General features: G+C 41.3%; 2 protein-coding genes across 9 annotated transcripts; both read right to left on the bottom strand.

Moving 5' to 3' along the window:
* Positions 1-62,598: 62,598 nt before the first annotated feature.
* Positions 62,599-227,365, bottom strand: ADGRG6 (adhesion G protein-coupled receptor G6). Of its 8 annotated transcripts, XM_014580188.4 has the most exons (26): positions 225,813-225,924; positions 218,211-218,311; positions 163,234-163,575; positions 158,273-158,896; positions 152,401-152,469; positions 147,270-147,353; positions 140,869-140,954; positions 137,260-137,312; positions 137,106-137,165; positions 125,697-125,839; positions 125,042-125,156; positions 121,389-121,450; positions 117,470-117,677; positions 116,759-116,924; positions 107,297-107,437; positions 99,995-100,111; positions 98,244-98,289; positions 96,434-96,540; positions 92,545-92,672; positions 88,558-88,826; positions 86,143-86,257; positions 84,734-85,017; positions 77,991-78,092; positions 74,304-74,456; positions 69,548-69,594; positions 65,847-65,985 (listed from the first exon to the last, which is right to left on the bottom strand). In XM_014580188.4, exons 1-25 carry the CDS (start codon positions 225,860-225,862, stop codon positions 69,581-69,583), a joined length of 3,639 nt encoding a protein of 1,212 aa, XP_014435674.2. In that variant the 5' UTR covers positions 225,863-225,924; the 3' UTR covers positions 65,847-65,985; positions 69,548-69,580. The 8 variants fall into 8 exon arrangements, with proteins under 8 accessions (XP_075780431.1, XP_075780433.1, XP_075780432.1 ...); XM_075924316.2 differs by lacking the exons at positions 69,548-69,594; positions 225,813-225,924 and adding an exon at positions 226,825-227,365 and having other exon boundaries at positions 62,599-65,985; XM_075924318.2 differs by lacking the exons at positions 69,548-69,594; positions 225,813-225,924 and adding an exon at positions 226,664-226,742 and having other exon boundaries at positions 62,599-65,985.
* On the bottom strand, positions 140,963-147,263 carry LOC149524688 (uncharacterized). The gene has a single exon (XM_089777284.1). It carries the CDS (start codon positions 145,842-145,844, stop codon positions 142,692-142,694), a length of 3,153 nt encoding a protein of 1,050 aa, XP_089633410.1. The 5' UTR covers positions 145,845-147,263; the 3' UTR covers positions 140,963-142,691.
* Positions 227,366-278,232: the final 50,867 nt, after the last annotated feature.

Genomic DNA, 278,232 nt, shown 5'->3' with positions numbered 1-278,232 from the left:
CTGGGCAACTGGGCAAGAAAATGACAGGTGAAATGCAATGCTGATAACTGAAAAGTAATATATAATGGGAATCATAATCCCAAGTATTCATGAAAAATTATGGGATCCAAGTCAGCTGTTACCATGCAGGAAAGAGATCTTGGAGTCATCCTGGACAGTGTTCTGAAAACATCTGTTCAATGTGCAGCAGCAGTCAAAAAACTAACAAAATTCCAGGAACTATTAAGAAAGGATGGGTAATAAAACAGAAAATGTCACAATGCTTTTATATAAATCCATGCTATGCCAACACATTGAACATTACAAGTAGTTCTGGGCCTCTCATCTACAAAAAGATGGGTGTTGTGATGTTGCACTCTAGGGCTATGTCTACACTACAAGGTTTTTGTGCAAAAACAGCCATTTTTGTGCAAAAAACGGCGGCGCATCCACACCTCAAGCACATTTTTGTGCTAGAAAATCAACAGAACAGAGGGCTTTTGCTGGTAGAGTTATTCCTCTTCCCACAAGGAATAACTCCTTTTTGCACTACAGCTTTTGCACAAAAAGGTAGGTGTGGATGCTCCAAAGCGGTTTTTGCACAAGAAAACCCTATTGGAAAAAGCACAGGTGCTCTGATGGCCATTCTTTCTTGTGCAAGAGTGTCCATACAGCGTGGATGCTCTCTTGTGCAAAAGCACGTCGCTTTTGTGTTGCGCTTTGAGGTCTGGATGTGCTTTTGTGCAAGTTTCTGCACAAGAACTCTTCCGCAAAAGGCTTCTTGCACAAAAACCCTGCAATTTAGACAAAACCTAGGAAGCTTCTAGGCACATCCACTGAATTAGGCTCTGCAGGGAGGAGACAGGGAGGAACCTTTCCTCCCTCAGTTTGTGGATCACTCTGAGACTTAGATGCACAGTCCTAAGAGTTAGGCAGCAGGGCGTGTGGCCCAGAAGCAGAAATGTATGTGCCTGGGAAACTTTTCTTGCAAAAACTTAGGCCCAAAAGTGAGTTTAATCACTTACAGTTAGGCAGCAGCAGGGTGAAATTTTTATGGATCATAGTGTGATTAAAAATGGAAATGAGGCATCGTGCAGACCTGGGCCTATGTGTCAAGGATTTCCTTCTCCATCAGCATGATAAAGGATAAGTTTCCATTTTTTAATAGAAACTGATCATTTTTTGTATTAATTTATTTTGGTTACATTGACTGTTGAGCACACTACAGTGTGGATGCATGTGGCTTGTAAGTCACAGTGATATCATGACGTGCAAAAGGACTATTATATCATCCCAAAGAGTCCAATTTTCCCTTTGCCATAGCGTATCAAAGCTGAGGCATGCCTTAAGAGACCATATTTTATTATTATGGGCATACGGACAAAAATCTTAGTGTCAAAATCCAACCAGCTTCTGATGCCGAGGGACATCAAACCTGTAGTAGTTACTATATGCCAGGAAAGTAGAACAGAAGAATCACTATGACAAAATGTGAAATGTTGTATAAAGCCTCTGCCTGAGCTATTACTTGATTTACACATACATTTTCTGGAAATGTATTAAACTCTAAGGTTCTGCCAACACATGACTTAGAGAATGACAAAACATGCTGCTGACTGTATAGCTGTGAACACGGTTTGAGGGGGGAGGAAGTTTAATAAGTCACTTTATTATTGATTATTTGGAAGGTATCTTTGTAACCATTGAGCTTTGAAGCTTTGTAACTGTTTCTTTGTAACTTTCAGCTACTTTGCCTTTTAAATTCTGCAACTTGTTATAAAATTGTTGAGCTTTGCAACTTTGTAATCTTTGTAACTCTCAGCCACTTTGCTGTATAAGTTCAGAAACTTACTGTAAGCTTGGTGATGGTTGAGCTTTGCAACTTTGTAATGTTTGTAACTTTCAGCCACTTGGCTTGTAACTTGCTCTAAGCTGCATTCCACCCTGTGTTAAGAATGAGTGTTTGGATGGAGACGGGAGTGTGTTTGGGGTGAGGGAAACAACAAGGCTAAACACCTGGAGCCAGGAGCCAGGTGGTGACTAATTAAAGCAATCACAGAGACACTGCTGCTCTAAGCAAAGGACCTGGATGAAAGGACGGTGGAGGAAGGACCTTGCGTGAGTGACAGGAGCTGCCCAGTTCCAGTAAAAGTAGAGAACACATGGCAGAAGCCGTCTTTAGAATCAGCTTGCCAGCTGGGATCCAGGACTGCAGGCAGGTGCTCTGGACATAATATGCCTTGGCTTGCTCTGCAGCCTTTTGCCTGTGTAAGTGTGTGAGTGCCTGAAGGTATGAGTGAAGCGTGTGTGTTGTGTGTAAAAGTGCTTAATCTGCTTTAGTTTAACCTGACTGTTAATTCCTCATTTAATAAATCCATATAAGTGTAACCCTTGGGTGGTCTTAAGTTAAATTTGGGGTAACACTACACAACCACCTTCTTATTGTAACTGGGAGAGAATGTTGGATTCCAAACAGAAAATAACTAGAGATCTGCCAAAATAACAGCTACATCATCCACCAAGTCCAGGACATCACCAAACCTCAAGGTTAGTATTATCTTACAGTACATCTACACAGCCACATTATTTCAAAACAACTAACCTTATAGTCTGCAAGAAATAACTTAGTCTGCAGCTACACAGCAGGCAGTTATTTCGACATAATGTCAAAATACTGTTAAGCTGTAGGATTGACTCCTGTAACCTTCATTGTACGAGGAGTAAGGAAAGTTGGAGGAAGATTGCTCTATTTTGAAATAAGTGCTGTGTAGATGCTCCCAATTTCAAAATAAGCATGTTTCAAATTAGCTACGCAATTGACGTAGGTCAATTTGTTTAGTTTATTTTGAGGTAAGCCCTGCTGTGTAGACGCACACTTAGGGAAGACATGCAAACAAAACCCAAGAGAACACTGACACTCTTTTTCTTGATAGCATCCAGAAAGCTAGTGTCTGTGTTTGGGCACTGGCAAAATTAGCAAATGCTCACCAGTCTCCGTAAACAAAAATCACTGTGGCATCAGCCAGAGCCTACAGAGGGTGGAGTCTTAGATACAGAATGGCTCACTGCAGAAGAAACTGTTCTGAGAATAAGAAAATGATTGATGATCAGAAGCCACAGATGTTTAGAATTAGTAGTTACTGGCAGATATGAAAATTTTGGGCAGGATAGTCCTCTCATTCTACCCTGATTTTCATTCTAGACTCTTATACTTTTATGTTACATTAACTGTGTTAGTTCGTAGCTGGTGGTTTTAGCTGCTAGGTTTTGATTACAGTTATTGGGTTACCTACATCTTAGGTTCCTTTTTATTCCTCTTGAGTGCAGCCATCAAGTGGCAGTCTTGGCTTCCTGCTCCTTATTCTTGATGGATCCATGTGGTCCAACCACCCATGGACTGGATCTCTGGGTTGCAGCCTGCAGTTTCCCAACCATGTTAACACAGCAGGCCTAATGGGATTCGACATCTTTAAGAGTTTCATCTAGAAACCTGTGACAACGTAAGTGATACAGAAACAGAGTGTCTTCTGAATGAAGCCTTATTTATTCTTTCACCTCAAGATACAAAGCATGCAGTGTGAAGGGTAAAAACAACAAGGAGTCCTATATGTGTATTTCCCCTGACATATACCTTCATCTTTTGGGGGGGGTGTGTGTGTGTGTGTGTGGGTGTGTGTGTGTGTGTGTGTGTGTGTGTGTGTGTGTGTTTAAATATAAGGAACTACATTAGTGGCCACTGAGTCAGTGAATACTGACCTCTGTCAAGTGACCTCTGTAACTCTGACCCAAGTCATATAAAGATTCTTACTAGCTCTCCTGTGTGTCTCACCATTATCATTTCAGAAGTTCTAGGGACATAGAGCAACATGTGCCTTTAGAATCATAGAATCATAGAATAATAGGACTGGAAGGGACCTCAAGAGGTTATCGAGTCCAGCCCCCCACCCTCAAGGCAGGACCAAGCTCCGCCTACACCATCCCTGACAGATGTCTATCTAACCTGTTCTTAAATATCTCCAGACAGGGAGATTCCACCACCTCACTTGGCAATTTATTCCAATATTTGACCACCCTGACAGTTAGGAATTTTTTCCTAATGTCCAATCTAAACCTCCCCTGCTGCACTTTAAGCCCATTACTCCTTGTCCTGTCCTCAGAAACCAAGAGGAACAAATTTTTTCCTTCCTCCTTGTGACACCCTTTTAGATATTTGAAAACCGCTATCATGTCCCCCCTTAATCTTCTTTTTTCCAAACTAAACAAGCCCAGTTCATGAAGCCTGGCTTCATAGGTCATGTTCTCTAAACCTTTAATCATTCTTGTCGCTCTTCTCTGTACCCTGTCCAATTTCTCCACATCTTTCTTGAAATGTGGCGCCCAGAACTGGACACAGTACTCCAGCTGAGGCCTAACTAGTGCAGAGTAGAGCGGCAGAATGACTTCACGAGTTTTGCTTACAACACACTAATAAGAATATCATGCGAGACCGTATCAAATGCCTTACTAAAGTCTAGGTATATGACATCCACCGCTTCTCCCTTATCCACAAGGCTCGTTATCTTATCAAAGAAAGCTATCAGATTAGTTTGGCATGACTTGTTCTTCACAAACCCATGCTGGCTATTCCTTATCACTTTATTACCTTCCAAGTGTTTGCATATGATTTCCTTAAATACCTGCTCCATTATCTTCCCTGGGACAGACGTTAAACTGACCGGTCTGTAGTTTCCTGTAGTTAGCTCTGCCTCCTGCTCTCCAGAAGCTGGTGTTTGTTTGAACTGGATATTCTAGTTTCCTGCAGAGCTGATGGAGTTACATAGCTGGAACCCTCCCCCCCCCCCCCCAAATGTTACTAAAATCGGCAAGGAATTGCTGAACTATTCCTTGTACAGTATCTGTCACTAGGACACTGCCTAGAAATATTCATAAAAGTATAAGTGTTAAGTCCAATCTTCTTCCTTTTCAAAGTTCAAAAGAATGCCACAAGCATGGTAACTGATCATTCAAATGAATCTCCTAAAGCATCCATTTCACTGAATCATGTGCAGACGTCCCAGTGAAACAAAAAAGTCTGTATTTATGCTGGCAGGACTCATAGACATTATCAGGGAAATCTGCATCTTGAAAGCCCTTGATATTTTAGATGGCATTCCCAAAAACCAATGTTCATTTTTCACATCACTATAGTTTCAGATATATGCAGCTAACTCACAAAATCTGGTACCATTAAAAGCGCGGTAAAGGCCAGATATTCTTGAAGTCAGTAGGTGTTTTGTCTTTCCTTTAAGCTTGGATACATCATAATTGTGGTTCAGTGACGAAGAGAGGAGAAATATGGAATATGAGACTGGTAAGCAGTGCACTGGTGTAAGTAACTGCACAAAGTCAAGGGTACTTCTCATTGATCTTACAGGAACTATCTTGAGGATTCTGCAGGGCTATGTGCAGAGCCCAATGTCTTGTTCTGTGGGAGCTGTAGAGCAAACTACCTAACAGAGCAATTAGAGATAAATATGTTTCAGGGTTCTTCTCCCCCTCCCCCTCCAATGGTGTTATTGGGGAAGGTGCAAGTAAAGAATACAGGAGAACAATGGGAATGCAGTAGATAAAAGGGATGAAGGGGAAAGAGAGAAGGAAGAAATTATCGGAAGGGAAAACAAGTAAAAGATAAAATACCATTTACAGAAGAAGAAAGGAAATATTAGATTTAAGAAAAAGAAAAGGGAAGAAAGAGGGGAGAGGACAAAATCAAGGCAGGTTCAGGAAGTTAATTTATTTTTAAAAATTTGTTACTTCAGAATTATATTATAGCCATTTGGATGCATCAAGTAGAGTTGCCAGCTTTGTCAGCCATATGGACTAGATCAGTGTTTCTTAAACTTTTTAAGACTGAGAAACACCAAACAATTTTTTTATGAGGAACACCAAGGATTTTTTGTTGAGCCAAAAAAAAAAATTGGTGGTGGTGGTGGTGGGCGGGGGGGGAAGGGCTGGGGGAAAAGTTATTGAGGGAAGAAAAAGGTTGCCTGCTCCTTTAAAGGTGGTCATTTTGAATGCAGTTTAAGATATACTGGACTAGACGCCATATCCACATATGGTGTCTGATCTGCCTGGTTGGGAAAGTTGGCAATCCTGATTAAAAGACACACATACAAACTAACTGCTCTCTCCTGCTCTCCTGATCACAACTGTGTGTGTACTAATAGGAATGCAGTGTCTCTCACCTAGACACAAACATCTGTGGTGAACTGAGTAAAGGTACGTTATTATTGTCAGCTTCCCAATATACTGCCAAGAGTGCCTCTGACAAGTGTAGTAATAAGAAGGTGAATGTCAGAAAGACAAAAGAATTTGTCAGTGATATAGGTGAGATGCGAGGAAGTTTCTATGAGGGTGAGTTCTGAAGTTGGATCATATTTTGTGTTTCCAGGCCTCAGGTATCCTTAAAAAGTATGTTTACACTCCTTTTGGTACTTTTATGAGCTGTGATTTTGATGCTCTGATGCCTGGTGGTTTCCAAAATTGCACATGGGCATTTCAGTATGTCTACTGATTATTTTTTGTATGATTTAATGGCTGATACCTAGAAGAAAGACATTAGAATGTGACTTTTTATTCTGTTATCGTAATTGGTGTGCCTTTATTGCACAGAATATAAGATGGCAAGCCAGATAGATGGTGGTCAGCTATGATGTTTCCAAGGAAAGTCTGCCACTTGCATTGGAAGGGGATGAGGAAACAAGTGACAGAATTTTGTGGGAGAGAAATAAGCAAAGCTATGAACATTGTTGATTAATGTGAACTCTGACACCATCAACACAGGGTCTCATTCTGCCACCCTTACTCATGCTGAGGAGCACCTTACTTCACAAATTCTCCATTCATAGCAATAGGAGAAGCTACTAATCATATGAGTTCTGTGGTCTGGTAAATTGCGTTGTTACCATTGGAAGGCTCCTGCTATCAAGCACTCATGACTATTTCCAATAATGTAAAAGAATATCTAAATATCAGCACTCATTATTTATTGTCCTATTTGTATGCATCTCCAAGACAGTGTGAAAAACAAGCAGGAATTTGACTTGAAAAATGAGGATGGTTATTGTGAAACTGAACTGTCAAAGCTTAGCCACTAACACTGAGGAAAAAAAGTTATGTTGGATTTAATCTTCAGAAATCTAATTTACCACGGGTATGTGTTAGTACCTCCATGTTCAAATCACTTTTCAAGGCTTGTACTAGCTACAGCTTGGAAAGCTACATGGAAAAACATTACATTTGTGACTCAATAATCAAGTATAATCAAGAAGCAGCCTTTTCTCCTACATATCACATCCTCTTTATACTTGGAAACGTTGAAAATATTCTCTCTGAGAAAAGATTCCTGACAATTGCTAAGGCTTGAATTATTTAACTCATTCATTGTATTATTTATTTATTCTCTTACCTCATTTGGTGTACATAGTGTAATATGTGTAATGCTTACACACAGTACTGTCCCATATATCTGATATAACCGGTTCCAACTGCCAGTGTACTAATGAAATGTCAGCACAGAGAATTGTGCATCTGTGGCACAAAAATGGCAGCAATGTTGCAGAGCTGAATGGTTAATTAAATACTACGCCTCCTTTGTTGCTCTTCCAAAGCTCCCCTCTCCTGCCTGTAAGTCCCTTCTTGCTTCTAATCTATTTCACCGTGGCACATGCTACTGTGCAGCCCCACATTACTATTTCCAGTGCTTGTACTTTCTGTTACACTATGGCGTGTCATTTGAGAGGGAAAGGTGAGAGAAAGACATTGCTGGAAGAGGGAATGGTGACTGAAAGTACTGTAGTCAAGAGCAATCTTTCTTTGTTTCCCTGTCTCAGCAACCACCTTCAGTATCTATCACTCCCTTCAACAGCCTCTTCCTTTTCTCATTTCTTCACTGCCACAGGCTACATTTAGACTACAGGCTTCTTTCAGAAGAAGCTTTTTTCGGAAGAGATCTTCCGGAAAAACTTCTTCCAAAAGAGAGTGTCCACGCTGCAAAAGTGCACCGAAAAAGCCACCTGCTTTTTCCAAAGAGAGCATCCAGACTGAATGGATGCTCTCTCGCATTTAAGCTGTGATTACTACAGAAGGAGTGGCCACCACAGCACCTGTGCTTTTTCCTCTTTCCTCTTCTTCCAAAAGAACTCCCTCTTCCCTGTCCATACACGCCTTTTTGTGAAAGAGCTCTTTTGCAAAAAGGCTTCTTCCTTGTAGAATGAGGATTGCCAATGTCGTAAAAACTCTCTGTTCTTTCGATTTTCTTGTGGAAGAAGGCAATTGCAATGTGGACGTTTCTCAAGTTTTGTCGGGAAAATGACCATTTTTCCAACAAAACTCTGTAGTGTAGACATACCCAGATCTGTAACAAATGCTTTTTCTGACCTTTCCTTGCAAAGTGTCTTTTCTTCCATTTTGCTTCTATAGCTTCTTAGAGTGCCAAGATCCAAATGTTTCAGATCATTCATCTTCTGGAACTGAAAAGCAAGAGAATAATTGTTCTAAACCAGCTAAAGGATCAGGACTTTCTTCTGTTTCTAGAACCACACTTTTTTTTATTTAGGTTATAAAATATTTGATACGTTTTTCTTTCACTTCTGGTGTCCATCTGAGAGCAGAATCAGAAATATTGGATGTCTAGTCCAATTTTTCAGAAAAAAAAGTTGCAGAATGAATGGAAAGTCATTTTACTTCTCTGGTAGAATCCACTTCTCGATGGTAAAATCTGTGACCCCCCAATTCCAGATATTCTGCTCTGACTACAAGACCACAGAAGACATTTAGCCTGGTGACATTATATGATTAAATTATGACTATTGTGATGGACCCAGACTAGCTGGCTGCCACACACTGATGGAGGGAAGACATGCTGGGGCTTGGGTGGACCACTTTCTCTTCCCTGAGTAAAAAAAAGCCCAACTACAGCATAATCAGACAGGTACCTGGGGTCAATTAGAGCTTGCTAGAAGCTACAGGCTAGTTAGAAACCTGCAGCCAATTAAGGCCTGTGGTGCTGCTTTAAAAGCTTTCCCCTGTGGCAAGGAAGGAGGAAGAAAAAGAGCAAAGGATAGGAAGGAGGGAGGGTGGTATAGAAGAGCTGTGTGGGTGTGAGCTGAGGACTGACAAGCAGGTACCAATGGAAAGGCACTGGGAGAGATCGTTTGGGGAAATGGCCCAGGGAAAAGCTGCCAGATTGAGAGTGGCAGTAACCCTGCTTGTTGTCGGTGCCTTAAGGTCCCTTGGGCTGGAACTCAGAATAGTGGGTGTGCCTGGGTTCCCCCCAAACCTCCCTAGGATATCACAAAAATCTGTCCTAAGAAGGGAAGTCAGGACTCCAGAGGGGAGATTACCCCAAATTTATGAGCTAGCCTTTGATGAATATGGCTCAGTGGGCTGTGGCTCCTGCCTCTAGTAAAGAGAGAGGCCATGCGGAGGGCCCCAGAGAACCTCTGATGCTAACACTATCTGTCAGAAGCATGAGACCCATGGGGGAACAGCTGGAGCTTTTCCACACGATGTAGAGCATTGTTGCTGCCTTTGTGATATAAGCAAATCTAATCTTGTACAAGGTGTGTACAAGTAAGGTGTTTGTGGCAAAGTTATAATTTGCTGAATAGGGCAATCATATTTCGTATGCATGTATCATTTTTGTATCTGAAGTTATGAATGTTAACTATGATCTTGTATTTCAAATGTTTACTCCTGTGATAACACCAACAAAATATTTACCTGGCATATTGTGAAGACTATTCAAGTTGATGGCTCATCAACAAACACAGTGGACTATGGAAGAAGCCTGTCCACACCGAACAGACTTCCTTGTGAATGTTCCAGCTAGAGTGGGCAATGGCTTGTGCTCAGACTCAGCAAAGCATTAAAGGGCATGTGACTAAACCATGTGACTGCGAACTCCCTCTTGTTACCTGTCACAAACTAGAACAATGGGTTTCCCTCCATAGGGCAGAAGTTATAAAAGGCCCTTGAGACATCTCCATTTTGCCTCTTTCTGAACTATGGACTTATACTAATGGAGCATTCTGAACAAGGGACTAAGGACCTTCCTATGATTTGGGGAGCAACCAAAACTTAACAAATCAACACTATTTCATCATTGATTTAAAGCTGATCCAAGAACTCTTTGCAACACTAATCCTCACATCTCTACTATGGAACTGACCTAAAAAATATATTCATATCTGTGTGTATATATAGTGATCTTTTTACCAATACTCCCAATGTATTATTTTTAATAATTTTTAGTTAATAAGAACTGGCTGACTCTTTGGAATTGGTAAAACTTTCTTATATGATGAATAATATTTTCAGTAATCTATCATCATATTTGACTTAGGTGGTTACGTAGAAGCCAAAGGCTGGGTTGCTTTCAGGGAACTGTTTTTTAGCTTTGGGGTAACCAGTATGGTATTATAGAAACAGTTTTGTGGCTAGCTTGGTGGATCTGAGTATTGGCATGACTACCAGCTTTGGAATTGTCTGCCCCAATTTTTTGCAGTTTCCCCTAATTAAGTAATCTCATTGTGGCCTCCCTGGCACTCTGGTCATAAACTTAAAGACTGCTCATAAAGCATTTCTACACCATACTGCTGTTCTGTCTGTGTTTGTTTGTTTTTTTAAGGGAAGAGGGGGAAAGGGTTGTTTGATAACGAGCCCTTACTGATGCTACAAACTAAGTGGTGTTTGTGAAGTAATGAGTAATCCCGTTTGTGGAGTAATGAGCTTGTGGAGAATGTTTGTGGAGTAATGAGTAACTCTGTTCTTAAAATAAAGAAGAAAAGAAAAGATTTTCAAGTTACACATCAATAATTTTTTCCAAATCCAGAGATATTTTCATCCGGTTTGAAAAAATCCTCTTGCAAAAACATCTTTCATGTTGCACATTCCCAAACCACAGCTGAAACACAAAATGGAAAGGAAGTACCACAAAGACATAAAGCTTCATCCAAATCACAGATTTGTCCTGCCATTATTGCTGCACGTTGGCAAACCGTGCAGTCATTTTCCATTCATTTAGGGTTGAGACAAGCAGGATCAATTCTGGCTTTGCTTGTCTATATCCTGTGATGTAATGCCATCTAAAGAAGCTACAAAGTACAAAAACTGATTCTGCCTGAAAGACCATTATAATGCTTTCCCTTCTATATTGACTGTTAGGTTAAATTGCAGGCACTCAAATGTGTGTCCTACAAGATGAGTGGTGTCTATAACAAACCACATATGGCAACATATTGAGTAGAAATACTGACGATGCGACTATTCCTGGGACTCATTTACATCTTATCTAGTCTATTCATTTAGTACATATAAAAACTATATTAGAAGACTGTTAAGGTTTCAAAGCAAGCATTAAAAAGTTAGAAAATGCTAGAGCTAATGCCTGTAACACCTTAATTCAACCCCTTGCATGTGTGCATGGTGACACAGTCTTTAATTACATGATCAAATATTACTTTTTTCACTGAACTCCTGCATCATACCACGCCGCATGTGATAGGGGACTCAGAAAACAGAAGGAGCAATTGCAAAGAAAGTCCTGCCTGACCTCTGTAGCTTTGGAATGGAGTGGCATTCCTGCAGTCTGGTTAGTAAGTAGGAACTGTGAGGGGATGGTGCATGCTCAGTGAAGTTTTTAGTGTTAGTTTGTCCTTTAAATTCCCATCTGAACATGTGTGAGCTAAAACATTCAAAGGCTCGGAACTTTGCCAAATTTGGTTAGATTTTGTTAAGGAGAGCAAAAGGCACATCTCTGATGCAAAATATACCCTCCGCCCCTTTTTAAATTTAAAATTCCTGCTCCAAAGCAAGGAGCTGCTGGCATTTTTTTAATGAAATAGTTATATGATACTTTTTGTGCCTATATTAATTAAAAAATATTTTCCCAACCCTTTGTGAGAAATGACTAAACTGCTTTTGCTGAAAATTTCCAGAAAAATCAGCCTGAGGCAGATGTCTGACTGACGGAAAATTTCAGCTCAAATGTTTAAAATCTGGCAAAGTTACAGGAAATGAAAAGTATTGGTCAAACTTAACTCATGATGTATAGGGACTTCTCACAGCACTACCAATAATATGGCCCCAACCTCATAAAATCTAAGTGCTGAAGTGAAGGTAGTGGTGAAACAGTAGGGTATTGGTGAGGGAAGGGTGGGTGCTATAGCAATAGACACTTGCTAACACAGCAAGGCAGGTTGCACAACGTGATGAAGCAAACGATGTTTAAAAGTATCAGAGGGGTAGCTGTGTTAGTCTGAATCTGCAAGAACAACGAGAAGTCCTGTGGCATCTTATAGACAAACAGATTTATTGGAGCATAAGCTTTTCTTGATTGGAACTCTTTTATTAAGCCTGTATATTTATACTTGCCTCTGGAATTTCCACTACATGCATCTGGCGAAGTGGGTCTTTGCCACGAATCTTATGCTCCAATAAATCTGTTAGTCTATAAGGTGCCACAGGACTTCTCCATGTTTAAAAGTGTTGCTGGAACAAATAAATATGTATTTAGACTTGGAAAGATTCAATTTGTATTGGTAAATGTTGATTTCAGTGCACATGAACCAACCAGCGAAAGAGCATGTCCTAAGATTATAATGAAATTTACAGATAGCGCAAGAAAAATGCTGCCTGGGAACTTCATAGTGTGATTTAAGATATTTAATTTGTACATCTTGACATGTAATGTTGATAATTTGTGCTTTAATAGTTATAAAGCTTTAATGATGTGAATCTCAATATGTGCTGTGATTAAATAATGATTGTTTGACTCCCCTTCATAATTTCTGGCAACTGTGAAAATTTAGATCAGTAAAGATAAAAAATGCTTAAACATGATTTTGCACAAGTATGAACATTTAAATAGAACAAAACAGAAAAAAATGCTTAAAATAAACAGTGATATTGTCCATCAAAATTATTTAAAAAAAAAATCTAATTGTGCCAAGCCTATATGTACTCAAAGTGCTATACAGGCTGTCCCCGGGTTACGTACAAGATAGGGACTATAGGTTTGTTCTTAAGTTGAATTTGTATGTAAGTCGGAACTGGCTCCAGATTCAGCTGCTGCTGCTGAAACTGACCAGGGGCTAACTACAGGAAGCTGGAGGCAGAATTGCTCTGCCCCCAGCTTCCTGGAATCAGCCACGGATCAGTTTCAACAGCGGCTGAATCTTGAGCCTGGGACAGAACAGCTGGGCTGCCAGGTAGGTCCCTGCAGGACCAACCCAGCAGCACCCCAGCTGCTCTACCCCAGGGTCCACAACAAAAGCCTGGTCTGTTGGGGGGGGCACTAGCTGCCCCCCCCCCAGCAGACCAGGGACACGGGGAGCAAAGCGGCAGCGGCGGCGGGGTGCCGCGCCTCTGAGGCTTTGCTCTGGCAAAGCCTCGAAGGCGCAGGACTCCGCCACCGCTGCAGCTTTGCTCCCGGTGTCCCTGGTCTGCTGGAGATGGTCCCCAGCAGACCAGGGACACCCGGAGCAAAGCCAGGGAGGTGGAGGAGTCCTGCGCCTCTGAGGCTTTGCTGTGGCAAAGCCTCACTGCGGCTTTGCTCCCGGTGCCTCTGGTCTGCTGGGGACCGTCTCCAGCAGACCAGGGACACTGGGAGCAAAGCCACAGCGGCGGTGGAGTCCCGCGCCTCTGAGGCTTTGCCAGAGCAAAGCCTCAGAGGCGCGGGCCCTCTCCGCCTCCCCGGCTTTGCTCCAGGTGTTCCTGGTCTGCTGGAGACGGTCCCCAGCAGACCAGGGGCACCCGGAGCAGCTTTTCTTGCCCCAGAGGTCGAGGTGGCGGGACCGCTGCGCTCTGGGCGGTCCCGCTGCCTGCGAGCTCCGGGGCGAGAAAGCCCCGCTCGTAAGTGCGGATCCGACATAAGTCGGATCCGCGTAACTCGGGGACTGCCTGTACAAGCATTAAATAATAACTCCACACAAGTCTCTTAGCAAGGAAATATGCAGGTATTAGTTACCCTCATTGCAAATGGAAAATCTGAGGCAGCAAGCTAAAGTAAATCATAGCTCAATGCCACCAGACGCTGTAGCTACTATATCATGTCAAGTGCATTGAAATATAATGTCAAGATACTGTGTGGCCATTCTTTTTTTAGCTCTCTGTTTGCCAGTGTGCAACAAGCGTCGGTGAGGGAACTGGACTTTATATAACTTTCTCTTGAAACAACAACAGATAAGCCCATTTAGCAACCACTGGCAATGTTCCCAGAACCAGTCTTAGGATGAAATCCTGACTCCATTGAAGTCAATGACCAAATTCCCACTGACTTCATTGGAACCAGGATTTTCTCCTTAGTTTGTACCCTCATTTATGCCATAAAGAAATGTGGAGGCAAAATCAGCTCTTTCAAACCTGATAGTGCCTAAAATAAAGAAAGGGGAATTTGAACCTGGTGAACATGAGAATTTGTTTTTAGTGCTGTCCTTGGGGGGCTGGGGAGGGGAGAGGGAGGCATGGACAATCCCCACCCTCCACCCCAGGCCTTGCGCCTATCCCACCTCTTCTCACCCCTGCCTTGCCTCTGTCACACCCCGCTCCACCCTTTCCCCCAAGCCCTGTCTCTGCCCACTCCTGCTCTGCCTCTGCCCTGCCTCCATTGCACACTTGTCCCTGAGTGATGTGACCCAGGGAATTACTGGTGAGCATGGCTCTGGCAGCAGGGGATGGGTTCCCCCTACATTCACTGTGGCAGCAGAAAGTAGAACTACCTGGCCCTAGCCTGCTCCACTCCTCTGGCTCCCAACGCCATTGCTTAGAGGGAGTGGCACAGGCTGGGACCAGGTTGCCCCACTTTCCACTGTAGCAGTGAGTGAAGAGGAGAGGGTCCCCCAGTAATATCCCAGGCTACCCTGGGTCCCATTGGACCCCCCCAACACACTCTGCCCAGTGTGGCTGCACCAAACCATCCTATGGATGGGATTGCTCTGTCTGCTTGAATCTAGATAAACTGTTCTCCAAGTGAAAACATGTGGCATGCAGCTTGTTCAGTGTCCACTTAAACTGTCAGTGGCCTACGTTCCAAGCATGTTGTGCCATTTGACTATGCAGGTTGCCAATCTAACTTAGAAACAGGACAATGCAGAATGCTCTGTAATGACCTTGCCTTAGATCCAAGCACTGGAAATGTAAACCTCCAGCATACAGTCAGTACGCTGTGTGCACACATCCCACAACGCAGGGTAGACATGCTGCTGTGTGTTTTGGAGCTCCAGATTAGGATTTACATTGCGTCCTCAGTGCTATTTCCACTCCCATTCTCTTTTGCTGTGATTTTCATCTCTGCCACATAAACCTCCTACACTTTCTCCTCAGTGGGAAATACCACACTGAGTGCTCACCAGTATCACTGACGACCAAAGTTATGAAAATGACTCAGTAAAATAGATTGTTCTGTGATTATTTCTTCCCCCTTTCCATGAGATATGAAACAGTGTGGACTTTTTTTCCCTATCCATGTCTCTCTGGAATGCCTTGTATTAGGCAATGGGATTCTCCTCATACTTGCAGCTGTGTAGATCAGGAGCATTTCCAGTGACGTCACTGGAATTAAACAGGTGTATGTGAAGAAAGAGCCAGCCCCCATGAGAAGTGAATGAAGGCTTAAGAAATCAGTGGTGCAACACTAATTTACACCAGCTGAGAATACTGACCTCCATAACACTCCATGCATAAGACATCTTCTCTGTGCCTTCTTTAGTAAAGTATTTAGAAAGATCATGTTATGGGGGGGAGTATGGGGAGAACTTTGTTAGTTTGTGTCCTATATTAAGGAAAGGACTTTGTGAAGTGGCTTCTCTTCCACTGAACTCTTAAAAGAAAGTGAGACAAGGTTTCCTTGATTTAAAAAAGCAGGGAATTCCACAGTCATTTGGCCTTCACTGAAAATGCCTTGCACCCCAAAGTTTCACCCTACATGTGATCAACTGAATGTGTTCTGTGACTTAAGTATTTCGAGAGGGTTAAGCAAGAGAGAGGTGCTCCCAATCCTTGCAGCCCAGTGTTCCACAGATAAGGACGGTGTATTGAAAAGTCCACATTAATTTCCCTCCTGTATTTTCTCCCCTTTCCCAACCCTCACTAAAAGATCATGGTAATGTTGGTACTGAACTGCACCAATCTACAGACTAGACTCCTGTTTCACTCACATGATGCATATGAGCATGATGCATATGCATTTAAGAACAGGTTAGATAGACATCTGTCAGGGATGGTGTAGACGGAGCTTGATCCTGCCTTGAGGGCGGGGGGCTGGACTCGATGACCTCTCGAGGTCCCTTCCAGTCCTATTATTCTATGATTCTATGACTTTCACCTGTGACCAGATCGTATGACATTCACCTGTGACCAGATCATTGTTTCACAAAATAGAATTCAGTTCAATAAACTGATCTGAGCAGTATCAGAATGACCATGTCACTGCATATATACCTTTGGAGCAATCTACACACTGCCGCATTGCTGCACTGCAACATTCTGGCTCAAGAGAGTGAAAAACTCCCCTCCCTTCCCAGAGCACAGCCCATGGAGGTGGTTTACAGAGAGTGCTGGGAGAGCTCTCTCACAGTGCTCCTGCCATGGCTGTGTCGTGTAGCAGGTCCTTTTGACCACAGCCTCGCGCGTATTGCCCATACTGCCACACTAAAAGCCCCTCACAAGAAAAACATAAGCCACTGAGGTGAGTCCAAAAAAGGAGCTTGAAGTCCCTCGGGTGCTCAGCATAGTCCTCAGTAAACGGAACTTAACTTGGCAAACACCTGGGCCAAAAAGATAAGAGCAGGGACACAAGCTGTCCCATACCCTAAGGCTGCATCTACACTGGCATGATTTTGCGCAAATACTTTTAACGGAAAAGTTTTTCCGTTAAAAGTATTTGCGCAAGAGAGCATCTACACTGGCATGTGCCAACAATGCCCCACTGCTATATACATTGGCCAAACTGGACAGCCCCTATGTAAAAGAATCAATGGACGCAAACAGATATTAGGAATGGCAACATACAAAAACCTGTAGGGGAACACTTCAATCTTCCTGGACGCACAATTGCAGATCTAAAGGTAGCCATCCTGCAGCAAAAAAACGTCAGGACCAGACTTCAAAGAGAAACTGCTGAGCTACAGTTCATCTTCAAGTTTGACACAATCAACTCAGGATTAAACAAAGACTGTGAAAGGCTAGCTAACTACAAAAGCAGCTTCTCCTCTCTTGGAATTCACACCTCCAGATCAGCTACTAGAAGTGGGCCTCATCCTCCCTGATAGGATCCACCTGGTCATCTCCAGCCTGATTCTGGCCTGCATATTTATACCTGCCTCTGGAAATTTCCACTACATGCATCTGACGAAGTGGGTCTTTGCCCACGAAAGCTTATGCTCCTACACTTCAGTTAGTCTATAAGGTGCCACAGGACTCCTCGCTGTTCATGCCAGTGTAGACGCTTGGGCTTTCTTGCGCAAGAAATTAACATGGCCTGTCTACACTGGCCTCTTGCACAAGAATACTTGCGCAAGAGGGCTTATCCCTGAGTGGGAGCGTCAGAGTATTTGCTCAAGAAGCACTGATTTTGTACATTATAACGTCAGTGTTCTTGCGCAAATACTCGCAGCCAGTGTAGACAGGCGGCAAGATTTTGCCAATGTAGACACAGCCTATGTTAATGAGCACTAAAAAACAGGACAAGATAGGAATAAGAGAAATGAGCTGTCATATACATCAGTTAACAAACACCTGGAGCAGGGAAGCAAAAACATAGCTAGCTTTCACATGTGCCAGTCATGTCTGCATCAGGCACTGACCACAATGCCCTGAGGCAGACGTCATGTCACAAGAAAGGAACCCTAGTATGGCACCAGTTATCAAATAACCCTAATATGGTACCGGATGTCAAAATTATAGTATAAAGCACCCTGATCCCTAAGCTCAGGGAGGTTCCGTATCAAAATAGAAGGCACGTATTGTCCAGCCTGGCTGAGAGGTTGATCACCCAAGGCCGCCTCCCACCCACTGAATCACAAAAGGGTGTACGAATCCGGAGCATGTTATGCGTTGTTTTTTGTCTGTGTATCATAATTGTCACTGGGTTTGTAAGTATTGCTTAATATATTATTTATCAGCTTAGCAATAGTTAGTTGTATTGTACTAACCATATTGTATAATGGTATCACACCTAGGTCTAAATAAGAACTAGGAGTAGAATTGAGGGGTTGTTAAGTGAATAGGCATACTAATATTCTTTAATGTATGTTTTATTTGCATGCTATGTTGTCTTAAACAAATCAGAGACAGTAATTTAATATAATCAGATTGTAGTCAATAAAATTTGTAATTGGTTAAGTACATTTAAGTCTCAGGCTTTCCTCCTTCGCAGCCCCAGTCCCTTGCCACAAAAAGCCACCCCTAGACAATATTTCAAGCCTCTGGTTCGTCAGGCTGCACTTTAATTGAGGAAGTGTAGACAAAGCCTTAAATTCCTAACTTTGCTAATCAGTAAAAACCATGGATTCAGAAGACCCTGATTTTACATCTCACCACAACAGTCTGTAACTTGCTAGCTCTCTTTTTGTTCAATGACAGCTGCCAGTTGCCCATTTCATCTTGAATGGGCTCTTGCAACCTGCGTTAACTCCTTAACAATCTGTTCCACCTTATATTGAACTGTGATGCTGATAACCTTTCCCATACCTGAACAAGAGCTCTGTGTAACTAACAGCAATTGGTCCCCAAAAAGATATTTCCTCATCTGACTTGCCTCACTTGTTTCACTGAATCAGGATAGCCGACATTTGATTTTCTTTTCAGTGGCAAGCACTGTTAAATTTGGCATAGTATTAGATACTGAAACACTTTATTATTCAAAGTTACATATATATCACCACATTTCGATATGAAGTGGCAAGTCAGGAGTTTGCCCCTTGGTAATTTTCCACTATTTTATTTGTTTAATGTTTGCAGGGTTGATAATGAATGTTTGGCTAAGGTCTGTCGAGCCAGTATTGTGCATTATTTCAATACTCTGATAAATCTTCACCTTGTTTTCCAACAGAAGCTCGGAATGCCAACCATAGTTTTTAATGATATTGTAGTGCACTTGCACAGTACTGATGACTCTCATTACTGCCTGGTTAAAAGAGAGCTTTATAAGGGAGGCCATACTATGTGCAGGATGCAGAAATGATCCCAAAGTGGTGTTTGTTATTCATAACTTGATTCTGGTAAGCCAAGTGATTGCTATGAGTGGTGATAACTAACACTTTTTCCAAGTAGACAAAAAAATCACGTTGACTCATGGATAGGTTTTCCAAGAAGAGGCAGCTGAAGCCATTTTTGTTTGGCATCTGTCTTTCTGGCAGAGTGTTTTGCTCTTTTACATACTCATGGAAACATAAAACCAAAACAATCAAAGCTGTTTAAAATGTAGTGTTGACTTCCAGGCATTGGGATAGGAACCTGGAATTAATTACTTAAAAAACATGTCATTTTTAGCTATCCATTCTCAAAATTGATTTTTGGTTTTAGAACTATTGTTTGTTCTTTCAACTTTTATTTATTAATGTTAGTAAAGTACTTGGAAATCCTCACATGAAAAGAACTATCCAACATTTTACTTTACATTCTTAAAAAGAAGTATTATTTGCAGTTAAATAATTTAATAGTCTATACATGTCCTTTAGTGCTTTTTCACAGCCCTGCTAATATTCAGCTGTAGGGAAAAGAGAAAATGTAATCCTACTCACCCCCTTGCTCTTTTAAGGACTGATCCAAAGCCCACTGAAGTCAATGGAAAGACACCCATTGACGTCACTGGATTTGGGTCAGGTGCTGAAAGCTTTTACTTGGAAAAAAACATGAACATGTGAATTCCTTCTCCTATATTTGCTACATTCTTTTGTCAATAAAGAGCCTCAGAATTTGAAGAATAAATCTAACTTTCATGGCCTTTTAATGGGTCTGAAACTTGACATCTCTGTGCTTCTGTGACCTCATCTATAAACTGGGGACAATTATTCTGACCTCCTTGGTACAGCATTTAGGGAGTTATAAATGAAAACCACTAAGAGCTGGGTGATATTATTTAACCATCATTATAGACTGATGATGGCCCATGATATAGACCAATTTCAGGTCTGCAGAATTAAAGCCACTACTTATAACCTTATCTATAAAATGTCAATCTTCTCCTTCAATTTAGTATAAACTGTCATTCAGTCCCTTTTTGGTGTGTGATAACCCTAGCATAATTTTCCCACCTTTAAAGAAACACTTTTGCCTGTCCATTCAATGTCACTTCTGTAAAATATAGCAGGACGTGGACTGAAAATGCAGAATTGGCTACCAAGTATAATTTCATCCTTTTTATATTGTTTGATTTTATGAATTGTACATAGGCGTTCACAAGTCAAAAGTCTCACAAATGGGAAGAATTATTTATATGGTTTGAGAGTTGAAAAGAATGGGTTTCCAGGGGTTCCTCTGACTCTGACCAATAAAATTATGTTGGAATTCAAATGGAAACATAAAATGAACCCAATAATGATATGATTTTAAGGTGTGATATCTCACAACTGGCCAAACATAGAAATGACTGCTTTGTTTCTCAGGAAAGTTGGCATTCTCAAATTTCCAGTGGTACCAAATGTTCATTTATAGTCTTGATGATTTGCTAAGGTATTGGTTCTTCAGATGGTCACTGATTGCCTGACGCCCCTCATTAACAGAGTCTTTTCGTGCTGAAAATAGCTATAGGGCTGGTTTAGCAGTCCAGATTTTTTGAGGTTGTTTAAGTGAGATACAGTCCCACTAAAATCATGTAAGATCCAAATGTTACACTTAACTTTTTTTACACACAGGACTCCAATTTTGGTTCTGATCCTGAAAGGAAGGAAAAAATAGATCAATATCTGAGTCTTTCCAGTAAGTGCTCTTTATTCCAACTTTCTCACTCTTCTACTCTTTACCCAGATTTTTTCACTTTTTATTCCACTTTCCTCTTCTTCCATTTAGTTATTGCAATTGGCATTCAAATGACAACTGAGGCTTTGTCTAAACTTGCAACTGATTGGCAAAATTTGGCCCTTCATGGGTGCTTAAACCACCCAGCCCCGAATGACAAAAGTTTTGCTGTTACAAGTGCAAGTGTGAATGCTGCTTTGTCAGCAGGAGCACTCTCCTGATGACAAAGCGAAAGCCACTCTTGGGAGCTGGCAGTATTCCTCAGACTTTTAGCGACAGGATTGGGTGCTCCTTTCTTGTTGATTCCATGTGCAAATGGAGCTTCCATTGTGTTTCAGTTGCTTAATTTATATTTTGTCAGAGCTACACATCTTTCTTTCCAGTATGGAAGAAAACCTTTTTTCCGCTTTGGCTGGTGACAGGCTTCCAGATGTGTTTTTTGGTGCATATACCCAATGCCTTCACTATCACCCATCCATCTTGCAACAACTATGAGGATCAGTATAGCAAACTTCTATTAGGGTATGTCTACACTACCACCTTAGTTCGAACTAGGGTGGTTAATGTAGGCAACCGGAGTTGCAAATGAAGCCCAGGATTTGAATTTCCCAGGCTTCATTTGCATATTGCCGGGCGCCACCAGTTTTAAATGTCCGCTAGTTCGGACTCCGTGCCCGCGGCTACACGCGGCACGAACTAGGTAGTTCGGATTAGGCTTCCTATTCCGAACTACCGGTACACTTCATTCCACGAGGAGTAACGGTAGTTCGGAATAGGAAGCCTAATCCAAACTACCTAGTTTGTGCCGCGTGTAGCCGCGGGCACGGAGTCCGAACTAGCAGACATTTAAAAATGGCGGCGCCCGGCAAGATGCAAATGAAGCCTGGGAAATTCAAATCCCGGGCTTCATTTGCAACTCCGGTTGCCTACATTAACCACCCTAGTTTGAACTAGGGTGGTAGTGTAGACATACCCTTAGAGAGTTTCTAATAATGACTTTCTTTGCTAGCGAGACTATCAAGTCTTGGGAGATAACTGTAATGTCTGTGCACCCCCGCCAGACCTCTTTGCCTGCTGGAATCATCCCACTATTCCTTCAGTGTAATAATTTTATTAAAGCTAATGTCTGAAATACAAAATTCACACAGGTTTATAGTAAAGGTTCTGCACATTTGGGGTCAAGCTTAGAAGGCAATTATTACATTTTCGTATCTCCCACTGTACTAATCTTCTTGAATTTTGATGAATCTCTGCCTATGAGTATTACCAAATTGCAATTTGCCATCTGCATGCCTGATTTAATAAGCCTCCTTGAATAACTCTCCCTAGACACTTATCTCCAGCCAGGCTTTTAAATATTCAAATAAATTTTTAAATGAACTGACAGTTTTCTTCTGCATTGGTGTGAATTTTTCTTTATAAGCCAGGAGGACCTGGCGGTAGAGCCAGTGGCTTAAATCATTATAGCCATAATACCAATAAGAGGCACGCAGTGTTGTAGTTGGCAGAGACACTCAAGCATATCAGCTATGACTGACTTCTTTTCTCTTGCAAAGACTTTGCAGAACAATTAAAAATAATGCCAGAAAAGCTTGTTTTGGAAGAGATAAGGAAAAGGAGAAAATACCGAAGAAATCTGAGTCTAAAACTCCTAAGTAGTTTGAAACTATGTAAACATACCTTCTAAATGTAAGCAAGTTTCAGACCACCCTATAAATTAGATATCCCACAGAATGTGACTCTGAAGGAGGACAAGGCTTTGAGACATCTGGTTTTACATTAAATCTTAATAAAAGATTCCTTTCAAGAAGGAAAAGCATCAGTTTGCTAGTTCAAAACTGTTCATAGCTCAGTAAGAATATTGAGTTAGATGGAAACGTCCATTTCATTGGCACTGAACTGCTGCTGCAATTGCAAGGAGTCAGGGAATCAAAAGCTGAAAAAAGCTAATGTACTCCTTGAATGCATAAACGGAGAATGTGGAATAGAAGCAGAGAGGTTTTTACCTGCATATTTGGCACATATGCCTCTGCTGCTGGAATAACATATCCAGGTCTGGTGTCAACAATTGAAGAGTGACATTGAAAATCTGGAGGCTATTAAGAGAAGAGCCACAAGAATGATTATAGAATTAGAAAACATGCTATGTAGAGAGAGACTCAAGGAGCTCAATTTATTTAGCTAAACGAAGAGAAGGTTGATTATTTCTAAGTACCTATAAAGGAAACAAATCTTTGATAATAGGCCCTTCACTCTAGCAGAGAAAGTTGTAAGTTGAAGGTAGACTAATTCAGACTGGAAATAAGACTTACCTTTGAATAGGGATAATCAATCATTGGACAATTAATCAACTAGTGTGGTGGATTTTCAATCACAGCCCATTTTAAAATAAGGATTGGAGGTTTTTTTCTAAAATACTTGCTCTGGGAATTTTGCAGAAGTTCTATTGCATGATTATAAAGGTCCTTCTCAACTTGGAATTTGTGAATTTAATCCATTCTGCAGCCTGTCCATAATTATGCTCCATAGAATATTTTCTAGTAATTTATATGTCCTAGTTTTAAACAATGCCTAGGAAGAATTTTTGTCTCCACTTTCCCTCCTCCCCACACTTTCTGGTAAGTGATAATCATGGAGATCCAACTTAAATTATTTTAAAAATAATGTATCCTGTTTGGGACACCCAGTTCTCTCATAACAATGTCCCAAAGCTCTTGCTAATTTATTTTGGATAGCAAAGTTGCTTTCACATTTTACCTTCAAGTTTAATAATTTTTCGCATCTTGTTCTTACATAGCCTACTGGAGATGACAGTACCACTAGTGCGGGGAGATGGCCATAGCAATCTTGAGCCATGTGGGCAGGCTTTGGGTCTGGCCAGAAGCCCAGTGGGATCCTCAAGCAGGTTCCCTGCCTGCCACTGCCCCATGTGTTCAAAGTGGCTGGGTGCTGAGGCCATGTGGCTCTAAATACCACCCACCCCTTGTGGAGGGGCAAGCCTCCTCTGCTCCGGCATGTGGCACAGAGAGGCACATGGCCCCATCTCAGGGAATTATGCATAGAAAAAAAATCAAGTCATGCAATCAAAATCAAATTATACAAAAGTATATGCTTTACCAATTAATTATATAGCAGGTATTTTGTATTTATATAGCACATTTATCACCAAAACCACTGTAGCATTTTATCATTCCTTGAACAACAAAGTGACCCAGCAGGTGTGATTATTTTAAAACTCACAGTTGTTAAATAAGGACTGTTAGTTGAGATTCATTTTTATAATTTTCAGCAAAATGGCCATTTTTCTGCAGTAAGTTCAATGCCCATATCTTTCCAAGTCCATGTTCAAAACAAAACAAAACAAAACAAAACAAAAATTCAAAAGTCTGTTCTGAGCCATTGTGATATTTCAAGTACTTTGCAATGTAATAAGAACATAAGAATGGCCATACTGTCAGGCCAAAAGTCCATCGAGTCCAGTATCCAGTCTTCTGATAGTGGCCAATTCCAGGCGCCTCAGAGGGAATGAACAGAATTATCCATCTCCTGTTGTGCATTCCAACTTTCTGGGAAACATAGTCTAGGGACACCATCTCTGCCCATTCTAGCTAATGGCCATTGATGGACCTATTCTCCATTAATTTAATAGCTAGCTTTTTTTTAGAAGCCATTTCTAATTTTGGACTTCATAACATCGTCTGGCAAAGAGTTCCACAGGTTGACTCTGTGCTGTGTGAGGAAGTACTTCCTTCTAATAAAATTGTTGTACAGCTATCTTGGGTTCTTCTCTCATGCTGCTTATCAAAATACTAGCTCTGTAAGTTAAATAAAACACTGATAAAACTAAAACAATGGATTTCTTTTGTTAAAGTCTTTTTAAATTCCAAGGATAAAAGAACCCCCGCTCTTTTAGTTTGTTTTCCAAATTGGAGAGGACAAGATTATACAACAAGTTGTTGCACTCAGTAACAGCTGTGTTTGTGACATTATTTATGTATCCAAAAGATATGTTTTGGCTGTTGATGACAAAAACACAGTAATGTCAACTTCTCCTGAGTGTACATCGCATCAGGTGCCACCTTCCTCGTAAACCAGTGTTTCTCAAAATGCTCTGCTTACCCACTCTGAGAAAGCTGCTAATTGACTGCTCCACTTTGTTTACTTACCAGCTCCGCAGCCACAGATCCTTGCAGCTCCCATTGGCTGCAAATGGTGAACCGCAGCCAATGGGAGCTGCGAAGCTCTATGGCTGGGGAGCCAGTAAATAAACAAACTGGTGTGGCCTGGTAGCAGCTTTCTCAGAGGGGGTCCATGGACCACTTTGAGAAACACTGGTAAACAAAGCAAACTCCTCTGCTGAAATGTCAGTGAAGTCAGAAATTAAACTGAATTCTTCCTTGACATGAATGTTTCTGTCATTGAAAATCCTTATGAATTTTAGGAATTTAATTGTGGACTGCCCCCTCTCAATATCACAGATATACTTCAGCTTTTCAGTTGAATTATCAACAGCCAAAGGAAACAGGTGCACCAACTTGCTACACGATTGACATCTATGGCCCAAGAAACATTTGAGGGGGTTTCTCCAAAAATTAAATGTGTTTCAAGGAAAAACAGCACTTCTTCCAATTTTCTCACAAGAGTGCATGTTCTCCGGCATTCAAATGTAGCCATCAGGTCAATGTTTGGGTTCCATGCAACACAATCTTCAGCATTTAACATTGGCTTAATCTGGCAGCATTCTTTCTTTCAAGCTCTTACAACAAATGTGGTGTCACATTACCACACACACCTATTTCTTCTTCTTACAAGGCCATGATAATATTGAAAGTATATTTTATGTCACTGAACAGCAGCGAAAGAGAGACTCCATTAGTTGCTACTGGATCTGGTGCCATTGTTGCATTAAGATTTTCTTTCCTGATATAATTTAAGTATCTTCCTGCCCCCTGCCATACAAAACATTTCAAGAGATTTTACCAGTACACTGACATCCTCAAATGGCTTATGAATACTTTCCTCTGCCAGATTAGTTATGTGAGCAACATGTTACGCGGATGCTATAAGGAAACAGTCTAGACAGTACAGTTTTGTAAACTTTTTTTTACATGTACACAGCACTATCCATCTTAGAGACAACCAGACTGTTTTAAGCAATTTGCAACTTTGTACAGGACTGCTTGAGATACGGTGCTGTGATTTATTCTTGTCATGAAGTGTATGTCAGCAAAATAGGAGGACACCTTGCCAGTACCATATTTCACCAGTGGCATAAATACATAACAACCGTCATTGTCAGTCATTTCATCTACTGTAATTGACACATAGCTATCCTTCACTTTGTCCTTAAGTTTATTTTTCTCTTGGAGACACCTGCAAGATAAGCATCTTGAAGCTGGTAACTTCCTGGAATTGCGCCATCTTCATTCTTGACTCAGTTGTTTAGAAACTGATGTAAAAAAAGATGGGTCATTTTAGACAACGGTAACTCGTGCCATTGCAAACATAAGACCCGGTCCTGAACAATATCCAAGTGTTCATATTGTGATTTTGTAGAAAGTGTGAGCTGTATTTTTTTACTGTGCAATGCAGCTTTTCTCCTTAAATGTACGTGATTTGGTGAGGTGTTTTGCAACTCTTGGCTTTTCCTCTGATAGTCCAGAACAACACTCCCTAAACCTAACTGTAACAGGCCTATCCATAAGAACCCTATTCTATGGTAAGGAGCCTTATCCCTAGGAACCTTAACCCTGACTGCAAGTGGTCTACCCATAGGAACCCTAACCCTAACTCCAGGTGACCTACCCATAGGAACGCTAACACTAGCATGAGGAGCCCTACTCATAGGAACCCAAACTCTAGTTTTGGGAGCCTGTAGCCAGACACAAAACCCCATCTTGTTTTTCCACGAGCCCCATCTTGTTTTACCCCCCCCCAGAGAGCAAGAGAAAGGCAGTCAGCCTTTGATGCCCTGGGAACACAGGTTTGCTACCTGTCCCTGACTCTACCATAAACAGAAACCAGACAGTAAATGGGCTAGCTGACGACCCGGGGCCTCCCGTCGCCCTGATGGCTAGTACCAGTAATTGACACGCCTGCACTGTCCCAGAGAGGAATCTTCGCCCATCACATACCAGAGGTGCCCATTGTCTGCATTTTCCCAGGTGTGAATTATGCTTTGCACCCTTCGTGGGAAACTTGGCATTCAAAGCCATTTTTCCTAATTGGCCACTTGAGCCCAGGAAGAAGCCTACATGACCCAAGGGGTATAAAAGAGGTTCAGCAGCCCACCCCATTGGAGCTCCAATCATCTATACCTGCTGGCAGGTATTGATTGTCTCCCGAGGTCTGTGGGACGCCCAACCTCGCCCTACTTCTTCCCGAGGGATTGAGAGAAAGACGCTGGCCATGCCAAGTCTGGAACGCAGGGGTGAGAATATATACCTGCTATGTGTCTATTTTGCATGCATTTAATAAGAGCTCAGAGAACCAAAGGGTTTCATGGTACCTGTAAGTGACTTATTAGTGTAATTTCTGTCCTGTCCTTTGTAGTGGCTGTGTTATCTGTAACACAGCAGTAGCATTTAACAACTAAGTTTACCCTGTAACAATAAAATAGTAACTGTTTAAGCTTTAACCTGACTCCTTCAGTTGCTGTAACAGAACCAAGCACAATTTAAAGAACTTCAGCCGGTAATAAGGGACTCACTGCCCTGACCGTCGGCTGACAGAATTGGCGTAGTCGGCAGGATTGTGCTACTGGTTCACATACAGCAACATGAAGCCTGTCATGATAAACATGGATTTTAGTGGTATAGAGAAAGGGTTTGCCCAGGAAGGTAGGGGCAACCCAAAATGGGATAGAGAAATGTTAGGAAAGGATTGGGGAAATCCTGAGGATTTGTGGGTGCAGTTCTGTAAGTATAGAACTGCCTGCAAGCTAAAAAATGGGACAAAGCCTGAGTCTGTGGAAAGGAGCCACTTTCCATTTAGCAAGGAAAACAGGATCAGGCCCAGACAAGCAGGCAGGTAACAGATAAGATTGAAAGCCTTGTGGTAGAACTGAAAAAAAGGCAGTAAGTACTGGAAATCTAAACCCTTAAAGCATACTTACAAGAGTAATATCTGAAACAAGGCCAGTTTTTTATTTTAGAGATAAGAAAGTGTTTTAAGAAAAGAAAAACACAGAGAATTTAAACTCTGCAGAGAATGGAGAGAATTGAGCAGTTGTGCAAATGCTAAAATGGTGTAGATAGAAAATTGTGGTTTCTTTACAGTCATTCTGAAGGAAAAATGGGCCCTTTTTCCAAAGGAATGTCTGTAAATAACCCAGGCAAATTTGACTCAAATCTGAACATTTGATTAGAGAGAGACTGTCAAAAGAACTCTAAAGGGAGGGTGTTCTATTGGAACTAAACTACCCCATTGAATAAAAAGGGAATGTAATTGTTGTACAGCTATGTAGAAATAGTGTAAGAAAGGTTCAGAGAGAATGTATGTGTATCTGTGTGTAGATATATATATGTATAGTGTAAATAATAAAGTTACTAGGAATGAGACATTTTTGAAAGAACAAAGCAAGTAATTTGAGGGAATGTGAAGATAAAAGGTGGACTCCATGGGAATGTGGAAAGAATTAAGCAATGGTAGAAATATGTGAAGGGAAATCTTGTTTTAAAAATAACACCTTGTTTCTTTGCAGCCTCTTCCTTAAGCACTGTGCAAACCATGTAGGCAAAGAAACAATCAAATGTAAACATTTTGTCTATGGACACCTTTGTTAAATCTGCAAAGGAAAATTAAGGATTCTACTGAAACTTAATTGGTTAACTGCATAAAGAATGAGCTCTATATATTGTAACTCTATTTTGTGGGTTTCAAATGAACTAGTTTTATTATGTTTTGGATAATGTCCTCTTGCTTAAAATTGCAAACAGACAAGGCACAAATTAGTTAGTGCTTGTGTTGGGCATTCAACTTTTAAGGTTAAATTTAACTTTCTAGAAACCAAATTATTAGTTTAGAAACTCAAGCTTTGAAACTTAACTGTCTCTTTCAAGGCTGAGTTGATAACACTTTTGGCTTGCTTTTAAATTCAACATTATATGTAAGTACAGGCTGCCTGGTTATTTCAAAGGAAAGTGGACAGGGAAGGCTGTTGCTGTTTCAGCAGACATATCCACTGCACCCCTGACCACAAACATAGAAGGAACAGCTCAGCTTGCAGAGCTGGCAGCAATCAATTAGCTTGTGAGGCAGGGGCCAGTACCATCTACACCAACTCCTATGCTGTATGGGCTGGAGCCATCCAGTGGATAACTAATTGGAAGAATAATAACTGGGAAATAGGAAAGCCTGTTTGGAGATTGGAATATTGGAAATGGATATACCAGTATGCAACCCAAAATGCCTTAAGCATAGGTCATGTGGCAGCTCACCAAAAGAATAACACCCTGACTGCACAGCTAAATAACCTAGCAGATGCAGCAGTACAAATTTTTGCTGCCCAGGTGGATTGGGAACACCTGTACATTTGGCTACATGAAACCTTGGGACACACAGAGAGCTGGTGCGGCAGGCACATGCCAGGGGGTGGCCTATCACCCACAAACAAGCCAGAGATCTGGTACAAGCTTGCACCCTATGTGCTGAACTCAGGAAACATAACAGAAAGGCAATGATTTGCCAGGCTAAGAGATGGAAAAATACTATGGGCAACCTGGCAAGTAAATTATATTGGTACACTACCCACCAGTAAGCAAGGGTGGAAGTATGTTTTAACTGGAATGGAAATTGTTTCAGGAATTGGTTTTTGCTTACTCAACCCCAGTGGCAACAGGGTTGTTTACAGTCATGGGACTAAACCACTTAATAGCCCTGGTCCCAACACCCCAGTTTGGGAACACAAACCCATGTACTGCACTCCTATAAGGGAAAAGGAGTCTGGACAACTGCAGATGCTGGGCTAACACCAATAACCATTACTGAGGCTTGGATTGTATCCAAGACCGGCAAACCTTATGTTTTATTACAGGAAACTGAGGCAATAGCCCTAAACAGTGCTCCAGTGGGACGGATCCCTCCCAATGCTGGTGTGGATCTGGGAAACCACCATGAACTTTTTGTATATATACACCGCTTGCTGTTGTGCTTGCAACCACTGTTGTTAGTTACAGACTATTGAAATAAGACATGGTACTCCAACTCGCCATGGTCTTCTTCCTCATCCCAACTGCTACTGCTGTACCAGAACACCTTACTTGACTCCTCTACTGGACTGGGAATCGAGTTTGTCCCTCTCAGCCCAAATGACTGGTGAAACAAAGTGACATCTTCCGATGGGGACCGGTATGGTTCGATGACAGCGACTACCGCAATCCTCTAAATAACTCTGGGGGGAGGTTAAGGGGGAAGGCAAGGGAAGTGGCAACGAACGGTATGGGATAAGACATGCTGTAACTAAAAATGTAAAGCCTCATGGCTAGATTGTCTAGCCCAACACCTAGGACTTCCGTTAACTCCATTCCTTCACTCTATTGTAAATGCTATATTAACCATTTTACTTGTTGTAATTGCTTACTGCATGCTTCTATGTATTGCTAGGCCTTTTGTGTACACTGCTACCTCCTCTGCACAAATCTGGTATATGGCATTGGGAAGTGATCCTAATCAATCCCTTGATCCAAATTATCTGATCAGACCCTGCTGATAGGGCGATTTTAGCTTCCTCCAAGGAGGGCAAAGGGTGCTGGCATCACCGCCATCTTGCGTTCTGGGACATAGTGAGGCGTGTCAAGGGGGTGGAATGTAGCCAGACACAAAACCCCATCTTGTTTTTCCACGAGCCCCATCTTGTTTTACCCCCCCCAGAGAGCAAGAGAAAGGCAGTCAGCCTTTGATGCCCTGGGAACACAGGTTTGCTACCTGTCCCTGACTCTACCATAAACAGAAACCAGACAGTAAATGGGCTAGCTGACGACCCGGGGCCTCCCGTCGCCCTGATGGCTAGTACCAGTAATTGACACGCCTGCACTGTCCCAGAGAGGAATCTTCGCCCATCACATACCAGAGGTGCCCATTGTCTGCATTTTCCCAGGTGTGAATTATGCTTTGCACCCTTCGTGGGAAACTTGGCATTCAAAGCCATTTTTCCTAATTGGCCACTTGAGCCCAGGAAGAAGCCTACATGACCCAAGGGGTATAAAAGAGGTTCAGCAGCCCACCCCATTGGAGCTCCAATCATCTATACCTGCTGGCAGGTATTGATTGTCTCCCGAGGTCTGTGGGACGCCCAACCTCGCCCTACTTCTTCCCGAGGGATTGAGAGAAAGACGCTGGCCATGCCAAGTCTGGAACGCAGGGGTGAGAATATATACCTGCTATGTGTCTATTTTGCATGCATTTAATAAGAGCTCAGAGAACCAAAGGGTTTCATGGTACCTGTAAGTGACTTATTAGTGTAATTTCTGTCCTGTCCTTTGTAGTGGCTGTGTTATCTGTAACACAGCAGTAGCATTTAACAACTAAGTTTACCCTGTAACAATAAAATAGTAACTGTTTAAGCTTTAACCTGACTCCTTCAGTTGCTGTAACAGAACCAAGCACAATTTAAAGAACTTCAGCCGGTAATAAGGGACTCACTGCCCTGACCGTCGGCTGACAGAGCCCTACCCAGAGGAACTGTAGCCCTAGGGTTGGGAGCTGCACCTACACGGATCCTAACCATAACTCCAAGTGGCCTAGCCATTTTCACATATTGTGAGAGAGTTTTCTGACATCTTCAAATAGCTGTCCATAAAAAAATCTTTTATTGTCTTTTGCTGGTATATTTGCAATCTGAGAGCTTTTTGTTGTGACATTTTCTAGCAAAAAAATGCTCCTTTGACCTTCAGTGAGGTCAACCATTTTTCACTGTCTTTCTGTTAATGGATATTATGCAATATAATGTGACAATGCATGGTCATAAGTTTTATGCATAAAATTATACAAGAGTATGTTGCATAATATACTGAGCGCCTGTGAACAGGTGGATTAATTTAAATATAATTTTAAAATAAATAGTATGGGGAAATCTTTCTGAAGGGATCTGTACAGTGATTTCCTTCTCCTAAGACCACTCAATGTGTCATCCTATGGGAAGGGATTATTTCATTGCTCACCTTCCAGATTATTAGTGGAAATGTTTTAAATTATTAGAATTGTCACCATTACCTAAATTCATTTCAGCAACTCATTATTTTGCCAAATAGCATTGACAGAAGGCCCTTTGGCTAATGCTAACTTGGTTCCGTGAAGGAAGTTTTGAGTCCTACATTAAGTGACAAATATCAGAATATGTAGGAATTTCACCCCAAAATTTCTACATATTCTTATAATTTCTGGTTGATCTTTTAGCATATCTTTCGACTTAAAGACTTCTAGTGATGGAGAATTCATCAATACCACTGCTTTAAAAATGCACCTAACTGTTAGTCTGAATTTGTCTTGCTTCATCTTCCTGGCACTGAATCTTTTTATCCCAGGAGTGAGTTGATAGCCATGACTTTACTAAAAATCAGATATTATACTTACTGTGTTTCCTTAACTGCATGCAAAATTAATTTGCTTGACAAGACTTGTAATAATAAAAAATGTACTTCTAATTGCTCTTCACTCCTATCCTTTCAGTGGTTATAGATTTTTGTCTCAAAATATTTGTTCAATTACTTTATCATGGATTGAAGACAGATTTTCTGGATCATGTGAAGATGAGTTAAAACTAAGAATGATACCAGAAGGGTACATGCTCCAGCCATATCAAAACCAAAAAGATAGAAATACTTGTGTTCCACCTGAGACTAAAAAGATTATTAGACCATTTCTCATGAGCATTCTAGAACCCATGGCACACCAGCATATTTGACAGAAATGAGTGCCAGTATCCGGTATAGGTATATTACTATACCCATATCCATCTACTTACCAGTATATTTTTCTTCCTTTAATATGATATGATGTTTTTAATGGATAACCTATTTTACTTTGTCCAAGACAATCATAAGTATTTCTGCACACCTATTATGTTACACTGCAGTGGTGGTTCTGTTTCACTGGTGGGTTCAGATTTTCACTGGTGGGTGCCTTTGTATATGACTTGTATATGAATTGGGGAACACTGAGGGGGTAAATAATTATAGAAATATAAAATCCTATTTTTCTTTGACTCTTCCAATGACTTTCAGCCGAAGGCTGTCAACTTTACAGCTTTCAGGTACTAAAAAGTTATTACAAGGTGGAAGGAGAAAAATTATTCTCCTTAACTTCGGAAGATAGGATAAGAAGCAATGGGTTCATATTGCAACAAGGAGGTATAGTTGGACATTAGGAAAAAATTCCTAACTGTCAGGGTAGTTAAACACGAATAAATTGCTTAGGAAGGTGTAGAATTTCCATCATTGGAGATTTTTAAGAACAGGATGGACAAACACCTATCAGGGATGGTCTGGATGATGCTTGGTCCTGCCATGAGTGCAGGCGACTGGACTTGATGGCCTTTCAAGCATCGTTCCAGTCCTATGATTCTATTTACTATATCAATAGAGATGTAGCTGAGTACCCTACCAGTAACTATAGAGGGGTGAGGAACACCCCTTTTGGCTTCTGGCTCCAGCTTCTTTCCCGCAAGCTGGATCGGTTGGGGAGGCTCGGGGCTTTTCACCTCCTCCCCCCAGAAGTAGACAATGCTGGTGCTCCAATCTTGTGGGGGCCCGTGAGGCTGGAGTACCTGCATGGGCTCTCTGCTATGGGGAGAGCAAGTGGGGACTGAGATCAAGCTGCAAAAGAGCCATAGGTGAGCCATAGGTTGCCAACCCCAGTGCTAAATAGTAAGAGCAAATTCAGTATACAGCTTCCTCTTATTTAAAGCAAGGTGAGGGTTTGGTTGTATCAGGAAAATGGGATGTGCCTGCAATGGGATGGCTTCTCATAGAACCACAGAGAAAAGAGACAGAATCACCAGGCAGGGAAAGAGGCTGGCTGGGGGCATGCCCTCCTCCCCTGTCTAGGACTGCCCTAACCTAAGCCTCCCACCCCCAGGCACCCTTTAGGCGGGGGGGGAGTGAAGTTCCCCCTTCCAATTCATATGGGGACATTGCTGGCTGTTCCCCTTCATGCGAGAACAAGTGGAAAGTGAACAGTTTACTGCATTCCTCACTCTGGCTTGGGGACAAAAGAAGCAAACAGTTCTGGACCTGCCCTCCCACCCCCCTCGGGGACATGCCCCCTCTGTACCCGCTGGAGCTGCAGCAGCCGTGGATGGGTGCTTCTCACCTGGCTCCAAGCTGCTATAGTGAGAGAGGGCCCCACCCCAGAGCAATGATTTAAATGAAGAAAACAAAAACATTGATTTTTTCAGGACCCAAGAAACACTGAGTATAGCTTCTAGTAATTCTATAAATGCTAGATACAGGGAAAAAACATACAGAATGGATTGCATTTTTCTGATGCACTAAACCTAACAGTGGAAAGCAGCCCTAAAGCTGGATTAATTGGCCACTCGAGGGCTTCTCTGCATAGAGAGAATCCTAAGAGGTTGCTAACTGTGCTCTCTGCTTCCCACTGGTTTCTGGTGCAGGCAGGGAAAGGAGGCCCTGGCAGGGGTGTGCTAGGCAACTGCCAGAGCGGCCCCAAAGGCAGTTCATCTCCTTCTTCCCCAGACCAGCTCAGGTGTCTTAGAGCAGCTATATTATTTCTTGAAGTACATTCCAGCAGCCTGTCAATGCCAAGGCAATATTGTCTTCCATGTTGTAGTTAATTCTCACTCCCCAGGCAGTCACAACACCCTCCCATGTCTGCATGCTGTATAGAACTGCACATGGTTTTAAAACATTGTTCTCCATACATTGTAAGTTCAAAAGTTGTGACCATTTTGTGATCCTCTTATGCCAGGGAGTGGAGCCCATCCCATTATTGATACAGAATTCTAGGGAAGAGAGAAATAGTGCATCAGATCATTGTTTCTGTCTGGAAACTTTAAAAAAAACCCACCAAAATTCTTATGGAAAGAATTCACTTATATAAACTGTTTCCTGTTTTTGTAGTTTATTGAGCCCAGAACATAAAGATTTGATATCTACTTCCTCTTTGTAACAGCCCGCAGAGTCACAATTGGAATTTGGTTTATAATATAAAAACTAAAAAAGATCCAGAAAGTCAGCAAAGAAAAGGAGTAATAATGGACTCCGGTGGGTTATAATGTAATGGGATATTTTAAACCTGAACAGAAATGGGTACCTCTCGAATACATCTGAAAGAAGACACTGAACATAAAAGTAAAACAAATGCCAGCAATGTGGATAGTCTATTACAGATCAATTCATTTAGTCGAAAAGGAATTAATGCTAGCATAACATATATCTTTTATTTAACGCTGTCCTACTGCTTTGGCAGCTAACTCTGAGAAACTAACAAACAGATGCATAGTAATATGCTATGAGAATTCAACTTACCGCACTTGATATGCCAAGAAAATTAGTTTCACGTTTTCAGATGGAGTTTCACATTTTTACCACAGTATAGAATACAGTTCCCTGGGTAGTAATGCTGACCTTGTCTTGAAAGAATGAAAGAGCAGGATGTATCTTGCTCACACAGTCCAAATTAGATGGATGCAAACTCCTAATTCCAGTTTGCGATAATTGTCCTAGTTTTATAAGCATCAGATACTTTTCATGATTGGGTCACTTTTCTATAGAAGTAGTGAGCGAGATTTCAGTGACCTGTATATAAATATTTAGAATTCATGCCAAAAGCTAACTATTCTTCAAACCTACACACCACATAACTATATTAAACTTTTACCTTTACATCTGAAATAAATCAGATTTAGTTCTCTCCATCTTAGCAATGGCATAACAGGGTGCTGATGGAAACAGTGGTGAAAGAAGAGTGAACAAACCCAATACAGAGCTAACTTAGATCACAAATACAACAACATTTAAATAGAGATGAATGGAAATTGGATTTTTAATTCATTTTGTGGGGAATTCTGCATTTCAATATTCTTTTCCGTTAAAAAATGGAATGAGATTTTTTTAAATCCCCAAGAAATGTAATGCCAAAATACTGCTAGCTCAAAATATTTTGTTTTGATAAAATGGTTTGCTCCAGTTTTTACTTTTTAAAAACTGAAGATAATGTAGAATTGGAACAAAGTGGTATTAAAAAAAGAAAATCAATGTTTTGTTCCAGAAAGATTGAAATGTTCCATTCCATTTCAGCCTTATCAAAATGTTTTTTAAAATTATTTTGAAGTGAGTTTCATCAAAATTGACATATTAACACAAAACATTTAGCTTTCCACAAATCATTTTCTGATGGGAGGAAGGGACAGACATCATGTTGGAAAATTTCTGACCAGCTCTAATTTTAAGTCTTATTTTCATCCATGGTGAATTAAAGAAAACAAAAATGATACAGGGTTTGGTGGAGATGGCCAGGGAGAACTTGCACCTCTCTTGTCTGGCTTAAGCCAGTTTTATGAGCATTTTTATGAGCTTTTAATATGACTACATGTATTTAAGCAACAGTAGTCAGAGATCACACTTTGGTGGAAAGTCAGATGTGAATGTGCTAGTACTCTGTACTACATCTTAATCCATTAACTACTGGTTCAGTTAGCATACAATGTGTGCACACATAGGGTAAAAAGAGTGAAGTTATGGGATGGATTTGGCTTTCATCTGATTTCCATAAAGTTAACCTCTGTTTGTAACAAAATTGGCAAAATCAGAAATGGGCACTAAATTGCTGCACAATTAATTTAGAAGCAGAATGGTTTCAGGCTGCAGCAGGGTAGACACATACTGGTTTCTAAGCATTTAGATCTTATTCTTTGGAATTTATCATTTCTAGAAGCCAGTAATATTTTCAAGGAAACTGAAATGGGATCTTTGCAATTATTCAATATGCAACAAGAAGTGCCTGCTTTATATAATAATCACATAGCATCAACTTGGAGTAAGTAAAGTGAAACTGACAGGTCCCTAAAGAATTCTAAACAACTGGGTTTTCTTTTTAAATATCCATGTCTTGTGGGGAAAAGGAGAAGAATAATGAGATAAATGGGGAGGTGGGAATATAGAGGCCCAGTCCTTAGCTGGTGTATATTAACATAGCTCCATCAAATGCACTGTGTTGATTTACACCAGCTCAGGATCTGTCCCAGATGTGTTGCATGGCAACTAAGTATTTTAGGCTGGGTTTTTCAAAGGAGCCTACTGAAGCTTGATGCTCGACTTCAACAGAAATTCCATGGGAGCAAAGAACCAAATTTTCTTAGTGATAGAAATGTAGCTGTGTTAGTCTGGTGTAGCTGAAACAAAATACAGGACTATGTAGCACTTTAAAGACTAACAAGATGGTTTATTAGATGATGAGCTTTCGTGGGCCAGACCCACTTCCTCAGATCAAATAGTGGAAGAAAATTGTCACAACCATATATACCAAAGGATACAATTAAAAAATGAACACATATGAAAAGGACAAATCAAATTTCAGAACAGAAGGAGGATGGGGGGGACGGGAAGGTTAATGTCTGTGAGCTAATGATATTAGAGGTGATAATTTCATTAGCTCACAGACATTTACCTTCCCGTCCCCCCCATCCGCCTTCTGTTCTGAAATGTGATTTGTCCTTTTCATATGTGTTCATTTTTTTAATTGTATCCTTTGGTATATATGGTTGTGACAATTTTCTTCCACTATTTGATCTGAGGAAGTGGGTCTGGCCCACGAAAGCTCATCACCTAATAAACCATCTTGTTAATCTTTAAAATGCTACATAGTCCTGTATTTTGTTTCAAATTATCTTAGAATATCCCAAGCTTAATGCTTAAGGGCCCATATCTGACCTCCTTTATAAGAGTTTTACACTGATGTAACTTCTGTGATACACCAGTGCATGATACAAATCAGGCTTCTGTCTGGCATTGTACCAAACTTGTTATTAAGAGATAATAAGCCAGGCCCAATGTCGATAATTCTCACCCTTTTATCACACTGCTCTCACCAATTATTTTCTTAAAGGCCTGCTACTAGTGTCCTCTTATTACTAACTCTACTGCTAAAGTAAAGTAATATTCCAGCCCTCACATTCATAAAGGAAAGCTTGAAAAATGTGACCAAGTCCATCCTTCAGGTTTGCAATACTGATATTCTCTACTTCATTAAGGCTGCTTTGTACTACTTCAGGTTTAACTGTGCCTGCCTATGGGGTTACATGGTAGCAGGCCTACCGACAGGGGGGCAAAGGGGACAATTGCTCTGGGGCCCATTGATTGAAAGGCGCCCAGAGTTTCTGACTGCCGCTAATGTGGCCATGGCAGCAGCTGGAGCACTCGACCCTTTAAATTGCCACCAGAGCGCTGGGCAGTGAGCTCCAGGAAGTGTGTATAAGGGGATGCAGCATGGTGCAGTCCTGGTTGCACTGAGGGCTGGCTGCCTCCAGCCCCACCCCTTCTGCTCTAGGTCCTCCCTTTCTGGGAATACAGAACTGCCTCCCGCACCTTGCCCTGGGGCCTGGCAATTTTGTCAGTTCTCCTGTGTGGTAGCCTAGTCTTCCAGCTTTTCACTTTGATGCTGGGGACTGGGTTACTGCCTGTCAGTCCCAAGGCTGGTGGACAAAGATGGCTTAAACTGTTGTGTTCATGACATATACCCCACCTCCCCCCCACCATCAACTCCCATCCCTTCAATGCAAGATTTGTTCAGAATCTGGGCCAATATATAGAGGATGGTATTTTCAAAGCCACCTGGATAAACTGGGCACCCTATGCCCTTAGATGAGTTTAAAAATGTCAGCCTCTGTGAATCGTTTTTAGAATCGCTTCATATGGAAATGTTAGATACAGATATTGGATCTTATTGTGTGCACCAGCAAATAATTTTTTTTTTTGGTCTGGTTCTTTTCGTTCAAGTGACACCATCAAGTTAAGTCTCATTTCTGTGAGACTTTTGTATTTGATATTGATAAATGGTAATGCCTGGAAGGATATATTACAGTAATTGATTTCTATTTTTCTGTCTATCTTGTGCACTAAGCAGCATTTTTGGTATAGTGTTGGTTTTTCCTTTTGTCTGGGTCTCTAACACAGACATTTTAGGGTAGATAAATATCATTCTGTAAAATCATAATTTGGCAGGAACGGTAAGGAGCTCAGGTTTTTTTTGTGTGTGTTTTTTAAGTGACTAGATTTCAGATTGATGGTATACTTTTCACACGCTGTTCTGCATAATTTACCCTAGAAAGTAATTTTTATTCTGGAATTTCCGAATATCAATTCCTATGCAAAATTTCTACAACTTCTGACTAAGTAATTAGGAAAGCTGGAGTGAAATCCAGGTCCTGTTGAAATAAATGACAAGCCTCTTATTTATTTCAGTGGGCTCAAGATACCACCTGTAGCACTGGTTTATTCTGAAGTGAATTGAGGGCTGGAAAAATATGTCAGCCTGACCACAACAGTGACTTAATTCTAACCTCAGAGTAGGTATAGCACAGGCAGCAGAGCCAACAGCCGCTGTAAGCCCCAGGGCATCATGTGGGGGCAGGGAGGGGCAGGGACAAGGGCAATCAGCCCTCAGTGCTGCTCAGAGCACCCGGCCTGCTGGTCCAGCACAGCACTCTGGTGGCAATTTAAAGGGCCCAGGGCTCCAGCTGCCATCACTGCTACTGAAGCAACAGTACCAGTCAGATCTTCTGCCCCTTTGAATTTCCATGGCCCAGGGTAACTGCCCCTTTGCCCCTCCCTTCCACTTAATACCAATCTATTGAGCAAGCTATTCTCCCTCGTGAAAAAAATGGACATACTGTACATAGAGACCTTATTACTGAGGGGACAAAATCTGCTAGTGATGGGCAACTGACACCATAAATACGAGTAGCCGGCATTCTAAATATCATCTTGTTTTCCATAAGGATACAAACAATCCAAAACTGCTTGTGTAACTACAGGAGTATCGTAAATTGAGCCAAGTTTTCAAAGCATCAGTTGTGTGCTTCCAAAGGAGCTTGTAGCCACCTACCTTTCTTTGACACGTATCAGTGGTCTAGGTCAGTGGTCAACAATCAGTAGATCAGGATCTCTGACAGGTGATCCTGACTGGTTTGGTCAGGAGGGCTATCAGTTGCCCCTCCCCCCACTACCATGCTGCTCCTGTCCTCTGCCATGGTGCTGCTGCGTAGGCGCCTCCTGCTTGCTGTGCATGCAGAGAGACAGAGAGAGGGCTGTTAATGTCACGGTTTAGATTGCCTCTAATTTGTTTCATCCATGTGCAGAACACTGGCCAGGACTCTCCAGGAATTGGGCTTGATTTCCTGGAGCCTCCTACAGCCAAATCTGGATGTCAGCTGCTAACAGTCCAGCAAAGCAGCAGGGCTAAGACAGACTTCCCCCTGCCCTTGCCCTACGCCACTCCGGGAAGTGGCTGGAATGTTCCTACCGTTCCTGAGGAGGCAGGGCAGTGGATTCCATACACTACTCTTGCCTGCAGGCAACACTCCTGCAACACCCATGGCTGGGAATGGGGCATTATGGGAGACAGCACATGTAGCTACCTGCCCCTCCTCGCCACCAGGAGCCACAGCTGGACATGCCAGCTGCTTTTGGATATGGCACAGGGCCAGGGTGAGGATGAGCTCGCTTAGCCCCACAGTATCACCACTTGAGATAAGTGATTCCCAGCCCCTCTTGCCCCCCAATTCCCGGCCCCAGCCCTGAGCCCCCACTGCACCCAAACTCCCCGCTGAGCCTGCATCCTGAACCCTTTCCTGCACCCTAATCCCCTGTCCCAGGCTCATCCCAGAGTCCCTCCCACACTCCAAACCCCTCAGCCCAAGACCAGAGTGTGCACCCCAGCTGAAAGTGGGTGAGGATGAAGGAAGAAAGGGGGAAGGAGTGAGCAGGGCAGGGCCTAAGAGAAGGAGTAGGGAAGGAGACAGGGCAAGGCTATCTGGATTTAAGGTAGATCCTAGATTAAATTTAAAAAGTGATCTCATGATGTAAAAGGTTGGAGACCACTGGTCTAGGTAAGAGCCCCACCATGACTGGACTAGATGACGTCTTGAGTTCTCTTTCAGTCTTACGATTCTACGCATAGAAGAATGACTCTTTCAAAAAAGTCTTCTATGTAGGGCTGCTTTAAGTTTGTTGGTTTTTTTAAAAAATGAAAATAGCTTGTTGACAAACAGTTTTATTTTGATCAACATTTTTTATTTATTTTTGGACACAACAAAAATGTTTTCAAGGAAAATGTTTCTGGCTTTAAAATAAACAGCCAGACATTTTCGAGGTTTTGACTTGGTCAAAAAAAATGATGATGGAAAATTTCAAAATTGTATTACATTTCCCACAAAAAAAACAAACAAACCCTGGCAGTTTTAAATCAGGTCCTAGCCATCTCTGCATCCCGTATATATCCCTCATGATTTGAACAGTAGGTATGTAGGCACTTATACATAGGCAAAGGTGGGTTGAAAGTTAGGTTAGATGAAAACACATCCTACATCTGGAACATATAAATTTCCTGGGCATGTACTTGCTCAGAGATTCTGAAAGTTTCCTTGGTGTTTCAGGGTTTTGTGAGTAACTCCAAACTTTGAACTGCTCCTCCTCTCTGCTGTACTTTTCTTGATATAGTTGTACCTGGTCACAATTCCCAATACAGTGTTTTGAGGGAAAGGGATGAATGAGGGGGTTACACAGGTTCCAGAATGGGGCCGGGGTAGGCTTTTATAATAATGTGCTGTGCTGTTGTTTGCAAAACTCAGAATATGGCTAGTACTGTACAGGTAGCAATTTCAGTCAGTGCAGGTGAGAGGTCCCCATTCAGCTGTCTTATAATTTTCCAGTGATCCAGGTATGTATATACAACCCGGGGGAGGGAGGAGACTGCACCATTCCATGCTGTACCACGATACTGAGCAGAAATACCGTCTCTATTTTACAGATATGCAAATTGAGTGAGTTATGGAGATAGAAGTGTCAGAAGGTCCTTAAAAATGTGGGGGACCTCCAGTGCACAAACCATAGCTCCACCACCCCATATTTCCCCCCCAAGACCATAACCCCAATCACTCTTTTCCACATAGCTCACCCCTACCACTAGTAAAAACTGTGTGTGAGGGGGTGATATGGGTCACACAGGAAATGTGTTTCTGGGGTAGGAATAGAGCCCAACTCTCTTTACTTCCAGACATGTACCTCAAAACTCTATTTTCTTTCTTCTACATCTGCACAAAATGAAGTGTTGAAAGCTTAACCAGCAGCCACGTGATTATTGAACTAATTTGAAGGAAAGCTGAAAACCAGGGCTAGTGAAGTATTAGAAATTGCATAAGCAGTGTCATTTTCAGCCGCTAAGCAAATGGCACAATCATTTCCCTGCTGTTATATTGTACAGCTCTGTTCAGGTTTAGGGTGGAGGAAGTGTGTCTTACCCTAGGATGAGAGTTCATTGGGTTAAGCTCCTATTACCTTAGTAGTATTTGACAGCTCAGTCCTATCTACACTTGTACCTATTTCTCAGAAAATATCGTAGACCTCACTTACTAGACTGCTACATGTATTGTGTCCATATTCAAGCTTTATGAATACTATGGCTAAATGATACAATTTAAAGCTAGAGTGCCAAGCTAGATTTTTTTTTTAGCTTTAACAATTAAATTTGTTTTTTAACTTTAAATCACATTTCTAAATTGACTGATAGTTTCTCTGGAATTAATAGATTTATCAGGATAAGCAGATGAAGCAGTTTCTGGTTTGAGTGAATTTGTGATGACTGGTAGAACAAACATCATTCACAATGCAGGATGTTTTGGCTGATTCACTGTCATACAGAACTACTGTATTTGTAACTGGCCATCTGGGCCTTACATTTGCTCAGCCAGGAATCAAACAACATTTGTGCAAAAAACCACATATTAGTGATGCACTTCGAAATCTGTTTCCACCCGATGATAAAAATGAGAGCTAGTGTTTGCCTAAAAATATGACAAATATTACAGACACCATATTTTCCTGTCTTTTTCATATAATTTAGTGGCAGGTTAAAAGAAAACAGGCTTACAAAATTTAAGAGCACTTACCAGCTGATTTTGCCTTATTTTTCCTCACTTTCCTTATATATAAAAATTATGCAGATACAAGAGGTGTACCCATCAGAGATTTGCTTATTTAGTAGGTCCAAAGTCTGGTGTTTTTTTGTAGGGTCAGATTCTTTAAAAAGATAAGGGGTAGATAAGCGCTCATTGTAATAGGTTGTACTGTGAGATGGCAGCACTTCTGTACATCTAAAGAAAGCCACTAAAAAAGCCACTGAGGAACAGCCTTGGCTTGACAAATTAGAATGATCTTGAAAAAGTGCCTCTGGGCCAAATCTTTCAGAGAAATATATGGGGTGTGGACAGACCTTTTTCTCCCAGGCTTTGAGCTTCTGCTAATGCTATACTGTGGACACTAAACTATGCAAGTGAAAAGCCATTTCTGTGCAGCCAGATGAATTCTGGATGAAGTGGGAATTATAATACACCAGTGGCCTTCCAGTCTTCCGACACCTTCCCAAGACCCAGGGTGGTGAGCCTAGTGGCTATCTTGCCTCTCACTCTGCATAGCAAAGCAGCACTCAGTAGAAGCACCAGCCCATCATTCACTCAACCCTGGGGCCGTACTCTGGCCTTGTTTTTCACCTCTGTTGTTTTTTGGTCTAGATCTGCTTTTTCCCAGCCATTTTCACTGCTGCTGCACCCCTCACTCACTTGGACTTCTTGGTGCCAGCCAATGTTCCCTCTAATCTTTTCCATCCATGAGCAGATTTTTTCCATCCATGTGCAGAAAAAATTGTTTATGTGCATTGAGGCATGTGTGAATAGAAAAAAACTCAAGTCCTGGTGCTCTGCTAACCAGATGAGCATTTAAATCTCTCCGTAGCGGCTACACAGCTTAAAGGGAACACTGGCCATGTGAGTAAGGGCTGCAGGATCAGACCCAAAGTTGAGAAGCTAATTCCCCATGAAACTGATATCCATGTTCAAATGGGAATGAGAGACATTGTGACATTAAAAGCCAGGCATGGAATGGATTTTCCGTCAGCGGCAGTGAGCCATGGTACAGTGCGAAGGAGCTGTGAATGGCGGGAGCATGTCCATGGAGCCTGATTTAAAGCCCGCTGAGGTCAATGGAAGTCTTTCCGATGACTTTGATGAGCTCTGATTTGGGTCTATAAAGACTGTGCCACAATTATGTAGCAGCAGAATTAAAGACAAATGGTTCCACTTGAGCTACCATTATATTTCTAAGAAATGGGCATGGAACTGGATCTGCCTATCTTGAACCTTGATGGTAGTATTAGGTGTGAAAGGATGAGGGACTCTCAGCTAGGAGATGAAATTATGCAGGCTTGCACTTTAGCTGGGCTAGTCCACACCGTATCTTTTGCATTTTGGAATTGAGTCATCACTAACTATTCAAATACAGTAAGGAGTCAAAACACTCGATAATGCAATAGTATTGCTTGTTCCTTAGCTATGGCATCTGCTGCTCTTCCACAATCCACCTTTTTATTAGGAAATTTTTCCTGGGCATCTGCCACAGAAAGAATAGGTGTCTTGTAAATATCCATTTGTCAGGAGCATGCAGTTGCAGTACAGACCAAAACGTCAGGTTTACAAGAATAAGCAGCTGCAAATCCTAGCGGTTAGGCAGTCAAATCCTGTGATTTCTCTGTGTTGAGCCTTTTTAAGATTTATGCACGGAGGGAAACTGTTATATAGCTAACCGGGGCCAGGATAAGTGAAGTCCATTCCAAAATCTGTCAGAGGATGTTTTTTCTTGGTTATAAATATGAAGAGATAATAAAAATCAACCCTAAATTAGGTGTCTAAATATAGACTTAAGTGCACAACTTTAGACCTCTGGAAAATTTTGTCTTTTTTTTTTTTTTTGGTCTAGTGGGCACTAGTACATTCAGCAGCCATTGGATTTTTGTTTTTGTTTTGTGCACACTGAGGAAAAAAACACGGCCTCTTTACATGAAGAAAACCTGACATTTGTGTGCTTTCCTGTGCATATCAGAGTAGAATCTTCTTAGATTCTTAGGCCATGCCGGTCCCCAGAACCTGTGAGCATCCACAGAGGATGTTGCTTGAAAAGTATGATTTGCAGTTGTTTTGTATATCCAAAGTTGCATGCTCCCAGATGAAGGCCCTTATTTAAAAACATATTGCTTTATTGCTAGCAGATTTTAGTTTAGACTTCTTATTTTAAGTGTCAGGTTTAGGAAAATCTTTTTCTTCATCTTTCTTCCTCTATGCACTGCTGTGTATTTGCCCTCATTCTCTGCTCAGCCCTATGAAATACTGAAACCGGTTTGGTTTCACTGCTGCTTCAGCACTGGATGCATTTCCTTACACCAGCAAGGTAAGGGGCTGACACTTTTGGCTGGTAGATTCAGAGCAGGACAGAGTAGCACATGCCAGGTTGAGGCTGGCAGGATTAGACTCTGTATTGAACACTGCTGAAACACTCACATAGATTTAGTATATAGACACAAGCCTGCCTGCATAGAGAATGGGTAGGTGGCACTCCCCCAATTTTCATATGAATCCATGAAGATGCTGGCCAGAAGCAGGCTCTCTAGTGAATAGTTTGGTCCAGCCCTACTAACAAAGGCAGTGCTTGAACAGACACTGAAGTCTAGCGGGGTTGGCAACAGGGGAGGGAATTAAATGTGATTTCATTGCCTTGGCCTAGAAGTCAGTCTCCTTTACTTTCATTAATTTTTTGCACTACCTGAGGGAAATATGTACTCAAATTTCCTCTCCACTATTTTTGCCTAGATAATTACAAGAAGTAATTCTTTCATTCTTGTGATAGAATAGGGTCTGTGAATGCAGTATACCTCTCCTACAAGAAGTGTGGCTGTCCCTCAGTTTTCCTATGAAGACATTATTCTCCAGACTGATAAGATAGTTTGAACGTCCAGCCAAGTCAAAAGCCTTCTTGTTCCACGGCAAATAAAGTCCAAACAAAGCACAAACATTTTACCCTCTTTGGGCCTCAGTTTCTAGATTCTGAGCAGCTATTAAATCCTTCCTGGTTGGGGGGGGGGGGGGGGGGGGGGGAGAGCTCAAACTTTCATTGTACCAGAAGAATAACTCGTCTTTGTTCTCCCTTTTTTTCTCTGTCTCTCTCCACACAAGTGTTATAGATGGCACTGGAGAAGCAATGGGAAAACCCAACCCTACTTCAGGTTCTGGGCCTGGGACCCCAGGTTTTGCAGTAGCTGTCCACCCTCAATTCGAAACTGCTCTGCTTCATGATTCCTAGGAGTACTTCCTACATTCACCTTCCTCTCTTTTGGCCTTCTTCCAGGCCTTTGCCAGAAGTCCTCCACCAAATCACTCATGGAATTCTTCTCTAGCACCATCCCCACAAGTTACCTCACCAGCACAGATCCGATCCTGGAGGCTATGTCTACTCTACATGCTTCTTTTCTTTGTGATACTGTAGACAACCACCTAACCTCAAGATGATTCTTACCAACAACCACAGGACATATCCCACTAACACCAACCCTGGAACTTTCCCTTGCAACAAACCCCATTGCCAGCTTTGTCCACATATTCACTCTGCTGCTACCATTATTGGACCTAACCAATTGAGTTATAAGATCAACAACGCATATTCCTGCTCATTCAGAAATATAATTCATGCTATCATGTGCCAAAAATGTTCGTCTGCTATGTACATTGGACAAACATCTCAGACACTTTGCCAAAAAATCAATGCACACAAAACAGATATTAGACAGGATCACAAAGAAAAAACAGTTTCTTGCCATTTCAACCAGAAAGGGCTTTGTCTCAATGATCTGATTACTTGTATCCTGCTTCAAAGACCTTTTAACACAGACTTGAAAGAGAATCCTCTGAACTGTCATTCATGCTTAAATTTGACACTTTACACCTAGGTCTTAACAAGGACGCTAATTACCTTACCCATTACAAAGATAGCTTCCCCAATGATCACCTCTAATATCATTAGCTCACAGGCACTTACCTCCCCCACCTCATCCCCCTTCTGTTCTGAAATTTGATTTGTCCTTTTCATATGTGTTCATTTCTTTGATTGTATCCTTTGGTATATATGGTCGTGCCAATTTTCTTCCACTATTTGATCTGAGGAAGTGGGTCTGGCCCACGAAAGCTCGTCACCTAATAAACCATCTTGTTAGTCTTTAAAGTGCTACATAGTCCTGTTTTTTGTTTCAGCTAGACGAGACTAACATGGCTACATATCTATTACTTTTTGCACAAGACCTCTTGCACAAAAAGGAGTTATTCCTAGTAGAAGGAGGACTACCTACAGTGGAAAAACCCCTCCATTCTTTCATTTTATTTGTGCAAAAACACACTTCGGGTGTGAATGCTTGGCTATTTTTTGCGCAAAACCAGCCGTTTTTGCACAAAAACTCTGTAATGGAGACCTATCCGTAGTGGTTGAGCTGGATTTTTCTGCTACTAGTCTTCTCTTTAAGTACAGGAAGCTATCATATCTGCTTCCCCACTGTCTAATGGGCCTTACTGTTTCTCAATCCTCTCCTTAGATTACAATGTCATAATCTTGGAGGTTGAGATTTTGTCTGACCGGCTCCTAAAGGCCTAACTCAACCTGTGACAAAGGATATTTTACATAAACAAACTGATCTAATCAATGATAAATTCACAGAAGAGAGGAGTATGGTTGCAGACCTCCACACATGGATAACTTCCATTGGCATTCTCTGCATGATGCGTCAGTGGTTTTCACATGTGGCGCATGGAACTATGAATGTTGACAGCCATATAATGTTGGCTTCTCCTCGTTTGCAGCTGTTTAAATGTAGTTTAGCAGCTAAAAGTAGATTTGATATGTTGTTCTAATTGCCAGAAGCATAGATTGAGTTTATGCAAGGGAATGAAGGTGCAATAAGTGAATTAAAAAACAATTAAAAGATCAAATACAACAAAGATGGAAGGAAATGCGAACGGAAACAAAACACTTTGTTTCCATTTGAATTGTTTTTAAAAAATCCACCTAAAATTTCATCAAATCAACATGTTCCCATGAAACTTTTAAATTCTGACAAAACAGCATTTTTGTCAGAAAACAGTTCCTTTGAAAACTGTCCGACCAAGGCTGGAACCGGAATGAGAGTAGGTTGTAGAGGCCAAAAGCGTAATCAAGCAGTTATAAATCTCAGTTGTGAGCTGTCTCCCCAGTGAATGGAAAACCATATGAAATTTGCATTTGGATTTGATGATCCGCTAGGGTCAGGCTGTGCCTCCTACTTGGTTCAAGAAAAGGTAAGACTAATCCTATGCAGCATTGTCAACACATGGTGATTGGCTTCTCTGAACTCTATGTACAGTGAATTTCTGAATCACAAGACAGTTGCTCAGAAAAATCAAGTCATCTGTACAGCCCGTACAGTACTGGAACAAACAGATGAACAAACTTGAAAAGCATCTTGGTTTCTTAGAACAGGACAGCAGTTGCTGGTTGACGGGAGCCATTAGGTATTAAAGAGATTCTGAAATTTCCATCATCTTCTTTTACTGCAATGACTCCCCGACAAAGCCCTCACATGCAGATAGTCCTCTATCCCAATATGTGCAGGCACAAACCATTAACTTTATGCTGCGATGTAAGATTTTCATAATTAATACACAAGCTTGCAATCCTGATTTGAACCCTCTTACTAATATTTGCACCCAGGCTTATTTATGGAAACATCTTGCTGAGGTTTTCTTCTCTCTCTCTCTTTTTTTTTTTCAAAGAGCTTTACACATCCTAATATGACACTGCCCTCTGCTGGAACATTTTATAATTAGATCCAGGCTAAGGAAAAAAGAAAAACACACAGGAAACTTTTTTTTTCTTCTTCAAAATTATGAATTGTACAGTGTTTGGAAATGAAATGCTGTAAAGTACTACACTGTACAGACCATCAACCAGCTAATCAGCTTCTAAAGCACAGCATACTCTGGACACCCCTTCCCCTTTACCAACCTAATCTAATATTGAACAAGTACAGAGTTTGTCAGGATTTCAAAGTAAAGCAATTGGTCAAATGTCAGAGTCATTTTGATAGAGGAGAGAAGCAAATTGTTACTGAGGGGGAATCACCTGATGGAGAACCAGATCTACCAAAAAGCAGTTCAAGAAACAAAATACAGCTGGGACCTGTGTGCGCAGCCTGACTGAAGACTGTAGGCACATCTGGGGGGGGAGGAGAGGGAGGGGAGAAATGTGTATTTTATTTTGTTTGGTATGATGCACATTGCTCTTTTCCCTGAATCCCCCTTAATGTGCAGTGCTCTTTGTCTCAATTTCTGGCAAAATTCACTTGTGTTCTGTATACAGAGAGATTTAGCAGTTGAGCCAAGATCTCGGCTACTTTAGGTTGCTGAAAAATACTGTTATTGTTGGGATTACAGTGTGTACCAGATGCTTAAGGTTGCAGTTGTGTAGTGGCATCCTATCGGTCAGTAGCAAGCACTTTATAGGCTTCAGTTAGGCTTTGTTGGCAATAGGCCTGCTGGACCCCAATTACTCCTAAGACACATGGTTACAAGCTAGGCTTTTAGTAGGGCTGGCAGGAGAAGGGGAAGGTTGCCAATATCTCTGCTATAGAGGCTTAAACAGTTCCAGTTCAAAGTCCACACTTGCCATCCCTGTGTGGGTCACTGGGGCAGTCTGGTTCAGCAGAGCTCTTCAGGCCTAGTGCCTGGGGTATCCTCTTTAGTCTAACCCCCATTGCAGTAAATAAGCTTTTACAGGTTTCCAAATAAGGCTCAGTGACTCTTTCTGGGCCCTTTGCATTGGCTCCCTGCCCAGCTGCCCCACACTGCCCTGCACCTAGCTGTGATGGCCAGCGCTCATAGCTTTTTCTAGGGGTGGCTCTGACCTCAATTCTTGGGGGTTCTCTTCAGCTCCCTGTTGCTATGCACCTCCCACTGGCCACTTTCCCTTTACCAGATTGGGGAAATGGCAATGCAGTGGGGAAAAGGCTGACAGGAGTTATATTCCCCGCCTTTGCAGACCCATCACACTGTTCTCCTCTCTGAAAAAAGGATGTGTTCTTGCATGCTCATGCATGTGGCAGTCTGGGTGCCAATGGGAGTTTGGCACTCGTTCAGGCTTTCCCTTAGCTCTGATTCCATTGAAAGGTTCATTTCAACTCTGTAGGGCAGGCTGTTTGCAAGGTGACCCCGTCCCCAGCAGTTCTGTTATGTCACCCAACTGTATGCCGTACCTGGGCTTGGCCACATGTCAGCACTCAGTTCAGTCTGCTCCTTTTTGCTGCCCTTTGCACTGACTGGGGTTTTCTCCACAACTGCTTGGGTCCCGTGGTGGCAAGTTGGTCCTACTTACCATTGGGTCAGGATCCAGGTCAGAATTGAGTCTGTCATACTATGACAGGGGCTAGAGTGCCCAATACCCAGCTCACTGCCCTGAAGAGCTCCTTGTACTTCAGCTGTAACTTGGCGCCCTCCCCCTTCCTTCAGAATGCTGTTTCAATGGCAGCTGACTGTAATCTTGCGCAGAGTCATACTCCATGACAGCTCTTTCCACAGCTGCACAGGGAGCGATGGTTGGGTCGTGGGAACTCTGACGTTCCATGCTGAGCTTCTCGGACAGTGTGTGTGGCACAGTGAAATGTGGCATGTTATGCACAGCCAGTTGGACCTGGACACAGCCCAAGCAGAGCTCTGGCATGCACCTTAAGAACTGAGGCCTGGATACTCATAGGGTATGTCTACACTACCCCGCTAGTTCGAACTAGCGGGGTAGTGTAGACATACCCGTAGGGACTTGCATGCTTTGAAAATCACTGTAATCCACAAAGCCTAAGTTAGACCTTGTCTACGCCTGTGATGTGGTGCAGGTCCATGTAGCTACATAGCACACAGAAAAGCAAGCTGCCTCCCACCACCTGCTGTTGAAGCTTTTCCTTGCGTTGCTGAAAGGCACCAGCAGCAGGGAGACACTGCTAAAAAATAGTCCAGTAGTGGAAATGGAGTGACACTGCTTGGCTGTGTGCAGGATGCATATCTAGGGTACTGGCATGACTTAAATCACCTAAGCCAGGGGTAGGGAACCTTTCTTGGGTTGGGGGCCATTGGCCCACAGAAAAATCAGTCGGGCGCCACATACAAGTGAGAAGCAAAGCAAAAAAACCCCAACAAAACAACCAAAATCCAAACCCACCACCCTCACTGATGTCACCCCTGACTAAGAAGGAGAAAGACACTCCCCCCATTCCATTCTTACACCACAACCTAGGGGGCCCGGGCTAGTAGATTTTGTGTGCTCCAGCCCCATGGGGGGGATGGTGGCGTAACTAGAGCACCTATGCAGAGGAGGGAGCCCCAAGCCTCAGGGGCCAGATCCAGGCAAGATCCCCTTAGAATCCCCACCCCTATCTAAGCAGTGCCTCTTCATCTACACTGCTACTTATACACATGCTAGAGAGGCTTGCCTATATGCTATGGCTGCCATCAGGGAGGACATAACCTTAGGTGCCTCAATTCCTATACGATAAATGTGTGTATGTGTGTGGGGGGGAGGGGGGAGGAAAGTGTGCTTAACAATGCAATTCACAAAAAAGCAGCTTCCCAGGCAAGAAGTTTCCTAAGCTAACCAATGGGAGGTGCCATCATCAGAGTGTGTCCTAAACCCTGCCCCTTTTTGAGTTAGATACCTAAACCAGGCTGCAGAGAGGCGTCTAGCTCCACTAGTGAGAGCCCTGCTTCAGGAGGAGTAAGCTGACTTAGTGGTGTTACCTCTTTTGGACTCCAGCAGCTAGCGAAAGTTGAGGTCCAGATATTCCAGCTACAAGCAGAAATTGAAGAGTATTTTCTTTGATGCAGTTTTGTTTATTTACAAGGAATATACCCGTTTTTTCTTTTCCAAAAGCATGAGATCTCCCCCGCCTCCCAGCCCCTCCCAAAATGTATGTGTGTGTGTGTGTGTGTGGGGGGGGGGGTTAAGCAAAGGGCCCACCCTTCTTTTAGCCACTAGCATTAACTCAGAACCTTTCCCAAGGCACACATATACATACACACAAAGCGTATGTCTACGCTACAGAGTTTTTTTCAGACAAACGGCCGTTTCTCCAAAAAAACTTAAATTACATCCACACTGCAACTGCATTCTTTCGAAAGAAAATCAAAAGAACAGAGGGGTTTTTCCCAGGGCCGGCCCACAATATTTTGGCACCTGAGGCGGGGAGTTCAAATTATGACCCCATTCCCCTTCGCTTGGGCCAAAACTTTGAAAGGTCTCTTATGGCCTCCTTCCTCCAGCACAGCACTCCATCTCTGTGCATCTAGAGCAGAGAGAATACATATGCACCAGCAGCAGACACAATTTTCTACACTCTGGGTCCTAGTGGAGCCCTCCCACAGTCTGGCACTTGAGGTGGCCACCTCAGTTCACATCATGGTAGGGCCGGCCCTGGTTTTTCCGGCGTTGGTAATCCTCTTTCTATGAGTAAGAAGCCTTTTTCTAAAAGAGCTCTTTCACTAAAAGGCGTGTATGGACGGAGAAGAGGGAGTTCTTTCAAAAGAAGAGGAAAGAGGAAAAAGCACAGGTGCCCTGATGTCCACTCGGTCCATAGTAATCACAGCCTCCTACCTGTTCCCTTACAGCAATATTCAATGAAGAACATAAGAATGGCCATACTGGATCAGACCAAAGGTCCATCTAGCCCAGTGTCCTATTTCTGACAGTGGCCAATGCCAAGTGCCCCAGAGGGAATGAACAGAACAGGTAACCATCAAGTAATCCATCCCCTGTCACCAATCCCTACCAACAGAAGGTAGGGACACTAGCTAGCAGCCCATTGATAAACCTATCTTCCATGAATTTATCTAGTTCCTTGTCCTACCCTGTTATAGTCTTGGCCTTCATACCAACCTGTTCACTTTTTTGACTGCCGCTGCATATTGAATGGATATTCTCAGAGAACTATCCACAAAGAGAGCCACAAAGATTTCTTTCTTGAGTGGTAACAGCTAATTGAGACCACGTATTTTTATATGAATAGTTGGGATTATGTTTTCCAATGTGCATTGCTTTGCATTTATCAGTATTAAATTTCATCTGCCTTTTTGTTGCATTGTCATCCCATTTTGAGAGATCCTTTTGTAGCTCTTCGCAATCTGCCTGGGACTTAACTAACTTGAGTAAATTTTGTCACCTCACCATTTACCCCTCTTTTCAGATCATTTACAAATATGTTGAATATGATTGGTCCCAGAACAGACCCCTGAGGGACACCTCTATTTACCTCTCTCCATTCTAAAAACTGCCCATTTATTCCCACCTTTTGTTTCCTATCTTTTATAATATAAAAATATAAAATATAATATCGGTTACCCTGGGTATGTCTACACTACCCCGCTAGTTCGAACTACGGGGTAATGTATGCATACCGCACTTGCTAATGAAGCCCGGGATTGAATTTCCCGGGCTTCATTAGCATAAGCGGGGAGCCGCCATTTTTAAATCCCCGCTGCTTCGAACCCCGTGATATTATCCCATGATGACAGCTTACTTTGGTTTAGAGCCTTTCAACTCAATCCATAATAAGGTTTAAGCCAGATCATAACAGGTGCTTAAATTACTTCTTGCAAGAAATACCAGAGGAAGAAAAGGAATTTGAATAGGAATTTCTGACCACTTAGGGATTTTCCGTGACCAATGACCTAGGGAATAATCTGATTCAAGTGTTCTGTAGGCTCTCCTGTTGTAGCTGTTCCACTTTGGTTAAGTGGTAACCAGTCATTGGAGCAGAAGGACCTTGGCCTTCCTGCATCTAGGTGAACACTCTAGGCAAGAGGATATAGAATCAGTTAAGTGACTATCTCTGGCTCAAGACTCCTTGAAATGTTGAACTATGAAAGGAAATTGTACCTGACCTAGTTACTGGAGCCATCAACCTCAATGTGCTACAATGCAAAGATGTCCAATAGACCTGGGATGCCAATCTTAGTGTTTGAGAAACTGGAGGTGTTAATTCAAGAGGCTGTAGTCCTGAGGCTCTGAGAATGTAAGCCCACAACTAAGTTGTCTGTGGATGCCTCCAAAGGGATATTGGAGCAGTCCTTTTACAATGCAACTTGTGAACATTTCATGCTCCTGGGAGCCCTCTGTTGACTGATTTGGGGTCAGTTTCAGTTACTGCCTCTGCCAAAAGGGCTCTGGCAGCCACCCAAAGAATTAAGAGATTAATTTTCCACAACAAAAGTGTGATTTGCAAATGGAATACGTACCTGGATGAGCTTTAGAGGTTGCAGGCATGCTCTCAATCATTTGACAACAGTTCAGTGGAGCAAAGGCTAGAGAGATATTTGTACATGTCAGTCTGATTAAACTCCGTCCAGTCTCAAATGAAATATGTACTGTGCTTGCCAGAGCTATTGCACAGCAGGCAGCCCTGAAGAAAACAGATGGGGCTATTAGCCCAGAGGTCTGGGACAGTATATTCCCAAGTCACAACATTAAGAGGGAGCTCTCAGTACTAGGTGGAATTTTGTTTAAAGGCACCAGCGTGAGTATTTCTATGGTGTTACAGAAAATTAAGGAGGATACATGAAGGCTATTTAGGAATTGAAAATGTTAGAAGAAGGGCCAAAAATGTAGGGCACAAAGAAAGTGCTCATGTTGTTTTGCTTTATAATAAAACCAATCCACATACCTGCCTCCAGGGAACAGTGACATTGAGAAAGCTGTTAAGGCTTCTTGCATATGCCAAACAACCAAACAATACAGGCCTCAGTCCATTCCACTTTGCTGGCTCTCAGCTGCATTGCCCTGCTTCCTGCTGCCACAGGCGAGTGAGGGGAGGTTTCTACTCCTTTCCCCAAGCCAATTCCCTGAGCGACATAGCTGGAGCCAGGGGAGTGCAGCCAGCTGGAGCTGAGTCGCTCCACTTGCTGCCCTTGCCACTGAATGAAGGGACAGGCCCAATCCCTGCTGCTTTTCTGCCCTGTTCCTGCTCCCACCCCCCGCAGCTCCTGCCCTGGTGGCCGCACAACCCTGAGTGCAACCTCCCCCTTCAGAGGGCCCAGTCCCCTGCAGAGCAGCCGCTGCCTCCCCCTATCCCGCAGTGGGGTGCAGGTGCCTGGGACAGCCCTAACCCCTGCACTTAAACAGAACATACTTAAGTCAGTGTGGTTCCTTGTGGGTGCAGGTGGTCCACCTCCACAGGGCCTAAGCAGGGAGAGTTTGCTGTATGCACATGTACCCACTTCTTCCAGTGTCCTCAGTGATAATACATTTCCTCCTTTCTACCTACCTACCACATACATTGGGTTGTTGTGTAGTTCTAGGTGTAATGGAATGCTGAACTGCATCGTACAATCCCACCACTAGCTGGCAATGTGTGTAACATACCTGTAGCTGCTCCTCTCCTAGCCTACAGGCTTCTTTTGGAAGAAGCTTTTTTCCGAAGAGATCACACAAAAGCTCATCAAAAAAGCAATGCACGTTTGCGAAAGCGAGTGTCCAGACCCATTGGACGCTCTCTCGCATAAAAGGTCACGCGGAATCACTCCAGACAGGGCTTTAGGTCACCAGTTGCTTCCGAATGCTGGTCCCAGAGCCTTGCAGAGACACGCACTTAAAGGGACCCCCCCAGACTGACATTTCTCTGCTTACTACCTCTTTGAGGGACAGCAGAGCTCTTGCAATGTCTGCTGTGGTCGCCCTGCTTTTGTGAGTGCCACAGCTTTTCTCTTGGTGCCATGGAGTCAGAGCTGCCCCATGGCATGCGATGGCTGCACACGGCCATGCTGCAGTTTTTGCAGCACTTTCTGCCAGTTGCCTTCCTGGTCCTGCATGAGCTGGACCCTGGGGCCCTTCTCTCTGGTGATGGCTGGCAACCACACCCCATGATGGTGAGGCATTTTTGGAGGCTCTACACCAGTTCAGCTTGGTGGGTCCTGGAGCAGTGGGACGACCAGCAGTGGCTCCAAAACTTACGCATGAAGAAGGCCACCTTTTTGGAGCTGTGTGCCTGGCCCACCCATACCCTCTGGATATGCCACACCCACCTGCGGCCTGCCATCCCCCTGGAGAAGCGGGTCACAATAGACCTCTGGAAACTCGCCACTCCCAATAGTTACCAGTCGGTGGGCAACCAGTGTGGCACGGGGAAGTCCACTGTCGGGGCCTTCCTCATGGAGACTGCAGTCCCTGCCGGGGGGAGGGGAATATTGGATAAGGGAGACCCTTGGGAAAGGGGGTTGGGAGCTGTAGGGGGTAGAGTGTGTGTGTGTGGGGGGGGGGGAGTCCCATCCCTGGGGGCTCGTGCCGTCCTGTCCTCATACAGCCCTGCTGCTGGGGGGGAGGGGAAGCGGTCTCATAGAAGGTGGCTCCTGGGGTGTTTGGGGGGGTAGGAGAGGGGAGCAGGGCAGACACCTCTCAAGGGCTCAGGCACCCCCTCTCTCATTCTGTTTTGTGTGCTTCTTTGGCTCCTTCTGCAGGTGATGAGGGCCATCAACTCGATCCTGCTGCGGAGGGTCGTCCGTCTGGGAGACCTGGATGTGTCTGTGACTGGATTTGCTGCTCTGGGGGTCCCTAACTGTGGTGGAGCCATTGATGAGACCCACATTCCAATCTGAGCACCAGAACATTGAGCAGCCCACTATATTAATCGGAAGGGCTACTTTTTGATAGTGCTGAGGGTGCTGGTCAACCACCGGGGACATTTTTGTTGGGTGATCAGGCAGGGCAGATGATGCCTGAGTGTTCAGAAACTCTAACCTGTACTGCAAGCTGGAGGCAGGGGACATTTTTCCCCTGCCATGAACTTGCCATTGGGGATGTGCAGATGCCACTGTGTATTGTGGGGGACGCGGCTTATCCCCTGATGCCGTGGCTTATGAAGCAATACACCGGCCATCTGGATACCAGCAGGGTATTCAATGTCCCCCTGAACTGGGCCCGAATGCAGGTGGAGTGTGCCTTCGGCCATCTCAAGGAACGTTTCTGGTGCCTGTAGACACGCCTCGATGTGGGGGAGCACAACATCCCCAAGGTGGTTGCGGTATGTTGTGTCCTTCTCAACACTGGGGAGAGGAAGGAGGAGGCCTTCCTCTGGGGGTGGGGGTCAGATGCTGGCCATGAGGGGTGAACCTTCCAGCAACCGTAGACAGCTGCCATCCGCCAGGCCCATCAGGCTAGGGTGCACATCTGGGAGGCCCTGCAGTCTGTATTAATGAAACATTCTGAAAAGGTTGGCGGGGGAGGGGGTGCTCATAATTTAGAGGGGAGGGAGTGGCTCGATGTGCCACCTCATGTGCGGGGACCTCATCAGAGTTGTGGTCGATGGGTCGAGGGAGCACAGGAGAGTGGACAGGAGTGGGATCAGAATTGGTAGAGGGAGGGGCCATGACAGCACACATGTTGTCACACTGCTGGTTCAACTGGTCCCATGTGCGGTCCCGCCACTCCAAGTCTGCGCAAACCTTGTATGCGAGGGTCTGGTGGATGTCATGCAGGACACTGATGCGAGGCGCATAAGCTCTTTTTGCACCCTAACATGCCTTCGGGTCCTGTGGTCTCTGTTGGGTGGTGTGGCTCGGCCCTCAATTGACTGCAGTCAATTGTCCCTGCAGACACTGTCCCTTAAGCCGTACCTTCCTCTGTGAGCAGCGACCAACAGTGCGTGCCCCAGAGGAGGGAGATGGCTTGGGAGCAAGGCCATGTGTGGACTACACAGCAGGCCATGCCTCACAGGGGACCCGACATGCCCAGAGGACTGTGCTGCCCATTCTCCCCCCTCCAGCCCACGGACAAACAGCCAAGAGAAGCGTCTGGCCACAGTGGGATCCCCTCATGGGCGGCAGAAGAGCCAGGAGCAGCCTAGCCCTCCCTGGGGTCTGCAGACACAGGTGTGGCTCGCAGCGCTGTCTACGGGAGCGGCTGCTGTTTCACATGTGCAGGCATGTCTGTGTGCTAGGTACAGCACTCCTCTGTCTGTGTGGGGTTGTCCTTGTGGCTAGCCTGCTTCCAGCCATGGCAGCCCTCCACCCTCTGCCCCCAGGGCAGGATGTGTGGCCTCCCCAAGCCTGGCAGCAGAATCCCAGGTATGCTCAGGGGCTGCCTGCTGTGTCCATGTGCCACACAGTAATGCTGCATGTGGTCACACGTGCACGGACTGCAGCACAATGTCCAGCCCGAGCAACACTCGTCCCCTTCCCCCTGTGCACCCATCTCCCCTGCTGTGTGGGTGAAAGTGAAACCACTTACCTGAAGATCCCTCCCACATGTCAGAGGAGGCCTAGGAGACGTCCTGGGAGGGATCCCAGGAGTGCTCCAAGGAGTGCCCATCTCCTCCTCTGCTGCTGCTGGCCCTGCCCCTCCTGCTCCTACTCCGTGGAGGCCTCTGGCTGGATGTTCATGGGGGTCTCAAGGCCAGAGTCAACGAGGATGGGTGGAGAAGACATTTCTCTACCCTCCCCCCCAGTAATTAGTGCCGCTCCTTGTAATAGGGGCAGGTGTGGGGTCCTGCTCCTGAGCATGAGCTGCGCGCTGTGGCCTGGACATATTCCTGGTGGAGCTCCTTGACTTTACTCCAGACCTGTTCCAAGGTCGGGGGTGGGTATCTGCTCTCCGCCAGGGACTCAGCCATCCAGCCATAAATGTTCCCATTGCAGTGCTTGGCCCAGGGAGCCACAGTTCAAGGAGAGACTGGCTCTCTGGGCTGAACCAGGACGGGAACGCCTCTTGATTCCCCTGCGTGGGTCCTGGGACTGCTCCCTGTGAGGGCCCAGGGAGTCGCAGGGGGCTCGAGACTGTGCCATTGCTATGCAGGCCTGTGGCAAGGAGAGATGTGCCATCAGGGTGCTGCTCCCAGGCCAGCTTCCTGCCACAAGGCTTGCCCAGGGTGCCTGCAGCTTTAAGAAGGGCCAAGAGACAGGAACTATAGAGTTGTGAGTACTTTGGATGGAGTGGCCACCAGGGCACCTGTGTTATTTCCTGGAGGGCTCTTCTTTTGTAAAAAGCCCTTCCTCCCCACCCACACATGCCTTTTTCCGAAAGAGCTCTTTCAGAAAAAGGCTTCTTTCTCATAGAATGAGGATTACCAATGTTAGAAAAACCCTTCTGTTCGATTTTCTTTTGGAAGAATGCAATTGCAGTGTGGATGTTCAAGTGTTTTAGGAAAAACGACCATTTTTCCGATAAAACTCTGTAGTGTAAACATATCCCAAATGTTCAGAGTCATCCCCTGGAGCTGGGAGTAGAGCTACAGCTTCGGGGGAGGGGAAGGGAGAAAAAAGAGGGGGCACGGTACAGACAGGAGTAAGGGGACCAGTTTAGCTGGGGATGAATCAGGAGCTTGAGCCAGGAGCTGAGTCTGGGAGTGGAATCAGAGATGTAAGTAGGCCATGATGGGTGGAGCTAGGGCTGTGGTAGCATTCACTCCCCACCCCTGTATGGACTGGACCCCATCATGCTGTTCCTGAATGTTCCTCTGCCCACCCCCAGGGGGTGTGCCCCACAGTTTGGGGACCACCATCTTTAAGTTGTGAAAAGCTATACCTCGCAGTGCATTAAACAATCTTATAGTGAACACATTTGGGCTACATCTAGATTGCATCCCTTTTTCGTAAAAGGGATGCAAATTAGACGTATCGCAATTGCTAATGAAGTGGGGATTTAAATCTTTGTCGGAAAAAAGCGCCAGTCTAGACGCGGATCTTTCAGAAAATAAAGCCTTTTCCAAAAGATCCCTTATCCCTCTTAAAATAAGCTCCGAGCCGAAAAAAAGCGGCAGCCATTTTTATGCTAATGAAGTGGGAGACTTAAATCCCCGCTTCATTAGCAATTGCGATACATCTAATTTGCATCCCTTTTACGAAAAAGGGATGCAATCTAGATGTAGTCTTGGCACAGTTCCTTGGGAAGGAAGCTCTGAAGCCAGGCCACAGAAGGTTGACTTGCTAGTGGCAAACCTGCAAGCTATCAAATACAAACAAAGAGGTCTTTGAAGATGACACAAGAGGTCTCAGTAAATGCTTCACTTTTGTGTTCTTGCTTTTAAAAATATATCCTCAATCTACCACTGAAGTCTGGTTTGATTTATTTTTTATTAGTTGGTTGCCATGGAATAAATTGTGTTGCTTTGCTTACTTGATAGGCTGTACAAAATGCTGGCAAATGTTTGCAACTGCAAAATTTGCTTTAATTTGCTATAAACATGGCAAAGACACAAAGCAAGAGTGCTCATGTTGTTTTGCTTTATAATAAAACAAATCTCAAAACTATATTTCAGGATGAAAAATAATGGTAATCTACTCATTCATGGGACTGTCAAAACACTTTTCTAAAAATCCTCCTAGTTTTCAGTATATGGTAAGAACATTTTCTCTGCTGAGGCACACATATGGACTTTGTGTACACTTGCAGCTTCTTTCGCGAGAAATATGCAAATGAGGCTAAGCGTGGACTATCTTCGAGCCTCATTTGCATACCTAATGAGCTGCCATTTTTGCAAAAGAGGCTCTTGCACCAGAAGGAGCTGTCTACAATGCCCTTTCTTGCACAAGAAAAACCCTCTTGCGCAATGCCGTTATTCCTGAAAATACTTGGCGTAGCAGCATTGTGCAAGAGGGTTTTTCTTGTGCAAGAAAGGGCATTGTAGACAGCTCCTTCTGGTGCAAGAGCCTCTTTTGCATACCTAATGAGACACCATTTTTGCAAATGAGTCTCGGTGATAGTCCATGCGTAGCCTCATTTGCATATTTCTCGTGCAAGAAGCCGCGAGTGGAGACATAGCCATGGAGTCTGTCAAGGGGCAGACTCACCACCATGGCGCCTCCAGCTGGTTGCTCTGGGAGTTAGCTTGTTGATTTGCTGGATGCCTCCCTCTAGCTAGTGTCTCCCCATGTTCTCACTGCCCTCTCTAGTCCAGAGGCATGTCATTCATGGACCTCAGCACCCTCTTCAGGACACTGCCCTCTGGCAGTGCCCACTCCAGTGTCTGAGCCCCCTTTCCAGGGGTTAGTGTTTATCCTGCTTGCACTCCAGGGTCCTCCCCTCCCCAGGGCAGCCTGTTCTTCTCCCAGGGAACACCCAGTTCCCCTTTACCCACCTTGCCTCAGTGACCCATTACCAGTCTTCATCTAGCCCCTGCCTCACCACCAAACTGCAGTTTGTAATGGCCACTCAACACTGGCAAAGGGGTGTGGACCTGTTCCCTTTGCTTACCATGGCTACCTCTCACAGCCCCAGTAGCTTCAGGCCTTGCAGCCTGGGGGTTTGCTTGGCCAGAGTCTCCCCAGCACTGCTCTACTTCCTGCTTCCCAGGCAGCCAGGTCCCTCCTGCTCTCTAATCAGAGCAAGAGTGAGCTTCCTCCTCTCCCTCAAGTAGTCCTTCTTTATATATCCCCCAGCTGGGCCCTCATTAGCCAAAACTGCCTCAGCTCGGGCTTCACACTCAGCCCTCACTCAGGGCTGGGTTTTTGCCCTCAAAGGGCCAGTGCAGGGCAAACGCTCTGTCACAGAGTCATAGAAATGAAATACATGCCAGTGACTTTCTGTGACCTTTGCAGCATAACATTAGAACGTTTGCAGGTAAACCACACCAGCTACTTGATTATTTTTATAATATGTTTTGGTTAAGACACATGATTTAAGACATTTTAGCAGTGATTGGTCAAAATATTAGGCTGTGTCTACACTGGTGCGATCTTGTGCAAAAGCAGCCGCTCTTGCGCAAAAACTTGCTGCCTATCTACACTGGCTGCATGTTCTTGTGCAAGTAAACTGACGTTCTAATGTATGAAATCAGGGCTTCTTGCGCCAGACCTCTGACACTCCCGCTCAGGAATAAGCCCTTTTACGCAACTATTCTCGCGCAAGAGGTCAGTGTAGACAGGCAACATGAATTTCTTGCGCAAGAAAGCCCTATGGTTGAAATGGCTGTCAGAGCTTTCTTGCGCAAGAAAGCGTCTACACTGGCAAGGATGCACTTGCGCAAAAGCACATCTCTTGCGCAAAAGCACATGCCAGTGTAGACGCTCTTTTGCGCAACTACTTTAACGCAAGAACTCTTACGCTAAAGAGTTTTTGCGCAAGATCATGCCAGTGTAGACATAGCCTTTACATTATGAGGTCCAATTTAAACTCTGCTCAGATGCTGACATTATACTTCAGAACCAAATTCTAGAAACAAATGGATATGATTGGTGTAAATCAGAGTTTAAAATAATCTGTGTGTAATCTTGTGAAGATGCCATAACACCATACAATATATTATTTCTGCTTTTGTGCCCCTTTCAGTGTGTCAACATAACGGGGTTGCTGCTAAATGAATGACCCTCTATAACTCTTAAATCATTCATTAGATTTGGCACTGAATTAATCGCAACAAGAAAAACTGAATTCTGCAAAATACATTCCCTGCTGAGCTGGATTTAATCCCAGAGTTTTGGCTAAGCAAACCTCAGTGCACATACTTAATAAGCAACAGCTTATTTTCCAACATTCCACCAAATAATGTTTTCCCACCGAACTGCAAGAAAGAAAAAAGTGATTATTAAAATATTTTAATTCTTTGTAACACTAATAACATGAATATTTATTTGAAAAATATTTTTCCAGCTTAGTCCATCTTTAAATCAGTTACATTAACTTCCACTAATATTACCAATTACACTGTCCTTTTCCCTCATATTGGTAAAGATAAAACTACAGTAAACTACTTCACAAGGTGATTGAAAAAAGTATGAAAGATTTCCCTCTTCTCCTATGATGAATCAGAAGCTTAAAATAACAAGGACAGAGGTTATGGAGCTAAAATATATGTTGACATATTTAACCTCATAAATAAATATATATATACAAAGGAGGTTATTTTATGTCAACAACAAAGTAAAGGGTTTAAACTGAAAATGTGAGCATTCAAGAACATTTGTCATAGTTAAGGACTACTACATGGTAGTAAAAAAAGAGCAAATTCTTAATTTAGCAAAAATAGAGGCGATTGTACATTAAGCTGTTGGTTAGGTTACAGCTAGGCTTCAGTCAGGAAACATCTTTTAGTCTTCATATTTTATTAATTATTGTGTTCCATTAGTTCCTCAATTTCCAGAACTATTTTCTTTTCCTTCTCTTCACTATAGAACATCCTAGACAGGTAGAAATCTCACAGTAAGCTACTATCTGACCTACTATCTAGGCGGTAGGGGAGAGGGGAGAGCTAGGCGGTAGGGGAGAGGGGAGAGAGATGATAATATAGAAGTTCTCTAAATGCTCATACATAAGATTTCCCTAAATTCTTTCCCTTGATAAAAGTACTTAACCAAAGTCATCCCTAGCATAATTACATTTGAAGTCAGTAGGGATGAATTTGGTTTATGCAGTCATATAAGGATTTTGCTCTAACATAAAGAAAGTTTGGTCAGGTTATTTGTAAGAACTTTACTTCACAACAGTGTTTCAGGACTGAATGTGATCAAAATATACTTCTCCCCTTCATGTTCATATTTAGGGGAAATATTCCAGTGGTTTGGGCACAGAATAAAATGGTCTTTGTAAATGAATGGACAAAATTAATGCAGAAAGGTTCAAATCTAAGTACCCCATTACTGAACATATATGTGTTTTTTAACTGAGAATCAATAGCTTCATGACATCAGACCAGTGGTTTATAGAAGTGCAATGAATAAACCTGACTGAAATTTTTAGATACAAGTAATTTGATGAAAAATGGCCTTTTGTGAAATGTGCTTCTCATTTCTTTTGAAATTTTCATGGAAAATCCCATTATCTGGCCAGCTCTATTACTGACATGTTAAATGAAATGTGCATTTACAGGTGTTTCACAATCTGGAGTGGGTTTCTACATATTTTCAAGAACAGTTGTGCACTTCTGACATATTTTTAGAAATGGCCATATGGTGTCATGACTTGGAAAAGTTCTTTGTCTTCTACACTCACTTAACACTAAATTCAGTTGTGTACATAGCACAGCAATACAGAACTCTGTTTATGGTGCTTGGTCATAGCACCACAAACAGTACAAAACTATATTTAGTTTAATCAGCTGGTGAAGGGGAATGCTTGAAGATGTGGATGCTGCAAGGTGCACATGTAGCTGCTGAATGCTATTATGTAGTATACTATGATCTTTAGAGCCTTCATAAATTGCAATGTCAAGTGGCAGAAGTGCTCTGTACATGCAATATGCCACAAGATAGGAAATGGGTGAGCTAACGTGAATTTACAAGGGATCTGCGATGAATTGTAACTGATAAACTTATAGCACTATATGATTTACAAAGTGTGGGGTCCTTTGTAATGCTTTGCTATTTCACATGACCTACATGAGCAATCAGCATGAGAACCCACATACCAGGGCATGTCTACACTGCAGAGTTTTTTCAGAAAAATGGACATTTAAAAAAAAAAACTTCACTTATGTCCACACCGCAATCAAATTCTTTCGAAAAAAAAATTGAAAAAGAACAGAAGGGTTTTTCTGAAATTGATAAACCGCTTTCTATGAGGAAGAAGTGTTTTTCTGAAAGAGCTCTTTCAGAAAAAGGCATGCATGGATGGGGAAGAGGGAGTTCTTTTGCAAGAAGAGGAAAGAGGAAAAAGGGCAGGTGCCCTGGTGGCCACTCCAGCCATAGTAATCACAGCTTAAATGAGAGATAGCATCCACACTGAATGGATGCTATCTTTCGAAAAAGCAGATCGCTTTTTCAATGCACTTTTGCTGTGTAGACACTCTTTTTCGGAAGAAGTTTTTTCAGAAGATCTCTTCAGGAAAAGCTTCTTCCAAAAGAAGCCTGCAGTCTAGACATAGTCCCAGTGTAGTAGTTACAGTGGAAGGTGTTTCCTTTTTGCACATCAATGAATATTGAAACACGTGACTTTGTGTAAAGTCTGGAATTACCTTATTTACTGATGCTGCACCAACTGAAACCACACTCTCAAACATGGCCTTAAAATTGCAGGAGGGTTCTCAGTGGCCCTAATCACAAGCAATTCCCAGTGCATACATATGTGATAAATGCTTTTCTGTGCACTTGGCTACAATGTGGCCCAGAGTTTATAGACTAGCTTCTATATGCAAGATTTGGATCTAATTTTCTTTGTGTGGTTAGCCCTGGAGATTTATTTTGATGAAATGATTCTTTGACACTAGAGTTAGGGCTTTCCTCACCTGTGGAAAACATCATTAGCAATGGACACCTAAACAGCAAGAGATTAACAAATACGGTAAGGAAATTCCACATTTTGCAGGAAGAGACTGACTAAGAAAGCTACGTCCAAGTGCTTGCATGTACTGTGGGACACTTCCCCTGTTTTCTCTCTAAGAAGACTCAAATCTCATTCTCATTCAGATCTCATATTATTGAGAGATGGGCTTCTGGAGCGTCTTCAGTCTTGCAAATATATATCTATATCTATATATACAGGATTACACCTAAATTATGTGTCCGGGTATCCTGTTGGCTGACATCCAGTTGATGTTTGAAAACAGTCGTTATTTCATGCTAGGAAAATGTCAGTGTCAATACCACGTGTGGGAAAATGACTGACTCTCTAATGGGAGGAGTGGGGGGCCGGAGCCTGTCCTTGAGAAAAAGCTGTTAATAGAACAACAATATATATTGGGGAAAGTGATTAAATCTGGTGATATAATTCTTCCAGTCTCCAAGTCCTCCATTGTTCAGAATCCCCAGGCTGCATGTTATCTGTCTTTGGTTAGGGGAAGTTCAGAACCCCAGTCAGAACTTTGTGCTGTGGCTGAATGTGTCTGACATCATGATGTTTTTATAGAAGTTGTCTGAATAAGCACTGCAGTATCCCTTGACCTTGTCAATAGCCTGATGGGCCGGGATGATAGGTGTCTGCTCTCCATCCACTCGGGCAAATTTTGATGAGGGCTTGTCAACAAAAATATTGTCTAAGAAGGGGAAAGGAAAAGCAAATTAGGGCTTTGAAAACAAGCTCAATATTTACCAGATGTCACCTGCATTCAACCCCCCTCTACATTATTTCCAATAATTTATTTTTCAATTATATTTTCCTGCTGGTTATTTTAATCCAGCCACTAAATAACTTGATATTACATCTTTTATGTTCTTTTCAGTTATGTACAATAGACTAAATTCTACATATGCTGACCTACATATCTGGAATCCTCACCTCTTCCTCAGCCCTTTCCTGAATCTAGTCCCCTCTAAGCCCTCTTTCTTATGCTCTGAGTGGATTCTATTGTGCCTTGATATATCAGCTTGGATACTGAAAATACAGAACTCTCAAATTTAAAAGGCTGTCTGGGTATTACAATATAACAGCACAGGGGTGATGTAAGAATTGCTTTGGCAACATTTGATCTAAATCAAATCATGAAATATTTGAAAAATACTGGTGAAAAACATGTAATAGCATGAATCATAAAGATTAAACAGTTATCAAATAATACAAAACATCACAGTAAACAGCAAAAGATGACTACAAATAAAAGTAGATGAACAGATTTTAAAACTGTCCTGGTTCTTACAATTGCATCAGTTTGACTTCCCAGGATATGGAGAAAACAAGGTAAGCTGAGTAGCAATGTTAGTGGTTCATGACATTAAATGGATGTGGAAAACTCAAGTTTTCATGCTTCACGTGCTCTAAACTAGGCATGAAGCAGGACAGAAAAAGAATTCACTCTTTATTGCTTCCTTTCATAGTCAAAAAATGACAACCCCGTGTGTTTCATGTCAGTTATGCTTCATGACCACACCATATATTATCACCATATACTCAAGCTGGTTTGCAACGACAGTCAAAAAGAGATTGTATAAAATCTTTGATGTCCCGATAGCTGCATTTTGCCCATGTGACCAGGTACATATGAGTACTCAGCTTTAAGGAGAAAATATTTTGCTTCTGTTGCATGAAGCATCTTTCTCCATTTCATCTAATACCAACTAAACCTGACTCAGAGAGAGCTTTCAGTAACTTCACAACTACTACCTACAGACCTGCAGCCTTCTTCGCTAATTGTCTCCCGTGTGGTTTGGAGAACAAGCATCCACTTGTGTAGCTAAGGAGCACTGCTGTTCTGAATCTGACCAGTAGGGAGAGCTCATGTAGTGAGCAACCCAATCCCTCCCTTTTTAGTTTGCATTGTTATCTCTTCTAACTTGGAAGCAGAATCTCTAATCCAACTCTGCTATGACACAACACAAAGTTTGATATCAAAACGAATGATTCCACAGAGCCATGCTCCCCTCTACTGGCACTTCAGCTAAACAGCTTGATACAGTTTATAGAACAGTCACTTTCAGATAATCCTTCTGTAAAAGGTAAAATCAATGTATTTTGCTATATTGGAATGTCTCATTAAAATATGGAATAAGAGAAACGTACTACTTACCAAAGAAAACAAAATGAACATATCTCTTTCTATATAAAAAAACCTTTTCCTGTGGGATGTAAGAGTGACAGAGTGACATCATCACATCACTCTGAGTCCATAGGAGCCCTGACCATGTGACCGCTTCGTGAAATGAGGCGGGGGGACGGGACGGATGGGTGGAGGTTCCATCCCCCACATGCTCCCTAGAGCAGCATCCACCTGCCTCTGGGCCCCGTCCCCAGCCTGCCCAGCCCACACATCTGCTGCACAGCTTTGCTCTGCATGGCCCAACCACTGCGCTTGGGTGCCATGCTGCAGGTCTCCTCTTGAGCGAGCGGCTCCCGGGTGTGCTGGTCACCCGGGCCAACACACTCTCCTAGGATCTTCATCTCTGCGTACCCCTGGATCAACATCCACCTGCCTCTGGGCCCTGCCCCGAGCCTGCCTGGCCCACACACCTGCCTTGCGGCATGGCTCTGTGTGGCTTGGGCACAGGCATGCTCTCCCAGGCCCACTGCAAGCTGGGCAGGTCTTGTACACTGGCTGCTTCCCCAGGTCTCCAGAGTGGCTGCTCTGCACGCTAGGCTCCATGGACAGGCTGGGATGGGGAGAGGTTAGGGAGGATGGTAAGTGCAGGTATGGAGGCATGGGGATAAAATTAAAATACAGGTTGCAGGGCAGGGAGGGAAAGCTGGGATTGACCCAGCCCCACCCTGGCCAATGGCGGAAGGGGGAGGGGGGAAATTCCAGAGCTGGCCTGGCCTTCACCCAGTGGCTGGTGTGGGGAGGGCAGGCTGGGGCTACCACACCTCAGCCTGGCCCTCCCCGGCGGCTGGGGGGGAGAGCCGGGGCTGCCTACCCCCAGAGACAGGGGGATGGCGAGCATATCAAGCTGGGGGCACTGCCTCCTAGTAGGTTTCTAAAATGATTTAATGATTTACCAAGCAATAGTTCTCAGGAGAAAACTTACAGTATGAAATAATGCTTGAATTGCACATGAAAGAGAAATGGATTGCATAGAGGAAATCAAAAGAGTTTCATTATGAACAAAGGAACAGGCAGTTTAAGAATTATATATCTTTAAAGCAATGAGACAATGGCTAATGAATTATAGCAAATGAATCCTCATAATACTGAAAAAGGCTGGGTACTGTGTGTTCTTCAATTTTATTTAGTCACTAGCCAATGATTTTACATTTTGTTTCTCTATTTTGTTTAAAAGGAATTTTAAATGAATTCTGTGTCCTAGGAAACCTTCAAAGTGGTCATATACATTCCTACATCATTAAACCCAACTCTTATGTCCCAAAATATTTTTTACTGTCTACACCTCTCCAAATCTCTCTGGAGTCAGAGAGAGTCTTTCAGTTGAGTTCAACTGGATTTGGATTGGGTTATGGATTTATGGCACTGGATGAAATCTTGGCCTCACTGAAGTAAATGTAAGTTTGGCCATCAATATCTGTGTCAATATTTCAATATCAATATTTCAGCACATATGATCTTTCATTAGTTTATGTGACTGCTTTCTGTCAGTCCCATATCAGTTGTGCCATGGGATTCTGAAAACTCATGAAAATGGTTTCTTTTAATTTTGATATAATTGAAGGATATGGCTAGGAGACTGAATTCTATAATAGCTATAGGCCCAAATAAATTTATAATCTCTTAGAGCATAACCTTTTATACAAGTATTCCTTCTAGAAATGTAGATATATATATCTAGCAATTCATCACATCCTCACTTTTGACAGTAAGATGCTTTTTTGTCTTTTTTCGTTCAAATGCACACCTTTGTTTTTAATTAATGTTAATATTTCTTTATCAGGCATCACATAGTGAACATCAGTGCTGTGACACCGTACGTTTTCTAGAAGGGTAATCTTTCAGATACCTCATGCTCCATGCAGAGTATAGACTGTCAGAATTTGAAGCACACTTGCCCTTTGAATTACAGCCAATTAGCATCAATAACACAAGAATATGAATAGTGAAGAATAAGCAGTATTTCTGATTAGCTATAGTCCTTTTTGTGTCGATTAGGACTTCATGCAAATGATGGCCCTCCACCCTGTTGAAATCATGCATTCAACAAAAATGATGCACACTTTACCTGGAATGTTCCACCACTGATGAGGAAATGCTCTTAGAAGACATTATCTATACCATAAACATATGAATGTCTGGGTCAATTCCAGGGATCAACAACCACTATAACAACAGCTACCAAGTCACACATCTATCACACTAAATACTAAAAATGGTTACAAAGTCACCAAAATACAATTTGAGTCAATTAGATGGGCAAAAATCAGGACCAAATAGATCAAAACTAGCTACTGAATTTTTTTTTCATGTCAGGAAAACTTGTTAGAAAGAAACGTAGATGTCTGAACGAAAAAAAACCCCAAACCCTGGAACCACGTAAAATAACTATAGAATGTCACAGGGAGAAAAGAAAATGAAATAAAATGTGTACTAAAAATGGTCAAGGAAAAAGTAAATCACTATAACATTAAAAATAATGTAGAATATTTTGGTGCCTCTATAATGTCCAGTAAATGATTATATTACTATAGATGACCCAATTTAGAAGTCATAATTATGAAGCTCATAATTAAATGCATCCCCACTCCAGGAAGCACTTAATCACTTGGGGTATGTCTACACTGCCACCCTAGTTTGAACTAGGGTGGCTAATGTAGGCATTCGAAGTTGCAAATGAAGCCCGGGATTTAAATATCCCGGGCTTCATTTGCATCTTGCTAGGCGCCGCCATTTTAAATCCCCCTTAGTGCGGACTCCTTGCCTGCGGCTACACGCGGCACGGAGTAGGTAGTTTGAATTAGGCTCTCTAATTCGAACTACGGGTACACCTCGTTCCATGAGGAGTAACGGTAGTTCAAATTAGAGAGCCTAATTCGAACTACCTACTCCGTGCTGCGTGTAGCCGCGGGCACGGAGTCCGCACTAAGGGGGATTTAAAAATGGCGGCGCCCGGCAAGATGCAAATGAAGCCTGGGATATTTAAATCCCGGGCTTCATTTGCAACTTCGAATGCCTACTTTAGCCACCCTAGTTTGAACTAGGGTGGCAGTGTAGGCATACCTTTGCTTAGCTTTAAGCATATGCTTAAGTGTTTTCCAGAGTGAGGATTCTTGGGCCCTCAGGGCTTGATTCATGGGTGTGAGTGATGGAGGTGCAATTGCAATATGAGGTATGCACAGTACAGCTGTGCCTTGGAGGAGTTTAAATCAAAAGGGCATATTGTAATAGCACTACCAAGGGTTTCAATTAAGAGAGATGTTATTTTAAGTTCCAGCTTTTTTATTATCCAGTGGAGGCTGCCCATGATATGCAGTGAATCACCTCATTCCTTGGACCTGTTGAAATAATGGTAGTGGCATGTTTGTGCTACCATTACTCTGGTTTTAAGAGAATTTTTGTACTATCAAGGCCTTGCAACCCAGGTTCCTCTGGCAAAGTACATAAAACTCTATGACTAATATAATTAATTCACAATTAAAACACAAAATTAGTTACTTGGGCATAAGAAACTAGCTTGAATAATAAATCGTCCTATAGAAATGTTCCCTTAAGTGGGCAACATTCTCAGTTCATTTTAAAACTTCTCATGCAGTGACTCTGACTACTGTTAGTGGGTGACATGCATATGTAGAAGAGCAGAATATTGAGTCTTGATCTACGATAAGTTTCCAAGAGAAGAATTTTTCCTATGGTTAAAAAATATCTAGTATCTAGCCTGATCATTATCCAAAGGGAAAGCCACTTAATTTATTTGAAGATATAAACACTTGTTTGGTGTTTTTTATATTTGTTTCCTTCTTTCTACTTAAATTTTATTATCTGGGATTTTTTTCTCTTATTAATGCATTAATTCATTTTCTTTTGAGATTGCGCTGCAGCAGCATAAAGAGTAGCAAAAACACATGAACAGGCATGCTCTAATTACTAACATTCTACAAAGGTCCTAAGTTAGCAAAGCATTTAAGCATGTATTTCATGTTAAGTATGTTTTTATCTTTAAACACAGGCTTGCTATGATCAAACAAAAAAGAGAAGTGTCGATATAAAACTGCAATATAGGACTCTAACTTCTCAGTTGTCGTTATCATAAATGGGTACTGTCAACAGTACCACACACTGAACTGAGATCATGTTATAGGTTGAATCAGAAAGAGATGTACGTGATTCTAACATTTAAAATTTGACATTGTATAGTATGAACAGCAGGGAACTAAAGAATGTGACCAGTTACTATCTGTAGAGTGGGCATTGCAGTAGTATCATAATAGCAGTACACTAAGGGTGCATCTACACTATAACTAGCGTTATTTTGAAATAACAATGCCATTCCATTATTTTAAAATAATTTCAAAATAACACATAGCTTATTCCAAAACCTGTAAACTTCATTCTACGAGGAGTAATGCTCCACTGCTGCTATTTCAAAATAACCCCTCAGCAGAGCCATTCTAAGTTATGTCTTACGAGTGCCTTCTAGGGTTCTAAATCGAGATAGCACATATACATTAGGGAAGCCTGCCTTGGTCTAATTTTGAGGCTTCCCTGCAGTGTAGACGTGCTATTTTGAAATAAGCTATTGTGGAATATCTATTCCAGAATAGCTTATTTTGAAATAAGTGTGCAGTGTAGACGTGCGTTTACTGAAATAAACCGAATACTACGGAGAGGAAACCCCTTTTATATGATAAAGACAGCTAGAACCATGGGAGTAAATGGGCCAGTGTGGTGGGCTGCATTGGCTGGTCAGTGCTAAACAGTGAGAGCTAATGAGTTTGCCAGTGGTAGTCACAGATACTAGGAATTTGGTTCTGCAGACTCGGGATGTTAGAGGCAAAAAAGCCAACAGAAAACCTGTAGTGAGTGAGTGGGATCTTGAGAGGCAATTGAGGGACAGGGCTTCTGGGAGTCAGTTCACTGGAAAAGTGCCTGGTGATTTCTGATCAAGAGAATTTCTGTTTGTTTCCACAGTGTTCAGGAAAATAGGACTTTGTATACATTTGATGCATGAGAGTTAAGGGACTTGTCAGGATAGTGCTTTATTATGAAATTTGGCACTGTGTATACAGCATCAAATTTCAAAATAAGCTATTTTGAAATTATCTTGAAATAAACTACGCAATTGCGTGATACAAATTGTGTAACTTATTTTGAAGTAAGGGTGCAGTGTAGATGTATCCTAGGAGGTCTATACATGAAACGAGAATGGAATATCAGAAATGGGACCTATTTTAAGAATCTGTGTAGTGTTTTTAGTTTTATAAAAAGTCTGAAGTTTCCTCCTACTCAGTTCTTTTAAACCCTATGGGTGCATCTAGACTGCTTTTGCGCAAAAACTTGCCAGCTGTCTATACTGGCTGCTTGAATTTGCGCAAGAGTACTGACTTTGTAATGTACAAAATCAGTGCCTCTTGTGCAAATACTTTCACGCTCCCGCTCGGGAAAAAGCCCTCTTGTGCAAGAGGGCCAGTGTAGACAGGGAAGAACTGTTTTGTGCAAAAAAGCCCCGATGGCTAAAATGGCGATGCACAAAAAGCACTTTTTGTGCAAAAGCATCCGTGCCAATCTAGATGCGCTTTTGCGGAAATACTTTAAACGGAAAAACTTTTCTGTTAAAAGTATTTCCACAAAATCATGCCAGTCTAGACGCAGCCTAGCTGTATTTGTGAAATTATTCATAAAGCAGATAATTTAAATGAGCAAATCTAACAGATTGTTTTTGAAGAAAACAGATCTCCTTTTAACAGATTGAGTTAAACATATGTGCACATTGATTTCCTCTACATTTTAGAAGAATATTTCTTGATAACATTTATCTTATGCAGAAAGCTCTCCATGGAGGCATTGGTTAACAAAAAGTTCAATAGAAAAATCACTTTGCTTTACAGGCTTCTTTGACACCTAATCCCAAACAAATATAAGCACATGAGCTTTCAGGTCATTGTTGTTCCATTATTTGGCTATCATTAAAATGTTCCTAGCATACGTACATGATTAGTTTGTGTGAATGGAATAGAAAAATATAGCTGGTCCCTTTTATGACATGACATCAGAATAGCTATGTGCTGTTTGTACAAGGGGAAAACAGTGTATAGTCTGTTAACACAGTACAATCAAATCTCCAAATAACTTCCATTTGTCTCTTTTTCTGTAAATGTAGTACAGTTAAACAAAGGCAGTTTGGTCCAGTGGACAGCAGACTGGTGTGGAACTCAGAAGGTTCCTCCTAGCCTGCTGTGTTACTGCGGGGAAGTTGGATACATAAGAACCTAAGAAGGGCCATACTGGGTCAGACCAAAGGTCCATATAGCCCAGTGTCCCGTCTTCTGACAGTGGCCAATGCCAGATGCCCCAGAGGGGGTGAACAGAACAGGGAATGTTCAAGCAGACATTCTCCCATCACCCATTTCCAGCCTCTGACAGAGGCTAGGGACACCATTCCTAGCCATCCTGGCTAATAGCCACTGATGGGCCTAACCTTCATGAATTTATTTAGTTATTTCTTGAACTCTGCATCACCTCTCTGTGCTTCAGTTTCTGTAAAACAGGCTATATAAGAGCTAAGTACTATTTTTATTAAATATACTTTGTATATCACAATAAAAGTCACAGATTAGATATTTACCTCGGTTGGTGTATATCACTTCATGACAGACCTTACTAACCTAACATTTTTTTAAATGCTCATTTCACCTCAACTCAGCAATGTATTTGAAACATGAAGGTAATGCAAGTCACTGGCACGCCTGTTGTGCCAAGATAAACATTCACAATTTGAAGCATCATAACACAAAAATCTTTTAAGTGTTCTAGAAATGACCCACCTGTATGGCTGTTTCTTTTGAAGTATGTATTTGAAGTGGATTTAGATTTGGATGTCAAGTAGGTTGAGTTGGAACCAATAGAACTGGAGGACAAGGATTTCCCAAGATTGTCTGAGCTTTTCTTTATAATATTAGTTGCTGTCTTGCTCCAGTCTGAAAACGAATAGGCATCTCTTAAACCATTCATTTCTATCAGCACTAAACTCCTGCTCCTCTCAATTATTTAATTTCCAAACATCAGAAGCAGTTTTTATAAAGTGATCTGCTCTGGTTCTTGTCTGCTAGCATTTGTTTGTTCTTTAGAAAGTAGAACTATTTCAAGATGCTTATTTTATTATAAAGGATGACATTAAAGAACAGTAGTTGATATTTTCACACCCTCCTCTGAGCGCGCTCTGCCTTCTTGGCTCCTCCCACAGTGCCTCCTCCATGCTGCTGAACAGCAGAATACTGCAGGTGAGAAGCACTGGGAGAGAGGTGGAGGAGTTGATCAGTAGGGCCTGCTAGTGGGAGGGAGGTGCTAGAAAGAGAGGGAGGAACTCATGGGAGGGCTGCTGGTAGATGCTGAGCATCAACTATTTTTTTCCTTGGGTACTCCAGCCCTGAAGCACACACAGAATTGATGCCTCTGTTGCTAGGGCAATCAAAATGGCATTAACGAATGTCTTCTTATAAAATCAATAACCAGTATTAATTTGTTTGTATTCTGGTACTGCCCATAAACCCCAGTAAGACCAGGTCTTCACTAAACGGAAGATTAACTCTGCTGCAATCAGTCTTCTGGAATTTGATTTAGTGAGTCTAGTTAAGACATGATAAATCAAACTCAGAGGGTGCCCCCATCGACATCCAGTATGCCTGCTTCTGCGAGGAGTAAAGGAAGCCGACAGGAGCATTTGCTCTCATTGGCTTCCCACTGTGGGGATGGTGGGAAAACTCAAAACAAGGTACATCATTGAGTTGTGTATCTTGATTTGACCTTCCCCATTAGTGTAGACCTGGCCTAAGGAATTCAGGGCTCACAGTGCCAGTTTTGGGTGCACAAGGAATGAAGAATCAGATCTCTACTCTTCTTTTTTATGATGAGAAAGCATAAAAAACTAACAGCCTCCATAATTTAAAATATTAAAATCTGAATTCTGTAGGGCAAGGAATGCGGGGCAGGCCAATCAAGAGTACAAGAATGGAGCAGGAAGAACCAAGGGACTTTTAGCTATCTTTGCACTCTTGCAATTCTGGAACTGGATGGCTGAATTCAAATTTACACCTGGTTACATAAAGCCCAAAGGAGACATTCCAGCAGCAAGGGGTCTGGCTGAGGAATCTAAGAGACGGGATACGTGAGAGTTCTTACTGTGGCTACTTACTGTGGATTCCTAAAGAGGAATCATAAGGGGTTCTGGATCTGTTAAATCTAAGGCTGCTTTGTACTGCTTAATTTGGACCCTGGCTTCTTATATATGTGTACCGCTCCTAACACATTGATATAATTAATACTAATACTAATATAAATATCAATGGAATAACTTTACATGATCTAATCTGCATCTATATCAAACTAAGCTTTTCTCACAACTGAAACAAACAATCATTCCCTCAGTCCTCCTTCCCCATAGTAGGACAAAAAGTTACTTTATACTTAAATGTTGTTAGAATATTGACACTCCAAACCTCATAATGTATGTTTCAAAATTAGTACATGCAGGAGTAAATTTAATAGCTAATAGCTAATTTCTTTTCAGTTTCCTTTGTTGTTCTTACTACAGGTTGAACCTCTCTAGTTTGGCACCCTTGGGACCTGACCGGTTCCAAACAAGGTATTTTCTGGACCATGGGAGATCAATATTAGCAACATTACCAACACTTCCCCTGCTTACTGGGCTGATAGAAGACATTTAGAGGTAAATTAAAGCTATATAATAGCACAGAACACTGAGAGCTAGGACCGGTGGCTATAAACACACTTTATGTGACCACAGGAAACTTGGCCACACCCATGAAAAGTGGAATCCAGCTAACTAAAATCATTCCAGAAATGGATGTTTCTGAATTAGAGAGGTTCAACCTGTATTCTAATTTATTTTTCTGGAAGAAAATTAATCCACATTCAGAGGGGCCCAAACAGCAGGATTTTATGTAAGCAGTGGGATTTTATCTTGACTCGTTGCAGGAGGATGAATTTTACTATTTTTGTGTTAACCAAGACAATATGAAGATTTTTTTATCAGATTATATTTTAAGATTCATTCTAATCTGAGTATGTTTTAAAATCCTATTTGATTTATACTCTACTCTTCTAGTTGCTAATGAGGTCAGGTTGACCCTCCCTGCTAAACCAGCCAGCAGTGGGAATTGGTAAGTATAAGAAGTAATTATATCACATAAAGTACTATCACTTAAGAGTTTGAATGCTTCAAACTTTTATTGTTATCCTCCCCTAAATCCCTCCAAGAACAATGAAAATCTGGAAGTAATTTGATTCATCTGCAGTTGACAGTTCATGAGTTACAGCATACATGTTGGAAACTGAACGCATGAAATAATCTGGATGCCTGACAAGAATTAATGTATCTTTCTTAGCTTGTGCTTGTCAGATTTCATGAATTAGGATTTCTTAATATCAAATGACAAGATGCATCACAGCTCACAGTGAGAATTCCTCACCTGCTGGCTTAAAGTAATTAGGACAAAATGGTTTTACTCTTTCAGCTGCCTGTAGCTATGCAGTCACACAAAATGCCAATTTACACCAATTCAGGCTCTGATCCCTGGTTTGTGAGTAAGTATTATATGGATCCACATTGATCTAAAGATTTGAAGTGAGTTGCAGCAGACAGTGGAATTATGGTTTAAATGGAAAAATAATATTTTGAGAGGATATTAAAATATCACATATTAATGTGACTTCAGCGGAGTGACAGATTTACACCAGCCCAGGAGTTGGGCCAATATTATCAACACATTTAGAAGTGGCTTTTGTGCCTGCAGAAGGCCCAGAGCAATAGTTGTTTGCTATGGGGAGTAGCAGTAGCAGCATGTTCCCACATGGGGACTTCACATTCCCTGCCACTTTGAGATCCTATTTGCAGGAAGATACTTCAATTTCTGGGTATGCTGATGCTGCCTGCCTTCTGCCCTTGGTAAATTTCTTTTGGCTACTGTTCTTTCTATGTCTAGAACACTGTGGGAAAAGCTTAGATGCACACAGAACACCCAGAAGGAGGAAGGGTTCAAAGGTATCTGCCTCAGCAGTTCACCTTAGGTCACTCATGAAGTAACTCCATGATCTTTTCCACATTGGTCCGCTAGTCTACAGGCTGACTGGCACAAGCCCATCATACATAGAGGAAAAGAAGCAAGGATTTGACCCCTTGAATCCTTATTTAAACACTGAATCGCTGTTGCTGTCAAACAAAAGGAACTTCCAAAGCTATTCTTACAGCATTACAAAATTTACCAGATGGCTTCAATGGAAATCTTAAAGTGAGGACTGGATACTTTTTTATGGAGAGCTCTCTCAAAAGTCCCTAGGCAATCATTATTACAGTCATGAGCTGTTAATAATCATGTTCCTTACTTTTTCCACATCTGTGGCTTAAATTGCGTTAAATACAAAAACTCTAAGGGTAGACCTGGCTTTTTCTAGTTTACTTTGCAACTCAAAATGGAACCATGACTTTTTTTTACCTGAGTTGTCTGCCAATCGGAATCTGCCGCAGCAGAGATGTCGCCTCCATTGTTTCTGCACATTTTCTTTCATAGCACAGTGGAATATAAATATAAATAAACCTGGGAACAATGAAAACAAATTGATACTTCAGAAGTGTATTTGTATAAAATCTTAAGTAATATCGTATTTTAAGGGAAAAATATTGTAAATACTCTGAAAACCACTATGAACTGGTACTTCTTATCAAAATGCATCACTGTAATGTATAAGGTGCTTGAATCATTGAGTGCTTACCCATGCTCTAGATGTTGCACAGCCATGACTATCATTGACTTGAATCAACATTTTGTGCTCATAAACACTGCAAGATCAAGAACCCTCTAAAGCCAAGTATGGCCAATATTCTACTCTGAGGAATATTTTTCTTGTTTAACTCCTAGTGTTCCAGATCATAGAATCATAGAACCATAGAATACTAGAACTGGAAGGGACCTCGAGAGATCATAAAGTCCAGTCCCCTGCCCTCACAGCAGGACCAAGCACAATCTAGATCATCTCTGATAGATGTCTATCCAACCCACTCTTAAATACAGGCAGTCCCCGGGTTACGTACAAGATAGGGACTGTAGGTTTGTTCTTAAGTTGAATCTGTATGTAAGTCGGAACTGGCGTCCAGATTCAGCCGCTGCTGAAACTGATCAGTTTCAACAGTGGCTGAATCTGGACGCCAGTTCTGACTTACATACAGATTCAACTTAAGAACCCCAGGCATCCCCAAGTCAGCTGCTGCTGAAACTGATCAGCGGCTGATTCCAGGAAGCCCGGGGCAGGGGCTTCCTGTAGTCAGCCACTGGTCATTTTCAGCAGCTGCTGACTAGGGGACACCTGAGGCAGAGCAGCTGGGGTGCTGCTGGGTTGGTCCAGTGGCACCCAGAGCGGCGCTACGGGACCAACCGGCAGCGCCCCAGCTGCTGTACCACAGGCGTCCGGAGCAAAGCGGCGGAACACGCGGGCAGCGGGACAGCCCAGACGCGCCGTGGCTATCCTGCTGCCCTCGGGCTCCACGGCTTTGCTCTGCTCTGCTCCCCGTCCCCCAGGTCTGCAGACCAGGGGGAGGGGGAGCAGAGTAGAGCAGAGCGGCGGAACGCGCGGCCAGCTGACAGCCCAGACGCGTCTGGGCTGTCAGCTGGCCGCGTGCTCCGCTCTGCTCCCCCCCCCATGGTTTGCAGACCAGGGGGAGGGGGAGCAGAGCGGAGCAGAGCAGAGCGGCAGAACGCGCGGCCAGCTGACAGCCCAGACGCATCTGGGCTGTCAGCTGGCCGCGTGCTCCGCTCTGCTCCCCCCCCCCTGCAGATCAGGGGGAGGGGGAGCAGAGCGGAGCACAGCAGAGCGGCAGAACGCGCGGCCAGCTGACAGCCCAGACGCATCTGGGCTGTCAGCTGGCCGCGTGCTCCGCTCTGCTCCCCCTCCCCCTGGTCTGCAGACCAGGGGGAGGGGGAGCAGAGCAGAGCGGAGCGGAGCAGAGCAGAGCAGAGCAGAGCGGCAGAACGCGCGGCCAGCTGACAGCCCAGACGCGTCTGGGCTGTCAGCTGGCCGCGCGTTCCCCCGCCGCTTTGCTTCCTCTCCCTGGTCTGCTCGAGACCAGGGAGAGGAAGTGCCCCGTTCGTAACTGCGGATCCGACATAAGTCGGATCCGCGTAACTCGGGGACTGCCTGTATCTCCTGTGTTGGAGATTCCACTACCTCCCTAGGCAATTTATTCCAGTGTTTAACCACCCTGACAGTCAGGAAGTTTTTCCTAACATCTAACCTGAACCTTCCTTGCTGCAATTTAAGCCCATTGCTTCTTGTCCTATCTTCAGAGGCCAAGTAGAACAAATTTTATCTGTCCTCCTTGTAACACCCTTTTAGATACTTGAAAACTGCTATTATGCCCCCTTTCAGTCTTCTCCTTTCTAAACTAAACAAGCCCAGTTCTTTCAGTCTTCCCTCATAGGTCATGTTTTCTAGACCTTTAATCATTTTTGTTGCTCTTCTCTGAACCTTCTCTAGTTTCACCACATCTTTCTTGAAATGTGGTGCCCAGAACTGGACACAATACTCCAACTGAGGCCTAATCAATGCAGAGTAGAGTGGAAGAATGACTTCTCATGTCTTGCTCACAACACCCCTGTTAATGCATCCCAGAATCATGTTTGCTTTTTTTGCAACTGCATCACACTGTTGACTAATGTTTTGCTTGTGTTCCACTATGACCCCTAAATCCCTTTCAGCAGTACTCCTTCCTAGATAATCACGTCCCATTCTGTATGTGTGAAACGGATTGTTCCTTCCTAAGTGGAGTACTTTGCATTTGTCCTTATTAAAATTCATCCTATTTACTTCAGACCATTTTTCTAGTGTGTCTGGATCATTTTGAATTTTAACCCTACCCTCCAAAGTACCTGCAACTCCTTCCAGCTTGGTATCATCTGCAAATTTAATAATCCTACTTTCTATGCCATCATCTAAATTGTTGATGAAAATATTGAACAGAACCATTCCCAAAACAGACCTCAGCGGAACCCCACTTGTTACTCCCTGATCCACAGGGCCAGTGTTTTAAATACTGGAGACTGGAAATCTCTGCACTAACAAAAATCAATATTTGCACAAATATTTACAGAAAACGAGTATGTAAATGAGGAAAACACATTTGTAAACTACTATGTAGGTGCCTAGCTAGCCATTTCTGCAGGCTGTTACCTGGTTTGTGCATACAATTGGTGTAAATGTGCCCACAAATGAAGGTGCACACATTTGTAAGTAGAATTTTTGTGTGTGTGCAGAACTACAGTTTCCATTTTTTGGAATACAGTCCTGTGTTACTAGTGTTGCTAAGAAGCTCGTAATTTGGGTTTAACGGTACAACTGTAATAGTTCCAGAGACATACTCCAGTGCTAATTTTGAAAGCAGAAATAGGAATTATAACATTATCCTGGCCCTTCATGGATAAGCGTTAGTTGTGGAATCTTCCATTTCTCTCTGACTTGGCATGTGCTAGCTTCATTCCCATTAACTGAGGCAGAGTCTAAGCTGAACCCAAGGGCAAAATTTGAATGCCAGATTCCTAAATGATTACATCTGAAAAATAACTTAAGTGAGGTCTATTGTGGGCCTAAATGCTTAACTAGCATTCTCTGGTGGTTCTAACTTATCCTAATCATACTTCACTTGGTATGCTCATGCCTACTGAGTTTAAGAAGGTGGAACAAGACAGCGTGGGGCTTGTAAAACAGCCTTCTGAATCATAAAAATAATCACTGCTAGCAAAGATCTCAGTACTTAGGCATTGGTACACTTTGGCATGTACAATTGGGTATGGACCTGGATCTCTGCCTTGCCCAAACTAAGGTCAGTGAGGACTGAAACCTTCTTGCTTTGCTATCTTGGTTGAATAATGAAAAATGTTGTTTGTAAATTATTTGATAGATGACAAAAATTGTGGGAACTAAAATTCAGAAAGTACAGAAAACAATTAAAATCCTAATTACTGAGCTTGTAAAGGCCTTACAAATGAAATGATGGTATTTCTAATTGTCTTGCTTTATGTAAAACAGTAACTTTTGGATGCTGAATCTGATCAATTCCAAAATGAAGGCTCTAGAGACAAGGTAGGAGAAGGTATCTTATATTGGATCAATTTCTGCTCGTGAGAAAGACAATTGCCTGACTTTTATCTCTCAAATACCCTGGGACTGATACAGCTACACTGCACAAAGGAAAATTTTAGGCATCAGTGGAGAGATGCCCTATTTTTCCCTTTTCAGTTTTCTGATTTTCTGCAGGTATGTGCACATGCATGCATGCAAGGGCAATACAGAAAACCTCAGAATTTGATTAGCACAGCCACAGTTGCAAACATATTTGCAATTGTCTATAGCTCAAATAACTGGTTGAGGGCACCCATTAACTCCTTCCAGTGTAACAATACCCCATCTCATTTCTGCTTCTCTTCACAACAGTTTGACATGTTCACTCTCTGCATGACTTATTGACCAGATAGAAAAAGAGAAATAACTAGGGGTGTATGAGGGTGTGTGTGCATTAGGCAGAAGTGTGCACATGGGGAGAAAGAATGGGGAACCCTAATATGGTAAAAAAGGGGGCATAAAAAGTCCTGATGTATGTGGGAGAATTGGAGACCCTGGTACTAAGGCATGGGGAAAGGTGGCATACAGAATCCCCACCCCTGGCAGGAAGAGACTGGTGAAGCTGCAAGCAGTCTCTGGAATGGAGGGGAATGGGAGGATGTAACTCAGGGAACTTAGGGGAAGAAGTGGCAGGGTTAAGGAATTGCTAGCATGTGAGTAAGATCCATGAAGTGTGCAACCCCTTAGTACATAAAGTATGTTACTGTGTCATTGCATAAATGCAAATACACCACTTTATACATGGGTTTCCCTTTTCTATTACTTAAAGCATTTTCTTCACTTTAAGCACATAAGTAGCATCACTGAAATCAACAGGATTCCTTACATACAGTAAGTTAAGCTTGGATGTAAGTGCATTGTTGAACTGGAGCCTGAATATACTCTTTGACGATAGCACATTGAAGTTAATGGGCATCCCCTACTCCATCTATAGGAAGTGCTTCTCAGTGTATTTTAATGGTTTGTCCTGTATGTTATAAATGTTTCCAACAACGGGGCTTACACCAGATCCCTGGGGAGAATATCCCACAGTCTAGTCCATCTTATTACTAGGAAATATTTTCTGGTCTATATCCTATATTTTCCATTGCTCAGTTTTATCCCTTTACTCCTAGATACATGTCTCAAGCCTCAATGTTAATCTTCTCTGAATTGTCTCAGCTTCATCAAATCTTTCTAGCCTGGAGATACCCAGAAATACAATATTCTAGTTCCAGATGGGCTGATATCCTATACAGGATTGTGATACTGCTGATAGACAGTCTCAGAGTTAAAGCGTTGATGTCTTCTGCCACCATACTGCATTATAAACTCATGTTTTATTTGCTATCTGCTTTCATTCTTTGAGTCCCCCTTCCTGGTTTTTTTTTTTGTTCTTTTGACATAACTGCTTTTAAAGTATACCTATGGTGGGTGGCTGCTCTGCACAGGGAAAAGAAAGGCTTAAAAGCACCATCAGGGAGGCTGCACTGATCCCACTAATCAGGAAAGGGCTTACTGAACTCACCAATAAGGAGAAGTCTTGCTGGATCAGCCACTCCTGGCTATCAAGGACCATATATAAAGGGCTGCTTAACAAAGCAGAGGAGAGTCTTTCCTGGGAAGAGCCAACACCCCAGGCCCCGTGCTTAGCAGGTCCCCATGGAAGCCAGGTGGCCATCAGGGAGTGTGGAGTAGTGGCAGCAAGGGTCAGACCACTCAGGGGAGGGAGTCTGGGGAAAAGGATGGAACCACTTTCTGCTCTCACTGGGCTGGTCTGATCCCTGCTGCCAGTGCTAGTCCCCCACGTCTCCTTAATTAGAAATAAATCATATCAGAATCTGGGGAGAAAAAATATTTAAAACTCCAAATATTTCCTTGGAAGGCAAAAATATTTAAAACCCTAGATCCAAACATCTTTTGGACATTTTGACTCACATTTCACCAATATTATGCTCTTTCCAATCAAGTACCTCTTAGGGTATGTCTACACTAGAACCCTATTTCGAACTAGGGTGGCTAATGTAGGCATTTGAACTTGCAAATGAAGCCTGGGATTTAAATATCCCAGGCTTCATTTGCATGTTCCCGGGCGGGTGCCATTTTTAAATCCCCTTAGTTCGAACTGACTACCCGCGGCAACACGCGGCAGTCAGAAGTTAATCTGAACTAAATCTTTAGTTCAGATTAACTGTTACACCTCAGGGATTTAGTTTGGATTAACTTTAGATTAAAGATCTCCTTAATTTTGGATTAAAGATTTAGTTTGGATTAACTTCTGACTGCCGTGTGTAGCCGCGGGCAGTCAGTTTGAACTAAGGGGATTTAAAAATGGTGCCCGCCCGGGAACATGCAAATGAAGCCCAGGATATTTAAATCCTGGGCTTCATTTGCAAGTTCGAATGCCTACATTAGCCACCCTAGTTTGAACTAGTGTAGACATACCCTTATAGAGGTACACTTGCTTTATCTGTAGCAAAGGTATTAAATCCACACAGAACAAATATCAAGTGTTTTTCCATGAAGGAAATATATTTTGCATACCTTTGGAAAGATCTATTTCTACATCTATATTTAGAATTTGTTGGTGGGATGATATGTTTTCTATTATGTTGGATGATGTGTGCACAAATGCTTGAATTTGAAATTATTTTAAATAGCAGTAGCATAGTTCTATAATGTCTGATGTACAATAACTAGATTACAGTTTATAGCATTTTCCACAACTGAAGGACATATAAAATCCCTAGCCCTTCAATAAAGGAAACTGACCTAACAGACTGCTGTAATCACTGATGTTTCTTTCAAATGTCAACAATAGCAAAAGCAGGGCTGATCGATTTGCAAGCATTAATTACTTAAGTCTTAATTATTGAGATAGGTCTTAACACATGAGATAGGTCTTCTTGTTTTATAGATAGGAAGAGAGGCAAAGAGAGAAGTGTTTCATTTTTACACTGTAAATTAATACCAAAGTCAGATCCTAAGAATTTTGATTCCGAGTTCCCTGGTCAAATCACTAGAAGCTCTTCCTCCCATAACATCAGCTGAATCCTTACTTTGTTTAATGAAATTGAATTCATCTTACCTTGCAATGAATTGAATAATGCAAAGAGGTACATGAAAGGAAGATATAAGGGGCCCCAAGCAAAAAAGGCAAAACCCCATGTCATGCCCAACAGGAAGGTGAGGCTGATCACGCTACGAAGATTTCTCAGGACTTCTTCCCGCAAGGTCCGATTGCTTCTTTTCCCATTCCTCCCGCAGATCTGCACCATCACCACCACAAACATGGCTATGTTCATAAGAAACATAATTCCAAAGTAACCAGCACAAGTCACATAAAAGACAACTTTATCCTTTATCCAGCAGCTGTTTTTAAGAAAAAAAAAAGAAATCATTCTTAGATACTAGAAACTATTTACCCTTTTAGTTATTTAAATCATTACAGGTAAAACTAATCTACATTTGTCTCCATTCCCTTGTGAATCAACCATAACCTTTGACCATCCATTTAATTTCTATAAGCAGGGGGATGGTCCTCCAGGACATCTTTGAGTAACTACATACTCATATCTTGCCAGATACTTTTGGGTGCACCTACTGAATATAAAATTCATATTTACCATATAGATGTAGCCTGTGGGAACTACAGTTCCACCATGCAGTGCTACATCATAATCTAAAAGTTGTTTTGGGCTCAAGATAGAAAATTGCTTATTCATGTAACTAACCGGGAGCATACACATGCCCACAACTCTCAGATGGTACTGAAACCGGCACCATGAGTATCACAAACTCAGTTCTCCACTACTAAAGCTTAAGAAAGTAGCATGCTAAGTGGTATCTGGGGCTAGCCACTAGACAACCATAATCACACACAGTGGGCCAGGGATCAGTTGTGCCTATGTCATTCATTCCTTTAGCTGTAAATGGCTGTCTGAGTGAAATAGAAGGTTTAACATGAAATTTAAAGAAGAAGATACAATGGCGCTTTTTTCAGTGTGTTGTTTAATCCAGCAAGACACTGATAATATTGGAAGATATACTGAGAAAATTAGCTTCTTTGAGATTAATTGGAATGTGTATATAAAAATGTAGAAGACATACATACTAGGTAGCTTACATTGTGAAACGGCTGTTTCATTTACAAAGAAAACATTATTGTTAAGCAGCCTCTTCCTGCCTGCGCCCATCCATCAAACAGACAAAACAAAACACCACATTTTTTGTGTGAAACAGGAAAGTTACAAGTGACACTTTCAGCAGCCTAGGGACATTTTATATAGCTTTTGGTAATGTACAATTTCTTCTGTTTTTCTCATAGCTTTTATGAGACTTCAGAAGCAAACAATTTAGAAGATTATAATCACACCCTGTTCTTGTTCTTTACCTACAAACTTTATGAGAACATTAATGAGTGCCAGTTTAGTCACTCCCAAATCTTTTGCAAGATGCATACACAGAACCATAAAAGATTTTTTAAAAATTACTTACAAATCATCTCCTCCTTGCCCTTTAGCATCTCTGCCATATATTTCTTTGCCATAGATACGACTTGCATTTGAATTTGTGCTTGCTAATACAATTGCTACCACTAGAGCAGGTAAACCTGTATATGAAAGAAAGCTATTGTATTTTTGTTTTCAAAACCCAAAGCATCTGAAACTTCTAGACAAAGCTGAATTACTGATGAGCAAAAAAGCTAAAAATGCTTGCTTTAGCATACAACAGATAGTCTGGCAGCACCTTAAAGACTAACAAATATAACTCCAAGTCTGTCCATGTCATACCACCACATGGAAAAGAAGCGTGAAACAAGCAAGCAGGGAACCCTGAGTATTGTCTGTCTGGGGTAGGGTTCCTTTAAGCATGGAGCTCAGTTAGCCTCAGGCAGCAGCCCCACACACGAAGTCCTAACCTGATGCCCTGCTGGCACTGGTTCCGGCCAACCTTAACTTCGGTTCAGGGTCCACTCAGTGTGGACGTGCTATTTCAAAATAGCAAAATGCTATTTCGAAATAGTTTTTGTGTATAGATGCGTTATTTTGAGTTTGGTTAATTCAAATTAACTTTTTCAAATTAACTTTAATTTGAAATAGCACTGTAGTGTAGTCATACCCTAAGAGGGGATATGACAGAGGTCTATAAAATCATGAATGATTTCTCATACATGTCAAAACTCCATCTAAGAATCTTAAAGTTGCTTTGCAGGCATTAACAAATTAAGAGATATATTTTATTATTACACATGGGGAAAGTAAAGAAAAAGTGTTCAATCCTGATTACTTAACAGGCTCACAAATCTATGTATAGGTATGTAAATAAAAGCAGTCTGATTTTAAGAGGTGCTGAGCACTAACAAGTTCTGTTGAAATCAGTAGGAGCTACAAGTGCACAATACCTTTAAAAACTAGTCCTCTTTTATTTAGAGACATACCATAATTAGATTCCTGGGTTTTAAAATGTTTCTGGAAGCACAGAAAGGTTGAGGCTCTAATTATCTGATAGCAGTGATTTTTCAGGAGTATTTAGCATCCAAATCAGGCCACTTATTTAGGTGTCCAAATATGGATTTAGGTGCCTAATTGTGGGCACTCATATTTGATGATGTTGGTTAAATGACTTGCCTAAGAAGTACACGGAGACCTGAGATTTAAACCTCAAACCACTGTTCCTGGCTCCCAGGCCATTTATCCAAGCATAGGAAAAGATCTGGTATATCTTTTATTCCTTCAGCTACAATGCAAAGCTGTGCATCATATTTTTACAGAACTCTATGTTCTCAATCTAGATTACATTAATATAAATTCTATATACTTTTTTTCTAGATAATATAAAGTGAGCATTGTGCTTGAGAAAGGTGCTGGACTAAAAGCTGTAGTGAAGCCCTCTGTCCACAGAGATACAGCCCAAGAAGCCTTAGAGTGCGTCTACATTGCAGGGCTTAACTCGAAATAAGCTACGCAAATTGAGTTACATCAATTGCGTATCTTATTTTGAAATAGCTTATTTTGAAATAGGGAGTGTCTACACAGCACTTATTTTGAAATAGAGCACTCTTCCTCTGACTTCCCCTACTCCTCATACAATGAGGGTCACAGGAGTCGGAGTAAGAAGTTCTCGAGCTTGACAGTATTTTGACAATATTTTGAAATAATTGCCCACTGTGTTGATGCAGAATAAGTTATTTTGGAATACTACTACTTATTTTGAAATAGTGTTGCAGTGTAGATGTACCCTTAGTGTAAGTCTCTCACACCACACTGTTTAAATGTCTCATCTCCTTACTGGAGAAACTACTCCTAAGGGTCAATTTCATTGACCAGTCAATCCCTGTCCTTTCGGCTGAGACTCCCAGCAAGGGTGCAAGGCAGGAGGGTTATTACTACTACCTGGAACCTGCCATGCAGGAACTGACTATGATCAGCACTCTGTTCAGGAAGATAATGCTTTTTGTGGTACTCTGTATATATTCAGGCAGCATGTCTGGCAAAAGCCAAAGGGTCCTGCTATACAAAAAATGAAGGAAAGCCTTCTTTCATGAATCCTAGTTATTTTTCAGTAATAAATTTTACTTGTGGTTGAGGCATTAGACAGCAGCTCAGTAAATCAGATCCCTTTTGACATTTCATTTAACAATTTAGTGAAGTTTACTAAAACAAAACAAAAAAAGAGTACAAAACATAAAGAAAGTTTGAAAAAATCATTTCCTTTTGGCTTAAACAATTTTTCCTCTCTGCATTTTTCAGCATTGTCAAAATATCAGTTAACTCAACTCTCATGTTTATCAAGTGCCTAGCTCAATGGGTTTATAACCTCACTTGGGGCCTTTAGCACTGCTAGAACACATAATAGTACATCATAATTTAAATTATATACTATCTATGAAATACATGTTCTCACACATACCCCAGCCAATAATGCAAAATTTCAGTATGTATCGCCGTATGTAGGTGTTGAACACTTTTACTAGAGCAATGTACATGTGGATTGCTTCCAGCCCCATCCACGTAAAAGTGGCCAGAAGGAAAAAGTGCAAAAGGGCAGCAACGGCTATGCAGAGGCCTTGTATGTTGAATGATGCAATCCAGCTATCAAGCAGAAAGACCAGATTGAGGAATAGCAGAGCTGTGCTCAAGTTCATTAAGATTTTAGAGGGATAATCTCTTCGTAACTTCCTAGAGAGACAAAAACAGAGACATATGTTAAGTGGACAAAATGTATCAAGGTACTTATAGCAGTAGCGCTTACCATTTTACAAAGGAAATAGGGAGCTGTTGTCTCTTCTTGATACTAAATTGATGTAGCAATAAGGAATGATGGTATAAGAAAATAGGAACATAAGACTGGCCATACTATGTCAGACCAAAGGTCCATCTAGCCCAGTATCCTGTCTTCTGACAGTGGCCAAAACCAGATGCCCAGAGAGAGGGAACAAAACAGATTATCACCAAGTGATCCCTCTCCTGTCACACATTTCTAGACAAACAGAGGCAAGGGTCACATCCCTACACATCCTGGCCATTGATGGATCTAAGCTCCATGAATTTATCTAGTTCTTTTTTGAACCCTGTTAAAGTCCTGGTCTTCACAACATCCTCTGGCAAGGAGTTCCACAGGTTGACTGTGCACTGAGTGAAGACAAACATCCTTTTGTTTGTTTTAAACCTGCTGCATATTAATTTCATTTGGTGACCCCTAGTTCTTATATTGTGGGAACAAGTAAATATTTTTTCCTTATTCACTTTTTCCACACCAGTCATGATTTTAAGATGTCTATTATATCCTTCTTTAGTCTCCTCTTTTCTAAGCTGAAAAGTTCAACTCTTTTTAATTGCTCTTCATATGGAACCCATTCCAAACCCCTAATCATTTTTGTTGCCCTTTTCTGAACCTTTTCCAATGCCAATATATCTTTTTTTGAGATGAGGTGACCAAATCTGTCAAAGATGTGAGTGTACCATCGTTCTATATAGAGGTAATAAGATATTCTCTGTTTTATTTTCTGTCCCTTTTTAAATGATTCCTAACATTCTATTTGCGTTCTTGACTGCCGCTGCACTGTCAAGACTACGTCTAGACTGCAAGCCTCTTTCGAAAAAGCATCTTTCAAAAAAGAGCGTCTAGACTGCAAGCAGTACTTTCGAAAAAGCAAGCCGCTTTTTCAAAAGAGAGCACCCAGGCAGTCTGGACGCTCTCTTTCGAAAAAGCCCTGTTTCATTCAAGAACGCCTTTTTTCGAAAGAGCACTTTCGAAAAAAGGTGTTCTTCCTCGTGAAATTAGGTTTTCCGCCGTCGAAAGAAAAGCCGCGTTCTTTCGACTTAATTTCGAAAGAACGCGGCTGTAGTCTAGATGCAGAAGTTTTTTCGAAAAAAGGCTACTTTTTTGGAAAAAACCCTCGAGTCTGGACACAGCCTGTGTGGATGTCTTCAGAGAACTATCCACAATGACTCCAAGATCTCTCTCTTGAGTAGTTGTAGTTAAATTAGTCCCCATCATATTGTACGTATAGTTGGGATTATTTTTTCTAATGTGCATTACTTTACATTAATCAACATTAAATTTCATTGGCCATTTTGTTGCCCAATTGCTTAGACCTTTTTGAAGCTTTTCATAGTCTTCTTTGGTCTTAACTATCTTGAGCAGTTTGGTATCATCTGCAAATTTTGTCACCTCACTGTTTACCCCTTTCTCTAGATTATTTATAAATAAATTGAATAGGATTGGTCCAAAGACAGACCCTTGGAGGACCCCACTAGTTACCTCTCTCCACTCTTGAAAACCTCCCATTTATTCCTACCCTTTCTTTCTTGTCTTTTAACCAGTTATCAATCCACAATAAGACCTTTCCTCTTATCCCGTGACAACTTACTTTACTTAAGAGCCTTTGGTGAGGGACTTTGTGAAAGGCTTTCTGAAAATCTAAGTATACTGTATCCACTGGATTCCCATTATCCACATGTTTGTTGACCCCCTCAAAGAACTCTAGTAGATTAGTAAGGCATTATTTCCCTTTACAGAAACAACGATGACTTTCTCCCAACAAGTTATATTTATTTATGTGTCTGACAATTTTATTCTTTACTATAGTTTCAACTAATTTGCCCGGTGCCGACGTTAAATTTACCAGTATGTAATTGCCAGGATCACCTCTAGAGTCCTTTTTAAATATTGGCATCATGTTAACTATCTTCCAGTCATTAGGTATGGAAGCAGATTTAAAGGACAGTTTACAAACCACAGTTAATAGCGCCGCAGTTTCACATTTGAGTTCTTTCAGAACTCTTGGGTGAATGCCATCTGGTCCTGGTGACTTGTTACTGTTAAATTTATCAATTTGTTCCAAAACCTCCTCTAGTGACACCTCAATCTGAGACAATTCCTCAGATTTGTCTCCTAAAAAGAATAGCTCAGGTTTGGGAATCTCTCCAAGATCCTCAGCCGTGAAGACTGAAACAAAGAATTCATTTAGCTTCTCCACAATGACTTTATCATCTCTGAATGCTCCTTTAGCATCTCGATTGTCCAAGGGCCCCACTGGTTGTTTGGCAGGTTTCCTGCGTCTGATGTATTTAAAAAACATTTTGCTATTACTTTTTGACTTTTTGGATAGCTGTTCTTCAAACTCCTTTTTGGCTTTTCTTATTATATTTTTACATTTAATTTGACAAAGTTTATGCTCCTTTCTATTTTCCTCACTAGGATTTGACTTCCACTTTCTAAAAGATGTCTTTTATGATGTATGAACTTTAATGGCCTATTTTTGAAATCCTCTGCTCCATTTTTTCAGCAGAAAACCACAGCTATTTCTGACCAGCAGCAACAATTCATTAACAAATTACCTTGCTGTCATTATACTGGGTATCTAATTTATTGTGTACATATAACCCCCCACAGACAAATTACATTTCAAAACATATTTTGTAGTTCATTGGATTATGTAGATAAATTGAAAGAAAAAGCTTTAAAGATGAAGTATCGACCAAGAGCTAACTTCTGATTTTTTTAAAATAAAAGTTCATTTATTTTTTTAATGGAACATAGTCCACCACAGATTCTCATTTTCAATGGTCTGTAACATCCTAATGAACTTAAAATCAAATAAATTTTCCTTTTAACTACTGCATACTGCAGTTTATGTGCTGGAAACCTCCCCAGCACATTATGTCGTCTTTGGACCATAGCATAATACCATAGGGACTGTGCAGAATGCAGTAATTAGGGTACACATGGGTACTTTTTAAGAGCTCCACCGAGCACTCCATTATATAATTTCCTCTCTTGTGATCCATGCCCTGTAACAGCAGGATTATTCATGTCATTGTGTGGCTGGAAGCTGGCACAGCTTCACTTCGCCTCTGTTTCCCATCTGCCCCAGCACTCTGCCATTGCGGAGTCTCCTTATCCCCTGCCATTTCCGTAGGATGTTTTCAAAATTGCTGTGTAGATGGCATATCTTCATCTCACTTCCCCTCTCTACTGACTGTCTCCAGCCTGAAAGGGCAGGATTTTTCCTGTTATATTTAAGGAACTATGAGGCCTAAGTAGGGGGTTTCAAAAAAGACTGAGAAATGTGTTAGTAGATTTTAATTAATATATAAAAGGACACATTATATCCTACAAGAAGATTATTTGGGATCAAAATTCCACTATTTTGTCCAGCCTGAACAATACAAAGTAGCCAGACCAGGAAGAGAGAAGAAGGACTAGGGCTGCTGCAAGAAACAGTCCACATCTATCAGTGGAACACAGTGTTATTCAGCCACATTTTGTGAAATAAGTGGCTATCTCTTCACCACATCCAGTCAAACAGAAGTCCTGGCCCACGGTTAGCGTGTTAATTCATTACAAACAAGACGTTTGTTTTGAATGGTTTTTTATATCACAAATACTTACTCAAAAGCAATATATGTCAGAAGAGTTGCAGCTGAAAATATGGCAGATATCCCACAACCAATATAGGTGACAAAGGTGAGGACTTTGGTATTGTGTGGATCTATTCGTGAAGCAGTTCTTTGGAGATCCTATATGAGAGAAGAGAAAGAGGCTTAAGTTACAGCAAATCCCCTTTTTAATGAGCATGACACAGTTTGTTGGTGAGAAGTCAAGCAAAAATTCAAGAACTATTTTGTGATATCTATATAATCCCAATGCTGGAGGCTGAGTTTACTGGATATTTAGTTTATATCCTCCGACTTTCTTCCCGTATACCTTGAAAACATAGCGGCACAAGAGAAGACTACTTGCTTGTAAATGGAGGTTCTTCAAAATGTGTGGTCCTTGTATGTATTCCCTTGAGGGTTATGCATATGTACCATGTGCCTGGAGTTGGAGAATTTGAAAAGTCGTTCCCATTGGTCTTCACATATACCCTGGCTTGCCTCATGTTTCTGTGTCAGGTAATAAAGAGTGGGTGGACTGACCACTCTTAGTTCTTCTCCACCACAAATTCAACAGATCCATAGCAGAGAGGAAGGAGGATGAGAAGTGGAATACAATGAGAGACCACACATCTCAAAGAACCTCGGGTTATGTGTAAATAACCTCCTTTTCTTCTTTGATGATCCCTGTCATATTGAACTGAGGATAACGAACAAATAGTACCTATGGAGGAGGAGGAGGAGGAGGCAAGAATGAGGATGAAACAATAATATGGAGGCCCACCACACCAAAGGAGGAATCTACTGCTTAGTCTTGCACTATGTCATAATACATAGCAAAGATTTGTACAGAGTTCCACATGGCCTCTCTATACAAGTCAATGAGTGGCATATTCTGAAGGGAGACTAAGATCAAAGTGTGAGTCCTTGTGAAGTTAGCTCAAACCCTGGAGGGACAGGTAGACCAGACAGCAGCTAGCAGAGTTTGCCACACCCCAAAATCCATTCGAAGATTTTCTGGATGGAGGTGACCTGTCCCTTGATTCTCTCTGTGATTGCAATAAATAGTCTAGGAAACTTCCTGATTGGCTTAAGAAATTCAGAGCTCTTTGACATTTCTCTGCTGGTGCACATGGTTTTAAAAAGAAAACAGGTAAATGCTTGATTGATGTAATATTGAGAAATCATTTTTATAAGAATTTGGGGCTCTTAGGGAGACTTTATTTCTGTGGAAAGCCATGACAGGCAGGTGTGCCATCATAGAACTGACTTCGCCAACTCTTCTCATGGAAGTGGTAGTAACAAGAAAGGCAACTTTCATAGAAAGGAGGGACATAGAACATGATGCTAAAAGCCCAAAGGGAATCTTCATTAGCACAGAGAGAACAAGATTCAGATCCCTCTGGGGAGCTATCAGTTGAATAGGTGATATTTCTTTTTTCCGAAGGCTTGTCTTCACTTAACATTCTATAGCAGTACAGATGCACTGCTGCAGCAAGCACTTCAATGTGGACATCACTTATGCTGACTGAAGGGATTCTCCCATTGGGATAGGTAATCCACCTCTGTAAGAGGCACTGAAGAAGAATTCTTCTGTTCACCTAGAGCTGTCTACTTGGAGCTTTTGGTTAACATAACTGCATTGCTCTTAGGTCTGAATTTTTCTACCCCCTAACTGATGTAGCTAAACTGGTCTATTGTCTGACTGTGTCTAGGTGTCAGACACTTGTAAGACAGTACATTTAAATGCAGAGACTATCCTGTGAAAGTAACTGTGTTCAAGCAGGATTATTAAAACAGAAAAACCATGTACAATTATGTTAAAATCTTCCAGTGGAAGCCAGCCAAAATTCAGATTTCCTTTTCGTTTCCCACAAAAACATTCAAGAGAAAGGACTCATTGAGCATATCCTAAAGAAAGCTCATTTTGTCCTATTTTGTCATGGGAAGATTGAATGTAATTAGTCTGCTAAAGAATAAAAAGCCTTATGACATTTTTCCTATTTAAATTCAAGCAAGATGTGAAGAAAGCAACTATATTGTGAGGCTCTGGAAAACCAAATTTTAAAATATATGGCTCCCCTGTGCTGTAAAAGATTTTTCTGTTTCTCTTCATTTTATCTCTTGGTATTTCAAATATTTATCATTTTTCTTTTTTAAAGGTCCTTGTTAAACTGGTTAAATCAAAACATATGTACCTGCACACGTAGCCACATCCTCTCTGGCAGAATGTTTCTGGAGCCAAAGAATGTTAATATTAGAGAGAAAGCCACAGTGCAATACTGAGTAAAGTTGCTAAAGATGTGGGAACCCAGAAAATCTTCAGACTTTTCAAAAAGATTGCGTGTATTTCATGCCTTTCCTTCCTTTTTATATGTTTTATTTTAGAAATATTTAGATACACCTCACTGGTGCAAGGCTATATACATTTCAGGGGGCAACACTGCCCCACAGAAAGGTAAACCATGTTCACTATGTAGCCATTCCCTGAGAGTCCTGCAAAAAAGGCTTCAAATACAAGGTATTGTTCAAGGTGTCTGGGGGGCATGAGTGCTGAAACAGTGCAGCCTTTGGTTATATTGGCTATACCTTATTTTAACTAGTGCTATCCAATTGGGAGGTTCTGCTCCATACCTCTGGAAGAGCAAAATTGGCAGATGCTTTGCACAACCATAAGTTTCCTATGGATCTACTTTCTTCCAGTAGAGGTGGTGTACCCTGGAATATACTGACGAGAGTAGTACACCACACGGTCAAATCAAGCCCATTAATACTGAATACAGCAAGTATTGATTTTTTTCCCTAACTACATTGATTAGTTAATACATTTTGACATTAAAAATATAAATATAAATCTCTTATCTGCAGCCTGTTGACATGCAGAAAGGGATTTTGTTACGCTCTTTGGACTTGACTTTTCCTCTTCAGTGGCATTTCTACCTGATAGCAGGGCATATATCTTCCCCTTTTCTCTCACTTCCTAATACTAAGGCCTGCTTTCTCTCTCTCTTTTTGTATCTGTCTTTCTACATCAGATTTTTTTTCTCTTTCTCTTGCCCTCTTACTAATCCTATGGTATTTTCTCTTACTTCATTTGCCCTCACCATCCTACATCTTTCCATTTTTCAGGTGCCAGATTCCCAACACAGCCCACTCTATCTCTATATAACACTGGCTTTTATCACACTCTGTAAATCCCTGCCCCCCCTCCCCACCTCTCTTCTGCAATCTTCTCAGCCTCTCTGCAGACAGAGTCATTACTTCTCAGGCTACGTCTAGACTGCAGGCTTCTTTCAGAAGAAGCTTTTTCAGAAGAGATCTTCCCAAAAAACTTCTTCCAAAAGAGAGCGCCCACACTGCCAAAGCACATCGAAAAAGTGATCTGCTTTTTTGAAATATAGTGTCAACACTGAATGGACGTTGTCTTGCATTTCAGCTGTGATTACTATGGATGGAATGGCCACCAGGGCACCTGTGCTTTTTCCTCTTTCCTCTTCTTTCAAAAGAACTCCCTCTTCCCTATCCACACATGCCTCTTTCTGAAAGAGCTTTCTGTTTTCTGCCTCAGCATTGACAAGTTTTCTGTTTGGAATCTGCTTTACTTCCACTGAATGATGGCCTTCTTTTGTACCCAAGTCCAACCACTAACACTCAAGAGTTATCTTGCAGATGACAGTATGTTATTAACTATTATTTGGGCTGAATAGCACTGCTGGGACCCAGCCAGGAACAAGATTGATTGTGCTACAGTCTTTTCAGGATTAGTTCTGGAGCAACTTTTATTTTAGGGAAGGTTCCTGTATAACACTGCAGCTCTGTATCCATGCCTCTGTAGCTTTCCTAACTCCTAACAAAATCATTACACTGTGGTTCCTCAAAACAGCAAACAATAAAGGTTCACTTACCATCAGGACCCCAAAATGTGTGAGGTGATTGCATAAGCAAACTGTCTCATTCTCATTTGATTCTGCTTGTGCAATACAGCCACTAGAGTTCCAGCCACCATTACCATCTACAGAAATCAAGCAATACAGACTCTTACAACTGCAAACAAAATCCACAAAATCACCGCACAATTTCTTTAGCAGCCTTATAGAAAGGCTACACGAAATCAAATATACTTTAAAGTAGAAAAATTTCACAAAATGTGTCAAATCTCGTAACACGCTATTTATCAATTAAGAATTATATTTATCAGTGCAGGAGTATTTGATTTCCAAGATTTTTTGTCATTTCAGTACTCTGACAGAGAGGTAGATTAAGCAAGCAGATTGCTTAGATTCTCTTCTATCCACCATACTCTATCACAGAGGTGGGCAAGAGGCTGCCAGCAGACCAGATCTGGCTCACCAAGCCACCAGATCCAGTCCACGGCTGCCTCGCCAGAACCTGTAGGCAGAGAACAGCTCACTCTTTAAACATCCAGCTGCTCTCTGCTTTGGATGGCTGGGGAGGGAGGAGGGAGACTTCTCACTCTGTCCCCTCTGCCCCCAGCAAAATCTCTCAGCTCCCATTGGCCACTTTCCAATGGGGACCCCCCTTCCCTCCATTGGATCCTCCTTCCCTCCCTCCCCACCTCCTATGCCCAGAGAAGAGCCACATGGAGCAGCCTGCAGCCTTGGACTGCAGCAGACAGTCTGCCTCAGATTTCTGCAGGGCTGCTGGCTGGGTGCCACCTAGGTAAGCGCCTCCCAGCCAAAGCTTGCCTCTGGCACCACTCCCCCTCTTTCCACCCCAACTACCTATCCCATGCCAACATCCAAACCCTCTGTACCCCCTTCTTCCAGGCCATAACACTCTCCCAGACCCTGCACTCCCTCGTACATTACTCTCCCAGGCTAAAATCCTCTCCTGCAACCATACCCCCTCCCTGACCGTGCACCCCATTCTCTTGCACCAGGTCACCGCCCAAACCCTCTGCACCCCCTTCATCCAAGTCACAACTCCTTCCCAGACCTTGCACCCCATCTTAGAGCTCCTCCCCCAAGCCAGAATCTTCTCCTGCACCCATACTCCCATCTGGACCCTGTACCCCAAGCCCCTGCTCCAGATCACAGTCCCCTCCTTCACCCAAATGCTCTCTCAGACCCTACACTCCCTCCTGTACCCCAGTCACGTACCCCAAGATCCCTTCTGCATCCAACCTTCATCTCAGACCCTGCACTTTCTCTATAAAAGTGCAGCCCTTGACCAATTGCCAAAATCTTGGAGTGGCACCCCCATTAAAAATTATTGCCCACCCCTGATCTATTGCTTGCAACAGACTCTCCCCCATCTTCCTTCATATTCTATATCCAGTTTAGGTCCTTGTCCAGTTTCTCTATCCTTTATTTGTAACTTGCCCCATTCTCTTGAGCTCATCTATCTGCATTTCCACTCTTCACCCACTACGTCAGGCTGAAAACCTTCCCCTTATAAGACCATTCTCAAACACACCTTTTTGCCTGTTTCACACCCACTGTTTTCGTAGCATTCTATCTCTGTTTCAAGCAGTAGCAAAGCAATAGCATCTCATGGTTTCAATAATTTATTTTTACTATTTTGTACTGATAAGGAAGAGAGGAAAAAACCCTATAGAACTGCATCTTTGTATTCAATTAGAATGGAATCTGTATATCTTAAACACTGTCTATTCCAGTGTCAAGTGTGTTTGATTTAAAAAATGGTACATTTTTATTCCTCGTGTGAAATAATTGACAATATTTTTAAACTTACTGTTTTTGTTCGTATCCCAGAAGACACAGGTAGGATTAGGATCCTCCTAAATACATATATACAAGTGAACATTTTCATTTATTAAAATATACAGTTGATTAAAATGTACAAATATATCAGGAATTCAATTACTTACGTTTTCATACAAAAACGGAAGAGAAATATTATTGTTACTTGGACTGCAGTAGTGTCTACAAGCCCAGTCAGGGATCAGGGTCTTGCAGTTTTAAAAACACAGTTTTGCTCTAAATCTGGCCATGGCCTTGTAAAATTTCATACACAGGCTTAATTTTACACAGTGTATGTACCCTCATTGAAATTAAGCAGGTGAATGAAGTCTTTGCAAGGTCAGGGCCTAAGCAGAAGAACTTCTGCTTTTTGGCTTCCTTTGTTAATTGTCTCCCACAGGATTCTCCAGGTAACTGGCATTCAGTGATGGGTAAAAATTGAAGGGTGTAACTTACTGAATCCACTTAGGCTACATCTACACTGCAGAGTTATTTTGAGATACCTAAAATAGCTATTCTGCACCTTTAAAGCAGCCTATTATTTTAAATAGATTTCAAAATTACAGGCATGCTATTCTGGTGTCCCTGTAATCCTCGTTCCACAAGGGTTAAGGGACGTTTCAGAATAGTGCTTTATTTTGAAATTTGGCAGTGTGTAGGCAGTGCCAAATTTCAAAATAAGCTAGTCCAAAATTATTACAAAATTTTGAGGTAAGGGTGCAGTGTAGACCATCCAGATTGGCCTGGAAGTGGCTTTCATAATGAACAGCAAGACTAAGTTAACTGAAATATGAAATATTATTTCCTCTTTCTCTTCCCCAAGATCTCCTCAGTTAAAATATTTAACATCAATGTGACTCCATTGCCTCCAGTGGAATTTCTCTCGGTTTTCACCAGCATAACTGAGAGCTAAATGAGAACCATATGGAGATTAAAAACAAAACAAAACAAAAAAAAAACAAAACAAAACAAACCTGATAAAAAAAATGTGACAAGAGACTAGATTTTGGGGGGGCTTTCCTTTCCCATCAATAATATTGGTCATTTTTTAACAGTTCTGTGTTACTTTGCAGAAAACTAAGGAATAGCAATGTTCCTTGAGGGACTATTAATAAAACGGTTCATGTCTGGTCAAAGAATCCACAGCTGCGTCTAGACTGGCAAGTTTTTCCACAAAAGCTTGCCAGCTGTCTACACTGGCCACTTGAATTTCTGCAAGAACACTGACGATCTCATGTAAGATTGTCAGTGTTCTTGCGGAAATGCTATGCTGCTCCTGTTCGGGCAAAAGCCCTCTTGCACAAATGCTTTTGCGCAAGAGGGCCAGTGTAGACAACGCGGAATTGTTTTGTGCAAAAAAGCCCTGATCGCGAAAATGGCGATCGGGGCTTTCTTGAGCAAAACCGTGTCTAGATTGGCACGGACGCCAATCTAGACGCTCTTTTCCGCAAATGCTTTAATGGAAAAACTTTAAACTTTTCCATTAAAAGCATTTGCGGAAAATCATGCCAGTCTAGACATAGCCCACCTCAGCATGGAAACTGTAGCAAGACAGGTCAAATTACCCACAACATGATTATTAAACACTAGATTATTTGTATGTTTTTTAACAATTTTTTTTCTCAACTGGAATTTTTTCTTTAAACCTAACAAAATCAGTGATAATCTTTCTACCACTGATTTTACCACTGCCAGATACAACTTGAAATCTTCCACTGGCTGGCTATACAGTTTTTTTCTCACCTGGAATAGGGTATGTTTAATTGTAATCTTGACGGCATCCTGAAGGTCCTGGATGGTAACATTTCCAATACTACATGCCACTACAAAACTGGTTAAGCTGGCATTAGTATCTGCATCCTTTGAAGGATTAAAAAAATGCAAAAAATATTATCAGAACACAAAATACACTAGCCAGAGAACATGATTTTATTTTTGCTGTTTGCCATAATAAACAAACCGTCCGCACTTTTACACTTCAGATCATCGATTATAAGCACATCCTGTTTATAGGATCAAACTGAAGCTTTTCCTTTGCTATTTCAATTAGTATAATAAACATACAAAAACACATAATTAAGGGCAGGTGATAAAGCAATTTCCATAAAATTTGTCTTTTAAATCACGTTGATGCCAACCACCTCAAACAATGGTAACTGATAAAAAGTTTTGATATTATTAGATCATTTCCCTAACCAAGAATGAACTAGGACCTTCTTATCATATTGAAAAACAGTCTCTGGGAGAGCGGGCTGGATATTTTTTTGGGGGCATTAAATGCCATATTAGCATTATCTATTCAGTGCCTGCAGTATTATAAACCACTGTTCCCTCAAGTCTTTTTTATCTATGTGCGGATTTTTTCCTTCTATGTTTGGAATACATTTTTTTCTGTGCATTTAGGCATGTGCAAATGTGCACCACCTAGAAACAAAGAACCTAGCTATCGGTGCTCTGCTAATCATATGGGTGGCATTTTAATCTCTTGAGTGGCTATAGAAGAGCACAAATTATAGGGAACACAGGGTATGTCTACACTACCCCCCTTGTTCGAACTAGGGGGGTAATGTATGCATACCGAACTTGCTAATGAAGCCCGGGATTTGAATTTCCCGGGCTTCATTAGCATAAAGCCGGCGCCGCCATTTTTAAAAGCCGGCTAGTGCGAACCCCGTGCCGCGCGGCTACACGCGGCACGGACTAGATAGTTCGGATTAGGCTTCCTAATCCGAACTATCTGTACACCTCGAGGTGTACACTATCTGTACACCTCTGTACACTATCTGTACACCTCGAGGAAGCCTAATCCGAACTATCTAGTCCGTGCCGCGTGTAGCCGCGCGGCACGGGGTTCGCACTAGCCGGCTTTTAAAAATGGTGGTGCCGGCTTTATGCTAATGAAGCCCGGGAAATTCAAATCCCGGGCTTCATTAGCAAGTTCGGTATGCATACATTACCCCCCTAGTTCGAACTAGGGGGGTAGTGTAGACATACCCACAGATACATACTATCTTGCTGTAAATGGCCAACAACCGACATAAAATGTGAAAAAGAAGTTCTAAGTGACTCAATATAGTAAGAAATAATATTTCCAACACAGTCCTTTTTGGTTGTAGGAGACTCACTTTATTACTGACACAATGCTATTCCTAATCTGCTCTGAAAATGCACAGAATTATCCAAAGCAAATTTTTACAATTTGCACAAAAAAAGATGACATGTCTACCTCTGAGCTTGTAGTGCCTGATCCAAAGCCTAATGAAGTTTGTGGAACAACTCGTACTAATTTAAGTGGGCCTTGGCTTGGCCACTTATTAAAAAACCTGGAGGCTAGACTAGATGTCTTTTTCCCACACTTCTTTAAGAGGGATAGAAGGGATTACTAAATTAAAGTAAAACACAAGTAATATTTCTTATTATTAATTTGGACTGAATTAATATGAGGGGGAAAGCATTTAGGCAGAAGAATATAAGAGATATAAAAAAATGAAGGGATTATGTGGGTTGGAACTAGAGCCATCCAAGAGGAAATGTTGAGTATTTGTATATTAAATACAGTTCATACAGACTGCACCATTTTAAAATACTATTGTCATAAACTCAATCTAGAGTCTTTTAAAACAACTTTTCACTTAAAGCTTAACAAACAAGGCAATTATAGTTTAGTGTAAACAATAAATCTTACAATTCTATCAAATAGAGAAATGGCATAGCCAACACACAAGTAGATATTTTTTTTTTACATTTTGAAGTGTACATTCCTTATAGAAGAACCTGCTAGCAGAAGAAAGTGCTTCACGCATGAAATAATATATTTCTGTTGATTGAGATATTTTGTAGATTATATTGATTTATATTTTTATTTGTTTGAATAGGAAGTGACCTTTATTTAATTATTTTATAATTAGAATCCAATATAAACTAGCTGAAATGATCAAGAAGCATTGAGTGCTCTTTGAAAGCCTCTTTGTGAAGAAGCATTTGACTATCTTTCAACAGCACAAGCACCATTGTTTAAAAGTGCTTTGAGATCTAGTGATGAAATGCACTGTATAATAGCTAGGTGGACCTATTAATATAATGTCAGTACAATGTTAGTACTCAAGGAAAGATGGGAATACTAGTCTGGATTAGGATGGCACTTTGAAAAGAGAATTTTACCTTTTTAGTGCATCCATCTAGCTACATCCAGAAAGAGATCTTCCTCTTCATCTTTTAGTACTCCTCATTACAGCGTGGCAAATAACTCTATGCATGTGCTTTATCTAGGGCAGTGATTCCCAACCTTTTTTATACCGCGGACTGGCAAACCCATTCACAAGTTTTTGGCAGACTGGTAACATATTTTATTTGCATATTCATTATGGTAATTAGTTTAAAGAGGTCACACTTTTTTTACGTTGCATCTGTATGCACACAATACATGTCATTGTAAGCAGTGGTCTCCAACCTTTTTATGCCTAAGATCACTTTTAAACTTCAGAACAATCCAAGATCTACCACCTCATCCTTCCCCAAGACGCTACCCCTTCCTTGAAGCCCCGCCCTCTCTGTTCTTCTCCTCTCCCTCACTTGCTATCCCCAGCTCTTATACACTCTCAGGGTACAGCTACACTGCCGCTTTTTTCAATTCTTCTGTAGGAAGAGGTTTTTCCAACATTTGGCCTGTCTAGACTGGGCCAAATGTCAGAAAAACCTCTTCTTTTGGAAGCCCCCTTATTCCTCATGGAACGAGGAATACAGAGGTTGCCGAAAGAGCATGTTTGCCTTTTCACTAAGAAAAGCGGAAGAACAAACGCGTCCCTGGACGCGGAACAATTTTTCCAGGATACCTTTGGAATCCTGGAAAAACTCCTGCAGTCTAGCTGTATCTTCACTGGGTTGAGACAGGATGTGTGGGCTCTGGGGTGGGAATGAAGGATTTGAGTGTGGGAAGGGGTGAGAGGAGCAAGGTCTGGGAAGGAATTTGGATGCAGGAAGAGGTAGAGAAGGGGGTGCTGGCTCGGGGAGGGGGAGTGTTAGGGTCAGGTGGAGGGATGGGGTACTGAGCAAGCCACAGGCTTGTGGATGTGAGGGTGCAGGAGTTTGGGTTGGGTTATATGAGGGGCTCAGGGCAGGGAGGTTGGGAATATGATGGGCTCAGGACACAGATTTGCAGTGTGTGGATGGTACAGAAGTGTTGTGGCAGAAGACTAAGGATGTGGGGGTGCAGGAGTTTGGGGATGTGAGAGGCTCAGGACAGGGGGTCCAGTGTAGGATAGGCTTAGGTTTGGAGTTTGGGGGGTACAGGAGTGTTGTGATGCTGTGGCCAGATGGGGGTTTGGCCCCAATTGGCCAGGCTTCATTTTTAAATAAAATATCATGTCAAACACAAAATGTTTCAGCATTGTCTTTATTTATGAGAAGGGCGGGAACCTGTTTTGAGTCAGGGGTCACTGACCCACAGAAAAGTCAGTTGGGGCCACACAAGTGAGATGCAAAAAAAACCTCCTCTAAACTCCTCCCCCCCCCACTCCTCACTAATGTGGCTCCAACTGTGCTGGAGGGAGCAGGGGACATGGTACTGGGAAAGGGTGCAGTGGGTCCTGGGGCAGGGGACGGGATGCCAGCGGGAGCAGGGACAGGGTGCTGGGGTTGGGACAGTGTGCCGGGGGGGCAAGAGTCAGGGTGTTGGTGGGGACGGGACAGGGAGTCCCTGGTACACGCCTTCTCTAGGAACTCCTTACACCACCCTCTGAAGAGGAGGGAAGCCCCGGTGCTAGCCTCCTCCTGGAACTCCTCCCCTCTACCCGCAGAGAGAAGGGAAGCCCTGGTGTGCTCCTCCTCCTGGGACTCTTTCCCCTTTCTCCAGGGACTCCCCTCCCCCCCAGAGGAGGGAAGCCCCGGTGCGCACCTCTTTTGGGGACTCCTACCCCCTCCCTGTGCAGCAAGTTCCTGGCGCACCACAGACCTAGGTTGTGGTATCACACCAGCCAGCTGTTTGGGGGAGGGGGAAGTGACATGCAGCTCCCGGACTTCCTTCCACCCCGCAGGAAGCCGGCACTGTCTCCATTGTCACTGGAGGTAGGTAGTGGGGCTTCTTGGGGGTGGGGAGGGAAAACGGGGGCCCTGAACGCCTTGCCATTGACTGGTCGAGCCCTTCCGATCGACCAGTTGATCGTGATTGACAGGATGGTGACCACAGTTGTAAGGGATCAGAGTTTGCAGATATCTACAACACTAAAAAAATTCTGTTAAAAGAATCCTTTCCTTTCTTATCTTAAGCCATTAACACCTACATAAACTTTGTTTGAAATGTAATCATACAAATATTATTAGCTTGGCCATTTGTTCCAGTATTCAAAAGCTGCCTAAAAGCTTTTAACCCACCTGAAATTTTGGCACCACCCCATCAGTATTCCCTCTAAGCTTCCCTGCAGCACAGTTTCACAGGTGATTAATCAGCCTCACTCAGTCAGTGAGCTCCATGGAGGGAGTCCTGGGCCTCTAACTGGGTGGGGCTGATTAATCACCTGTGAAGCCGTGCTGCCAAGCAGCTTAGAGTGAACATTGCACCCCATACAGCCTGCCCTAGCCCAGGAGAGAGTCCAATGTCTGCAGCCCAACCAGTGCTGCTGTGCTGAGACAGATAGGGTTTGACTCTTGCAGCCTGCAAGATGGGGGCATGTTAAGACACCCAAAATAAATGCCCCTGTGTCCCCACCTCACTGCATAGATGCCAACACCCACCCTCCTCCTCTTTACCCCCATAGAATCTGCTCCCCCTGAGCCCAGCTCTGGAGAGAAACCTGTGTCTGCAGCCCGGCAAGGGCTGCCACACTGAGACAGACAGGGTTTGACTCTTGCTGCCTGCAGCCCAGAGGGAAACAAGACACCCCAAACTCTCCCCTGTCCCCACCTCACTGCTCAGACACCTACCCCATGTAATTTGCTGCCTCTCTCCCAGACCAGGAAGCTAGAGAAGCATGTTGGGTTTCCCCACAAGAAGCTTCAGGCAAACCTAGCTGCTATAATCAGATCACTGTAATCAAACCTCTCTTCTCCCATTCTTACTGTATGCGCCAAACTCCCCTCCCATCCCAGCCATGTACTTACTCCCGTCCTCCTTCTGTCCCCTTCCCTACCAGCGTACTTGTTGTCCAGAGCAGGGAGCTTCTGCTGCTGAGGGAGTGCCCTAAACCTCTGGGCTGGGCTCAATAAGCAGCTGCAGAAGTACAGCTTACAGGGAACTTAGATTCCCGCCAAGCCAATCACCAAGGCATGGGCATGGCCTAGCAGCGTGCCGCAGCCCGGCAGCCAGCAGTTCGCAGGTTGGCTCCGGTCCGTGGACCTGCAGTTGAAAACCACTGATCTAGGGAATTTTGTTTCTTGTAGTCAGGAATGTCTGTGAGCACATTTTGATTTCTTCAAGGACTTTTATGACTCAAAATATTTGATATAGGTTTTTAACAATGTTTTTAACATTTCTGGATGGCTTGTCAAGAGTTCTCAGTGCAAGGAGCTCTGCATGGATGAAGAGGTCAGAGCTGCTATTAAGATTGAAACCTTGGCTACTTGTGATTGGTCAAAAATGATGGTTTATGTTACATGCGCAAATGGAAAATACATTTTTTGCACATGTTCACTTTCTCACACATCTGACCTTGCACAGTTAGGGTGCCTAAATTAATTATTTGAAAAGGAAGAGTAAACTGTTCCTGAAAAAAATTGCTAGCAGTATTTATGCAGCTTCAAGTTTTTATTGTCTTCCTATCAAGTACATCTTTGTTACTGACTAACACATTCTAGTACTACTCAAGCATATAGGTAAAGAACTCAGACAAATGAACTATGTACTAATCTGGCGTCAGGGCTGTCATTTGTCTTTTGAGAGAGTGTCATCAATGGTAAATAGCAATCATTTGAACTTTGCCCCTTAATATAAAATATGACTAATCATGATGAAGCTTTTGAAGACCAAGCTTAGTGCTATTTATTAAGGTAGAATGCTTTATCATTATATAGATTTTGTGCCATTATGGCAAAACCTACTGTTCTATGCTTTTGCTTTATTGACTCACTGGAATCATCCTGGTTTTCAATAAAAATGAATTTTAAAAATGAATGCTGTTTAAAACAGCTGCAGATACTTAAGGGTATATTTCAGAAGGCAATTGAGGGTCATGTATATTTTGATAGCTTAGATTATCTCAAGTATCTCAATACAGTGCCAATATAAATGATAATGTGCACACAACACAATACCACAGAGTTCTGCGGATGCACAAGAGCCAAAGGTCATTTGAAATACTAATGGGAAAATGAATTCAAGCCAAAAAGTACTACTGTTCATTATGAAAAAAAAGTTTTCTTCTGAATGAATATAGTATCTTTGGAATGGAGAGTGATTTCTTCAATTGTGAAGATTTTCCTAATTCATTAATGCATGAGGGCCTGGAAATTGATTATCATGTGATCAGATTTAATAAAGAAAAAAAATTAACTAGCCTTACTGAGTAACCATTTCCTCTCAGAAAACCTGCCTATAAGATGTAAACACATTGATTGTGGATTGAGAATGCGTATCTGTGATGATCAACAGAACCATTAACACAATCTCAGTGAAATTAACCCTGTGCAGAGTACCAGAACAAAGATGTAAATGGGACTTGACTGGTTCATAAGCCTTGTGCTGATCTTCTGCAAAAGGGCAAATTTCACCCTGGGTGATTGTTTTCTTAGCAGAAACAATTTTAGGCTCAATTCGACGCTGATGTAAAACAGCATGGTTCCACTGATCACTGTAGAGCTTTGCCAATTTATGCCTCTGGCCACTTTGTGTGATACAGATGGAAACTGTCCTTTGAATTGCAGTAAAATCTTTGACACAGCATATAATCTAAATACTGTAGTAATCTAGTCATTATTAATATACATATTCCCAATGCCTACCTGTACTACTACCATCATTTCTATAACTCATTAGATATTGCAAAAGTGGTTATACTTTGGCTGGCTCACTTGCTTCAGTCCACATGAAACTGGTTAAAATGTATTTGTACTTGCCTGGAAAAGTCCATTTTTGTTGAAGAATGTAAACTGAGCCCTAGATACAGCTTCAACTTCATCCTGGCTTAAATTCTTCAGTAAACTTGAAGGCAAAACAACAGAAGCCAGGGCATTTGCCTGATTCTTGTCAAAATCTATCTGTTATATAAAAAGAGGAAAGAACAGGTGAGACCAAAAATGAGATCATCAAAGGTCCACTGGATCTGGGCACATTCCTAGCAACATTATCCTATATGATCTGAACATAACACTACAATAACCATGAGTATAAATATTGCCTGGAGCTAGCGGAGGATTGATACCATCCAAAATGATGGTCTGGTATGTCTGACATCTTCATTGTACAGGCTTGAGTCATATTGTCTGTATTATTGTTAGCATGAGCTTTGTTGTGTGAGGCATTGGTACAAACACAGAACAAAAAGGCACTCCTTGCCACCCAAAGAGGCAAAAATAATATCCAGGTGATACACTGACACCTTGGGGTTCATGGCAGTGAAGATAATTTACAGTACCCTTCATGCTACTCTAACATGTCTAGGAGCACAACCCAGCCATAAGGAATCACACTGACCAACTCCGAAATCTCCTTTCATGAGGAATGTTTGTATTCCTTGGAGAATTGCCAGTCCTTTGGACAAGATGAGGGGTGGCTCCAGGCTTCCACAAAGGGCAGGGCCTCAGGCCATGTTGCACCACCCTCCCCTGGCCCTTAGAGCCACCCAGTGCACTCTGTGTGGAGTTACATGGGTGATGTAAAGGGCCTGGGGTGCTGGCCACCCCCAGGTTCTGCAGAATCTGTGGTGGCAGCCTGGAGCTCTGAGTTCTTTTGAATTGTTGGGTCCTGTGAAAGTTGTACCCTTCATATCTCTGCAAGGTGGGCCTGCTCCTTGGCTATTGTTGCAGAGTTGGGCCATTGTTTCAGGGACACAACACTGCTCCCATTTACACATAGTTCACATTTTGAATTTGTCTTCCTGGAAAATGTCCTACTTTCTAGCAGCAGTGCAGCTGCACTGGAGCCAGAGTCAATGTGAGCACCAGAATGGGTAGACCTCAGGCCTGTTGACTACTGAATCATGAAAACTAATGCTGGTGCTATCCACATTAGCACTTACAGTGCTGCAAGCACTTTCCCCTTTCCTGGAAAAAATATTCCCAACATAAACAAAGCCTTAATGGTTTTCTTCTAAAGGCTAGAAATTTCTAAGGACTAGAAATATTTTTATTCTTAAAATGAAAGATTTCACCTGGAGCACAATTCTGTGTTAAAGGCCTGATTCTGTGGCAAACTTTACCAAGGCACAGACTAGATAGCCCTGGCTGTATTTCACTTGCTTAAGGGGGGTACAGGCTAGTCATTTTAAGCCACTTTAAGTTGTAAACAACATTGAAATAAAAGCACACTAATGACCTCTTTTCTGCAGATTTTTTTTTTAAACATTGTCTCATGCTGACTTTTTTATGTAAATTCCTGGAAGGTGGATTTTTAGATGACCTTATTTAAATGTGTCATTTCCTAGTGCGATCAACAATATTTCCACTTTAGCAGCTTGTACATAACTCATATTCAAAATTGGTGAGTAGATGACCTGTTTCCTTCTGGAATTCTGTTTATACTAACTGATGCATAGTAACAATAGTGCTAGATTAATGTTGTTTTTTGTTGTTTAGAAAAGATTTAATTCTCTCCCTTTTGAACACTATTATAGCTTATCAGTATGTCCAGTTTCCGTATGAAACAATCTGGGGAAGAAAAAATACTTTTTATTACATTTAGGGTCATCAACTTGATATAGCAAAAATAAGAAAGACCCTGAAGTCAGAAGGATGACTGCACAGGAATGTAACAAATAGCTAGAAGCCAACTCTGTCAATCATTCAATCTGTCCATGCAATCAGCTCCATTTTGATATTCATGTATCTCAGGGGCTATGTCTAGACTATATGCCTCTGTTGGCAGAGGCATGTAAAATAGGCTACCCGACATAGTCAATGAAGCGGGGATTTAAAATATCCCCCGCTTCATTAAAATAAAAATGGCCACTGCGCTGTGCTGGCTCAGCTGATTGTTGGCAAAGCACGGCAGTAAAGACGCAGATCGGTCGACAAGGAAAGCCTTTGTCGACCGATCCTGTAAACCGAGGCATAAGGGATCGGTTTGACAAAGGCTTCCCTGGTCGACTGATCTGTGTCTTGACTGCTGCGCTGTGCCGACAATCAGCTGAGCCAGCACAGCGCGGCAGCCAGTTTTATTTTAATGAAGTGGGGGATATTTAAATCCCCACTTCACTGACTATGTCGGGTAGCCTATTTTACATGCCTCTGCCGACAGAGGCACGTAGTCTAGACCCAGAGACTCCTCTCTTTTATGTACCTACAGTGGCAGAAGTACTGAAATTAACAGAAAAGTAGACATGGGAACATCAGCGATGAAATACTGTAGGAGGACCTATGAATATAATATTGCATTATAATTCATATATATATAAATATATAATATTGCATTAATTATGAATTTATGTTAATGGGCAACAGTGCCATTAACAGGCCTGGAAAAAAAGTGAAAAGCACCACTGTTGATATTTGACTCCAAATGGCTAGAAGACTTGACCTTGATGAAGGAACTTTTGTAAACAAACACATTTATAGTATCATTGGTTAAATCTCTATATTATTTCCTTAGGAATGTTCTTTTAGTATATCTAGAACTTTGAGACAAGAGATTTTGGAACCAGTAATTCTTCATTGTGTCTGATAACACTAAATCAGAAAACAGAACTGACCAATGGAAAAAATTATGTTCATAAATACTATTGTGAATAAGACATCATCATAGGCTTACTATAAAAATTCAAAGAGTGACTATTTATTGAAAAAAAAAAGCTCATGGGCATTAGAAATAATACAGCAAAGAAATGTGTGAATTGATTTACAGATTCTACAACCATTTTGGAAAGCACTTATTTTTCCCACAAGTGATTTGAGTGTTTATAGATAAAACGGGATTGTTAAAGGGGAAGCTTCGGTGAACCAGTCAGATGGCGCAAATAGCAACAGCAACCAAGACATAGGCTACAGTGCTACACAAACTGTTTATTAAGCAATAAAGAACAAACACATTTGTAAAAATCACTACCTGTTCAGGATAATACCTGACAGACAGAACTCAGAGCAAAATTCACTCTTAAGTTGTCCTCTAAAAATAATTTGGTAAGATCTCGTAAAAATTCTTGATCAAGATGTCTTATTTGGTTTAGTGAAGGATCTGAAAGAGGTTTCTCTAAAAGAAGGGATATATTACAGAAATAATTTTACAAACTGAATTCCTGAATGCTAACAGTCAAAGATTTGTCAAGAGCTGTAAAAACTCTTAGACTGAAAGATAATCTTTGTAAGCTGCAGTGAATAGTTTCACTTTATAAAGATTTGCATGATATCCACTGTAAGAGGAAAAAAAATAAAATTTAGAAGATGTCTAAAACACAATTGAGGTTTTTAAGATTGCCTAAAGATCATCACAGTATTTGGTAGAAGTTCTTGACTTTGTGAAGAGGAATTTCCCTCCACAGGTGTGAAAAAATTTCTTGCCTAATAAGCATGGAAATATAAATTGTGATCAAAGTTGTTGAAATTTTTGATGGCGAAGGAGCTAAGCCGTCTCAATAAGCTGTTGGAAATGTAAAAACCTGAAAACAAAAGTCAATGTTCCAATAGAAACATAATTAACAAACTATGGATTTTATCATTTAAACGGTACTGTAATACATTATTCCAGGGTAAGAAAATGCTAATGTTCCTGGATGTCCTCATGCCACAGATAACATTTGTTATTATAAATGAAGAACATTCCAGATCTAATCGTAGAATTTTCTTTTCTTCTCATAAATGCAAAGTGAAAACTGAATGATAGTTTTTCCTTTTTTATAATATTTAGCAATTTAGAACTTGCTCATCTATTTCTATTAAATTTGATTTGGAGAAATATGAGTTAAATGTCATGAATAAAAATGAATGAAACTCCATTAAGGTAAATGTCACTGGGCCTACTTATACCAATAGAGAATTTGAACTTTTGAATTTTAGGTCCAAAAGATAGAATGGACAATATTTAAAAAGACTATAATATTTTATGATACTGTTATTAATGTACATTGTCATACATTTGCATGGTACTTCATAAAAATGATTTTATTTATTAGGAATAGCAAGTTCATATTCTGCAGAGAATTTGGTTCCATGTGTGTCTGGAGGATGTTGTGAAGACTAGGACTTTAACAGGGTTGAAAACAGAGCTAGATAAATTCATGGAGGTTAAGTCCATCAATGGCTATTAGCCAGGATGGGTAGGAATGGTGTCTCTAGCCTTTGTTTGTCTGGAAATGGCTAACAGTGGAGGGATCACGTGGTGATTACCTATTGTGTTCAGTCCCATTGGAGCATCTGGCATTGGCCACTGTTGGCAGACAGGATACTAGGCTAGATAGACCTTTGATCTGACTCAGTATGGCCTTCTCATATTACATCAATATTATTCCATTACACTATAAATAGGGGGCTAGGCTCCCTGCTCACTACACTCATCAGCTCCCTCTCCCCCCCCCCCCCCCCCGTTGCTGGCCGCTTTTATGGCCAGAAAGCCTGATAACCTTGCATTGAGCCCAGCTGTGCTCTCCATGGCCCCAAGTCACTCGCACCCTTCTGCACTCCCACCTACCACACCCCTGGATGGGCACCTCTACCTGAACATTCTCAGCCCAACCCTCTCGCTCGTGCCCTTCAATCACCAGCCAGTCCCCCCTGCCAGTACCCTTCCAGCTCCTGCTTCACCCACCAATAAAAAAGTTCATGGCCCACAGCCCATCCCACCCTCCTTCCATCCCTAGCCACACCTCTGTCTTCCATTTCTACCCCCACCATGCTCCCTAACTCCCCCTCCTCATCCTCTTCCTTCAATCCCTACCCCAACCCGTCTTCCCTAATCCCTACACTACAGCACTAATTCGAACTAACTTGGTTTGAATTAGTTAATTCGAAGTAAGCTAATTCGAACTAACGCATCTAGAACTAAAAACTAGTTCGAATTAGCGTTTTGCTAATTCGAACTAGCGCGTCCACATTAAGTGGACCCTGAACCAGGCTTAAGGATGGCCGGAAGCAGTGCCGGCAGGGCATCAGAGGAGGACTTAGAGCATGGAGATGCTGTCTCAGGCTAGCCGAGGGCTGTGCTTAAAGGGTCCTGACCCCCACCCCGGACAGACAGTTCTCAGGGTGCCCCGCTTGCAAAGCAGTCCTGGCTTGGATTGCCTGGAGTACCCACACTGGGCACATCACAGCACTCGGCCATCAGACCAGCTGCACTTGCAGCAGGCTGCCATCTGGGGAGAGGGAGTAATTGGGGGGCTGCAGGAGAGCTTCCACCCCCAGAAGCCCGCAGAGCCAGCCCAGTCCTCCCCATCGGGGGTGCGTACCCCATTCCTCCCTCACCTCCTTCCACTTACCCTTCCCTAGCCCCTCTTCTTGATGTACAAAATAAAGGACAATTGTGTTCAAAAATGGAATCTGTCTTTATTGAACAAAACTGGGGGAGACTGGGAAAAGGAGGTGGGAGAGCGGAAGAGAGAGGGTGGGAGAGGGGAGGGCAACTAAAATGATCAGGGGTTGGGAACAGGTCCCATATGAAGAGAGGCTAAAGAGACTGGGACTTTTCAGCTTAGAAAAGAGGAGACGGTGGGGGAACAGGATAGAGGTCTCTAAAAGCAGGAGTTGGGTGGAGAGGGTGCATACAGAAAAGTTCTTCATTAGTTCCCATAAAGAAGGACTAGAGGACACCAAAGGAAAGGAATGGGTAGCAGGCTTCAAACTAGTAACAGAAAGTTGTTCTTGACAAAGCAAAGAGTCAACCTGTGGAACTCCTTGCTGCAGGAGGCTGTGAAGGCTAGAACTAGAACAGAGTTTAAAGGGACGTGAGATCAAGTTATGGAGGTTGGGTCCATGGAGTGCTATTAGCCAGGGGGTAGGAGTGGTGTCCCTGCCCAAGGTTTGTGGAAGGCTGGAGAGGGATGGCACGAGACAAATGGCTTGGTCACTGTCTTCGGTCCATCCCCTCCAGGGTCCCTAGGGTTGGCCGCTGTCGGCAGACAGGCTACTGGGCTAGATGGACCTTTGGTCTGACCCAGTACAGCCATTGTAAGCTCAGGGCTCAGGGTCGGGGGTCTCAGTGGACCACCTTGATTTTCATGCACACCTGCTCCTGGGTGGCCAGGCTGGCAGCTCTCCTGCCCTAGCCGGCCACTTTCCTGTGCCTAGTCCGGAGGTTGTGGACGAGGTCCACGATGTCCGCACTAGCCCAGGCGGGTGCCCGCCTCTTGCGGTTCCGGGCAAGCTCCCGGGAGCTGCCAGCCTGGTCCCGGGAAGAGGGGGAGGGCTGGGGGGCATTGGGTGGGTGGCTCGAGCCGTGCCAGGTGCAGGGTCTGCTGGCTGGGTGCTGGCAGGCTTGCACCTGGCACGGGCACCGTAGCCAGCCCGTGCCCCTTTAAGGGGTCCGGGGCCGGGAAGAGGGCAGACAAGTTTCCCTGGTGTTGGCCAGAGTGGCCACCAGGGAAACCGAACCAGTAAATTCGAACTAGGCTTAATCTTCGTGGAATGAGGATTACCTAGTTCGAACTAACGGAGCGCTAGTGTAGCGCCTATGAAAGTTAGTTCGAACTAACGTCCGTTAGTTCGAACTAACTTTGTAGTGTAGACATACCCTTTCTGTCCCCACCCCAAACTGCCTTTCCCTACTCCCACCTCCTTCCTTCATATTCCTACATCCCCATCCTTTCCTAACCCCTCCCTCTCTGCACCCCCACACTGCCCATCTCTCGCCTCCATTCCTATATCTCACCCCCAGCATCCCTTCTTTTTGCACCACTCATCCTCACATATCCTTATCCCCTCTCCTTCTTCCCTACTCACACCCGGCCCCCTCCCACAAACAGGCAACCAGCAAGGAAATGGCAGCAGACCATACACAGGAACTTCTGGGGGATGTGGGGAGGGGAAATTCTCTGGGTGCTGTGTCAGCAAGATTTTGGCAGCTTCCTGAAGAGAAAGGGCAGCACAGGTGGCATTGCTGGGGTACTGTGAAGTGGGAAAGGGGGACGTTTGTGGGCACAGGAAATGGAAAGGAGGCAGAGAAAGAGGCTGAAGGGAGGGACAGAGAGCAGGGATTCCTTTGGGATGCCAAGTTAAGAAGGAGGAGTCTGTGAGGGGGCAGGAGAGCGGCTCACATGTAGGTTGGAAAGAGGGCTGGAAGGCCTTGCAGTGAAGGGGGTCTCCAGGTCCCACCATGCAGAGGCAGGTGCCTTCTCCTGCTAGCCTGCCCCTACTCGTCAGTGTTGGCAGTTGCTCTGCATGCTGCTAGGCCTGGATTGCCATATTCCAGTGGCAGATACCACCAGGGAGGCTTGGCACTGGTGCGGCCACTGGGGGCACAGCGGAGGATAGGGTGGCAGGCGGCCAGAGATGTGGAGCTGCCTCTGTTCCTGGTGTGAGTGAGCCGTGCCCCAGGTCTTGCACCAACTGAAGCAGCTCCCTGGGCTGGGGAGCTCAGAGCCCCTGATTGGGAGTAGCACGGTCTTACAGCCCCCTTCTCTGGGCAGTGAGCCAAAGCTCAGCCTACACCACACACATGGTCACACACCACAGGTAGCTTCCCCCAAGCAGGGGGCTGCCAGGGCTGGCCCAGTTCACATCCAGTGCTTCCCATTAGCCACAAGGCCCCCACGCCGCTTCTCCTTTGGACCTGCTTCCATGGGAAGGCCCCCAACATCTCCAGGTCCAGCTGCCCCAGAGCCTTAACCCGGCAATGGCAGTGGTGCTGCTGCAGCCCCATTTCCTGTGGCAGGCTGATCTGGAGCAGTGCCCAAGCCCTGGATAGACTTGCTCCCTGCTCTGGACACTGTTTGGGGACAGGCAAAGCCGCTTGGCCCCCTGTTCGGGCCGTTTCCATCTCCGAAGCGTTCTTCCTGCTCAACTCTGCACTCAGCCTTTTGGAAGGCGGAATCTACCCAGGCTAGTCTGCCAGGCAGCTTTGCCATCCCTGAACAGTGTCTGGGGCAGGGAGGCCATGGGACAGCAGAGCCTGCAGGACACAGAGTCATGTTGATGCAGTCACTCTGTCATCCCCAGGAAACAATTTTTTGTATATAGAGAGAGATGATTTGCATTCAACAGTTATTACAAATTTATGTTTAAATTATGAAAATAATTTCTCAGGTCTGATTATTTGTTGATAATAGAAAGATTTTACTCTTTTTTTTAATGTTAACCTCACCTATCTTCATCTATACTGCAGGCTTGCAAAACAGGTATGCTTAGCATACGGTCTAGTGGGAGAAAAATGATGATTCATGGGTAGAGAATTTTGGTTCAATTCCCTGCTCTGCCACAGACTTCCTATGCATTAGTCAAGTCATGTGGGGCCAGATTTTTACATGTATTTATGTGCCTAAAGAAGCAGACAGGTGCCTGACAGGATTTAATGGGAATGCCGTGCATAAGGACTTTAGAAAATCGTACTAATTGCCTATCTTCATTTTTTGGCACCTAAATAACATTAAAAATCTGGCCTCTAATCTTTCTATGCCTCTTTATTCCTTAGCTGAAGCAAAATGGTGATGATAACCTTTTATACCTTAGAATATGTTTAATAACTTATGGGCAAAATTAAAGAGTTGGTGAACTCTACCAGCTGGAGTCCTGCTAGAGCTGTGTCTTTCCTCCGGTGTGCTGGGAGGCAGTCGGAGGTGTGCCAACGGAGAAAAAGAGAATTCAAAATGGCTATCCTTAAAAGGGCAGACGACCTTTTTGTTTTTGCTCAATTACTTTCTCCCCAACCCTTCCTGCCCCCCCCCCCCGACTTTTTTTTTTTTTTTTTTGCGCAACAAAAAATCCTTGGTTTTCCTCAGAAAAAAATTATTGTTTCATGTTCTGTGGTCTTAAAAAGTTTAAGAAACACTGTGTGAGAATCAATGGGAGATGCATGTGCATAGCAGAACTGTTATTTTTGTAGGCAGAGATACCAATATCATCATCTGATTTTAAATCAGTAAAGCAACACTTGATCCAAGAACTATGGTCAGTTATTTGTAAAAGGCAGTGATAATCATATGGGGCTGATAAATAATGTGACTTGGACAACACACTGCTAAAATCTAATTCAGGAGAAGACTAGTACAGAAGATCATCAGAGGATATTTTACCTACTCATTCTTCCAAGCAGATGAAAAAATTGAGCTAATTTGGATTATGTCAACAACATATATAAATTGTAACTGTTATCCATGGAAGTACTAATGTATTTGAAAGAATGGGGAAGAAACTGGGTTCAATGCTCCTGAATGATACCTAATAAGCAATCATTCTTAACATCAAACACATTTTGGGTTCACAAAGAGAATGTTTGTTCTGTACCTGAAAGTCTGAAGCATTGTTCTGGGGACCAACTCTGAAGGAGGATCCATTAAATGAAGTTGAATTCATAGAAGAAACACCAAGTGCCAGGTTCCGAGTTGAGATGCTCATAGATGGTCCAGTAAATTGAATCTTTAAGGCTAAGGTATCAATAGTTTTTAAAGCTCTAAAAACAAAGACAATTATTCTACATGTGTGTATGCATGTGTACATGAAACAGAAGAAATGACAAGAAAGAAAAATAATGATGAAACCAGTATTACAGCATCAGGATAGAAAATGACTCTTGTGAGTCCATTTCTGAAACTAATTTTTGTAACTCCAACAGGAGTTTGATAGACCGATCTCTTTAACCAAAGTAAATCAGGATAGCTCTATTGAAACTTGTGAAGCTTTGCTGATTTGCTCTGACGAAGGAGCTGTCTCTCTGACATTTCTAAACACAATAACAATATTCCAATAATATTTACATTCATATTACAGTTTCATTTCTGATATGAAAATAGTTAATGTTTTGTCAAGCCCATTAATTTGAGACTTGCTATACCTCAATTGAAAAAAAATCTTTCAAAGGATTTAATCAAAAGTCTGTAGTAGCTTACTGTAGCTTGTGTATTGGTACATAGAAAGACTGAGTTTTTTCTGATCCTATTCATTAACAGGCAGTGAAACACTTTTTCAACTTCTTCCCTCAAGGTCAGAAACACTTACTCAGAAGATGATGCTGCCAACACACTGTCTGAACTCGTTAAAATATTGGAAAATATTGTCACCACAGTAGAACCCAAAGACTCATCAATTTCTTCATCATTCACAATTTTTTTAAGTTTCTGGACAACATCAGTGACTTTGTCTGCAGTTAGTTGCTGCCCTTCACCAGTGAGATTCAGAAGCGCATTGGCTATATCAGCTGCATTTTCTGTGAGAACATAGATAAAAAGAAGCAAAAGGAGAAAGGAATAATATCAATGGGACTTCCCCTGCCTGCTGATTTACAGTGTAGTCAGTGCAAATTGAACAAACAAACATAAAATATATAGGATTGGCTGAACTTTATATAATGTCCTTCTTGGTTTCCTCTTTCTTTCCCTCATTTAATCTGAGTTAATCCTCATTTAAAGTAGGAAAATATTAGAATGAATAAATGAAAGAAGAGAAGAGGGGAGGGTAATCATATTTATTTTCCCCTTCCCTTCCCTTCCCTTCCCTTCCCTTCCCTTCCCTTCCCTTCCTTCCTTTCCTGCTTTTATCTTAAACTCTCTTTCTCTTTGGGGAAAACAAATTCTCCTTCATCCCTGAGACTAAATAGTGGGTTTCTTGATGCCCTTGCGCCAGAAGAAATTTAACTGCTTTTTGGGTTCAGAGAGTGCAGTCCTGACCATACCAAAGTCAGCTGGAGTTTTCCTCCTGAGTTAATTTCATGGAGAGTTTATGCATTAATGGCTTGACAAGTAAATCTCATGCCAGATCTTTTTCTGGTAAGATAAGGTTGGGTGTTTAATATGGTGGCACAGTGGGTGTGCACAATTCATTTTACAGCCTCAGGAAGTGGAGTGAGGTATGTAGAAGAAAAAACCTATGAATAAATCACTTTATCTACACTCACAGATTAGTTGGTTTTCCTGATATACAACCATTATTGTCCCATTGGCTAACATTGCATTCCTTTTACACCCAAGTGCCTGATTCTGGACTGCCTTATCCCTTGTACAGTACTTATTCCTGTACAAAACAAGTGCAAACTGGATTTAAAATGCTACCAAATAAGAATTCTGCACTCCTATGCTCCAATGACTATGTTCACTTCACACTAGTATATACAAAGAATGTGATTCTAATTTACAAGAAGAGCTCTTTATATTACTCTGGCAGTGTAAAAGACATAATAAATAGGTAAGCTCCTTTTTGTGTAAAAGCCTCTTGTGCAAAAAGCAGCCACTCATTAATTATGCAAATGAGGTGTGGCAATATTCCATGCTTCACCTCATTTGCATATTTCTTGCGCAAAACAGTGCAGTGTAGACATAGCTTGAGGGTAAGGGTGAGCTGTATGGCACAATAGTAAAAATAATGTTTCACAACCATTTTATTAGATTTATTAGATTGTTTTGAAATCGTCACACAAATTAAAGTTGGCTACTCAAGCCTTTTCTGAAGCATTATATCTAGTTTATCTTGGTTTCTTGTAATTTTGCACATTTCTGTTGTTGAACTTCTTGAATGCAATGTATTTATCTTTGGTGGCTTCTTGCGTGTACAGTACTTTGAGTACTTTGGCTGATTGGTCATTAGTTCATTCAAATAAGGCAGAAGGCATCTTCTTTCAGAAATTCAATGATGAAAAATAACGTTCAAATGTAGCTGTTATGCAATAAATGTAGAAAGAAATGAATTCCTACTTCTTTCATCCCAAGAAATATCAATAGGAGGTTGATCTGACCTCTGTGTTATAACAAGAAGTTGAAGTCAAATCTTCATTCATTCATTGTTTGACATTCCACACTGTATTCAAATTCTCTATTCTGCCCTGATCTCATCACAGCCCAAATTGCTTATTAAATTTCATCCTTTTTCCTTCAGATCATTTCTTAAGTGTGTCTTATCATTTTGACTTTGAATCCTATCCTCTAAAGGATACCCTCCAAGTTGGAATAATCCACAAACTTAGTTAAGTTTACTCTTAATGCCACTATCTATCATTGATGAAGATACTGATCTGAAGCAGATACAGGACAGGTCCCCCTGAGACTTCAGTTGATATATCCTTTCAGCTTGACTGTGAACCATTGATAACTACACTCTGGAAATGTTTTCCCAAAAATTATGCATCCCCCTCATAATAGCTCCCGTTGGGCTGTATTATCTTAATCATGAGCAGGTGATGTGGACTATATCAAAAGCCTTTTTAAAGTTATGATATACCAAATCTACCTCTTCTCCCATCTACCAGGCTTGTTACTCTGTCAAGGAAAAACTATCAAGTTGGTTCGATATGCTTTGTTTCTTGCAAATAAATGCTGTTTTTTATCACCTTATTATCTTCTAGATGTTTGCAAATGGATTGCTTAATTATTTGCTTCATTATCTTTTTGAGTACTGAAGTTAAGATGGCCTCTGCACTGTGTGTATAGGAGATATAATTCTCGTTACATTTTTCTCTGAGCAAAGCTTGTATTCCACCATATCTTCTAGAAAAGTTTATAATTCCATCAAATGCACAAGCACCCCTCTTTCTGGTATCTGTTGTACAAGCATTTAAATCTAAGATGTGGGTTATCACATATGCAGTCAATGTGTCTTCTATAACCTGAACATCTAGAAATGTATCTACTGGCCTACCACTGACATCAAGATAATGTACACAATGACTTAATGCCTGATATCCATTTGCCTGCGTGCATTTATAAGTCATATATACAATTATTTTGAACGTGTAGACAGTTCTTCACTTTTTCAACTTTCTCAATTAAAGAATTTTTCACTGTTGCACCACAGACATCTAACCAATCAGTTGAGTTTCTAGCAGAAAGGCAGTGAGTACTTGCCAGACTTGTTCAGAACCCTGTCAGCTTCAGGGCTTAATAAGTGGCAATGCACTTAACATTGGATTCCAGTTTGTAGCATGTAGTATCTCTTGCTTAAATACAAAGTATGATGCAACAGTTGTATTTGTTCACATAAACTGTGTTGTGTCTGTACCATTCTTAGCAGCCTCCTTAAGTACTTCTAAAACTGGCATTTACAGTGACTGGCTTATAAGGCTTTCTGCATGGGGAGATGGGTATAAAAGGCCAGCTGCTGGACCCCTGCTTGAAGGGTTTGTCAGGTAAAGTTTGTGCTTTATTGTGCCCCATGCAGTTTCAAGGGTTGCTGAGGAGGTAGTATATGCTATTCAGCTTCCTGAGTTCATCAGTAATCTCCCTTGCCTCCAGAGAGATTACTAATGAGGCCAGGAAGCTGAGCAGCACATTCTGCCTCCTCAGCTGCCCCAGGAACAGCATGGGAATAGCAAAAGCTTCTTCTGGAAGAGATGCTTTTCTCTGGAACAGTTTGGAGTGTGCAGCTGTGGCTGGCCCAGGCCTCCTCTGAACAGACAGCAGGATGTTCAGGGCCTCAGTTGGTCCAGGCTTCTTTGGCTGAAGGGGGCATGTGGGCTTCTGGTTGAGGGGGGGGGGGGGAGTCACAGGCAGAAGGGGAAGAGCCAGGAGTGCCTTCCCAAAGTGGGGCTCCACTCACTGCCCTCTGACTTTCTGCATGTCAGTTCAGTCCAGAGGCTCAGTGTTTAGCCTTTTCATGTAGTTTGTCAACACTGGCTTTGCTTATTTGTCAGGCAAACCAAGCTCCTCTAGTTTTACCAACTGAACCAGTGAGTATTTGCTTTTATAATCCTTTTTGCAAGAGGTGCACCAGTAGCCACCCTTTGTAATGTCAATAAATGGGAAAGTTTAATCAATCAACATAGGGAACTTCCCTCAGGTTGTGGAGACAGTGTTTCTTCAGCACTTTGGATTGTTTGAATGTAGGTATCCTACTTGAACCTTAAATTGACATGTTGGTAAATTCTTTGATTCTTGGAATAGTCTTCATTTTGGTTGCTCCTAGATAAGAATATGACTATCAATACACTTACCTGTGCAATTTCTAAGATCAGGTTGACCCCAATATGATGTATAGTTGTGAAGGTTTAGGAAACTATGGAGGAAAAAAATGACAGAATATGCATTAATGTAAAGCATGTCATATTATTCAAAATAATATAGCACAATAAAGTTGGATGTTTCAGAATCCATTTGTAAATTTCACAACATCATGGTATATTAAAATTACAGTCCTGGCAGCAACAAAATCACAATGAAAATCAATAATTAACAATATTGGGATTTTATGAGTGATAGTTGTGACATCCACAAAAGAGATGTATTCTATGGGCCAGATCCTCAGCTGGTGTGAATGGCCATAGGTACACTGTCTCAAAATAAGCTCTTGGGATTTATACCAGTTGAGGTCTAGCCTCATATTACAGGAATGACCAAAAGGCACCCATGTAATACTATAATATTCCTAACATGTCCTGATCAAATGTAAAGTGCAATCAACATTTTTCACATACATTGTCAAATCCTGCCATTATAGAAGCCTGATTTCACTATGGCTGCGCCTAGACTGGCATGATTTTCTGCAAATGCTTTTAACGGAAAAGTTTTTCCATTAAAAGCATTTGTGGAAAAGAGTGTCTAGATTGGCATGGACGTTTTTGCGCAAAAGCACTTTTCGCCATTTTCGCCATCGGGGCTTTTTTGCACAAAACAGCTTTTAGCTGACTACACTGGCCCTCTTGCGCAAAAGCATTTGCACAAGAGGGCTTATCCCTGAGCGGGAGCATCATAGTATTTGCGCAAGAACACTGACAATTTTACATTAGATGGTCGGTGTTCTTGCGCAAATTCAAGCGGCCAGTGTAGACAGCTGGCAAGTTTTTCCACAAAAGCAGCCGCTTTTGCGGAAAAACTTGCCAGTCTAGATGCAGCCTTTTTGTTTATTTAGACATTGAATCAGACCTCTGTGAAAAGAGCAATGGCTGCAAGAAGAGTGTGCATAATTGCAAGAAAGCTACACAAATATTCTGCTATCCTTGATCCTATGCAAGGATAAGCAGGGAGCTGTCTAGGGTTTGTGACAAATCTGAGACACATCCTTACATTAAAGAGACACTGATAAGCAGTAATTTAAAAAATGTTATTAAAACCTCATAGCAATAGAATATTTCAATGAATTACAGTTCCAGAATATGGATAACACTCCATGGCCCTGGAATAAATGACAGTATCATAATGCATGTGCACAGGGGGAACAAAATTAGGCAACCTTAATTTTGGTAGATCCTAACTATTTAGTGTTCTTTTAATGCAGCTTTTGGAAATGTAAATTGTAATCTGACATTGTCCCTCTAACATTTTAGAGTATGGTTCAATGCATCCTCAAGACCACAGCAATAAGTTTCACTCAAGTGCTAATCAGCATTTGATTTCCTGACTACTGCCAAATCTGTGACACATATCGTACAATGTCTGTGGGAGGCCACACACCTCTTGTGTTGTGGTGTGGTTTGCTTAGGACCCAGTGTCACAGAAACATTACTATATTTAACATTCACCCTTCCTCCCATGCTTCGGCCAGGCTAGAGTAAATAGGCTGCCTATTTGAGTCTTTTTTTTTTTTGGAGGGGTGAGATCAATCATTATTGAATTTCTGCTCCACTACTATTTTCTATTTAACCATGCCTACCATTTCTACACCAGATGGCAGAATGCTTACACATTTTGGCTGTACATTTGAGAATCATCAAAACACAAATCTTTGGTATCTTTATTGTTGCTACAGTATAGCAGTTGTGCATGTAATTGCTTGCTTCTTTTTGTTCCCAGTGTTGGCAAGAGTGACTGGAGACAGCTAGACAAGAAAAGCTTAGCACAAAATGGAATAAAAGGTTTGGAATAGAAATATTTTATGCTGACAATCAAAGCTATTGTGAAGGCCCCAATGAGTGAGCAACAGAGATAAGCAGTCTGGGGGCAGTAAGGGCCAGGATCCTCAATGTGTAATGAGTCAGTGGAACACACATCAAAACATTTGACCCCTTTTCCAACTCCTTTGCAACAAATGTTGTTCAATCAGAACCTAGTGGTATTTGTACAAGATTAACAGGCTGAGGAAGTAAGTTAGTTAAACACAAACTCCCAGTTGTTTTCCTGTCTGGCACAAAACTGTGAGGCTGATGTCCATGTTGCCATGTTGTCTCCAGATCAGTAAAAGAGCTGGATCATCCTTCTCAGACTACGTACCAGATACAATATAGGCAGACAAGCCTTTTTATGGCTTATTATAGAAATTCATCATTAGCCTTTGTTATTGCTTATGGCTATCGTATTAATTATAGTTTTTTTATCATTGTGTTTGGTACTTTATAAACACATAAAAAAGGACAGTGTGTGCTCTTAAGTGTTTATAGTCTGAATAGAAAAGACAGATGAAAGAGTGGAGGAAAGGTGGGATTATTTTATAGGTTGGGAATTGAGGCATTGAGAGACTAATTGGCTTTCTGAATCTCACACAGGAAGCCTATAGCAGAGCCAAAAACTGAATCTAAATCTCTTGAGCCACAGTCTAAATTTTACAACCTCAGCCTAAAGCCTTAGGACCATCTTTACTGACAGTTACTACCAGTAGCAACCATTAAACTACCCATTTTGTTGTTGTAGCTGTGCTGGCTCCAGAAATGAGAAAGAAAGATAGGTGAAGTAATATCTTTTATTGGGCAAACTTCTGCTGCTAGAAAGGAATAGTGTTTGAGCTTCACAGAGTTCTTCCTCAGGACTGGAGAAAATAATCAGTGTCCAAATTAAATATAAGGCAAGAAAGATTGTTAAGAGGTTCACACATACTATAGGCAACCGCTTAAAATCAAATGGACAACTAAAATCTATACAGTAGCATAGTTGGGGGTTAGCAGCAGCAATGCAAGTAAGTGAGCATATGCCAGTACGCTGTACCAGCAAAATATTTTTAGTCGGTATGGCATTCAGAACTGACACAGGAGAAGCTGGCTGCCCCATGCCTTCTCTCTGTTGCAGCTGCACAGCCCCCTGCCTTTCCACAGATCTGCATCTCTGTGTACCACGGGACAGGGTGGGGAGTGTGGGGGAAAGAGTTGCCAGCGTTCTGCTCCTTTCCCCATTGCCCCTCCTAGCTCGGGGTTCTGCTCCTTTCCTGGGAGAGCCTTGAAAATGCAGAACGCCAGAAGCTCTTCTCTGGCATGGTGGTGTGGAAGGGTAAGGGGAGGTAGAGCTACGTGCCAGAAGTGCAGCTGGCATGGGGTGGCCAGCGGCCCTACATTCTGCTCATTTCCTGAAGTTCCAGTGCAATTGCAGGAGGACAGACCACACACAAACATGCCCCCTCCCCTCAGATAAAATGGAATGGATCATGGGGAGGAAAGGGGAGGGCTGGGCTGGGGGCAGGAAGAGTGAGGAGTCACATGCTCCCCCTTAGCTGGTGCCTCCACCCATCCTGCTAAGAAATGGTTGCACAATGGTTGCATCCTTGCACCACTGGTTAGCAGGCAGTAGATTAAAATGAGCATGCATCGGTCCGCACAGCTTTGGACTATTATTGGGTAGAACACATTAATGTGGACACATGGGCTAACTCGGACATAATTTAAGGTGCATAAATACTAACAGTGTGACACCTCCCAGTTTCTAATAGGTCTCCATGGATACTTACCATGTTCTTGATGCAGTTTGGACTGAGCTCCCATGACACAATGTAAAGTTGGTTACAGTGGGCCTGGTATCTGGCCAGAAATAATTTGCAGGGTTTTCTTCAGCAATACACTTTTCTACAAAACAACAATGCACCTAAATGAGAACAGATCTTAACTTTTATCAAGTAAATTATAGCTTAATTTGCAGTCTATCTTGCAAGACAATTTATTAATCATTCGTGCTTTATGTGCAATTGTATTTTCCCCAGGGGATGCCTGAAACATGTTTGCGATGGTTAGGTGTTGTATATTGTACACCTTTGTTCCAGAGCCACCAACCAGATCATCAGCTTTGTTTTAAATTGGCATAGCTCTACTGAACCTTATGGAGCTATGCTTAGTTAGCAGCTGAGAAACTAGTTACCAGACTGGCAATTTGAAGCACACAGACCAGTTGCTGAGAATCCAATGAAGGCCTGATTTGTTTGGTCATAATTTTTGTCTGAATTAGAAGATATCAGATTTTAGTACAACTGCAACAATGGAGGGTTAGCTCCATTGTTAATTGTTAGATGCTTTAGCATTCACTAAATGGGGGGCAAGGGGAAGAGGGACTTGTTTGGGGGCAAGCAAACAAAGCCTGAAGAATGGCAACAGTGAAATGTCTTTACCTACCCACTGGATCAACAACCACTGTATGGAGCCTCAGTCCATCCCCTATGCTTGCATTATTACTTATGAGTTTCTGCTGGATGGCTTGCTCTTCTAAACTGATGTTGTTGGTAGAGTTGTAAACCAGAAGAGCCCAAATCACAAAACTGCAAGGAAAATTATTATGAGAGATAACAAAGGAATTAGGGTTTTGAAATTAATATCCAATCAACTTGAATAAGGTTTATGGTGAAGATGCCTGCCCATATTTTAATCTCTATATGTCATGACAGAGAGACTCTACAAACCATGTCCATGCCAATGTAGAGGGAGTAATTCAGAAAATATTGTTTCTTACCTGTAAATTAACCTTTTCAGACACACACAGCCCCTCCAAACCTGTCACTGTTGAGAAATCCCACCAGCAGCTACTATTATTGAGATCGTTCTCTCAAATATCTAAGATAAAGATTTTAAAAATGCTTAAGGGCCCAATTTTGAAAGGTGTTATAAGTACCAAAAGACACAGATAGGTGCCAAGACAGTTTTTCTAAAGCATCTAGATACTTTTGAAAACACCACTAGTGAACTATCTGTATCTTTATGTGCCTAAATACTTTTTAAAATCTGACTGTTAGGGTATGTCTAGACTACATGGCTCCATCGACGGAGCCATGTAGATTTGTTTACTGGGCATAGGGAAATGAAGTGGCGATTTAAATAATCGCCACTTCATTTAAATTTAAGTGGTTGCCACGCTGTGCCTATCAGCTCTTTGTCGGCTCAGCGAGCTAGTCTGGACAGTCCGCGGTTGACATCAAAGGCATTTGTCAACCTTTCTGATAAACCTCATCCCACGAGGCATTCTGGGGAGGTAGACAAATGCCTTTGATATCGACCACAGAGCGTCCAAACTACAGCACTGTGCCGCGAAACAGCTGATCGGCGCAGCACGGCAGCCATTTTAATTTAAATGAAGCGAAGATTATTTAAATTGCCGCTTCATTTCCCTTTGCCTACAACCCTAATCTACATGGCTCCATTGACAGAGCCATGTAGTCTAGACGTGCCCTCAGATGGAATGGTGAGAAGAAGAGAGGAGTTACAACAGGACCTGTTCTAAGACAGGAGATAGGCACAAGTAGTAGGGACAAACAGCCACTGCTCAAAAACCTCACCAAGATATGTGAAGACCCCAATGTACAGGAAGAATGCTTAGAGGAACAACAAGATATCCAAGGGCTGTGCCAGGATAGTAGTAGGAAGACCCAAAACTGAATTTGGAGCTAGGCTTGATGTCGGGCTCCTTGGAAACTTATGGAGGGATGCCAGCTTGGATACAGTGAGGGAACAGATTGTGAACAAAGCTGCTTTCACCAGGAGTCCCTCAGAGGGAGAAGAGGAAAATTGTAGAGGCAGCATACTGAGTGGTTCTCCGTTGTACCTCAGGCATATAAATGCCATCATTTGGTTGTCAAGAATTTTCCAGAAAGCTGCCTGTGTTGGATATGGTATAAGAACTGCAGTTTATTGTATAGATATTGCTGTTGCCTGCTAAACGTTAACTCCAGTTATGTCTGACATCTTTTTAAAAGTTATATGGCTCTGACAGCTATTTTTGAAGTTGATTCATTACTGATGTGGCCTGAGAAATTGTCAGAATATGTCAATATACTGATGATCTCTCAGCCTTATAATCTGCAAAGGTGACCCATTTCCCTTGTGTATTCAAAAATAAGATCTTGAACTAAATTTAAAAAAAAAACTTGCAATTTTAATAACTCCCTGTGATTAGGGGAAATGTACAAATAGGCACATAATTACTATTTATATGAACAGAAATATTTATTCTTAGTCCATACACTTTTTCTTTTATATTGCTGAGCAAATGTTTAAACTTGGCCAGTAGTCACCTGTTTGCCTTGGATCTGAGTGTCCCCTAGAGAGATACTGCTACAGAAGAATTTCAGGTACCTCTAAATAAGGGGTAGGGAACCTGCAGCCTGTGGATCAGATCTGGCCCATGGCTTCATTTCATCTGGCCTGCAGCAAGTCTCCATGGTTCACGCTAAAAGTTCCAAGCCCCAGCGCTTTCCTATGTGTCCAGAGCTATAAGTGCCAGTGAGCTAGAATATTCCTACAGATCCTACATGGAGGGACAATTGGAGAAACTCTGCATACTGCACTTGCTCCCAGCACCAACTCCACAGTTCCTATTGGCTAAGAACTCCAGCCAATGGGAGCTGTGGTGGTGGCACCTATGGGCACAACCAGTGTGCACTGTGCAAAGCTGGCTGGCTTCTCCACGTAGGGTCTGGACATGGCGGTTACTTCTGGGAGCATCATGGACCTGCCTGAGCCCTGCTGCACAGCTGAGCAGAAGCTGTTTGAGGTAAGCACTGCCTAGCTGGAGACCACACTCCAAACCCCCTTTTGTACCCCACCACTCTGCCCCAGGTAGGAACCACCACTCACATCCTTATTCCATCCCAGACCCATTCCAACTTTGAGCCTCCTCCCACTCCTTCCTCCTTATGCCTGCACCCCAAACTCTTCCTGCACCACAACCCCTAGTTCCATCCCCAGACCCACACCCTCAGCCACAGCCCAAACTCCCTCCCACACCCCAATTCCCTGACACAGACCTGAGCCAAGCTCCAAGCTCTGCACTCCAAGCTCCTTGATCCAAACTCAGAGCCCTCCTGCATCCCAAACCTGTCATCCTAAGCCCCACCCCATAACCAACACCCCAGCTAGAGCCCTCACATCCTCCTGCACCTCAACCCCTTACCCCACTGTGGAGCCTAGGGGCTGAGCCTCCATGCCTTCACCATCCACAGGACTGTGTGAAGGCCTGACTGATTTTTTATGTGGGTCAGTGGCCCCGGTAGAAAAAAGGTTTCTCATCCCTGCTGTGCTATAATACATACCAGGTTCACCCTAACATTCAATATTCAATAGAAAATTAATTCACAGAAACAACCTCAATAGGATGTGCATTAGCAGACTATTGATGCATGCTTGGGGTGCTTTGTGAGGCACAAGGTCGACAGCAGTAAAGGGGTTGTCATGCCATTTATTTCAGAGGAAGAGTGAAAACTGTCTAGAAGCATGTCAGTTTCAGCCCCCCACACCCACCTTTACTCCTGCCCAAGAGGATCCATCTACTAATACATCTTTCCCAAAAGTTTCTGGCCTCCATCATCTATTCTACCTACTTTAAAAGTAAAATATTTAATAAATTGTTGCCACTCCCAGCTTCACCTAAAGGGACATCACAGAAAAAGATCACTACTATCAAATTGTTTCTATCCAGTTCTACCAGCTAATCAAAATGTGGCTTTGGACAGTCGGCAACCAAAGTCCTGGCTCTAATGGCAACAGAACAGCAGGAGTAATGATAGATCTGGTATAAATGGGTGCGTTAGCCTGACTATTTACAAGAGGGGAAATTGATTATGCAGCAGTAATAAAGAACATCTGTTAAACAATTCTTTTTATCTGGCTTTTAATAACTCTTACTGCATATACTATAAATATTGTGTAACATAGAACTCCTTTATATTTTGACATATATTACATATATAGTAAGCTAAAATGAGTCACGTTCATGTGTAATGAATAATAATCACTTTAACTTGATAATTAATACAATTCTGAATTGATCATTTCTCTCCATCTATGTAACAGTCAGATCCCGCAGAGCATTTTGATGCTGAAATAACACATTTAATTGGAATTTATGTATGCCTATTTTTATGTAAACATCAATGATGTAATTATGGATAAGCCCAACCTTAAAACACACATTCATCCTGTACAAATCATCCTGCAGATAGTAAATAAAATACTAAAAGAAATGGATGTCAATGTGAAACGCCTTTTTAAAAAAGCATAATGACTTTGTTATTTCAGCTTCTCTCTACACATCTTACTTCTTTTTTATGAAGTTTTTGAAGATGAGCAGAAGAGTTTCAAAGATGTTTGTAAATTAGTAGAAAGTATAAAAATATGGTGGCAGACATGTGGTAAGATCTGCAGTACAGATGGGTGTATGACTTAAAAGGAATAATTTGAACTACTTGTTGGTGAGTTCTAAATTAATGGAACTATTAGGAAAAAGAACCAGCTATGATTGTGAACTACACAATGAAAACATCTGGTCAAAGCGCACTGGTGGTCCAAACAGCAGGCAAAATATTCAGATGTATAAGGAATGGAAATAGTAGTGAAAAGATAATAACATCAACTTATAATCAAAGGCCCTTCCTTGGAATACTGTAGTTTGTTTTGTTCTGGTCACCCTATTCATAAAAAGATATAGCAGAATAGAGGAGTTTGGGAATGGCCAACAAAATTACGTGAGTCATGGAGAGACTTCTAAATGAGGCAATACTGTTAATTCTGGGAATGTTTAGATTAGAGAGCAGACAAATAAGAGGGCACATGATAGAGGTAAGCAAAGTAATCTGTGGTATAGATTTAGAGTAGGTAAGTCAGGAGCTCCTAGTTACTCTCTGAGGGTATGTCTACACTACCCTCCTAGTTCGAACTAGGAGGGTAATGTAGGCATACCGCACTTGCAAATGAAGCCCGGGATTTGAATTTCCCGGGCTTCATTTGCATAAGCGGGGAGCCGCCATTTTTAAATCCCCGCTGCTTCGAACCCCGTGTAGCGTGGCTACACGGGGCTCGAACTAGGTAGTTCGGACTAGGTTCCTACTCCGAACTACCGGTACACCTTGTGGAACGAGGTGTACCGGTAGTTTGGAATAGGGATCCTAGTCCGAACTACCTAGTTCGAGCCCCGTGTAGCCGCGCTACACGGGGTTCGAACCAGCGGGGATTTAAAAATGGCGGCTCCCCGCTTATGCAAATGAAGCCCGGGAAATTCAAATCCCGGGCTTCATTTGCAAGTGCGGTATGCCTACATTACCCTCCTAGTTCGAACTAGGAGGGTAGTGTAGACATACCCTGATAGTACAAGAAGTAGATATTTTAGAAGAGACATAAACCCTCATGTTTAGGATGTAAATGAACCACAAACCAATGTAGATTGGGAAGAAACTTTTTAAAAATTATTCCATAATTTTTCATCTCAGGGTTTCTTACACCTTCCTCTGAAACATCGAGCACTAGTCTTACAATAACACGGTACTGGATTAGATAAACCACAGCTGTCATCCAATATGATAATTCCTGTGTGTCTTTGGGTCACATTACTCCCTGTAAAATTGATGTGGCAAGATAAATAGTTGATCATAATGAATTTGCTTTATAACATTTCCTTTGCATTGATATTCCATCATAGCTAGGTGCTTATTATTAATATAATACTGTAAGTCATGATGAAATGTAAAATCTACAATCTACTTCACAATAAAAGAAAGAGGAGTACTGCAGTAAAGGGGCTGGGGAGAGAATTTAAATCCATGTTGTGTCAACAGTGGCCAAAGGCTGATGCCATCTTATGTGAAATGAATTTGTTACATTATTATTATAACCTCACCCTCAACCATTTCCAATTTGGGAACAATTTGTATATTTAATTGTATATTTATTCAATTGTATATTTAAATCAGCGGCACAGGTACGGGAACCTGCATGGCCCCACAATATGCCAACATCTTTATGGCTGACCTCGAACAATGTTTCCTCACCTCTTGCCCCCCAGCATCCTTACTCTACTTATGCTAAACTGACGACATTTTCATCATATCCACAGGAAGAAGAATTCCACAGGGATTTTAACAACTTCCACTCCTCAGCCTTAGCCTGGACCAGTCCATACAAGAGATCCTCTTCCTTGACACTACAGTACAATTACACGATGGCCATCTTTCTACCTCCTTATACCAGAAACCTACCCACCATTTCACTTACCTACATGCCTCTAGATCCTTCTCAGACACATTTCCCAGTCAATTGTTCCTGAGATGAACATCTGTGGGATCTATAACAAGTATTCCTAAAACTTAAATACCCACCCAGAGATGTGAAAAAACAGATTGTCAGAGCCAGATGACTATCCAGGCATCAGCATCTTCAAGATAGGCCCTACAAAGAAAGCAACAGTACACCACTGGTCACCACCTACAGCCCCCAACTTAACTCCCTCCAATGCATTATTAACAATCTACAATATATCCTGGAAAATGATAGATTTTCAATCTCACAGGCCTTGGGGGACAGGTCAGTCCTCACCTACGGACAAACTCCTAATCTCAAACAAATTCTTTCCAGTAACCACACAGCACACCTACATCTTACTCATCCAGGAACCCATCCCTGCAATCAACTCCAGTGCCAACTCTGTCCACACCTCTATACAAATGACATAATCACAGGACCTAACCACATAAACTGCCACATTAAAGGCTCATATAACTGCACATCCACCAATGTAATTTATACCATAAATTACATCCACCAATGTAATTTATACCAGTGCCAGCAATGCTCCTCTGCCATCTATATTGGCCAAACTGGATAGTCTCTATGAGAAACGTTTAATGGACACAAATCAGGTATTCAAAATGGTAACACATAGAAACCTGTTGGGGAACATTTCAACTTGCCTGGGCATTCACTAATGGATCTCAAAGTGTCTATATTATTTCAAAGCAATTTCAAAAGCCAGCTAGAGAGAGAAGCTGCAGAACTTGGTTTAATTTACAAGTTTGACACCTTGAATAGAGGTTTAAACAAAAACCTGATCTGGGTAAGCCACTACATTCCACATCCTAATGACATAAAAACCTACCAACCATTTCACTTACCTACATGCCTCTAGCTTCCTTCTCAGACACATTTCCCAGTCAATTGTTTACAGCCAGGCCCTAAGATTCAACCAGATTTGCTGCAATCCCACAGACCGAGATGAACATCTATGGGATCTATAACAAGTATTCCTAAAACTTAAATACCCACCCAGAGATATGAAAAAACAGATTGTCAGAGCCAGATGACTATCCAGGCTCTGCAGGGCTGGAGGCAGAGGAGGAGGGTGCTAGAGAGAGGGTCAAGGATGTGAGGGGCAGGGGTTCATGATTGGGGGGAGGGAGTACAACTCCAATTGTCCGGCATTCAGTGGTCCAGCACTCCCGATAGTCTGGCACCAAATGGAACCCAGAAGTGCTCTGGCCAGCCAGACAATTGGAGCTGCTGTTAGCCCCATGGGGGCTCGCGGCTGGGAAAGGGAAGGGGAGAAGAGGGAAAGGAGATTACACCCCTGTGAGGGGTCTGCCGGGACCCGCACTGCGTCTGGCTGGAGGGTGGGGGAGTGGGGGGAACAGCGCGGAGAGGGGCAAACCCTCCGCCATTTTGCAGGAAGGCGGGGGAAGCCCCGTGCAGCCGCTGAGAGTTTCCGAAATGGGAGCGGGCTCCACACCCCCAAGACTGCAATAGTTATCACCGAGCAGGGAAGTGAGGGGTGGCACTGCGGGACCAACCTGGCAGCACCCCAGCTGCTCTGTCCCGCCGCTCATCAGTTTCAGCAGTGGCAGCGGCAGACTTGAAGAAGCGACGGAGTAGAGCAGCTGGGGCGCTGCCAGGTTGGTCCCGCAGCGCTGCCCCTCACCCTCTTGCTCGAAGCCCGGTAGTACCCCAGCTGCTCTGCTCCGCCCCACCGCTTTCCCAAGTCCACCGCTGCCACTGCTGAAATTGACTAGTGGCGGACTTTGGGAAGCGGCGGAGCAGAGCAGCTGGGGTGCTGCGGGGTGCTGAGCAGGGGGGTGAGAGGCAGCGCTGAGGGAACAACCTGGCAGCACACCAGCTGCTCTACTCCGCTGCTTCCCCAAGTCCGCCGCTGCCACTGCTGAAACTGATGAGCAGCGGACAAGTGGCGAAGCAGAGCAGCTAGGGTGCTGCTGGGTTGGTCCCGCAGTGCTGTCCCTCACCCCACTGCGGCGATAACTACTGCAGTCTGGGGAGCCCGCTCCCCTCCCGGAAACCCTCGGCGGCGGTGCAGGGCTTCCCCCACTTTCCTGCAAAATGGTGGAGGGTTCACCCCTCACCATACCGTTCCCAGCCCACCCCCCAGACGCAGTGTGGGTCCCAGCAGACTCATCACAGACCCCCGCCGGAGTACCTCCTGATACTCCAGCATATCCAATAATTCAGCACCACCTAGGTCCCAAAGGTGCCAGATTATTGGAAGTCTACTGTACTTAGAATATGTAGAGCCCACTCCATTAGCCTCATTTAGCACGCACACTCTAATTGACATTTTTTTCTCCATTTTTCCCCCTTCTCTTTCCCTTCCCATCCCCTCTCTTTCTATGCTATTTATTTGGGCCCTGGACCCCTTAACTTCATTCATCTGAAGAAGTGAGTTGTGCCCACAAAAGCTCATGATAACATCTGCATTTTTCATTAGTCTTTAAAGTGCTGCAGGACTATTCCCAGATTTAAAGTTTTTACAGAACAACTAATGCTCTGATAACTTCTGGCCCCACCCAACTCCCACTGAAGTCAATGGAAAGGCTCAATGGAAGAGAATTGGAGCTGAATCAAGCTTCCTTATTGGCTGATACACCAGAGAGGCCTAGGACTGTGTGGGCACACAAGCCAAATAATCCATTTGCACAAAGAGACCTTTCCTACAAGTCATGGCTAAAATATACTAGTGGGACTTTGTGGAAAAACTTGTATTTTCCCCTGGATATGAGAAAAATTTAGCATCTTTCACAAGCAAAATATTTACACAGAAATAAAACAGTTAAAAAAAGCAAATGCATGTGTATAGAGTTTGGTTTTCATAAGTATTCAGCCTTCTGCACCCATTGAATTCAGTGGTCTAATTTCCATTGACTTCAACAGGAGCAGAGTTGAGCCAATGCTGAGTGATGTTGCAGTAGGGGTTTAGCAGGTTTTTTAAAATACAAGCAGACATTACAATTGTGTTACTTTATATGAACTCTGGTATTTCTATTTCATAATGTACTCAAAAACAATTGTGAAGACTGGGAGTGTCAGGCACTGTGCCAGCTTCCTCTATAAATGTGACTATTTTATATTTTGTCACACACTTAAATGACTAAAATGCAGGACAATGTAGCACTTTAAAGACTAACAAGATGGTAAATGACTAAAGATAACGTATCAAATACAAGAAAAACAAGAATACAGGATCCTGCAACTGCTAGCTCTTGGCTGAAACCATAACACTTTCTAAAGAGTAGTCTGTCTGGTCTCAAGAATACTCCTTATTAAACATTTCATTATACATCACCTCACCTACAATTAATCAGAAGCCTGATTATGTTTCTACTGAAATTAATAGCAAAAGACCCACCACTGACTTTCATGAGCAGGATCAGGACTGGTAGAATGTCTTTGCTTTCTTGCTTAGTTCTTCCTTTTCATGACTAAGGGAAGAGATTTCTATGTAGATGTAGCAACTGCTCTTTTAAACATTTTAACAATGAGTGATGTTTTTATTTGGGTGAGTTGTTAAACAGTAATTAGAACTGCTGTTTCCTGTAGTAGGAGTGATTAAGTACAGAGTATGGGCCAAAATTATGACGATCAAGTAGTGAAGGTTGGAGCAAGCATAATCTTATTTTGCTGGTAAGTGGCAAAAAGCTGAGATATGAAATCAAGACTCAAGATTTGCAAAATTGCTGGAAAAAAGCATAAGGAAAGTGGTGGGGGGAGGGGTGCTGAATAGCTCTGTGGAGGCCATTTCTCTTACCCAAGCGACCAAACCTTGGTGATATGGCTACACCTAGGATCTGTAGGATCCTTCTGGGAAAAGCAGCAGCAGCAGTAGCAGAAATATGTGGCATTACTGTGGTGTCAAAAAGGGCAAGAAATCAATGGAAGAAACGAAAAGCATGCAAATTTTTTCTGCAGAAAGAACACAAATATACTTTATTTTTAAAGGTTTGTGCAAAATGGTGGGGACAAAAGACAACCATGCTCACAAACCATTGTGCTTATATCCCATCTAGAGTGTCCCACTCTGTTTTGAACCAACATCTTCTGGGATAGAGACACTGCTACTAGGATGAAAAAATTAAATACATGCACAAATTACAGCACTATAGTAATAAAATTTTATCTTTTAATTTAGTTAATAATCTACTCATGGATATTTTTGCATAGCTGCCATCCAGAGATCTTCATGCTGTTCTAGGTGTTGATGATAATATTCACTTTTGGACTTGGAATTGCATGAGACTCTGATTACCACGTGTAATTAACTCATCATAAAAACTGCATACTTTGGATTATTTCAGCTGATATAGATCAGCAATGCGACAATAACAAACCACTTCTATATTTTTATTTTGTTTTTCTCTTTTCTAGAATGTAATTATTTAAAGCTTTGTTTTAAAAAAATATCTATTTTTAACATTCCCAAAATGACAACTTCTCCACTTCCATTTTTCTCTTTGTATAATTCTGTCTCTATGGCTTCTGAATTCATCACTTCAAGAGGCCTGTTGAAGAACAGTACTATGCTGTGAGTGTTTTAAAAGTTATGTTTACAGTGCAGCATATAAGGGTGAAAATACACTAGAGTAAAACAGCAGAAAATGACTAGAATGGAAGCAGTTTGGAGGTAGGCCTGGTCCACACTACATGGGAAGGTCAAAGTACACTTGATCTTAGCCAAAAGGCCGAGAAGCGAAGGTCAAAGTAAGATACATAACTCCAGCTATGTAAACTGTATAAATGGAATTGATGTATCTTACATTGCATTTCCCTGCCACCCACATAGCGGGAGGCTGATGGGAACAAACAACTCCTGTTGGCTTTCCTTACTCCTAGTGATGAGCAGGAGTACCAGGGCTGATAGGGGTGCCCTTTGAGTTTGATCTAGAGGTCTATACTACAGCCACTAGATCGAACCCTGGAAGTTTGATCACGGCAGCGTCAATCTTCTGTGCAGTGTAGATGTGCCTTGAGAGATGAGGCAGAGGAGAAAAAAATGCTTCTTTCTAGAGATAGTACTTAGGTACCAATGACAGGTTCTATAGAAAATCCTAAGATAGATCGTGATGGGAGAAGAATGGGTATTGCTTCCCATATATATTAGACAGGTCTGCAACATTTTATGACAGTCAAAAATTAAGTTTTGAAAAATGATCAGCCAAGTCTTAGGTTCTCATAGAACTACCTGGTTTAAATCCAAAGCAGTTTAAATTACAATAAATATCATAAACTCCAGTCATCTGAAGAAGTGGGCTGTGCCCACGAAAGCTCATAGTACCATCTACATGTTTTGTTAGTCTATAAAGCACAGACCATTCATTGTTTTTGAAGTTTATCATAGCAATGTGAGGTTTGTTTGTACATCGAGGGCAGTAGGTGGCCATAAATTACATTTACCAAATGGAAGGGTATAGCCCATAGCATGCAATTATGTCACACACAATTTTGACATTATGTATTGCCTTTATCACGAAAAAGTCCCATTAAAGTTACCTTGAATCAGCGTTGCTTCTTTTCTCCCTTGCCTTTTCATGTTTAGGGGTTGGTTCAATACTTAAAAAGCAAGAAGCATAAATATAAATGAGTGTGTCATGACTCCCACTAAGGACTTAAATCAGGTAACTTCATGAATATCAGCAACATGTACCTGATATTGACCACGTACACAGTATAATTCCAGTTCTGGAAGGTCTGATTTAGCTGAAAAATACAGAGAATAATTATAAGGATGGTGTGGTAAAGTAAGGCCCCTGCATTATCTAGCAGAATCTTATAAGATCGCCTTCGCCCACCAAAAACAACATCTTTATTTGGCAAAATGAAGTCTACATTTCCCCACTGTGGAATTATGTCCTTATTAGGTGTGTATATTTACCAAGTAGGGTGGAGGGTTTCAGTGGAGAAGGGATCTTAATAAAGGCACTGTGCAATCAATAGACAATTGGGATTCCCCAACCCCTACTGTTTCTGCAAAAGCTGTGGTTAGAAGGATTTCTGGGCACTGAATAATAGGGGAAATATACTGTCAATGTCCATCAAAAGTCTACAAATCTGCTGCTGAACCTGTTTCAATCTTTTATTTTAAATCAGTGGTCACCAACCAGTAGATCTACTGGTAGATCTTGGAGCCTCTGACAGGTGATCCTGACTGGTTTGGCCAAGATGCTATCAAGGGCCTGCACTTCAGCTGCCCCTTCCCCCACTGCTGCTCATCCCTTGCCCTTTGACTTGGAGCTGTCCCCTCCCTGCCCTCTGCCCCCTCTCCCTCCCGCGCTCCTGGGAGCCTCCTGCTTTCTGTGCAGGGCAGGGGAAGGAGAAGAGGGGTGTTGATATCAAGGTGCCCCCTCCCACTTTGTATCCTTTCTCCACAGAGCAGGGAGGGAGCACAACAGGACTTGAGATGGAGTTTGCTGGCTGCTTTAGGGAGTGGTCCAGGGCCAGGGCAGGGGTGAGCCAGGAGCCACCAGCAGCCACCAGCAGTGCCCAGCTGGAGCCCACATCCCAAACTCCTACCCCAGTCATGAACCCCAAACCCTTGTCCTATCCCTGAGTACCCTCCCAGAGCCTGCATCTAGTACCCCCTCCTACATCCCAACTGCCTGCCCCACCGTGCTAGTCTGGACGCTCCCCTGCCGACATCAAAGCCCTTTGTCAGCAGCCCCGTTATTCCTCGTGGGATGAGGTTTACCGGGGCTGCCGACAAAGGGCTTTGATGTCGGCAGGGGAGCGTCCAGACTAGCGTGCTGAGCGGACAAACAGCTGATCAGCTGTTTGTTGGCTCAGCGCAGCAGCCATGTAAATTTAAATGAAGCCGCGATCATTTAAATGGCGGCTTCATTTGCCTTTGACAAAACAACAAATCTACATGGCTCCATCGACGGAGCCATGTAGTTTAGACATACCCTGTGAGAGTAACATTCAAGATGAACACTACATTGAGGCCATTTTTAGGGTGACACCCCTCTGATTGATAGAATGCAAACAACCTTGTAACTCAACTTTTCCATTGATACTCCTCTTAAGTATCTTACCAGAATAAATACTTGGCTGAGCCAACTGTGCTCTGTGGAACAACTGTTCACTGACTTGTTTAAGAATCATAGAACTAGAAAGGACCTAGAAAGGACCTCAAGAGTTCATTGAATCCAGTCTCCTGCCCTCACGGCAGGACCCAGTACCATCTGGACCATCCCTGATAGATGTCTATCTAACATGCTCTTAACTATCTCCAGAGATGGAGATTCCACAACCTCCCTAGGCAACTTATTCCAGTGTTTAACCACCCTGACAGTTAGGAAGTTTTTCCTAATGTCCAACCTAAAACTCCCTTAATGCTGTCAGGATGTTCTCTAGGGAAGTCAGCTACAACAGGTCAGTAAGAAAAGAGCACGCAAATAGAGTGAAGTTGTCATTCTTCAGCAACAACATCCACCAAACGTCATCATTAAGTCTCCATGTCATTTCATATAATTTATTTCAATGATGAATGTACAGATTCAGGATCTCTACTACAGAAATATAAACACTGCAGCTCTATGTCACTAAATGTATCATCAGGAGATTATTTTTCTTCTGGAAAAATAATAGTAATAATAAAAAAATAGAAAATATTTCCATCCATATGTGCATAGCACAATGTCCACATCAAACTACTAACAAAAAAGTAATGAGCCTCAGTTACATCTATCAACCATCACCTGATCTAATTTACGATTTGACACTTTGCGGAAAGTTATTACCAAAATGCTCTAAAGCAGATTCCAATTATTATATATTCCTAAAATGCTTTGCCCACGGATTTATTTAGGGCATAAAATTGTGTGTAGATAGCATGCAAATATCACTTCAGGTTACTGTATTGTTAAAGCCTTCTACAGATATGCAGTAATTTACTATTAAAAATTATTTATATTTGCATGGAAAATAAAAAGGAGGCATATTTAGGCATCCTACCAGCAAATAAACAAACAACAACAACCAGCTATCAGAACATGAAAAATACATGAAATGCATGAAACAGCTCCCTAATATGAGGCAGAGAAGGGTTAATGTATTAAATCAAATTCTAAACCACCTCATAACAAGAATAAGATATTACTGTTCCTGCTGTTTTTCTGCTTTTGTATATATGTTGACCTCGTTTTTATGACAACCTTATACATGCCCTGTGCTTTAGCTTGAAAGCAGTTAATTACACATAAATAAATGTTACAGTCAAATGTCAAAACTAGATTAATGTTATTTTGGAAAATCCTATGTTGCTCTTGGGTAGGGCAATCAGATGTATTGATTTTATAGGGACAGTCCCAATATTTGGGGCTTTTTCTTTAGGTGCATATTACCCTCCCTCCTACCCCTTCTGTCCTGATTTCTCACATTTGCTATCTGGCCATCTCATTCTGGGCTATGCCTTCCCCAGAAATATTGTATTTGAAGTTTGTTTTATTCTAATAATAGCATGTTGACAGAGTTCTTTCTGGTGGTGTTTTGATTATTATTTTCTGATGATTTCTTCAACACTTTGAGGATCTCTGTTTGCAGCTCATCCACATACACACATGAAGCTATATTTGGTGGCCTGACATTTGTGATCTCTTGGTTCAACAAAAAATCTGCCTGGCATGTAGAGAATATGCTACAATAAATAAGGCACTTTCTGGATTTATGACAATCATACCAAACATGCATGGCTTTGAAGTCTCTGTCCAATTGTACACAAACTCTGGTCCATGGACCACTGGTAGTGTTGGCTCCACATTTCTGTTGCTGTGGGATAACAGTTCAAAAACATCTAATTGACTTAGGAGCCTAACCATGACTTTGAATATCACTTAGGTACTTAAAAGCCCAAGTCCTGTTGACTTTGAATGAGATTTGGGTGTATAAGGGACATTTAGGTGCCTAAAGGTTTAGATAGCTGCCTAGCAGGAGTCTGAAAAGTTCCAGCTGCATAACACTTATTGATTTCTGTCCATAAGTGCCTACATTGTTTTAAAAAAGGGGACTTAACTTCCCAGGTCCCTTAGGTAATATTTGAAAAATTTACCCATCATATATAAGAGCTTAAAGAAGGAGCATACTTCCAATGTTTTAACTAATGTGCAAACAAATAACATAAAGACAGACCCTACTCCTGAGAGCTCTTAAATTAGACCAACTATTCTTATATTTTCCCATTCCCCAGCTATTACCACTTTGATACAAGTTGGGTGCAGATTCACACATATACAACTCATATAAATATGAAGAAACTTACCCATTCAGCCACCGCACTCTGCACTTTTGACTCTGAGTTGAGCTTTTCACTGAAGACAGTAATAGAAATCCTGTAGAATAGCCCTCCTATCCATTAAAAACAGTATTATAAATATCAGAAACAATGAAAATCATGCATAATATATTGCCAAACTTTCTCTTTTTAAAGTTTCGAGTCCTTATTTTTGTAGCAAAAGATAATTTGGTGGATAGGGCCTACACTCACATTTTGGTATACCCAAAACGTGTATAGCTATTATAGAAGTCTGAGTGCATGCAGGAATGCAGAATTGGGCCTACTGTGCAACAAAATGGAATTTATATACAAATATGATTTCACATATGTAATTGTAAGATCATGAAAATGCCATAAATATAAAATAACTCTAAATACTGAGTTTTCATAGAGAACATAATCTGGTGTAATCTAGAAAAACTCCACAGATTTCACTGGAGTCTCTCAGAATTTACAGTGATCTGAGAGCAAAATGTGACCCATCAGCCTAAAAGCAACAAAATAATCAAGGACATAATTTTAAGACAGTGGGGTTGGATGGCTCGTTCTTGGAAACAATGCTGCATGATCTTTGTTCTCAAATCCCAGATTTTCACAGTTAGAAATTAGAAAGACAAACAATATTTTAATGGCAAAATGAACAAACTTAATTGTGAAAGCCTTGAGATACAATGAATCTAGAGCCTCATTTTTTAGAGAGTCACATCGAGAGTGAAATTTTAGAACACAAACAAGACTATTTCGAAGTGACAGTAATTAACTTTAGATAAATGTACATAGTTGGAGTTGTGTATTTTAAACCGACCTTCTGAATCTAGTATAGACCTGGCCTCAGAAAGAGAAAATATATTGTACTGTAAAATACATGGTATATATTGTATATAGTTAATGTATTTTATATATATACACATAAAATACATGGTACATTATCTATACAGCATATAAATAATTAAATGCATTGTATGTGTTATAATGTATTTTATATGTATATATACACTCATATATACACACACAGTGTCATATATGTATAGTGTCATATAGTGCACTATATATGAGTGAAACATATACTCTTGATGTACAAAATAAAATACAATTCTAACACAGTATCTATTAACTAGTGTTAAATAGTTTCATAGTTACCACCACATTATGACCCAAAGCATGTTTCAGTCAGATGAGCCAAGAGCTACTCTACATTTCTAATCACTCTCAGGAGACTCAGAACGTTTCAAATTGCTTTCCCCCTTTAAAAATATTGATGGGAAAGATCATTTATATAGGAAAATAATTGACAAAAAGTGGAGTGGAGCAGTTTAACATTAAAAATAAATTAAAATAATTAAAATTGCAAAAATATAGAAGATGAAAAAATTACCAAGATTGGGTTTTCCCTCTATGCTGCTCACATTTTCCAGAACTTTCAGAGTTAAATTTGATGTGGACCTTCAATTTGATATTTTAAAATAATCAATGCCACAAATATCTAAATACTGTAATTGAAAAAGTCTAATGAATGTCAGACAAATAAATAAATCAACGGCAATCATCTCATTGTCCCAGCAGTCTCCTTAGAGCTCTGTTGGTTAGAGAATGGGAAGGTAGCAATTAGAAATCAAATGTTAATGGCACATGCTAAGATTATTTTGGAACTTGTTACAAATTCCCCCCTACTGTAATTAAATTGCTATTCTACAACCTTATAACATGCTACATGAAGCTACATGTAATGATTTAATTCAGCTAGTTCTACATCCAATTCTACAAAGTGCATATCTAGCAGATGAGGTGATATTTTCTCTACATCTAGCTTAATGCCTTGACATACTGTTGTTGACCTCAGGTCCACACAGACAGCTCAGTTCAGTGAAGTAATTACATAAATAAGACAACATTAATTTGGGAGAGCTGGTAAGTGGATTCAGTGGCTTGTATGGGATGGAGACTTGGCTTGTTCCAGGAGATGCATTGGCCAAGGGAATTTCATGTGCTGAAATAGAAGGCTGGTGGTACATTACTTGAGAAGCTGATCTTTGGGACTGCAAATCAGAATGATGTATCGTTGCAGCATGGTTTAAAATATTCTCATTAGCATGAATATAAGTCCCATTGTGTGGAGGTGATAGAATTATTGCACTGGCCACTGCTGAAATTGTTGTTGGTTTCAATATGAAAGAGATATTTGTTATTTTTTCATAATCAGTGTAAGCTTCAAAAGACAGAGGCATTGTCTGAAGTTGCAAATCAGTAGCATGAATATTACTGGAATTCAAAGAGGACATTCCTTTGTTAATAAGCTCTTCAGTCTGTCTGCTAGAATAGTGGTATGTCCCCCATTCTGATTCACCTACTGAAAGTAGTGATTCTGTATTTGATATCAGTAAAGTAGTGCTCCCAATATTTAAATCATAGAGAACTCCCATTTGAAGAGAAGGTGTCAGACTGATTTCTGGATCTTCAATGAATTTTTGTTCTGGAACAGTTATGTGGCTTTTCATTACAAGATTTGTTAGTAAATTTAACTCTTCTACATTCCATAGCTGACCCATGGTTGGTGAGGTTTGGTCAAGATCATTTTGAAGACTTTGTGATAGTGAGGGAGTAGAAAAGAACAATGATATTGATTGGCTGTTAGTATGTGCACTTGCCCTGGTTTTTTGTTCTGAATTGAGAGTATCTGTTTTTGCCAAAGACAATGTCATTGTGAGGTGGCTAGAACTTAGTGAGCTCTGTGTTTCTACAAAATCCGTGTCAAAAACACTTGTTGGGTTACTCTCTATGACCATATAAATATTTTGTGATTGTGATGGCCCATTAGTTTTTGTGTCAGTTACAGAACTCTCTGATGACCTGTTGGCTAAGCAGGCAATATAGCTATCCTCAGTACATGAAGTCTGGACTGTTGTGTAAGTGAAGAAAACTGAAGCAAATGTCTGCCCATGGTGTTGGACGGTCATACTGATTTGATCAGCCTTTGAAACTTGATCCCAAGACTGCATGTGCAAACTAGCAACACTTTTGAATTTGTCTATAAAAGTTGCATGTAAAATATCAAAGGTACTCATCTGTACCTGCATAGAAGGTTGATGTGAAGATATGTTCAGTAGAGGGAAATGAGAATTTGAAGAAATATTTATGTTAGGAGAAACAGTCATTTTTGACTCTGATATTTTCCTTTCTGTATTTTCTGAAATCCTTAGTGAAGAGATCAAAACAATTGGACTAAAGTTTTCCGTATCCAGAGATGACATGTAACTAGAAAAGTTCATGTCTTCTGTGCCATAACCTGACATATTGTTGATGGCAGTCCGCATAAGGATATTATCAGCTACAGTAGGGGAACTAAAATATGGCTGTTTCTCTGTTTGGGAAGCAAATAGTTTATTAAAAGAGAACCACAAGCTTTCAGAAGGCTCCCCAGAAAACTCTAGAGACTCTTGTTTGAAATGATAGTCCAAAGTCCAAAAACTTGTTGATAAAGAAGGGTCAATAGTGCCATGCTCTGTTGGCAGGCCCATATAACCTGGTTTCCAGGTGTTACTGATTCTGTTCATGTTTTCTGGCTGAGATGTGGAAAAAACAGAATCTTTATGTAGGTTGTCATTAGGAATTGTTTCTAAACTACTTTCTAATTTTTCATTTCCAGGGGTCTCATTTGGTTTCCTTTTCATATTTGTAGGGGTTTTTAAAGATTGAGGTATATAGGTGCTTGTAGAAGTAAGTGTGTTGAAGAGTTCAAATTCATTTTCTAGAGAAGATGCTTTCACGTATGGCTCTTTTGGCAGTTTGGTCAAAGGTCTAAATATAAACAAGTCACTTTTCAAATATGAATGACTCAAGGATTCTTGATAAGCAGGTGAAATAGTAAAAGAGTAATGAAAATCAGAACTTCTCCTTGTTGCTAGCAACTGTGCCGACCATCTTAGCAATTCTTGGCTGTCTTCCAAAGTTAGAAGAGCTTCTGTTAGCTGGATATCAAGCATAGCTTCTTTATATATTTCTTTTATATCTTGGAAGAAACTAGATGGGTTTAAAGGTTGAGTTTTTTTGGAGGTTACTTTTTTAAGGTTTACTGACTCAAACTCCTTAAAATATTTAAAGTTTGTAGACTGCAGTTCATCATTTGCTTCTGCAGTATAAAAGCTGTTTTTAACAGAATCATCTTCCATAATTTTCTTGGTGGATACAAGGTAAACATTTTCAGGTGAAAACTCTAGTAAATCCAGCCTATTTTTTTGAAAGGACTCATATTGTATAGAAGCAGCAGATAGGCTAGATAGGGAAAGATGGTTTTCTTCTGGAATGTCAGAAATGATATGATGATGTGATACAGCATTGTTCTGCCAGCTGAAAGATTCCAAGACATTGTATATACTTTTATATGTGGAAGAGGATGTGTCACTACTAGAGGAAACAATCCACAGGGGTTCCTTTGTTTGTTCATAAAGGGTGCTTTTGCTGATCAGTGTGAGGAATGCTGACTCAGAATTAGTATATTCCAGTCCATCGGTCAAACTCCATGTTAGCTCCGCACTAAAAATTTCACTCTGTGTCAGAGAAAGGCCTACATTCTCTGAATGATCTATAACCATGGGGGTTGTTGGAATTCGTGTTATATCATAAGTCTTATTTATTATGACACTAGAGTTTTTCAAAACACTCTTATCAGTTGACTGATTCATTGAGGTAATATGCTCTGCAAAAGGATCCAAGGTACCAACTTCAGCCTCCCTAGAAGCAGCTGATGTGGTCTCAGTAGTAGGTAGGAAGAACAAGTTTTGTATGTTTTTTCTTTCTGGATTTTGTTCCTTGGGTGATAAACTTTCACTAGGTTGGAGAGGCCTTTGTCTCACTGGCCATATAATTGGGGTTGATATAATTCCTATATTTTTGACCCCTTTTATCATAGAATCTTGCTGCCCTTGTAGTAGTGCGTGGGAGGATTCAGCTGAATTTCTCTTCATTCTGAAGATAACGGTAGCAGGAACTCTTAATTCCCGCAGGTCTGTATGTAGCAAGCCATATAGTTAATGGATGAAAGAAACATTATCTATGCAACTAAATGATTCAGCTCATGTTAGAAAATCCCAGTTAGCTCAGTGGAAGCTGTATTTGATTACATTAATTTTGAATTTGGCCTCTTGACTTTTAGTTTTTCTGCATTGTGAAAATAACGTCACAGATACCCACTGGACTTAGGTGTCTTTGAAAATCCTATCCTAACTGTGATGGGTTTATTGTTCAGTGTGAACATCTAGGGATTGGCTCCATAAATAGAAACACCCCTTGAAATAAACGACTCAACACCTTTCAGAGTCTGATTCTTTCCCTCTAGGGTACCATCAAATAGCAAAGAAGAAAAGTATAGGTACAAACCACTATATTCTACACAATCTTTACAATAATGTACACAGGCCATAAGCTATAGTATAAAACTACCAGAGGTTTTTTTATCCTCCAACAGAAATGAACTCATTTGTTAAAAACAGATAATTATTGATTGAATTCTGTGGAGACCACTTAAAATGAAATTCCCGCAGAAAAGAATTTGTGTGTTATCGCCTGTGTTATTTTGCAGAAAATCAATAATAGCTGGGTTACAATAGTTTCTTACAATTCATTACTATTATTATTTTTAATTAATTTGTATTTTGGTTGCTTTCCTGATATGCTACACTATCTTGTAAGAAAAGTGATCTCTCAGAACTTGACAAAAATCTCAGAGAAAATCTCTACTACCCTGTGAATAACAGTGGGCTTATAATAGATTCCACTGTTACCATTAAAATAAAGTTTCCCTAATCTTCCTGAATGAAAACTACATCATATTCAATGTTGTCAATATTTTCCTAAACCAAAACATGATTCAGCTCCCCTTGAAATCAACAGAAAAATTGCTATTGACTCAGTGGAAGTGGCTTTGCTCCATAAGATAAATTCCACTTGGTTTCTCAAACTTACCAGTGGGAAATAGATAATTCTGAAGATATACTCACACGGATGAAAAAGTGGTTGCTATGTGGCATATAAACAGCAGCTGTGTTAAAATGTCTCAAATCCATGTCTATTTTTATCCTTTTAAAAAAAATGTCTATCTTGGCCTTACTGTTTTTTGAAGATTAGTGAATGAACAATGTAAAAACAATTCATACATAATGTAGAAATGGTTCTCTTTTACACAAGAAATATGTAAGTGTGTTAAGTTAATATTGCACAAGTTTTACATGGTTGACATTGGTGGAGTAACTCCTGATTCACACTAGTGTAATAAAGAGCAGAATGAAGCCCAATATATGAAACTTAACATTTAAGATATTTAAGTAAATTTCTAACATAATGCGATTGTTCTAGATACAGTACAAGGAAAAATGTAACACAGGGTTTCTTACCATCATTTGGTTTATCGGTTCTATTAGTATCGGGCATGTTAGTGGTGACAGTGGGTGGTGGAGTAGTAGCATTTACAGTAGTAGCTGGTAACAAAGATGAGAGAAAGGTGAATTTGCATGAAACATGAATGTTAATGTGGTCAAGCACAATGGGAATAATGCATGAAAACACATATACAGAGAGTGAAGGAAACCATTTACTATACATGTTAATATGCACACACCAAATTTCTGTATAAAATGATGAATGTGAATGAACTGATGTAGGTCCCAGCCCTACCATCCTTACTCATGCCGGCTTCATTTGGAGTAAAGATTACAGGATCAGTCCTGTACTGTCTTCAGAAATTCTGAATCAGTTCATGAGATCTTCTATGAAGAGTTGTGCAAAGGCCAGAAAATAAATAATAATGCTTCAAAGCCGCACAAACTAAGAAGATTAGTTTGGGCGGGGGGAAAGGGGGTGATAGATGCATCTATCCAGGGACTGAAGATGAACAATTGTGAAACTAAAACACCAATGTAAGGATCTAATGAGCTCCACTAAGATTTGTATAATGAATAGAATTACAAACATATATACATATTATGAAGAAATGTATTTTTAAACCTTCATGTGAGATCCTAACTGTATAATTCCTACTGACATCAGTAGGCATCACCTTACACAGCAGTTCCAAAATTGACCTCTTAGGGACTAGTTCAGATGCATTTTCAGTTGGTACAAGGAAGTTAAACCAGAAAATCACCTTCAGAACATAATAGGTTTGGGCGTGTACACAGAACTTCAGCAAAACAATTACAAATCATTTTAAACAGCACTTATTCAGTAATTCTCAGGGAAGACAACCCGCAAATTGATAGCTTTTTTCTCCCCCGGAAATGCTCTTTTTACAATCTGGATACTTTTACATAAACTCTTAACTTGCTATTTTCTTTTCTGATACAGTTTTGGCCAACAACCAAACTGCAAAGGTTACAAATGTGTATTTTCAGAAAGGATTTTTTTCTAGTTGCAGTCTGTATTGTTTTTGTTACAAGCTTCTTGTGTGATTTTTAGTGAGGAAGAATAAATCTGTCTGTTACATTGTTACATCTTTGTTGTGTGTTTTCTATTCATATATTACTAAACAAAATACAGAAACAATGTAAAAACATGTGAACATACCAGATTGTGTGTTTTCAATCATTTATACAATTATGAGAAAAAGGGTCTCATTAGACAACTCAACAAAAAATGGTAAAAAAGAAAAAGGCATACATACCTATTACCAAGTGCTGCTATAGAAATCTAAGGTCTTTAATTTATACAAAACCAGTATCAGTTGTTTTTCTTCAACAATTGTTTTTATGACACTGGAAATTAGTTCTTTAAAAAATGCTTGACATCTGAATAGTGTGGCAAACTATCCAATAGTGTGAGGGGGGCACATGCCCCACACACGGCAACATGGATTTAAGGGATTATTTTACATTCAGTTAGCCCCATTCTGCCACATAAGCAGCAAATATTGCATCTGCTGGAGGAATTAAAAGGAAGGGAATTAGCGTATTTGGGTAGCAGGGCTGGAGGTGAGCAGACCTGCAGCCTACAGGTCTAGCAGAACACAATAGAGGGAAGCCTAAAAGTCTCTGACCCAGATGACCAAAGGACTCGTCCTAGAGATAACCTGATAGGGAAGTATCCTGTGAACCTGTGACACTGGTACCTCCTTAACTTATGGTGGTTTGGGTTTCCACAGCAGGGGAAATCCTGGAACTAAATGGAACATTCGCGCCCCCCTCCCAGGTGGATTGGAGAGGGTGAGCAGTGGATGAGAAGAAGAGGGTCAGAGAGGATAGTCTTAAGCAGCTTTGGTTACCAGACTATTAGTAGCCCAAAGGGAACTGAGTTGGGAAGTGGCAGGGCTTGTACTCCCCTCCCCATACCACTTTTGGCAGTCAGGAGTTACAGACATGACTACTTGGCCCAGTTCCCCAAGAGGGGACTTGTTACAGATAGTAATCAGTAATAATTAAAACAGATGACCAGACTTATGTGGGAAGAGGAGATGTCACTAATGTTCAGTGGGCCACATTAGTTTATAATACTCCCTGTCAAACTTAGATCATCTGTCTCAGAGGGGTAGCCATATTAGTCTGTAACTTTAAAAACAATGAGTAGTCCAGTAGGATCTTTGGGTACATCTACACTGCACAGCTATTTCAGGATACCAAAGGTATCCCAAAATAGCTACCCTGCATCTCCACAAGCCACCTGTTATTTCAAAATATTTTTCGAAATAATGGGCACACTATTTCACCATCCTGGTAAACCTCATTGCACGAGGGTTAAGGGAAGGCTCAAAATAGCACATTATTTCAAAATTTAGCGCTGTGTAGATGCACCAAATTTCAAAATAAGCTATTTCCAAATAGATTTGAAATAAGATATGCAATTTGCATAGCACACATTTCGTATCTTATTTCGAGTTTAGGGTGCTATGTAGACACACCCTTAGAGACTAAATATATATATTTATGATTCTATATATTTTTGTTAGTCTTTAAGGTGCCACAGGACTACTCGTTGTTTTTAGATTATTTGGAATGCATAAGAGGTAACAGACATTAATTATAAATTAAAAGCTTTTTCTTTGTGATTCCATTTCTGGGCTAAGTTCCAGATGCTTCATGAAAGGTGGACAGTATTTACAGTGAAAGAAGTAGGAGAATCTGAAAGAGAAGTAGAAGTTAAACCAACTTTGACAGGATAAACTAAAAGTCTTTTTTGCATTCCAGAATCCTCATAAGATTAGGCAGCTTGATTTTCAGATGTTCTAAGGCCTTAAAACTCTAGATAAAGATTGTGAGAGCTGCAGGTGCTCAACATTGCTGAAAATCAGGTCTAGTTTCTCATGCTAAATTGTGAAAAGGAACAATATTTTATGTGCAAACTGATGAACATCTTGCCAGAATGATCAGGGATCTGGAAAATGAGCACACAATTTTCTTTGCCATTCTGGTTGCTTGGTTACAGTGCTGCCCCATGCAGTTCTAAGAGTGATCTGGAACAAATTTGTTTTGATCCATTTTCCATTCCTTTCTGGTGGAAAGACAATGTCCTTAATTTAGGGACAGCCCCACCAAAACTTTCTTCAGCATTCACTACCAGCCTGTTCATGGAATTGGTAGCATAGGAGGGTAGTATCAGTGTCACCCCCTTGGTAAAATGTTTAATGGCTTCCTGATAAAAGGAGGTTTGGATGAAAGATAAAATTGAATAAAGAGGCAGCACAAAATGAACAAAATGTCAGCAGAATGTATGCAGATACCTTTTGTACCTGCTGTCTAAAACTAAAGTAAAAGCATAGACTTTGTCCATTAAAGTAATAAAATTATTGTGGCCGTTTAGCTTAGTTTAGTTTGTAACATTATAACCCCTCAGAAAACAAAGCAAAACAAAACAAGGAAGGTGGGCTCCTATCTAGTAATGCCACTTTAATACAGTATGGAAAACTAACAGTGAACAGTGACTACATAGAAATGGCACATTCTTATAAAATAGAGCTCTTTCTCTAGCAATTTCAGAATACGATCTGCTGAAAAATAATTGTTAAGACTTTTTATCCTTTTTAGCATTACAGAACTAAAGGCATAACATAGCTAAGTATAGCACATGGATCCTATTTCTTTAAAGCCAATAGAATTAATTGTTTGCCAAATTCCAAACACATATAACTGATGGTATAATTTGGCCATTTAATAACTAGTGATGATGCAGAAAGGGGGAAAAAAAAGGCTAGAACCAACACTGATCTTCAGGGTACATATACATTGCACACTTATTTTGAAATAAGTTGTTTTGGAAGACATACTCTGAAATTGCTTATTTTGAAATAGCACATCTATACTACAGGGAAGCCTCAAAATTAGTCTGAGGCAGGCTTCCCTAATGTGGATGTGCTACCTCGATTTAGAGCCCCATGAGGCACTGGGGAGTAATTAGTCTGAAGGGCCCTGGAAAGGGTCTATTTCGAAATAGCAGCTGTTGAGCATCCACGCTATTACTATTTCAAAATAGCTACTTTGGTATAGGCATTATTCCTTGTGGAATGAGATTTATAAAAGTTGGAATAAGTCATCCCTTATTTCGAATTTATTTCAAAATAACAGAATTGCTGTGTAGATGCTCACATTGCTATTTCAGAATAATGGTAGAATTGCTGTGTAGACGCACCCTCAAAGTCCATAGTAAGTCTGCAGGTTCTGGGCAGCTCGGTGCTCATAGAAATGAAGGAGGTAGTGGCCCATGATTGCATGTGCCCCCCTCAAACTCAGCCTATGTTTGGGAGGGACAGTGCCATGGACATCTCCAGCCATGACCTACCCCTGCCCCATGTGGCTTCCCCTATAATTTTCTGAGGGGAAGCAAAGAAAGTCTGCAAATTGACATGAATTCTGCACACATGCAGATGTGATCTGTCCTTCAAAGACGCTGATGCCATGATTCCTGTAGTTATGTATGACATGACTGACAGACATGTTGATTTTACAATGTTCATTTGATAGTTTACCTATTGGGGAAGACTGGAAAATCATCAACTATAACAATAATTTTTATTATATGAATAATAACTATTACAATTTGTATTTGTATAATATCTTTCACCCAAGGATCTCAAATCATATTGACAGTTAATCAAGCTTCACAGCAGCCTGTTCAAAGCATCTACATAATGATCGGTTCATGTAATTACACTAATTTATGCTTGATTTACAGATTTTCTAGCAGGGTTAACATTATAGCCTTTAGTTATGCAGAAGGAAAAGATATAGGGAAAGAAATGAAACCAGTTCATCCTTGCATGAGCATATGATTGTTAGGTGTGCTATACATACACTATGTAAAAATAATATGGTCACACTCTTGATAATACAATCTACTCCATTATCAAGAGTGTGACCATATTATTTTTACATAGTGTATGTATAGCACACCCTCACACTGGTTGAAGCTAAGAAATTCCTTTCTTTGCTCAGTTTTCTAGAGGTCAGTCTTAAAAAGTTCAAGTAAAATGAAATTAAAAGAAAAGCAAATAGAGAGATTTGGTAAAGCTGAAAAATGCAAAAAGTGTCTTTGGCTTCTTACCTTGACAAAGGCTTCCAAGATTTGCACAGCTAGTCGGTTCAGTTGTAGGTAAGGGAATTAGGTATGAGCCTTTAGAAGAAGGAAAGACAAATTCTTAAAAATATTTGATATGTCATACATAATACTGTCATGTCTCAAAATACATTACATCATGCCCTGAGGTCTTTTTCTAGTTTACATCAGTGGGAAATGCAACATGACATTTTGCTCAGAAGACTCATGTATGTCCTTTCCCTATGTTGTTGACAAGTCCACAAAAGTCTGGTTCATTTGCAAGTTTGGATCATATCTAACATGTACCTCATATCCTCATGTTTTCCAAAATTTCCATTAGATTTTAGCTTTGTGTACACTATGCAGCTTTTAGCAACATGGCTGTGTTGCTAAAAGTTGGGCAGTGTAAAGTTGGGCACTGTTTGTCCTCACTTTTGCCAACAAAATACTGCAACCCACTCTGAGCGGGGTTCACATAGTTGACAGGAGAGTGCTTCTGCCAACAATTATATATTTACACTGCCATTTGCCACAAAAAACTTTTTGTCTTTGGGTTGGGGGAGGCAGGTTAGGCACCTGTGAACAAAGAAAGTATTGACGCTTGATTGGCTCTACTGGCCTTAGTTACACAGCTCCCCTAACAATCACTGAGTAGTGTATAGCAAAATGCTATCCAACAGTTTTAAAATATAGTAGCTAATGTAGCTGTAGTGCTCATGCAGAACTAATGGATAATAAAATGGCATCTTAATGAGAGTTCTGAACTCAGCTGGGCCAATGTCATCTACCAGTCATCACCTGTTAGAAAATTTCATCTAGGGGGATAACAAACAGATAAGTTTTAATTCAATCAGTACCTGGACTCTGTTCAGGGTGTGGGCATGATTAGTGTTCTGGTATGCACACACAAGAAACAGATAAAAATATAAGAATGTGTGTTTACTGTATTTGGGTGGTGTGGAAACTAACTGCATAAGAGTGATCAACTGAGCAAGTAATGGTATATATTTTGAATATCCTCGTGATTCAGCTGTGCATATAATGTTTGCACATTGTCTTCAGAGAAAGTTCTGTGAGAAATACCGTCTCGAGAACTCATCTAGAAACCCAGAGGATGCACCTGTAAATTTTTTCTCTTCTCGTCATCTTTTTAAGTAATAAAGAATTCTTTGTCAACCAACCTTTGAAACAAGAGTAGATGAGTCAGACTATTAACCCTAGACAAAGTGCTAACAACATGACAGAAATGACTATTTTACTGATAAGGACTCATTTTATTGCAAAACAAGGGTTCAGAAAAGAGATTTTCCTCTGGTCATGTTCATGCTTTGGAAAGAAGCTAAGTAACAAAGCAGCCTGAACACTTACTTCTGAATGCAGCTTATTTGCATGTGAATGTCACTTGCATTATTGAACTCAGCAAAGGCACAGCAAAGTATTTTCATTTGCAGTTAATGGACTTTTCAAACAAAGCTTTTGCTAATGGACTTATTGACCATATGAGCAGTAACAAATTACTGCAGATAACCTTCTTTTGAGAACAGTACCTTGTACTGAATTAATATTCCATTCAGAATTTCATTTACACTTAGGCTATGTCTAAATTACATCCCTCTTTTAAAAGAGAGATGTAAATTAGGTAGATCAAAAGTGCAAATGAAGCAGGGATTTAAATATCCTGCACTTCGTTTGCATAAGCGCATCACAGCGTTCTTTCGAAAAAGGGTATTTCGAAGTGAAACTGCTGTTTAGACATGGTTCTTAAAAAAAAAACTTTTTTGAAAGATCCTGTACTCCTCATTTTTTTGATCTTTCGAAAAAACATTTTTTTAGAAAGAACTGCATCTAATCAGTGGTTTCACTTTCGAAATACCCTTTTTCAAAAGAATGCTGTGATGCAATTATGCAAATGAAATGTGGGGTATTTAAATCCCCACTTTATTTTCACTTTCGATCTGCCTAATTTATATCCATCTTTCAAAAGAGGGATGTAGTTTAGACATGCCATTATATTCTTACCACTCTGTAGCACTGCTGGGTTTTTCTGTGGTTTTAATACAGCCCACTAGTTCTACTTGTCATGTAGATGCACCTAGATTTCATTTCACTATAAAATCAGCAGCAGTATTTGATACCAATAGTACATATCCTTATCTTATACCCACGTTGATACAAAAAAATGAAACGTTCAGCTATAGGTGACCATCCCTTTCAAGTGAGGTAAGCAAGATGTGCAGAGGATTGACAATCTTAGTGATACTGTGTTGCTCCAATATTTTCATCAAAGTATTTTGACATTTAGATTGAAATGTCTTCTTTTATTGAGTGCTAAGAGATTTGGTCTGGCCAAAATCAAACTTGATTAAGACAAAAAAGGACATGTTTAGAATTAAGCTTATACATATTTATCTTTAAAAAATACTGAAGTGAGGCCTGTAGCAGTGTGGAAGATAAGGTGCTTTTGGGGTAGGTGCTTAGTCACCTTCCTCTGATAAGGGGAATCCGCTTTTCAGGGTATTTTCATATTAGCCTATTAATATTAGCAAATATAGCTGTAAAAATGCTTCGTTCAGGACTTCAAATGGCTTGCAAAAAGTACTCAGTAGAATATAATTTCTTGTATAAAATATGTAAGTCATATCACTGTCCCATAGGTTTCAAGTTACTCCATGGAAAAAATACTTTTACGCCTAGCCTCTCTCTATTCTCTCAGGTTCCCAGCTAGTAGTATCCCACCCTTCTGCATGACCTCTAGGTTCACTGCTGCCAACTGAGGAGCCCCTGGGGCCACTTTGGCTCATTGTCATCACAGCAATAATCAGACCACAGGCCTAGTAGAAACAAAATAAGAATAATGTTTTAAAAAATATCTAAGTGGTTTTGGAGTGTAAATCCCATTTTCAGTAATGACATAGGAGCCTAATTCTCATGGTACTTCGGCAATTTAAATTTTTTTATCCTAGCTCCTACTTGTTCTGTTTCTAACTTTTTCTAGTTTGCTTGCAACAAAGCAACATTTAATCACTTCTTTTTTGTTCCTATTAAAATAACCACAAAACTCCCAAAGATTTCAGTGAATGCAGAACCAGAATTATTGGCCAGATCCTCTTCTATGGCTGTGTAAATTTACATTATCTGTTAAAAAGGCCAAAAACTGCAGCCAGGCAGCAGAGCCAACAGCCTTGCCAGGCCCTTGGGCAGGTCCTCAGGTGGAAAGGACAGGCATGGGGACAGGCAGCCTGGACCACAGTGCACTCCCGTGTTCAGCCCTCAAATATACAGGTACGTCCTCTGGGGTTTCTAGATGAGTTCCCGAGATGGTATTTCTCACAGAACTTTCTCTGAAGAAATGTAGTTGAGTAAGCCACTAGTAAAGTAATCATTTAGCATGCCTGGGAGAAGACTGAAAAGGGTGTTGGAGTTTTCTCTCAGTCTTTAGCACAGGAGATGTACAATTACCTAAGGAGTCATATTTTCCTTGGAGTGTGTGGCCTTTTTGCACTCTTAGCAAACAGTGTGGTGTGGATAGATAAGGATTTTACTCCTTTGCTCTTTCCACTGCACACACGCTATTACTGATTTTCCAAGTAATTTCTTAGCTAGTAAAAGTCTTTGGGGGAAGAGCCTGTATCTTCATATGTATTTGTACAGTTGTCTATCACAATGGCATCCTGATCCTGGTTGTGGCCCTGGACACTATTGTAATATTTTAAATATCAAAAGTAATATCTATGTAAAACAGAATATTTTATTGTAGTCTAAGTAATATTTTAAACCTAGTCTAAGTATTCATGGTTTTTTTCTACAAAAACTTCATACATGGGAGAAGAGGAACCTGCACACTGCTCCTTCCTGCTGACCAGAGGGTCAGAGATCAGAAGTGCATACTAACATGCCAGATTGACAGTTTAATTAAGTTTTCATCCAAAGACTACTGTGGATGGGCTGAAGCCTACTGGATCTTTTCCCACTCATAATCCTCCCTCGTGTCCCATGGGAAGAATGCTAATAAAAAACAAGCAGTTTAGAAAGAAGTTTGAAAAGGAAATTATTTCAAGCAGCTATTCAGTATTTTGGGGGAACTGGTTTTGAGAAGACCCCAAAGAAAACTCTATTGTATTCCCTCTCAAAATTTCCCTTCATACGAAGAGTAAAAGCATCCATGGAAGATAAGATATTAAGCTGCGTTCTTATACCTTCACTCTATGTTGACATTTTCAGAGTAGTATGAGGGGATAAAGGTGATGACATGGGGCATGAAATTATCTGCTTTTAATCTTGATAGAAACTTGGAGCACTTTCTTTCTTGGGGTACGTCTACGCTACAACACTATTACAAAATAACTAGTATTATTCCGAAATAACTTAGTCCGTGTCTACACAGTGGGCAGTTATTTCAAAATAGCTGTCAAAATACTGTCAAGCTGGAGGACTTCTTACTCTGACTCCTGGAACCCTCATTGTACGAGGAATAAGAGAAGTTGGAGGAAGAGTTCCCTATTTTGAAATAAGTGCTGTATAGATACTCCCTATTTTGAAATAAGCTATGCAATTGACGTAGCTCAATTTGCGTAGCTTATTTCAAGTTAAGTCCTGCAGTGTAGAAAACACCCTTGGAGATCTAGAACAATTCTTGGAAAATTAAAATTACAACAACTATGAAACACTTTGATAATCTTTTGTTGCTGCAATCAGAGAGCCGCAGCAATAAGTAGACTTAAGACTCATGAACTGGATCTGAGTAATCATAAAATCAACTGAAGGGACCTTGAGAAGTCATCAAGTCAGTCCCTTGCCTTCACGGCAGGATCAAGCACCATGATCATCCCTGGTATATGTTTGTCTAGCCTGCTCTTAAATATCTCCAGTGATGGAGATTCCACAACCTCTCTAGGCAATTTATTCCAGTGTTTAACCACCCTGACAGTTAGGAAATTTTTCCTAATGTCTGACCTAAACCTCCCTTGCAATTAAGGGCCATAGTTTCTTGTCCTATCCTCAAAGATCAGGGAGAATAATTTTTCTCTCTCCTCCTTGTAACACCCTTTTGCGTACTTGAAAGTTGCTATCATGTCCCCTCTTAGTCTTTCCTTTTCCAAACTAAACAAAGTCAATTCTTTCAGTCTTCACTCATAAGCTTATCTTTAAAGCAGGAGAATTAGGGTGGTCAAACCAGCAGTTTAGTGGCCCCCATCCAAGCTTGCACTGAACGCAACTCTGACACAGGAAAGAGTATCTTTAAGCATTTGAATAGTGGTATGATGTCTCAAGAGCTTAAAGTTAAGCACATTTTTAAATGCTTGCAGGATAAGGGCCTTAGACTGTAACTTCTTTAGGTCAGGAACTCTGGTCTTGATATGTTTTTGTAAAGTGCTACGCGTGCCTATAGTATTATATACATGGTATTATTTCTATCTATTACCCCTTTTACACAAATATTTTATCTTGCTCTACATGTCCACAATCAAGTACATTAATTAATTTGTTTAAAAATCACATGTTAAACTAATGAATGTTTGGAAAGGAAAGATCAGAGAACTTTTATTTGTTTCTCATATTACTTCTGGTTATTTATTGTTTCTGTCCTGAATAATATACAAACCCCCCTCAATTATAACTTTTGTTTAACCTCATTAGTTGTCTTTTGAAGTCAGGCTGGATATGAGCTTTGATTAAACTAAAGGAACAGACACACCCAGGGGCAAAGTTAATTTTTTGTGGTATGGAGCTGGCAGGGCTAGGATAAATGAGGTTGTCTTTTGGGAAGTGCTGCTGTCTGTAACTCTAAACAGTTCTTTGCTGGTATGTGATACTTTCAGAACAATGCCAAGGGGAACAGGGGGGAATTAACAAAAGTGATTCTGCCAAACATACTCACCACAGCTTAAGTTGTTTTCTGCTTTCAGTGCTGAAGTTGGGATACTCCAGAAGTCATTTTCCCAGTCTACAATGTTTCCTTTCACGTCACAGCTGAGGTTGAACAGCTTTTGGGAACTCATGGTGAAGTTCCAAAGACGAAAGTTGTATATGTCCCCGTATAAAGAGCTTACTCCATTGCTGTCAGAGCCCAACACCAGTGTTCCATTGCCAGGGATAACATGTCCAAAGGGACTCATGCAAGTAACAGTGTGATAGATGCTCTTGCCATTTACCCCTATAATGCCAGAGAAGCCATCCCATACTATGCACAATTGTTCAAAAGTTTCTGTGAAAAAATCTCCATCTGAATTTGTGATGAGTGCACTGTTTAGTATGCACTCTGTGCCTGAGATTGAGAGGAAGTGGCCTTTTGAGGTCTTTCCAAAACTGAGGACTTCTGTTGATGAAGGATCACTGTAGGAAAAAGCCTTCCAGTCACTGGCATCACTGATGGCTTTGGTTGCTTCAAAGCAGAGTGTGAACTGCCTAAGTTCTGGTATTAGGACAGTTTTTGCCACAGTCACAAGCTCAACATCTGGAGTTTGAGGGATGATGACTTTCTGATTCCTCAGAGTCACAGCAACTATTACGCACACACACACAAAAATCCATATATAAATAAATCACAAAGGGAGGGAAAAATTAGCTGAAAGACAAAGATCCACGTAATATTCACTAAATCAAACAGTTAGAAGAGCCTTTCATCATTGAACTGACCCAGTATTGCACATTTTGGTGCTTTGAGTATAGCAATACATGCAACAAAAAATAGACAATGATTATTTTAGTGCTGCATTACATATAACTCCTGACGTTGAATCCCGTATATTAAACTATTAACCTCTAAGGTTGCATTCAAAACTCACAGGATGACAGAAGCCATTTGTCCAATTACTTTGCATTCATCTGGTAACTTGTAAGAATGAATTAGGCAATACACTACAGCAGCAATTGAAAAACATTTCATTTGTTTTTGTGATTTTTATTGACTTGTTTTTCTTGAGAGCTTTATATAACTGAAGCCCAGGACACATCTTTGCAGTACTGTAGCAGAGAGTGCCTCAGCCACATTCCTTGGCAAATCAAAGCCTTTTCTTGCAGAATTCAAATAATAGGTTTGTGTCGGGCATGAAGATTCTGTTCCATTTTTCTCAAAACCTGTCTGGTTGAATGCTGAAAGCTAGTGTTCACAAATAGTTACCGTAAAATCGTGAGTATAATGCGCACTTTTTTCCTCGTTTTTTTAGCGTCAAAGTCGGGGTGCGCATTATACATAGAAGGTTTTCTGTTAAAGTTTTAAACTCATCCTCCCTTCTGCACAGAAACTTTCCAGCTGCAGTGCAGTGCCCCACCACGCTCCCGGACAAGGCGAGGAACCAGCGGCATCATGAGGCTACAGCGCCCTGGCTCACTGCCTGCCCGGTCTCAGCGTGGCACGCGGGCAGCTGTCCAGTGGGGACAGGGGCTCAGCGGGCAGCTGGGCAGGGGGCCCCCGTGGCAGGCACGAGCCCCTTCCTTCCTGTATATATACTGTAAAATCGTGAGTATAATGGGGGTGCAGATTATAGATAAGAGTTTAGTTTATTCCAGAATTCTGACGTTTAAAAGGCAGGTGCGCATTATACATAGGTGCGCATTATAATCGCGATTTTACGGTATGTTCTAGCCATTCACTATTTCTAAAATCTGTGTGAATAGATTTGCACAAATGTCCAGGAAAGGCTGAGTGAGATAATGAATGTTATTGGACCAGCTTGTGTTGGTAGGAGGGAAAAAGCTTTCAAAAACCACACAGAGCTCTTCTTCAGATCGCTGCATATAAGAAAGCCCAATCATTTTACAAATACACATATGAATAAGGGTCTTTGTGGACAAACAAGACAGCAAACAGAAAATATATATGTTTTTGTTTCTTATTTTCTTGATTGAAAAGTATCAGGCAATCAGTCCCATAACAGAAACCATGTCTGCTTCAGAATCAGAATGTCAGCCTGGGAAGTTAGTATAATTACACAAGTATATTTTTAATAGTGAATTTCCCTTTGTAGACATGCCCTTATGTGACTTTTCACAAAAAGTTATCAAGAAGCGGTATGATCCTATGGGAAGGCCATTTGATTCAGTCTCAGGGGAATTGTACCATAGATATCCAGAAGGAAGGGTAGAAGAGCCTATACTCCAAAAGCACTGAGTATGTATCACTCTTTCCCCTTTGTTAATTGTTTTCAAGACCAAATATTCAATTCCAAACCATACCAGCAGATATGCCAGACCAGGTTCTGTGGATATTAATACGACATGAGTGCAAGCACCCCCTGACAGAATTTGATCAAAGCTAGTGTGTTCATCATCACTGTAGAATGGCTTATATTCTTTGGTTTGCAAAATTAGCTCATGAAAAAAACTGAGAACTTGCTGGGCTCTCAAGGTGACTGCGAAGGCATGGGAGATCATGCTAGCACTCTGTCCTGTGGTCAGAGGCACTACAGGTGAGTCCTGCTTCAACTTCCATCCACCTTTTGTATAAACAAAATCCAGACCAGCTTTGAGTATGAGACCTCTCCTCCTCCTACAGGAGAGTGGTCTTATCCATTTAACAAAATCGCACACAACTTTCTATTTCACCAGCCTGTCTGACACTTGTCTTGAATTCAGTATTTGCCTCCATCCAGGCCCTTTGGCTGGTTGCAGACTTTTGGTATAAGCTGTGTGGAATTGCAATCTGAGGTTGGGATCCATAGAAGTCTTTCAAAGGCCCATCCAATCACTGGGCAAGGCCCTACTAGCTGTCTGCCAATTGCAACTCTACCCCTATGATCTTCCCTTCTTGTGAAGCACTTCTTCCACACTCTTTATGGAGTTCACTATTTCCAGGAGATCTGAAGAAGTGGACTGTGTCCACAAAAGCTCATGATACCATCTACATGTTTTGTTAGTCTATTAAGTGTTACCAGATCATTTGTAGTTTTTTTCTATAAGAATTCATGAGGTTAATCAACTATTCAATGAACCAATATTTAACATCCCTATCTCAGAACACAACTAGAAAAAATGCTAGAGGAGAGAGATTACAATGCAGCAGAAGTGGTTTTCTTCACCCAGAATAACCTTTGAGAGGGTTCCAATGAACCTTAGTAACATTTCTAATTCTCTCTAGCTAATGTTATCTTTTTTTTTCTTTTGTGAACTCTTTGGGGGCAGGGACTTTGTGTCCTGCATTTGTACAGCAACTAGCACAATGAGGTTTTGGTCCATGGCTGAAGCTGCTAAGCAAAATCTCAGATCAAGTTAACAGTGTTCGGCTGTGTCTAGACTGGCAAGTTTTTCCACAAAAGCAAGTGCTTTTGCGGAAAAACCTGCCAGCTGTCTACACTGGCTGCTTGAATTTCCACAAGAACACTGACGATCTCATGTAAGAAATCAGTGCTTCTTGCGGAAATACTATGCTGCTCCCATTTGGTCAAAAATCCATTTGCGCAAAAGCTTTTGCACAAAAGGGCCAGTGTAGACAGCTCAGCTATGTTTTGTGCAAAAAAGCCCCGATCGCGAAAATGGCGATTGGGGCTTTTTTGCAGAAAAGCGCATCTAGATTGGCACGGACGCTTTTCCTCAAAAAGTGCTTTTGCGGAAAAGCATCCGTGCCAATCTAGATGCTCTTTTCCGCAAATGCTTTTAACAGAAAACTTTTCCATTAAAAGCATTTGCGGAAAATCATGCCATTCCAGACATAGCCCTCCAGCCCTTAGAATGTAAAAACATTCAGACTATAAGAGAAATAAGGTCTCCTGGGAGCAAGAGACCAGAGAAAATTCCTGAACTTCACTTGTGCAGCTATGCTGGCAATATAGAGAGAGTGGGGACAATGGTGCTGCCCATGCCCCAAATGTGCTATTTGTTCTCTCATCCTCTCTCCACAGGGGAAAGCGTATGCAGTGAAGTATCTTATTTGGAAAGGTTTCTAGTTTTTTGTTGCTGTGAATTTACATTTGTGAAGTCAAGGTCAAAGAAGGACACCCTGTGGAAGGTGGTGAGATGTATGATAGTCCATAGTTCCTAGAGGAGTTCATTCCACAGTCTCTGACATGCCCCTAAAAAAGGGCTGCCTCCCTCACAGAAGAGGTTTACCTTATTGGAAAGTCTTAGTATGCCAGAGGAGCATAGCTGTTTCTGGCTGTGCTAACTTTCCTGTTGCTTTCCACAGCACTGGGAGTCAGATTATGGCTCCCTGCCACTATGTCGGTGCATAAATCTGTGGGAGAGAGATCCCTCTTACATGCTGTAACCACGTGCAGAAAAAGGCATAACTGAACCACAAATCTTCACAAACACTGAAGGGGATGTTTCAATACACTGGAACAAGCCATATGGCAGGACAGAATCAAGCCATGGATCTTTGTTTACACGTGCTCAGGGTATGTATAGACTACAAGCATCTTTTGAAAGAAAGCATCTAGACAGCAACCAGTATTTTCGAAAAAGAGAGCTGCTTTTTCAAAAGCTAGCACTTAGGCTCTCTTTTGAAAAAGCACTGTTTGCATTCAATAATGCCTTTTTTCGAAAGAACACTTTGAAAAAAAGGCATTATTCTTCATAAAATTAGGTTTTTTGCAGTTGAAAAAACTGTCATATTCTTTCAATTTAATTTAGAAAGAATGTGACAGCAGTCTAGATGCAGGTGAAGTTTTTTCGAAAAAAAGCCACTTTTAAAAAAAAAAAAAAAAAACCCTAATCCTCACACACGTTGTTAAAAAGTATGTATAAATATCCGCTTATGGCTATATTTAGCTCCCAAATTTATCTCAGAAGAGAACTGGATCTCCAGATTCCCTCCTCAAAGATTCCCCTTACCACAGAAAGCAAGTCTGCTTGATAAAGGACATGCTAGATAATAGAGGAAAGAAATTATTCATGCTTACATACCTCGGGTGTAGCTGGCATTGAAGCCTCTCTTTTGGATACTGAAGTCACTTACAAAAGACACAACCATTTCATTTCCAGTGGAGTTAAATGATAATCCTTTGGCAGTGACGCCACACAATTTAACCTGATTCTCTCCAGGATCTAGAGTTAGTGAATCATAAATGCAGTTCGGCGCTTCTTCGATGTCAAACTCAGTAAATGTTATCTGAATGATGAATCCAGGAGGAGCATGGAGGGTCCATTTGCATGCTTGGCTGTTAGGGTAATCACTGGGAAAGCAGGGAGACGTGAAGATTCCTGTGGGATTGGACAGCGATATCCTGCAGTCAGAGCATCCAAGAGCTGTGGGGCCAAAACAGAAAAAGGGATGGGAGGATTGAGAGATATTGTAACATGCAATAAGACATCAAAAATTGATAAAAACAAATAAGGTTTAAGTGAAAGGAGATGACAAAGACAGGAAGGTGTTCCTTTAAAGGACAACATAGGTGGTAAACAGTCATTAAAAGGAACACACATATAAGTAATACTCTGGAAAAGAAATAATACACAGTTGTATGCCATGCAGTAACTTTTTATATTCACCCGATATACTAATTCAGGCAATGTAAAAACAACTCTTTCTTGTTCTCAAACACACACATTTTCTTCCATTGAAAGTGTATACAAATTCTACAGTAGCTACTTTTTTGCTTGCCTCACGCTGAATGTATCAGCAACTCTCTGACATATATGTCCACAGTTCTCTCCCTGCTTTCCCTTTCCTTATATCAACAGCACGTTACTGCACTCTTCCATGCTGACTCAGCTCCACTCACTGGCATAAGACAATGGGAGAGGAGGCTCACTAGGGTTCATTATACTCTGTTTCGGCATGCAGACCAAAGGATCTAGCCCTTAATGATTCTTGTAAAGCACCTTGACATTCTCAGATTAAGAGGTATATATGAAAATATTTTCCTGCCATTCAGATTGGTAAAACAGTTCAGTTACCTCTTGCCAAAAGAATATTGAGCAATTTAGGCTAAAACTGAAAAGGGCCAGATCCTGCCACCTGGACGCAAGCTGAGTTCCTTGCTCAGCAAACAGTCCTCCTGGTTTCACTGGGCCTTGCTTCTGAAGTTAGATACTACTCAGGGAGGGAGAATTTGAACCTTTGTTATTACACAAACTGAGTTAAGCAATGAAAAATGAACTGAAACTTAAAAGGGGTCAAAATTTCCTGCATCTTATGCAACATCAAATGTAAACAAAAAGGTTCAATTCTTTCAGTTCCATTTGCTAGCTTCTGCTGCATTTAAAAACATTTATCTTCAATAAATATCAAGTAAAAGTTATATAACTTTGCCAGTATCAACTTCCTTGAATTTTAGTAACTTTGCTAAGACAAGCAGAAAGATAATGAATTAGCCCTCCCTTCTGTGGAGAGAAGAGTCCTCTGTTAATGCTGCTGCATCATCATCATCATCAGAAATTGCTACTAAACTGCTCTAAGATGCCTGGTTAAAACCACATTAAAATTAGTGGAACAATTCCCAAAACATAGGTTAAATAAAGCATTATAAAGAAAGAAAACTTATAGCACTAGAATCATCATTTCAGGAAGTGAAAAGGATATATAAGGACATCTTAAACTAAAATGATAGTATTATTATTTATACCACAGTGATTCCTAGGAGCCTGAACCATTTTAAGACCCCATTGTGCTAGGCACTGCAAAAACACAAACAGTAGGATGGTGCCTGTGTCAAACAAAGTATTCAGGATCTACTTAAACAAACAATATCTGGATACTTTACAGGAACCAAGTCAATAGATTAACGTTTAGACCTGTCAATTAACAAATGGAAGAAGTATTTGCTCTATGCATCATGACTGTCATAAATGAAATAAAGGTAGCTTTTTAGTGTATTGAATTTCTCAGTGTTTCCACTTCAAGTCCTCTTTGGGAACATACACTGATGATGGGATTATAGCATGTTTCCCAGCTGTTGTTAGCAGTATGGTCATGGGGGTCATTACAGATGAGCTGTCCTGTAGGCACCAAGGATTAGATGAGCAAAGCTTGATTTGTCGCCATCCTAGTATTGTACTAACTGTTCTGTACACAGTGTTGTTCATGGGGAAGCATTTATAGCTAGACATGTATCCAATGCCTTGTGTCTCAGGACAGGGGATGGGGACTCAAAGGAAAAACTGGGGGAGGTTTGAAACCTTAATTACAAAAAGGAGAGGGAGTTAATTTTGGTTATTTACTTGCAAAAAGAGCCTAGAGTTAAATTAGCTTCTATTCCCTTTCAAACACAGAAAAAACCCCACCAAAAATTAAAAGCCAGATTAGTAAGGAGAGGAAATTGACCAGTGAACCCAGCATCACTCTCATGAACTGGTCACTTGAAAGCTATGCTTTCTGAACTAAGAAAGTACTGAGTAGAATGCTGCCTGAAACTCCCGCTGGTATGGATAATATGCACCAAACTTTTTGAAGTTCCTTGCTATCTGAAACAAACCTCTCAGAATTACCAAGATCACTGAGATGGCTCATGGCTATTCAGACATTCACTGAAACTTATTTCAGTGAGATATGAATTTTTACCAATTTCAAGTTAAATTTCAGAGGACCATTTGACTAGCATCAGGTAACTGCCAGTAAGGTTTTACCAAGGTAGCATGTGTGGAATTTTGATTTTGCCCTGATTCACACCACATTTCTTCAGACCACATTCTATTTCTAGAGTTTACATGGGACCATTTCTGTGTTCTTCATTGATGTGGCAGCATGGAAAGTGGGTTTGCTCTGTGAGGAGAATACGCATGCAGAATTTGTAAATTGTTTCTTCATTTTGTGCATGTGAGCACAACTCATTGAAGCACATGACCCTAAGCGGAGAAGAGATAATTCATTTATAGACATTCAGAACAAAGACTATGAGGAGTTCGTTGTCACCTTAAAGACTTAGGCTACGTCTAGACTGGCATGATTTTCTGGAAATGCTTTTAACGGAAAAGTTTTCCATTGCAAGCATTTTCGGAACAGAGCGTCTAGATTGGCACGGACGCTTTTCAGCAAAAGCACTTTTTGTGGAAAAGTGTCCCTGGCCAATCTAGACGCGCTTTTGCGCAAAAAAGCCCAGATCGCCATTTTCGCGATCGGGGCTTTTTTTGTGGAAAACAAATCTGGGCTGTCTACACTGGCCCTTTTGCGCAAAAGTTTTGCGCAGAAGGACTTTTGCCCAAACGGGAGCAGCATAGTATTTCCGCAAGAACACTGACAATCTTACATGAGATCGTCAGTGCTTTTGCGGAAAATCAAGCGGCCAGTGTAGACAGCTGGCAAGTTTTTCCGGAAAAGCTGGCCAGTCTAGACACAGCCCTCGGGTATGTCTACACTTGCACCCTCTTCTGAGAGAGGGATGCAAATGAAGACATTCAAAGTTGCAAATGAAGCCTTTGTCTACACTGCAATGTTATTTTGGGATACTGGAGTATCCTGAAATAGCTATCCTGCATTTTCACAGCAAACCCGTTATTTCAAAATATACGGGACTTGCTATTCCAATGTCCCTGTAAACTTCATTCATGAGGATTAAGGGATGTTACAGAATAGCATGTTATTTTGAAATTTGGCACTGTATAGACAGAACCAATTATGAAATAAGCTATTTCAAAATAAGATCGAAATAATATACGCAATTTGCATAGCTCAAATTGCACATCTTATTTCGAGCTACAGTGCAGTGTAGATGCACCCTACAGGCTATAAACATCTGGCAGTGGAAACCTGGTTAACAATCCTGGGGACTACACATCAGCCAGGATAGAATCCAGCTTGAACCAAGATTCTGTTATTTCTCTGTGTTTTCTCAGTGTATGTGGTGGTGAGAATTTAAGAGTCTGATTTTTTATTGTTGGTTGTTTTACTGAAATTAAAGCTGCATTGGTGCTAAACAGAGTAAACCAGTAAAAGCTTACTTCTGATAGAAAAATAAGGAGATATAGCACTAAAAACACACCAGAATCAGATCTGTTGAGCTGAACAGCTTACTTTTTTTTCCTTTTTTTTAATTAGGAAGGTTCCTTTTTTACTTAATCACTTTTCTGGGTATAACTTGCACTTTTAATGGACAAGTATCCTGTTTTCATGCAGGAATCCCTAGTAGTAAGCAAAATGGAAAGAAAGCAAACAACAAACTATGTATAAACAGTGTTGGGTTTGAATGGAACTTTCCACAGTGCACCCTAGCAGACATTTAGTCTTTCATAAATATCTCTTATTTTACATGGTCATTAACAAACAAAATTGCTGTGGCAATCTTAGGCTGTCAGCCAGACTGTGAAACATTGTGTAATCTCATTGTTTTAGAACAGCATTGGATATTGCGCATTTTGCAGCAATGCATGGAGCAAACTCTTTGCAAGTAAGCTAAAATATTTTTGATTCAATGAGAAAAATAAACAAATTCATTAAATGTGCTTTTAAAATAAAAAGTATACTGCAGTCCTATGAACTTATATTTTTTTAAATATAAGTTATTTGTGTATTTATGGAGTGGGGTTTTCAAATACACCCTGCTTTGGTTTAACTCTGCTCCTATTAAAGCAGTGGTTCTCAACTTGTTTCAGTCCACGGACCACCAGGCCAATCAAAAATTTTTGCAGACCACCTCCAGCACATGTAGCACAGGACAAACGACACAGTAACCGCTCAGCACGATGGCAGCAGCTACACTGATGCTCAGAGCCTCAGACAGAAGTTACTGGCAACACAACGTGGATGCGTCCTAGGTGACGCTATGGATGACGCACCGTGTGCTTGTGAACACGGAGTAAAAGAGCCTAACAGCAGCGCCTGCTCATGCCATGTGACTTTGGACAATGTTCCTGTGGACCACCAAAAAAGTCACCATGGACCACCAGTTGAGAACCACAGTATTAAAGTGAATAATAAATCTTCCACTAACTTTAATTATTGTATGGTATATTGTTGTAGCTGTGTTGGTTCCAGGGTATTAGAGAGACAAGGTGGGATAGGGTACTATCTTTTATTAAACAACTTCTGTTGGAAAGAGAGATTTTTGAGCTTACACTGAGCTCTGCAAAAATTGAAGAAGAGGTCAGATGAGTTGGCTGCTAATACTCACAGGAAATGGGTGGCTGAACTCATAATTAGGGATGTAATAGTGTAGTTGATTAACTGATTAAGGATAAGCAAAAGCTTACAAGGTAATGCTATAGACTACATGCATTCCTCCCACCTCTGCCAGTAAATTTTTTAGCAGGCTGGCCAGCAGCTCTTCTCAGTCCTGACTCATACTGGGTCCGGGACCTACTCTGCTCACACATTTAAAGTGTGTTAGGAACCAGGCAGGAGAGCAGCTTGGCTCAGTTCCAGCTTGTACCAAGTTCGAGAGCTCAGACCTTCTCTTCCTCCCCGGACAGGGGCTGCTGTCATCCAGTGCTGCTGCCTCTGATTCAGAGGCAGCAGCATGGAGTGGCAGGGGGCTCTTCGGGAGTGGGGTCGGAGAACACTGGCTGCTGGCCCTGCTTCTGGACTATAGAATAGTCGAATAACCAATAAAAATTCATGAGGTTAATTGACTATTCAATTAACCAATATTTAACATCCCTACTCAGAATAGAGGCTAGACTGCCAGCCATGGGATCATCACGCTGCATTGTCAAAGATACAGTAAAAGTTTATGGAAATGACTTATGGTTGTAGTGAGGTAGCTGTATTAGTCTGTTTCAACAAAAATAACAAGGAGTCTGGTAGCATTTTAAAGACCAACACATTTATTAGGCTATTAGCTTATGCTTAACCAGACTCCTTGTTGTTTTTAATTATGGTTGTATTTATCTTGTTGAATTTAATGAAAAAGAAACTAATTTCCCATTTTTACAAGCTAATTGCTCAGCATAGAAATGTTTTAAATGGAAGCCACAAAGTAGCAGATTTACAGAAAAGTCTCAAGGCAATAGGTCGGCTATATTTGTAACTCCAAACAAGCATGTGAATGAGGGCACTGATGGACACACCTGCAGATGAGCAGGAGAAAGTATCAAACCATCATGATGTGTGTGGGTTGGAAGGTCTACAGGAAAAACAACCCCCTACTTTTTCAATATAGAACACAAACATTGAACAGACAACAGTTCTAGTGTGCCAGAAGTTTGAATAGTGGCAAACCAAACCCATACTGCACTTTCTTCTCTTTCAGAAATCATTTCAGAGGTGAAGGATTTGAGTGGAAGAGTGGCTGCAATGAGCTCTCAAATTCAATCCTATTTTGGAAAGGACTGAATGCAGTGTTTGCTCAGTGTCAGCCATGAGACTAGCTCTATGCCATTCATTGATAAACATTTCACATGGGACTTCTTGAGGCCTCAGTGCACTTTATTTGAAAACATATTTTCAGCCCATCTATCCCACTATTTCAGAGTTTGGTGGGGCTGCAGCTGAGGAGTGCAGCAAGGTTGTTTTTTGTTTTGTTTTTTTTACAAATTTGTAGAACCCTCTTTGACCTCTTCTGCAAAACATCTCACACTACACTTGCACCACCTAAGATCATTACGTATAATTGATATATTTAATGTTTGTGAAATATTTATCCCAATTGAAGGTCCACTGAGACAAATGTGTTTAACTTTCCCAATTTGCATACCCTAATCCTAATTTCTGGATGCTGTGCAGTTGTAGACATATTGGTCCTAGGATACTAGAGAGAGTAGGTGCGTGAGGTAATATATGTTATTGGATCAACTTCTGCTAGAGACAGAGACGAGCTTTTGAACTTATTCATAGCTCTTCATCAGATCTGGGAAATTTACTCAAAATATTATATGGAAAACTTGGATGTTTTCTGCATAATACTGTATACCACATGGCTTTAATTTCGGAAAGAACTTGAGTGTGCTTAATTGCTAGTTTTGCTTAAATCATATTGACTTCAATGGAATTTAAGTAGAGGGTTAAATTTAATTAAGGGCTTTTCTGACCAGGGATGCTTTCTTGAATGAAAGCCTATATTTGAAGTCCTACTATCACGTGTGTCCCCTTACTTTTTGCTTCCATGAAGATTGACAAACACAGAGTGGGAACTGTTAATTTAGTAGTTGAGTAGTCGATGGAATTTCCATCAATTACTCAACTAGTTGATAGGCACTTCCCCATTCCTCCTTTGAAATGTACAAGAGCCCCTAATGGGCTTCTGTACATTTCAAAGGAGGAATGTGGAACACCATGTGCAGCCCGGGGCCAGCGGGAAGTCCGGTTGACTCCTGGCTGCACATGGCGTGCCAGCTTTGAAATGTATAAGAATCCCCAGCGGGGGCTCTTGTGCATTTCCAAGCAGAAGCACCCTCATGGAGCCCAGGCTGATCCTGGGTTCTGCGGAAATGCCGTGGGGAGCCCGGGATCAGCTGGGAACTCTCCAGGTGACTGTGGGTTCCGTTTGGCATTTCCACAGAACCCTTGGTCAGCTGTGGACTCCCCAGCTGATCCTGGGTTCTGCAGAAATGCTACACGGAGCCCAGGATCAGCTGGGGAGTCCCAAGGTGACCCTGGGCTCCAGACAGCACTGCCGTTTTGAAACGCCGACTCCACGTTTCAAAGGGGCAGCACCACATAGCTAAGCTGGGACCAGCTCTGTGGCGCTGCCCTTTGATGTACCCCCTTTCCTTCCCTTTGCTGCCTCTATCTGAGAGAGCCAGTGGAGGGTGAGGGGGGGGACAATGAATTAGTCAACTAGTCTTTAACATCTTTAATGGGAACCAATGGGGATTAACACCCTTGCCCTGCCATATACCCTTAAGCATATGTAATCTCAAATGTACAAAACTGGAAGAAGGGGCTGTGCACAGGACTGGATACAGTGGAAAGGATGCTAAGTAAGATCATCTCTTCCATTTCTGATAGTTTACCCATTTTCTCTGATCATCAGGTAAGTAGTAACAACCAGATAATAATATATATAATTATATATAAACACACTTTATATCTTACACACACATTACTGTATCTGTCTATGCACCCCCCCCCCCCCCATATATGTGATGTTGGTAACCATGTGATCCAACTTCATATAATGAAATAATATACAAAAGATTCAGCTTATGTCTGCCCTACTTTCTTCACAGAAATCAATTCCCTTCCTTCCTGCCTTTTCCTCCCAAAAGGGAAAATTCTATCACTCTCAGGCACCTAAGCAACTGTCACAGAAATTTCTCGCATATCTGAATTTTCTTCATAAATTACCTCTACCCAAAGTCCAGGAGAAACAAGGTCTAGCGGGAGTTTTTTCTAGTATATGTACAAATTGTATGTGTGTCTGCATACTCCTCTTCTGCATTTTGCATTATCAAAAGATTTAAGTCTGCTCCTAGAATAGTGCAGGAGGCATAAGGAATAGTTGTCACCTAGCTTTCTGAGACACTGAATAGGTTCATTAAAGAATTAACTGAAATTGACCCAAATCAAGAGGATCCAGAAAGACAATGACTGAACAATCAACACCTAACAGGAAACAAACACTGCCACATGGGATACGTGACCTGAAATGGAGGACAAAGGGTTGGAAAGGTGTCAGGTGACTGGAAAAGGGTTGTTCTTGGGAAAGACACTGGAAAGAAAGGGAGCCAGGAATGGAGACCATCACAGGTTGGCTGATGGCACTGGGTTGGCCACGATGGGCTGTGGAGTAACTTTTGCCCCTCTGTGTTAACTTAAAGGCCTTTCACATTCTGTGTTCCAAATGATGAACATACGTTATCTTGTTTTGAAAAGGCTGCCTTTGTCACTTAGGGTTGCCAGATGGTTTAACTAAAACTACCGAACAACTAAACAGGCCCCCCCCCCTCCTTTGGGGGAGACCAAAGTTGTTGAGCAAAAATTTTTTAAAAAAAGGACCCCGAGAGTTATTAAACTAAAAAAATTTAAAAAACAAAACAGCATGGCCCCTTTAAGAAAAGCCTTTGAGACTTTTTGCCAGTGGCCATCTTGTTTTCCTGATCTGAGCCAGAAGATAGCTTCCCTGCAGAACTAGGTAAACGGGGGGTCTGGAAGAGCCCAGGGAGAGGGTCCGGGGGAGGGAGGTCTGGGGGCTGGGCCCAGTTGCTGAGTGTGTGTGTAAGGTTGCCAGGTGTCTGATATTTTTGCCTCCTGGCAGGGAAAAAACCCCTCAGAAAATACCAGACATTTTAGGTGCCCGGTATTTTCTGCATTTTTTACCGGACAGGAGGCGAAAATACCGGACTATCCGGGTCAATACCAGACACCTGGCAATTCTATTGTCACTATAAATACTCCCTGAGAGCATTGTGCCCTGAAGAATTACACTACATGTCTCCCACAGAAGACCACAGACAGCAGACTATCGAAGTGTAGCATCTGAGTACAGAAAGAAACTATAGGTCATTTTTATAGTTCCACTTAGAGCCCTGACTAGCTGTCCTCCTGAATACTAAAGCTCCTTGCTTTGCAGGCTGATGATAATATAAAAAATAGCCCCAATACAATTTTTAAAAATTCTCTAAAGCAGTGATGGGCAACCTAGGATAACGATTGTGCAATATGAATGCCCCTCCTTCATTTCAGGGGGCTGTAAGATTGTCATAACCAAGATGATCTCCCAGGAGAGAGTAGATTTGTTAACTGCACTTACATTCCTAAAAAGTCTACATGGGGCTTTTTATTGGAAAATTCTCTTCCACAAAAAGAATCGGAAGAGGATATGCAAATGCGAGCATGATTTGCATATCCTCTTACAAAAAAAGCAGTGTAGCCATAGCCTATCTGTCCATGAATCTGTTTGTTCAAGAACTCCTCCTAAATGGTAAGAGCTAGGACCACCAACTTTGGTATGAGCTTCCTCTTACCATAACTTAAAGCAAGGTTAGTGTTTGGTTGTACCAGGACAATGGGATTTGCCTGGAATTGGACTGTTTCCCATAAAATGGAAAGCTGGGGGTCTAGAAGGAGGACAGATATACTATAGAATGACTACAGGGGGGAAGCAAGGGGCTAAAGATGAGGACTGGGATAGCTATAATCCTACTGAGTCTTCAGTGGGCAGGGGTGGAGAAAGGGGAGCTATCTACTATGTATTTGAGAAAGTTTGTCTGTTTGTGTGTCTGTGTGTTTATTTGTCAGTTGGGAGACATGCACCCCTTTCAGCTTTATCCACTACAGCTGCAACAGCTGTAGGTAGGTGCTTTTCACTTGGTCTCAAGCTGCTGCAGTGAGAGAGGGCTGGAATTGTCCTTTCTCCCCAGGGTAGCCTGCATACTGAACCCCTCATCCCAGAGCAATGATTTAAATGAACGAAAGCTAACCTATCTGAGTTAAGGATCTGAGCAATGTTGGGTAAATCTTCTAGTAAGATTCTTTCTCTCTCGCTATACACACACACACACACAAACACACACACAAACACACAAAGCAAGGCCATATGTGGCAACAAAGTCCTACCTCTATATTTTTCATGATTTAAATTTTTTTAGGAAATATGTTTTTTTTTTTCAATTAGCTTGGAAGAAGAAACACAGTTTTAAAAACCCAAACCACACTTTAGACTTACATTCTGGGTCAACCCCATAGAATTGTCTGCATAGCAATACTGCTTGTACACAGCAAGAATGTAAAGCCTCCATACTCTTGACTAGAAATAGCACATAACCCTGACAGAGCCTTTTATAATTCAATGAAAGACAAGATTGTGCTCTCACACAAATTATTCAACAATTGGATTTTGGCCACTGAAGCCAAGAGACAAAGAAAGCACTATGCACTGGCCAGTCATGTCTGTTTGCCTTATGTCTTCATTTGCTGATACAGTGTGCCATGTTCTTTACATGGCTGACACCCAGTTGGTGCTTCTAACAGTGATGCAGTAGAGAACACCTCCTCACAATCTAGCATTTATACTCATAAACATGAAAGTGAAATTGTAGTCAGCAAAGGGACTTTTTTATTCAATATAGTTAATGTTGGTAGCATTGATCTTTACTGCTTACTGTACTGGGAGAATAAATTCTCCCAGTAAATTTTCTACTGCAATAAAAGATAGCCCAGGAACTTCTCTTCTCCTTGTCCTGGAACACAAGTACTATGTAACATTCAATGAAATTAGAAGGAGGGAAAATCAAAACTGATAAAAGGAAATACACATTATGTGAAAAAGTTATTAGACTACAGAACTCTTTGCCACAGGAAAGTGTTGCAGACAAGAGCTTAGCAAGACTGAAAAGGTGAATGTGACATTATTTTGGAAGTCAGGTACTTCCAGGGGGATATATTATAATTTAATGGAAATATATTTTTGGAGGGGATATTAAAACTCATGCATTCAGGATTTAAGCCAATCTGTTCTGTTAGGGTATATCTACACTAGCCTCCTAGTTCGATCTAGGGAGGCTAATGAGGGCGACCAAAATTGCAAATGAAGTGCGGGATTTAAATATTCCGTGTTTCATTATCATGTTCCCGGACGGTAGCCATTTTAGAAATTGACTAGCCCAAAGTAACTGCCCGTGTCTACACGCAGCAGTGAAATGGGATTCTGAATTAAAGCCCTAAATCAAATTAGCTGGTAAACCTCATTGCAGGACGAATAACAGCTAATTCGAGTTAGGGCTTTAATTCGGAACCCCATTTCACTGCCATGTGTACACACGGGCAGTTACTTCGGGCTAGTCAATTTCTAAAATGGCGACCAGTCAGGAACATGCTAATGAAGCACAGGATATTTAATAAATCCTACGCTTCATTTGCAATTTTGGTCGCCCTCATTAGCCTCCCTAGATCGAACTAGGGGGCTAGTATAGAAATACCCTTAGAGATGAAGGAAGTTCTTATGTGAGCAGCCTCTTGCAGGTTTCTTAGAGCTTTTCCTGGAGCATTGGGTTCTGGTTACAACACACTTGACTAACTTGTTAGGGTATGTCTACAGAGCAAAATTATTTCTAAATAACAACTGTTATTTCGAAATAACTTTACCAGAGTCTACACAGCCAAACCACTATGTAGAAATTAAATCAAAATAGCAGAGGGCTTATTTTGAATTTGGTAAACCTCCTTCCACGAGGAATAGCACCAATTTTGAAATTGCTATTTCGAAATCAGCATTGTGTAGATGCTTATTTCGAAATAGGGGGCCTTCAGCCCTTCCCAGGGTGCCCTGGTGGCCACTCTGAGCACAACCAAGAAAACTCCTCTCCCTCCCCCCAGAGCCCTTAAAGGGGTAGACTCTGGCCACAGTGCCTGTGTCAACTCCAAGCCTGACAGCCCAGAGCCAGCAGTCGCTGCACCTGACCCAGTGCTCGCAGCATGAGCCAGTCAGCCAGTGCCAGCCAGCCCTCCATCAATCCCCAGGACCAGTCTGCTAGCTCCTGGGAGCCTGACAGGGGCTGGAGAAGGCAAGCGCCTGCCTGGTCCAGTGCGGAGATCAGGGACCTAATTCAGGTTTGGGGGGATGCCACCAACGTCTATGATCTCTGCACTAAATGGAGGAACGCAGCCGTCTACAGGCAGATGGCTGCCAGCCTGGCCACCAAAGGACACATGTGAACCCAGGAGCAAGTCTGCATGAAAATCAAGCAGCTGCAGCAGGCGTATGCCAGGGCCACAGGGGGCAGTTCCCAGCCAGGGGCAGACCCAGATCCCTGCCCTTATTTTGATGCCATAGACCACATCCTGGGGGGCAGGATGGTCCGTGCCCCCCAGGTGGTCATTAACCCTGGGGTAGAACCTGCTGCTCCAGCCCCTGCTGCCCCCCCAGCTACCGCTCCTCCTCCCACTCCTTCTCACCATCCTGTTTCTTCCTCCCCACCCTCCTCACACCCCCAGAGATGTCAAGGTCCCTGCACCCATGGTGCTGGGAGACAGTTGGGCCAGCAAGACCGGCCACTCTGAGCCCTGAGCTTTTCCTCTCCCTTCCTCCCCTTGCCTCCCCCTGCCAGCTCCCTCCTCCCAGGTTTCCTCCTCCCTCCTCCTCTCTCCCACCTTCTTTCCCCAGTCTCACCTCAGTTTCATTCCCCCCACCCCAGTTTTGTTCAATAAAGAGGCGTTGTAGAAATGAACACGTCTTTTATTGTACAGCAGGAAGGGGGGTTAGGGAGGGGTAAGTGGAAGGATGTGAGGGAAGAATGAGGCACAAGCCCCCAGTGGGGCACACCAGGGAGACTGTTACTGCCTGCAGAACGTGCTGCCAGGCTCATAGCAAAACGTCCATGAGAAGCACCAGAGTGACATGGGGTGGCTCCGGCTTCATGCTGCAGAGAGCTGTGGTGTCCTGAGTGAGGACAACCAGAGCATGCAGAGAAAAAAATGCTTTGCTGTCCCTCAGCAAGGTAGGCAGGCAAGCAGGGAAACCTTAGAACTGGCTGTCCAGGGGGGTCCCTTTAAGCACAGGTCTCAGAGAGCCTCAGGCAGCAGCCACACAAGGTAATTCCTGACGTGATGCTCTGCCAGAATCGGTTCCGGCCAGCCTTAAATGCGATTCAGTGTCCTATCCGTGTGGATGCGCTATTTCGAAATAGCAAAATGCTATTTCAAAATGCATTTTGTGTGTAGACGCATTATTTTGAAATAACTTATTTCGAAATAAGCTATTGCGAAATAATGCTGTAGTGTAGACATACCCATACTCTTTAAGGTGTCACAGGACTCTTAATTGTTTTATCTTGATCTTGGAATTGATCCAATTTGGCAATTCCTATGTGTCTATGTTCTAACATTAGCAGCGCAATCATTAAAAATATGAATAAGGGAACTAGCTCCTAATTTATTCTGCTTTACATAATCAACAACATTGTAAGATACAAACCAATTGCAAAATCACAATTAAAATTGACAATATATTATAAAAACCAAAAAGAACAAAGCTTAATTTTTCAAATACAAAGCTGAGCTTAAGAATACTTAGAACTTAACAACAGTCAATTATTGATTGAGCAAATTTAACATGAAAATCACTGACAGCAAAAAAAGGGATTATCCTTCTCTCATTAAAATCAATGGCAAACTACTACTGATGAGAATGGAAAGGCAGAGCCATCTTGTCCATAGGATGATTTGGGGCAAAGCTTTCGGGAACCCCATGGGGCCCAGAGAGGCCTGGGGGAGGGGGGGCTACCAGAGGCCCTGGTGCCGGCAGCAGGGACCAAGTCTATCCCAACACTCACTAGCTGTGGCAGGAGCCATGGGAAGCCTAATTCGAACTACCTACTCCATTCCGCGTGTAGCTGTGGGTAGGGAGTTCGGACTAAGGCGGATTTAAAAATGGTGACACCTGGGAAGATGCAAATTAAATCCCAAGTTTCATTTGCAACTCTGGTTGCCCTCATTTGCCTACTTAGCTTGAACTAACAAGCTAGTGTAGACATACCCAGGAGTACTGCAAGCTGGAACTGGGTTGTTCTGCTTCTACAACCATGATAATCCTTAGGTCTCACTGCTCAGGGGAGGGAGCCTGGGGAAATAGGTGCAGTGGGGCAGGAAGAGGCAGGTTGGGGACAGAGCAGGTGCAGGACTTGAGGTAAGGGGTATAGTGGGGTGAGGCAGGGTGGGACCTGGGATGGAGTGAGGGGTTGTCCTGGGCCCTGCACCCCTCTAGACACAGTGCTGTGGAAGTGGAAATTGGACTTGATTCCTCAACTAGGGTACATCAATGTAGTTCCATTGGATGGATGTTTGCTGAGAATGAGGCACTATATAATATAAAGCTTTACATATGATTAACCTGGATGTTCAAATAAAATTCTGTCTCCTGACAGTGTAAGGCTGTCAACTTCGGTTGGACAAATTCCTAGAGATTTCGTCACATGACAATCTTTAATTGAAGATTAAAGTTCCTGAAAACTCTAGATAATCCTGGAGGGCTGGCAACCCTAAGGCAGTGGGTGGTTGGATGAAACAGTACCAATACTGGCTTCTGATTGATCTGGGGAACTGAAGGAACAAACTACAATAGAAAAAATCTGTTCAAAGGGTGGGGGCCCTGCACCACCTGTTTCCCTTTGGTTCTTTGGTTTTGTGCCAATGAAAATGGAAGTGGAAACAAACACATCCACAAGGTAAATCTGAAATGACCTGTTTGCGCAAAGTTCACATGTTAGACAAAGTTAAGGATTTCCCCCAGAGGGAGAGGCAATGTGAAAATCCTGTGTTACACCCACTGTAAATTCAGAATATTTTCATTGGCATTTCCACAATAATCTTATAAAAAGAATGGAATGGGCTAGCTAGCTTTGGCTTTAGTTTGATTTTTTACAAAGTAACACATTCAGGATGTGGAGGGATTTTTAGAACACTAAATAGTTTGTTACCCAGAAATGCTGTTCACAGGCTAATATACATGTCAATAGAGGGAAATATAAGTGAACAAATGAGTTTAGGGACAGAGATAGGTGGGAGGAGGGGAGTTTTTGATATCTTATGAGATCCACAGACCATTACCTCATAGTCTATAAAGAGCTGTCTTATTCCACTGGGGCTGGCTCTCCTTATTTTCAGCTGCTATACCACAGCTAAATGGGGTGGACCGCTGTAACTCCACTGAATTCAGTACAACTATGCCAAGTTACAACAACTCAGAATCTGGCCCATTTGAGTCAGCCTCTTTCTTTGTTCTTACAGAGTTTGTCAGAACATAACAGATTGGGGTTTCACCAAACTCTATCCCAAAGATATTTTTAAGATTTATGTGTTTGTAAGCAGAATGTTTGAGACTTTGAGTTGTCCTGAAAAAGTTTGAGTGGGGGATGTCTTGCCTGCCTCCTTTCCAAAAGATGCAGAGATTGCTAGAATTCAGCTTTTTGGAGATTAACAGCATGTAGAAACAGGCTGTAATTACTTTTTATTGGAATTCTCTATGATAGTTATGACATGCCGTTATAGGCATTTTGGCAGATGTCTTCCCAGCAGTAAGCCTGCTGAGGGGAGAGGAAGAGGGAGAATTCCCTTAAGGCCTGGTTAGGGTTGCCAGATGGTTTAACCAAAAATACTGAACCTCTCTCCCCCCAAAAAAAACACCGGGGAAAAAATTCTGTTGAGGGAAAAAAAAGGGGGGGAGACCAAAGTTGTTGAGCAAAAAAAAATAAAAAAATAAAAAAATAAAACAGCATTAAAACAGCATGGCCCCTTTCAGTGCATGCAGAGTCAGAATAGGGATAGGAACAGTGGAGTGACTGGGCACTAAGACCCAGGGAAGGCATTGCTTTTCCTTGGTCTTTAGGCTTTTTTGCCGGCAGCCATTTTGTTTTCTTGATCAAGCAAGAATGCAGCTTCCCTGTGGAATGAGGTAAGCAGGGGGTCCAGAGGTGGAGGACTGGGGGTGTCAGGGACCGGGGGGGGAGAGAAAGGCCCGAGGCTGGGCTCAGTTGACAAGTGTGTAGTAGGGTTGCCAGGTGTTCGATATTTTCACCTCCTGGCAGGGGAAGAAAACCCAGAAAATACTAGACATTTTAGGTATCCGGTATTTTCTGAATTTTTTTTTACCAGACAGGAGGCGAAAATACCAGACTGTCTGGGTCAATACCGGACGCCTGGCAACCCTAGGCCTGGTGTTTCAAAAGAGCTCAGACCTCCTGGCTGTCACCACTGCTACTGCAGCTGGAGACCCAGCCCCTTTGAATTGCCACCAGAGCACCAAAGTGCAATGCTAGGCTCTCCACAAGGCTTTGAGGGCTGAAGAGGGAGGGCCCAGCACCGCACTCCAGGCCGTGCGAAGAGATGTCTGTCAGCAGCCCAGCCTCTTCTGCCCAAGGCCCCGCCCATTACAGAGCACAGAGTCCCCCCCCCCACACACCTTGTCCCCAGGCATGGGGTACTGTCAATCCCACTCCCCGGTAGATACTCTTGAATTCAGTTTCTCTGAAATTCAGTTTTCCATTTCATGGAGCAATCTACCCATTTCTACATTATTTATGGTTACATTATTTAAGTTCAGCGATTGTATTTTATTATTGTATTATATTGTATTATTGTATTATATTCTGGGTTAAGCTAAAAGGGGTAAAAAACGAGGGTGATATCATGCTAGGAGTCTACTACAGGCCACCTAGCCAGGTGGAAGAGGTGGATGAGGCCTTTTTTAAACAATTAACAAAACTATCCAAAGCCCAAGATTTGGTGGTGATGGGGGACTTCAACTATCCAGACATATGTTGGGAAACTAACACAGCGAGGCACAGGCTATCCAATAAGTTTCTGGACTGCATTGGAGACAACTTTCTGTTTCAGAAGGTTGAAAAAGCTACCAGAGGAGAAGCTGTTCTGGATTTGGTTTTAACAAATAGGGAGGAACTAGTTGAGAACTTGAAAGTGGAAGACAGTATAGGGGACAGTGATCACGAAATAATAGAGTTCATGATCTTAAGGAAAGGTAGAAGGGAGACCAGCACAATTGAGGTAATGGATTTCAGGAAGGCAGATTTTGATAAGCTCAGAGAACTTGTAGGTAAGGTCCCATGGGAAGCAAGACTGAAGGGAAAAACAACTGAGGAGAGTTGGAAGTATTTCAAAGGGACGTTGTTAAGGGCCCAAAAGCAAACAATTCCGCTGTGTAGGAAAGATAGAAAATATGGCAAAAGACCAGCTTGGCTTAACAAGGAGATCTTGCATGATCTCAAAATAAAAAAGGAGTCATATAAAAAATGGAAACTAGGACAACTAACAAAGGATGAATATAGGCAAGCAACACGGGAATGCAGGGGCAAGATTAGAAAGGCAAAGGCACAAAATGAGATCAAATTAGCTACAGGCATAAAGGGAAACAAGAAGACCTTTTATAAATACATTAAAAGCAAGAGGAAGACCAAGGACAGGGTAGCCCCACTGCTTAGTGAGGAGGGAGAAGAAGTAACAGGAAACTTGGAAATGGCGGAGATGCTCAATGACTTCTTTGTTTCGGTCTTCACCGAGAAGTCTGGAGGTGTGCCTAACGTAGTGAATACTAGCAGAGAGAGGGTAAGTTTAGAAGATAGGATACACAAAGAACAAGTTAAAAATCACTTAGGAAAGTTAGATGTCAGCAAGTCACCAGGTCCTGATGAAATGCATCCCAGGATACTCAAGGAGCTGATAGAGGAGGTATCTGAGCCTTTAGCTATGATCTTTGAAAAATCATGGCAGACAGGGGAGATTCCAGAAGACTGGAAAAGGGCAAATATTGTGCCCATCTATAAAAAGGGGAATAAGAACAACCCAGGAAACTATAGACCGGTCAGTTTAACGTCTGTCCCAGGGAAGATAATGGAGCAGGTAATTAAGGAAATCATATGCAAACACTTGGAAGATAATAAAGTGATAGGGAATAGCCAGCATGGGTTTGTGAAGAACAAGTCATGCCAAACTAATCTGATAGCTTTCTTTGATAAGATAACGAGCCTTGTGGATAAGGGAGAAGCGGTGGATGTCATATACCTAGACTTTAGTAAGGCATTTGATATGGTCTCGCATGATATTCTTATTGATAAACTAGGCAAATATAACTTAGATAGGGCCACGATAAGGTGGGTGCATAATTGGCTGGATAACCGTAGTCAGAGAGTGGTTGTTAACGGTTCTAAATCCTGCTGGAAAGGGATAACAAGTGGAGTTCCTCAAGGGTCTGTTTTGGGACCCATACTGTTCAATATCTTCATCAATGATGTAGATATTGGGATAGAGAGTACGCTTATTAAGTTTGCAGATGATACCAAACTGGGTGGGGTTGCGACTTCTTTGGAGGATAGGGACATAATTCAGAATGACCTTAGCAAGTTAGAGAAATGGTCGGAGGTAAACAGGATGAGGTTTAATAAAGAGAAATGCAAAGTGCTCCACTTAGGAAGGAACAATCAGTTCCATACATACAAGATGGGAAGCGACTGTCTAGGAAGGAGCATGGCGGAAAGGGATCTAGGGGTCATAGTGGACCACAAGTTGAATATGAGTCAACAGTGTGATGCTGTTGCAAAAAAAGCAAATATGATTCTAGGTTGTATCAACAGGTGTGTTGTAAGCAAAACTCGTGAAGTCATTCTGCCGCTCTACTCTGCACTAGTTAGGCCTCAGCTGGAGTACTGTGTCCAGTTCTGGGCGCCACATTTCAAGAAAGATGTGGAGAAATTGGAAAGGGTACAGAGAAGAGCGACAAGAATGATTAAAGGTTTAGAGAACATGACCTATGAAGCCAGGCTTCATGAACTGGGCTTGTTTAGTTTGGAAAAAAGAAGATTAAGGGGGGACATGATAGCGGCTTTCAAATATCTAAAAGGGTGTCACAAGGAGGAAGGAGAAAATTTGTTCCTCTTGGTTTCTGAGGACAGGACAAGGAGTAATGGGCTTAAAGTGCAGCAGGGGAGGTTTAGATTGGACATTAGGAAAAAAATTCCTAACTGTCAGGGTGGTCAAATATTGGAATAAATTGCCAAGGGAGGTGGTGGAATCTCCCTCTCTGGAGATATTTAAGAACAGGTTAGATAGACATCTGTCAGGGATGGTGTAGACGGAGCTTGATCCTGCCTTGAGGGCGGGGGGCTGGACTCGATGACCTCTCGAGGTCCCTTCCAGTCCTATGATTCTATGATTCTATGATTTGTTGGGTCATTTCAGTACACAATCAACGCTAGGCCCTGGCTACAATATTTCTTCTCAATCTTATCTTCAAGGGGTAATGTCATAATTTCAGATTTACTTTGCAGAGAAATCATTTGAACAGGTATATAACACACAAAGGTAGTTCTCTGTTCACTATTTTTCATCCACCATCTATTAATGCAACTCAGATTGTTCCTTTAACTCCCAAGGATAAGTCCCTATGCAGGTTAGTAAATCAGTCCTAACTACAGCTGGTTTAAAAAAAAGGTGTAGGAGCAAGGCACTTGTGAAAATTTTTGAAAGTTTTAAAGTCACTTTTATTTAATGGAGTTTAAAAAAAAAAAGATTTTTCATTTATCATTTTAATTTTTTATCAGAAAATTACTTTTTGAAATTCTGCATTATTTCCCCCCCATTTTATCTTTCTCTCTCTCTTTGCACCCTTCTCCTTTCCTTTTTTATTTCCTTTTCCTTTTTTACCACTGAAAAGAGGGAGGATAATGGAGAAAAAACCACAAAGATGGAGGGACAAGCAGCAGGTAAAAAAGGAAATAATGATAAACTGATGGACTAAAAAATGGGGGGGAGTGACCCTGAAAAAAACAGCTGTTTTCCAATTTTGTTAAAAAATACTCAGACTTTTTTCATTCAAATTTTCAATTTAGAAACAGGCAATTTTTTAAATTAAAAACCCCCCAAATAAACCAAAATATTTCAATCAGCTCTGGCCATGATATTTAAACCTAGAGCTCTAGGGTTTTTGAATATGCCGTACAGCTTTGTTCTACTTAACGTGAATGTCTAACGGCTATACAATACCTCTTAAAATCGGCATAAGAAACACTTGTATAAGAGCTTCACCTTGAATTAGAGAGCTCCATTTACAAATTACAATTAAAATCAATAAGTGGTAACTAAGGCTATGTCTAGGCTGCAGAGCTTTTCCAGGATACTAGAGGTATCCCGGAAAAGCTCTGCCATGTCCAAGGAACGCATCCGCTTTTTCAGAAGTTTCCAAAAAAGCAGACATGTTCTTTCGGCATCCCTGTATTCCTCTTGGTAAGAGGAATAAAGGTTGTTCCAAAAGAGGACTTTTTCCCAAAATTTGTCCCCATGTAGATGGCCCAAATTTCAGAAAAGCCTTTTTTGGAAAAAAGCAAAAAAAGATACGCAAATTGCATTTCACAATTCGCATATCTTTTTCCGATTTTTCTCGCCAGTCTAGACGTAGTCTTCATCACGGTCTGAATAAAGCATGTCTTGTGCACAATATTTCAGCTTCTCTTTATGAAGGGGTCTTATGAGCTTCTGATGACCAAAAATCTGTCACGTGCTCATAAAGCCTTGACTGAAGGAGGAAGAGGGAAAGGAGGAGGCAGGATTGTTTTGAGATGAAGGCATTGAATTGGGATTTCAGGTGATCTATTCTCAACACCTGCCTCTATACAGACTCCCGTGTATGACCAGAGAATAAGTCATTTAAGAGTATTTCCTTTTTCTGTCTTATAAGAAAGACTGCAATATCTTAACGACAGGGGCATTCTCTAACTCTGCATATTTGCAACACCTACTGCAATGGGCCCAGATCTCCAGCGAGGCTCTGAGTGCTACTGTAATATAAATAACAAATACAAAATCGATTGTCATCATGATGTGATACATAATTACAATAATACCCAGCACTTAATATCTGAAGTCTCAAAGTGCTTTACAAAGCAGGCCATATCATTACACCTATTTTACAGATGAGGAAACTGAGGCACAGACTGGTGAAGTGATTTACCTATGGTCACCCAGAAGACCAGTGGCAGAGCCAACGATAGAACTCAAATCTCCTGAGTCATGATCTAATCTTTGATCCGGTTTGCTTTCTATGAGAGCAGGATTCACTTTGTGCTACGAAGTAGATACAGTCATCATTGATTGTTGTTAGTGCACAAGCTAATCCACATATTCAGGGCCAAATTTTGGCCCAGCGTCTGTTCCCTTCACATTGCTCCTGCAATGCAGAGAGGACTTAAAGCTACTTTAAAGTATGTAATTATGGATTCCCTCAGTGCTGAGGGAAGCTCAGTTGATGCAACGCTGGAGCAACTAGCTTTACGGGGCATCTATTCCCGCTTCTTTGGCAAAGGGACATGAGGAGGTAGGCTATAGTGCACAGTTCTCTGGCTGATCCTGAAACTTGGCATTCTTCTAACTAGTGTAATTTAAATCAGTAATTAGGCTGCTCTGAATTGTGCTGGAATTTCCTGTCCCCCCCAGCGCTCTGAGAATCAGGAGAAAGGGAAAATGGTTTAAAAGAGCTATCTTCCCTACACATATCCACCCACTTTTCCCTGCACTTTTTCAAAGTGAGAATCTAGTCCTCTTTTTTCATTTATATCTATATAAACAGTGTTCAATCGAATGCAATGATATGGGTGTAAATAAGGCAGAAACTGGCCCTCTTGTTTGTATTGTTTATAGCATAATAGCATTATGGGTATTTATTGCTGCTTAATAATGGAGTATCAACAAGTGCTTTTCAACACAGTTGGTTCCAATCGGACCTAAAGTGAAACTAAGCTATCGATTCCTTCACTTTGTTAATACTGATCAACCAATATTAGCAATCTTTGACTCATTGACTCATAGACTTTAAGGTCAGAAGGGACCATTATGATCATCTAGTCTGACCCCCTGCACAGTGCAGGCCACAAAATCTCACCCACCCCTCCTAGAATAATCCTCTCACCTATATCTCAAATACTGAAGCCTTCAAATACTTTGAAGACCACAAGATGCAGAGAATCTTCTAGCTGTGATCTGTACCCCATGCTACAGAGGAAGGCGAAAAACCTCCAGGGCCTCTTTGGGTTGCTTTGCTTTCTTTATTTCTTCTCATTCCAGCAAAAATACACAGATTGTGCATACAAGACTAAATATGCAAGTGTATTCTTAAATAAGTATACTGCTTGCATTGAACCTGGAATAACTGATCTTTTATTGCTTCAACCATATGCAAGCCTTTTACTTTTTCTGATTTGGGTTGTATGATTTATTCTTCTTACTTTACTCCTATCCTGAAGTAGCACTGCTCAGAAAACAGGTGCCCACTTAAGTCAAATTATAAATACAGATGAGTTACAAAATCGATATATTAAATGTTTCTAATACTAAGTCCCGCTTAACTATCCCTCCAATGAAACTCATATTTCATTTTTTCTTCCATGCATTATTTCTTCTTTCTCTCTCTCAGCATTCCCTCAGATTTTCTTTACATTCACTTTCTCTCTCTAGTTACTTTTGATTTTTATACTTTTTCAGTATTTCTTATTTTCTTCTGGGTCTTATCAGGGTAGAGTCCAGACTAATGAGTACCTGTGTCACACCTCTTTCTTAGAACCTGAAGTATTCTTTATCCATCCCCTGCCAGTACAGGAATTTCCCCTCCAGAATCCAGTGCTTTTCCCAGTCTAATTTTATGACTCATGAAATGAAGCTTCCTCCCTTCCCAGCACTAACTGATCTTACAGTTAGAAATTTGTTTCTAATATTCACCTTAAATCATTATTTCAATTCTCTCCAACTTGTCAATGTCCTTCTGGAATTAAGTTTATATAACTGACTTTCATAACTTATCTTCTTTTGAAATATTTTCCATGATCTTGCCAACTTGGAATTCTTAGGACAAAAGTTCTTGATCAATCCATTCACTCATCTTTTAATGTTATCTAGAAATTACAGTGAATGAACTTTGTTTAGGGGGAGGGAGTGTAGCCAGACAGACCCCCCCCCCCCACACACACATCCATCTTATTTGCCTCTCTGAGGTTCCTGAAGCATACAGGACAGAGAAATAGCAGTAAAATCAACACAGACTATGCTGGCTCATCTGATCCTGAGAAGCTGAAAATATAGATGTGAGAAAAGAGCGATTAAGGCAATAAGCTGACCTCGAGGCTGCGAGAACTGCCCCGGCTGGCATCCATGTTGATACGATCACACAGTCCCTGGGAGAGGAATCTCCCACTGAGAAAAAAATCTCTAGTACTTCCAGTTTAGTTATCTCTCTTACAAGTGTAAATTAAGTTCACAACTCCCTTGCAAGAACTGGTCTCACTAAACACAGACCAGCACCATTTGGCATCACAGATAAGAAAGAGAAATACGTGACCCCATGGGTATAAAGATGAGTCCAGCAGCACACTCACTTTGAGTGTCAATCTACCCTCTACCTGCTGGTCGGGTTAGGTATTTGACCTCCCGAGGTTCCATGGGGACGCCCACCTCGTATTTTCATCTTTCCTAGGAATTGAGGGACCGGCCCTGGCCTGACATGCTGGAGTCGAGAGGCACAGAAGGGGGTAAAAATTGTACCTGGATGTGGTCCTTTGTCTTAAGTGTACACATAGACTTAGAGCTCTTTAAAGATTAAGCTGTCACTTGGTACCATTATTTCTATTTTCTATCTTTATTTTCTTTGTAACTATTTTTAAAGATCTATATTTGCTAGCAGTTAAGAAATAGAGCAATAGCCATTGTAACCATATGATTTATAAGCTTCCTTAATAAACCTGTAACTGTTTAAGCTTTAACCTGACTCCTTCAGTTGCTGTAACAGAACCAAGCACAATTTAAAAGAACTTCAGCCAGTCATAAGGGACAGGTATAGGAAGAGCTTGGGCGTTTGGATTGTGTCACTCCCAGGTGACAGATCCGTTGGGGCATCTCTAAGTCTTTCCTAGACTGCCCGCTACAAAGGGATCCTGTATTCTAGCAGCTAAAATCTGAGATGTAATAGGCTCTTCCTATAGGCCCAGGGCATCTGTCAGCCTGTTGGCTGCCTTCTGTGACGGGACCCCAGTCCTAGCAGTAAAGTCACGGACGTTAAACCTTTTTCTCTGTAACACACACACACACACACACACACACACACACACACACACCCTGCCCTGACCATCGGCTGACAGGGAGTAGAAAGAAACTTCCTCATTCTTCCATTCCTCTGAATTATTGCCTATATTCATATATTTACACAATGACACTTTTTCTTTAAGGTTCAGAAATAACAGGTATTTTTTTTACCTTTGAACATAGAACATAAGAACAGCAATGTTGGATCAGACCAATGATCCATCTAGCCCAAAATCCTGTCTTCCAAAAGTGGCCAGTACCAGATGCTTCAGAAAGAATGAACAGAACAGGGCAGTTATTGAACCATACATCCCCTGTTGTCTAGTCCCAGCTTCTGTCAATCAGAGGTTTAAGGATGCCCTCTAGCAATCCCTAGCATTCTTAGCTAATGGCCACTGCTGGATCGATCCTCCATGAACATATCTAAATTTTTTACATAGTTACACTTTTGGCCTTCACATCCCCTGGCAATGAGTTTCGCGGGTTGACTATGTGCTGTGTGAAAAAGTACAGGTTGAACCTCCAAAATCCAGGATTCTCTGGTCCAACAACATCCGTGGTCTATAAACTCTGCCACCTCACTGTTTAGCTTTTTTTTGCTAGATCATTTATGAATATGTTGAACAGCACTGGTAGCAGTACAAATAGCTGGAGACCCCCAATATAAGCCTTTCTCCACTGTGAAAACTGGCTGTTTACTTCTACCCTTTGTTTCCTGTCTTTTAACCAGTTATTGATCCATAAGAAGACCTTCCCTCTTATCCCAAGACTGCTTACATTGCTTAAGAGCTTTGTTAAAGGACCTTATCAAAGGCTTCCTGAGATTCCAAGTACACCTGTATCCACTAGATCATCTTTGTCCACATATTTGTCGATACCCTGAAAAAATCCTAACAGATTGGTAAGGCATAATTTCCCTTTACAGAAACTTTCCCAACATATTGTGTTTATCTATGTGTCTGACAATTCTGTTCTTTATTATAAGTTTCAACCATTTTGCCTGCTACTGCGGTTAGGCTTACTGTTTACATAAGTGTCTGTAGGCACGGAGCTCCATAGCTCCTAGTGACTGCTCAGTTTTCCATTCATGGCCAATGGGAGCTGTGAGAAGTGGCAGCCCAGCCCACACTGCTTCCCACAGTTCCCATTGTCCTGAAACAGTCAATAGGATCTGTGAGTGTACCTGTCGACAAAGTGTCTGGTGGCCCACCAGAAGCTAACCCCGCTGACCCATGTTTGATTTACGAGATGGAATTTTCCCACCACTATTGTAAATGGACTTATCTTCATTTCTGACCTGATCTTGCACTCGCTGCTGCTATCTGAAAGTCACGTTGTAAATCTCTAGTCCCCCATTAGAAAGTTCAGAGAGTTACAGTTGCCTTGTTATGTAATCTCTGAAATGAAACCAAGCAAATTAGTCCAAGGTAATCTCTTTCATGATGTATTATTTAAAAGACATGCAGACAGGAAACCAGTATTGGTATAATGCTAAAGACAGAATTAGTGAGGTTTTAAAAGATTTAGGAAATAAAATGACAGGTGCATTGTGTTCCTTTAAATGAAACAGAAAGTGAGTAAAAGACACATTATTTTTAGCATCTTTCTGTGAAACTAAACACACAAATTGTTTTTAAAAAAATGACTGTACGCTGACATTTACAATCAAGTGATGTGCCTTAGCTTCACCGTAAACACACTGTACTAGATCACACTGTCTTAGTGCTTCAGTTAATGAAAGCTGGGCCCTAGCTGGATTCCATATTTCTCTTGCCTGAGGTTATGGAGCTACCAATTAACATTATATTTAAGAAATATTTTCACAGAAAATTAAATTTTGTACTGGGTTGTTTTTCATTTGACAGAGCTTTGAACTTGAACTAAGCACACATGTGTCTTCAGCTCAAAAATTTAATTTCATCATTTTGTAACTTTGAAGCTAATGGGAAAAGCCAACTACAGAGAACATACAATCATAGTAGTGCTCTCTCAATGTGCTTCCAACACCATTAATTATACTTAAAATGTTCCATAGGAAAGTTATTTTCAAAACAACAATTATGAAAAATAAACTTTGATGTTTAGAATTGGAATCCATTTGCCAGCTCAAAAATGTAGCTCTCTACCTTTGTACCTGAAATATAAACTAATAATTACATTCAATTATCCCCCTACTCTCTCCAGTGAGTTGGTCCATCAGTATAGAACCCTGGACAGAAATCAACTCTGGGGGTACGTCTAAACAACGCCCCTCTTTCAGCAGAGGGATGTAAATTAGATGTGTCAAAAGTACAAATGAAGCGGGGATTTAAATATCCCGCACTTCATTTGCATAATGGTGGCTGCTGCTTTTTTTCAAAACGGGGCTTTTAAAAAAACCCGGCAGTTTAGACAGGACATTTTCAACATATCCTGTACTCCTCAAAAAATGAGGAGTACAGGATCTTTCAAAATGGGGCATTTCTGTCGAAAATGCCCTGTCTAAACTGCAGGGCTTTTTTCAAAAAGCCTCATTTTGAAAAAAGTGGCAGCTGCCATTATGCAAACGAAGCACAGGATATTTAAATCCCCGCTTGATTTGTACTTTTGATACATCTAATTTACATCCCTCTGCCAACAGAGGGGTGTAGTTTAGACACACACTGAGAATCATACCCCGAATCTGACTCATGAGTCACACTGTGGAAATGCTCAGAAATTAAGGAACAGAATCCTGCAGAGTACTGTGTCTTCTGTGAGATGCTGAGTGCCCTCAGCTTCCACCAGCATCCTGTCATATATATCCAGCATGTGATGTACTTCATTGTAAAAATACACATCAGTCCAAATTTAACTTTTATGGCTTCATCCTTTGAAGTGTTGAATGCCCTTGGTTTTCACTACCTTCAGATTACTTACATTTTGACTGAGTTTTAAGCACAATTACCCTGATCCTGTACATTTTCAAAATTTTGTGAGTAGTTTGATTGCAAATTCTGAACTTGGATTAAATTACAGCAACAGAAACACAAATGGTTTAGAGAGTGTAAAAGGGCTTCTCAGACAGAGAGGTGTATTTTCCCTCTGAATATACATATATTTTCCATGGACAATCAGCCCCCAAGTAGAGCTGGCAGTAAAAGAGTATCACACTTTTAGTTTTAGTTGCAAAATGTTGAGAGGAGAAGGTAAGAAAGGTGTCCTAGCATTTGGCAAAAGAATGATTAACAAAGAATAGAAAGGCAGTTTGGAACATAGATGTTAGCTAAAGCCAAAAAAGAGGAGGAGGGGTAAAGACCTCTACAATGCAGATAGACTCCTATGCCATCTACTGTGACACTGCACTGGGAAAAATATACTAACTTGTATTTAAATGTCACATTTCTCGCTGCAAGTTAAGTTTTATTTGCAGGGCTGTGATTCATTCCTCTTGTTGTTGATACTAGCAATGTAACCTGAACTAAATGATCCAATTAATGACACTTTGTCTTGGCTTTTGAAGCCAAGACAATCATTTACCTGTATTGTATTGTATCTATTCACTTTAGAAACTAATAAAGTATATCAGTTAAGTAAACGAAAGCAGAGTAAGGAGACTGATCTGAACAATTTCTCAGACCCCTTCACATCCCTATCATATAGTCAAACAAAACCTTTCCAACTGTTATTCAGCCTATAGGTGGTTCAGATATTTTATCAGGAGTCCTGATAAGCTTTAGAAACAGGAATTCAATACCATAAATTTCAAGTACTGAAGAAGTAGGTATGTTAAGAAAAAAGGCATATTCTGTTATTGGTCTTATGTTTTAGTTTGGGATTATTTTACTGGAGATCTTCTCTTTTTTATTCTTATTTATTTATTTAGACAGTTTACAAGAAGCATCCAGCACAGCTTCTGATTTATACCAGCCTAAATACAATCGCTACATGATCTCTGCTGATTTTCATTAACTCAGAAGCAAGAGAGATATTTTCATTTGTATCAGAAATGTGAACTTATAGTTTTGAAATCATCCTAGCCTCCTTTTCTTGTATACCTATTGAGATATTTGCAGTGCTGTATCTATTTCTCCTAGAGACAAAAATCAATCAAATAACAAAACACATTGACCTCTGCAAAGATTTGAGTTGTGTTCATTCAATGAAATATTTCTTCTTGATTACTTTGTTTACTCATTCTCTGTTTTTGAGACTAAAGGTTGCACTAAATGGCTACGTCTACACTGGCCCCTTTTCCGGAAGGGGCATGTAAATTTCAGCAGTCGTCGTAGGGAAATCCGCGGGGGATTTAAATATCCCCCGCGGCATTTAAATAAAAATGTCCGCCGCTTTTTTCCGGCTTTTAAAAAAGCCGGAAAAGAGCGTCTAGACTGGCCCCGATCCTCCGGAAAAAGTGCCCTTTTCCGGAGGCTCTTATTCTTACTTTGAAGTAAGAATAAGAGCCTCCGGAAAAGGGCACTTTTTCCGGAGGATCGGGGCCAGTCTAGACGCTCTTTTCCGGCTTTTTTAAAAGCCGGAAAAAAGCGGCGGACATTTTTATTTAAATGCCGCGGGGGATATTTAAATCCCCCGCGGATTTCCCTACGACGACTGCTGAAATTTACATGCCCCTTCCGGAAAAGGGGCCAGTGTAGACGTAGCCAATCTGTTCATGAGAAACCAACTTAGTTTCTAAACAAAGAAGTCCTGTATGTGTTTTTCAGTATAACACTGCTCTCTACTAAAGACACATTTACTTCTTCACTGCTTATTCCCCAATATATTGCTGCCAAAGGCATGAAATAATCTCAATATGCTGCTTTAGGTGCTGGAAGTAAGGATATGGGGGGAGGGACTGTAACAGCCCCCTTGCTTGGTTTCGATTATATGTAAGGTTTACAGTTATGGTTCAGTGGCTCAGTACCTCCATTATAAACAATGTTCTTGCAGCCTTGAATGCTACATGCAGAAATTCCTTCTTTGTAACTTGAATAGGTTTTTTAATGATTTTTATAACTTTCTTCAGCAAAATGTGTGCTTTTTTTCATTCCTTACCATTTTAGAGCTTGATCTTAATGTTATTGAAGTCAATGAAGATCTTTCCATTGGCTTCAATGGACTTTGGATCAGGGCCTTAGGGTTCAGACAGCAATAGATGTACATAATATAAAAGAAGAACATTGAATAGCTGATCTAATTTTTGGTGATGTACAAATTCTGAAACCAAGACAACATGGTCACTGCAATTCTAACACATCAGTAAATTCATTTCACATAAATAAATTATCCCTTGATGATTACTTGTTCTGTTCTTTCCCTTTGGAGCACCTGGCACTGGCCACTGTCAGAAGACAGGATACTGGGCTAGATGGACCTTTGGATGACTGAGTTTTGCCATTTTTCAATAGAGTTAGATATCATGAATAGAAAGACAGAAAATGTAACAGATTTTAGGCATGAAAATGTATACATTTAATCTAGATGGGATTTTAAAACAATCAAGATAGACGGTAGTAAACCTTTGATTTGGAAGAGCTCTCCAAATCCAGAATATTTTGTTATCAGAACAATCAAACAAAGTTACTCATTTAACCAATTATTCTGGCATTGCTGTTGCATCCTGCTTCTTCCCTTGGATCTCTCAAAGAGCGAATGTGATCCTAGGGAATTTTTGAGGAGAAGCAGTGAGGTTATTTTGCCTTAGTTTTTGGCACTGGTACAATGTTTGCTGGAATACTGTATCCAGTTCTGATGCCCACAATTCATGAACCATGTTAATAAATTGGAGTGGGTACAGAGAAGACCTATGAGAATGATTATAAGATTAGAAAATATGTCTTATAGTGACAGTCGCAGGGAGTTCACCCTATTTAGTATCACAAAGGAAATGTTGAGGGATAACTTGATCAGAGTCTTGTAAGTACTTATGGAAGGAACAAATATTTTTAAATGGTCTTTCCAATCTAGCCGAGAATGGTATAACATAACCCAATGGCTGGAAGTTGAAGCTAGACAAATTCAGACTGAAAATAAGGTGTACATTTTTAACAGTGAGGGTAATTAAACATTAAAACAATGTACCAATGGTCATAGATGTTGACTCTGTGGGTGCTTTAGGGATGGAGCACCCATGGGGAAAAATTAATGGATGTGGAGGACCCACCAGTGCCAAGCTCCTCCCTCTGCCCCCTTGGTATCTCTTGCCCTCTGTTGGCCTCACTGAACAACTCCTCTTCCATCCTCCCAGGGCATCCAGAGAGTTGTGAACAGCTAATTTGTGGCATTCAGAAAGCTCCAAGAAGGATGGAGAGGAGCGTGAATGGGGCACGGTCTAGGAGAGGATGCAGGGAAGAGGTGGAACAGTAGTGGGAGTTTGGGGGAAAGGATGGAGTGTTGTGGGTGTGGGTGAAGCAGGAATGGGGGCACTAAGCACTCCTTTCTCCAGCTGGAGAGGAAGTCATAGCCAATGCTGATGCTTGTAGGTTCTGCATCACTGACCATATTTAAATAAAATTTGATGTTTTCCTAAAAGATCTGCTTTGGGAATCATCTGGGGCGGTTCTACAGCCTGGGCTATACAGGAGATCAGATAATGATCATACTGGTCTTTTCTGGCATTAGAATCTATGAATCATCTATTGCAGCACTGTAACAGCATTTTCTTTTCATATGGTAAAGATACTCCATTAAAATAAAGTCAGTGATTCCTGCTCTGAAGCTGACAGAACCATCCCCCAATAAAGCTGGATTTGCTGGGATTGGAGGGCAGATGCAGTTCTTGTATACCTCTGACTCCATACAGAAGCTGGCTAATTTCATTTTAGAGCCCCCAAATACTAGAACCAGTACTTTCAAAAAACAACAACATGATTTTGGATGCTCAGGTTGAGATACCTTTGAGAAGCCTGATTTCCAGAGCCCACTCAGAACACAAGCTCTTAAAATGAGACCCCAAAACTCAGGCAGCTAAAACCACAAGTCACTTTTTAAAATCCTGAGTGGATACATTAATAATGCCTTGGGCAACATGTTCTGTTAAAATAAATAATGGTATATTGTAAAAAAAATGGTGTTAGCTTGTTGCAAACAAAGTCTTGAATTCACATGACTGATGCCTTATCCATTAGGCCACAGGGACCCTCCCCACCTCCTACCTTCAGCAGATGCCTTCTTTTTCCTATCTACAGCTGATGGCAGCTCTGGGTCTCAGAAAGCTGGTGGTGGCTGCCTGGCTGCTCCTGGGGTGGGCTGATTGCTCTAGGGCTGCACTTTCCAGTTATGTTCTCATATAGAGGATGAGCACATGATGGAAAAGCAACATTTCAGTAATGTTGGATTGACTAACCTCCTATCTCTATCTTCTGCCATTGTACTTGTTCTGGAACACATGCAATAGCTAGACAGAAAGGGAAAATTTAAAGAACAATGGGCCAAATCCAAGCTCATGATAAACTCAATAAATCTTTTGCCACTCTGTGCACCAGACTCCATCCCTGTGTGTGCCAGTTCTTCACCTGTCCACTAATCCTCAAAACATGTGATGTAATTCTAGTGGGGAAAGGATAGAAAGCAGAGGATCGTGTGCTTACTAATAGCAACCTTTGGCTCATCATTTCCTTGCTCATGCAAGCAGTTCTCTAAGAACACCCTGGTCTCTTTCTGCTTTCTTGGGCTGTGGTGATTTCCTAAGTCCTGTTGTGCAGTATCCTTGTGTATCTTCTATGGCAGAAATGAGGTAGCCTGGGCAGCTCTTTCCTGCCCCTACTTACTGAGGAGGTTTCTTCATGCAGAAGACCATAAAAACAGCCATACTGGGTCAGACCAAAAGTCCATCTAGCCCAGAATCCTGTCTTCCAACAGTGGCCAATACCAGATGCCCCAGAGGGAAGGAACACAACAGGTAATCATCATGTGATTCCCTCTCCTATCACCCATTTCCTGACAAACAGTGGCCAGGGACACCATTCCTACCCATCCTGGCTCATAGATATTGATGGACCTAACTTCCATGAATCTATCTAGTTAGCTCTTTTTTGAACCTGATAAAGACCTAGTCTTGACAACATCCCATCTTCTCCTGGCTGACTATTCTGGGACTGAGTATAGAACAGCCTACAGGTTTTCACAATACTTGATACTGATAGTACTTGTGTCCTTTTATGTATGATCATTAAAACTGATTTCATTCACACTAAAACAATTGGAGAAAGGGAGGCTCTCATGTTTACCTACTTGCAAATGCTGGAATGATTTTCTTTAGTGTAGAACACTTCTGGCCAGGTTTCAGACCTAGATAGGGAATGAAAATGACACTGACAGCACTAATGGAAGATTTGCTTGAGACAGAGATCAAATGTCCAGGCTGATGTTACTGAATTCATCTTTTACCTTCATGACCTCCACCATACAAGAGCTGTGGCTCCTTAATTTCAGGAATTGGCTGGAATGAATTGCCAGAAGCAACTTTTATCTGACTCTATTCATAGAAATGCTGCTGAGGATTGTGTATGTTATACTGAAGGAAGGACCTACTGGATTCATCACAGTACACCAAATAGCAACATCAGTTAGAAATAACTTTCATTTAAGAGCAGGCAGATGATTTTTATCCTTCTGTTTTAACGATGTCATCTGCAGGCTAGGCTGGCCTTGCTAGGAAGACCATCCAGAAGTTGTTTTCCCTAATAGTATTAATTAAATCTCCTTTGCTGAACATTAAGCCCATTACATTGTTCTATCTTCCATGGACATGGAGAATAATTCATCTGTGTCTTCTTTATAATAGTTCAAGGCTTCTTTTCTCTACACCAAACATGGCCAATTTTTTAAAAAATTTCCTCATAGGTCAGGTTTTCTAAAGCTTTTATCATGTATGTTACTGACCTTCTGACAATCTTTGATTTTTCCACAGCTTTCCTAAAGAGTGGTACCCATATTGGACACACTTCTCCAGGGGAGGCCTCATCAATGTTGAGTAGAGTAAGATAATTATCTTCCATGTCTTACACACAACACTTCAGATAATACATGTCAGAATGATATTAGCTGGTTTTGCAGTACACAGTGTTGTTGACTCACAATCACTTTGTGGTTCACTATAACCTCTAGATTTTCAGCAGTACTACTGTCTATCCTTTATTCTCCATTTTTTAGCTGCACATTTGATATTTCCTTCCCAAGTAAAGTATTTTTCACTTTTCTTTATTACATTTTATCTTGTTGATTTCAGACTAATTCTCCAATTTACTAAAGTCATTTTGAATCAAAATCCTGTCCTCCAACGTGCTTGCAACCCTCCTCCCCCCAGCTTGGTGTCATCAGCAAGTTTTACAAGCATACTCTCCAATCCATTATCCAAGTCATTAATGAAAATAGTGAATATGATTGTTTCCAACATTGCCCCTGCAGGACCCCAGTAGATACACCCTCTCATTTTGACAGCAAACTATTGATAACTATTCTTTGAATAATTATGGTCTTTATAAGTCACACCTTCATTTTAGGGTAAGACCACATTTCCCTAGTTTGCTTATGAAACTGCCATTTGGGACTGTGTGAAAAGACTTACTAAAATCAAGATATAGCACACCTATCTGCTAGACCAGTGAATTAGTGCTGTACCATTCCCTTCAAATGCTATTTAATGTACAAATTACAAAATTTCCTGTTCTAAGAAAACAATAATTTTTCGGGAAATAATAGTATCAGAACGTTCTTGGCATATGGTACATTAAAATAACATCAATAGCATAAACAGTGTTATCTTCCACGAAGTACATATTGCAGCATGATTCTTTTTAAAGGGAAATATAAAGATCTCTTACAATGGGGGGACTTTCTAGGTTTCTAAAGAGGAGAAACAACCTGCTCCATGTGTACACAATTTGCACAAAGCATCCCAGAATGTTTATACAGAAGTGCTCCATACTTTCAGGAGCAATACTTATTCCCAGGGAATTCCCTGACCATCTCAGAACTTCTCTGAGCAGAATTCAATTATATGGATTTTGTGCAGTGTGAGGGATTTGGCCTTATGTTTGTAAGGACAATAAATATGGAAAAGGGAAAAATTGCAGACTGTCTTGCAGACTTACATGTCCTATTTTAAGTCCTTATGCTCGTTTTATGCTGATTCCTATGTAATTCAGAGTATCATAGAATCATAGAACCATAGAGCTGGAAGAGACCTCAGAAGGTCATCAAGTCCAGCCCCCTGCTCTAGGCAGGACCAATCCCAACTAAATCAACCCAGCAAGGGCTTTGTCAAGCCGAGACTTAAATACCTCTAGGAATGGAGACTCCACTACTTCCGTAGGTAACCCATCCCAGTGCTTCACTACCCTCCTAGTGAAATAGTTTTTCCTAATATCCAACCTGGACCTCTCCCACCACAACTTGAGACCATTGCTTTTTGTTCTGCCATCTGTCACTACTGAGAACTGCCTCTATCCATCCTCTTTGGAACCTCCCTTCAGGAAGTTGAAGGCTGCTATCAAATCCCTCCTCACTCTTTGCTTCTGCAGACTAAACAGACCCAACTCCCTCAGCCTCTCCTCATAAGTCATATGCTCCAGCCCCCTGATCATTTTGGTTGCCCTCCGCTGGACCCTCTCCAATGTGTCCACATCCTTTTTGTAGTGGGGGGCCCAGAACTGGACACAATACTCCAGATGTGGCCTCACCAATGCCGAATAAAGGAGAATAATGACATGTCTGGATCTGCTGGCAATGCTCCTCTTAATGCAACCTAATATGCCATTAGCCTTCTTGGCTACAAGGGCACACTATTGACTCATATCCAGCTTCTCATCCACTGTAACCCCCAGGTCCTTTTCTGCAGAACTACTACTTAAATGGTTGGTCCCCAGCTTGTAACTATGCTTGGGATTCTTCCGTCCCAAGTGCAGGACTCTGCAGTTGTCCTTGTTGAACCTCATCAGATTTCTTGTGGCCCAATCCTCCAATTTGTCTAAGTCACTCTGGACCCTATCTCTGCCCGTAAGCGTATCTACCTCTCCCCCTATCTTAGTATCATCCGCAAATTCGCTGAGGGTGCAATCCATCCCCTCATCCAGGTCATTAATAAAGATATTAAACAAAACCGGTCCTAGAACCGAACCTTGGGGCACTTTGCCAGAAACCGACCTCCATCCTGACATCGAGCCATTGATCACTACCCATTGGGTCTGGCCTTCTAGCCATCTTTCTATCCATCTTACTGTTCATTTATCCAATCCACATTCCCTTAACTTGCTGGCAAGAATATTGTGGGAGACCTTATCAAAAGCCTTGCTAAAGTCAAGGTATATCACATCCACTGACTTTACCACATCCACAGAGCCAGTTACCTCATCATAGAAGCTAATCAGATTGGTCAGGCACGACTTTCCCTTTGTGAATCCATGCTGACTATTCCTAATCACTTTCCTCTCTTCCAAGTGCCTCAAAATGGATTCCTTAAGGATCCCTTCCATGATTTTTCCAGGAACCGAGGTAACACTGACCGGCCTATAGTTCCCTGGATCGTCCTTCTTTCCTTTTTTGAAGATGGGCACTACATTTGCCTTTTTCCAGTCATCCGGGATTTCTCCTGATCTCCACAACTTTTCAAAGATAATGGCCAAAGGCTCCTCAATGACATTTGCCAACTCCCTCAGTACCCTCGGATGCATTAAGTCCAGACCCATGGATTTGTGTACATTTAGCTTTTCTATATAGTTCCTAACCTGTTCTTTACCCACCATGGGTTGTCCATCTTCATCCCATCCTGCGTCACTTAGCGCATTAGTCTGGGAGCCCACCTTGTCTGTGAATACAGAGGCAAAGAAAGCATTGAGTACTTCAGCTTTCCCCACATCATCTGTCACTAGGTTACCTCCTTCATCCAGTAGGAGCCACACTCCCTCTCTGATCACCTTTTTCTTGTTAACATGCCTGTAGAAACCTTTCTTATTATCCTTCACATCCTTAGCCAGTCACAATTCCATTTGCGCTTTCGCCTTCCTGATAACCCCCCGGCATTCTTGAGCTATACATTTAAACCCCTCCCTGGTCATTTGTCCAAGTTTCCACTTTTTGTAAGCTTCCTTTTTGTGCTTTAAGTTCATCAAGGATTTCTCCTGTAAGCCAATCTGGTCTCCTACCATGTTTGCTTCTCATACTACGCATCGGGATGGTTACTTTCTGTGCCTTCAATAAGGCTTCTTTAAAATACTGCCAGCTGTCCTGGACTCCTTTCCCCTTCATGTTAGCATTCCAGGGGATTCTGCCCATCAGGTCTCTGAGGGAGTCAAAATCTGCTTTTTTGAAGTCCTTTAGTCAGATCCTGAAATCTACCATCTCATGATCACTGCTTCCCAGGTTGTCATCCACCTCTACTTCCCCTATTAGTTCCTCCCTGTTTGTGAGCAGAAGGTCAAGCTGCGCACGGCCCTTGGTCGGATCCTTCAGCACTTGTGTCAAGAAGTTATCCCCAACATTCCCCAATAACTTCCTGGATTGCCTGTGTACTGCCGTATTGGTTTCCCAACAGATGTCAGGGTGATTAAAGTCGCCCATGAGAACCAAGGCCTGCGATCTGGAAGCTTCTCTCAGTTGTCCAAAGAAAGCTTCATCTACCTCATCCATCTGATTCGGTGGCCTGTAGCAGACACCAACCACAACATCACTACTGTTGTTTGAGCCTTTGAACTTAACCCATAGACTCTCAACAGGTTTTTCTCCCTCTTTATACTGGAGTTTAGAGCAATCATAGTGCTCTCTTACATATAATGCAACTCCTCCTCCTTTTCTCCCCTGCCTGTTCTTCCTGAACAGTCTATACCCTTCCATGACAGCGCTCCAGTCATACGAGTCATCCCACCAAGTCTCTGTTATCCCAATTAAATTATATTTCTTGGACTGGGCCAGGGCCTCCAGTTCTTCCTGTTTGTTGCCCAGGCTTCTCACATTAGTGTACAAACAGCTCAGGTAACCAGTTGATTGTCCTATCTTCTCCATTCGAATCAGGGGTCCTCCTTTCTTGCTTGTTCCTCTCTGCATTTCTTCCCGGTATCCGACTTTCCCACTCCCCTCAGGGTTTTGGTCACCGTCCCTCAACAAACCTAGTTTAAAGCCTTCCTTTAAATTTGGAAACTTGACTTCCCCCATCTCCACAGGAGGCCAAGGTGAAAGACGAAGGTGATGAGATCTAGCCACACAAAGTTAAATTGTAAAACAATTTTTAAGCTTCTGGTAATTACAGAGATAGATCTAGGACAAAATTTTAAATGGGATGATCTGTTATTTTCTTGAACTGCTCGTGCATTCGTTAATTTTTAGGACAATTTTGAATGTAACCTTCAGTTGCCTTCACTGGTTGTCAAGATTGCCCATGGTTTTGGAGCCTACTGGAATGTGTAGTATAAGATCTGGAATTCTGGGAGTAACAGCTCCTCACAGATCATTCATCTACAACAGAGGTTCTCAAAGTGGTGAGTGTACCTCCTTCAGTGAGAGAGCAGAATGTTTTTTCAGGGGGTCAGAAGCATTTGGGGGAAAAAAACATATTGTGCATATTTTGTTCCCAGCAATGAATACCTAGCAATGCTGATTCTTCCAGATCAAATTTGCTAGTTCATTTGAGTCTAGAGGCACTGTGCATTTTGGCAGATACCTATTAAGCTTTCATAGCATTATACAAAGTCATTGCCCCTATACATTAAGTTGTTTGCTATGAATTGGTGTGCACATTTAAGTGTAAGCATCAAACAATCACAGTTTTGCTTTTACTTTTATTATAGTGGATCATTGGCACTGTTTGAATCAATGCCTTACTGTTTTTCATATTTATTGGGAACTGCATGTTGATTTTTTTAATTGATACGTGTACGTGTGTGGTAGAGAGGGCATAAACTACTTCAGACACAAAGAAAGGGGATAAAATCAAATCAGTTTGAGAACGATTAATTCAGAAGAATTAGTTAATAAAATTAACATCTGTAAATGGTGTCTGTAACTGGAAAGCAGATCAATAATCTGTTGTACTCTAATTTTACTTTATGTTTTCCTGAGTTCCTCAACTACCATGACGGAAGAGCAGGTACTCATTATACACTTGTGAAGCCGAAAAGTTAGTTGTTGGACAATAATCTCAAAGACTTCAGCAATTCTTGATTCTTGAAGAACTGGGGAATCAATTCCAGTGGTTTTTGTTCCATCACCAACTAATTGCCTAGAAAGAATTCTTAGACTTTCTTGATTCCCATTATAAAGTTATTTGAGATGTACTAATGAAAAAAGCATTATGTAAGAACTAATATTAGTTATAATAATAATATAGGAAATGCATTTTTAAATCTGCTATGTTAGGGATTATTAACCTTCTCTTTTTTGAAAATGTTGGCACTAAAGATGTTAGGGAAGTAGGGGAGTTTGGGTGTTATACATCAGCTTTGAAATTGGACTCCATCAGTAAGAAGACCTTCACATCAAAGATACTCAATTCTTGATGTAAGGTATTTATTTATTTTGTATTTTTAGACTTGTAATACAAGAAGAAGGTGCCCTTCCACAAGCTCTGGGCACTCTGCCACTATTAGATGCACAAAGACTGTACAGATTTCAAAGATCCTCATCCACTAACAAAATACAACTTTAATCCAATCAAATAACCAATAACTCACTCCACATCAGACCCTACTCTTTTATACCGCCACTTTTTCCAAATGCCTTCCCAAAGGATTAGCTTGGTAGAAGTGATTATATTAAGTTTATTTTCTGAGGGTTTTTAAAAGTATTTATTATTTTATGCCTCAATTTAGTAAGATACTTAAGCATGGGCCTACATTTAAGCACCACAAGAGTCAGCGGTATTATTCATGTGCTTAAATTTAGACACATGCTTAGGTACCTTGGAGAACACTGGCCTTAAACATTTTTGCTTTACACATACTGTTTCACCCTCTTCCTACGGATATGATTGACCATTTTATTCCAAATGTAAAGCATGTTTTTCTACCTGACCTTCATGAATCATACATGAATTAAAAACAAATATATATTTGATTTCACTAAGTATATATTGCAGTATGCCACATACAATGATCTCCCTGAGGAGAGAAATGGTGACAGAACTACATGTGACAGATGGTGACTACATCACTTATCCCATGCCTAATTTGCATAAAAGTGGCCACCAGAGGGGGATCTGTCGAGAAAGAAAGCCTTTTTCGACAGATCCTATAAACCTCCTTGCAGGAGGCATAAGGGATCTGTTGAAAAAGGCTTTCTTTCTCGACAGATCCCCCTCTAGACTGCTGCTTTTTGCCAACAAAAATAGCGGCCTTTTTATGCAAATTAGGTGCAGGACATTTAAATCCCCACTTCATTTGCAATATCAACCTGCCTAATCTGCATCCCTCTGCCGACACAGGGATACAGTCTAGACATACCCCCAATGTGTCAACTAAAAGGCTCTTAGGTATGACAGTATAAGTGTAACATAAGAACCCAAATAGAATCTACTATATATTTGTCTTTCTGGCCATCTATCTGTTCATCCATCCATCTATCCATTCATTTGTTCAAGAACTCCTCCTACACTGCAAGAGCCAGGACCACCAGTTTGGTACACAGCTTTCATTTATCATAACTTAGAGCAAGGTTAGGGTTTGGTTGTGCCAGGAAAATGGGATGTGTCTGGAATGAGATTTTTTTCTTGGAAAACCATACAGAAAAGAAAAAAAAGCAGTCATGTAGCACTGTAAAAACTAAAAAGATGGTTTATTAGGTGTTGAGCTTTCATGGGGCAGACCCACTTCTTCTGATTATATTCTGAAAGTGAATTGGCATGACCAGGGCTCGACAAATAATGCAATCTATTCTCCCGTGGTGAGTAAATTGCAATCTGGAAGAGCCGGGTTTGGGTGATCTGCACATGCGCAGAACGATCTGCGCATGTGCAGATTGCCGGACAGTATGGCTGGCGAGCCCTGGGCATGACCATTATATAACAGAGGGATACAATGAAGAAGTAAAATTACACAGTAACGAATCAGCTACATAGAACAGAAGGTGGGGGTGAGGGGACAAGGAAGAGACAAGGAAGGAGGAAATTGCTTATTGTAAGAGTCAGTTAAGTGGCTAATCCGGAGCTACTATGAATATCAAAAGGTGGGGAGGCTGTCTTTGTAATGTGTAAGGTAATTATCATCTAAATTAAGGCCCATTTGCAATGTGTCGAATTTTAGCACAAATAAAAGTTCTGAAGTCTCCCTCTGTAATTTGGAGTTAAAATCTTTTTGTAGTAAGACACATGTTGTCAGGTATTTAAGGAAATGGACAGTTTGATTAAAATGTTGGCTGACAGGTTTCTCTGTGTGGAGATGTCTGATGTCTGATTTGTGAGCATTAATTATCTGGAGAAGTGACTGGCCAGTTTGTCCAATATACATTGCAGAGGGACATTGCTGGCACATGATGGCATAAATCACATTGCTGGACGTACAGGAATATGAGCCCTTGATCGTATAACTGCCATGATTAGGTCCAGTGATGGTGTCTCCAAAGTAAATATGTGGACAAAGCTGGCAATGGGGTTTGTTGGAAGGGAAAGTTCCAGGGTTAGTTTTAATGTGGTATGCCCTGTTAGTTAGAATCTTCCTGAGGTTAGGTGGTTGTCTATAGGAGAGCATAGGTCTATCACCCAGAGCCTCTCTGAATGTAGCAGACTAACACGGCTACCTCTCTGTTACTTTTCATCATACAGAAAGAGACAGAGAGAGAGAGAGGGAGAGAGAGAACAAGAATTTGTGGGCATGAAAGTTTTTTTTATTCCTTACTGAAAAGAATGTTAAGTAAGAGAAGTAGAGAAGAAATAAAAAATAAACAAGCTATATAGATGCAAAAATAACATCATGAATACGGTCAAGAAATTGTCTACAATAACATAACTAGAAAAAAAATATAAATTATAGATGAATGGCAGAGACAGGAAAAATTGAATATTTTAACTTGTCTAAAATTCAGTATAAAGAACGGTAATTTAGCCAGTCTAGGTTAGTGACCTGCATGTCTAAAGTGAACCATGATAAAGAAAGATAGTCACAATTAAAGATATTGATTATTCATATCCAGTTTCATACAAGTAAGCTTTTTTAATGACCAAGATACACCACACTTGAGAGTACCAATAACCCAAAGTGTTGACAGAAGAACTGTGTCATTGGGCAGCAATTACAGATCAGTCAGCAATTCTGAGAATGCACAATAGCTTTCACAGTCTAAATATAACAAATATATAAAATAGCCATTATGGATCAGACCAATAGTTCATCTAGCCCAGTATCTTGTTTTAGAGATAGTGGCTAGTGTCAGATGATTTAGAGAAAATAAATAGATCAAGGTCATTTTGACTGACTGTATTGTCCAGTCTTTGGATTTGACAACTGGAGGTTTAGGGATATCTGGAGCATTGGGTTGGTCCGTGACCATCTAAGCTAGTAGCCTCTTATGGACCTACCCCCCTAAACTTATCTTTTTTGAACACAGTTATACTTTTAGCTTTCACAATACCCTATGACAATGAGTTTTACAGGGTGACTGTATTGTGTGAAGAAGTATTGTTTTAAACATGATGACTACCAATATCATTGCTTCTTTTCTTATGTGAAAATATAAATAACACTATTCATAATTTTATGCACCTCTATCTTAGTTGTCCCTTTTCTAAGATGAACAGTCCCAATCCTATTACTTTTTTCTTGTATGGAAACTGTGCCATATCCCTAATAATTTTTTCTCTTCTCTGCACTTTTCCAAATGTATTATATTCTTAGAGTAATCTGCTTCCATGCAAACATGTATATGTGCACTGTGCAAAATGTTTGACTCAAAACCCTTTTTTTATTGGAATCTAAGATGCCTGCAAAAGCTTATTTCATTAGGACTTTTCTTTCCACTGAGGTTGTTTATGGAAATGTTTGCACTAGCCAGTATTAATCATTTTTATTATGGAAGTACCTAGGGGCTCAACCAAGCATGGGATCCCATTATGCTAGACTCTGTATAAAGAGTAATGGAGGGTTCCTGCCTTTAAGAATATGGTTGTGATAGGTGCTAATAGTGCATTCTAGGTTCTGAACTCAGTTGTCTGAGACCGGCCACACTATGTGATGAAAGTAATAAAGACTATTATTATTTATTATGAGAACAATAAACATTTTATATTATAGTAGCTCTGAGAGGCCAAGCAAGTTGGGGCCTCAGAGTACTAGATGCTTCATAAACATATAGATTCAAGTCCTGGTCCATTTGATATTTGGGTTTGTATTTATTCATTTACAAGGTATAATCTCTTACCTACAAATATATCATTAATTAATTTCATTATGATATTACATCAATATAATGAAGTGAACTATCAACTGGAACTGTATTTTAAATAAAGAAATAAAAATATCATAAACTTATACAGTGCAAACTGTCTAAGAATTAATTGTTCCTTTTGTCATTTATTTTAACTTCCATCAACTGCTGCAAATTAATTTACGTTCCCTTTATCTCTGAGAGGACAGGTTAAAATATTATCCAAAATAAAATTATGGCCTAATATCTTTTAACTTCATTGGCCTGACTCTGATTTCAACCACTTTTTGTTTTTAAATTGTGAAGGGTTTATTTTCTATCATGGTGACAAGATGCCTTAAACTAACTATGAATTTTTTAAATGGGTCACTAAGTACAGCTATAATGAGAAAGAGTATAATTTGCCAAAAGATTAGGTTTTTATTTTCTTTGGTACAATGCCTTGGCTCCCTGCTGATGCAAGATGTTTGTGAAATACTTTATGAAACTCAAGTGAACAAAAGCAGTAGCTGATAAATTAAGATAAGAAGCGCTGCACACCAAATATCTGAGATTAGCATTTGGCCCTTATTGGACAGTTCTACAATCAGCAGCCAACACAGCATAGTGAAATTATTGTAGAACTACAACAAATCTTTCATCCCAATATAATCAAAATTAATTTGCTCAACAGGGTGAAGAAAGCCTTTCTCTGTAAGTTAGGATTAAAAACAACCAGATTATACATGGATGAATAGGTAGAAACATGGATGGATGGTCAGATTCAACTGACTACTTTATTGGCTCTGCCAAATACTGACCAATGACCAGTAAGGTTCCGTAAAGCTTATTTAACAGAGGATTACTGGAATCAGAACACAGATAATTAGCACAATGCCAGAGCTAATTAGATGAAAATAGGTATTATACAAATATGAAGACAGTTTTGTATTCTTAGTATTGGCTTTTCAGTAGTGCTGAGCACCCGTAGCTCCCAATGAAGTAATTGAATCTCAGGTTCTCAGCATTGCTGAAAACCAGGGCATTATTGTGCAAGTATTTATAGGAAATCCTGCATTAAATCTGAATGAAAGTGGCTAAAATAATTTAATATCAATGCCTCCAATGAGATTTGTGCATTAGGGTCTTTAGCAGTCAGTCAAGTCCCCCCTAACCCTGAATAAGGTCCATGATCTCCACCCCGGACCAGGAAGGCGCCCACCTTCTCCAGCCCCTATCAGGCTCCTGGGAGCTGGCAGACTGCTCCTGGGGAGCGGTGGAGAGCTGGCTGCCAGTGGCTTGCTGGCTCATGTTTTGGAGCCAGTGGGTCAGAGGCAGTGAATGCTGGCTTTGGGCTGGCAGTCTTGGAGCTGGCACAGAAGTCTACCCCTTTAAGGGCTCTGGGGAGGAGGGAGGGAGAGGAGTGTTCTTGGTTGAGCCTGGAGTGGCCACCAGGGCACCCTGGGAAGGCTGAAGGCCCCCTATTTTAATATGTGTCTACACAGCACTTATTTTGAAATAGCTATTTCGAATTTGGCATTATTCCTCGTGGAATGAGGTCTACCAAATTCGAAATAAGTGCTCTGCTATTTCAAATTAATTTTGAAATAGCAGTTTGGCTGTGTAGATGCTAGGATAGTTATTTTGAAATAACAGCTGTTATTTCAAAATAACTTTGCTGTGTAGACATACCCTAATTGTGTCAGTCCCAGGATATCAGAATATTAGAGTGAGGTAATCTAGGGTTACCATACAGCTGGGTTGTCTAAGACATTGCTTCTTTTTTTAAGCCTCCATCTTCTGTCCAGGCAGATTTTCAAATAACAGTCAATGTCAGGGATTTTTTCAGAGCAGACACTGCAACTATTTTTTTAAAAAGTAACTCTTTATCTCATAACAATAATTTGATAAAAGTGTGGCTTAATATTAATTTAAAAGGGGGTGAGAAAACATAAATTCATTTTAAACAACTGGGTTGTTTAACAGTTGTTTAAATGCTAACACATTTAGCATTGAAATAGTGTTAAATATAAAAATGTGTTTCTAATTTATAAGGAAGGTCTACGCAGAGGCTTGCTATCTGAAAGGAGTTGCCAACACAAAAACTTTGAGACCCATTGTGTTACGCAGCCTGTTCCACCTTGTATTAACTGACATTCTAAGCACATTTCCTCAATCCAAAGAAGAGCTGTATGTAAGTTTATAATACAGGAAACCATACAACCTGATCTTTTTGTACCACCCAATTTTGCTAGCTTATTTATAGAAAAATGTTGCTATTGCAGCAACTCCAGTTCCTCATATGACACACAGAAATTAAGAAACAAAACAGCTTCCCATTTTTCTTTTTTAACCAATTCTGCTTTCATTTAAAACTATCATTTTTCCTGTTTTAATTTTTTAAATGTATATTATATGGTTGATTTCTTAAATAATAACAATATTTTATAAAGAAAAAAAAACTCAGAAACAATCAAATCAGTCTTTTGAGATCAATTGCCCAAGGTCGGGGGAACACGTGAATATACCCAACTTTATTCCAGCATGGGAAGCAGCAATTTTAGACTTAATTCCACAAAACCATGTCCATAGTCTTTGGGAGTATTGTTGTGAGTAAAGTATGGTTCCTGAGTGGTATCAGCTTTTGTCATATCAAAAATGAAGTATGTTAATATACTGGAGAACTGGAAAAATAGACACTGAAGAAAAGATTTTTAAATCAAATACAGTTAATAATTGTTTCCTGAAAATTCCAGACAGGAAATGAGAAACACACACTGAGGTTATGTCTATATACTATCACGTATGTTGGTATAATTTCTTTCACTAAAAGGAGTGAATAAGTTACCTCTGCTGGGTGACATAAGTTACACCAATGTAAATGCTGGGTGTGGACAGCACTAAGTCAGTGAGAGAGCTTTTCCCACCGACATAACTGCTGTTACTCACTGGGGATGGATTACTTACACTGCCAGGAGGGTTCTCTTGTATAGCCATAACCTCACGCCCTCATTCCATCCCCTCTACCTAAAAAAATAAGCAAGCACTCAGAACTGTCTCTTGCCACAAATGCCTCTGTGATGACTTCAGCTATGAAGTCTTTTTCTCCACCTCATAACAGAGTTCTGATAAAAGATGACCTCAGCTTGATAAAATGGGTTTGTCACTGCACCATTAATTACGAGAACAGTGAGCAGCCAGAGCATGTATCTGAACAAAACAAACTCTGTTCAACATGGGGAGTTGCAGTATCCTGTCTGACACCCATCTTGAACTGTATTCATAATGGAAAAAAGCTGGAACTTAGAAAAAAACGTGATCATTTTGTACCGTGTTAATAATCAGACCAGTTGTATTCAGCTCTTTCCCTATTTCTATTATTTCTTGCTATGTAAGGGCCCAATCCTGCACATATTTACTACTGGGTGTAGCACTTACTTCCATGAGTTGGTTCTCTGAGGACAATGGAATTACATCTGAATGCCCAGAATAAGTACTTTCAGGACTGAAACCTAAACTTTGATAGGACCTAAAGAAAACCATGCAAAATGATTCACAAACATATTAAGTACATTTTTAACTGTACAAATATTTTAGGACTACATTCATTAATAAAGGTAAAATAAATGTATAAGTATCCATGAATTAGTAAACATTTTAAATTTTAACTATAAAATATTATTCCAGTAGTTTTGGAATATTAAACAAACAACAGAGTTACTATAAAGAATGATTATATTGCCTAAAATGTGTTTTTTAAAATAAGCCCTACAGGTTCAAGTGCCATGTGGTCAACAATCCAACACAGAATTGAGAAACTACTGATTCTACCTAGAACTTACGTAACAGAAAGTTTACAGAATTGAAAGTGATGAGAGGAACACCACAGAAAGGGAAATCTTGAGAATAACTAGCCTCAAGTAAAATAAAATTGTTTCCTAAAAACTGAAAACAATTCTGAATGTGCTTCTCAAACTTCAAAGGTCCAAATATGAGAGACAGTGGGGCAAAATCCAAAATGAAAGACAGGAAAAATACTACAAGAAGGGTACATTTTGGTTGATCTTTTTTATTACTAAAACTGATAAGTTCACAATTGGTACTTTTTTTTTTGGAGGGGGAGAGTAATTTGATTAGTTGGACACTCTGTTTCTGTCCTTAAGTTTCAGCAGACAGCAATTACAATTTGGGGTGCACAGTTTCTGCCAATAACAGGTGCCAGTATTCTCTTTGGCTCTCTACATTGCACCCTAAACTCGAAATAAGATGCACTATGCAAATTGCGCATCTTATCTCAAATCTATTTTGAAACGGCTTATTTTGAAATTTGTCGCATCTACAGAGCACCAAATTTCAAAATAACGTGCTATTTTGAGCCATCCCTTATCCTTTGTGCAACGAGGTTTACTGGGATGGCAAAATAGCGCACCTGTTATTTCGAAAAATACTTGTTCCTAATAATATAAAAGAACAAAGACACAATGGGAGATTCACTCTGCAGTGACATGATGCAGGGTGTGTCTCAGCAAGGAACACTAGTCTTGATTGAGGTCTGTGAAGAGGCTATGTTGCCTAGCAGTACTTGGGTTCTAAATAGTGACATGTCAGAACACCATTCCAGTAGTAGTACCATTGTAAGTACTGGAACACCATAAAAGAGTGCTGGAAAGGCACTTTGTAGAATTCCAGTATGACTTGTACTCTATTGCTTAAATATTATTATGGGTTTGATCTGATTTCGGGTGCTCAGCATACCTATGAACCTCAAAACCTCTAAATTTTGACTTACTACATTGTAGATTTTACTGGGTTGTAATGGCCAAATACCATTTTTGTTCCTTTGGAAAACTTGGTTTCTCATTAGAAGAACCTGCCAGGTCTGAATGCTTGAAGTGGGGGTAGAGTTGTTCAGACTCTCCTCTACCCATCATTAATGCTTCTTTTGAAACTGATTTTGGGGCAATAGAGTGGTTCACAGGCAGTGATGGGAGGTTGTTCATTGTGTCATTTTAAAGTACTGTATTATCCTTGCAATGTATTTTTGTGTGCATAGATATTTTTAGTTAACTGCATGGAAAATGTTTTACAGACCATGCCTAGCCAACTTTATTTTTTTCTTTTAGATGTGCGGAATGGAGAAAATACTGACAGAGCAGCAGCCAGAGGAATAGCAAGTGTGACTTTTTATTTATTCAGGTGTATTTATATAAAATCTTAAACTCCGAATGAGTAATTTGCTGTATTTTCTATTTTTTCAGCCGTGACTAAAATTCTTTCACTCTGTTTCAATTTTTTGTAAAATAAAAGTCTTTTATTTTTAGTAAAGTCCATGTAGTTTGTATAAAGGAAAATTTTTATTATCTCAGGTATCTCAATGTGGCAGCTGTGATAAAAAGCTGACTTTAATATCTAGCATTTACTCTCAGTTACCAGACAGTGATCTATGAGGCTCTGAACCACTGAACATGCACATGAGCAATCCCCATTTTGTAGGCAGATGCAACATCCTATGAAATTGCTTAGATTAGTAATATAAGGCATGTGAGTAAGTGTCTGCAAGATTGGGACCTAAATTTATTGACAAATATTGACTTTAGTGATACCAGAGTTAAAATGGTAGCAGGCTTCTGAAATTAGACGTTTTTCTCATCTATCCATTACTTATTTCATTTTAAAGATATTTATTTGTATGAATATGAATTTGGCAAACTTGTTAGCTTTATATACTCATCATTTCTTACTTGAGGGACTGTCCTATTCTCAACTAAAATCTTTGCTTTATGGTCCAATATTTCTGATGCCAATAATTCATAAGATGGAAGTAAAATTCTAAAAGACTGATGAGGGACAAATTGAAATGAAGGCCATTCATCCTGCTAGGGGAACATATAAGGACTATAGCAACTTGTGCAACTTTTTATATCATAAGTTTTGTGAGACACAATGTGACCTATTGGACTGAACTATGAGTCAGGATACTTGAGTTTTATTCTTTGCTTTGCTACTAGGAGCAAACAGTACATCATATGTAAAGTACATATAGCAAACACTATATCCCACAAACCACATTTGATGGGATAAGCAGAGAATCTTTATTCAAGGCATATTCTTCAACAGGTGCTTTAAAAATATTACTACCCTTCCTGACAGATGCTTTCATCCCTTGGTTTATTTATATACAGTCCTTTTTTCTAACTACCGTGGAACAAAAAAAATCAGCTGAAGGCATAGACCATGTGTTGCCAAATCCTCTTCAGCTTAGAATTTTCATTGCTATTTGACTACATTCTGCTTTCTGGCTAGAGTTGCACATCAGAGAGGGGAAATCCATCATCTTTTAAGTAATATTTTCATGGTTAATAAAATTAGTTCAAAACACTTCAAGGGAGATAATAATCAGTTCCATCAAAATGTATTGTTAAAAAAAAAATAAACAAAGATAAGAGGCTGTTTCCTGCACAAATCATCCCAGCTGTGATTTATTTTCACATTAATTAGCAGTTCAAGGCAGGGTGTATAAAAAGAGACAACTCAGAGCTTTCAGCAAAAGATATAAGTTTAGATATGGTATCAGGAGAAATCTAGCCATTAAACAAATACAGCATAAAACTCTACTTTGATGTCGCTTTGGACTACATCAAAATGTGGAGGGAAATATTAACAGGGAAGGAGGACAAATGAAAGTGTTTCTGAACTGTTATAAAGAATCTCATTATCATGTGACTTCTCCAATTCCACATACACATCTCGTGTGTGCGTGTGTGTGTAAGGAAGTTGAGAAATCAGATATTCTTCCTTTAGCCAGCAAGAAAGTAGATACTTTCTGCTTTAATAAAACTTCTTCAGGTTTCCTAACTTTTTAAGCACTCAATGCTCTATGTGTGTATGAGTCAGAAAAATGTCATTTCCACTTACACACAGCGTCCATGCAGTATGTATTACACTTATCACTACCCCAGTGACACCATTATGAATTTTCACAAGTATTAGTAATACATTTATCAAATCATTCCCCGCCTCTCAGCTGTATATGCAGAATTACACTTAATGATTTGGATAGTTTCTTGGCAATTCACTCCTTAAAGCACATATGGTAGGAGGGAGAATGATAAGTAACTCTGCTTGTAGTTATTTTAGCACTCACTTGGAGATAAGATTTTTGGCCCTTGTTTAGGCTGGTAGACTGGTTCAGAATAATTGCAAATACATATTTCCTGAGTTGTGTAGGCAGTTATAGATAAAGCTGAATCAATTTCCACAGAAGGGGTACAGAACTAGCTTTCCCTGTTAATACACATTATCCGTATCGAGCATGCTTTTTGCCTTGTTCCCTCTCCTTCCAACAGGTTCCCCACAGACTCCTGTTCATAGAGGCAGGCAGAGAGGGAAAGATTCAACACAAGACCTGCCTCACATCCTTATATAAGTGGGCACTCTAATCCACTATTAACTACACTCACCCCTATTCCCAGACACCCAAGAATTGGCTCCTGTATTTCTCACTTGGAGATCACATCCCAAACTAGTACCTAGATATTTTACATATGGATGATCCCTCTGATCTGCTGACCTGACTTCCAGTTTGTGTATTTCTAGATCACCCCCTGGCCTCTGCTCCTTTCTATTCAACTTATGGGGAAGTAAAAAACTTAAGGGAATCCTCTTTCCAGCCCCCTTCTCTTAAAGAATACAAACAAATAATACATATGTTTAAATAGTCACTAGAAAGAGAAACATGGTTCCAAACACTCCAATGTCCAATGAACTGAACTACATGACACACTGTCACACTTCTCCCTACAGCTAGTTCTAGGGAGGCTCACTGAAAACCCACTGAAGTCAATGGAACAATATCAACTCACATAAAAAGGGTTTCAAATCAGCACCTGCCATAGGTTGGGTACTGTCTGTGATATCAGCTTCCACGACAGTGGTTCAATTATAGCAGTACTAGGGGCCATAGTATGTAACTTCTGTTACTACAGTTGTTTTCTATGTATATTTATTTTTAAATATCTTTTCTTCATCCCGCATAATATTAAAATTGATTAAGCCTTGCTCTTCAGTACTTGTACTAGGTGAATTTTTCAATTCAATATAATTTATGTTATCATTTTACAGTGCATATACAGGCAGTCCCCGACTTACGAGGATCTGACTTACGTTGGATCCGCACTTACGAACGGGGCTTTTCTCGCCCCAGAGCTCGTGGGCAGCAGGACCGCCCAGAGCACAGCGGTCCCGCCACCGCATCCTCCGGGGCGAGAAAAGCTGCTCCGGGTCTCCCTGGTGTGCTGGGGGGGGACTCCCCAGCACAGCAGGGAGACCTGAGCAAAGCCGCACAGGCGGTGGGACCCCGCTGCCCGTGCGGCTTTGCTCCTTTGCCCCGGAGCAAAGCCACACAGGCGGCGGGGTCCCCCGCCTCTGCGGCTTTGCTCCTGTCTCCCTGCTGTGCACAGCTAATGCACAGCAGGGAGACAGGAGCAAAGGAGCAAAGCCGCGTGGGCAGCAGGGTCCCGCCGCCTGTGCGGCTTTGCTTGGGTCTCCCTGACTCCCCCTCAGCACAGCAGGGAGACAGGAGCAAAGCCACAGAGGCGGCGGGACCTCTGCGCCTCCGCCGCTTTGCTCGGGTCTCCCTGGTCTGCTGGGGGAGGAGGGGGCACAACTAGTGCCCCCCCCCCCCAGCAGACCAGGCTTTTGTTGCGGGACGCCTGGGGTAGAGCAGCTGGGGTGCTGCCGGGTTGGTCCTTCGGGGACCTACCCGGCAGTGCCCCCAGCTGTTCTGTCCCAGGAGTCCAAATTCAGCCACTGTTGAAACTGATCAGCGGCTGATTCCAGGAAGCCAGGTGCAGAGCAACTCTGACTAGGGCTTCCTGTAGTCAGCCACTGATCAGTTTCAGCAGCGGCTGAATCTGGAGCCAGTTCCGACTTATATACAAATTCAACTTAAGAACAAACCTATAGTCCCTATCTTGTATGTAACCGGGGGACTGCCTGTATTTGTAATAAAACAATAATATAAAGTAATCACTATCCACTTGTATTTTGTATTGTAATAGAAATCAAAATATTGAAAAATATCCAAAAATATGTAATACTTGTCAGTTGGTATTCTATGGTATAAGAGCGTGATTAATCATACTTAATTTTTTAATTACGAATAAGCTTTTTGAGTTGATTGCATTAACTGTGATTGAAAGCCCTAGAATCAATCCTATCCTAAATATCATACATCTTCCTATGTATTCACAACTAGCACAACTGAAAAGTGATCTAACTGAACTCTTGTTGAAAGGTTATTTATATGCTTCTAAGGCAATTAAATGCCCCCCCCCCCCCATTTTTTACTTCACTATATCAAACTACTTCCGCCTTATTTAAGACGTGTAAAAAAAAAGACAAACTTTTATATCTCATCACTAAAAGTGTCCTTATATTATGCCAATCACTCTGTGTCACTTCCCAAATGCAGGGTCTTTATAGAAAAGAATAGTCATACCATGAGATATAATGTATCTGCATCTCCCAGTTTCCCAAATGCTGAACCAAAATATAGGTAGCCAGCATTCAGGGGACCAACTTTTGTATTTCACAAATATAAAGCCAAGGACTCCAGAGTCTCTCAGCTATATAAATAGGATGGATTTAAGCCACCCTGATTAAAAACTCTGTTATCAGCCCTATAGTGAATCCATGAAAAAGGCATATGATTATTATATTTGAACATATCTAGCCTCTGATATGCAACATGCAAAAAATCAATAGCTTTCTGAGATGAAAGATCATTAGTGACTATTTTATAGGTATTCATTCTGATTCAAAGATTCTCAAACTTCATTTCACTGTGACCCCCTTTTGGGAAGAAAGTTACTAATGATCATGGGGGAGCGAGTATATCCTAGGCCCTGCCATCCAGGGTGTTGGGACTGGGGGTCAGACTTCAGCTTCAACCCCAGGTCCCAGCAAGTCTAATGCTGACCCTGATGATCCCATTAAAATGAGGCATGGGTCCCAAACCACAGTTTGAAAATCACTGTTCTATTTCATTAACTTCAATAGTATTTAAGATTACATTAATATTCTGGGTACCATGTGTGTCCAAAACCAAAATGACATACATCTTTATTAACAGAAAAAACTTGTCAAAGATAATCTGTAATGATTTAAAAGGCCTGGTGTCAGCTGCTTAGTACCCCTCACACAACAAAACCATTAAAAAGTACAAAGAAATGGGAGGGGAAGTCTGTCTATTGCAGCTCTAGATTATAGCCTAACAAAGGAGACACACACACCTGCAGGTTATAAGGACAGCATTAACAATGAAAACCCAAGGGTCTGAAGACAGATCCAATAAAATGACATCACTGGAGATGCAAATGTCTCATTTTCATTTCAAAAGAGTGTTAACAACAAAGGATGCTTGTGACTTACCTCATCACTGAACAGCAAACATATCTGTCTATGGAATTTGGATATTCCTGGCCTATCTTATATCTCTACTACCTAAAGTGTCTGATGATCTGATGCTCCATTAATTGAAAAATAATGTACAATAGAAAACTCCTGCCTATGCACATTCACTTTCCAATAGCAATAAAGGGGTCAAAAGATCATTTGAGTCCTGGTTCTCTTTTTAGTTGAAAGATCCAGGAAAAACAATAAACAGAAACACAAAAATTGACAAGTATCAGATCAGGGGTTTTTGAAACAAAATTTTCAGTTAAGAAATATGCACTGTGGTAGTCATGTTGGTCCCAGAATACTGGGGAGACAAGGTGGGTGACATCTTCTATTGGACCAACTTCTAATGGTGACCTGAAGAAGAGCACTGCATAAGTGCACAAGCTTGTCTCTCTCACCAACAGAAGTTGGTTCCACAAACAATATTATCTCACCTATCTTGTCCCTTAGATTATCAAGGGCATTTTGGCTTCTCTCTCCCACTCCATTGATATTAAGTAGCCATAGAGTTGGTGTAGACAGCCACTGGCTAATGAGCCCCTCCGAGCGAGGGATCTGGCAGCAGTGCAGAGTTGTTGTAGTGGCTCTGGACCCTTCCAAGGACCAGTTTATAGGGACTGTCTGACACATTCTTATGCCTCAGCATTCAGACACATCCAGACACATTAGAACAGTTCTTTAGTTGGTTTATTTTATACTAAGGATCTCATTGGCAGCTGGACAGCTCAAGATCACGGGGATTCAAATAAGACCTTAGCACACTCCTTTTGTGCTGAGCACTACTCAGACACAGCAGACAATCTGGCCCCAAATGTAGACTTATGTCTATAATATTTTATAGACTTTTTAAAAGTACATCACTTAAACCATTGTGCATTTGGATCTATGAATGTGTAGCTTGGACACTTTAACAAATACATAACCTCTGATAAAATTTCAGAGCTCAGTACTTTCTAAATTTAAAAATCCAGAACATCTCTATATATTTCACTCTATTTTTCATATTTAGTATGGTCTTTCCAGCGGGAAATCAGTAATTGGAAAATTGCCCATTTGATATGGAATTAGTATGCCACAACCTGCTCCAAGGTTTTCTTATGCTCCAGAACTGTTCCGTAAACTGTAGAGGTTTTTTTCCAACAAAGCAGCTGTAACTCCTAAAATACTGTTTGCACTGATGGTCAGGAAAATGCATTTGCTAAATCAAATCTTTGGGTCTTCAGTTTACTGATAACAATCGTAAGATATTACAAATTTCTACACTCACCAGTTTCTACACACTGACAAGGTTTGAGTTTTAATTAAATGCACTGCACACGATTGATTGGTCTATGTTCTGATGGATTTTTGAAGCAATTTTTCTATTATTCAGATTGCATGTGCACAAAATATTTTAAGGTTACTCATCATCATCTTATATTTAAAGTTTTTAATATCAACTTATTTGTGATGTGAAGAATCACTACATTATACACACACATTTCCACCCCACTATTTGGAAAAAAATATTAAAGGATCACACCTTATTCTTTGAAGCAGAAATGAATCAAAAAATTGAAAAAGATGCAAGAACTTACAAAGAAAAATCTGAAGAATGTGTCAAGCATATAATTCAAATTATCACATTACAGTGGATCAAAATATTAAATTAGGAAAATAACAGAAATGCACAGTAGAGACAGACATAAGAATACCTCTTAATCATCAAATTTGGGCCTGGATCTTTCTATATGAAAGACATGATAATTTGCTCACTTACCCACATCCTGCACACCTATAATGTAGATAGTAGATAAATATAGAAGATGCTTCAGCTTCCATTTCCAGTGATAGCGCCAGACTCCATTCACAGGGGACATTCTGTGAAGTAAGAATGCATCAATTTAGGATAAATAAGCAAAAACTTGCTTTTTTTCTGTACTAATTAAGATATTGTTATTTAACTTATTTTACAGCAGCAGATGAAAGACATGGAATTTTTAAAAATCTCACTTTAAAAGAGTGCTGTCTCCAATCTTTTATGGGGAGGAGGTAAGAGAAAAGGCATTCACATCTCTGATCTATAATATACAGGCAATGTATAATATGGATTATGGTTATGCCATGCATGGTGAGCGAGTGGTTCTGTGTGACACTTTGTGGCCCTTATTCAAAATATGTAGGATGGATGGATGTAAGATGGATATAGTCTGTATACTGATACTGGAGAAGTATACATGGGCAGAGTTAATGTTCTTTTTGAAACCTACAATGCGCTGACATGTACTACAGAAAATATGAAGAGTGTATTTGAATAGCTACCTATCTTTGCATAACTGTTCCTTCCTACACTTTTGAGTCATAATATTTTTATAGCTGTAGCATTCCTTGTTTTACATACTGCACAGTAGGTAAAAAATTAAGCAACCTTAATTTTTAAAATATTTTGTTTCTGTCTGTCCAAGTCCAGAGGCCCAATCCTATTTTCACTTAAATTAGATTATTACTACATAATACAATAAATACAAAAATAGTTCAGACACAATTCTATTTGAATTTTTTCTTTGAAGCATATATGACAAGTTTCAGACCATATCAAAATTTTCCTAGCTAAAATTACAGGGTGGGGAAGGTGTACAAGCAAGAAGTAAGGCTTATAATGAAACTTAGTCCCAATCTTTACTATGGAGATACAATCATGGATCCAAAATTAATTGTAACCTATTATATTGCTTTCTCTGTGTAATAACTCAGCAAAAAGCAACAGAAAACAAGAAATAGTGAACGGCATCTCACATACAGTATTATATTGACCCATTCCATTCCCAGCTTATTTGGTACTGATAGGCTATAACGGGCATTTTTCCAGTAAGAAATTGTTCAGTTATTTCAAGGAGAGAATGTGACTGAGTTGTGTGTGTTGGAGGGGGGGGGGGGGGCAGGGGGGAAACCAGGCAGTTATTAAAACACATATTATAAAAGCCTGACATTTTTGAACATATGAAAATCTTTCCCCCACCCCTCGCCTCTCACTCCACATATATTGTTTTAAAACTGTTATTAATGAAAGCTCGGAGTAAATTTATAATCTTGTCCATTAAATGGCTTTTCTAGCTTCTAAAAGGAAAACATTTAAACAAGTCTAGATGAGTACAGAATCCTAAAATAATCAACCATAATGAAACAATTAATTTCCCAAGCTTAAAAGTAATAGTTCTTCAAATCAGCAACCTGAATATGCTACACACCCAGGTAAATAACATTTTATGAGATCAACTGTTGCAATTGGATTGTAGGAAAACCTAACTCCTGTACTTTAATATAAGTATATAGCTACAAAAATGTCCAGTTCTTTATTAAAGTTGTTTAAAATTATTAGCTTGAAGCACATTTATTTTTCTAAGATATGGTAAAACTACATTTAACAAGTTTTAAAGACAAGCACAGAACATTCAGGCCCAGGGTTCTGAAATACAAGAATCCCTTTGACGAAGCCAGACACAGAAGAATAAACAGATTATTAGACAATAGAAATATTGTACTCCAACTCAGTGGCCCATAAATCCTTGTAAGCATCTCAGAAAAGAGAATGTCAAGACTTAGGGAGCTGTACAATATGCAAAAAATAATTTTCCTACATATGTAAATCCCCTAAGTATTCTCCTAAAATGTTGCTGTTGATCAGAAGATAGCAAAATAAATCATATATACAATGGTGTAATTTAAACCTCAACATTTGCTAGTTGGGGTGGTGACTATAACATGGTATCTTCTATTTCATGTAGAGGAAGATACTGTTATTTCTACAAAAATTAAGCGTTGAATTTTTAATGGAAGCCACGGACAGAGTAAAATGTTAGTGTGATACTTTCACTAATACCAGTAGAACTCTCAGAACTATTAGGCTGAATTTCTAAGGAGAGGTAGCATTGCCAGTCTGTCAAACAATCAGAGCAATTCCAGTGGACTTTGAAGAAAGAAACTTGTTTCTGTCTCCATCTTATCTTTATAACTTGTAGTTCTGAATACCCCAGTAATACTGTTGGGACCTCTGTGACACAAGTATAGGACTGCAAATTGTTCAAGACCATGCAGCAAAAGGAGTACAAATCAAGGAGTTTCTAGTGCTTAGTACCAAGCTAAATCCACCTAATTACATCCACCTACTTCTAAAAAGTCTCATGCTGTTCTGCTTCTCTCAAAACTGATCAAACTAAACTGATTCTAGAAAATGTATTAATAATATTAATAAATACATGGGGTGGGGGGAGTAGTACAGTTATAGTTCCTAAAGGCCAGAACTCTGTTGTAATAGTCATGGATTGCTCATGAATCCCCACCTCCCTTTCTCTCGAGGCCCTACCCCCACTCTACCTCCTCCATCCAAGGTGTAGAGATATGGGCTCTTGCTCAAGGCATCAAGAGTCATCAGATACCATAGCATTATACCACTCTGTGATGACCAACCAAAAATAGAGTGTCCTTTTGAATGAACAAATCAGCAAAGCACACTCTCTCAATGATGGTCTACCACAGGGATCTATACTGGCTACTTTAGTATTCAAAATCTGTGTTAATGACTTATCTGGGATAATTTTGCATAAATTTATTTACACTAACAACAACTAGTGATGTAAAGGGTTAATCAGAATGGAGCAGTGAGCCTGGCCAGAGCCCCATGTAATGTTTAACCGGTTAACTTTTTCAACAGGACTTTACACTTATGGTACCAGGCAAAGACCCCATCACCATCACACACTTCCTCTCTTCTTATGTTAATGATAGAATATTTTCAATATGGGAAATTCCATGCCAGTGCTCCAAAACCTAAATAATAGTCTTTGGCCTAAACAACAATGCTGCCAAAGAACCACAGGAAGGAAGTCAACAGGTCTGAAATAAACCCTGTCTGAACCTTGGACAGAATTTTGAGTTATAAAGCCCATCTCAAAAAGAAAAGCAAAAAAGTAAAAGCAAGGGCTAGTCTTGTCCAAAAACTTGAGGACACAACCTCAGGTGCCAACGCATGCATATTTCAAACAATTACTCTAGCACTGGTATCCTTGGCTGCTGAATATCGGACACCAGTCTGGGCAGATAGCTTATATACTCATCTTTAGGCAGGCAATTTAATGCTGCAATGAAAACCATAACAAGAACATTAAAATCAACTCTTATACAATGATTGCCTGCTTTGGCACATATACTCACCTACAAAATCCATAATTCTTGTGAATATAGTTAACCCATGGCCAACCTAAACTTTCCAATTCATGAGAACCACCTGAACCTTCTCAAAATATGTCTGAAACCTAGAAGATTTTCCAAGATAGGTTTTAAAGCATCTTCTTTCAATCTTGACGTACACTGGAAAGAATTCTGTGATAATTTAATGTTTCAAACAAATACCTCATTGTGGACCCCCTCAAAGAACTTGCACACTTCAACCTACACTGGAAAAAATGGCCTACATTGATCCATTTTAGAGCATTGCATAGCAGATGTGATCGTCTCTTGCACCTTTGGAAGGTGAGTGACACTCAGTGTAGCTGTGGACACCAGTTAAAAACTGTAGACCGTACTGTAAATCAGTGTCTACTTTGATTTTTTACTGGTGAAATCTCAAACATACATCAAGTAACTCCCAAAAACACACTGGCTCACTAATTTTAACTTGTTTATCTTCATGACTCCTCTTGTCACATGAAGGAAGCAGAAGCAGTACAGATTAAAGAACAGATGAAACTGCTCTTTCGGGGTATGTCTACACTAGCTTGTTAATTCGAGCTAGGTAGGCAAATGAGGCGACCGGAGTTGTAAATGAAGCCTGGGATTTAAATATCCTGGGCTTTATTTGCATGTTTCCGTCCGGTCGCCATTTTGAAATTTCACTAACCCGAACTCACTGCCACGTGGCTACACGCGGCAGTGAAACGTTAATTCAAACTAAGTCTTTAGTTCGAATTAACTGTTACTCCTCATTCCACGAGGAGTAACAGTTAATTCGAACTTAGGACTTAGTTCAAATTAACGCTTCACTGCCACGTGTAGCCGCGCGGCAGTGAGTTCGGGCTAGTGAAATTTCAAAATGGAGACCGGACGGGAACATGCAAATAAAGCCCAGGATATTTAAATCCCGGGCTTCATTTGCAACTCCGGTCGCCTCATTTGCCTACCTAGCTCAAATTAACGAGGTAGTGTAGACATACCCTCAGATACTTTCACAATATGACTTCTGTTACCAGATTATTCTGAAATGGAGTAAGGGAACTAAAGGCAAATATTAACATTAAATATTATATATTTATAAAGAACATGAAAAATTATAAGTTCTGCAGAAGTGCTAAATACTAACATGTCAATTTAATGAAGACATTATATACTTATTCTCAGGGCTCGACAAATAATGTATTCTACTCGCCCGTGGTGAGTAGATTACAACGCGGAAGGGCAGGCACAGAGCGATCTGTGCATGCGCAGAAAGATCTGTGCATGCGCAGAGTGCAGAACCGCGTGGCTGGCGAGCAGGGCTTGCCGCTGCTTGGTGAGCCCTGCTTATTTTAATACTAATTCTATTTATTATTAATAGTTATTAAAATATAAAATTGTACCTAACTAGCAAATGAATAACTCAACAAGCAAATTAGTGACTAATCATTGAAAAAAATGTGTCTTCCAGGTTCGAGACATCTCAAAAAGCAAAAAAGACTGTATTTTGTTGTTCAATATTCATTACTAAGGTCCTACCAAATTCATGGTCCATTTTGGTCAATTTCACAGTCATAGTATTTTTTTTAAAATCATACATTTCGTGATTTCAATTATTTAAATCTGAAATTTCACAATGTTGAAATTTTGGAGGCCTGACCCAGAACGGAAGTGTGTGGGGTTCATATAGTAGGAGCTCTGCAGTGCTGCTACCCTTACTTCTGCATGGCTGATGGTGTTAACACTGCTATCAGAGCTGCATGGCAGGGGAGCAAAAGCTGTTGGCTTTGAAAACAGAGCCATTGTCAGCAGCAGTATAAAAGTAAGGATGCCATGGTATAGTACTGCTACCATTACTTCTTCTCTGCTGCTGAGGTGCTTCCTTCAGAGCTGCTCACCTGGCCAACAGCCACAGCTTTCCATATGCCCAGCTCTGAAGGCAACACAGAAATACGTGTGGCACTACTGAAACCCTGCGCACCTCTTCTGAGTTAGGACTCCCAATCTGAGAAATACTAGTCTCCCCAGTGAAGATAATACAGGGGAAAGCACACAGAAGACCAGATTTCAAGGGGGGAAGACCAGATGCATCACCATCCATGATGTATTTTTCATGTTTGTGAATTTGGTAGGACTTTATTTGTAACTAACAGAGAGACAAGAATACTAGATGGTAAGGTAATAAAACCCTCCAATGGTATATTAAGTAAATATAGGCTGTGCCTCCCTGGTCCAGCAGGGCTGGTCCTGAACCAAGGAACTGGCCAGACCAGTGGAGGAGAATGACAGCCCTCTTCTGCCACTGGCAATGGTGCTCTGCTCAAGTGGCAGCACAGGAGCTGGCATTGACCAAGCTGGAATGGGACGGGGAGGGAAGAGGCTCAGGAGCAGAGGTAGGGTTGTTGTGGAGCCCTGTATCCAGGAGCGCAGCCCTGCAAGAGAGCTCTGAGCCTGCGGCCAATGGGCTGCACTCCTGATCCCCACTAACAGCTACAGGGCTGTGCTCCTGGCTCTTGTCCACAGGGTTCTGCAGGCACCCTGCCACTCCTCCCCCCGAATACTCTTCACCAGTTCCCACTCCTCCCCTTCCTCTCTGAGCTTGAACTTATTTGTGATACTATAGAAACTCTGGGAGGGCAGGGAAGGAGTTGCTGAGCAGGAGGCTTCTGGCTTTTCCCTGTAAGTGCTCCAAACCCAGAAGCACCCAAGTAGATGCTGGAAAATAGATGTTGTCAGGCAAGGGAAGTCCAGATTATAGAGGTCCAACCTGTACTGTAAATTGTAACAAGAGTGACAAGTCTGTTTTTAAAAAAAAGGAAAGTTGCAGATTATTCCTTTCCTCCAAGATTCACTGCAACTGTGAACATGGGTCAAGGGGATGTGTCTCACTCTTTAAAATTTAGACAAAATTCAGAACAATGAGCATAATTCTGGCCTCACCTGGTTACCTGCATGTGACCCCAGAGAAATCCATGAAGCTAAAACAGAATTTGGCAATTACATTAATCTCATTATAGTTGGATGTAATCCCATTATAGTTATCCTTTTATACATGTTTTTAACAACCTTTAATTATCCTCTGCCAATATAAATGTTCCAGAGAATAATAAATACAGACTACAATAGCATTACCAAATTTTCAGTGAAATGACAATTTTAGATATTTCTGTGACATAGTTAGTTGATCACCCTAGCTACCAACTCTGTGCAACCCATGGCTACTGTTCTTCTGTTTCCTGTGATGCAGGAGACAATGGGTGTATTCACAATTCATTAAAAGCAAAATCGTAATGTAATTTATCTAAACCATAAATGGATGGTAATTTGGCATGGTTCAAGACCAATTTAGTGCTGGTCTTGCTAAATCTAACTACCAAAAAATCCCCCACTTTATCCACAATATCCTGCTAAAGCAATGTCAGCATATTTTTGGAAGCACACAACTTTGGAGGAAAATACATACTACTAAATAATTCAATAACTTTGGGTTCATGCACCAATACTCCCTCTCCCCCCTGCAGAACACACTGGACATATCTGCATACACTCTGAACCATATTCAAAACCTGGGCAGAGTTCTTCAGAATGGGATGTGAATTCTGCCTTAGGCAGATTGACAGGATTTTCTTTGATCTTTGATATGGGAAAAACTACTGAGAAAAATTCTGCTGACAGTTTGAAATTTAAAAAGAAAGATACCATCAATTTCAAAACATCTCATTTAAGTTATGAAACAAAAGTATTTTTATGATGTAATCACCATGGAGTTATAATGCAACAAGTGAGAGACAACTATATAGCATTTTAATTCTTGCACACTAATAAAAGAGTACCTTTAAATATTAGTATCTCATTTTAATTGAAAATTGCTAACTGCAGACTATGCCATTTTAAAACATGTTTTATAGTTCTGATTACTCTCCTCATACACAACCGTTCTTAGAACCAGCCAAACATCTGACTTGAAAATAACTTAATCTGCCTCCGGGAAGACACACACATTTTAATTTAAAACGGCTCATTTGTATCTGATACCTTCTTGGTCCTTGGGTTTTCCTCGACAATGAATTTTCTAGAGTTGCAAGTTACTAACATGCCGCACAGAACTAACGCAGTGACTCTGTATTAGCATAACATTTGTTCTTGAAGCATAATTCTTCTGGCATTACTTTACCTTGTGCTGTAAAAGAAATCTACTCTTTGCGCCTTTGTCAATGCTTTCATTCGGTTCCTATCATAGGCACCAGGTGTGAATGTAATGGAGAAGCACTGAATCCAACAATTAATTGTGTATAAGAGCAAAAGGAAAAGCGCCTACTTGGGAATCTGTCCAAGATTCACTACAGTTCCAAAAGGCTAATCCCTGAACCGGATAGATACCAAAGATAGCGTCTACGAACCCTTTTCAAAGGTGCCTTTTCTCTCCTTCCAAACGGCTGCAGGAATCTAGCAATCCTTTTCCAGAAGGAGACTGTGGGGAACAGCTAGGAGTGGGACTTAAATTTTTATTCTGCCTGATCCCTCCTCCTCCCTTCTGTTCCTTCCTATTTTTGGCACAGTACCTTGTTGGCTAGAAGGAGTACCTCTCGCCGATCTGTTTCTTAGATCTGAACTCCACTTTCAAAGAGCTGAACTTTTGGCTCCAGATAGCGTTCACACAGAAACATTAACGCTGCCCCATACGCAAAGCACATTAAGAATGGGCATTGTATTTGGCATGTTCCCTGGTTGCCTCGAAAGTGAAGAGCAACTTCTTGTCTTCAAGCTGACTATAAATAATTTTTAATCGGTCTTCCCAGGATTTTATAGGACACGTCCTTAGCAAATCCAGATCCTGGCCAGGGCACTATCTGTTGGCATGTGTGAACGGACTTTGTCCATTCTTCTAGCTCTAGCTTTCCGCGCAGAATAAAGCTGAGTCTCATCAGGGGCTAAAGAAGAAATCTGGCCTGACTCTCGCCTCTTTCCATGCATGAAGGCACAGACCAAGGACAGACCTCGCAGCTGGAGAGAGTCCTTCCTTACCACGCTGTTCCGAAAGTTAAAAATACTCCTCGGCCCGAAGCAGAAAGCGCAGGGACTTGGAGCCGAAACTTACAGTCCTCCGCCTGCCAACCCCCATCCCTGCTGCTGCGGCCGCCGCCTAGCGCTCGCGCCTCCCCGCAAGCCCCGCCGCCCCTGCCCACCTGAGACAGCTCCGGGTCCCGCGCGGGCTGCTAAAGCGGGGAGCGGACCCCGCTCAGCCCGGGTCCCTCCGGTCCGGCCGGGCTTTGCCTCTCGCTTTGCCCGGCGGCAGAAAGCGGGGGCTGAAGTGGCCAAGCAGCTGCCACTGCTCTGGGCGGGCGCTGAGCGGAGCGGGAGGCCGGGGGCGGTTGTGGGGAGGTCTCTACATTACACCGGCGCCTCCCGGCTTCCAGCGGGCGGGAGATTATTCAGGTGGCTGCGCCTCGGGACAACCCGGAGGCCGGGCTGGAGGCGCCGCGCCGCGCGGGAGCGGGGAGCTCGGGCTCCGAAGCACCAGCAGGCGAAAGTGCTCAGGCAGCTGGGAGCCCCGCAGCCTGCCCGGGACACAGCCCCGCACCCCGCGGAAACACACCCCGGCCACACGCTGCCCCACGGTGCACACCCCTGTGGCACCCCGCCCACCGCACGCTGCCCCGAGACACCCGCTGCCCGCCCCCCGCAGGCTGTCTGAGGGCACACACTACAGCGTGTGTGCGTGAGGGGGACAGCCGCTCAGAGTCGCTCAGTGCTCCACGAACACCCACCCACTGCTGCAAGGACAAACTCCAGAAACACCCACCCAGTACATGCTGCCCAGACACGCCCACCCATTCACCACACCCTGCCCTGTCACCGGGGACACACACTACAGTGGGGACACAACACCTGAGAGTTACACAGAGAGCACCCACCCACTGCTTCTGGGGCACCTTAGAGACACCCATTTATCACCCACTTCTCCAGCAGGGCACATTACAGTGGGGGAACAATATCACAGAAGACCTCACCCCCAGAGAGAGAGTCTGCTCCAGGGGCAGGCAACCCTAGGACACACACCACTCCCGCAGACACACTCCGCACATTGCAGCAGGGTCACACACTGCAATGTGTTTCCCTACTTCTCTGCCAGCAACACACCCACACTGCACCTTTGGAATACATACACATATGCCAGAGACAGGAGACACGGGAATATATTCACCAACCCAAGGATGTACATACTACCTGGAGGACATACACAGTATATGCAATGGCTTCCAGTGGAGTGACATTTAAAAGAACCTGGCACTTAGGAAAATGCTACTAATTCAGCAACAAAAGGGCTCCTTGTGCCAAGTGACTGGATTCCACTACAGTTTTGGAATTTTTAAATCATTTTCATAAGGATGGATAAACAAGTTTGTTTCATCTATTTTTAGAAACAAACACTTTTGTTACACTGCAATATTCAGAAAATTCTATTTTTGCACAGAAAAATCTCACTTCCAGTTTCTATCCAGATGTAAAATGCTGGAAGAAAGACAGACCTCATGGTATTTCCATCCGGTCCTAGTAATGGAAGTACTGGAAACCTCATGAGGAAACATTTTTTCAGTCCTAAGTTTTCATTGCAGAAATTAGGAAAGTGTGGATAAGCTTTGAATGAACATCCAAATGTTGGGATGCTTATCTTAACCACAACCTAAAGTGAACCTTTAAAGTTTTCTATTTTTTTTTACATACATGTGGTAACAAAGCCAAAAATAAAGGATCACAGAGACAAAATAAATAATTCCATATTAGTCACATTCAATTAGTGTTCAGTCATGTCATAAAATCATCTATTTTTCTGTTGTAAAATGGAAATTAAATGCCAAACACTATTTGAACTAATGGAGTAGTAGTTTATTATCCCCTATGGGAATGAGGACTACAAGAGAGATGCTCGTGTGTTTTACAGCTGTTTGCGAGAGCAGAGGAATGGTGAGGCTCAGAGCACTTAGATTCAATTTCAAGTTTGGAAGGGGAGTGTTCGCTGGTAGTCACAGACACGTCAACCCATTTCCTACAAGACTGCTCCAGTTTTGTTCTCCTATCTAACTCCCTCCCATACACCCACTCCCCCGCATTCCTGGTTTCCTTCTCCCCTCATTATTCTTCATGCTTTGCCACCTGCCCTATACACCAATCATTCCCCAATTCCTTTTTATTGACTCTCTTTTCCTATCCAACCTTTTGGGTCCTACCTCCACCACACTCCATCTATCTATTCCCCCTAACCTAAGATCCTATTTCCCTCACCTTCTGCTACTATCCAGTCCTCTTCCCTTCTCATACTCTGGTTCATGCCCCCTACCTCCTCTGTATCCATGCACTCCTTTTCCCCTTCCCCTTCTTCTAACTTCTCATAGAATTATATATACCTCCTCCTTCTGGCCCTTTCTCCCTTCCTCCCACCCCAAGTCCATGCCAGTCCCTTTCTCCAGCTTCTTATCCTCATCCCTTTGCAGTCCAGTCAGTTAGCTCAAATGTTGTCATCCCCAAATCCCTGAATCTTACCCCTAACATCTATGAAACCGGCTTAAAAATCGTGGATTTTTTAAAACAAAGTTATTTTTCTTGCTCTTCTAATTTCAGAGCAGAGCAATAACATGATTCTTGGAGCTGTTAAAAAACACAAAGCCAAAACAAAACAAAAAGAACAACCCCAAATCACTATAGATCACAAGACTGACACAATCACAAGTTAGCAAAATTGCTTTTCTCCTACTCCCTGTTACCTGGGCTTATTAGCAGGTGCATTAAGAACACAGGCTTCCTGCTTTAAATTCCAGTGCTTGATATTACAGCAGACCCTGGCAGTTAAAAGGAGCAATTTCAGTGAAAGTCCTGCTCAACCCATGGAATCCTGGGTTGTAGCTTGCTCAGAAATGGAATCTTCAGAGAATTAACCTGTGAAATGCCAACATGTATGTACTGAGCATGTGCAAACTGAAATTTTCTAGAGGCAAATTTGGGAAGATTTCCAGAGGAAGAACAAAAGGTGATACCAGATTTCCTTTGTTGAATTTTAAGACCCTGCCCTAACAAAGTGGTCTATAGCATGTTTTTTTTTTAAAAAACATTGGCAAAACATCATATTTTCCTGACTGTCATTCTGAGAAATGGCTGAATAATTTTAGTTGAAACTTTCAAATAAAAATTCAGCTTGAGGCAGATACACAGCATGGAAAATTTCATCTCAAACAGTTAAAACATGGCAAAATTATAAGCAAATGAAAACAGCACCATATTATGGGAAGTATCTGGCAACTTTAACTATTGGCAGTGCTACCTGCATTACATATATTAGGCTCTCTTAAAAATATGAAAGATCTAAAATAACCAGAAATAGGATTTTTAAAAATATCCACATGCTGAACCCTTAATAGGCATGGAACATGTTTCTGCTGCTTAAAAATATTCAACTATTTTCAACATTTCTATATTTCATATGTTAGAGATATAGATATATAGAAAATCTATATTCAGCAGGGACAAAAATAACTAAGAAAAGCCTGAGAAAATATACACATTTTATGGGACTTTACTAAAAGTAGTCCAATGTGGTAAAAATCATTTAAATTCTGTGTTTAGCAGCAGCCATAGATTCTCCATTTTTACATAATGGCAATAAAATAATAAAATACTACTAATAATTAAGTCAATAAACACCTATAGATATAATCCCTCTTTGCTAAAGCATATTTTCTTAAGAGCTCTGAATGTTTATAATTTTATACTGGTATCACGCAGAAGGACATTAGACTAATAATGAGTAACATATGGACAAGCAAACACAAGCTAAGGTGAAAATAAAGTCTAAACAAGCTTTACTATTGTATCTTTTATGATTGTGTGTTACTAGTTTGATAAAAGAATTTCCACAGAATTAACATTTTTGAGTGACTGATAAGGACACTCTTAATGAATTATAATACTAACAACTGCTAAGTATACTAAAAAAGAAGATTGCTTTGTGAAGTTTTTTTAATTTCTACAGCTTTTTGACAATTTGTTTTCATGAGATTACAAACTCCTTGGAAGGACTGTGCTTCCTATGTGCTTTTAGAGTACCTAGCAAAAGGGACATCTGATTGTGATTATTACTCTTGGCAATCAGTGCCTTAACTAGGTATTTTTGCACCAGGGGCAAAATGTTAATTTTGCGTCCCCTCTTCTTAGGTTAGCACAAGTTGTGCTGTTTACTTTTGCAGCTTATTATTTTTACTTATTGTGTCTTTCTGCCCCTGATTATGATGCACCTGGTAATATCACAATATAAACAATCCTATGAAAACAGAGGGTATGACACATCTGGGTTTTTCCTCTTACATCAACTTGGTAACATCATCATATTCTTGCACTATTCCATAAATTATATTCTCTCTACTCTATTCATTGTGTAAGAAAAGGAATTGTATAGGGATAAAAATCATGACTTCTCAGATAAATATGTGAAGAGCTGGTGAAATCAATGTGTTAAAACAAGGAATGTGTATAAAGGATGTCATTTCATAATATTGCGGTTAATTTTTAACAAGTGTATATGCTTCCTGGTTTACTTTATTTTTATACACATGTAAGCAGGGTCTAAACCACTGCTTCCAATGCAGCCAGCTGAAAGGGGAAAGGAACTCTGGCTGTGGTTATGCTCATTCTGTTGTTTAGCCCTGCAAGATAATCAACTGCTGATATACAAATGCAGCTCATGCTGGAATGGGAAAGAGATCCTAAGTGTGGTTATGTAAATCCAGTTCAGCCAGTGCTATAGGCCTGATGGATGGTCAATTGTTGGAATGGTACGTTGTGTATTGTAACTAATTTGGCTGTTGTGGGGTTACAAACCATGTTAACCCTAAATATAGGAATTGTAAAATATGACCACCAGTGCTTGCAGGAGAGACACTGTCATTGTAAAAAGTCTCAGATGGACAATCCCTTTCAGACTCAAGTGGATTGGATTGGGAGGAAGGAGCTTGAACCATCAGGCTGCATACCCTCCAGGTGTGAGCTGTAGGACTGGTTCAACTTGTCTCTTTCCCCCTGTTCTAAGGATAAACCTAAAACAGACTCCAGAAGGAGTCTCTTTATTATTTTGAAATATTATTCCAGTAGAAGCTGGAATCTTTTGGCCAACCTAAGAGGTGGCCATGAGCTGAAATCACTGAGAAACTGGCAAAAAGCTGAAATCACTAGGCCCAGAGCCAGACCCATCATGGAAGCAGCAGCAAACAGCCAGCAGGGTGGCTGGCAGAAGTGGGCAGCTGGTGGGAGCAGCGGCAGTTGGCCAGCAGGAGAAAGTAGACAACAGGAACAACACATAGATGGCCTTGCTACACGCTCAATGAGTGGAGACATCAGTGTGATGTGTTTGGGTCTGCATTGACTAGACAGAGCTGTAAGTGGGGCATTTGAAGTGGGGTTGGACTAAAGACCTCTAGGCAAAAGACTTTGCCCTGCAGACTCTGGAGATGGTACCTTGCTTACAGGTTTCTTTCATGTTATGGGTTTTCTTTGTTTGTGTGTGGTCCTGTAGTTTGATGCTAGATTACTGTTATTAAACAGACTGTTTCTATCTCCGACTCAGTGCTTATAAGAGGGGAAGAACTGCCTCTAAAGGCACTCAGTAGGTAGAATGGAATTTTCCCACTTTACTGGGTGGGATCTCGAGCCAGCTGTAGTCACTCTGTTGAAAGAACCTCTCTAGATACTGAATCCAGTCCTTCTGGTTGCTGACTGCTACCAGCAGAAGGGTTACACACTGTACCACAATATAGTATCCTTTATCCTCCTCAACATCAGACGATACCAGATTTCTTCCCACACCCAATTTTCCTATATTTCTTCAGTATTTCCCAGCCAACTGATCCAAATTTTGTTTGAACTACCCAAATCCAGCCCTCTTCCAAACTTAACCTGCTTTACAAACACTCATACAGTTCCCTACATGCCACAGAACCACAATGTACCTTTGTGATGGGGTGCGGTCCCAAATTACCCCTCAGGGTGGCTCCCAGGGTGCTAACACGGCCACTGCCACTTCCCTTCCCACTCTTTGGGCTTCTCACCGCCCAGTCCTGCTGGGCCACCTCCACTGGTCTCCTCCAACAAAGACCCCGAGCTAAGGTCCCTGCCCCCACCAAGAAGCAGGACATATACTGAACCTCTTCAGATCCAAGGAGAGTGCAGTTAAGGGCCCAGTTTCCTAACCCCAAGAAAGGGTCACTGCACTGGAGTGGACTCCCTGAGAAAGGGCTGTCTCACTGCTGCTGTAGTGGAGTGGGCACCCCAAGAAAGGGCTGCGGCACAGGAGATGGAATCAAACCCCAAAGAATTAGATAAGGGTAAGCCACCTTTAACAATGATAGGGGGAATGTACATACTGTTTGCCCCCCCCCCCCGGTAACAATTATTTATACTGGGTTTGATAGGAAATAAAAATAATGTTATTAAGTAGAAGCAGTAGGATTTAAGTGGTAATAAGTGAGAGCAGGCAGAGAAAGCAAAGTAGGTTACAAATCAAAAGAAACAAAAATGCTTGGCTAACTCTACACTGAACTCTCAGTACAAACTTACTCAAACTCACCCTAAAACCTTTCTTCCAGCTGCCCCTCCAAATCAAGGCTGTCTCCCCACCCTGGGGAATTCAGCTCCTTTCCTTCAGGTGCAGCCCAGCCAAAAGACCAAGGCCTTTGCTTTCCTAATCTTTTTGTTAAAGAATTGAGGCCACTCCCTACCAACCACTGCTCAGACATAAGGACAAAAGAGATTGTTTAACAGTTGCTCATCAAGACTTTGAAGGCAACACCCTCTATGTCTCTCATTCACACCTTTGAAACCCACAAAGTATTCCCCACTCCATATGTCTAATTTTACACATATATGATACATACATTGAAGTAAGATAAACAGAACCAGCAGATCATGACATGAAGCTTGATGGGTTACATGAAATAATTCAAAGCACCTTTGAGATACATAAATTCATGTCCATAAGTCCATTTCATAAAGCATAGGGGGGAGGGTCTGTCACAAACTTCTATGCCAGTGGTCCCCAACACAGTGCCCGCGGGTGCCATGGCACCCGCTGGGCCATTTCTGTGCGCCTGCCAACTGATTGGGGCCGACTCTGCCCCCGGGTGCACGGCACAGGGGCAGCTCCAGCCCCGGGTGCGCAGCACATGGGCAGTCCTGCCCCCGGGCGCATAGTGCATGGGCTGTGCCAGCCCCGGGAGCGTGGCATAGGGGCGTTCCCGCCCCTGGGCACACGGCACAGGAGCAGCGCTAGCTCCATGCGTGCAACTCCTGGGCGCTGCCGGCTTCTGGTTACGCGGCACAGGAGTGGCGCTGGCCCCAGGCATGCAGCGCATGCTAGCCCTGGGGGTGTGTCTAGACTACAGAGTTTTGTCGACAAAAGTGGACTTTTGTCGACAAAACTATACCTGCGTCCACACTACCGCTGAGTTCTGTCGACATAACGTCGACAGAACTCAGCAGTTTTGTCGACGTATGTAAACCTCATTTTATGAGGAATAACACCTTCTGTCGACAGAGTTTCTGTCGACAGAAGGTGTTATTGAATGGAAACTGTCCTTTGCGTCCAGACTACCATGTCGACAAAAGCAGCTTGCTTTGTCGACAGAACTCAATGTAGTCTGGACGCGCTTTGTCGACAGAAGTTTTGTCGACAGTATCTGTCGACAAAACTTCTGTCGACAGAAGCCTGTAGTCTAGACGTACCCTGGGTGTGAGGCTTATGGGCAGCTCCACCCCTGGGCATGTGGCACAGGAGTGGCGCTGGCCCCGGGAGTGCAGCGCATGGGCGGCCCCACCCCTGGGCGCATGTGGAGCCCCGCCCCTGGGTGCCTGGTGCGTGAGTGGCCCCGCCCTCGGGTGCCCGGCAGCCCCAAAAGGTTGAGAACCACTGTTCTATGCATATGCACACAAAACACACAAATAAATGATGCCAGCACATGACAGACAACACTACCAGTCTCTAGAGACAATGCATCACTCCTATGTTTCAGTGTTGCATCTTTTTTGTTACACATGTATGCATGTGCCAGAATTTTGCCCTTTGTACTTGTTTCTGCTGTTTTAAAATATTCAGCTATTTTCAACAGTTCTATATTTCATGTTAGAGACACAGATATATAGAAAATCCATATTCAGTAGAGACAAAAAAAAATCGAGAAAAGCCTGAGAAAATATAAAAATGTTATGGAACTTTACTAAAGGTAGTCCAATGAAATAAAAATCATTTAAATTCTGTGTTTAGCAGCTGCCCTAGATTCTGCATTTTTACATAATGGCAATATAATACAGTACTACGAATAATTGAGTCAATAAACTCCTACAGATATAATCCCTCCTTGCTAAAGCATATTTTCTTAAGAGTCCTGAATGTTTATAATTTTGTACTTATATCACATCGAAGGACAATAGATTAATCATGAGTAACATATGGACATGCCAATACACCATAAGGGGAAAATAAGGGGCTCAGTAACTATTTAAACAAGTTTTACTAACGTTGTGTCTTTTGTGGTTGTATGTTCTTGGTTTAATAAAATAATCTCAATTGAATAAACATTTTTGAGTGATAAGGACACAATTGCTACAGCTTTTTGACAATTTGTTTTCATGAGATAATAAACTCCTAGGCTACGTCTACACTGGCCCCTCTTCCGGAAGGGGCATGTAAATTTCACTAGTCGTCGTAGGGAAATCCGCGGGGGATTTAAATATCCCCCGCGGCATTTAAATAAAAATGTCCGCCGCTTTTTTCCGGCTTTTAAAAAAGCCGGAAAAGAGCATCTAGACTGGCCCCGATCCTCCGGAAAAAGTGCCCTTTTCCGGAGGGTCTTATTCTTACTTTGAAGTAGGAATAAGACCCTCCAGAAAAGGGCACTTTTTCCGGAGGATCGGGGCCAGTCTAGACGCTGTTTTCCGGCTTTTTTAAAAGCCGGAAAAAAGTGGCGGACATTTTTATTTAAATGCCGCGGGGGATATTTAAATCCCCCGCGGATTTCCCTACGACGACTGCTGAAATTTACATGCCCCTTCCGGAAGAGGGGCCAGTGTAGACGTAGCCCAACTGTCCCTATCCAGATACATATCCCAAAATAGATAGACAGACATCAGGAGGGTAGTGTTGCTGATGACTCTCCTTAGTTTCATCTCAACCCAGGCCACACAACAGAATTATTCTTGTCATTATTTTGCTCAGGGGTGTGAATAATCTATACCTCTGAACTACATAGTTCTACTGACCTAAACTCTGAGGCAGACAGTGATATATCAGAGGGGCTGTGTCTAGACTACACCTCTCTGTCAACAGGGAGATGTAGATTAGGCATGTCAAAATTGCTAATGAAGGAGGAATTTAAATATCCCATGCTTCATTAGCATAAACATGGCTGCCACTTTTTTCCAAAATGGAGCTTTTTCAAAAAAAATTCCGGTAGTCTAGATGGGGATCTATTGAAAAATAAACCCTTTTTTGAAAGATCCTGTAAACCTCATTTTTTGATCATCAAATGCCACGTTCACTGCTTCTCCCTTATCCACAAGACTTGTTATCCTATCAAAAAGAAAGCTATCAGATTGGTTTGTCATGATTTGTTCTTTAAAAATCCATGTTGACTGTTACCTATCAACTTATTATCTTCTGGGTGTTTGAAGATTAATTCCTTAATTACGTGCTCCAAGATAATTATCTTTCCCGGCACAGAAATTAAACTGACTGGTCTGTAGTTTCCTGAGTTGTTCTTATTTCCCTTTTTATAGATGGGCACTATATTTGCCCCTTTTCAGTCTCTCCCATCTTCCATGATTTTTAGAAGATGATAGCTAAAGGCTCAGATACCTCCTCTATCAGCTTGAGTATTCTAGGATGCATTTCATCAGGCCCTGGTGACTTGCAGTCATCTAACTTTTCTAAGTGATTTTTAATTTGTTCTTTTTTTATTTTATCTTCTAAACCTACTCCATTCCCATTAGCATCCAGACTTCTTCGTGAAGACAAAACAAAGACGTCATTAAGCACTTCTGCCATTTCCAAGTTTCCTATTACTGTTTCTCCCTACTTACTGAGCAATGGGCCTACCCTGTCCTTGGTCTTCCTCTTGCTTCTAATATAATTATAGAAAGTCTGCTTGTTTCTTTGTTTAAAAAACAAAAACAAAAAAACCCTAGATAAATTCATGGGCTGCATCTAGACTGGCAAGTTTTTCCACAAAAGCAGCTGCTTTTGCAGAAAAACTTGCCAGCTGTCTACACTGGCCACTTGAATTTGCGCAAGAACACTGACGATCTGATGTAAGATTGTCAGTGTTCTTCTGCAAATACTATGATGCTCCCGTTCAGGGAAAAAGCCCTCTTGCGCAAATGTATTTGCTCAAGAGGGCCAGTGTAGACAGCTCAGGACTGTTTTGCACAAAAAAGCCCCAATGGCGAAAATGGCGATTGGGGCTTTCTTGCGCAAAACCGCGTCTAGATTGGCACGGACGCTTTTCTGCAAAAAGTGCTTTTGCACAAAAGCGTCTGTGCCAATCTAGACGCTCTTTTCCGCAAATGCTTTTATCGGAAAAACTTTTCCATTAAAAGCATTTGCGGAAATGTGTGACAGGAGAGCAATCACATGATGATTACCTGTTCTGTTCACTCCCTCTGGAGCATCTGGCATTGACCACTGTTGGAAGACAGGAAACTGGGCTAGATGGACCCTTTGGTCTGACCCAGTATGTTCTTATGGCGCTCATTACTGAAGTAAGCAAGCAAGCACCCTATCAAGTTGGAATATCAATGTGCATGATTCCGTGATTTTCCCATGTATTGTCATGTAATGAAGAACATTTATATAGTTGAGCTTACATCTTGTTGTTGTAGCCAAGCTACATTTTATTTTCTATTTAAAAGTGTCATCATATCACAAAAGCTTTTAGTCTTACATAGAGCATGCTTAACATAAAACTCTGCAGCACAGGAATTGAAACCCACCAGTCTCTTTTGATGACCAGTCTAGGTCATGTAGGATTTTACATTACCATCGCTACCTCCCTTCTGGTGTATTTTAAAGGTGACACTACAAAGGGAAAACAATTTGCATTTGTATTTTTTATGATGAATAAATGAATCCTGAAAAGATTTTGGCAAAAATGTGTGAGCAGAGATGGCAGATGTCTTCTTTTTTATTTAGGAAATGCAGGTCCTACCTGCCCTAGAAAACTTTATAGCAGGGGTAGTGAACCTAAGGCCCAGGGGCTGGCTCTGGCCCCTGAAGCTTGTGGCTCCCCTCTCCCTGCAGCATTGGGGAGTTGGGTGCTGGCATTAAGTTCCTGCAGCCCCTCCAAAGTCCCCTCCACAGGGCTGGACTCCCCGCTGCAGGGGGGAGGGAGAGATGAGCTTTGCAGGCCAGAGTCAGGCAAGCCAGGTCCAGATCTGACCCATGGGCTCTTCTGTGCAGGAGAAGGAAGCAGCTCCTCCACCCTACCTCCCACCCGCAACCCACTCCTGCACTCTCCCTCCTGCCTAGACCCTACACCCCAAAGTAGGTGAGAAGAATGTAGGAAGTGCTTCTGCTTCTAGGTCGAGGGCCACATCAGTGAGGTGGATTTATTTATGTATTGCGTCTCCCATTTGTGTGCAGCCCTTGACTGATTTTTCTGTGGGTCAGTGGCACTTGACCCAAAAGTTTCCACACCCCTGCTTTATAGTGACTGGAGAATTAGCAAAGTTATGACATAATGAGCAGCAAGTAATGGAAAGGTAAGCAACTAAAAGAGGAAAAGATTTTCACTCAGTTTGTGTCAAATCTTTGTGTTTTGCTTGTATTGTATTTTAAATTATTTTTTTTTATAAAATTTGTCTTGGAACATTTGGATCAGCTCTACTGTTATTGAAATTGGCTTCTTTGGTCTGCTGCTGTGACTAGGAGGTTCAAGATCTTAGCTATATATTCTTTGCCCTCAATCAAGTTCTACATTTTCCTGATTTGTTAAGTGCTCTAGATTGTATCTTAATTGCTATGTGAACTGTAGGTGGGATCTCTATGCCTAGAGTCCTTCAGAATTCTGTGATGCCACCACTCACCTCTCGTGAACCTCCTATTAGGTATATTTGTGTGCTTGCTCTCTCTCTCTCTAGCTCTGGTTGCTCTTCTTGTAGTGACCCTTGCTGGCAGTTTTTCTTTTCAGGTGGGTTTTTGATGACTCAGCTGTCCACCCAGTCCATGTATAAAACACAAAGGGCATGTCTACACTGGGGAGTTATTTCAAAATAACTCCAATTATTGCAAAATAACAAGGTGAGTGTCCACACTACCAAGCCTGTTATTTCAAAATAATGGGCTTGTTATTTCAAAATAGTAACTCCTGCTTGTGAAGAAGAATAAGCTTATTTTGAAATAGTTATTTCAGGCATTATTAGTTCAAAATAACTTATTTCAAAAAAACCTGGTTGGATAGACATAGTCAAGTAGATCCTTTCCAGGATAAAAAGTCGAACAGGGCCTATCATACTACCCCCATTGGTTGTGTCTGCAGCCCCTCCTGGAATAACTATCAAATAGCTCTTGCTCTAGAATGGAACAGTGCCCCCAAGGTCTCTCTGGAGACTTTTGGCTCAATAATGAGCCTTGAGCATCCTAGCTCTCCAGTTCAGTTGCTTTTTCTGTTCAGTTCATCTTCCTGCTAGTGTATAAATGTTCAGTAAATACTGATGAGTGTTCCCTCTAATTTTTTTCCATCAGTGTGTGGAATAAATTTTGTTGAATGTACCAAGGCATGTGCAGATGTGCACCACCATATAAACACATACTGTAAGCAGTGGGTGGCTGTAGGTGCTCTGCTAATGAGCTGGGAACAGGGGCGGATATAGGGCAGGTTGAGCGGGGTGACCGCCCCGAGCCCCGCACTTCAAAAAGCCCCATGCATGTGCCGTGGCACCACTGTGCATGCGCCGTGGCAAAGGGGGGGCCCCACGAAATGGTGTTGCGCTGGGCCCCGCGAAATGGTCATCTGCCCCTGGCTGGGCAGATTTGAATTTTTCCTGGGTGGCTGGCCAAGCACTGATATTGACACTCTTTAGGGTCTTCAGCCCCGTCCCAGAAGCTGTATAATCTCCCTCCACAGGGTACTCAGCCACTTCCATAGCAGCTTTGGAGGGAGGGTGGGTAGGTGAGGGGGGCTCTCTGTACTGCATCTACTACTCCAGGCCCCAACCACAAACCCTACAAATATCAGCCAACTGCTGAATCCCTTTTAACTCTGTTACTGTTGCTATTATTCTTTGGGTCATTTCCCTACAGCCCAGCATCTCCATCCTTCCCTTAGAGCTAAAGTCCTACTTGAGACCCTGCAGCCAGTCAGAAGTGTCTTCTTTGCTTCCTTGATCTCTGTGAGCAACTGAATCTGCTTAAGCTTAGTTCTTTTCATATGAGTGTGCTGACCTCTAATTGACTGCTTTCCTGCAGACTCTCTAAGCAGCTTGTAGGACTCACCTTGTTTCCCCTTTTGTGGGTCAGGATGTGGTAGGACAGTGAAACCTTAAGCAGGGGGCCTCAGGACCTGGTACACCCCATCACATTTACCATAAGGATACAGACTCTAACCATACACATAACCTAGAATGGACTCTATCCTAGAGTATAGCCCCCAAAACGCACCAATCGATTTAGACCCAGAGCTATTGCTAGTGACACTGAGCAGAGCTTCCTAACCATTACACAATGGGATATTAGCAGCCAGAATCAAGCACCTAGCTGGAGGCCAGTAGCCCAATCAAAGCATCTCCTGACTGATGACAGGAGGTAACCAGCTCCTTCCTTTAATCCAAGGCAAGCTATGTTACTAGAACACCAGCCCAAAGAGATGTCGGAGTCAACAAGAGTGATAGAAATTTCTATATTTCTGAAGCTGATTTCATGATGCAGCCTTAACTCTGGCTCATCAGGATATTCGCTGTTATTTATGTGGTTACAGTAATGCATAATAATAAAATATGTGAAGTAATTGTTCAAAAAAAACCTGCTCAGGTCTTCATCATAAAGAAGCAATAATGGTTAAAAGAACCATTTAAAAAAATCCTTTAAACTCAATTTCACATCTTCGTTGAGTAACTAGATTAGCTGGACCAGGATTAAAAATCGGAGGCATTCAGATGCTATATTTTGATGTCAACTATAATAACAGGGGCCATTGTCCAAAGTTCAGATAAAAACTGAGTGGTCAAGTCTACTAGTGGTCAAAAGTTAGGAACCGGGAACCAGAGTTGAAGCCAGAGCTGGGGACAGGGTAGAGAAGCAGGAATCTGGAGAGAGAGGCAGGGAGCAAGAACCAGTACCAGAGGAGAATCTGGAATAAGGCGTGCAGGAACTAGGAACAGGTGAGTCAAGGTCCAATGTATGTGCCTACCTACCAGGGATCCATGTAGTTATAGACAATATCCGGTCCCTCTTTCTGACTTAAGCAGTATATCCAAGATAATCAAGAGCTTCATGGGCCAAACCTTTGTTGAGCTAGCTCTGTTAGCTCCCTTCTCCACTAAATCTGGTGGGCTGCCAGGGGCAACCAGAGACCATGCACTGCCTATAGGCCTGGATTAGAGACCTGGGTTCCAGTTTCCAACATTCCAGTATCTAAGACTGTTTGAATATGAGTTTCAGTTGCCCCTATCTATCAGAAACCATCTATAACTTCACTGTATTATTTGAAATTAGTTTCATTAGAAATTAATTCTGAAAGTGAAGAGAGCTGAAATAAATATATGCCTAATAAATTCCTTATGACACTCAGCTGAAATTAATTTATTGTCCTTTTTGACAACCCACAAAGATTAATTTAAAATTTGCAGCTATTGCTTTGAAGTTTTACCATTTTCATTATGATGTCGAAATGTTTTCTGTGGTTGTTCTTTGTCTAATTTTATTCTGAACACATTTTATTTTTTGCATAAGCAAAAGGAAATTTCTGTTGTGGAAATGTTCATGCTTCTTATTACTTTGACAATATTAATACAGTCAATAATTTATTAAGCTAGAGGTATTTGGAAGACTAGATGGTTAGTAGGTCAAATGAGGCCCCAAAGTAATGATATAATTTACAGGCTTTTCTGCGTATTATGTGGATGGGAGTTGAGTTCTCTTTGGATTGGATTCACCATCACAAATGCCGCCATCTCAATTGGTGTCTCTCTTGAAATTCTCGGGGGACAGGCTGAAAATGGAACAAGGATTGAGGCTGGCTTACACTCTCACCCTAGAGATAGTCCATATAAGTCATGGATGAGGCACATGAGCAAGAGAGTTGGGGAAAGTGGCAATGTCCATACTATGCTTCTGTGGAAAGGAGGCCTTCAGTCCACAATACTAAAATCTAACAACATTTAAAAAAATAAAAGATGCTGGTATCTCTTGCCTGCACTGATAAAAGTCCCACTGCATGTCTGCAGCTGTCCCGGGCTTGAGGGACTTTAAAAATACAAAAGCTTCAGGGGATAACCGAGTTAGTCTGTAACAGGAAAAACTTAAAAAACAACAAATATTCTGGCAGCAATTTAATGACCAACAAAATATGTAGATGGTATCGTGAACATTCGTGGGCACAGCCTACTTCTTTAGAACAAGTTCTGATGAAGTGGGCTGTGCTCACGAAAGCTCATGATACCATCTACATATTTTGTTGGTCTTTAAAGTGCTACCAGACTATTTGTTGTTTTTAAATAATAGAGTATATATTCAGGCTGAAGCCTGGGCTCTGAAACCCCCTGAAAGGGGAGGATCTCAGAGCCCAGGGTCCAACCTGAGGCTGAATACCTACACAATTGTCTTATAGCCTCACAGCCTGAGTCCTGAAAGCCCAAGTCAGCTAACCCAAGCATCGAGACTTGGTACCACAGGTGTTTTTAAATTTCAATAGACTTACCCTTCACTTAAAAGGCCTGGGTGGTTTCTTTGTATACCATTTAGCTAATGCTAGGTGTCATTTTAGGCCACTATTTTCCTCAAGGGGTGGGGGAGTGGAAGAGGGATGGCTTCCTTCCTTAATCCATCACCATGGATGATCCATATACCATATACCTTCTTGGACCATGATGCTGTCCTAGGTCAATGCAGCACAACATTGCTGCCCCTAGTCTTCCCTTTGTTCCCCATACATACAGTTTCCATTCTACTTGTCTTCCCTGCCCAGTAATTTTCTGTCAGCTGGATTCAGCACTACACTTGAATGGAAGCTGCAGCTCCTTTTACTAAATCAGAGGTAAACAGGCAATGGCTGAGCAGGAGTAGGAAAGTCGACTGTACCAGGAAAAAGGGTGAGAGAAGATATGAAGCATTTGAAGAAAGGCCGAGGCTTTGTGAGTGCTGAGAAACACACAGGGAGGACATTTTGGAAGATGTGATAGCTCAGGAAAAAACTGATAGATGTGAAGGATGGTAAGGGGTCTGAAAAAGCACTAGAAGGAGGAAGGGTGCTAGATATAGAAAGGTGAGGTGAATGGGGTAGACAAGCAGCAGACATAGAAGCAGGAGCAGACAGAAAGCAAAGACTGAGATGTAAAGAGAGCTAGAAAGAATGCTACAGAAGGAAAGAAAAGTCAGAACAAGTGGTAATAATGAGAAAAGGAGAGAGAGAGAATGCTCTAGAGGAAGGAAAGAAGGTAACATAACAGAAGGAGGAAAAAGATAATAAAAAGCTGAGATGTAGGTTTGTAATAAAAAATTGAAAAAAAAGGAAAAGAATTAATAAAATAAATAGAAAAGATAACAAAAGGGAAACAGACATTGGAGGGTGGAAAAGATAGGCCAAAATGGTATACAGGTGAGACAAAGATTTATTTTGAATTAATTTTAGTGAAATGAAAGATATTTTTCATGTAATGTTTCTAAATATGGCACATATATCTGTAGTTAGAGTACATATAAATACAATTTCCAGATGAAAACAGGAAGGTTTAGGAAAGCATACCAATAAGTTAAGGGTAAACAACCCTATAGGGACATTAAAACCCAGACAACCTCTTAGCCATTAAAAAGCCAAGATATGTGGAGCTAAGAATAATCTATGTTCTTCATTCTTTATTTTTCTTGAACCCAAATGCATTCATCCATTCAACTATGGGGGGAAAATGGAGCTGCAAACAGAATCCCCTCAACCCACATTTTTCAGCATTTCCTTTAATTTACTGAGCGTGGCATGTTCTGTATACAACTAAAACGGCACCAGCACTGTTTGACTTAATAGAGGGACTTAATTTTGACATTCTTCAGAACAGTCAGAACATCTTGGTCCAAATCCTGAGTGAAGCGAACATTCACAATTCCTACTGAACTCAATGGGATTTGGGGTTAGTCAGCTCCCCTCAGGATTTGGTCCTTTCATTTTATATCAAAACCAGTTCTTGTATTATTTCAAAAATGTCTCTACATGAAAGCCAACATCTCTGTAATATAAAATGCATAAATTACCTTGTATTATAAATATGGGATTTAGAGAAGACAAGACAGATGAAAAGGATCATTAAGATGTTTCCAGTGATGCTCAGTGATGAAAAACTCTTTTGAAGTTGTACATTTGTTCTTCCTATTTTTTTTTTTTTCAGTTTCAATAGGCAGGAAAATATCTTCTCTCTGTAGTCTCCCAGACATCTGTTAACATTTACATTTATTGAAATTCAGGCTAAGAGAAAATAATAGTTACTTCGTTACATCATAAACTCAGCTGTACTTCAGGAGCATAGTTCATCTTAATCATTTTGGGTACATCTACACAGCAGCGTTATTTCGGAATAACTAACATTATTCCAAAATAAGAGCGTGCATCTACACTACAAGACTTTATTTTGAAATAATGTTGAGCTGGAGGACTTCTTACTCTGACTCCTGGTAACCCTCATTTCACAAGGAGTAAGGGAAGTCGAAGGAAGAGTGTTCTTCCTTTGGCTTCCTGTTGTGTAGACAGTGCCTTCAGCTAAGTTAAGCTATTTCCACTTAAGCTATGCAATTGACAGAGCTGAAGTTGCGTAGCTGATTTCGACTTTAGCTCTGCTGTGTAGATGTGCCCTTCAGGCCCACCTTATCCACCCTGAGTAGTATTTTACACCACAAACAGTTCCAATGCAATCAATAGGAGAAATATTTGTTTGAAATTGTTCTGACTACTCATGCATAAATTCTCCTACTGACTTCTTCAATAGCCTTTGTATCAGGCCCAGAGTAAGGAGTGGGAATACGGGTGCCAAAAGCTAGCACTGAGTGAAAGAAACAGAGAAACAAGAGACAGTGAGTCTAAAAATGCCTCATTATCATCTAGTAAGGAGCAGAAAAACTGTTCTAGTTTATGACTGCAATCCAGTTACTTCAACATTATATTCCCCCTCTGCCCTTCAAAAAAGAAATATTGGTAGGATCTTAAATGAGATATGAATAAGGTTAAATCTTAAATAAGGTTAACTGGAAATAGCACTATCATATATTTCCTGAATTTTCAAATGAAACATAACGATGAAATAGAATCTAGAACTATCATGAACAGTCAAAAGGATGTTGACAGCTCCATCGATGTTGGGGGCACAGATAAATTGTGTCATTCATTTTGCAATGACCCTGAACATTTACCAATTGCTTATAAGCAGCGTGTAAACTAACAATCAAATATCGAGTGTAGAACACATCACCAGAATTGTCCAATTGCATCAAATACTGCTAAGTCATCCCTTTTTATGAATACATCTTTCCATTAGTGAAAAATGTGATATGCCTTTTATATGTGTTTATATCTGATTAGAGGTGCTGGTTAATAATTAGTTCCACATGTCTGCAATTCTAACAAAAATTCAAATTTGTATTTTTATAATGTCTTGCTTGAGCTTGAGTAGTATTATTGCAAAGGGGAGACCTTTAAAGCATATCAAATTTATATGCCATAGTAGATATGAGCATACTGCTTTTCATTTTAGGACACGTGATAGGCATTTGTTAAGATTGTCACATGGTGTAATATAAATACTTTGTCCTCATTTTCTTTTGATGAATATGGATGAATACAAAATGACTGGTGACAAAAGCAAAATTAAAGTGGACCTACAGTCAAGACTGACAGATGCCAAAACAAGCACATAGTATTTTGACTATTGTCCCATACTGAAGTTCTTAATTTCATGGTTTTTAAAAATATATATATTGTTTTTGCCACTCAACTCATAAAAATGGATGATATTGGGGTATAAGCAGGGTCTGAATGGATGTTTTCCTGATAACTAGCCTACAGGGGGAAAGACTTTGGATGCATTTATGTAAATAAACTCTGCTCCTGTTCTTCTTACATATTCAGGAGAAAGAACAGTATCAAAGTGATCAGCTCAGCTGTTTTTGGGCACAATTCACCTTAGTACCGAATGCAGGGATAGTGAAATATAGTTACCAATGTTGTAATTATTGTGGGAATACAGAGAAGCAGGTCTGTTCTTAACCTGTCCCAAATGAGCAGGCCACCCTCAACTGAAAGAACCTTGTTAAGCCAGAGCCTTGAATGCAGAGCCATATAAAAGGAAGAAGGCTGGGGACAGGTATCCTGGTTAGGAGGCTGCAAACCCTTCCCAAGAGTTCTCCCTGAACTGGTTTATCCTGTTCCCTTCCACTGTTCAAAGACAGAGCCAAATAAGGCTTCATTAGGAGCCTAGTTTTGTGAGATGCTCAGTCACAGGCTAATTCTGTTGTGGTAGGCCTGTTTTTCTCTCCTGTCTTCTAAAAGCTAAACAATCACTGAAAGCTGAAATCACTTGAGATGGGGTAGTAGTTCTATCTAGCTCACAAAGAACTGAAAATAGAGACTGATGTGCAGAGGTAACTGCAGAAAGGCAGGTATCAGCAGGAGACTGACTGCCAGTGGGTGAACAAGTGGCTGGTGAGAGAGAAAGGTGCCATGAATGGCCATTGGGGTGGCATCAGAGAAGCATGATTAGCAGCCAGCAGGGCAGATGGTGGAGAGGCATGGCAAGAGCAATGAGCAAGTGGCCAGCAGAGCAGCAGCAGGAGTGGCATGACACATGGCCAGCAGGGTGGTTGGCAGAGAGAGATGGTGAGTGAATCCCCACAGCAGAGCAAGCAAGGAATCTCTTTGCCCTTCCTTCACCCTTCCTGATGTCAAATAAAAGACATGTATGTTCAAAAATAGAAACTGGATTTATTGAACAAAACTGGGGGGGGTGAACCTCTGGGGAGACTGGGAAAAGGAGGTGGGAGAGGGGAAGAGAGAGGGTGGGAGAAGGGAGGGGAAAACCTGGGAGGAGGGAGCTGGAAGGGGGAAGCAAAGGGAAGAAGGGGGAGGGGAAGCTCAGGACCCAGGGTTGGGGGTCTCACCGGACTAACTTGATTGTCATGCAGACCTGCTCCTGAGTTCGCATGTGGCCTTTGGTGGCCGGGTTGGCAGCTATCCTGCCATAGATGGCCGCGTTCCTCTGTCTAGTGAAGAGATCATGGATGTTGGGGGCATCTCCCCCAACCCTGAATAAGGTCCATGATCTCCACCCTGGACCAGGAAGGCACCTGCCTTCTCCAGCCCCTGTCAGGCTCCTGGGAGCTGACCAACTGCTCCTGGGGAGGGGTGGGGGGCTGGCTGCCAGTGGCTCACTGGCTTATGTTTTGGGGCCACTAGGTCAGGAGCCCCGGTGGCCACTGCTGGCTCTGGGCTGGCAGGCTTGGAGCTGGCACAGGCACTGTGGCTAGAGTCTACTCATTTTAATGGCTCCAGGGCTGGGGGAGCGAGAGTAAGTTTTCCTGGTTGTGTCCAGAGTGGCCACCAGGGCTCCCTGGGAAGGGCTGGAGGCCCCTTATTTCGCATTAAGTGTCTACACAGCTCTTAATTCGAAATAGGTATTTTGAATTTGGTGTTACTCCTCGTAGAATCAGGTTTACCAAATTCGAATTAAGTGCTCTACTATTTTCGAATTAAATTCAAAATAGCGGTTTGCATATATAGACGCTATTGAAGTTAATTCGAAATAAGGGTTGTTATTACGAATTAACTTTGCAGTGTAAATATACCCGAAAGGAGTAGCATGTGTGAAGGTATGTGAGGGAGAGGCTGATGGTGCTGCGCTAACCTGAGGCACCCTCTCTGGCAGCAGCTCCTGGAGAGGGCAGGGGTCTCCATGCATTTCTGCCCTTCTTCCCCTCCCCTTCCCCCTGCGTGCTTCTGTCTGTCTGCCTGCCACCCTTGCATGCTCCTCTGCCCTGTGTGTTCCCCCAGCCCCACCTGCTATCCTTGGGCAATTGAAAACAGCCCGGAGTCCCCCACCACAACCACTGCAAAAGCCTAGAGCAGTTTCCTTCCCATTTACTGTGCTTTGCTGCTGGAGTGTCCCTGGGGTTTTGGGGTGAGGAGGGGTGTCTCCATGTACTGCTCCATATAACTTGCTGCCTGTGAAGCAGAGTGCCTCTTTAGAGAGAAGATAATGGTGTTTGTCATTTTTGGAACTACAAAATACAGCACATATGACTTGGTGTCAATGGTGCAATTATCTGAAACTTAATCATTATGGTCTAACCATTTCCATAAATGTTGCCCCCGAGGCTTCCCTAATTTTCAGAAATGTGGAGTAACAGTTCATTTTGTTTCACAAACATAATAATGTGTGCTTATAAAATTAAGCTCTCCATTAACTTTTCCTTTGTACCATTCAAAGGCACTCTGGAAAGAGAACAACAAGGCAATCTTGTCAGGGAAATAACACAGTTAAAGATTAAGAATTATTTGCCCACAGAATGACTACAGAAGCCTGACTGAGGCATATGAAAGTTAGACTACATGAGAGAGCATACTGGGTACCTTGTCTCCTAGGCTGATGTGACCTTAGTTAATTGGACAAGCATTGTTGATGTGGGCAAACTGGAAGCAACATTTCTCATGTTTTATGTTTGTGTCCTGCTCTTGTTAGGGAATGGGAACAGATTTTGTAGCAATTGACACTGCCGTGGAATGCTGGGGCCTCTGTATTGAGTTTCTGAAAACATGTATTATTTTTGTCTTTTAAACTCGCCCTACATGTCTGAGATTTTATTTTCCCCTGAGGGAAAGAACTGGCAAAATGCCATGACTTTTCTACTTGCTTTGCATAAGGAACAACAGGTCTGGGTGGGTGGTCAGCACAAAAGATTCCTCACCATGGAAACGACAGTATGTGTAAAACATCTTTGTGGAAAATGTTTTGTGGCATTATCAAGGGCATATATAAAATCCTGACCAATGGCAAAAACATCTTAACCTTCTGTGTAAGCTGGAATGAAAAGAGACGGAGAACTTGTAGACATGTAACTTTTGAACAGAAAAAGACAGCTCTGCATTTGGGAGGCAGCATAGTGACACACTCAACATACCAGTGTGTGTGTAAGAGAACTTTCTTATGCGTGTAAAGAACTGTATTAATAAAGTTGCCAAGAATCTTATATACTTCCTGTGTCTTTTTAGATATTTTAGCTCTTATTATATTTGTTTAGATTCTTTAATCACTGATTTATTAAAACAAATCCTGTACAGTGCAATGAAACAAATCATGAGGCCAGTGGCTCTCAACCTTTCCAGTCTACAGTACCCCTTTCAGGATCCCGGTTTGTGTTGTATACCACAGGTTTCACCTCATTTAAAGACTACTTGCTTACAAAATCAGACATAAAAATACTAGGATCACAGTACACTATTACTAAAAAAATTCGTATTTTCTCTTTTTACCATATAATTCTAAATTACACAGATTAGAATATAAATATTATGCTTACATTTGAGAGTATAGTATATGCAGCAGTATAAACAAGCCATTTGCTGCATGAAATTTTAGTTTGTACTTGCTTTACTGATGTGTTTTATCTAGCCTGTTGTAAAACTAGGCAAATATCTACATCCCCTTGGAGACCTCTGAGTATCCCTAGGAGTATATGTACCCCTGGCTGAGAACCACTGATCTAAAACAACAATTCAGTTGCAATATCCAGATAAGATCAGTCACCAAGTAAATTTCTTCAGTCATCTTATACTTTCTTAGATTCTGTCAACAATGTTTGGGTTTGTATTCTAACCGCTTGTGTTGTGGCTAATAAAGCTAGTTCATGTTTGCTCTCAGAAAGCCAGCATCATGCTGCCTAAATTTTATTTTCATTGCAATCATAAAATCACAGAATACTAGGACTGACCTCAAGAGGTCATCGAATCCAGTCCTCCACCCTCATGGCAGGACCAAATACTATCTAACCATCCCTGATAGACATTTATCTAACCTACTCTTAAATATATCCAGAGAAGGGGATTCCACAACCTCCGTGGGCAATTTATTCTAGTGTTTGACCACCCTGACAGTTAGGAACTTTTTCCTAATGTCCAATCTAAACCTCCCTCCAATGTTCTTTTTGGTGCATAATCAATTGACTCACCAGGAAGCTGCTCTCTCAGGTCCTTCACATACCATGGAGACCTCTGGTACATGCTAAGAATCTAGACTTCCTTCCAAATCCCTGCATTGCCTGCATTCCCCATCCAACCCTGTCCCATGCAGGTCTTTTACAACTCCTGCCCATGCACAGGTCAATTTACTGAGCCTCAGTCTCTCCTTCCCCACCCCTTTTCTGCTGCCAATGGTGCTGTTTGCCGGCTGCACTGCAAAGAGCTCCAGCTAGCATGACACCAATAGCATGGGGATCTTAGACTGTATGTACCAAATTATTGGCCTTCCCCAATGTGATTTAAATAATTGTCGCTTTATTTACATAAATATGGCTGCTGCGCTGTGCCAGTCATCTGTATGGCGGCACAGCGCGGTAGTCTGGACACTCGGCGGTTGACATTAAAAGCCTTTGTCGACCTCCCCAGTAAACCTCATCCCACGAGGCATAATGGAGCGGTCGACAAAGGCTTTTGATGTCAACCGCCGAGTGTCCAGACTACCGTGCTGTGCTGCCAAACAGCTGATTGGCACAGCGCGGCAGCCATTTTGATGTAAATGAAGTGGTGATTATTTAAATCGACGCTTCATTTTGCTATGTCTACAAAGCTCATCTACATGGCTCCGATGACGGAGCCATGTAGTGTAGACATCCCCCCAGGTGTGTCTTCACAATATGCAAACATTTACTTTCAGATTAATCTAAGCAGGGCTATATGCAAATCAAGTGCACACAAGTGATAATGTGCAAAAACAGTAAGTGAAAAGTTGCTCACTTCGAAGTCTGAGATAAGCCTACTGAAAACTTGACCCCAGAGTCAAAGGCCCACAATTTTCTTTATTCCAAACCTAAGGTTTCAACAGTGACTAGTGGTTTTGACAGCACAGACCTTTCTGCAAATCAGTCCCTTATAAGGTATCTAAAATAGGATGAAACTCAAGGTTTCCAAAACCACTAGTCATTTTCTGAAAACTTCAGCTTAATATTTTATCCTGGCCTTTTTCAGGAACTGCCCACAACACAGCATAGCAATTGTAAAAAGATTGTTCCTGACCTTAGGCCGTGTAACTGCTTTCCCTGTTTTTCTTTCTCCTCTGTATTGATCTGAATAAAGGTTTCTCCTCCCCCATTTCTTTACTGTTGCTTACAGATCCTCTGTATGTTCTTAAGGATTTTCTAGCCCTCTGGCTTTTCTCTTCAACAAAATGGTTCACAAGCACACAGCACACAGCTTGTATAGGCAGGTCATCCTGGGAAACAACACTTCCTACTTTATCTCCAACCCATGAAGAAAGGGAATCTTTTGCCTCCCAGAAGACAGTTTAAAATTTGATTCAGGAAGCAATTGTAAGTTTTAATTGTCAAGTCTAGAAGCTCACGTCCACAGCATTTGAACTCCCAAATTAATTCAGGCTTTGCAATTAGGTAAAATGCATTCATCTTGTTCTAATAAAAACAAATGGGTTTGAGCTGCAATGTTCAGATCCAAATCTGGAACCAAACATCAGAGTTTTGGGATGTTTGGGCTTTTTAGTTCATGTTTATCTATATCAAAAGTCTATCCTTCCTTTTTTGTTGTTGCTGTTGAATTCCTGCTGCATATGTTATAAACTCTAGGGAGTCTTTGCCTCTCATTCTTTTGATCTGTTTTAGTTAAATGTGTAAACTATTTGCTTAACACAGTTCTGGGCATCTCACTTTGAGGTTAGTTAATAGTTAACAGAATGTGAATCCTTTTCTTAAAGATAGTCAGCACAGCCAGAGGTAGTTGTGGGCAGTGCACAGTGAGATAAAAAATGAATATAACCTCTTCAACAGGCCACACCTGAATGACAATGCTCAAAAGAAAACCTATTCTACACCGGTTATGAGCCATGTAAAATAGCTGAAAAAGTTGATTGTTTATAATTAGCTTCCTATTATTGCTCTTAGAGAATTACTCAGAAAGTGAGGAGTAAGAATTTAGTGAGCTCCCGAGAACACAAATTAGTTCAGATATACAGATTGAAAAATGAAAATAGGCTTTAACACCCTAGGTAAATCCTAGAGAAGGGTAACTTTCTTTCAGCTCATGATAACTGCTAGACAGCTTTTCATCAATAAATCAAATAAATCTTTCAGATCTCTCTCAAAATGTCCAACTGTTTTCTCAGATTATTCAGATTGTATTTCTGTGGAACAGTTGTGGTTAGAAGTGAGTTATAGTGAGTTATAGTGGTGCACCGGGAAAATTATTGAAAATTCTTTTTTTAGAGATGTGATTATTTTTCTGTTGAGCCGATGTGATGTTGAGGAGTTTTTTTTAACATTTTATTTAAAAACTGCCCTTATTTCTTTTCATTGGTAACAGAAAAGTAACACAGATGATTAATGTACTGGGCATAAATCAAAATATTGTGCCTATCTGCACTAAGGAAATTTCAATGTAGAGGGATGTGCACATAAAAAAGGAGCTAGTGTTAGCCTACGTATTAAAAAATCATGAATCAGCTCTCTCCCAAATCATGGGATTAGTTTGAAAATCATGAGTTTAAAAATAAATAAATTTGAGGTTCTTTTTATTGATGTCTGGTGTTGGAATGCGTAGTGGTCACATTTTCAAGCTTTTCTCTGCAACTACAACGGTTAGTATATTTTTTTTTTTTAAAAAACTTGAGATTCTCAGCCAATAACCTGATTCCAGCTACTGGGGCTGTAAGAAAACACACAATTTCACAGGATTTGCAGTAAAACCACAAGAGCTGGCCATACTACTTTGTGGCTATAGAGAGGGGTACAATGAAGAGAAGAGATAAACATGAACAGTAAGTGCTGGAATTTACAGATAGAGCATCTAAAGCTGTACTTGTTTCTGCTTTGCTCTTTGTTATATACTATTTCTCCTTTTCCAGGCAGTACTCAATGCAGGAGTGGAGTCAATTTGTTAAATATTTGCTCTCCAGTGTTTTTCCAAAAGACGGGTTATTACTCATTACTGATCATTAATGGTGAGTTTGTAGCCAGGAGACAGGGAGGTTCTGGCAGTGCATGGTCTTTCCCAGTCCGTTAAAGGAAGGTTTTTGGCCACTGGACAGTAGACATTTTGGAAGCCAAGTTATAATAAGATTACTGCTATTTCATAATTTAAGCAACAAGTACTTAAAACAATTTAATTTCTTGATGGATTCTTACACCATATATCATTTATCCACTGAGAGCATCTACTAGTTCTGTTTCCATTTTCCTTGGCTTCTGGCCTGCTGACAGGTGGGAATCAAAGGGGCAATTGCCCTGGGGGCCCCTGGCCACTGATGGTAGCATAGCCCAGCTAAGGCAGACTTCCTGTTCCCAGAAGTGACCAGCACAGCCCAGTGACTTGGAATGAGGGGTCAAGGAGTCCCTGCATACTGCCCCTACCCAACCCTTTGCCAAGGAGCTGCGGTCAGAGGGTGTGCTGGCAGCTGTGGGCACCAGCCAGAATATGCACAGCACCACCCACACATAGGCATGGCTTGAGTGTGCATAGGGGCCCCATTGACTATTCTGTCCTGGGGCCCAGAATTGGCGTGGGTAGGCCTGGCTGGCTTTTATGCTTCAGTGTGTTTGTCATCTGCATTCCTTTCTCTGAGACATATGAGAGTTCACTTCCATCGAGCCTTCCATTCTGAAATATTTTGTCCACATGACTTTGTTTCACACCTTTAGGGGCTGATTTAGGTCATGGGAACTGCCATGATTGTAAAGATGTGGAGGGGAAAGGAAGAAGGACAGAGCCCAACAATCTCTCATCAACACATCTTGAGGCTAACCACCTGATCTTTCCTTTTCCTGGCACTCCTTTTAATACTTGGAATTTCCTTTGGAAAGGCTTGTTTGATTATAGGTAGTTGTACTGCACACAAGTTTACTAAACTATTCTTAGAACTCATTTGTTCATTGTAGCCTCTAGCCAACTTGCAAGAGATTTGCAATTTTTCACACTATCAAGTGTGCCTGTTTTTTCTTTATTTTTAATGGACTCAGATTGCCTGATCTCCACTGGAAAATCTTTTACGAGGAAACTTGTAACTCTTTAAATATTTTTTCATGGAAATACAGGATGGCCATGTACCTTTCAGTTGCTTTTTATGTCTACTTTATTCTCATAAAGAATTTCCTTCTCAGAGGCATTGCTTGCCCATTATGAGCCCTAAGCTCAGGAATATTTTTGCTTCTCTCCCAACACATAATACAAAGTGAATAGGGGAACCCCTGGAACTGCTCAGGGCCTGATACAATTGCTTAGTCTGCTTATGCCAAGCACCCGACCGTCTTGCTTGGTTTGTTAAGAGACAACCATACTCCTGAACTCATTCATTGACTTTACTGATTAAAAATCAGCAAACTAAGGTAAAATAAATATAAGTAACTTTATAATGTGACTTGGATTCTTGGATTAGCTTTTGAAATGGAACTTAAGTCTTGTCTGCACCCAGATCTCCTAGTGCTTTAACTTTACCAGTGTATGTAAAATGGTACGACCCTCCTTCGCATGCATTTAGTTATAACTAGTATAGCTTATAAAAAGAGGAATGAACTATACTGGTATCACCACATGGATACTGGCATAACTGGTGGGATAAAAGTATCCCACCCTGTCATAGGGTGGACTCACCACCATGGCACCTCCTTCCAGGACTCCTGGGAATTAGCTTTTGTTTGCTCACTGGGTGCCTCCCTCTAGCTGGTGTCTCCCTGTGTCCTCACTTCACTCTCCATTCTGGACCTGCATCACTCTTGGACTGTGGTGTCCTTTTCAGGACACTGCCCTCTGGCAGTGCCCGCTTCAGTGTCTTTCAATCCCTTTTCGGAGGAGGGGGGTGTTTAATCAGCCTCTGCACTCCAGGGTCCTCCTCTCTCAGGGAACACCCAGTTCTCCTCCCAGGGAACACACAGTTCCCCTGTATCCTCCTGGCCTCAGTGACCCACTGCCAGTCTTCATTTAGCCTCTGCCTCACAGGCAAACTGCAGTTTGTAATGGCCACTCACCATTGGCAAAGGGGTGTGGACCTGCTGCCTTGGCCTATCCTGGCTGCCTCTGTGCAGCCCTGGTTAGGGTTGCCAGATAGTTTCTACAAAAATACCAGATGCATTTGACATTACATCACAATCTACATTACATCTTATTTAGAAAGTATCTGACAGTTATATTTTCTCAATTTGTTTCCCAAACAGAAAGCTCAAATACTGGACTGTCCGGTTCAAAACAAGACACCTGGCAACCCTAGCCCTAGTAGCCTCGGGCCTTGCTTAAGGCCCTGCAGCCTGGGACCTTGTCTGGTAAGAGTTTCCCCAGCTCTGCCTTCCTTCCCCAGCACTGCTCAACCTCCTGCTTCCCAGGAATCCAGGTCCCTCCCGCTCTCCAGCCAGAGCAAGAGTAAGTCCTCCTCTCTCCCTCCAGGAGCTCTTTTTTCTATAGCCCCCAGCTGGACCCTAATTAGCAATACCTACCTCAGCTGGGGCTTTGCTCTCAGCCCTCACTCAGGGCTGGGTTTTGCCCTTATAGGGCCAGTACAGGCGGGTTGTCAGATGGTTTCAACAAAAATACTGGACACACTTGACATTACATCACAATCTACATTACAGCTTATTTAGAAAATACCGGACATTTATATTTTCTCATTTATATTTTGTCAATTTGTTTCCTGAACAGAAAGCGCAAATACTGGACTGTCCAGTTCTAAACTGGACACCTGGCAACCCTAAGTACAGGGCAGATGCCCTGTCACACACCCTTATGGAACATAGTTATAGCAATATATACAGACCAGGCCCAAAGCTTCTAAGTCACTTAGGCAGCTCGGCTTAAGGTATACAACCTCAGCTATGTAGACTATGTAGCTGGAGTCTGCTTATTGTAAGCCTAGATTGGTGGCATCCCCATCATGGGAGGCTGATGAGAGAAAATGCTCCCATTGGCTTCCCTTACTCTCTCAAAAGTAGGATTACCGGATGTGGGTGGGAGGCCCTCTGAGTTTGAATGAGTGAATCTTGACCAGGTGCTTTTACACATTTTATCCAATTCAGCTACAAGATACAAGGCATGATACAGGACTAACTGGGTAATTCTATGGCGTGTGTTATGCAAGGGATCAGACTCAGGCCTGCCTCGCTTTACTGTCTATGCATCTGTATACATAATGAATGTTTCAAAAGAGAAAACATCACTATTACCCATTATTATGAATAGTGTAATGTTATGATCATTAGCAGGGCTCGACAAATCAGGCAATCTACTTGCCCATGGCGAGTAGATTTTAGCCCAGTGCAGCCGCACAGCGCAGTCTGTGCATGCACAGCGTGCGCTTCTACGCGGCTGCCAGTGGGGCTCACCGCTGCTTAGTGAGCCCTAATCATTAGCACTGGAAATAAAAGCCATGAAAAGACAGATATTGAACCACAACAGGGCTTGCCATTAGTTCTTTTAAGAGTGAAGTGTAGTAAACTTTACAAGATAACTCGTTATGGATTTTTTTAAATTGAAAAACTCTCACCTGATTGGTATTTTAATTCATTTGTAATGATTTCTTTTATAGAGCAGAACTTGAGATTCTAATGTCTGTGGGTAGCATCTTTTCAGTGGTCCCTTGCCACTATTGGCATTTTGCTGCTGTCCCATGAGGAAGAATTTGCTCATCTGCCTCGTATTCCACATTTTCCGGTCAATACTGGATTTTTTTTTTATTGTCATATCCAGGAGTTACTCTGAGGGACATTTAAAAAAAACATTTCTAATTTAATATTACTACCTGGCATTGAAAAGGACTTGCCCAGGAAAACCCCAGTTTCTGTAGTCCCAATCCAGTGCCCTGTGCACTAAGCCACACAGAGTTGGGACTAACCGCGAAAAAATACAAACCTCATGTAATAAAGGTAAAAATATGCTCTTTCCCCATGCTTCTCTAAAAAATAGCCAGATAGAAAAGGCTGTAGCCTGCGTGAACAACGACTTCTGCCAACAGGACAGTTTGCAGACTGACCCCACAACAACCAATCACCATTCAAAATAAACAATCTGGTTTTCCAGAAATACCTCGTAGAGCTTGGCTAGTAGGCAGATTTTTGAGACTCATTCTATCCACGCCTGAAAACTACTCACAGTAAAGCACACTGTTCCTATATCTCTGTTTAATCTGGCAGTGCTCCATTACTAGATCCAGTTGAAATGTGGAATTTCCTTTCTGCTGAAAATGCCAACATTTTGAAATTGCCTTTCAGATGGGATCCAGAAGGAGAAAGTTTCAATGAAACAAAAATGGTATCACTTTGTTTTGGTTTTATTATTTTGTCTTTTATCATAATTATGAATTACAATATAGTTGAAATGATGAAGTTGAAAAACAAAATGCTTCTTCAAACTTTAGAATAATAGAATAATAGAATAACAGATTTGGAAGGAACCTTGAGAGGCGTCAAGTTCAGTCCCTTGCACTCATTGGAGGACCAAACTCCATCTTCTAGACCCTCCCTAATAGGTGTTTGTCTAGCCTGCTTTTAAAAACCTCCACAACTACTCTGGGTAATTTATTCCAATGTTTAACCACCCTGACAGTTAGGAAGTTTTTCCTAATGTCTGACCTAAACCTCCCTTGCTGCAATTTAAGTCCAATGCTTCTTCTGCTATCATCAGGAGTTAAGGAGAACAGTCGTTCTCCTTCCTCCTTGTAACAACCTTTTAGATACTTGAAAGATGTCATCATGTCCCCTCTCAGTCTTCTTTTTTCCAGACTAAATAAACCCAATTCATTAAATAATCTTCCCTCATAGTTCATGTTTTCTGGACTTTAATGATTTTTGTTGCCTTTCTCTAGACTTCTTCTAATTTGTCCACATCTTTCCTGACATGTGATGTGGAGAAACAATACTCCAGTTGAAGCCTAAGGGTACGTCTAGACTACATGCCTCTGTCGTCAGAGGCATGTAGATTAGGCTACCAGGCATAGGAAAATGAAGCGGCGATTTAAATAATCGCCGCTTCATTTAAATTTACATGGCTGCCGCGCTGAGCCGACAAACAGCTGATCAGCTGTTTGTCGGCTCAGCGCGGTAGTCTGGACGCGCGGGTGTCGACATCAAAGACATTTGTCGACCACCCAGGTATACCTCATCCCAGGAGGTATACCTGGGTGGTCGACAAATGCCTTTGATGTCGACACCCGCGCGTCCAGACTACCGCGCTGAGCCGACAAACAGCTGATCAGCTGTTTGTCGGCTCAGCGCGGCAGCCATGTAAATTTAAATGAAGCGGCGATTATTTAAATCGCCGCTTCATTTTCCTATGCCTGGTAGCCTAATCTACATGCCTCTGGCGACAGAGGCATGTAGTCTAGATGTACCCTAAGTGTCTTACTTACAACATTCCTGTTAAAACATACCATAATGATGTTTTGCTTTTTTTTGCAGCAGTGTTACACTCTTCACTCATATTTAGCTTGTGGTCCACTATGACCCTTAAATCCCCAGTGTTCCTGTGAGATCATTTCCCATTTTGTATGTATGCAACTGATTGTTCCTTCCTAAGTGAAGTACTTTGTATTTGTCCTTATTGAATATTATCCTATTTACCTCAGACCATTTCTCTAGTTTTCCCAGACCATTTTGAATTACAATCCTATCCTCCAAAGCACATGTCAGAGCTCAAAAGAAAAAAAAACCCTTTGCCTCTACAGGCACTGGTTATCAAAACTTCCCCCCAGAATCACAATACACAGATTTTGGGGAATTTGCTGCCACCACCACGTGCTTTTTTTTATCCTTAAAACTGGGGGTGAACAATTGAAATCACTCATAGGGATACCCCAAGCTCTTTTTCCCCAAAAAAGATTGAAAAAGAAAAGAGAAAAACAAGCTGCAGTCTCTGGTAGCTTGCCCCTCAGCCAGAGGCATGCAGATACACACAGACAGACCTTACAGCACACAAGAATCAAATCATCACCTTAAAAGAAGTGATTTTTATTACAAAACAAAAGATAAACTTGATAAAGCATACTTGGTTGCTAGATGTTACAGAGAAACTAAAGAAAACAAATTAAAACAGAGAAAAATCTCTGGTTCAATGCTTAGAATAGATGGTAAAGGGGAAGGGGAGGCATAGAATCATACAGAGCAGTTAAAACCAAACCACAAAATAAAGAAAAATGACCCTGAACATGACTAGATTCACTTTTCCCTGTTACTTACTTCTAATTTTCTCTTTGTTCAGACCATCCCCATGCCCTGAATTCTGTGGGGGCCTGGTAGTCCTGCCTAGGTTTAAATCATTCTGTGTCATGGTTTAGCTCTCCCACACAAAGAAAGCAGGCAGGGAACCTATATCCAATTCAAATTTCAACACCGTTTGCCCATTAGCTCTCTGACTCCTTGCCAGTAGCTTTGCTAGCTTCATGAGCTTAACAACATAGTCACCAGGTGCTGGTCAGCACTCCTGTCCATTATAACTTGCTACCTCTCCCAGCTTGGTATCTGCTAAATTTATAAGAGTGTTCTATATGCCTTTATCTAACTCAGGGTATGTCTAGACTACATGGCTCCATCGACGGACATTTCACGAGGCATACCGAAGTGGTCGACAAAGGCTTCCCTTGTCGACCATGGTGCATCCAGACTGCCCTGCTGTGCCACCAAACAGCTGGGCACAGCACAACAGCCAGTTTGATGTAAATGAAGTGGTGATTATTTAAATTGCCGCTTCATTTTCCTATGTCTAGTAAACTCACCTACATGGCTCCGTCGACAGAGCCATGTAGTCTAGACATACCCGCATTGATGAGGACATTGAATATACCAGGTCCTCAAACAGATCCCAGGGGAATGGCACTCATTCTCCCATTCCCTGGGTAAAGTCATCCAACCAGTTATGCACAAACCTTATAAGTGCATGCATTTTCTAGTTTGTTAATGAGATGGTCACGCGAGCCTGTATCAAAAGTTTTGATGAACATATTATGTTCCCACAAAACATCTTGACTTTGTCACATCAGCATTTTCCAGGGAAAAAAGTTGTCAGAAAATTTTTGAACAGATCTATGCAATACATTAAGAGCCTGAATCAAGCATCCATACTCAATTTGAGTAGTACCTTTAACAAGTAGCTCCATGAATTAAAATAGAATTATCAAAAATTCTACTTGATGTAAGCATGGCAGAATTGGGTCTTTAGTGACTAGCACTGGGAATTTGAAGGACTCTAAGGGTATTTTTACATAGCCCACAGAAATGAGACTCTTAGCATGGGTCAACAGACTTGAGCTTATGGGGCTCATGCTGGCACTCAAAAAACTGCTGTGTACACAGTGCTTTGAAGCCACAGTTTAATCTGGAGCTCAGACTTTGAGCTGATTTTTAGAGCTCTAGCTCCGTAGTTCCCAGTCTTTTGAGCTGGGCTGAGAGGCTCACTACCTCAGCACAGTTTAGATGTACCCTGAAGGAATTAAGCACCCAAATCACATTAAGTGAAAATGGGAGTTGTGTGCCTAAATCTATGAGGCTTTTTGAGAAACCCAATCTCAGTGACTATTAGGGTACGTCGAAACTACGTTCTATTTTCGAAAGAGGATATACAAATTCTGCAGGAATTTGCATATCTTCTTCTGATCTCACTTTCCAAAGCAGATCTTTCAAAAGTGAAAGTAGTCTGGACATGTTTTTTTCTGGGGGAAAAAACGTAAAAAAAAAAACCCCGTGTAAACCTCATTTTTTAAGGAAGAGCGGTTTTTTTAAAAAGATTTTTTTTGTCCTGAAAAATCTGCGTCCAGACTACTTTCACTTTCAAAAGATCCACTTTCAAAAGTGAGATTGAAAGAAGATATACAAATTCCTGGGGAATGTGCATATCCTTTTTCGAAAATAGAACATAGTCTAGATATAGCCATAGACTATTCTATGAATAGGTTGGTTCTCCAATGGCAAAAAATAGCACCAAATTCCCATCTGTTACAGTCTGGCTTTCAAATAGGCCCTGCCAGACTTATTCTTTGATCCCAGTTTTTTGCTTATATATGGCTATATTCCAAATGGGTTTCTAGAGTGGTTGGAGAGCACCGCAGTATTGTTATTTTCAGTTTGGCTCCTTCAGATGTCAAGTGCCTCAAAGCCCATGTTTCCTATTGTTTTCACTGTACAATATAAATGTTCTGCTTCAGAGTGCAAATGCCAAGAAGAACCATTAGGCCACATTCACTCCTGGCACCAGAAGATATCATTCCTCAGATATTGACAGAGCTGTCCCATTTATACCATCTTTGAATTTGGCCCATGAAGCATAAAGAGGTTTATGGCTAGCATAGTGGATGAGCTTCTTGTGGAAAAGATTACTCATGCCATATAGGCAGCCATCTAGCTAAATCCATCATTGTTTGCTCTCTCAGAACTCAATAAGAAAAGCTTTCTTGGCAATTTTCTGCTAAATGGATTAAAAGCAAGAGCAAACCATTCCTGCGGGTCTTGCAAGTATGTGTCTCTGATGAATAGAAAATGATAATTTATTATAGCTGCTTGAATGTTGAAGATGCTTATATCATAATATTTGTACAAGAAAGGAAGAAAAATGTTATTCAGCATTTATATTTGAAGGGCCAGAGTGGCCGTCCGGTGTGGTCACTTTCCATTGCTGTACTGGCAGAAACTGGTATTAAAGCAGGAGCAGATCATGCCAAAGTAAAGGGTTGTGCCTCTCTCCCTTCCTGCTACCAACATGACAGAGGAAAACAAGTCATAGCAGAGAAAGAGTGCCTGCAATTTATTGATCCTCCACTGTATTTCCAGCCTCTGGCATGTGTTTGCAGCCAGCAAGAGCCATCAGGCTACTTCAGCATGAAGTAGAACTGACCATAAACAGAAGTTGTGGGGAGCACAGCAGTGAGCTTTATATACACAGAGCTCCTTGGGTGTAGATGAACAGCTGGTTGGCACTCCGTGGATCTCTTCCCATTTTGGGTAATGAAGACCAGAGAGGGCTCCCCTTTTGGATCTCATCAGTTAACCTGATGAGAATTGATTCTGTTCTCACCCAAAATTATATTTCCTGCAGTCAAAGCATGTCCAATTCCTAAGTAGCCTGAGGCAAAGACCAAATTTAGCATATTATCTCTAGGTCATTGAACCAGTTTTTAAAGTTACATAATAGATGTCTTACTAACTATTTCGCAGAAGCTCTAACACTGCAACAGTAAGTGGCAAAGAAAGAGGTGTGTGTGTGTGTGTGCGTGTGTGTGCGTGTGTGTGTGTGTGCACATGCATGTTTCCAGGATAAGGGCCTGAGTTATGTAATTTCTATTGAACATCTGCAGAGTTGTGGGCATGTGAAACTATACAGATGCACTATTGGAGAAATTGTAATGGGGAAAATGGAATGTATAACTGATTTTGATCAAAGATACAGAATTATTGATGACTGTCAATGTCACCAAATATCATTGAGATGAGAAATATTAAGCTCCTCCACAACGCTGAATAAGTGAATATAAAAACATGAACATTTGTAACTATATTACTTCTTGGAAGCCTAATTCTTCCCCCATGTTAGGACCTACTGTGAAAATAGAACATTGGACTTACTCTTTTGACAGCTTTAGAGTAGCATGGATCAAACCATCTTCCAGTGCTGGATAATTTAAACTGAAATTGAATTACATTGAGCTGGATATTATGAATACAACAAAGAACTTTTGAATGTTGAATGTCAATGGGATACAGTAAAGAATGTGTATATGACTGTTTTAGAATGTTTTGGGAGTATAGTATTGAATGGCTGTTTCTTAAAATTGTAATGTTAAGTCTCATTTGTATAAGATGGTGACCTTAATAGCAATATTTGAGAGGAATTATGATAGAACACAAATCACAGAAGCTGTAAGCAGCCTTGCATCTCTTACTTGATTGGGAAAGATGTTCCCTTGCTTGTAAAAGAGTAAACTAAACAACAAATAATGGAACATGCTTTGGTAGCTGAAAATGTAGACATAAATGAAATGCCATTTCTAATACTCAAAATTATTAACAGTGGTGGAAAACTCCAATTACCTTTTGCTGAATTTGTAGGGCTGAAGAATGAAATCATCCTTTGAATGAATTATAGCTACCAATATAACGTTATGTAACCTCATGAATTGTGGACCAATTTTTTATTAATAGCATTTCATCAGTGAAATAGTGTGAACCACTTTTGGAGGAATTTCTTAATAACCTGTTAAGAATTGCCTTTGAAGAATCTGTTGTTGTAGCTTTTTTTGGTAACTTTTTATATATTGTAACTAAAACCTTATTTTAAACTCTTATTACACTATAACGATAGTGATTCCATTTTGTAACTGAAATCCTATTTTATACTTTGTATTGCCTGTTTAAAGTTAGGTCTGTGTGTTGGTAATCTCATTTAATAGTGTGAATGTGGGTCTGTGTGCAATGGGGTCAGTCCTCAAAGCCAGCCTGTCTCAATGACCAGCTGCCAGCACCACCTTGCTGGCTAAAGAACAATACAAGCAAGCCCTGCAAAACAACCCACCCAAAGAGAGAGAGAAAAGCCCCAGCAAGAAAAGAAGATCAAAGTCCCATCTGTTGTTAACTAATGACTCACGGCTATACAGTATTCTGGGGCAGTGGGACAGAACAGGATCTATGGACTAAAACAGTGTTTCTCAATCAGTGGTATGAGTACTCTTAGGGGTACTTGAGAGACATCTGGGGGGTACGTCAACATAACTGAAGTCTGGAAAATACTGAATTTTTGTTTTAAGTTTTACAGCGCTTTATTATTTTTGTACTTTTTACACCCAAAAATGTAATCGCCTGCCCGACTATGATTAAGTTGTTTAAGCAAATATGTTGCTATGGTAGAAAAAATGTTGTGTGTGTCTGAAAACTGTATATAGATAGATAGATAGATAGATAGATAGATAGATAGATAGATAGATAGATAGATAGATAGATAGATAGATAGATAAAGGGGTACTTTATAAAAAAAAGGCTGAGAAACACTGAACTAAAACATAAAAAGAAGGGTGCAAAACTTTAAGATTGGGTCTTTTAGTTCTACAATCATCCTCCAGGAGCACTGGTGAGCATCAACATGACCTGTGGCTCCCCCCCCCCCCCCCCCCCCCCCCCCCGGCTAGACTAGCTTGCCAGTTGACTAGTATGAGCAACTGAGGCTAGTAATTATATCCCATCTGTAGAAGTATGTGCGTGTGGGGTGGATAATTTTAGTAGCTAGGGACAGTAAATTAATTCTGAATTCACAATAAATATGGCCTTTTACCTTATTTCCAAAATGAGATTCTGCTAGTTTTATTTCTCTACGTGTAACTTCTTTTTTTACAGAACAATTCATTCTTTACCATTACAAATGATCCCTTTGCTGACCCCAAAAGAAAAAAAAATTCCTATTTCTCTTGACAGTTATAATGTCTAACCTATTTTATATAAACCAGATAATTTCACTAGTTACTTCCCCTAATGGAAACTGAAGCCTTAAAATGGTTAGTTTAACTTCTCTTGAGCTATCTGGTTACATACTCTGGTTTAAGATAAAAGCTATACCACTTTTCATTCTTGCTTCAGACCTCAGTATACAGAATGTGCATACAGAGGGCAGGTGCTGAATGAACTACTGTGATCTTGACAAATTATAAGATATCACCAGAATTTACAACCTGTAGAGGTTTTTATGTCATGTAAATAATGTTACTATCAACACTGCACCCATTGTCCAGTTTGTTTATGCAACACTACTTTGTTTTCCATTATGATAAATTCCATAGAGGATGCTAGGTCTAAACCTTATATTAGGTATATAATATCTACGATTACTGAGTCTTGCTGGCAGAGTTTATTTGATCTTTCTAATTTAGATAATCTGAGTACTACATATGGGTCTTTTGTATGAGCCCTTAAAAAGATACTGAGGCCTTGTATTCTTTTGATAAGACTAAAATCCTATGTCTAGTTTTGAAAATATATCATTGGATAAATTTTGCACTCACATCAGTGTTCTGCAGAGTGCTGGTCTCTACCTGGTCTCCACTTCTCAGCACTGGTGTTGTCTGAATAAAATGCTTCAGGAGCAAAAGTAATGAATAAGCAAAATATTGTCATTTTAATGCTTTTACAGGGGTGACAGATATTTCCTCAAACAAAAATGATCATTATTATTATTATTAATAATAATATAATAATATATTATGACACTGTCTAAAAACCCCCAGTCAGACTAGAACCTTATTGTTCAAACTCAGTTGACAACAATCCCTGTTCCAGAGAATTTGCTTATTTTATGCTGAAGAACAGACTTGTGTAGACACTATTGTAATAGTAAGCAGACAATTTGTATTTTTCAAACTTTGTGTTCCAACACTGTGTATCCTATTAATAATGTAACGATATCATGCATATTCACTAAAGAGAGGTTCAATCTTGACATGAACTCCCCCATCATAATTAATTAGTACTATTATTATCTTGGTCAGCGGAAAGGCCATGAGTTCAATGGTTGTGAAAAGTGAACCTCTCCACTATATGGAATTTCTTTTGTTCCATACTGGAGGCCATTGGTGTACTCTCATGTTGATTCCTGAACTGCTGCTGCCTGTCCATATCCTTTCTTATGGCACAGAAATTTAATCTCCAGAGTGGCAATTGGCCTCTTCTTGTTCCACCAATGCTAAATTCCCCTGGAGAAAATAATAACAATGTATTTGAACTGAGCAGTGAGTGGTGCTGTGTGTGAATGAGAATCATTCAACTGATGAACCTTTTATGAATTTGTTTCTCCTCTCTAGTGGATTTCTGGTCTTTAATTAAGAGCTAAGACTTTTATTGAGCTAGGATGAAAAAGAAAATAGAGACTAACATGACAAAATGTGGATCCATGAAAGGTCAAAGTAATATTCTCTAGAACAGTCACTACCTAAATGAAATAACTTTATTGATGAGCTATATATAAAACTGTGAAAAGTCTCACAGTATTGTGACTTTGAATATAGCCTCACAGTATTGTGAATAAAGTCTCACAGTATTGTGACTTTGTATTGTGACTTTGAATACAGCCTTCTGCTAGGAATGGTGCATAAATTGCATGGCCTGTGAAGAAGCCCTGGGAGGCATGAGAGGAGGAGTTGGGTGAGCTGTTGTTGGTTATATCAGCAGCAAATTCCAACTCTCCTCACTCCAGCTCCACTGCACTGGCCAAACAAGAAGGGGTAAAGCCAAGGCTATGTCCATTGCCTATTTGCACTGGGGAGGAGTAAATGTCATACAATGCCTGCTTATACCTGCAACCCCAGGATCAAGGTCTGGATAACCTGTGCAGGGGCATAAAGGGGAGTTCTTACTCCCTTGCTTGGCATGTAGTCAGAGTCAAATTGAAAACAATTCAGAGTACTGTAAAAGAAACTATATATTATACTCCTAAATTCCAAAAGGCAAGGTTTTCTGTAAAGCCATCTGTATGACCTACATATAATTTCGTCCCATTGCACTACATTCCAATAAGTCAGTACTTGTCAGGGCTGTTCCCCACTCTAGCACTCAGAGTGCAGAAGATGGGGGCCCACAAGAGACCTTAAATACCTTGCCTCTATAGGTATTAAAGGTTCTGCTTATAAAACCTCCCCAGAGTCACAGATTCACTGACTTTTTTGGGGGTGAAGGGTAGCATCAAGTGAAATAAAAGAAAAAAACCCTTTCTTCTTGCATCCAGGAAGAAAGCGCTTGGACTTCTTCCAAAGGGGTACCCTCAAGCTTCTTTACCACAAGAGAGCTAGGAAACAAAAAGAAAACAACTGGGGCTGCGTCTAGACTGGCAAGCTTTTCCGCAAAAGCAGCTGCGCACACACACACACACACACACACACACACACACACACACACACACACACACACACACACAGACCTCCTGATTCTTTCCAGGACACAAGACTCAAATGATCTCCTTAAGAAGGGCAATTTTATTAACAAAACAAAAAGACATGCTTGATAATGGATATTTAGTTGCTAGGTATTACAGAGTAACTGAGTGAAACAAATTAAAGCACAGACAACATCTCTTAAGGTAAGTCTACACTGCATTGCTCTTTCGAGATACCGGAAGTATACCAAAATAGCAATGCTGCATCTTTAAAAGTACCCACTATTTTCCAAAATAGTGGACATGCTATTCTGGCATCCCTGTAACCCTCATTCCATGAGGGTTAAGGGATTTGTTGGAATAGTGCCTTATTTTGAAATGTGTGTAGGTCATGAGAACTCTATTGAGGGAAGCAATAACTGAAAAATATTTGGGGATTATTGTCTATCATCATAGAATCATAGACTAGTAGGACTAGAAGGGACCTCGAGAGGTCATCAAGTCCAGCCGCCTGCCCTCATGGCAGGACCCAGTACTAGACCATACCTGATAGACATTTATGTAACCTGCTCTTAAATATCTCCAGAAATGGAGATTACACAACCTCCCTAGGCAACTTATTTCAGTGTTTAACCACCCTGACAGTTAGGAAGTCTTTCCTAATGTCCAACTTAAACCTCCCTTGCTGTAGTTTGAGCCCATTGCTTCTTGTTCTATCCTCAGAGGCCAAGGAGAACAATTTTTCTCCCTCCTCATTGTGACACCCTTTTAGATACCTGGAAACTGCTATCATGTTCCCTCTCAATCTTCTCTTTTCCAAACTAAACAAGCCCAGTTCTTTCAGTCTTCCTTCATAGGTCATGTTCTCTAGACCTGTAGTCATTCTTGTAGCTCTTCTCTGGACCTTCTCCAATTTTTCCACATCTTTCTTGAAATGTGGTGCCTGGAACTGGACACAATACTCCAACTGAGTAGAACCTGACCCCTCTGAGCAATGGACAAAAGGACCAATGTTTTGGATGTATAAAGAGGCGAATCTTGAATAGAAGCAAACAGGTTACTTTTCCTATTTATTTGGCACTGGGGTTAATGTTGCTGGAATATTGGGTCCAGTTCTGGTCTCCACAATTCAGAAGGATGTTGATAAATTGGAGAGGGTTCATAGAAGAGCTGTGAGAATGATTAAAGTATTAGAAAACATGCCTTAGAGAGACAGACTCAAGGAGCTCAGTCTATTTAGCTCTATCAAAGAGAAGTTTAAGTGGTGATTTGACCACAGTTTGTACGTACCTAAATGGGGAATAAATATTGGTGAATAGTCTCTTCATTTCATCAGAGAGAAGTAAAACAAGATCCAATGGTTGCAAGTTGAGATGGGACATATCCAAGTGGAAAGAAAGCATGTTTTTTCAACAGTGAGGATAATTAACCATTGCAACTGTCTACCAAAAATCGTGGTAGATTCTTCTCTCTGTCAATTTTTAAATCAAAGACTAATTTAAAAAAAGAAAGAGAAATCTGTTTTGGGAATTATTTTAGGGAAGTTCTGAGACTTGTGCTATATAGAAGGTCAGAATAGATGAACAATGAGCACAATGGTCCATTCTGGCCCTGGAATCTATGACACTCTTTTCCTGCCTCAGTTCACTTGAGTTTGGGTCCCCCGAGTGTTCTTATTCAAGCAAACCCAAAATATGAAAAGCAAACTTAGCCAAAACATAATCTCCATTTGAAACCACAAATCAGCCCAGATTTTTTCTCAAAGCTCAGTTTAGGTTCATTGGGTTGTCAGTTTTGGCAAATCTAGTCCACATTTCAGATACAAAGATTCTATTTAAGAAAATAAATATGGGAATGTTAAGAAATTAATCTCAGCATTATAATGGAAAGAATGCTGAGGTACAAAGGATAAAGAAAACAGTGTTTGCCAACATGGTATAGTAAAACATGGAAAAAATTAAAACCAAATCCTAATGCAGGAACAAATTCATCCCTGGTTTAAGTCCAGCCAATGGAGTTAGGCCAGGCAAAGTATTTATCTGTAATGTTGCTCAAGAACAATAAATCAATGCTTACCCTCTCTGGGAGGGGTGTTTCTTCCATATTTTACAGAGAGTCTACTTGCTGATTTGGAGAGCAGTGTTGATGGGATACAGTGAGAACTGAATCCAGCCATCTTCAGCCAGAAGAAGGGTGGTTGCATTTCCAGGTAGGTGTGAGAGTAATAGGAAAAAAAGAAAGAGAAGAGAGAAAAGTTGTAGTTCTGAATGTCTAAATCAGGACTAGGGAACCATTTTTGGTTTGGGAGCCCTGAAAATCAGTCAGGGGCTGCACACAAGTGAAAAGACACCCCCCCTCCCCCCAAGAAAAACAACCAAACCAAACTAAATAACTGAGAAGGAGAAAGACACAAAGACCACAAAGACACTCCCTACATTCTTCTCCCACACCAGAGGCTAAGGGGACCTAGTCTAATAGATTTTGTGTGCTCCAGCACTGTGGTGGGGGGGCTGGAGTGCCAGCACAGGCTTGCAATGCTGGAAGAGGCCCTGAGCCTCAGGGGGCACATCCAGGCAAGCCGTGGGCTGCATCTGGCCCCCTAGGTCTGAGCTTCCCCACCCCAGTCTAAATCATAGAAGGTACAGCATAGGATGCCCAGGCAAGGTTGCTTCAGCCTGAAACTGGGAAAGCTGAACTCCTTAGCAAACCCAGATAGCAATAACTAAAGTAATTAATATAAAATATGAGTAAGAGACACAAAAGTCTTTCCCCTATATTACATACATACAGAGAACATACATTACATAGTGTGTGTGTACCTGTGTATTACATCACAGAAACACAGACATGCACTACACAGATGATGGTGCTATCCCAGTAATAAATTGCAGTTGCCATCCACTTTTGACTTCTTCGGGTGGATATAAAAAATGGTTCCCCACCCCTGATTTAGACTTTCAGGACTACAACTTTTCTCTCGCCTCTTTCTTTTTTTCCTATTACTCTCTCACCCACCCTGCAATGCAACCACCCTTCTTCTGGCTGAAGGTGGCTGGATTCAGTTCTCACTGTATCCCAAAACTATTTCTAAGTTCCCAGCCTCTGAGACTCTTAAGGCACCTACCATTTAGAAAAGAAAATCTGGCATCAAATTCTTTCCCTCCCCTGCTCCTAATTACCTTAAGTTACATTGTACTAAAGACCATATTCAGTTCTGCCTCAAGGGGTGGATTTATGATCTAATAGCTTATAGTACAAAATGGCTAAAAACTAGTACTGCATATCTTTGGACAGAGGAGAGTTCAAGCTTTCCATTTAGCTCCACAGTACTGGCTTCTAATCCCGCCATGTCCACATTACTGATGACTGAAGGCAGCTCACACAACTCAGGGTGTCTACACTGCAGAGTTTTTCCAGAAAAACTACATTTATGTCCACTCTGCTATTGAGTTCCTTCAACAGAAAGTCGAAATAACAGAGGGTTTTTTCTGACAGTGGTAAACCTCTTTCTACAAGGAAGAAGCCTTTTTCCGAAAACATTTTTTCTGAAAAAGGTGTATGTGGACCTAGAAGAGAGTGTTTTTTCGAAAGAAAAGGCCTCCAGAAAAAAGCACAGGTGCCCTGGTGGCCACTCCATCCACAGTAATCACAACTGAAATGCGAGATAGCATTGAATCAATGTGGACACTATCTTTCGAAAAAGCAGATCGCTTTTTCGTTGTGCTTTTGCTGTGTAGATACTCTCTTTTGAAAAAAGTTTTTCCAGAAGATCTTTTCCAGAAAAGCTTCTTCCGAAGAAGCTTGCAGTCTAGACGTAGCCTCAGAGGCATCGTTCTGATTACCTGCATTCTCAGTGCAACAGCAGTACATTAGTTCAGGTGAGGAAGGTTACCTTTTCAATCGCCTGGGCTAGAAACTTCTCATTGTATTCTTTTTTAAAAAAATAGAAAACTAGCAGAAAATGGCAGGGCAGTTATACCAAATGTTTCTGGTATAACTTTACCACTATTTACCAGCACCATCAGAGTACTGATTACTGGAATCAACTCAAGAGAAATGCAAAAAGAAATCCCAAGCCTTGTGTGCTCTGGGGATTTGCCCTGGGAACAGCCGCTGGTGGCTTAAAGCAGACCAACAAATCTGTGATATGCACTGGTCCAGTTTTGTCGGTCTTCACAGACAAAAGTTTGCACCAGTGCAGCCTTCAAGCAGATGTCCTCAGTGACTGAAAACATCAGAGTAGATTGACCAGAGTCTAAAGCCTACTTTCCCCTTCAACTCTTATTTAATTAAAACATTTCAAGTTCAGCTCCAGAGGCATCACCTTCTCTTCCATTGCAATAGGAACTGGAAGTTAATTCTCTACATTTCTGCTCTTTACAAGACTTTCTTAGTAGTGTCCCTCATTACTCCTCCTCTGAATGCCCCCTATGTCCACCCTCAAAACCTACACTCCCCTCTCCAAAAAATTGACCCCACTGTCTCAGTAGCAGCCCGAGGATTAAAAGGGAGTTGCAAGCATATAACTGGAGGCAAATTTTGACCGATGACAGCATACATGCACATACAGAATGCAGCATCTTGTTAGATGACTTAAGTTAGATCTTGACCAGTGTCTTACAAGATCTATTCAATCAGATGTCAAGAGCAAACTATTTGGTTTTGTTTAATGTTCGCCAGTCCTAATGTATCTGCCATTATTGCTGTCCATACTCGAGGACGATCTTAGCTGTTTCTTTAATAGCTTAAGTAAGTTGTTCATCAACAGAGATTCAGCTACAGGGATATGCAGCAGAATATGCTGGCTGCATGCTGTCATGAGTAACTGAAAGGTGTCATAGAGAGATGAACAGTAAAGAAAAAGAATGATGTGCCTAACACATAAATGTCTGCATAGGTAGGTCTTACCTGCTCTGAACCCCACATTATCATCACTGGAATCTTTGTTCCTGACAGTTCAAATCCCTGTTCTTGTATTTTCATTTCATTGTTAGTGAAAGATTTTCTGGTCCTAACCTCTTCTTACCTGAAACAAAAAGACAGACAAATGAAACTGCTGAAGAGCTGATATCAGAGATGAAAGCAAGTGGGTACGCTCGGGTGCACAGCTCTGACAAGAGCTGGCTGAGCTGTAGCAAAAGCCAGCAGGGAGCTGGCAGGGACCTGATTTGCAATTGGATGGTACCTGTAAGAAATTTTAGGTTACTTTCACCGCTATCTGATAGGATGCATCTACACAGCAGGGCTTAACTTGAAATAAGCTACCCAATTGCATAGCCTATTTCAAAATAGTTTATTTCAAAATTGGGAACATCTGCTCAGCATTTATATCAAACTAGCGCATTCTTCCTCCGACTTCTCTTACTCCTCGTACAATGAAGGTTACAGGAGTCAGAGTAAGAAGTCCTCCAGCTTGACAGTATTTCAACATTATTTTGAAATAACAGTAGTTATTTTGAAGTAATGTTTCTGTGTAGACATACCCATATAATCACACACACTGGGAAGCTGGAAGTCAACATTCATGTATTAGCCTCTGTACCAGAATAATTCTGACTAAGTTTGTTACCTTCCTCTTTTGTTGGGTGACAAGTACACTGTGGACAAATCCGATGGGGTGGGGAGGTGGGGATAACTACCTGAATGCTGAATTTATGCAAATCTATAGAGCCCTGTAGAAATCTATAGACCAGTGATAGCTGTGTATTTTAGGTTAAATGAGTTCTTGAAATGTGTGCATTGTTTATGCATGCCATTACACAAATTACTCCCAGCCACTTTGTTTAATGTGGTGTAATTAAAAAATTTCAAAACCAGACAAAAGTCCTGCATATACTGTACTAATTCTTTTGAAGCCACTAAATAAAGATTTACTATATGTTTAAATGCCTGTGGAACCAATTATAAAGTCACAGATAAAGCATTCTCCACCCCTTACCTCCAAGTTAAAACAGAAATCTATAACTTTTCATTTATCCTATGTCTCCACTATAAAATGAGATTTAAAAAGCAGCAATTGAGAGGGTTGAGTCTTCCACCATTGTAGAAGTCGTTCTTCACATAAATGTATCTCTCTTATTCTGGCTCTGCTTGCAAAGACAAATTAATCCCTGGTGTTAATCCATTGTGTTCAGTAGAATTACATCACATAAGGGTTTAGCTCAGGCAGCTTTTCCCTCCCTACATTTTATTGTTTTGAAATTTCAAACATACAGAACATCTGTTTTCTATTATGTCTAGCAAGAGACAAACATATCCATTACACTGAAAAATACCAACTCTGTTGACACACATAAAAATTACAGTGCATCTTCATTTTATTAAAATGTCCACATGGCAGAAAAATAAATGAAACCTCCAATAACGTAACTAACAGAGAGCATCAAAAAAAAGAAAGCAAGGAGGGAGGGAAGTTCTATATTTGATAGAGGAGACATTAAAAAGACAGGTGAGAGAAAACATTCATTTTGGTTCTGTTGTGAGTAAATGGAGATCTAATCACAGTACATTTCCTAGACAGAACGCAGCTCAAGATATAGGTTATGAAAGATGAAACTGGCTGCTCTTTCACATGACTCAACTTCAGAATTTGGGTTTAGTTTCTTTTTTCCATCCATCTTCCTTCAGAAATTCCTGTGCAGAGCATACATTCCAAAATAAAGTCTTGTTATTGTACATTCCCCAGAGTTTGGCTGAACAGAAGGCTAGCTGTGGAGACCCACTTCATCAATAAAGGCTTTTGAATGCCAGTACATTCAGTATATGGTTTTTTGCTGGCTGCAAAATTCTGACCAGCAAAAACTCATATCACTGTCCTTTATTTTTTCTCTCTGCTCTTTTAATTAAATCGTATCCTAGGAATCAGGAAGAATGAAATGACAGCACTTTTGGCAGTAGAATTAACATATGGTATAAAGTCATTGTATCCTGTGTTGCACCTTGGCAGCAAAAGTGGCAGTCATATTGTGCGTAAAAAGGTAACTCAATGCATCCATGCCACTTCAGAAAGATTGAAGGATGTGAAGTCTTGGTTTTCTTGGAAAAGTTTAGATAAATTGAGAAAAAGATTATCTTGGTTTTTTATTTAAAAGTGTCAGAAGTACCCAGCTCTTTCTAGTAGGAAATATTCCCAAATCAAAGAAAAGCCAAAGCCTCAGTGATATGGTGCTCTAACCACATGTATTTCATTAGCACCCGCACAGTGGAAGAACTGGCAACACAATGGCTCTGGAACCAAAAATCCCTTTGTCACTAGTCCAGCTATATGTCATTACACAAAAGTAATCTGCCTCTGGCCAAATTGTTAGACCTAAATCCTACAAACACTTAAGCAGCAAAAGTAGTCCCATTGAGTTCAGTAGGACTTTTCGCATGGGTAAAGTTTCTTCTAGAAACATTTGCAGGATAGAGGCCTGCTGTGTGTAGAGTTTATGTTATTAATGCCCTGGTGAGTTAAAATGCAGTGACCGTAAGTAGTTGCATGTATGTTTTGCAAATACAAATTTGTTGTTAATATCTACATTAAAATAAGAGACTTTGCCCAAGATTTCTTTGATACACTTCCTGGCTATGATGAGTCTGAAATAATCTATTGTCTGTTATCTGCCAATGGTTTAGATGAACAGAAAATGCTTGTCGTTAGTTACAGTACCTTCTTGGGTGGCTAAATATTTACTAACTATTGGTCTGGTCCTGCAAACCCTTACTCACATGGGTAGATATTTCCTAAATTGTGATCCACATTGTGCTTCAGAAAATTACTATTAATAGACTGGAATACTGAGAAAAAAGATTTGTGAGACTGGGCATTCATGTGTCTATTAAAGATATTTTCAAGGCCCTTTTTCCTGACACCATATGTAGGGCCCTACGAAATTCAGTCATGTAAAATGAGTGAAATCTGGTGTCCTCCTATGAATCTGGCCTTTTGTGTGCTTTTTCTCTATACTATATAGACCTCAAGGGGGAGCCCACCATTTCTCAAGTTGGGGATCCTGACCGATCACAAGGGCATTTTAGGAGGGTCACGGCATTGCCACCCTTACTTCTGTGTTGCCTGCAGAGTTCAACAACTGGAGAGTGGTGGTTGTAATGTTGGCTGGGTGCCCATCTCCAAAGGCAGTACCTCATCAACAGCAGCAAAGAAGTAAGGGTGGCAATACCATACCCAGGTCACCCTAACATCTATACTGCTGCTTTCTGAGCTGGGTAAAAATAGCAGCTGCCACGGGCCCTGCTCTGCAAGCTGCAATGCAGAAGTAAAAGTGAGAATCCCTCACCATGACATCCTTACTTCTGCATGGCTGTTGGTGGTAGCTTTGCTTTCAGAGCAAGATTCCTGGTCAGCAGCCACTGCTCTCCAGCTACCCAGCTCTGAACGTAATGCTGCTGCCAACAGCTGATACTGCAACCTCCATACAATAATCTTGAGACCCTCCCACACAACTCCCGTTTGAGTTAGGACCCCAATACTTCAACTCCATGAAATTTCAGAATTAAATATCTGAAATCATGAAATTTACCATTTTTAAAATCCTATGACTGTGAAATTGACCAAAATGGACCATGAATTTGGTAGGGCCTACCTATATCCAATGCAGATAGTGTGGCACTCATGTGTCTCTTAGGGTTGGTCTATAGTGCAGCTTTGAGGTCTGATAGCAGTGTGGATGCTGTGGCTGAGGCAGAGGCTTGGGCTTACTACCTAAGCTTGGGTCCAGGGGGGTCAGGTTGCATGTGACTCATGCAGCTAGCCCCCCCTCCCCCACGCTGCAATATAGACATATCCTCAGTGTGGGGCACCATTTTAGCCATCCCTGTTGATTTTGCATAATCAAAACTCAAATAACTCAAAAGTCTCTTTTTCTAAGGGTATGTCTAGACCCATGGTCACCAACCAGTAGATCGCGATCTACCGGTAGATCTCAGAGGCTCTAAGAGTAGCTCTTGAGCCTTCTCCGAACTGCGCATGCCTGCGCAGTACATTTACATTAGATTTCCTCATTTGAGGAGCAGCTACTCACGGAGCAACAGCACAGGTGAGTAGCTGCGAGGAATGGTGGGAATTTTTTTTTAAAGTAGCAGTATAAGGATTGGGGATAGCAAGTGATGGAGAAGAGGAGAATAGAGAGGGCGGGGCTTCAAGGAAGGGGCGGAGCAGTAGATCTTGGCTTGGTCTGTCATTTAAAAAGTGATCTTGGGTGTAAAAAGGTTGGAGACCACTGGTCTAGACTGAGTCACTATTTTGGGATACCGGAGGTATCCCAAAATAGCAACTCCGCATCTTTAAAAGCTCCCACTATTTCCTGAAATAGCGGGCACACTATTCTGGTGTCCCTGTAACCCTCGTTCCATGAGAGTTAAGGGATTTTTCAGAATAGTGCTTTATTTTGAAATTTGGTAGTCTCTACAGTACACCACCAAATTTCAAAATAAGATCGTTTCAACCTAGACTCGGAATAAGCTATGCAAGTTCTATGGCTTGTGTTTTGCAGGCAGTCAGACTAGATGATCATAATGCTTCCTTCTGGCTTTGGAATCTATACATTTTGCAGACAAAAAGCACAGGAAAGCAGCATGTTTCCAAGGTACCGTAAGATATATTTCTTATTACTTTGCCAGCTAACAGTTTACTGTTTTACAACAACTGATTAATTTCTTAAGATGTTTTTCAGTGGGCTTTTTTGGGGGGGGGGGGTGGAGGTAGTAGTGTTTATTTTTTAGAAGACATTCTTTCAGCCATATGTTGCCTCAGTCAATTATCAAAATGGTGCTTTTCAATTTGCTTGCTTACTTTTTGCACTAAAGGTATATTTTATGGGATTTACTCTTCTACATTTGCGTGCAGGGATCAACGTATCTTCATGGCCTGGAGCAGGGGTGTCCAACCCATTACAGATGAAGTACCAAAATAGTGGTGGATAGAGTGCAAAGAGCCATGTATGGGGGGGGGGGGGGCGAGGAAGAGTTATTGAGCAAAAAAAAAAAAGCCATGCTGGGGGAAAATAGGCACCGGTACACCATTCTGGGGCATACCATCACACAAAAAGCACTGGGAAGGGGTGAGAGGGACAGGGGTGAGAGGTGGGGAATTTGGGTGCAGGAGGAAATAGAGAAGAGGATGCTGGCTCAGGGAGGGGACTCCAGGCTGGAGAGTGTTGGGGTCAGGTGGAGTATTGGGGTGCTGAGCAAGACGCAGGTTTGTGGCTGTGAGGGTGCAGGAGTTTGGGCTGGGGTACATGAAGGGCTCAGAGCAGGGAGGCTGGGAGTATGATGGGCTCAGGACATAGCTTTTCAGTATGTGGAGGGTGCAGGAGTGTGTGGTAGAAGACTGGGGATGTGGGGGTGCAGGAGTTTGGGGATGTGAGAGGCTCAGGACAGGGGGTTCCAGTGTATAATAGGCACAGGTTTGGAGTCTGGGGTGGGAGGGGGGTGCAGGAGTGTTATGATGCTGCAGCCAGATGGGGGTTTGGCCCCAGTTGGCCAGGATTCATTTTTAAATAAAATATCATGTCAAACACAACATGTTTCAGCATTGTCTTTATTTATGAGAGGGGCAGGAAATCTGTTTTGAGTCAGGGGCTACTGACCCACAGAAAAGTCAGTTGGGGCCACACAAGTGAGATACAAAAAAACTACCCCTCCAAAATCCCCCAAGCCTCACTAATGTGGCCCCAACTGTGCTAGTGGGAGCAGGCACAGGATGCTGGGGCAGGAGGCTGGAGCATGTGACGGGGTGCTGGTGGTTGCTAGGGCAGGTAGCAGGGTGCTGGGGCAGGGGACAAGGTGATTTGTGGGTGCTGGGACAGGGGACAAGGTGCTGGGGCAGGGGGCCAATGGGTGCTGAGGCAGGGGCCTGGGGCAGAGGACAGGGTGCTGGTGGATGCCAGGGTAGGGGACAGGGTGCCGGGGCAGGGGGCCAATGGGTGCCAGTGGGTGCTGGGGCAGGGTACTTGTGGGGGTCTGGGTGGGGTGAGGGGACAAGGAACACTGGTACCTGGGATCCTGCAGCTGCACACCAAGGCCCAGGAAGTGCCCAGGAAGTGCACGGATTGCTCCCGTCCCCCAAACAGCACCTGAAATGCACAGTACCTGAAGTGCTGATCCATTGCGTGCCTGATGCCTTCCTGCACGGGGGAGGAGGAGGAAGAAGGGGGAGAGGGAGTCCTGGACTGCACCAGCAACAAATGCTCAGGCAGTAAGTGCCTTTTCCCTCCGCTCCCCATAGCAGCGCATGCCGCCCGAGCAGCTGGAGCCAGCACTCTGGGGACTTTATTCCCC

This window comes from Pelodiscus sinensis, chromosome 3, assembly GCF_052426305.1.
Source record: "Pelodiscus sinensis isolate ZL-2025 chromosome 3, ASM5242630v1, whole genome shotgun sequence".
In the NCBI taxonomy this organism is placed as follows: Eukaryota; Metazoa; Chordata; order Testudines; family Trionychidae; genus Pelodiscus; species Pelodiscus sinensis.
Note: the sequence above shows the minus strand (reverse complement) of the source record. Positions and strands in the feature narration are given on the sequence as shown.

Coding starts and splice junctions, on each gene's coding strand:
- LOC149524688 (XM_089777284.1), bottom strand. CDS start 145,844: ATGAAGAGAAATTCAGCTGAATCCTCCCACGCACTACTACAAGGGCAG.
- ADGRG6 (XM_014580180.4), bottom strand. CDS start 225,862: ATGAAAGCATTGACAAAGGCGCAAAGAGTAGATTTCTTTTACAGCACA. Junction 163,576..218,210: donor TATAGGTGTGCAGGATGTGG/GTAAGTGAGCAA, acceptor TTGGCCCCACAG/CTCTTGGATGCTCTGACTGC. Junction 116,925..117,469: donor TTGGCAGCATCATCTTCTGA/GTAAGTGTTTCT, acceptor CTTTGTTTTTAG/AGCTTTAAAAACTATTGATA.